Here is a 286,954-nt window from a genome sequence, read left to right on the forward strand (position 1 = left end):
GTAGGAAAATCACTCCTCACGCTCCCACAGTAATAATTCTCACAGGGTTGTGTTATTAGATTCGAGAGTCCATAGGCTATCCTCTATGGTAGAATCCGTGTTATTTCACAGAATCTACATTCTGAAAGCCTAGTGGACAGGAGGATCTAGAGAAGGAAAAATTCAAGAGGACAGGTTGCCAGCCCAAGTGACTTAACCGAATGAGAGATCTAAGAAATTTGGGGGGTAGAATTCATTTCCAGAAGGACTGTACATTTGATGAAGAAAGTTGTTGCTTTGCTGAAAGTGTCCAGCGGCAGTGAGCCATGTGGCACTAAGAGGCAGAGGGTCAGTCTGGAGGTGCAGAGTTGGGATGGAGCATCCCAACTGGGAAAATCAGAAGGCAGGCAGGCTGTGGTATGGCTGGCTCCACCCAGCAGCCCACACTGGCGGGTTTTAAGTTCCTTAAGCCAGCAGACACTCCGTTAGCTTATAGGTGTTAGGAGTTATGATTCTTAGGCCTCTTAGATATTTCCTAACCAATTAAAAATTCATTTTACATCTTCTTAGTTTGAAGTCTGTGCTTGAAGGATGGAGTCAGCAACAACCCCAAGGTCCAGCTTTTGAGGTGAGAATTCTCAGTGCAAAAGCAAAGAGAAAAGATTTCTGCCCTCCCAGAGTGGTGCTGGGACCCAGAAAGAAGCCTGGAAAAGTGCAAAACCCTCATCTGTCACTGACAGAAATGTCCTCATTTGATTGAAGTTAGCCACTGAATTTAGACACAGTCAGTCACCACTGAAATTCCTCTGTGACAAAAATGATAGCATTGTCAGCCCTCCTAATGCACATCATTCTGCAGCCAGAGTGGTCATTCTAAAACACATGTGCACATGGCTGAGTCAGTTAAGCATTATCTTCAGCTCAGGTCATGATTGGGATCGAGCCCCACATCAGGCTGCCTGCTCAGCAGGGAGTCTGCTTATCTCAGTCTCTCTCTCTCTCTCTCTCCCCCCGCCCACCCCTCCCCACCACTCATATTCTCTCTCTCTCTCTCTCTCTCTCTCTCTCTCTCTCTCTCAAATAAGTAAATAAAATATTTGAAAAAAACAAAAACAAAAACATGCAGGTAATGACTATCCGAACCCTAGTTCCAATTCCAAGCAAATTGCAAGGCTTTGCCTAAATTGGCTCCAGTTACCTAGTAGGAAGTAAGAACAAAGCAGACAACCTGCCTTTTGTTTTCTAGCAGTCTCACCTGCTTTAGGGGATTCTCCAGGAGAGAAGCAGGTGCAGAATTGAATGCCTTTGCCAGAAAGACAAGAGGCCGGAGTCTCCCAGACCACAGTCTGGAGCCAGATCTAGGCTGGATCTCAGGACTCTGAGACCATGACCTGAGCTGAAATCAGGAGTCAGATGCTTAATCGCCTGAGCCCCTCATTATTTTCTTTAAATCAAGTAAAATCTGATCCAGAGCCCTATCACATCCAAAATCTGCCAAGAGCAAGGCTCTGTTACCTACCCTGGATCTCAGAATCCTAGAGGCAAGTTTGGGGACCCTAGACAGTGAGGGTTTGGCTGCTGATATCTGTAAGTTGAAACCTCTAGGAAGAGGCAACTTCAGACTTTGGAGTGGGGCAGTTTGAGGCACATTGAGGCCTAGGGCACAGACCATAGCATAGGTCATTCATATGCAAGGGTGCCTGGGTGGCTCAGTTAAGTGTCTGCCTTAGACTCAGGTCATGATCTCTGATCAGGTTGGGATGAAGCCCCATGTCAGGCTTCCTGCTCAGCAGGGAATCTGCTTTTCTCTCTCTCTCTCTCTGTCCCTCTTTCTCTCTCTCTCTCTCTCAAACAAAATCTTTAAAAAAATAAAAAAGGGAAGGGTTTGCAGGGAATGGCAGACTACAAAAGTGTCTTTGAATTTCTACTTGTAAAACGACTTTTGCAAGATTTCTCTGGTGCCTATCATTCAGTTTGATATTAGCTAGAGGGGAGATAAACAGGCAGTCATGAGAACCTTAAAGAGTGTAGGAATGGGCACATATCTGTTGCTTATATCAAAATGATGAAGGCTTTCGTTCAGCCTTCCAGACAAAGAGTAAGCATTTTTCTGCTTCACTGTTTTCCTCATCGTTTTCCCTGCTGACCAATCTTCGGTTCTTAAATCTTTAAGGTTGCTGAAGGGCAAAGGGCTCATCTTCTATAACTTCAAGCTGACGGTGTTATAGAGATGTCCCTACTTATGGACCGAAATTGGTCACTCTGTTTCTATGAAGAATAATCACAGAAGACCACCAGAGTGGACATCAAGGAAGGACTGATCATCTGTTAGCTGGGCAAAGGAGTCAGGAACTGTTTACATGTACTTCGACAATAGGAGAGAATAAAGCAAAAGAGATAACACATTAGGATTAATATGATAAAAGTAAGTGTGATAAAGACCCTTTAAGGTCTACTTCCCAACCAATCATTAAGTGACGGTGTAGGGTCTTTGAGAGCCCCAATCTGTTTACTAATATCTGTAAGTAATGCTCTTATATTTTTGTCATAATCCGGAATGGAGACATAACATTCTGTTTTAATAATGACATTCTTTCCTCCTCGTCCTGCTATTAAGATATATCTAATGCCATTCTGTTTTGTTGAACTGCTTTAAGCATTTGAGTCACTTTGGTGTTTAATAAATAATGTAATCCTGGGGTACCTGGATGGCTCAGTGGTTAAGTGTTGGACTCTTGATTTCAGGTCATGATCTCAGGGTCCTGAGATTGACACCCTCATTGGGCTCTGTGCTGGTCATGGAGCCTGCTTAAGATCCTCTCTCCCTATCCCTCTGCCTGCTCCTCCCCCCATCCCTGCTCTTTCACACTTGCTCTCTCTCTCACACACAAAAAAATGATAATGTATTGCAGTTTTGAAGTCATTTAAGGCCTAAATTGTTAGCATATGGTGTTACCCATCATATAGACTATTTTGTTTATTGGCAAGCAATCAGGTAATTAATAAGAGGCACTTCTATGGAAACAAAAAAATTTAAATCAGTGGTTAGAACAAATTACAAATCCAGTGTCTGAGTCTCAAATACTGCCAGTGAAAAGATTTTTTTAGATGTCAGGCTTAAAGCATCCTCAGATGGAGTGGGACAAGCAGTGGGAATCAGATGAATTTTCCTGATTTGTAATTCAAATGTCTCTCTGATACTTTTTTTTTTTAAGAGAGATTTTATTTATTTATTCATTTGAGAGAAACAGTGAGAGAGAGAGAATGAGCAGAGGGAGGGGCAGAAGGAGAGGGAGAAGCAGACTCCCTGCCAAGCAGGGAACTCAATGCAAGGGCTCTATCCTAGGACTCTGAGATCATAACCTAAGTCCAAGGCAGATGCTTAACCAGCGGAGCCACCCAGGTACCTTTCTAGTGATCCGTTTGAATGGCCTGTAGTTCAACAGGCACAAAGATTGTCTATACATAACTTTAGTGGCAGTGTCTCTGAAGCTGACCTCAAGCTGACCTCAAGCTGACCCATCAGTTTGCAGGGGTTTAGGAAGAAAGGGCAGTTTTAGTTTTTAATGACTTTTAGTCAAGAGAGTGAAAGAAGACTGGAAACCTTAGTTAAAGAGCCATAGCCAGATATTTAAGGAAACCATAAGAACTCAAGACCTAGTTATAATAACTAGTATTAAAATTGATATCTATAAAAATGTGTTATTGACACACATTTTCTCTCTATAATCACCCTGATTTTTATCAAAGGTAGCCAAATCAAGACTAATTTGTTTGTAAAATAAGTCTAATTGTAACAAACATGGCCTTATTACTTACATAAGTTCAGCAAGAATGGTGATTGATCATATAGATCTTTTAAAATCTGGTTTCCTAGAACTTTTTATAAGGAATCTCTAGATTGCCACACCAAATACTTGCCATCAGTCTCTGCCTACAATACCTATGGAGATGGGTGAATTTCTCTCTTCTCAGGGTCTTAATATCCCGAAGCTGACCTTTATTCACAAGATAAGGCTGCTGAGAACTCTGTAAGCAAGGTATCAGGCTGATATTTCCAGGGAGGATTTATTGGCTCCATCAAGTCAATCTGAGTTTCTTAAAGCTGTCTGGTTATATCTGAGTCTATGCATGTCTCTCCCAAATATGACAGGCTAGTCAAAGCCTTGGTAATGTAACCAGTGTTTCCAATGGTGTCCTTTTACAAAAAGAACAGGTTCATTGAACTTATACAAATAATTGTATTGCTATGAAAGAAAGAATACTCACTGAGAGTTTCTGAATTTCAAAGAGTCCAGGTAGGGAGAAAAGTTAAAGGTTACAATTTGTTCACAAAGTCATATTTTATTATAGTTCTGTAAGTTACAGATATCTTAAGAGAAAAAACTTCATTAAATCTAGAAGAGCAAACATTAGAGAATCAGCAGTATTCCAAACAAGAGTCATAACAGAGTGATAATCATCTTCCTTAATTCATTCAATCCCATGTTACTAATTCTCATTCTCTTTTGATGCGGCTTTCCCATTAGTTCTGGAAATTCCTTTTTTATTTTTAAAGATTTTATGTATTTATTAGAGAGAGATCACAAGCAGCAGGGAGGAGTAGATAGAAGCAGACTCCCTGCTATGCAGGGAGCCCAATGCAAGACTCGATCCCAGAGTCCTGGGATCATGACCTGAGCAGAAGGTAGACGCTTAACTGAGCTACCCAGGTGGCCTAGTTCTGGAAATTCATATCCAGTTTAGTTTTATGATCTTAAGGATATCAAAAATCTGTTTGTTAGAAAGTCCTTTTCACAAATCTCCTTGAAGACAAAACTTACCTGGCAAAAGCATCAGAATGATAACTAAAAATGATAAAAGACTAAAAAATGGACATGGTTAAAGATCTGATGAGAAAGCATGACAACACAGTTGAGAAGAAAATCTGGTTATTTTTGTGACACATAGCATTTTAATAATTAGAATGTCCAGTGATGACCTTATACCAGAACATATTTAAAACTTTAGATATTTTGTGTATTTTCTAGAACAATTACATTTACTCAAACAACATAACCTAAGTTTTATCATCATTTCTATGACATGCTTCCCAAACAACTTAACATACCAAATAAACAAGCATAATTAGTTGAAAAGACTTCATTTAGAATTAAAATCCTTGAAAGTTTCAAAGCACGTTGCTAAATAGGATCACAGATGAGTATAAAACTCAATATTTAACTAGCCATGCTGGCAATAAGAGATTCTACAGAAGGTTGTACAGTTATTAACAAAACTTAGTTCCTTCAATATTGAGAAATTTTAACTTTCATAAGTAATCAAAGATCTGATAAAGACAAAATATAGAAGCTTTGGTTTTCTGGGCAGAAAAGAAGAAAAAACTTTGTTTACAATTTCTTATCAAGAACAGAACAATAATCCAAAAGAATTTTTGTCTTTTTAACAGAAAAGCAGAATTTTAATCATATACCAGTATACTTTTAAAATCCATTTATTTCAGTTTTAGTCCCGATGACATATAAAATTCTTTTCCAGAGATTTCCCTTCACAAACGTTCTACAAATTTCTTTCAGATTTTGTTCTAAGCTTTTTCTCTCTAAATAACCAGTCTGATTTTAGGGCACAATTACTTTCTTTTTCCCTCAACAAAATGTGTTCTTATTTCTTATACCTTCTTTATTTCCTGACTTTGCTACATACAGAGTTGCTTTCCTTATCATTTCCATCAGTCTTAATACATTTAGCAGAATTTTAACTTAAGAAACCTTAGTCTACAGTGAAAATCAATTAGTAACTGGTATAGAAATGTTGGGGTTCAGACCTAATGGCCAAGAAAGAATTCTTGAGACATTTTTGGTGCAAAATGTGTTCTATGGGCAGAAAAGGCTGCACTGGGATTGTGAAGAGCAACTGATTATATACTTAGGAGATGAGGGAAATAAAGACAATGGGAAGTTTCCAAAAGGTTTTCGTATGTTAAAGAAGACTTACAAGATCTTGGAGGCCGAGCTATTGTTATAAGCTAAATTTACCTTTCTCTCTAGCAAAGTATTAACATTAAAACAGTTGGGAGTTCCTGGAGGAATACAGACCCTGCCAGACTCAAGTATTGGTCAGTGGGCTGCAGGTTAGAAGGAAATCTAATTTTATCTACATTTTCTTTTGCCTTTATTTTCCACATAATTTCCTGCTGAACAGTTCTGACCCTTAAATCTTTAAGGTTGAGGGTAGAAGATCTTATCTTCTTAATTTCTTCCTGCTGAATAGGAATGTAGAGCTGTCTCTACCTATGGGTGAACATTGGTCTGTTGGGGATATATATGAGTTACCAAAGACAGACACAGAGAATCCAACGTGGACGACATATATCAACCTCCTTGAAGTTATAGCAATGAAGGAGTCTCAGCACCAGACAGGGAGATGTCAGAAAAGACAACAAAATAAGTTTATTATTATGAGAAAGAGAAGCCTGAATAAAAGACTTTGATAATTAACCAAAATGTTTCTCCAGTACAGGAGTTTAACTGATCACAAAAGGAAAGAGATCGTCTAAAGTGCCAATGTGGGTGTCTGTGAAGGGTCTTCTTGTGCCATATTACTTTTTAATACAACAGATGGAGCCAAATGATCATACTAGTGAAAAACAGACTATGCCCATCTTTATTTTATTTTATTTTATTTTATTTTATTTTATTTTATTTCATTTTATTTTTTTGGGTGGGGGTACAGTATACTTTATTGATGGTACATGACAAGGTAGGGCTTCCCAAGCCCCTCCCCTTCCTTGGGGTCTGGGATGTAAATTGGAGGTCAGGAGATTCTCAGTGTGTTGGGGGATTAAGTTGGGGCAGGGACTCCCCAGCAGCTGAGGGCCTCTCTCTTCCTCTTGTTCTTGCTGGGGCTAGTGGTCCAGGAGGCTCTTACAACTTGGAGGCCATGTGGACCATTAGGTCCACCACCTGGTTGCTGTAGCCGAATCATACTGGAACATATACACCATGTAGTTGAGGTCAATGAAGGGGTCATTGATGGCGACAATATCCACTTTGCCAGAGGTAAAAGCAGCTCTGGTGACCAGGTGCCCAATACAGCCAAATCCATTCACTCTGACCTTCACCATTGTGTCTCGGGGATGTGGCTGGCACTACACCAGAAGATGCGGCTGTCTGTCGAATGGGGAAGAGCAGAGAGCCTCCATCTTTATTTTAAATTGGGAAGATTAGCTGGAGTAGTGGTAGTTTTAGTAACTCACCCATGAATCCAGGCAAAACCTAAAGTACAACGACCTAACCCCCTGGAAGAAGCCAGGGCCATAGATGAGTTTCACATAATCAGTGGGCTCTGTCTGGAGCTAGCCATCTGATTTCAGGTAGCCGTATCCAATCAGTAGCAAATCGTCAGTAGCCTGAAGTACAATGGTTTGAGAACATGCTTCTAAACATAGCCATCCTGGGACGCCTGGGTGGCTCAGCAGTTGAGCGTCTCCTTTCGGCTTAGTGTGATCCTGGGATCCAGGATGGAGTACCGCATTGAGTCTCACATCAGACTCCCTGCGAGGAGCCTGCTTCTCTCTCTGCCTGTGTCTCTGCCTCTGTGTGTGTGTGTGTCTCTCATGAATAAATAAATAAAATCGTTTAAAAATAATAATAATAAAAATAAAGATAGCTATCCTAAATGGCACGTGCTATTTGCCCAGGTATTGTATGTATGATTTCTTTGTTCCCAGCATAAAACTGCCTTTGGACTGAGCTGTCCAGTGGTGGAGCCATAAATATGTATCCCAAATTTTATATATGCCAGCATAGCAATAAGTAGGGTTTTGTAACTTGGGCACTTTTGATGGGTATTAATTTGTGGGTTGGTAAAGTCAATTAATATTTTAAGAGTGTGAGGGTATGAAAAGGTCTGGTTATGTCCTGGTAAATTCCATGTCCTCTGATCAGGGGCCAGGAAAAAACATTCTGATTAGTGATAGATTGATCATGAAACATGATATCATTATATATTATTTCTGAGATATATAGAGAGTGCCCATCAGTGCCTTGTAAAGGGGAAATCCACCCGGTAACCCAGAGGTACTTGACATGGGCAGAAATCCACAAGCCGTTTGATTTTGTGGTTCAGCATAATCTGTGCCTATTGTGGAAAGAAATTGTCAGCTAAGATAGGTGAATAGAAAACATATAGAAAATATACAACCTTCATTGTCATCTGAAGAGGAGTTTGAGATCTTCTGCAGGTTCACAGGAGTAAGAAGGTACGTTACTCTGCTCATGGGTCTCCTGTGAAGGAGGTGCAGGTTTTATTCTAGATATATAAGCCCATGAAGTATGCCCCTTTAATTTTATTGCAGTGGGAGTACATAATATGACCTAATATGGACCTTTCTATTGTGGATTTAAGTCTCCTGCTGTGGGAATAAATCCAATCTTTCAAAGTTTCCAGGACTTACATGAGGTAGACTTTTAGTTATAGTTATATATAACTATATAACTATATAGTTACACAGTTTTAGTTTGGTTATAGTTAAACCAGATTTTGGGAGCATGTGATTAGCACACTCATTAAGTAGTTCAGGAATTAAACCAGCCTTGAGTGAATAATTTAATAGATCACTATAGTCTTTATCTATTGATAGATCTACAGTGAGAAAAGGCTTTACATATACAATTGTTGGGGGACTCCATCCTATTTTCCAGTTGTTCACATAATCATATGCCCATAGAGTCTTGTTATTATCCCCACAGAATAACAAGCAAGATTATCTATACATGAGCTATTTCTCTGAAGTTTACCTTAAGTTGCCTAGCATCAGTTTTTAGGGTTTTTAGGAAAAAAGGCAGTTTTAGTTTTAATGACTCTAAGTCAAGAGAATGGAAGAAGATTGGAAACCTTAGTTAGAAAGCCATAGCCAAAGATTTGAGGAAACCAGAAGAATTCAGGATCTAGCCTAGTTTTTATTATAAACTATTTATTATATAGTATTAAAATTTAATATCTACAAAGATGTTATTAAAACAATTTCTCAAAAAAAATAAATAAAACATAATTTCTCTATAATTACCCTCCTTTCCAGAGATAGCCAAATCTAATTTCATGTAAAACAAGTCCAATTTTAACAAACTTGACCTAGTTATTTTTATAAGCTCAGCAAGAATGGTGATTGATCATATAGCTCTTTTAAAATGTGCTTTGCTAGAACTTTTTATAAGGAATCTAGATTGAACTTTTAGTAGCCTCTTTAAGTCAGAAGCCAAGCCAAGTACTTGCCATCACACATGCCTGCAATCCTGTAGATTTGGTTGAATTCCTCTTCTGGAGGTCCCCAAAATAGCCTGAGGTTCGGTTCCTGCACCTGCCAGGAAGTGACATTCTTCACTCACCTGGTAAGGCTGCCAGGAACTCTGTAAGCAAAATATCAGGCCAACATTTTCAAAGGCTTTTATTAGCTTCATGCTTCATAAAGTCAACCTTAGTTCCTTAAAGCTGCATGGTCATATCTGAGTCTAAGCATCTCTTAGTTATGACATTCCAGTCAAAGCCTTGGTTAAAATACCAGGGTTTCCAATGGTGTCCTGTTACAGGTAGAACAGATTCTTATTGCAAATAGTTGTGACTGCCATGAAAGAAAGAATCCTCAGTGAGAATTTCAGAATTTCACAGGGTTCAGGTGGAAAGTTAAATGCTTCAATTTGTTCACGAATGAATATTTTATCACATTTCTGTGAGTCATAGATATCTTAAAATGTCCTTAATCAAGAAGAGCAAACATTAGAGAACCAGCAATGTTTCAAACAAGAGTCACAAAAAACACAGTCCTCTTCCTTAATTTATTTAGTCCCATGGTACTAATTCTTTAGTTTGCATGCAGCTTCTAGATAGTTCTAGAAATTCTTACCAATTTTAGTTTTATGATTTTAAAGGTCAAAAAAACCTTGTATATGTCAGAAGATATGAATCTCACTGAAAACAAAACACGTTTCACAAGAGAATAACTATAATGACAAAAGACTCAAAAATGAACGTGGTTAAAGATCTGATGAGAGGTTACAATATATCTGGCAAGGAAATCTGGTCATTTCTGTGACACAACATTTGAATAATTCTTGAATAATTAGAATGTTAAGTGACAACCTTACTACCAAAACATTAAGACTTCAGGAATTTCATATAAATATATATATATGTGGAAAAAAAAAAATATATATATGAACAGTTATAGCATTTACTCAGGCAACGTAACCTAAAGTTTACCGTTATGTGTTTGACAGTTCTTCCAGAGTAACTTAACATACCAAATAAATGAGCCTATTTGGTCAAAAATTAAATTTACATTTACAATTTAAAGCTGGGAAAATGTATGGGTTTTTTTGGGGTGGGGTTGGAAGAAAATGTGTTTAAAAACCTTAGGAAGCTATAAAGCACATGCCTAAATATGATTTAAGATCATTACAAAGTTTAAAACTTAATTATTTATTTAACCAAGGTGGCAATAAAAGATTCCAAAGGCAAATATATAGAGTTATATAGTTGTTAGCAAAACTTAGCTCCTTTAACATTGACATGTAAGTAATCAAAGACCTGATAAAGACAAAACATAGAAACTTTGGTTTTCTGGGCAAAGGAGAAAAAAACCTTGGTTGATATTTTATCAAGAGCAGACCAATAATTAAAGAAAAAAATTTTTAACAGAGAGAAAAGCAGAATTTCAATCTTATACCAGTCCACTTTTAAAATCCATTCATTACAGCCTTTATCTTGACCACATATAAAATTCCCTTCCAAAGATTTCCCTTCATAAACCTACAACTTTTTCATTCAGAGTTGCTTCCCTTATTTCCATCAGTCTTAATTACATTTAGCAGAATTTTAACTCTTAGAAATCCTAGTCTCTAGTGAAAACTAAGTAGTAACCAATTGTGAACTGTTACACCAGAATTCTTTAGATGGCAACTTATGAATCTATTAAGCACAAATCTATTAAGCACACGTTTTCCAACAGACCCAAATATTCTTAGTTTTTCTGCAGTAAGAAGCTGAAAGTGCAAATCTACGTTCAGTAATCAATGCCTTTAGCACTTTATCCTATTTGGAAAAGACCTAGATATCCAACAAATTCAGTCCCAATTTATCATCCAAGCAAAGCTTTAAAGTCTCAGGTTACCAAAGACTTTGAAAGCTGTCTTAACAATTACCCATGGAAACTCTGAGACATACAAAAGTAACCATCATTTTAAGTCATCTTTTTGCTAACAAAGATAACACAAGCTTATTTGACCTTCAGTAATCCCTAGTAGAATAAAAGTTTCATATTTAATGCTGATAACTCTAAAGACATGTCTACTTTAATTAAACCAACAAGCTTGACTTAGTTTAAATACTGAATTCTGTTTCACTGAGTCCACTGTAAAAGTTAATCAATTTGTCCCCCATGGTCAATTTTTACCTGGGACGCTGCTCTGGGAATCTGAAGTGGGTGGTGTAAGTCCAGTGGGGTACTGCAGAGGGGAGAGGAAGAGGAGTCAATGGTGCAGGAGGCACCCAGAGGGTGTAGGAGCCAGTTACGTAGGCTGCACCCACAGTAGTGTAGAGCCAGGAGGAAGGCAGAAGAGGTGAGATGCCTCCAGGAAGGCTGGAAGTGGATGAAAGCCAAGAGGGCAAAGAGAGAGAGGTCTCCCGGTCTTAGAGATCATCTGCTTGGACAGAAACAGTCCAGGGATGACTGAGTGGTTGAGTGGTTAAGCGTCTGCCTTCCATGGATGCTTCCAGTTTCTCAAGATGCATCCCAAGGGAATGTCAGATGGAATTGAGGATTGAGAGGAAAGGAAGATAGTGACCATCTCCTAGGTAGAGACATCCCTGTTGAACCCCAAGAACAACGCCTTGAAGTCTAGGCCCCAGAGACATGTCCCTGGAACCATCAAACTATCATCCCTGGTGCAAGAGGGCATTCTCAAGCTGCCCAGCTCTTCAGCCTCCTAGGTGCCCTGAAGACCATACCCCTGCCCATTCTTCCTGTCAATCAGCATGAGTGTCCTTGCGAGACAGGAAGTCTCCCCTGCACTGAGCTTGCATTTAATCTGGTGAACCAGCGATTTTTGTTTCCTTTTTTAGGGTCTTTCCCAGGTAGATTGGGAAGAAAGAGTAGAACAGAGGAGAATAGTGACTAAGCAACTCTCCAGCACAAGGAAGGCGAGAGTTGGAGACTCACTGATGAAGGGGATCACTTGACCTGCTGTTACCTCATCCCTTCATGGTCACCAAAAAGATATTGCCAGGTGAACTGGGGAGACCTCGGGCCCTGGGGCTTTGACCATCCAGACCGAAAGGAGTGGCCAAAAGTTCTTAGTCTTGTCATGAAAAGGAATTCATGGACGGACATAAAGCACAGCATATGAGTAACAGAAGCAGGAGAGTCCATTAAAATGAGAAGTACATTCTGGAGATCTGAGAGCAGTCAAGCTCAAGAGAGACCTGCACATCCTGGGGAATGGGTTTCTATCTATTATTGACAGTTGTTAGGTAAAGGGGTGGAATATTTATTATTTGGGGCAGGAATTTTTATTATTTGGCACTTTAATAAAAAAGTCCAAATTGACTCCAACTCCAATATGTTAGGAGACAATCCAAGAGGGAATCCTTTGGGATTGAGGAAGTTGATCCGATAGCTAATTCCAACAAAATGAGGAAAATATATTGACCAAGAATCCATTATCAAAATCCCCCTTGGCTTCTGAATGGCATCCCGTCAGGAATATTGCCAAAGGTTCCCGGGGTTCCGGGTGACAAGATGTGTCCCTCTTCCTGATGGCTCTGATGCCCTTGTACCACTTGAGAAGGGATGTTGACCTCCCTTCACTTTCCCACTGCGTCCTTGGCTTCAGTACTTGCCGGTATATGGACTGAAATGCCACAAAGATCGAGGCTGCTATTTTATATCCTATTAAGCATCCTATATCTAAGCTAGAAGAAGTGCCTTTAATCTAAGAGCATGACTGAGAATGCCAAATAGCCCAGGGGAAGGACAAATGAGAGATATGATAAAAGGGAAGTATGGGGACTCCTGTTTAATCCAGGCAACTTTCTCATGAGGTTTATCCATGGTCCAGTCCCAAGGGAGCAGTCTCCTGTTGGGTGAGTGCCCCAATTGGGCACTAGCTCCAGCCAGTCCCTTTCTAGAAGCATGTGGTCAGATGTATCTTGATTTTATGCTCATCAGGGGATCTTACCAGGTTATTTAGAAGGAAATCTTACACTCTTAGGACTCTTAGGATTCATGGCTGTCCTAATGACCCGTATGACTGTCCAGTGCCTGAGAAGAATACAAGTATTCAAAGAACAGGTAAAACAGGAAGAGCCTGATCTCTGAGCCCTATGCCATTACGGCCAAGGCACTAGCAACCAGCCCAGTGGCAGGAATTTGTCCTTCCCTGCGGTGTAGCCACAGGCTAGAGGTGCTCTGCTGAACACTCAGACAAGGCACATTCTGAAGGGTTGTGCTATTCAGGACATCTCTGAAAAAGAACACGTAGGAAAGACAGAGGAGGGTGGGAGTGTCAAGAAGACTTACTGAGCTGCACTGAAGCTCTTGAATTCTTTTTGCCCGGTCCCTGTACCCCGCCCTGCAAAATTATGCGGGATTGTCAAGTGCATCGGTCAAGAAAGCGTTCTTGAGACGTTCATGGTGCAACTTAGTTTATCTAAGCACAGGCGCAGGACCCACGGGCAGAAAGAGCAGCACTTTTTGCTGTAAGGCTGGTTGTTACAGACCTAGTAATCAAAAAGAAAGCGGGTATGCAGGGAGTGTCAGATTACAAGAGTCCTTGAATTTCTACTTGTAAAACTACGTTTGCAAGATTCCTCTGCTGCTTATCATTCAGTCTGACATTAAGTATAGGTGAGATATATAGGCAGTCACGAGACCCTTAATCACTGTAGCAACCAGCACGTATTTGATGTTTATCAAAACAATCCAGGCTTTAGGTCAGCCTTCCAGGCTAACGGGAAGCATTTCCCTGCTTCAGTCCTTCATCTGTTTCACGATCCTGCTGAACCGCTTTCAGGCCCCTTGTAGATGATGTTTCATCAGCCTGGGACACATCTCCCTTTGTGCATGACCTTCACCGCTTTCACTGGCCTTTGACCCCAGGAAATTCCACAACAGCGTTTTAACCGAGTCATTACCCTAAGCAGAAAGTAACCAGGCACTGTGAATAGCCACTCTCCCAGCCAGTGTCCTGGTTTTGAGTGGACATGTGTAAGTGGTGCACATGCACCTTTGCTGTGTGGTTTAGGGTTTTTCTAGACTACTTATACTCTAGGAGGCTTAACGATTGGGAGACTTCTCTAGCAGCCTAGCAAGAAGACCATGCATGTTGCTGACACAAAGTTTTTGGTATCCTTGAGGGCACTTTTTGTTGCAGAAAAGACTAATCATATATCAATATGCATTTTATAAATTAATGTTCAATTTATTTGATTTACAAAATTAAAAAACCTAGGGACGCCTGGGTGGCTCAGCAGTTGAGTGTCTGACTTTGGCTCAGGGCGTGGTCCCGAAGTCCCGGGATCAAGTCCCACATTGGGCTCCCTGCATGGAGCCTGCTTCTCCCTCTGCCTCTGTCTCTGCCTTTCTGTGTGTGTGTGTGTGTGTGTGTGTCTGTCATGAATAAATAAAATCTTAAAAAAAAAAAAAGTTTAAAAACCTAGTTCTTCCACAAGTTGCAAAAAAGTATTATTTCTAACAGTTTAACAATGTAGGTATATATTTAACGATCAAGTTTTCATACCTCTCCTTCAGTGTTTGCTGAGTACTTAAACAACTGATTTTTTTTTTCTTAAAGATTTTATTTATGTCTTCATGAGAGACACAGAGAGAGGCAGAGACACAGGCAGAGGGAGAAGCAGGTTGCCTGCGGGGAGCCCGATGTAGGACTCGATCCCAGGACTCCGGGATCATGACCAGAGCCAAAGGCAGATGCCCAACCACTGATCCACCCAGGTGCCCCTGCTTAGACAACTGTTAAATTAAACTTATAATAATAAGATGAACCTGTTGAAAGTTCCAATTCTACACAAAACCTAGGAAGATGTCAACTGAAAATTAAGCCTAATTCAATTACTCAATTACACACTTTAGATTGGATTTATGAAGCTGTACTCTAATAAGCGAAATCCTCTCCAACATTCAATGAAATATACCAATTCTTAACACAAAAATACTGATAATATAGTTTTGATTCTCGTATCCTAGATCTACTAAATCATTCCAAGATCGAAAAACAGATTGCTATTACACGAGACAGCTACCTGAGGTTTCCTATGACCTCAGTGAAAGTGGATGGGAGAGAACCTGATAGCTGACAGAGGCCAGATTAGAGGATAAGACTTGAACCAAGATTCAGCCAAAAATGCCCCTAAAAACCATATCCTCAAGGAGGGCCTGCCCCTGGAGGAGCTGGACAAATTCTGTGTTCTTTACAGATAGCTTACTACCAAGGGGACGAGCATGCCAAGTTTTCCTCCCAAATTTGCCAATCAAGTTAGAAATAGGTAAAATGAATATTTTCTTTAATTTAAAATATCCAAATAAGCATTTTGCCAAAAGTTCATAAATAGGAACTCCTGGGTAGCTCAGTGGTTGAACATCTGCCTTCGGCACAGGGCATGATACCGAGGTCCGGGGATCGAGTCCCACATCAGGTTCCCTGCAAAGAGCCTGCTTCTCCCTCTGCCTTTGTCTCTGCCTCTCTCTGTGTGTCTCTCATGAATAAATAAATAAAATCTAAAAAAAAAAAAATCGTAAATAACAGAAGTAAAATCAATGAATTACCAAAGTACTATTTAAAGGTTTATTGTATATGCACCAAAATCTTTGCAAATGTGGGCAATCAAAGCAGAACAGGGAATGGAACTCAGAGGTATATTGGTTTATTTTTAAATGTAAGAAGAAAAAAGACATAAGACATATAGAAAACAAATATCATTATTTGCCCTTTTAAAATTTGGGGATCATTAACTATATTTTTTTTTTTTTAAGATTTTATTTATTCATTTTAGAGAGAGTGTGTGTGCATGTGAGTGATGAGAGGAGGGGGAGAGAGAGGGGAAAAGAATCTGAAGCAGACTCCATGCCCGGCATGGAGCCCAATGCAGGGCTCAATCCTATGACTCCAAGGTCATGACCCAAGCCAAAACTGAGTTAGATGCACAACCAACTGAGCCACTCAGGCACCCCTAACTATGTATTTTCTAGTCCCAATTTTAATTCTCTTGCTCTTTCTTTGAATTATTTTCTTAATAATTGCACTGGGAATTACAATTAACATCTTAATTTATAACAACCTATCTACTTCAGATTAATTCCAATTTTTAATTAATTAATTATTGTTTTTAAGTAGGCTCCATGCCCAACATGGAGCCCAACACTGGACTTGAGCTCATGACCCTGAGATTAAGACCTGAGCTGAGATCGAGTTAGATACCCAGGACACCTGGATGGCTCAGCAGTTGAGCGTCTGCCTTAGGCTCAGGGCATGATCCCAGGGTCCTGGGATCAAGTCGCTATCAGGCTCCTTGCATGGAACCTGCTTCTCCTGTCTCTGCCTCTCTCTGTGTGTCTCTCATGAATAAGTAAATACAATCTTTTTTTTAAAAAAAAAGGTTTAAAAAAAAAAGAGTTGGACACCCAACCAAGTGAGCCACCCAGGTACCCCTGGATTAATGCAAATTTAATTTCATTAGCATGTAAGAACTTTGTTTCCTTGTAGCTCTATTTCCCCTCCCTTTTTCCTACTCTTGTAAAAGACACTTGTTTTCTTTACTCATGACTGAATGCCACTCTTGCTTCTGACACCAGATGTGTGGGGGTTCCCACACATCAAGCAATTTTCCAACTCTCTGGTGGACACTGACTAGGTGTTATATGATTCAACTCACTCTCTACCTAGAGATGGTCTTAGATCCCACACAGGTTGAGGGCTCAGTTGTGCAGCACCGCCCCCAACCCCCCCACCCCCAGTTCAAGTCCAGGCTGTCACTTGTGCCTTTGACTGGCTATAAATCATGGGTTCCCACTACCCTGTTCTCAGATTTCATTAATTATCTATAGCACCTCACAGAACTCAGAACAGTTTACTTCCCAGATTACTGGTTTATTACAAAGGTTAAAGGATAAGAATGAACAGCCAGATGAAGCCATACATCGGGTGAGATCCAAAAGGGTCCCAAGCATAAGGGCTTCTATCCCCATGGACTTTGGGAAGCCTCCCAAGAACATGTGGATGCATGCATTCTTAGTTACCAGCCTAGAAGCTCTCTAAATCCTGTCCTTGGGGGGTTTTATGGAGCCTTTATTACATAGGCATGATTGACTAAACTGTTGACCATTGGTGACTGAACTCAATCTTCAGCCCCATCTCCCCTCCCCAGAGGCTGAGGGGTAGGTGGGACTGGAGATATGGAAGTATGGGCTAGCCTCAGGGCTTTCCAAAAGTCACACTGTTGGGGCACCTGGGTGGCTCAGTCAGTTAAGCATCGAACTCTCAATTTCACCTCTGGTCATGATCTCAGGGTTGTAAGATTGTGCCCCACATCGGGCTCTTCATTGGGCATGGAGCCTGCTTGGGATTCTCTCTCTCCTTCCTTCTCTACTCCTCCCTCCCCTCGCTCTCTCCTTCTCTAAAAAGCGAAACAAAACAAAAAAGTCACATTATTAACACAAATTCAGATGTGGCTGAAAGGGGCTTGTTTTGTTAACAAAAGACACCTTTATGGCTCTTATCACTTAAGAAATCCCAAGGGTTTAAAAAAAAAAAAAAACAATTTCACATCTCTCTTTTGTGATGTTATTGTCATACCAATTACATCTTTATATTTCATATGCCCATCAATACAGATTTATAATTATCCCTTTATGCAGTTGTCTTTCAAATCAGATAAGAGGGGGGGAAAGAGTTACAAACAAGAAATACATTTATGCCTTTTTAAGATACATTTACCTTTTTAGTTACCTTTACCAGTGTTCCTTATTTCTTCATTTGGAAAGTTACTGTCTGGTGTCCTTTCATTTCAGCCTAAAGAACTCCCGTTAGTATTTCTATAAAGGCAGGCTAGGCTGCAAGTGGCAAAACCCAGTTCAAACCAGTTCAAAGGGGAAAAAAACCTTGAGAGGCACACATACCCCAAAAGTTCAGGGTTACCATAGCGTTGGAAGTGGCTGAATACAGGAATGGGTCTCTCTTGCTTGCAGCTCTGTGCTGGGTTGGTTGGCACACCCCTAGGGAGCCGCCTCAACGGCTGGCTCACTCCTCCGGCTGGCAATGCCAAGCATGAAGAGTGCATCACTGTGCAGATAGCTCCAGAGGAGGTCCCAGGTAGCCCTCCCGGATCACATGGACAGAGTAGAGGAGTAGAGGGTCTCCAAAGAAGTGCACAGATTACCCAGAAAGGGGCACTTAGGTAAAGTATTCATAAAAACTAAAGTCTCCACTAGCTCAGCTTTAGGAAATGTTTCAGCTTTATTAAGGTGTTCTCTTGACAAAAAAACACTTCTCTACAAGGCAGATTTTAGACTTGGAAATCCAATTTTAATTAACTGTATTCTTTTAAAGAGGGGTGCCAAAAAAAGAGGGGTGCCTGGATGGCTCAGTCATTTGAGTGTCTGACTCTTGATTTCAACTTGAGTCATAGTCTCAGGGTGGTGAGATTGAGCCCTGCATTGAGCTCTGCACAGAGCAGGGAGTCTGCTTGAGATTCTCTCCCTCTCCCTGCCCCACCCTCCCCCACCCCCCTTGCAAATGCATGTGCATGCTCTCTAAAATAAATCTTAAAAAAAAAAAAAAAGAAAGAAAAAGAAAGAAATATGTGAAGTTTCCAGAGTGCTCCAAGTTTTTCTCAACTATATTTTGGTGCATTCTGCTCTCCTTTCAGGAATTTACTCCCCAACTCTCCTCCCAACCCCCTCCCCACCCCCCGCATTGTCCATCACAATTGTCCCTATTTGTCTCATTTCCTCTGGGAAGACTTCATCATCTCCAAGGCTAGGTTAGGCTTCCCCACTGAAACTCCTTTAAAATTCTCTCTTCATTCCATCCTGGCCTTTTTTTTTTAAAAGATTTTATTTATTTATTAATGAGAGACATACAGAGAGAGCGGCAGAGACACAGGCAGAGACACAGGCAGAGACACAGGCAGAGGGAGAAGCAGGCTCCATGCAGGGAGCCTGACATGGGACTTGATCCTGGGTCTCCAGGATCATACCCCGGGCTGAAGGCGTCACCAAACGGCTGAGCCACCTGGGCTGGCATGGCCTTTATACTCTGTTTTAATTGTTGGCTTCTTGAAGTTACAGGATGTACCTTATTCACCATTATATACCCAGTAAGCAGCATATTCCGTCGCATACTGAATCATCAATGTATAATTGCTGAATAAATAAGGTCATGACTAATTAAAAAAAAAAAAAAACCTGTATTTTTAATTTGAGGCCTGGTAATTTTTTTCCTTGCCTGGCATGTTAAAAATTCTTACTAATGTAATCTAGTAAATTAATCAAGGAATATTCCTTTAGCTAAAGTATGAAAAGAACTTCTGTGAAGGCTAATTTTAATCTCAAGTATGTGATATATTTTCTGAGGATAAAAAATGTATTTTGAGTTCTAATAATGGGCATTATAAACACCTTACCTATTTTGGATTTGCCTCCTGTATAAGTAGGTTTTCTCCCTGGATTATTGCTGAGATTTTCTTCAGAATACTGCTAATATAATTTATTTTATTTTATTATTTTTAAAAAGATTTTATGTATTTATTCATGAGAGAGGCAGAGACACAGGCAGAGGGAGAAGCAGGCTCCCTGCAGGGAGCCCGATGTGGGACTCAATCCAGGGACTCAGGAACCATGCCTTGAGCCATAGGCAGATGCTCAACCGCTGAGCCACCCAGGCATCCCTATTTTAGTTTAGTTTAGTTTAGTTTTAATTTTAGTATACTTAACATACACTATGTTATGCTGGTGTTAGTTTCAGGTGTACAATACAGTGATTCAACAAATTTACACATTACTCAGTGTTCATCATGAGAAATGTACTCTTAATCCCCATCACCTATTTCATCCATCCCCCCACCCACCTCCCCTCTAGTAACCATCAGGTTGTTCTCTATAGCTAAGAGTCTGGTCTTTGGTTGGTCTCTTTCCCCCCCTGTTCATTTGTTTTGTTCCTTAAATTTCACATATGAATGAGATTGTATGGTGTTTGTTTTCTCTGACTTGCTTATTGTGCTCAGCATTATACCCTCTAGATCCATCCATATTGCTGCAAATGGCAAGATTTCATTCCTTTTTATGGTTGAGTAATATTTCTGCATGTGTGTGTGTATCTACCACTTCTACTTTATCCATTCATCTATTGATGGACACTTGGGCTGCTTCCAGAATTTGGCTATTGTAAATAATGCTGCAATAAACCTAGGGTGCATGTATCCCTTTTAATTGGTGTTACTGTATTCTATGGGTAAATATCCAGTAGTGTGATTACTGGATCATAGGGTAGATCCATTGTTTAACTTTTGAAGAACCTCCATACTGTCTCCTACAGTGGCTGCACCAGCTTGCATTTTTACCAACAGTGCATGAAAAAAAAAAAAAAACTGTGCATGAGTTCCTTTTCCTCTGCATCTTTGCCAACACATGTTTCTTGAGGTTTTTGATTTCCATCGTTCTTACAGGTGTGCGGTAATATCTCATCGTAGTTTTGATTTGCATCTCACTGATGATTAGTGATGTTGAGCATCTTTTAACGTGTCTGTTGGCCGTCTGTATGCCTTCTTTAGAGAAATGTCTGTTCATTTTTTCTATTTTTTAATTGCATTATTTGCTTTTTTTAAGATTATTTATTTATTTATTCATGAGAAACACAGAGAGGAGAGAGAGAGAGAGAGGCAGAGACACAGGCAGAGGGAGAAGCAGACTCCATGCAGGGAGCCCGACGTGGGACTCCATCCCGGGACTCCAGGATCACACCCCGGGCTACAGGCGGTGCTAAACCACTGAGCCACCCAGGTGTTCTACATTATTTTTGCTTTTTGAGTGTTAAATTGTATACATTTTTATGTATTTTCCATATGAAACCTTTGTTGGATGTTTCATTTGTGAGTATCAAGTGTGTTTCTCATTTCATTAAGTGAGCCCTGTATCTCTGCTTTGTTATTCCTTATCTCTGTATTAAGTGTCTCACTCATGTCTTCCCCTTTTTCCCTCCAGTCCAGTGAGTATCCTTATTTATTATTATCATTATTTTTTTTTAAAGAGGCGGGCGGAGGGAGTGAGAGTGTGCATGAGAGTTGGGGGTGAGAGCGGAAGGGTAGAAGATGAGGGAGAATCTTAAGCAGACTCCACGTCCAGTAAAGAGCCCAATGCAGGGCTTGATCTCGCGATACTGAGATCATGACCTGAGCTGAAATCAAGAGTCAAATGCTTAACTGACTGAGCCACCCAGGCGCCCCCACTGAGTATCCTTATGATCATCACATTAAATATTCTATCAGAAAAAAAAATACTCTTTCAGGCATGTTACTTATATCTGTTTCACTTAGACCTTTGGCTGTGGCCTTGTCCTGTTCTTTCATTTGGGATAAATTTCTCATCTCATTTTGTCTAAGTATCTGTCCCTGTTTCTGTGTATTAGGATAGTCAACGACATCTCCTGTTCTTGAGGGTAATGGCCTTATGAAGAGGTGGTCCTGTAGCATCCTGCCATATAGTGTCCCCTCCTCCCTAGGGCCTGGCCCTTCTGGGAGCGTCTCCAATGTGTGCTGTGTGTGCCCTGCTGTTCTGTACTGGCCACTCTATCCTTCAGGCCAGTCATCTGCAGAGGCTGTCTTTGCCTGTTGTGAGCAGTGTTTGGTCTGTGGTCTGAACGTGGCATGTTTCAACTAGCTGTGCTCTGGTCTGTTTGTGAAATGAGCCCTGTGCCCACTGCTGCCAGAACTGAGGCTCTGCAAAATATCAGGAGATGTGGTGTGAAGAGGGGTTTGGGCCAGTCTTTTGGAGTCGACTGCACTGGGACTGAGGCAAACATGACTGGGAAGGGTGGTTCCACTGGAGAGTTGGGGGGGTGGGGAGGGCTTGGTGCCAGCAAGTTAAGGTAGCAAATATTGGCACTACACTGGGTCCTGCAGGTGGCCCTGGCTTGTGCTGAGGGGCAGGGGAGGCATTGGGCACCCGCCAGTTTCTTTGTTCCCAGAGGGCTCTCCCTGTGGACACCGTCTCTCTAGGACACTGTCTGAGATGAGCGAATAACCTCCCCACTGCGTGCCTCAGGTGCTCTCAGGTGGCTACTCCCATGCTCTGCATCTGCAGGTGACTTGCCTGCCTTCTCTCCAGGAACAGTACAGTGTCCTCTGGGGTCTCCCAGCCAAGCCCACTGACCTTTCAAACTCCAGTCTTCAAGCCCTGCTGGTTGCAAGAACTCATGCAGTTTGGCCCCTCTCACTTTCTAAGCCAATGGCTATGGGGATTGGTCTTCCCTGTGTGCTCCACTGTGTGTTAATGTGTCTCTCACCCTCCTCTGTGACCATGGCTTCCCCCCTATCACAGTGTCTCTCTCCCAATACGTCTCTGCACTTCCTGCCTTTTTCAGATTGGCCTCTTCTCTACCTTTAGTTGTAGAGTTTCTTCTGCCAGGCTTCCAGTCCATTTCTAGGGTGTTTAGGATGATTTGATCTTTTTTCTAGTTGCATTCTTATGATGAGGTGAGCCTAGGGTCTTCCTATTCTGCCACCATCTTCCCCACTGGGCAGTATATACATTTTAACAATATTCCTTCTTTCAATTCATGAGCATAGATTGTCTTTCTATTTGTTTATATCATCTTCAATTTCCTTCATCAGTGTTTTATAGTTTTCAGAGTACAGGTGTTAAGGAGTTAAGTTTATTTATGGGTATTTTATTATTTTTGGTGCAAGTGTAAATGGGATTGTCTTCTTTTTTTCCTTTTTTTGAAATTTTGATTTATTTATTTATTTGTCAGAGAGAGAGAAAGAACACAAGCAGGGGGAATGGCAGGCAGAGGGAGAAGCAGGCTTCCCGCTGAGCAGGGAGCCCCATGTGGGACTCAATCCCAGGATTCTAGGATCATGACCTGAGCTAAAGACAGATGCCCAACTGACTGAGCCCCCAAGTGCCCTGGGATTGCCTTCTTGCCTTTCTTTTTCTGTTGCTTCATTATTAATGTATAGAAATACAATGGATTTCTCTACATGGATTTTGTATCCTGCACCCTTACTGAATTCATTTATCAGTTCTAGTAGCTTTTTGTGGAATCTTTGTGTTTTCTATATAGTATCGTGTCATCTGCATGTGAGAGTTTTACTTGTTCCTTACTCATTTGGATGACTTTTAAGTCCTTTTTCTTGTCTGATTGCTGAGGCTAGGACTTCCAGTACAATGTTAAATAACAGTGACGAGAGTGGACATCCCTGTTTTGTTCCTGACCTTAGGGGAAAAGCTCTCAGTTTTTCACCATTTTTTTTGAAAGTCGATGTGCATATATATACTGCTTTTATCATGATTATTATGATTGTTAGCTGAATGAGAACAAATAATAGCTTAAAAAGTCTTCAAATGATAGAAAAACACATTTGGTTAAGTTATGACACAATTGTTTGAGTTCATAGACAACAGAAATAGAATTTTTTTGCATCAGTTGCAAATGCAAAGTTAATGATAAAATTGGGGAACTGAAAGGTTGGAAAGGGCCTTAAACATATTCACTATCTTTTAAATTTTAGACAAAGGAGCTGAGAATAGAAAAAAAAAAAACAACATATACACCATAACAGTCTTTTATGACTTCCAATTTTAACTCTTATCTAAAAGCATTAGGGGCATTGAGACCCTTATTGTAGGTTGTATATCATCTCCTCTTTGGCTATGAGGTGTGTAGTTTTGTTAACTAGAGACATCAGTGAGTTCAGTTTCTGAGACCAGTCATTTAATAAATTACTTGGATCCTTGGGTCTCTGGAAGTTGATAATTCTGGCCAACCTGTCTACTTTAGCAAAGATGGTCTTGTTAACTACTAGATTTGAAAGAAACACTTCTGACTCATCAACAGACAGAGAAGCTAAGCCATCCTCTTCATTGTTATCCTGGTGTAATACTTGGCCGTTATTATGTTCCACAACTCTGTTCTTTCAGTCTGTCCACCTCCTTTTGCCTTCTTCTATAGAACCAAAAACATCAGTCGCTGGACTCTCAAGAGACCATTTCCTTAACTCCATTCCACAGTCTTCAACAAGGGTGGACCAAAGCATGAGCTCCATTGTAGTAAAGAGCTGTAAAAGATCCTTGTATTTAGGAATTTCTTCTAACTCCTTGTCACCACTTATTCGGTGAACCAAATCTGACTGTTCGTTGTCAAAAGAAGCCAAGATCACATAGAGGACAACACTTTTCAGAGCTTGTTGCCACTTTTCACTTACTGCCTATATAGAGAGAGGATCATATATTGCTCTGTAGTGCTTACAAATAGACAAATAGGATCCCTCATGTTGATCCAGCTGAATCATTAAGTTATAATATTTCAACTTTTTTTTTTTAATATTTCAACTTTAATTTATCTGTATTTTCTTCCTGGAAAAATTTGGTGTTAATTTTCTTGCTGATGATTTGTGTATGAATGTAATCCTTCACAGCTATGCAGAGCCTCATTTACTCCAAAATACACTCCACTCACTCATTCTTTTCCATTAACCTATAGGTTTCCACCTGTAACTCTTGTAAAATGGAGGCTGCCTCTTTGACGTCACCATTTTACTCTTTTATAGTTGCTAATGTTTTAGTCAGGCGAGCACATTCACTTTCAACATAAATCTTTCCTTCTGTAACCATTCATAGAGTATCAATTAACCGAAGTTTGATTGGAAGGTCTGTGATTTCCTCAACGTAGGTACAAGCACTGTTGAGCCATTTTTGCAACAGCTTGTTTTAACTGACTCCGTCTTTTTGACAAAAGCATAGTATTTTCATTAAGTAAATCCCATTCTTTAGCCTCATTGCACATTTTCACTACTGCAACTAAGATGCGGGATGTAGACACCATATCAGAAGCAGTGTGGGTCTGTTTCTCCAAAGAGAGAAGGGTTTCAATGACTTCTTGAAGTCTTCCTTCCTTGGCCAGCTTTTGCACTCGGGCAGTCTCTGAGTCTGTCTCTGACTACTGTGGCACTGTAGTCCACCTCCATCTTGACGATGTGTCCATCAGCCCGCTCCGAGCTGCCATCTGCCATGGTCCCTGCCTGAACATCCAGTTTTTCACTATTGAATGTGATGTTAGTGTGGGGTTTTCATATATATAAGGCCTTTATTATGTTGAAGTATGTTCCCTCTAAAACTACATTGTTGAGGAATTTTTTATTTTTTAAGAGAATAAATTGAGGTATTGTTTAATAAGCTTTTAAAACTCATATCTGTTGGTATTTGGGGAATAAATCACCTATTGGTAGAGTCAATGTCTAGACTGGTTATAAGGTATAGACAGTTATTGACAGAAAGCTGTGGGAGTTTCTGGGTGTTTTTAGTAATAGGACAATTTTATTCTGAGGGTCTGTCAGCAAGTAAAGTGTGTGTTTAGTGTTAGATGGTCAAAGGGTATAGGCAATTAATCAGACAGCGATGGTACCCATAGATAGTCGTTGTACCTAAAGATTTTGCCAGAGTAGCATTCTGATGGCTTTAACTCCAGTGATTAAACTTTTCATGTCTATTTCACTTTTTATGCCTCTTTCTACATACATTTTATATTTTGAGGGGGTAAACTTGTGTTCAACAGGGCTATCCCATTCCTAGGAGACCTGGGTTTGTGTATATATACTTTATGGGAGGATTTTTTTTCACTTCTGCAGCTGCCCCACAGTGTTACTAACCCAGAAATTCTTACTGTGAATTTCTAGATTTAATAAGCATAATCAGTAATAGAATTTGAATTTGAACTCCAGAGCAGCATGAAGACAAGCTCATGGTCATGAACTCTCAAGGAGACATTTGCCCCATCCAGAGCAACACAGACAGTTGTTCTTTTGTCCTCTGTTCTCCTATTGTCAGAGAGAGAATCTTTGCGAGTCCTCACTTTATAAAACTACACCCTTTCAAGAGTCTGAGCTTGCTGGGAGGTAGGAGAGGGCCTCCAATCTATAACACCTACTTTGTGTGGGCTGATGTCTCGTCTTCTGTCTTCTTGCTCATTAAAACTTGAGTATCTTGTTCGTTTGAGATCAGCTAATACTCTCAGGGCAGGGGTGACAACAGTGCCAGTGTGGCTTTTAGCTTCAGCATCAGATTTTTCTTCCTTTTTTTTTTTTTAAGACTTATTTATTTATTTTGAGAGAGAGCTAGCAGGGGGAGGAGCAGAGGGAGAGGGAAAAAGAGAATCCTCAAGCAGACTCCCCACTGAACGTGGAGCCCAACACAAGGCTTGATCCAGGACCCTGAGATCATGACCTGAGCCAAAATCAAGAGTTGGATGCTTAACTGATTGAGCCACCCAGGTGCCCTGGTTTTCTGTTTTCTTTTTAAAGATTTATTTATTTATTTGAGGGAGAGAGAGAGAGTGGTGGGGAAAGGCAGAGGGAGAAAATCTTCAAGCAGACTCCCTGCTGAGAGCGGAGCCTAATGCGGGGCTCCATCTCATGATCCATAAGATCCTGACCTGAGCCAAAACCAAGAGTCAGGGGATTCCTGGGTGGTGCAGCGGTTTGGTGCCTGCCTTTGGCCCAGGGCGCGATCCTGGAGACCCGGGATCGAGTCCCGCGTCGGGCTCCCGGTGCATGGAGCCTGCTTCTCCCTCTGCTTGTGTCTCTGCCTCTCTCTCTCTCTCTCTCTGTGTGACTATCATAAATTAAATAATAAAAAAAAAAAAAAAACAAGAGTCAGACACTTAACCAACTGAACCACCCAGGTGCCCCTTTTCTTTTTTAACCTAGAAACTTTCTTTAGTTTTTCACAAGTGCAGTTAAACATTTAACAAACAAACAAAAAAACGCCCATTGGTTATATTGTATCAGCATTTCTCATTATCTGGAATTTTTTCCAGGATGCTAAGTTGCTGATAATAGAAGCCTGGCCATTTACTTTTCAATATAGAAATGTATAGTTAGCAAGGATTTAGAAGGATGGTGTCAAGAATCTATATGTGTGGTAGATACATTAACGGGGGCAACTTCCTTCTCACCGTGACTTTCTCACTGTGGCCTCTTCTCTGTTGATCCAGCAAGACACCTGATCTAAGCCAGTACAACCCATCTCTAGCTCAAGAATTTGGAACTTGAAGATAGTGACACAGAAATTAAATCACATTTATGGCACCACTCTGAAGAGAAGCTCTACTATTGGAATTCCCTGGAGTTGACCTACTTCCTACACTTCCCAGTTTGATTCCTTTGATTCTGAGATCTACCCCAAGAACCTTATATTTAAAAGCTTTTCCTTGCTTAAGAATCTGTTTCTGTTGGGGGCACCTGGGTAGCTTATTTGGTTAAGCATCCAACTCTTGATTTTGGCTCAGGTCATGATCTCAGGGTCCTGGGATCAAGGCCTGCATTAGGCTCTGCACAGTGGGAGTGGATCCTGCTTAAGATTCTCTCTCTCTCTCTCTCTCTCTCTCTCTCCCTTTGCCCCTTTCCCCCACTTACTTGTGTGCTCTCCCTCTCTCTCTCAAAAAAAAAAAAATCTTTTTCTGTTGGTTGCATCATAGAACACCAATACTAAATTATGTATGAAATGCACTTAAAACCAGGTCAGGGAAATTAAAACATGATAGATGGTATAGTAATTAAACCAGTGTGGTACTAGCAGATTAACATACCTATCTATGGATATGCCCAGAAATAGTTACAAATGTACAAAATGTAAAGTATAAGATAAAGATGGCATTACATACCAGTGTGAAATTGTTATTAGGTAAATGTGGGAACAACTGGGTAACTTAGCTCAGGTTGCTATCAACAAATGCTACAGACTGGGTGTCATAAACAGTAAACATTTATTTCTTGGGGACGCTCAGTCAGCTAAGCTTCTGTCTTTGGCTCAGGTCATGATGGAGCCCCACATTGGGCTTCACGCTCAGTGGGGAGTCTGCTTCTCTCTCTGACCCTCCTCTCTGCTTGTGCCCTCTCTCTCTGTCTCAGATAAATAAATAAAATCTTTTAAAAAAATTATTTCTCATAGTTCTGGAGACTGGGAAGTCTGAAATCAGGGTGCCAGCATGGTCAAGCACTTGGCAAAGACCTTCTTCCTGGTTATGCGCTCACATGATCTTTCTTTGGTATGTATACACAGAGAAAGATATCTCCTGTCTCTTCCTTTCTTTTATAAGAACACTGATCGCATCATGGGGGCTGTACTTTCAAGACTTTATCTAAGCCAAATTGCCTCCCCAAAGCCTCACCCCCAATACTATCATATTGAGGATTTGTTGGGACTTTAACATATAAACTTTGGGAAGGACACAAACTTTCATTCCATAGTGTCAACCATCTGAGAAAGAATGAAACTGAAATCATACCTCATACCTTATACCTTATACCTTATTCCATACCAATCAAAGATTTATATACAAAAATATTAAACCACAAAAGTACCCCCATAAAGAGAATTATTTTTTAATTTTAGGGTAGGAAAGGCCATCTTAATTACAATTTAAAAATTTTACAGCTTCTCTTTAGAAGATTGTTACATTTTACTACAAAGCCAAAACTTGAATTTGGGAATTAAAAAAAAAAAAATCCTAAACAATGAAAAAGACATGATACGTTGAAAAAACTTTTTCATGTCAATAAGAAAAAGAATTACAACCCAATAATAAAATAGTTGGAGTATATAAATGGACTATTCAGAGAAAAAGAAATGCCAATGACTATGAAAGATTCCTAACTTCTCTCAAAATTTGAGAGATGCAAATTAGAATACATGTCATTGTGGGAATGCAGCTTTCCACATCCTCTTTGCGGGGGAGGAGTGCGTTTGGCATATGTGCATTGATCCAGCTATTTCGTGTTTAGAAGCTTACCTTACAGATGATACTGTCACAAGGGCATCCACTCAACATTGTTTGTAGCACAAAAGATTGGACCTAAGTGCCCAACATTGGTAACTGAGTCAGCGATGATACATTCTTATAGTGGGATAATGGTGAACAGTAGAGACTCTCTTAAGATATATTGTTAACAGAAAAAAGCAAGATGTAGAATTGTGTATAATATTCTACCATTTGTGTAAAACAGAAAAATGTATGTACGTATTTGCTTGTATGCAAGAAAGTGTCTGGAAGAATTCACAAGAACATGAAAATGTTGGCCGCCTCAAGGGAGGGAAAATGAGAGGCTGAAGGACTGGGTAGGAAGCTGACTTTCACTTTTTATGCCCTTTTTACCTTTTTCTTTTCTTTTCTTTTCTTTTTAAGATTTTATATATTTATTCATGAGAGACACACAAAGAGGGGGGGGGCAGGCTCCATGCTGGGAGCTCGATGTGGAACTCGATCCCAGGACTCCAGGATCACGCCCTGGGCTGAAGGCAGATGCTAAGCTGCTGAGCCACCCAGGGATCCCCGCCCCTTTTTACCTTTCAATTGTGAGCCAGGAGAATCTATTACCTTAAAATTTTTTTTTGAATTTTAAAAAGATGTGAACAGATATTTTTCCTAAAAAATTCGATTTTTGCAGAAAAAAAAAATGTCTCTATGAGTGACTAGATACCCAAAGTCTCTGATAAAAATGTTAACCTAAAGGAATGCCTGGGTGGCCCAGTGGTTTGGCGTCTGCCTTCGGCTCAGGTCCTCAGGTCGTGATCCCGGGGTCCTGAGGTGGACCTTCCTTCCTTCCTTCCTTCCCCATAGGAAGCCTGCTTCTCCCTCTGCCTGTGTGTCTGCCTCTCTGTGTCTCTCATGAATAAATAAATAAAATCTTTAAAAAATGTTAACCTAAGGAGTCTTGGTAATAATTGATAGACTCCACCTGTTGATCTAGTCACGTTTGGGATGACATATTTTTGGTTCTCAAATTCTAGTAAATAGTTTCCAAATAGGACCTAAGATTTTAGCAGTAAGATTTTGGGACAGGTAGTCATGTGGTTTGTGCCTTTAATGATCATGAGACTTACTTCTTTGTTCTTACGGAGGAGTTCAGGAGTAGAAATTCAGTCCATAGCATCCATTTAAACAGCTGCATTCCACTTCCTTAAACTGCTCAGAACCGAAGAAAACACCAGCAAATAACTCCAAGCCTTAATTTTAAGCTTCTTTAAGAGGAATGTATTTGTGATCACATAAAACATGCTAACCAGTAGTTTGCATCTAGTTGCTTCATTAATAATCTGTGAGATTACTGCCTCCCCCCAGCTTTTCTGTGTCCCCTGTTCCTCCTGCCCTGATAGTGGGGCCTCCGTCACATTCTTGACTTGGAATTTCCTTGCTGTTGCCAGTTTTATAAAAAGCTCGGTGCATTTGGCAGGACCCAGAACCCCCAGGGTGGGGAGGAGGAAGCATGTGAGTGTAATCATTTTAAGGTAATTGTTAATTTATTAAAGCCAACGTTGTCTATCAGAGTGTTTACAACCCTCCCTTTTGTGAGTTGTTCTGAATAGACATACCAGATTACCTCCCAGGGACCATTATACACACATGCAGGACGCAGAACAAAGAGCTCCTTCCAGCTGGGCCCAGAGTACAGACTTTCAAGAGATTCCCGGGGCTCGTGGCAGGATGCCAGCCACACTCATGCTCCAGGCTCCAGAAATGTTTGTGACCTCTTGAAAGAACACATTCTCTTATTGATGAGGAATCTTGAATGAAATTCAAGAGGTGCAGGTGTTCAGCAGTTCTGGAGACGAGATGCGAACAGCGAACCTCTGCTTCCCCTGTGGTTGCGTAGACTTCTATGTCGGTGGAAGACGGCGTGCTCACTTCCTCAGAGGCACGTCTCCTGCACACAGATCAATCACCCACCATCTGTGGGTTTTTGCCATGTCTCCATCCCTTTCCTGGTTTTGATGCCCAAGTAAAAAGAAAAATAAACATCCCCTTTTTCTTTGAATATTTGATTTTCTTGATAAGGAGCTCATCAGACAGACTGAAAAAGCAACTCAGAAGTCGATCATTCTCAAATTTCGATTTCCTGCTGGAAAACAGGAAAACTGAGCAGCTTAGGCCTGGCAGGCAAGGCTGGGGGAAGGGGTCCTCCTCTGGGTGCTGCGATCTCAGGCTACATGAGGAGTGTGACAGCAGTGAGTGGCATGTGGTCACCACACGCTGGCTGTGTCCTGGGCGCGGAGCCTGCCAGTGATGACCACACTTCAAGGAAGGGTGTCCCGTCACCAGTGCGGGATTGTACCCTTTCCGATCGTTCCCGTTTCAGTCAGCTTGATGTGTCATGTGTGTGGTCTGATTGCACTTACATCGCCCCCCTGGCCATGGCCCTGAGGAGCGCAGTGTCGCACGTTACCCGGATCCTTGCACACGGTCCAGGAGCGCAGGCATGCGACAGTGGGCTGATCTCCATGGGCCGCGCACAGACGGGGTGGCCCAAGCTCTCCTGTCCTGCGTATGGGAACCAGGAGCTGCTCAGAGTGGTGGCCGCCAGTGGGGACCCAGCTACAAGAATCTCGTGAGGATCAGCGCAGCCTGATGGGTCCTGTGCAAGCCGAGATTGTGGCGGCACAGAAAACGCGAGAAGGTGTGAAAAGGAGAGAAACTATGGAGGAGGGTGTGAGGAAGCCGACCGGTCACAGAGCAAAGCTTTGGTAGGTCCAACTCCTGTTGCAGCAAAGCTTTGGTAGGTCCAACTCCTGTTGCAGAGGCCTCTGGACCTATCTTGATTCCAGAATCATCCTCACTCCTAATAGTTCCCAGCTTTTCCTGTGCCTCTGTGCAGGTGTTGCCTTGCAATGAACCACATTTTTTTGGTTTGTTGGTCTGTTTGTTTTTTGAGAAGTCTTGGGGAGTCTCTGTTCTTTGCAGCCTCAAATCCCAAGTAATGCGATGCTCTCCCAGTCTTTTTCTCCACCCAAATGTACAAAACTGGATCATAATGAACTGTTATTTTTAACTTGACAATATGTTGTGGGAAGTCTTCTAAATATCACTGAAATTTTAGAGAATTTCCTTGCGAGGTACCCAAACTTCTGAATAGCTGTCATCACAAAGTCCAATTCGCTGCCATCCTGCTGAGCAAACACCTGCGCAGAAACCCACGGCGAAGTTGAGTGCGATCCTCTCCCGATCTGCCTGCCCTGGAGCCCCTCCAGCCCCGAGCCCCCCGAGAGTCCCAGCAACAGCTCTCACTTCCTCTGTCCCAAATCAATTTCTCAATAGCATAGACATATTGCAACTGTCCAAAGGACATGAAATGAGCCCCAGAAAAGCAGGAAGCCTAACTTACAGTTCTGTTTATTCTGTGACATTTTAAAAAGAGCAAATCTGTCATCAAGATAAAAAAACCTGAAAAACTGAACTCTTTGGTCTAACTCCAGCGAAGACGGCCTGGCTGTGGAACCGTCTCACAGGGCTGTGAAGACACAAGAAATGCAGGCCGTTTACACAACTTCAGTCAACTTCTGCCTATCCCTTTCCTGCTCCGATGACTTTCAACTTTTTTTTTTTTAAGATTTTATTTATTTACTCATGAGACACACACACACACACACACACACACAGAGGCAGAGATACAGGCAGAGGGAGAAGCAGGCTCCATGCAGGGAGCCCGACGCGGGACTCGATCCCGGGTCTCCAGGATCAGGCCCTGGGCTGAAGGTGGTGCTAAACCACTGGGCCACCCGGGCTGCCCATGACTTTCAACTTGTGTCCCTGGAGCATTTTTCTCCGGCAGCTGCAGCCAGCAGGTGCGTCAGCCGCGTGGCAGCCATGGGCCTGCGGATCTGACCACGGGGAGCCCTGGCTGTCTCTCAAGATCTCCACAGCCCTGCGGTGCCCCTCGCGTGAGCTGCGCAGTGGTGGCCTCCCTGCTTGGCCATCGTTCACCTGGGCCAAGCTCCATCCCCATCTCTGTGCTCACGGGAGGTGATGAGCGCTGTCACTCTTGCTCTGTCACTATTTCAGGGGTCTCTGCCAGGAGCACTCATGGGTGAACACTGTGATGTGGGAGTTCCCATGAAATGTCCGTTGTGTTTGACTTCCAGCTGTTGGCGCTAACGACCTATTTCATGGTTTGGTTGCCAGGCTGCCACTGGGAGGGTTAGTGCCACGATACTTGTTACCCCTGGCATGTAATTTCCTGTCCCTTCCCCCTCGGTTCTCCCCAGGGCCATCCAGAAGCCTGGGGACAGGGAAGAAATCAGAAGGCTATAATGCTGGCACTGTTCCATGATAACACATCTTAGGTGGTGGGTGGGAAACACAAAATAAAAGTGTAGCTCTCTTCTCACACTTCCTGCACCTGGGATTACCTATCAGCCGCCATCCTTGTGGCCACAGGGGTCACACAGTAGTCAAAACTCATCCCGCTGATCAAAAAGGAATGAAATCTTGCCATTTGCAAAGATGTGGATGGGACTAGAGGGTATTATGCTAAGTGAAATAGAGAAAGATAAATATCATATGATCTCACTTGTGGAGAATTTAAGAAACAAAATAGGGGATCATAGGGGAAGGGAAAGAAAAATAAACTAAGATGAAAATAGAGAGGGAGACAAAGCATAAGAGACTCAACTCTAGGGAACAAACTAAAGGTTGCTGGAAGGGTTGTGGTTGGGGGATGGGGTAACTGGGGAATGGGCATGAAGGAGGGCACGTGATGCAACGAGCACTGGGTGTTGTATGCAACTGATGAATCACAAAATTCTACGTCAAAACCAATAATACGCCATACGTTAATTAAATTGAATTAAAATTAAAAATTTAAAAAAACAACTCATCAGGCTGAGCATTTAACACCTGTGCATTGTGTTGGATGTTCATTAGGTCTTCAGGTTTTTTTCAATAAAAGCTAGACCCCGGAACGGTGTGCCGCATCCCGCGTTGTAATGTCAGGATGCACGTAGGTTAGCCTTTCTCATGGGCTCGGTGACTTGGACCTTGGGGCCTGGTGTTCCTTCCTGCGCCTACCCTCTTGCCCTCTCATTTGGCCGGTGTGTAGCCTGTGGTTGATCCCTCTGCCCTTGGTTCTGGCGCAGTCAATTCATTCTTCTGGTGGTCCCCAATGACCTTTTAAAATGCAAATATGTCCCTAGTACTCCTTGCTGAATGCCCTCATGGCTTCTTATCTGCTAGCGAGAGGATCATATCCAAGATCTCCATGGCATGCAAAGGCCTTCTTCCCTGGGCTGGCTCCTGCCCTCCTCCCTGGCTTTGGCTCTCACTGCTGCCCAACCACCAGCTCCCTGCTCCAGAAATGTAGACTGCTTATAATCCCCCACACTCCCAGCTTGCCCCTGCCGGAACGGCCTTTTCCAAAATTACTAAAATTAAAACTGGTGCCAGGACAAACACACACTGTGTTATGGGCTTCCAAAGCAGTGGTCACGTTTTTTTTGTTTTTAAGTTTTTTTTTTTTTAAGGTTTATTTATTTATGATAGAGAGAGAGAGAGAGAGAAAGAAAGGGGCAGAGACACAGGAGGACGGAGAAGCAGGCTCCATGCCGGGAGCCTGATGTGGGACTCGATCCTGGGACTCCAGGATCATGCCCTGGGCCAAAGGCAGGCGCTAAAGGCAGTGGTCACGTTTTACGTACATGTACTCCTTCAATAGAGACATCTCCTCCATTTTGTAGCTGAGCCGGCTGTGAGGGTGGAGAGCTGGGCTGGGGCCTCAGGCCATCCTTTCGGTGCTAGCTTTGCCCTTTCTGACTACCTCTTCTTGGCCTGGTCACTTAGGATGTTGGAATCTGACTTTCTTTTACATATACCCAGGGTTATGAAAGAGGAGGGACGCATGAACTGTTGGGTGTCAGGCAACTTTGGAAACTCCCCAGGGCTACACGAAATGCATTCTGAGCTTAAGGTGACCCCCGTGCAGTGAGCAGAAAGTGGCAGAGTCCATGGTGAGCCCCTGGCAATGTTTGGCTGGCTAGGTTCCATTTGAGAGTCTCTTGAATCTTAGGAAGAATTTTCTGTGGCCAGCCCTGGCATGTAGAACACACTACTACTGATTGTTCCATCAAACACCATAAGGATCCCTTCTCCAAGGGCAAATTTTTAAAAATGGAGCATCTGCCTTTAATTGTGGTTGATGGTAATGAGAGGACATCTAATGTGCTCCAACATGGACAGGCTGGGGAAGAATTTAGGATACAGTGGATAGAGCACTGGACGCAGAATGATGTTCTGATTCTCTGCCACCAACTTGATTTCCTTGAACTTAATTCTCTTACCTCCCAGGGCTCAGCTAAATTAGTGCTAGGGGCCTTCTAGTTCTTATGTTCTATGCATGGCCAAGATAGAGTGGTGCAAAGTGGTTGCTTTAAAACGGAGTTTTGGCACAGTTGGTTAAATGCGACTCTGGGTTTTGGCTCAGATCATGATCTCAGGGTCGTGAGATCAAGCCCCTCGTCAGGCTCCACATTCTTGGCAGAGTCTGCTTATGATTCTCTCTCCCTTTCCCCCTGCCCCTATGTCCCCACCTCTCTCTCTCTCTCTCTCTCAGGTAAATAAATAAATCTTATAAAAAATGAATACAAATTGAGTTTTGAGGAACGGCCCTTGTTAGTTCCAGGATCACTCAAACCAGATATTAATTGACCTATAATATGCTCAGCATGTAGTCCAATCTGACTATTCTTACCAGAAATGCCATCAATGAAATACACCGATAGCTCAGTCTGTCTATTCAGATGTCAATTTCTCAGGAGAAATCTTTTTGCGGGACTAAGTGGTACCTCCATTTAGAAGAGCAACCATTCACCCTTGAATGACATAGATTTGATCTGCTCAGCTCCACTTAAATATGCAGATTTTGTTCGATAAATACCATATAGTACTGTAAATGCATTTTCCTTATGATTTTCTTTCTTTCTTTCTTTCTCTTTCTTTCTTTCTTTCTTTCTTTCTTTCTTTCTTTCTTTCTTTCTTTCTTCTCTTTCTTTTTTAAAGATTTACTTCCTTATTTGAGAGAGAGAGAGCTTGCATACATGAGTGGGGGAAGGAGCAGAGAGAGGGAGGGAGAGAGAGAATCCTTGAGCTGACTCCCTGCTCAGCACAGAGCCCACGACCCATGAGATCATGACCTGGGCCAAAACCAAGAGTCATACACTTGACCTACTGAGCCACCCAATGCCCCTCCTTAGGATTTTAACAAATTTCTCTTCTCTAGCCTGCTTTATTGTAAGTATACAGTGTATAATACATAGGCAAAATGTACTTTAATTGACTGTTTATGTTCTCAGTAAGGCTTCCAATCAACAGACTATCAGTAGTTAAGTTTGGGGGAGTCCAAAGTTATACGTGGATCATTGACTGTGTGGGGGGCCAGAGTCCTCAACCCCTGTGTTCAAGGGTCAACTGTAGTTAGAAACTAGTTACAGTCACTGCCTCTGGGAGCAGGACTTGATGGGAAGGGGACCAGAGCACCATGACTTATTTCTTCTCAATTTTGCTTCCTACCTTTTGAATTTTGTGCTGTTTACATGAACTAAACTCTAAAACAATCACTTAACTATTTAATGATGAAATGATATGGTGTCTGGAATTGCTTACAAATACTCCAGTGGTGATTGGGGAGGATGAAGTAGGATCAGCCATGTACTGATAATTATTGAAGCTGGGTGATGGGTATACAGGGTTACTTATACAGTTCTTTCTACTTTTAGATATGTTTGAAATGTCCCATTATGAACATTTTATTTTTTTATTTTATTTTTTTTTTATGATAGTCACAGAGAGAGAGAGAGAGAGAGAGAGAGGCAGAGACACAGGCAGAGGGAGAAGCAGGCTCCATGCACCGGGAGCCCGATGTGGGATTCGATCCCGGGTCTCCAGGATCGCGGCCTGGGCCAAAGGCAGGTGCCAAACCGCTGCGCCACCCAGGGATCCCCCCATTATGAACATTTTAAAATAATAAACATTTCAATTTGTCGAAAAGGGTACTTAAAATTAGTCATATGCTACACAATTTTGCTTTATTTCACCTTTTCCTTGAAATTTTTATTACTATAAATGAAAGCAAAATGAAAGTTCTTATGATGAATTAAATTATTCCAAGAGGAATGAGAAAAACCAGGAATGAGCCTGGAGTCAGAGGTCGCCCCCCTCCCCCATAGGCAGAATGTCTGTGTCTTCCCGCCCAAATTCATGTTAAATTCCTAATCCCCAATGTGATGTGCTAGGAGATGGGACCTCTGGGAGGTGATGAAGTATGATCATCACCCTCCCTCACCACCCCCATGAATGTGGGATTAGTGTCTTCTTTATAAAAGAGACCTCAAAACTGTCTTTCTGTCACATGAGGACACAATGAGAAGTCAGCATCTGTAACCCAGAGGAGGGTAGTGACCAGAATCCGATCATGCTGGCACTCTGCTCTCAGACTTCGGCCTCCAGGACTGTGAGAATAAATGCCTGCTGTTTATAGGCCACACAGTCTTCCGTAGTTACAGCCGTGAGAAGGGACTGAGAAGGTCCCATTAACTCCTACTGAGTGGCAAAGCCAGCTACGATGGCCACTCTGGGTCCTGATCCTCTACACTTCTTCTACTTTTTTTTTTTTAAGATTTTATTTATTCATTTGAGACAGAGAGAGAGAGAGAGAGCACACGTTAGAGGGGGAAAAGACAGAAGGAGAGGGAGAAGTAGGTTCCCTCCTGAGCAGGGAGCCAGAGGTGGGACTTGATCCCAGGACCCTGAGATCATGACCTGAGCCAAAGGCAGACACTTAACTGACTCAGCCACCCAGGCACCCCACTGACGACTTTTTAAAAGCACATGGGGGGGATCCCTGGGTGGCGCAGCAGTTTGGCGCCTGCCTTTGGCCCAGGGCGCGATCCTGGGGACCCGGGATCGAATCCCACGTCGGGCTCTCGGTGCATGGAGCCTGCTTCTCCCTCTGCCTGTGTCTCTGCCTCTCTCTCTGTGCGTGACTATCATAAATAAATAAAAATTTAAAAAAATTAAAAAAATAAAAAAGAAATAAAAGCACATGGGGGCAGAGCAAGGGCTGGGATGCAGATCCTCCGACTGCTGGTAGTTTGCTCCAGAGAACCCAGCTCACAGGCTGGAGATGGACGCACCAGTAGGTGAAACCGATGGCCCGAGGCGCCTCCCTGGCTGAGGAGCTGCGTCTCTGTGCTGTCTGGACTGGCACATCCCACACATCACTCACCTCAGGCATTTCTGGTGGAGCAAGAGGATCTCAGAAAGGCAGATTTTCTCAAAGGGAAATGAATAGGAATCTAGGGCACAATTTGCCCACCTATTAAATACCTGATTGCTTCCCTTTAAAAAGAAGTCCCCCCAATTTCAGCTGTTGAAGCTCTAGCCCCCAATGAGATACTCGGAGGCTCTGGAAGGTGATTAGGTTTAGATGAGATCTTGAGGTGGAGCCCCCATGATGGGATTAGCATCCTTATAATAGAAGGAAGGGATCGGAGGGCCACCCCTCACCCCTCTGCCACAGGACAACTGTCTGCAAGCCAGGAATAGGCCCTTCTCACACAAGGAATCTGCCAGCGTCCTGACCTTCACCTTCCAGCCTTCAGAACTGTGAGAAATGAATGCTTGTTGTTTAAGCCACCCATCCTGTGGTGTTTGTTAGAACAGCCCAATCTGACTCAGGTGATGAGGATTCTGACGGGGCAAATATCTACAAAGTTTACAAACATTCATATAAAAAAATTGGTGATGCTTATTTTAAAACAGTGGATTTGAATCTATTACCAGTTCGCCTTTGGAAAACCATGTCCTTCAGGATTTGACTCACTTAAGAAAGTAAGAAATCTGTATTCTAGTCCTCCTCCTCCTTCTTTCCCTCTCCTCTCCTCTTCTTTCTAGATATTCTGGATTTCCTTTGCTGCTCTCTAAAGCAGTGATGCTAAATGGGAGTGGGGGTGGGGCAGTGTGAGCTTCTCTTCTTGGAATGAGAGCTGTCAGATTCCCTTAGAAGGTAAATATGTTAAACTACAAGATCATGCTGGGACAGTATAAATCACAAATGGATACAAGCCTCAGCCAGTATAGACCACTGGCTGTGGTGCATGTGTTTGTAGCCTAGAAGTCATTCTGGAATCCTACACGCCCTGCATGGTGTCGTAAAGGCCAGGGAACTATGTGTCTTGGTGAACTATGTGCAGCAGAGGTGTGCTGTTGCCATCCAGGTGGGTGCTCGAGACTAAGTCTGCAGCCCCCACAAGGTCTGGAAAGCCAGGGCTTTGAATTAAATCACCTCTGACTGTTAGCCCTTCAGGAATATTTTACTTCCTCAGAAATGCTCTAAATGTCTCCCGGCAGGACCTGTAATCTTCTGTGTGTGAAATGAAAGGCACACACAGAATAGTGACTCTGGATATGATAGGTAGCCCAAGATGTCCAAGACCTAGTACCACAATGGGGAAGGATAGAGACCTTATGCTTGAGAAGCCCTTGGTCAAGCATCCTTCCAGGTTGCATATTCAGTAGCTGGAAAATTACTGAAAACTTGGATATTGGCAAATGGAAAAAAAAGTTGGAAGTAGGAGTACAAAAGAGGTTTTGACAAGCTCCCTTGTGTAACAGCATGACCCATTTCAGAATTCATAAGGTTTCTCCAAACTAGGTTTGCATGATGCACAGATGCTTCAAGGCATCTGTGAAGCAGCAAACACATTGAAATCTTATTCAAAGCAAAACCACATTTGCATGATGAACATTGGAACAGTGCTCTAAACAAAGGCCAGTCCCTGGAACTTGATGAAAACCGGGGAATGCAGAACAATGTGGATGCTTAGATGGGACAAAAGGCAAGATGGTGAACAGCTCCAAGCAAGCAAACCCTCCTTTTTCGGACGATTCCACCGCTAGCTACCTGGGGTACATTTCGCACTCTTAGCCCAGGTAATTTGGCTGTTCCCATTACAACTTCCATGGAGCACACTTAGAGACCAAAGTCCTGGGATGCCTGGGGGGCTCAGTGGTTGAGCATCTGCCTTCAGCTCAGGCCATGATCCCGGGGTTCAGGGATCAAGTCCCACATCGGGCTCCCTGCATGGAGACTGCTTCTCCCTCTGCTTGTGTCTCTGCCTCTCTCTGTGTGTCTCTCATGAATAAATAAATAAAACCTTGAAAAAAAAAAAAAAAAGGAAGCAAGAAAGAAACCAAAGTCCCGGGACGCCTGGGCTGGCAGTCAGTTCAAGTGCCCAACTCTTGGCTTCTGCTCAGGTCTTGCTCTCAGGGTCCTGGGCCCGAGCTCCGAGCTCGGCTCAGCAGGGAGGGTGCTTGAGGCTCTCACTCCCCCCGCACCCCCCCACCGCCTGCCTGTGCTCTCTTCTTCAAAGAATGAAGGAAAAAAGAAGAAAGAAACGGAAAGAAATAAAAGGAGAAAGAAACAAAGTCCCTTATGAAGCTGTGCCATCCAGTATACCCTTTTTTTTTTTTTAAGAGTTTATTTATTTGAGAGAGAGCGAGGGAGAGCACCAGCAGTGGGAGGAGCAGAGTCCCCGCCGAGCAGGGGGCCCAGGGCTCCATCCCAGGCTCAGCATTGGGACCTTCCCTGGCGCCCCTCCGTCTGTTTAAAATGGCTTAAGGTGCTAAGTCTCATTTGTCCTGAGGTTCCATGTAAATAGCATTTAAAGAGGGTCACTTTTGTTTTGGTAATTCTGATACAGTTCATGCCCTTGTTAACAGTGGCCACATTTGCAAATCATGGCTTCAGGCGTTTTGTTTTGTTTTGCTAAATTAATGACGTCCACAAGGAGGTCAGTTGTGTCCTCCGCGTTTGAGTTCACTAAATCATCAGGTGCAAGCTCTATGTTTACTTTCTACGTTCATACTTCTTAGGTAATATTTTTCATTTTCTTATTCAGATGTTGCTGTATTATTAACAGAGAGTAGTTACAACAATATGCTCTGCAGACTGCTTTTACCCAGCCAATGGTTTCAGCAGCAAGAATAATTGTTCCCATTTTTATATTCAAAGTTTCTAATTTTTCAGCTATTATGTAAGATTTCTCTTCCCTAATCCACATCATCCATTAGTCAACATTTCTGTCTTATGGGGGAAGTGTTTGTGTCTGCTTCTTCTTGAAAAATTATGATAAAATTCCACATTCTAAAAAATGAACGAGGACTACAAACATGTCTTCATATGTGGGATTAGTTGGTTTCACATCAGTTATAACCTCCTTGACCTTCTTTGGCCAGATTTCGACTGTGAGCAGATTCTTCTGATTACTGCTAAGCTTTGTAGAATGTCACAGCCAGTAAGACAAAATTGATCTTGGTGCTTTCCATTTATATTTGTGTAGTCAAAGTAGTTCTGAACACAGGCTGCCTCTAAACTTAATTATCTAGGGCACGAACACCAGCCAGTTTGAGAAAGCCCTGTGCCTGTGACAGCTCGCTCACATTGTTTTCCATTATTTTGCACGACGTCTTCACTTTAGAGAGTATTTCTGGTCCATGACAAGAAGGCAAATTAAAAATGTATGCGTAAACCCACAACTCATTTAACCAACCAAGCCTCTATTTTTACTCTTGTAATTACACAAGTAAAAAACGAATCCATGATCATTGCGGAAAAAAAAAGCAACAGTACAGAAATATATGGAGTGAGAAGTGAGAGCTCCTTCATACACTCTCCTCCCGTCTTACCCCTCCCACAGACCTTCCAAACTTTTCTCAGAGGATTTATAAATTCGATAGATAACCTCCCACTCTAGCCCCTAGAAAAACCAGTCCCTCCTCCTCTTCACTCATCAAGATCACAGAACCAAGAATTTTATTCTAGGGGCACCTGGGTGGCTCAGCGGTTAAGCATCTACCTTTGGCTCAGGACGTGACCCCAGGGTCATAGGATCAAGTCCCCCATCGGGCTCCCCACAGGGAGCTTGCTGCTCCCTCTGCCTATGTCTCGGCCTCTCTCTGTGTGTGTCTCATGAGTAAATAAATTTTTTATTTTTTTAATTTATTTTTTAAAGATTTTATTTACTTATTCATGAGAGACACAGAGAGAGAGAGAGAGAGGCCGAGACACAGGCAGAGGGAGAAGCAGGCTCCATGCAGGGAGCCTGATGCAGGACTTGATCCTGAGACTCCAGGATCATGCCCTGAGCCCAAGGCAGACGCTCAACCATTGAGCTACCCAAGTGTCCCTAAATAAATTTTTTAAAAAAGAATTTTATTCTGGAGCACTTGTTCAAGTGGCAAAGAAGGTGCAGTTTCACCAAGTAAAGGAGGAAGTCCCAAACGCTGCCATGCATTCGAGGGGGCAGGTGGGGGCAGGTGGTGAGGCTGGAAGAGGGAAATGTTTGAGCAGGTGATAAGAATCTGAGCAGATGGGATCCCTGGGTGGCGCAGCGGTTTGGCGCCTGCCTTTGGCCCAGGGCGCGATCCTGGAGACCCGGGATCGAATCCCACGTCGGGCTCCCGGTGCATGGAGCCTGCTTCTCCCTCTGCCTGTGTCTCTGCCTCTCTCTCTCTCTGTATGACTATCATAAATAAACAAAAATAAATTTAAAAAAAAATTAAAAAAAAAAAAAAGAATCTGAGCAGAAAAAAAAAAAAAAGAATCTGAGCAGAGTCTGTGTAGACAAAGGTCAGGGTGCCCATGGATCAGGCCTTCCCAAGGAACAGCCCCCCTCATTAGAATCGACCATTTCAGGTCCAGGAAAAGGTACAGGGAAGCGAGAATTCTTCTATGCCTTTATTTCCTTCCTGTAATGGACACCATCCTATGCCACCTTGGGTGCTAGGCTTCAGGAGACCCAAGGTGACACTCTGTCCCCAGGTGCTCCAGCAGATTCCAAGAGGTGGCCTCATGGCCACCCTGGGGGTCACAGCTGAGGACATTCCAAGCAGGGCATGCTCAGAGGACAGTTTGTAGATCTCGGCTCTCCTTGAGGGTGGGAGGAAACTGCCCTCCTAATGGGTTTTGTTAAAAAACTGAGTGGGGGCACCTGGGTGGCCCAGTGGTTGAGCGGCTGCCTTCAGCTCAGGGCCTGACCTGGGGTCCCAGGATCGAGTCCTGCATCGGGCTCCCTGCAGGGAGCCTGCTTCTCCCTCTGCCTGTCTCTCTGCATCTCTTTGTGTCTCTCATGAATAAATAAATTTTAAACAAACAAACAAAAACAGTGAATATTAATACTCTAGTGGCTTTATTCAATGCTTCATGAATCAGGCGGCAGCCCTTCTAGCAGATAGAAAGGAACAGTGAGTGGCTGTACAAAGTGAAAGACTTGTAGGCAGAAGGGCGTGGGAACAGGGAAGTTACACCAGGCAAAAAAATCAAATTGGTTATTGCAATGTCACCTTCCTTTAGGGAATGATGACAGGGGTGTATCAGGCACATTACCTCACTAGTGCTGATCGGGCAATTCCTGACTGACTGGTTTAAGATTCCATTTCTGGGAGAGCCAACACTGTAATTAAGTCACAGTTTGGTGACATGGGGCTTAGCATAAGTGACTCCCTTTGGGGCCTGCTACTTCATTTTTAACTTTTCTTTCTTTCTTTCTTTCTTTCTTTCTTTCTTTCTTTCTTTCTTTCTTTCTTTCTTTCTTCTTTCTTTCTTTTCTTTCTTTCTTTCTCTTTCTTTCTTTCTTTCTTTTTCTTTTTTTGTATTTATATGTCTATGTGTGTGTGTATGACTCCCCCCCTTTTTTTAACCATGCATACACACACACATTTTTATTTTTTTATTTTTATTTTTTTCACACACACATTTTTAAAAACATGAATGGAATCATTGAATTTATTTTTCTGTGTCTTGCTTTTTTCACTTAATATATTACAGTATTTCATGTCAATATAGATAGAGCCACCTCTCCTTTTTAACACATATTGCCTACCTTTTAAAATTAGAAGACGATGGTTTGCTTGTGCTCTTTGCTGATTTAGGATTAGGAGGCAGGCCATGAGAATGACCTGGAGAGGGCTGGAGAGAGGCTGGGGAGGCCAAATGCCTGGATATGTGGTAACCTGTGGGACGGAGACCTGCTATTGAGCAAGTGATGTCAGGGGTGAGGGACGCTAATGTTACTCGGCCTCAGCCTCTACATCTCTGCAGAAGACGGTGGGGAAAGTTAAGGAAAACCCCCAAATTCTATCCTTTTGAAAAATGTCTCCATGTCATTTTAGGTTTCCGTAACACAAGCCTCTCAAAACTTCCAAGATGTTCTAATGATGTTAAATGACCTTCCCTTCCTTTTCCTTTTGTTGAAAGAATCAAAGACAAACTTCAAATGTTTAGAATGTCAACTTCATCCAGTTCAATGCTTTTATATGTTACTGAGAAAGAAATTCCCAGTAGCAAACATGTCAAAATGATCTCTGTGAAAGGAAAATAAAAAGCTGATTTCAAATGTCAGTGGCCAGCCATATCCTTGACACATAATTATAGCCTTTGAAAATCATGTTTCTTAAAATTAATTAATTGTCCCAATATCACACTTCCTTGGGCTTTCATTTCACAGAGCTTTGTTTTCTTCAAGATTTTATTTATTTATTTCAGAGAGAGGGAGAGTACAAGCCAGGGTGGGGGGCGGGTAGGGGGAGAAGCAGACTCCTGGCTGAGCAAGAACCTGACACGGGACTCGATTCAAGGACCCTGAGATCATGACCTGAGCCAAAGGCAGATGCTTAACTGACTGAGCCACCCAGGCGCCCTTGACAGAATTTTCAAAGAGCCTCAAATGTACAGCCAGCTGGTTATCTGTTTTCCATAATGGCACTGGATGTCCTTAGCAGTGAGCCTAGAGAAATTAACCATCATGAACCGCGGGGCAGGCCTCGGGGTGGGAAGCACCGGGGACAAGCAGATGGGACTTTTGTGCTCCCCACTCAGCTTGGAGCTTCTCTAGGATAGTTCTGCTTTTTTTTTTTTCCTTAGAATTCACTTGTTTTAACAACTGCCAAGACATCAGGGGACACCTTAGGAGCCAGAGATGGAGAGTCAAGATTTGAATCTTCTTCAAGTTAGTGCAGAGGGGATTTCACCAAGTGTAATTCCCTTTGCAAAATGTCAATGTCATTTTTCAATAGTAAAACCCTAGTTTCAAATTCTCCTCACCAGCGTGGGGTAACAGAGGACCCACATGAATGGCTCATCCCATAGAATCTGAGAGGGAGGAATTGTTTGGGGAATTGGGAGAAAATTCTAGAATAGCATTTTCCACACCTGGAGAGGGAGCCCCTTGACGAGTCCTGTGCGATTTCAAAGCAGTGACTTTGCAAATCAGATTTATTGCAGCAGGGCAGCATTTCTCAACTGAAGGTTCAAAGGATTCACTTTGTTAGAAGATAGAATGATCACTGTTCTCTTTCAAGTTTTAAAAATAATTACTTAAAAAAGTTTCATCCTTAAAACAGAAAGTTTGAGAGCCATCCAATGCTCATCCAATGAACAAGTCAGAGGAACCAGCTCACATATCACTTACTGGGGGCAGGGCAGTAGAGGGGGGAGAGGTGGGGTTGCCATTCAGCTGGCTCACTGGGTGGGGTGGGGTGACCATTATCCTTAGTTCTGCATTGTTTAGTTCATATAAAACTACAGTGTATCTCTGTATCTCTCATGAATAAATAAATAAAATCTTAAAAAAAAAAAACCTATGGTGTAAAGTGGGGAAGCACAATGAAAAGGAAACCCACTGAATGGGAGAAAATATTTGCAAATCATGTATCTAATAAGGAGTCAAGATCCAGAACATGTAAAGAGCTCCTAAAACTCAATAACAAAACAAACCTGATTAAAAATAATCAATCATCTCGAGTAGACATTTCTCTGAAGAACATATACAAATATTTGCCACAATCAGTAAGGTGTATTTCTCGAATCACAGTTCTTATGCTGCACATCAAACTATCTCTCATTCTTCACAAATCAATATTAAAAGAGAAAATATAATTCAAAAAGCCCAGTTTGGCTTTTCACTTATAGAGGAAAAAAAGTCCTCTATTCACAATGTATGATTTCCGAGCAAATAATAACAAATAGCAGTTTGAAACTTTACAAAAATATCTATAAAAATAAACCAACTGGTGTTTTTCAACCAAGAACTGAATGCATTTAAGACAGCTGCTTTGGTCTATTTTTGATGCTGATACATTTCAATCTAAATTTTATTCTTGGGCAGCCCGGGTGGCTTAGTGATTTAGCGCCTGCCTTCAGCCAGGGCCTGATCCTGGAGACCCAGGATTGAGTCCCATGTCGGGCTCCCTGCATGGAGCCTGCTTCTCCCTCTGCCTGTGTCTCTGTCTCTCTCTCTGTGTGTGTGTGTCTCTCATGAATAAATAAATAAAACCTTTAAAAAAATAAAATTGTCATTTAATCAAAATTTTATATCAACATAATAGATGTAAATTACTTTTTGAAAAAAAATCACAAGATTTGTGATGGAAAGCATCATGTCTCTCTCCACTCCAGGGCTATTCTCACAGACAAATACTTCTTTATTTTCAATACTTCTGGTACTTACCTTCATAATCCTAAATATTGTGTCTATATCACTACTTCTAAATTAGATAGATACTATCCAATAGTTCCCTGCTCCAAAATAGAAAGAATTAACCTACACAATAGACCTTCTCTTTTCAATTTTTGATAGTTACTTTATTTATTTTTTAAAGACTATTTATTTATTTATTATTCATGAGAGACACAGAGAGAGAAGCAGAGACACAGGCAGAGGGAGACTCGATCCCCAGACCCAGGATCACGCCCTGAGCCGAAGGCAGATGCTCGACTGCTGAGCCAACCAGGCATCCCTGATAGTTACTTTATTTTTAGTTCTTTTTTACAAACTTTGTAACTTGAAATAATGCACTTAGATCTCTAGTTCTTGTTTCATTAATTTATTTTTTGTTTGTTTCAATTTCATACAATATTTCTTGTCTCTCCAGGACATAAAATTAGAATTCTTCTCCAGATTTTACCTCTCAAATTAGGTTCTTTCCTAAATCTTCTGTGGATTATCTAAAGGGTACTTTTCAAAGTTGAAAACCATGAGATGGCTTACACATTATTATAACTATATAAGTATTATTAACCGCAGAGATTTTTTAAAATGCTAGAATCCCAGGGGTGCCTGGGTGGCTCAGTTGGTTGAGCATCTGACTCTTCATTTCAGCTTGGGTCATGACCTTGGGGTTGTGAGATCAAGCCCCACATAGGGCTCCATGCTCAGCACGGGCTCAGCTTGGATTTCTCTCTCTCTGCCCCTCTCCCTGCTCACACACTATCTCTCACTCTTTCTCTAAAATAGATGAATAAATCTTTAAAAATAAATAAATAAGTAAAATGCTAGGATCCTATATCCTCTGTACATGGTCAATGTCAACACTCCAGAGTCACCTAAAAGAATGTTCTTAGAACTATAAGCAAACTGATTCCCTTTTCTAATACTCTACCAATTGCTCAAAATTATACTGCCTTCCAGATTGCTTCCTGTTTGAACCATGACTATCCTATACTGCTTCCTGTATTTTTCTGCTGTTTCTAAGTGCTTTTCTTTTATCTTGTCAAAAAAAAAAAAAAAAAAGAGAGAGTGGTTTCTTCTCAATTGATTTTTGGGTCAGTTTTACTCTTTCCTGTGTCCCATGTCTTCCTTTTTCTTGGCTTTACACTCATCTTAAGAACTTTCTGAAAAGAAATATGTGGGAGGTATATTTTAAAAATTCTCGTGGGACGCCTGGGTGGCTCAGCAGTTGAGCATCTGCCTTCGGCCCAGGGTGTGATCCTGGAGTCCTGGGATCAAGTCCCACGTTAGGTTCCCTGCATGGAGCCTGCTTCTCCCTCTGCCTGTGTCTCTGCCTCTCTCTCTCTCTCTCTGTGTCTCTCATGAATAAATAAATAAAGATCTTAAAAAAAATTCTTGTATGTGTGCAAATATCTTAATTTACTTTTTCATTCAATTGATAGATTGACTCTATATAGTAGTTCAAATTGAAAATCATTTAAAATTAATGCCAGGATACCTTGGCTTACCACTTGTTCCAAAATAAGTGTGCCTGTTTGTTTTGGCATTTTCCTTCTTGTTGCTTATTTTTTTTAAATATAACTGGGGTTCCTTAATTGTTCATATTTACTCTCTTGCCAACTATTCGTGAAACTACTCTTCATGAAGGGCTGCCGTGTACTACAAGATGGCAGGAGAGACCTTTTGGTAGTCAAGTCAATTTTCCATTAATAAGTTTCTTTGACACAGAAGATCATCCTAAATTTAATATACTGGAAGCTTTGCAGTTAAGAGGCCACAATTTCTTACCTCTGCATTTTACAACATTCTATAAGTAGTAAAAGTGACAAACTTGTTAATGTAGCTAAGTCCCCAGAAAATTTTAAGACAGCAAAAAGCATTTGATGAGGGTATAAATGTTATTCAATAATAAGATAAATGTAATAACTGAGAAGTCTGCTACTTCAAAATATCTGGCAAATGAATTATTAGTTTTCAGGGTGGAAATTTTAAGGTACAAGGAAGAAAATATGCATTAGGCAACTTTAGTAAAGTGATAAATATTAAACAGTGGTTAGCCAACTTAATTGTTTATATGCTTGATATTTACTATAGATTTTTAATATTAGCTTATTATATCTCTCAAGATTTTCAGATATTTTTACTGCTAAACTTTCAAAAGTACATGTTGACCTTCTGATAATTCTTCAAAGGTTTTCTATAATTTTACTTTTCTATTTTGTTTGGTAATTCTTTAGTTAGAACAAATTAGTTAGGAATGCTACTTTAGGTAGGCAATTAAAAATATATTATAATTAGATGAATGCCAACAACATAATGACTACTTTATTTGTTCTCACTTTAATTTGTTTCATGCTCACTCTTTCTAGAACATGACTATTCTAATTAGGAAAATTGAAACAGTCTAATAATACTAATCAGAATATCCTATTCTAAAGAGTCAAAACAAACACATCACATTGTCAGGTTTTTCTTATCTAATTAATGTTAATCAAATTACATGGCATCTGTAGCATGTCAAATAAATTAAAAACTCAAATTACCTATGTATATGGATTTCGAAATATTAAATAATTAAGAAAAGTATAATGCAGTTATTTAAATGTATTTCTGATTGCTATACTTTAAATAACTTTTCTATTACATAGCACACAAAAACTAAATATCTATCTATCTATCTTCCAAGGAAATTTTAGAATTCCTATGAAAAGGCATGTGACCTGGATTATCCAAAGTAATCTTGGAAAAGAAGAACAAAATTTTTAAATTTACACTATCTGACTTGAAGATTACTATTAAGCTATAGTAATCAGTATGGTACTGGTGTAATGATAGATAAATTAATAGAACTGAATAGAGAGCTTAGAATTGATCCACATTTATACAATTATTTGATTTTTACTAAAAATTATTACTAAAATATTTACTAAAAATTATTTGATTTTTACTAAAGCAGTTCAACGAGGAAAGGAAAAGTTTTTCACAAAATGGTGCTGGGACAATTGGATATTCATATGGAAGAAATTAACCACCTTTACCTCACCCTTACCCAATAAATAATTTAAAATGTATCATAGACCTAGACTTAAGAGTTAAAACTATAAAGCTTCCAGAAGAAAACATTTAAAAAAATCTTCATGACTATGAGGTAGGCAAAGATTTCATGGATAGGACCCAGAAAGTAGTAATTATAAAATTAAAAGTTGATAAATTAGGGCTACCTGGCTGGCTCAGTCAATAGAGCATGCAAGTCTTGATCTCAGGGTGGTGAATTCAAATCCCACATTGGGGGCAGCTCCGGTGGCACAGTGATTTGGCACCGCCTGCAGCCTGGGGGTGATCCTGGAGGCCTGGGATCGAGTCCCCCATCGGGCTCCCTGCATGGAGCCTGCTTCTCCCTCTCCCTCAGCCTGTGTTTCTGCCTTTCTCTCTGTGTCTATGAATAAATAAAATCTTTAAAAAAAAAACACACAAATCCCACATTGGGTGTGGAGCCAAATTAAAAAAAAAGGTTGATAAATTGGACTTCAGCAAAAATTTTGAAATCCTATTTCCTGAAAGGCACAGTTAAGATAAATAAGCAAGAAGAAAATATTGGCAAAATATATATTTAGTAAAGGATGTGTGCCTCCATAATAATAGAGAACTACTACAACTCAATAATAGAAAGACAAAAACCTATTTTTTTAAAAAAGATTTTATTTATTTATTCATGAAAGAGAGAGAGAGAGAGAGGCAGAGACATAGGCAGAGGGAGAAGCAGGCTCCATACAGGGATCCAGGATCAAACCCTGAGCCAAAGGCAGACGCTTAACCGCTGAGCCACCAGGCATCCCTATCAAAAACCTATTTTTTTTGAAAAGGCAAAATTTGAGGAAACACTTTCCAAAGGAAAATGTACTAATGGCCAATAAGCAAATAAAAAAGTGTTTGACATCATTAGTTGTCAAGAAAATGCCTAAGTAAGCTACAATTAAATTACCACTGTAGCTAACTAGACTGGCCCAAATTTAAAACACTGACAATACCAACACAGGGGGAATGGAAATAACAGGAATTCTCATACATTGTTGGTGGGTGTATAAAATGGTGCAGTCACTTTGGGAAAGGTTCTGATAGTTAGACAAACATCTATCTTATGACTCAGCAATTCAGGTCGTAGGATTTTACCCAAGGGGAAATTAAAAACTCCTTCACAAAAGGACTTGTGCAAGAATGTTTTGTTAGGAGATAGTTCTCCATGGGTCTCTGGTGTTATGCATGGTGTGGGAGCAGGATCACTGGCTGCTTTTTCTTCTGAGCTATGTTTGTATAGAGAACAGCCTTGGAAGATAAAGATCAAGTCTCCCTTCAGGGCAATCCTAACAGATTCAGGTTCTCTAAGCTCAGGGTTTGTTCACTGTGACATAACTCCTGGATGCAAGGTCACTTGGCCCTTTATGTCACTCCATGGAGATGGGTTTAGAGGGCAGTAGTCCAGTTACTGATGCTCTGATTACCACCATAATACCCTTTATATCTGGCTTAGGAGTCTCATGTTTTCGGCCAGCATCTGTGAAAGCATGGAGGGCTAGTTTGCAAGTGGGATAAAACCTTAGACCCAACAATCTTGACATTTTCAAAGCAGCTTTTTTCCCTAATTGCCCTGAGGTGGAAACAACCAAATGTCCATCAAAGGAAGAATGGATGAAATGAATTGTGATACACTTACATAATGGAATACCACTCAGTGATAACCAGGAATGAACTACTGAAACACAACATGAATGACTCCCCAAAACACAGTGAGTGGAAGAGACCTTACACAAAACAATACTAATTGAATGATTGCACATACATGCAGTTCTAGAATAGGTACAACTAATCAATGATGTACAAAATGAGGACAGATCTAGTTAAGAGTTGGATTGAGTGTTGCATTTTTCAAAACTCATAGAATGGTGGTACACTTAATATTTGTCTATTTTACTATATGTAGACTTCTCTTAAGAGTAAAGAATTATAAGCAAATATTAAGATTTCTATAAGCAAATAATAAGAATTATAAGCAAATATTAAGTACATGTGAGCTGAAATGTTTAGGGATAAAGTATACTCTTGTCTTCTGTTTATTTTGGAATACCTAAAAAATGGGCTGCTTGTCTGGCTTAGTTGGTGGAACATGTGACTTTTGATCTCAGGATTATAAGTTCAAGTCGTGTGGTGGATACAGAGATTACTTTTTAAAAAGTAATACATTATAATAATATATATTATCTTATTTTTTATTTCTTTTTAAAACTTTATTTACTTATTCATGAGAGACACACACACACACACAGAGAGAGAGAGAGAGAGAGAGAGAGAGAGGCAGAGACACAGGCAGAGGGAGAAGCAGGCTCCATGCAGGGAGCCCAATGTGGGACTCGATCCTGGGACTCTGGGATCACACCCTGAGCCAAAGGCAGATGCTCAACCACTGAGCCACCCAGGCAGTTCTCTAAAATAAGATGGATTGGTGGGTAGATAGATACATGGATGAAGAAAAGATAGATCTATGATCAAACAAATACAGCAAGATATTAATACTTGCAGACTCCAATAGTGGGTATATATCGCTTTATACTTCCACCTGCCAACTTTTCTATATATACAGCATTTATTCATTTAAAAGATTGGGGGAAATACACATAAAAATTCTAATGGGGCTCAAGATATATTTTATCATGAAAAGAATCTCTTAATGAAAATGTATCAGTGCCAGATACATCTGTCTTTTCAGTTCTAGCAGGTAAATCTGGTATAAACTCAGAGATATCTCTCAGACCAGAGAGAAACAGAAAGAAAGGGAGAAAAATGAAAGATGAAGTCCAGGTTTCCAGGTCAGCATCAATACAATTTTGAAAATGTGTCCCTTAGCTACATAAACTTCACTAATAAAGAAGAAATTATCTTTTAAAATTATCACGGACAAGTTTATTAGCAACATGATCCATAGAAGTCATCCCCAAATCCATTAAAATTCTAATAAGCCAATCAAAATTTTATTAAATAATTGACATTTATTATATATTAATTGTTTCCATTTAGATAGTTCAGGTTTATGACACTGTTACATGTTTATATGTTGTATGGATGTCTTTTTAAACTTATGATATGATTTTGATCTTTATAATGCTTTTAATGCTGAAATAAATTATTACTTTATATATTTCCTTTGAAAAATGTGTCATTTATTTTGTATCACAGTTCTCAGCAACATATTTTGGAAAAAAGATGTACTACTTTTTTTGGGTGCTACTTGTATTTTTAAGTAAGGGATTATGTTACATGAGTTTTAAAAAGTATCTTACTATGTATATCCCATGTGAGGAAACTGGATCCGATGACCGCAAATCTGTTCAGCCCGATGGTTTGCTCTTTGCTCTATCTTCTGTGCAGTGAAAATACAAATTACAGCTGCGTATTTTTTTCCCCAAACAGAAAGCAACATTATTTTCCTCCTTCATAAATGCACCATTTTTATAAATAGTTCAAACAATACAGGGACAGTGAACACATTCTCATGCATATTCTGTCCAGATAACTAAGTCTGCTGTTTGCTGGCTATCATGGATATCTTTTATGCCAAAAAAATAAAAATACATAGTATTTTTGAAAGGTACCCTGTATTCTACTGCAGTGAATATATCATCATTGATTCAATCAATTGCTGATTGATGAATCTTTAGGTTTTAATGTTTTCATTACTAAAAATAACAATATTATAAATATTCTAATCCATCCCACACTTGTCCTATTTTACCACTGGAATAAGTTTTGGCTTACAGTTTATATATTTGAATTTTGTTAGATATCCTGAATTTCTCCTTTGGAAGGCTGTACCAGTTTACAGTTCCACCAACGGTATAAGTTTTTAAGGTACTCCTTCAGCTTCCAGAAGCCTGCAGCTCCTGTCTTGCAAAGCAAAATATTTAACAAAGGAACTCTTAAATATTCACTGGAGGGACATTTCTCATCCTTTATTTACCAGAAAGACTTCCAGCCGTTTCAATCAAAGACTCTATAAGGGTTATTTCAATTGATACTCCTTTGTTGTAATTAGATCCACACATAAACTTCCCAGGAGATGGTAACCCACTTTATTTTTAAAAGCCTGTCTAGTTTTAAAAGCTTTCAACAGCCACTCCAAGGAAATCCTTTTGATGGCAAACTTCAAAGCCTTGTTTTGGGTGAGGCTCTTTTCTTTTTGTTTCAACTTCAATAAAAAAAGATGGAATACCTGATTTCTTTACTTGAAAACTAGATTTTTTAGTCATGAAAAGCATGTCTTCACAAGTACAGCTGAATCCCACAGGACTGAGATGCTGTGTTCATTCAACGAGGACAGAACTTTCTTCTCCTTTCTGGAAAGCTCTGTGCTGGGCACCAGAGGAAGGAGTAGGAGGATGGAAGGGCCGGCAACCTGAGGTCTGTTTGACACCCTGACAAAACAAAACTGTTAAGTGCTTTGGAAAGTCTAGGAACTAAAGTGAATGTTTTTGGTTGAGTCACAAATGGCATATTTGTGCGGCTGCAACCAGAGCCAGAACCATTGTTATATCAGTGAACCAGAAATTCTAATGCTCCATTAAACAACCTTGTGCAAATTAAACTTTTCAGGCTTTGTCCAATCAAACCAGATCATAGAATTTAGAGAGGTTTAGAAACTTCCCCTGGGTCATCTGTAAGTAGTTGGTGACAAATCCCAGACTCAACCCCAAATCTATCTGACTTTGGGGCTCATTTCACTGTCTTGGTTCATTTTTTTTTCCAGCTTAAAATAGGAGTTTTATTTTATTTTTAGGTAGTTGACATATGTTACATTAGCTTCAGGTACAGAACATGATTTGCTGCTTGTATTTATTGCAAAATGATCAGTATAGTAAGTCTAGTTACCACCCATCACCAGACATAGTTACAAATTCTTTTCTTGTGATGAGAACTTTTAAGAGCTATCATACTATTTTAAGTGCCAGAACAACCTTACAAACTAGTTAGCATTAGGGTTGCTTTTGCAAATGACCTAATAGAGTTAAGAAAATAATGTTCATAGAATGGAGGTTAGCTGAGTACAGCCCCTGGACCAAATCCAGGCCTTCATTTGTTTTTCTAAATAAAGAATTTCTGGAACATAGCCACATTCATTTATGTATATATTGCTTATGGCTGCTTTTGAGTTACAACATCAAACTTGACTAGTTCTAACAAGACCATACAGACCAAGGAAATCTAACAAACTTAATACCTGGCTCTTTAAGAAAAAATTGCTGACCCTGACATACAGTAGGAATTAGAGTCAACATTCAAACTCGGTTCTGTCAGATTCCAGATAATTTGTGTCCAATTACTTAGTCCAATTATACCTGCTTATTGTGTGTATGAATTTTTGCAAAATTTTGACAGTATTTTTCTTATGCTTGCGAACACGTCAAAGTGCTGTGGTCTGGGTGATAGTACAATTACATGTTATTTTGGTGTCTGTGGGTAAAGATCATCCCACAGTCATCCCAGCTGAGCTCCCTTGACCTTACCGGTCACCACAGTAACTGCAGCCTCCTGGCTGCTAGAAGTTAAGTGCAGCCACCTGGCCTTTATTGCTCAGCGAGGCGGTTGGGGGGGGGGGTGTCTTGCTCATGAGTATTGATAACCTGGCTCTGTACTTTCCTAAGATCATCCATGACCTGCAGAGAATATCGCTGAACCCCTAAGTGATGCTGGTGCCCCACCTAACAAGCACATTTCAAATGGCCTTGGTGAGTGGTATGTCCTGGGATCCTCTGGTAGAACATAATCCTCTGGTGGGTCCTCTGGTCACCCATAGTTACATCCGTTCCAACATGCCTGCTTTCCTCAACCCTTTTCTTCTCCCCTCTACCATCTGCCAGGGAAACTCAGACATTTCTGCTTCACTGAATGTTGGTCATTACTTTTTGCAAGCTTCTTTTTTTTTTTTTTAAGATTTTATTTATTTATTCATGAGAATACACAGAGAGGAGAGAGAGAGAGGCAGAGACACAGGCAGAGGGAGAAGCAGGCTCCATGCAGGGAGCCCGACGTGGGACTCGATCCAGGGTCTCCAGGATCACGCCCTGAGCTGTAAGTGGCGCTAAACCGCTGAGCCACCGGGGCTGCCCTTTTGCAAGCTTCTAATTAATTTCTGCCTGAGCACCAAGTTTGCCCTATTCCTTTTGCCAGCCAATTCAAGCAAATCTTTTGGTGGAATCTCTTACCTCCTTCATCGGGCCTAGCATCTCCCCATCCAGGTTATTGCCCTGGCTCCCAGGATGGGTGGTGGGAGCAGCTCTTGAGGGGTTTATCTATTGCATGCAGGTACTATGTAGTGATTTCAGCATGGCACAAGTACCAGCTTTTACTAGAGAAGGGTGGAACATTTGGAAGTCATAGGGTTAAGAGGTGTCTACAAAATTAATATCCTCAATAGCATATATCCATTTGTCTCTATCCCATATTTCAGAGTCCCAGGCTTTCCTAACCAGGACTTTGACCTTAGCACAGCAGACTTGCCTTTGGCTGAGAATTCAAACATCACTGGTGCTCTTCTGTGTCGGCTCTTCTACTACAGGAGATAAGTGCCTCTTTGTATGCTACCAAAAAGGCCTATGGCTCTTGGCCATTAACTGCTTATTAATGATGCTTAGTCTCTAATTATCCCTCTGCAGGGTATTAATACAATTTATCAGCAACCATCTAATTCAACGGTCATGGAAGACATGGCTCTCCTCATATGTCTCAAGTTCCCCAATCATTATACTTGCAAGAATGTTCTCTCCTTGGAAATCTTTCCAGCTAACCAGGGGTAAAATCTTTAGCAGCTGGGTCACAATCTTGTGCCAGGAGTATCTGTGCCACAGACCACTCAGGATAGCATTTTCAACACCTGTCAAATAGTATATCAATAAATCCCAAATCTCATCTTTTCATCTGTTTTCTCAGACTCCAATTTCTGTACAATTTGCAACAGTCTGAGTCCTCTGAGAGGCAAATGCCAGTATGGGACATGATGTGCTAGAAATTTATTAGGGGAAACAACTATGAGAAAATGAAGAGAACTGGAAGAGCTATCAGTCATGACACAGGCATGACCTCTGTAAAGGAGGGGAGGAGGGAAGGAGGGAAAAGAAGGGAGGAATGAAGAACAAAGAAATGTATAAGACTACACTGTAGTTATAAGAAAGTTTTGGCAAGACTATGGGCGTCTTCAAGTCAAATACACCCAGGAGAGGAATCCTGCATCTTGCAGGAATGGGCTTGTCTTAGTATTCTTACCACTCTTAGTCACTGGCTGGGGAGCAGCCAATGTAGGAAGTGTGACCTTGGGAAGAATGCAATGATACATCTGGAGTACATGATCTGGGACCATCAGTCAATTAGTATCCAAGAAGTACATGCTTCCACTGCCATACCTCACATGCCAAAGGAAAAGGGGGGATCTTTTTTTTTTTTTTACAAGAATTTACTTATTTCCAGCTTTATTGAGATATTGACATATACATAAGTTTAAGGTATATGACATGATGATTTCACACATGTATGAGGGCAAAATGATAACCACAATAAGGTTAGTTAACTCCTCTGGGGGAAACATCTTTGAGGAGAAATCAGCAGGTTGACACACTCAATAAAATAGCCCAGCTAGACCACCCAACAAGGAATGAGGTCCACAAGTCCCAAGCCCTGGGGACTAAACTAAGCTTTTTAGTTTCACACTTTCAGATATACTTAGCCAAGAGTCCCTGAACACTTGAAGAAAGTCTCTCCTATGAAAATCAGAGACCATAATAAACACAAACAATGATCCAAAACCATCAAATCACAACCTGAGAAAAATCAGAGGTTATGCAAGGAGAAGAAAACTTAAACGTATATTTCACTGCTAGGCTCAGGAAGAAAAAATAGGCTATCACATCCAAGAATAGAACAGGATATATAATATATATATATATTTTTTTTAAGAGAAATTAAAAGGATGAAACCAAATGAAACACCTAATAAGTAGGTTGAAGATATAGTTGAAGAAATTTTCCCAGAAATTTAAGTAAAAAGATGAAGAGATAGAAAATAGGAGATAAAAGAAAATAATGGGCACCTGGGCAGCTCAGTGGTTGAGCATTTGCCTTTGGCTCAGGGCATGATTCCGGGGTCCTGGGATCGAGTCCCACATCAGGCTCCCTGCATGGAGCCTGTTTCTCCCTCTGCCTGTGTCTCTGCCTCTCTCTCTCTTTCTATCTGTGTCTCTCATGAATAAATAAATAAAACCTTAAAAAAAAAAAAGAAAATTAGAGGAGCATTATAAGGATTCAACAGCCGATTACAGGAATTACAGAAATCCAGAAGAGAGAAGTGGATGGAGAGAAAAGTCATCAATGAGATAATTCATGAAAAGATCCCACAACCAAAGTGCATGAGTTTCCAGACTGAAAGGGCCCATAAAGTGTCCAACTCACAAAAGAATAAAACTAATCCCAGCTCAGGACATATCGTTTTGAAATTTCATAAAACCATGGGTAAAATAGAGAATTTAAAAGTTTTTTCTTTTTAATTTTTTTTATTGGAGTTCAATTTGCCAACATATAGCATAACACTCAGTGCTCATCCCAAGTGCCCCCCTCAGTGCCCATCACCCAGTCACCCCAACCCCCCGCCCACCTCCCCTTCCACTACCCCTTGTTCATTTCCCAGAGTTAGGTGTCTCTCATGGTTTGTCACCCTCACTGATATTTTCACTCCTTTCCCTTTATTCCCTTTCACTAATTTTTATATTCCCCAAATGAATGAGACCATATAATGTTTGTCCTTCTCCGATTGATTTATTTCACTCAGCATAATACCCTCCAGGTCCCTCTACGTAGAAGCAAATGGTGGGTATTTGTTGTTTCTCATGGCTGAGTAATATTTCATTGTATACATAGACCACATCTTCTTTATCCACTCATCTTTCGATGGACACCAAGGCTCCTTCCACAGTTTGGCTATTGTGGACATTGCTGCTATGAACATCGGGGTGCAGGTGTCCCAGCGTTTCATTGCATCTGTATCTTTGGGGTAAATCCCCAGCAGTGCAATTGCTGGGTCATACAGCAGATATAACTCTTTGAGGAACCTCCACACAGTTTTCCAGAGTGGCTGCACCAGTTCACATTCCCACCAACAGTGCAAGAGGGTTCCCTTTTCTCCACATCCTCTCCCACATTTGTTGTTTCCTGTCTTGTTAATTTTCCCCATTCTCACTGGTGTGAGGTGGTATCTCATTGTGGTTTTGATTTTTATTTCCCTGATGGCAAGTGATGCAGAGCATTTTCTCATGTGCTTGTTGCCCATGCCTATGTCTTCCTCTGTGAGATTTCTGTTCATGTCTTTTGCCCATTTCATGATTGGATTGTTTGTTTCTTTGCTGTTGAGTTTAATAAGTTCTTTATAGATCTTGGATATTAGTCCTTTATCTGATACGTCATTTGCAAATATCTTCTCCCATTCTGTAGGTTGTCTTTGAGTTTTGTTGACTGTTTCTTTTGCTGTGCAGAAGCTTTTTATCTTGATGAAGTCCCAATAATTCATTTTTGCTTTTGTTTCTTTTGCCTTTGTGGATGTATCTTGCAAGAAGTTGCTGTGGCCGAGTTCAAAAAGGGTGTTGTCTGTGTTCTCCTCTAGGATTTTGATGGAATTTTGTCTCACATTTAGATCTTTCATCCATTTTGAGTGTATCTTTGTGTATGGTGTGAGAGAATGGTCTAGTTTCATTCTTCTGAATGTGGATGTCCAATTTTCCCAGCACTGTTTATTGAAGAGACTGTCTTTTTTTCCAGTGGATAGTCTTTCCTGCTTTGTTGAATATTAGTTGACCATAAAGTTGAGGGTCCACCTCTGGATTCTAATTTTTTTTTTTCTTAAAGAAGGAGAAAATATAAGGTTTTTGATTGTTTACAAAGGATCAAAACTCAGAATATCATTGGATTTTCCCACAGCAATACTAGAAGCTAGGAGGATTATAGCAAAGTCTTCAATGTCTTGAGGTAGAAGAATTTGTAATCTGTACTTGGCCAAATCCAGTCAGTTAATTGTCAGCATAGAAAAAAGATACTTTAAACTATGTGAGGTGTGTTTGAGGGCCCATAGCTGGTGTATTAAATTAAGAATATGTAGATTATGACCTGCTGAGTGAAGAGGCACAAGAAACCCACACAGGGTTGACTGGTAACTGCCTCAGCATTTGAGCTCCCAATTTGAGAAGAAAAAACCTGGGGTCCTTTTGATCCAAGGCACAGTTTATTGTTTTTGTTTTTGTTTTTTTTAATTTTTAGAGAGAAAGAGAGAGCACATACTCCTGAGCGGGGGGAGGGGCACAGAGAGACTCTTCAGCAGATTCTCTGCTGACCAGGGAGCCCAACTCCTGTGATCATGACCTAAGCTGAAATGAAACTGAGCCACTCAGATGCCCCTGAAGGTGCAGTTTTAACACATACAATGGAAGTAAAATCACAAGATGTGCTACTTACAGATCCCAGAAGCAGGAGTAGGTGTGGGGTAGGGAGTGCAATGAGCTGGGGGAAAGGCAGTCCTCTGTCCCAGTGGCAAGGAAACAGAAAAATACTTTTATGTGTTTAGATTTATCTAGGCCAAAACCATGATCCATAAACTCATGATACAAATTATTATTTCTAAATAAAAAACCTCAACATTGTCACTAATAACTTTAAAAAGCAAGTGTTATACTTCAAAATTATGACATAAATTTTACCATTTCTCCCCCCCGAGATGATTAAATTAAGCACTGTCTCTGCAGAATATAATAGAAATGGAAATAATTTTACTATATTGGATGGATGCTTGTAAGGTAAATTTTTCATTTGAATCAGCTTTGTAGTTTATTTACTCCTAGACAATCTTTAGGATTAGAGGGAACTGGAGGGAAGATACTAGAATGTAGTTTTTACTCACATATGATTTATGGTTGTTTCAACTAAAAGGTGTCAATTCACACTAACTTACAGATCTTAGAGGTTATAAAATCATTCCTGCAGGAGCCAAGGAGATTCGAGAATTCTTGTCATAGATTGCAAATAAATGGACACAAATTCTTCCCAGTGCTTCCGTGTAGGTGGAGTCTATTTCTCCATCCCTTGAATCTGGAGCATGGCATATGACTTGGCTTGGCCAATGGGACATTAGTAAATGACATGTTTGCATGCTGAGAATACAAGTAACCTTAAGAAGATGAGAGACCATTGCAGAGAGAAGCTTAGCCATCCCAATTGCCCCAGATGAGTCCAACTCCCACCTAATCCACCAACTAACTATAACTGCAAGAGCAGTAGAATAGCTTAAAGCCACTGAGTTGTGGGGTGAATTGTTGTGAAGAGCAAATGTGAACTCTTACAGTTCGGACGCCTATTTTTGTCATGAGCTCTAAATAGTGTATCTTTTATATGATATATAAAACTATAACATTTTATTTAATATTCATTATTTATTAAATATTAAATTATAATCTATTTATTTAACAATATAAAAATAGGACATTTCAACTATGTAACAGTGCCATGACCCAGTGAACTGTTTAGGTGCCAGTCCCAAGGATACAGGCAACAAGCACTGGATTTTTTTACTCTGTTCATCCAAGGGTGGTGTAGTCTTTAGAATATTTAATCCAAGTCTCATATTTTTAAAAAAAGCATTATTGAAGTATAATTCTTGTACCATAAAATTGACCCTTTTAAAGTGTACTATTCATGAAGGATATTCTATTTTCTTGTGATGTTGTTGGTTTTGTTATAAGGGTGATTGTCCTCATAAAATGAATTGAGGAGTGTTCCTTACTCATCTATTTTCTAAAAAGGTATTGATAGATTTGGTATTATTTTTTCCCCTTACAATATTTGATAGATTTCACCAGTGAAGACATTTGATCTGGCCTTTTCCCTGTGGGAAGATTTATATTTACTAATTCAAGTTTTTTACCCTGATATATGTCTATTTGGATCTTTTCCTTTTCTCTTCAGTTAGTTTTAGTAATTTGTTCTCTCCAGGAAAGCCTCCATTTTCAACTATTTTTAAAATTATCAGAATTATGATGCTCATAATATTCTCTTAGAATACTTTTCATTTTTGTAAGGTCTATAGTGTTCTCTCTTCATTTCTCATTTTGGCAATTTAGGTCTCTTTCTTAGTCTAGCCAAAGGTTTATCAATTTGATATCTTCAAAGAGCTGACTTTTGGGTCTTTTTCTCTATTTCCTTATGCTTCAGATTTTTTGATTCCTATTTTTATCCTGTTTCCTGATTTCTACTTAATTTAGGTTTGATTCACTTCTCTTTTGCTACCTTCTTGAGATAGAAGCTTAGATTATTGTCTTTCTTCTAATTTTAAGCACTTAATGCTACTAATTTCCCTCTAAGCACAGTTTTGGCTGCTTCCCTTAAATTTGATATGTTGTATTTTTGTTTCCATTCAGTTCCAGGTATTTTCTAATTTTCCTTGTGATTTCTTCTTTGTCCTATGGATTACCTAAAAATATTAATTTCCAGTTATGTAGGGCGGGGGTTTCTCAAATTTGTTTTTGCTAATTCCATTGTGGAAAGAGAAAATAACTTGTATGTTTTCAGTCCTTTAAAATTTATAGAGATTTGTTCTGTGACTTGCCTTATGATGTATACTGGACAATGTTTCATTTGTCTGAAAAGGATGTATATTCTGCTGTTGGGAGTTTTCTGCATATGTCAAATATTTCAGTATTGGCTGATACTGTAATGAGGGTCTTCTATATCCGCCTTTCTTTTCTCTTGTTTATTGCTGAGAAAGAAATTTGAAGCCTCCAACCACAAGTGAATTGTCAATTTATCATTTCAAGGTCCATATAGCGATTTCACAAAGGGCTCAATAATGTCCAACTCAGGCCAGTGCCTATCCCTCGGCCCCTTTAATGTAGCTACAAGCAAGGAGCACTTGTAACTGGCATCGTAAACATGCCCATCTCAGCGGTCAGCCGACACTCTTCTGTCGCCAGAGGGGCAAAAAAGAGCTTCTCAAACTGTCAGAAAACAGACCACGTCGGTATCTAATTCCAGGAGACTCTTCACCTTCAGGCTTAGGGGGATGAACTTCACTGGGTAGAAAACGCAGGGTATGGGCAGCCCGGGTGGCTCAGCGGTTTAGCGCCGCCTTTGGCCCAGGGCATGACCCTGGAGACCCAGGATCGAGTCCCGCGTCGGGCTCCCTGCGTGGAGCCTGCTTCTCCCTCTGCCTCTCTCTCTCTACCTGCGTCTCTCATGAATAAATAAATATTTAAAAAAAAAAAAAAAAAAAGAAAGAAAACGCAGGATACAAGGGAGACTTGTTCTCAGATCTGTTAGCTTATCTGAGAGGTATAGCGCAGGACAGGTTACATAGGTTAATCGACATTATACAATGAATCTCTCGAGAGTATCGCACGTAGGAATGGAAATGATTGGGAAGAGCATTTAACCCAAATCATTCCCCTAATAATGAGCCAACCTTAATCAAACAAGAACACCTCAAAGGACCCGACTTCCAGCCATGCATTAGCAGAATAATTCTTCAAGCCTTGCTTAGGTTTCCCGGGGGGGAATTCAGTCATTTTCAGCCTTCCCTGCAACTCAAGTTATTTCTCTTCGCAACCCAACCACGCGGCTGGGCAGTCCTAATTCAGGTGTTCCCTGCAAACGTCGAGCCAAAGAGGGCGGCGGAAGACGGTCCCGCAGCCCAGCTCGAACCGAAGGCTGGCCCTTGCCAATTCAGGAATTCTCGGCGGGGTCTGCACACACAGTTTCACGCAGATTTCCCCTCGGAGGCCCACGGCCGGAGTCCCCACCCAGCCCAAGGCCGGGAGGATGCCCCACCCAGGGGCAGGCCGGGCCGGCCCCCGAGGCCGGTCTAACTGGTTAGGACGGCCGGAGCCTGCTGGCACAGAAGGGCTGCACTTCGGGAGCTGAGGAGCAGCCGGCCAGAGCGTGCAGAGAAAAGCGCTTCCCTTTCTCCAGACCACCGGAGGCGCTGCCCGCCAACCCGTCCTCAGCGATCTCCGCTCGTGGTAGGTAGGTGCCGCCTCCCACCCAGTCCCCCAAGACCGGGAACTGCGCACGCGCCCGCTGAGCCCTCCGCGGCGCATTCTCTCGCGCGCTCCCTCAGTCTCCTCAGCGAGCCTCTGGGCCGAAGTAGGCGCGGTGCTTCCTGGGTGTTGTAGTGTGGCTCCTCGACGGAGGGCCCTCTTGTAAACTGGGCGCTGGGCGTCCGAGAACTACGCCTCCCAGCGTGCCGCGCGCGAGGGCACAGGGCGTTCGCCCTTGACGGCTTTAGCCGTCAGCGCAGAGAGGAGGACCCAGGAAGCCGGCAGCGGCGGGAGGAGGGAGTGCGCTTGCGCGGTGGGCCGGCTCGTCGCGTTCTGTCCCAATCATTGTAAACAGGCGGAGGCTGGGGCGGGGTGGGAATGGGGCGCCCGAGGCCGGCTAGGGGCGCAGCGCAGGAGGCGCCTACGGTGGCTGCGGCGGCACGGTGAGCGCGAGGCGGCGGCGGCGGCGGCGGCGGCGGGGCGGGCGGTCGCGCGGCGGCAGGCGCAGGTTGGTGGCGGGCAGCGGCGGCGCGCAGGGGTCGTGGCGGGCCCCGCGCCCCGGGGGAGCCTCTCCTGCGCGCCCCGCCGCGGCGTCTGTCAGGCGGCGCGCGGGGCTGGCGGTGGGGGTGGGGGGCGTGGCTGCCCGAGTGCGGGCTCTTCCCCGGCAGGCTGCTCCCCGGGGGTCGCCCGGCTGCCGGCCGTTCCTCCCACTTGCCGGCCGGGCCTCCCTCGTGGCGTCGGCATTTGGGATTCGGTGCTCTCGGGGTCCGGAGGGGGGAGTCGGGAGCCGGCCGCTCCCCGCGGAATCCCCAGGCCTCGGCAGCGCCGGGACGGGGGACTCCGCCTTTTATATAATCACTCTTTCCTCATCGCCCCCGGAATATTGAGCGGCCCCAGGACCGGCCCGGTGCACCGGGACAAGGCTCCCGGGGTTTCCCTCCGCTGGCACGAAGCACCGGGGCTCCTTTGGGTGCTGCGCTCTCGCGTTCAGGTTTCCCTGCGGATGGACGGACAGATCTGGAGTTGAGAATTCCTTTTACAACTCAATTTCAAGTATGCTTGTGCCAAAACGCTCTTATTGAGGACACTTTTTTTTTTTTTTAATTTATCGTTGTAGGAATGGAACAGGTTTTTCAAAATACTCCACACCTCAGTCTTAACCTGAAGTAATTAAACGCTGTTTTGAGTTTTGGGGTTCATTCCTTCAGGGCCTCCCTCTTGGCCAAGCAGCTTGTTTCCTCTAAGGCCTGGTTGAGTCTTTGAAAGTAGTTAGAATGTTAACTCGAGGTAGTGTGCGTGTGCCTTGTAAGAGAGGCACAGTCGTCTGGACGGGGAGTTCACACATCATCCAGCCTCACCAGAAGAGCTCTCACTGAATACTTTGGAGTGGAGTGGGCATGCTCGCTTGCTGCAGCACTTTCCGTAGCCTTCCATCATTCTTGGCGGTTACTCATCAAGTATTTAAGTGGTGGTAAGGAGCACGCTGACTTTTGGGTTGGTGATCATGGAGGCAGCCCTGCTAACGCAAGCAAATGGGACTGTGAATAAGAAAAGTAACCTCCCTTGACGCCTTTCCGGTTGTCTTGGTGATTTGCTAGTTCCTTTCTGAGTGTCTTTCTGAAAATGAGTAATTGCTGTAAACGGTACTGGCAGTAGGAGAGGTAGGAAGGAAGTTAAAGTGGTTCCCACTTTTCAGAGTGACCCATAGGTTTACGTGGGTGGACTAGTTTAATAGTAACTAACAACCCGAGAAGTAATTCTTTGAACAAAGTGTCTCGAAGCAATGTGACATACTTGGCTCTTTTCAAAATAGTATCTCTCATTTTAGATCTAATTTGGAAAACTAGAAGTAGTATCAGAGAATCAATACCAACTTTAATTTGCACCCTTATATTTGCACAGCTGTTTGCTTGGCAAGGGGAGATGGGGCTTGAAGGTATTCAAAAGTATGTTCTTTTTTGTTGTTGTTGTTGTTTCTTTTAAGATTTTATTCATTTATTCATGAAAAACTCAGAGAGGGAGAGAGAGGCAGAGACACAGGCAGAGGGAGAAGCAGGCTCCATGCAGGGAGCCCGACGTGGGACTCGACCCCCGTCCCCAGGATCACAACCTGGGCGGAAGGCGGCGCTAAACTGCTGAGCCACCCGGGCTGCCCTGTTCTTTTCTTTTTTTTTTTGAAAGAAAATTCCTGATAGAAACTTTAGTATATGTGGAAGGAATAAAGAAGAACGCGGATCATTTAGAGGAATTACTGTGTTAGCAGGTACTATGGCAGGTGAGGAGGACTTACAGATGGATAAGGCTGTGCCCCTGCTTTCTGGGTGATAAGACTTTATCTCTTACTTGAACTGTTAGCAAGTACAATATGTTTTTAAGATTACTTAGAGAAAGTATGGGGGTATAGAGGTGTACAAAGGAGATAGTGATCAGTTTCCTAAGGGAAGAGAGAGATGGAGGAAGGTGGCAGTGGTAAGGAGAAAGTGTGTACAGGAGGGGATGCAAACAGTAAGAAAGGACATTTAGGTAGAAGGAACAGTGTGAGCAGAAGCATGGGAGTCTCCGCTTCCATAGTGAGTTGTAGGATCTGCAGGTATAGCTAGTGGGCAGGGGCCAAATTATGGATGGTCTTATACACGGTTGAAGTAATTTCAACTTTTGTCTTACAAGCAAATAGAAGTCACTGAGACAGGATAGGGAAAACAGAGGCCTAAGCCAGCTCAGCCCATTTTAACTCCCTCCTATGTGTCTAGTGTTACATTAGGTACTTTATGCTTTATGTCCTTAAACTTGAAGGTTTAGGCATGACTGAGGCAGAAAATGAGGAACTTAAGGCAGAAGGAAAGCTGAATGTGATTAGAGAGCGTGGAACACTTCGGAGAGCTGGAAGCCATTCTCTGCAACTATAGCATTGGATTTATGGTGGTGAGTTGCACAAGAGGAGGCTGCACAGATAGATCCTTGAGTATTGCATGACATTCTAAGGATTCTAGAATTTTTTCCCCTAGAATATAGATAATAGAGTTTATGGATTTTAATCAGGAAAGAGTCATAAAATATTCATCTTAGATCATTCTGGTATTGTAGAGTGCAGATTTCAGAAGGGATGGAGGGAAGATACGGCAGGGTGCAGAAAGACTGGTTAGGAGTTTTTGTACTAATTGAGGTGACAAAAAAAAAAAGAGACAAAAAAAAATAATTGAGGTGACGAGTAAGGTCCTCAGTTAAACCAAGGCAGAGTCAGTGGAGATGCGAAACAGTAGATTAATAGCACAAACATTTAGAAGGTAGAATTCGGAGGATTCAGTTACAGTTGGATTTTAACTTGGATCATTGAATAGACAGTGGTAAACTGCAGTTGACCCTTGGACAGTGTGAGGGTTAGGGACACCAGCCCTCCCCTTGCAGACCTCCCCCTTGCAGTCTAAAATCCGCATATTACTTTTGACTCCCCCAAAACTTAATTACTAATAGCCTATTGTTGACTGGAAGCCCTACTGATAACTTAAGGTCAATTAACACATATTTTTATATATTATGTATTGTATACTATATTTTTACAATAAAGCTAAAGAAAATGTTACTGAAATCATAGGGAAGAAAAAATACATTTATAATGCTGTATATATATGTGTGTGTGTGTGTGTGTGTATATATATATATATATACACATATATATATATATATAAACAACCAAACACATTTGAGTAGACCCACACAGCTCAAACCCTTGTTGTTCAAGGGTCAACTGTACTGACACAGGGACTTCAGGAAGGGGAGCCAACTGGGGGGAGGAACAGTATTTCAGCTTTTGGATATGTTGAGGAGTTGTCTATGAAACATCCAGGTGAAGCATCAGCTATAGAGTTGGGTGTGTGGGTTTGGAGTCGAAGAGAGAGGTCTTGCTATGAGGGTCAGCAGGCTATATTATAGGTGGTAGCTGAAATCTTTGATTTCTGTAATACCATGTAGGAAGAGCTTACCAGTGGAGTGTAGTTCTGGAAATAGACAATGGAGAATAACATTTAAAGCCAGATAGAGGAAGAAGACTTGGAAAGGGAAATTCCTAAGTATTTAGAGATGCAAGGAAGTCGTGAGAAAATGTCATATAAGCCAAAATGTAATCATTTCAAAGGGAAGCTATGCTTCACTACTAACTCTCCAGAAAAAAGAAAAAAATTTTAAAATAGGAAGCTGTACTTCAAATGCTTTGAGAACTTGAGTAAAACAAGGATTATTAGGAGTCTGTTGAATTTGATAACTAAGAGCAGTTTTGTAACCTTCTACTTAATGCTACCATTTGGGGAAGGGGCTAGTTTCTTTGAATTGGGAAGTTAATGGGAGATCAGAGAGTGAAGAAAGTAAATGTGGATTATTTCAAGAATAAACAAATCTTAGCTGTGACAGGAAGACTGGAAAGAGGTGTTAGCAGATGGTAAAAAGGTTTAAGAGAGTGATTTTTAACATGACAAAGACTTGAACCTGCTTTTTTCTTATGACAGTTTTATTGAAATGTAATTCATATAAAATTCATCCTTTTAAAGTGTACAATTCAGTAGTTTTTAGTATATTTGCAGAATTATGCAGCCATTTCCACAGTCAACTCTAGAACGTTTTAATTACCTCAAAAAAGAAACCTTTTACTCATTATCAACCACTCACCATTTCCTCTGCTCCCACCCATTAGCAACCACTGATCTGCTGCTGTCTCTGGATTTGCCTGTTCTGGACATTTTATATAAATGGAATCACATATGTGATTATTTGTGACTGGTTTCCTTTTCTCAGTATAATGTTTTCAAGGTTTATCCATATTGTAGCATATATCAGGACTTCATTTCTTTTTATTGCCAACTAGTTTTCTATTCCTGAGTTATACCATGTTTTGTTTATCCGTTGATCAGCTGGTGACTGAGTTGTTTCTCCTTTACAGCTATAGTGAATAATACTGGTACTGATACTCATGTGCATGTTTTTATGTGGATGTATGTTGCTCCTAGGTGTATACCTAGGAATAGAATTTCTAGATCATATGGCTACTCTTATGTTTAACGTTTTGAGGAACTATCAAAGTGTTTCCCAAAGCAGCTGCACCATTTCATTTATGCAGTGTAAGGATTCTGATATCTCTACAACTTTACCAACACTTGTTATTTTCTGGCTTTTAAAATTTTAGCTGTCCTAGCTTGTGTGAATTGGTATCTCATTGTGGGTTTGATTTGATGATGTTGGCCATGTTTTCGTGTGCATATTGGCCATTTGTCTATTTTCTTTGGAAAAATATCTATTCAGTTTCTTTGCCCATTTTACAGTTGGGTTGTTTGTCTTTTTGTTGTTGAGTTGTAAGTGTTCCTTTATATATTCTGGATGCTAGAACCTTTTCAGAATATGATGTGCCGATATTTTCTTCCATTCTTTAGGTTGTCTTTTTACTCTCTTGATAATACCCTCTAATATACAAAATTTTAAAATTTTGATGAAATACAGTTTATCCATTTGCTTCTTTTGTTACTCATGATTTTAGTGTCATATCTAAGAATCCATTGTCAAATCCAAGGTTGTGAACATTTACACTATACTTCTTCTAAAATTTTTTTGGTTTTAGTTTTTATATTTAGTCATTGATTCATTTTGAGTGAATTTTTGTGTATGGTCTGAAGTATGGGTCATTTTCTTGCATATGGAAATCCAGTTGTTTTATCCCCATCTGTTGAAGAGATTATTTGAAGAATAAATAAATCTTAGCTGTGATGACTGGATATTCTTTTTGCACTGAATAGTCTTGACACCTTTATTGATAATCAGTTGACCATAGATGTTTGGGTTTACTTCTGGGCTCTCAAGTTGATTCCATAGGTCTGTATGTTTATACTAATGTCAGTTCCACATTGTTTTGATTACTCTAGTTTTGTTGTGCCTTTTGAAATCAGGAAATGTGAGTCTTCCAGGTCTGTTCTTTTTCATTTTTTGTGTGTGGTTATTTAGGGCCCATTGCAATTCCATATTAAACTGAGGATCAAAAAACAAAACAAAACAAAACCAAAACAACAAAACTGAGGATCATCTTTTCCCCACAAACAAAATTTTTTTAAAAATTTCATTTTTGGAATGTTTGTTGCTGGTGTGTGGATATGTACTTTATTTTCTATCTTCATCTTTTTTTTTTTTTAAGATTTTATTTATTCATGAGACATACACACACACACACACACACACACACACAGAGGCAGAGACACAGGCAGAGGGAGAAACAGGCTCCATGCAAGGACCCCGACGTGGGACCCGATCCCGGGTCTCCAGGATCATACCCTGCAGCACTAAATCACTGCGCCACTGGGGCTGCCCTATCTTTATCTTTTATCCTGTAACTTTGTTAAACTCGTTTACTAGTTCCAATAATTTTCTAGCATATGCTTCTTGTTTTCTGTGTAAGATCATGTGATCGGTGAACGAACAGAGACAATTTTAATTCTTTACCAATGTGAATGCCTTTTATTAATTAATTTTTATTTTTTCTTAATTGCCATGGCTAGAAGTTCCAGTTCAGTATTGAATAGAAATGGCAAGGACAAACCTCTTTGTCTTGTTCCTGGTCTTAGGACAGCTTCCAGTCTTTCACCATTAACTGTAATGTTAACTCTGCATTTTTCACTGATACCCTTTATCAGTTGCCTCTGTCCCTAGTTTTTCAGATGTTCTGTTAAATGTTTGTTAAGATTTCTACATATTTTTTAATTAAATTTTTTTCCTGTTATTGATTTTCATTGTTCTTTCATTGTGGTTGGAGAACATACTTTGTGTGCTTTAACTCTTATAAAATTTATTCAGGTTAGTTGATAGCCTGACATATGATCTGTCTTAAAGAATGTCCCAAGTGCACTTGAGATGAATCTGTATTCTGCTCCTGTTGAGTGGCATGTTTTGGAGATATCTGTTAGGTCTAATTTGTTTGAAGTAATGGTCAAGTTTTCTCTTTCCTTATTGATGTTTTGCCTGGTTGGTTTGTCCACTATCGAAAGGGGGATAGTGAAGTCTTCAACTATTGTTGAACTGTTTTTTCCTTTTGATTTAGTCAGTTTTTTCCCTCTTGCCTTTTAAGGTTCTGTTATTAGGTGCATATACATTTATAATTGTTATCTTGTTGCTCTACCATTTTATCATTATGTAATACTCTTTATCTCTTATATTTTATTTTAAAGCATATTTTGTTTGGTATTAGTATAGTCAATCATATCAGTTCTCTTCTGGTTACTGATTGCATGAAATATCTGTTTCCATGCTTTTATTTCAACTTGTGTCTTAGAACTTTGTGGGCAACATATAGTTGGATCTTTTTTTTGAGATTATATTTATTTATTCACGAGAGGTACAGAAAGAAAGGCAGAGTCCTAGGCAGAGGGAGAAGCAGGTTCCCCACAGGGAACCTGATGTGAGACTTGATCCCAGGACCCCTAGGTTCACCACTTGAGCAGAAGGCAGACACTCAACCACTGAGCCACTCAGGTGCTCTACTTGGGTCTTTTTTTTTTTTTTTAAATCTGTTTTGCCATTATCTGCCTTTTAATTTTGGGAATTTAGCCCATTTAATTTTAAAGTAATTACTGATTAGGAGGAAGTTCTGCCCTATTGCTGTTTATCTTTTATATATTTTAAATCTTTTTTATTTTTCAATTCTTTCATTATTGCTTTCTATGTTTCTTTGCAGTGTACTATTTTAATTCTTTACATTTAATTTACTATATATTTTTGAATTATTTCTTAGTGGTTGCCCTGGGATTCCAAGGAACATTTTAATTTGTAATAGTGTAGTTCAGATTAATACCAGTTTAATTTCAACAGTGTATAAAAGCTATTCCTATAGCTCCATTCTCCCCCCCCCCCCCCATGGTACTTTTGTCACAAGTTGTATCTTTTTTTTTTTTTTTTTTTTAATCTGTGTATTCAAGAGAGACACAGAGAGAGAGAGGAAGAGGCAGAGACACAGGCAGAGGGAGAAGCAGGCTCCATGCAGGGAGCCCGCTGTGGGACTCCCATCTCAGGACCCCGGGATCATGACCTGAGCCAAAGGCAGATGCTCAACTGCTGAGCCACCCAGGCTTCCCACAAGTTGTATCTTTATACATTGTATGCCCATCTCATGTGAAATTGTTGCTTTATGCCGGTGTCATTCAAATCAAAAAGGAGAGGTAAGAGATACAAAAGAAAAATACATTTATTTTTTATATTTTCTAAAGATTTTATTTACTTATTTGAGAGAGAGAGTGAGTACACAGGTGGGGGGAGCAGAGAGCCTTATGTGGGGCTTGATCCCAGGATCCTGAGATCATGACCTGACCTGAAATCAGATGCTTAACTGAGCCACCCAGGAATCCTGAGAAATACATTTATACTGTTTTTTGAAATTGGCATGTCTTTTATATTTACCTATGTAGTTACTTTTACCATTGTTCTTTTTTTTGTTTTTAAAGGTTTTATTTATTTACTCATGAGAGAGACAGAGAGAGAGGCAGAGACACCGGCAGAGGGAGAAGGAGGCTCCATGCAGGGAGCCTGATGGGGGACTCGATCCCGGGACCCCAGGATCACACCCTGGGCTGAAGGCGGTGCTAAACTGCTGAGCCACCTGGGCTGCCCTGTTCTTTATTTCTTCGTGTGGATTCAAGTTACTGTCTGGTTTTCTTTCATTTCAGCATGAAGGACGTCATTTAGCATTTCTTGTAGGATAGATCCATTAGCAATGAATTCTTTCAGATTTTCTTCCTCTGAGAATATATTATTTTTTCTTTTAATTTTGAAAGATAATTTTACAAGGTAAAGATTCTCAGTTGACAGGTTTTTTTTTTTTTTTTTTCCTTTTAGCATTTTGATTATGTCATCCCACTGTCTTCTGCTTTTATGGTTTCTGATGAGAAGTCAGCTGATAATGATAGTGAGGATCCCTTGTATGTGATGAGTCACTTCACTGTAGCTTTTTTCAAGATTCTCTTTTTGTTTTTGAACTATTTGATAAATATAGTGTGCCTCGGTGTGAATTTCACTGAATTTCTCCTGCTTAGAGTTTGGTAAGCTTCTTGGATTTGTAGATTAATGTATTTCATTAAATTTGAGAAGTTTTTAGCCACTGTTTCTTCAAATATTATTTCTGGTCTTTTCTTTCTCTCCTCTCTTTTTGGTACTGCCATTTTGCTTTTGATGTGCCAGATGGTGTCCCACAGATCTTTTAGACTTTGTTATATTTTCTTCATTCATTTTTTCTTTCTGATCCCAAGGCTGATATATCTTTAAGATTACTTGTTCTTTATCCTGCTTTTTCAAATCTGCTGTTAAGCTCATATAGTGAATTTTTCATTTCAGTTATTATACTTTTCAATTCCAGAATTTCTATTTGATTCTTTTAAAAATTTCTGTCTCTTTGTTAATATTCTTTATCTGGTGAGACAGAGTTCTTATGTTTTCCTTTAATTCTTCAGACATAATTTCCTTTTGCTTTTGAACATATTTATTTGAAGTCTTTGTCCAGTAAGTCTAATGTCTGGGATTCCTTAGGAAGAATTTTTAGTGATTTCCTTTTTTTCCTGTGTTATTATGGGCCTGTCTTTTTTCTTTACATGTATGCATTTTTTTGTTGTTGAAATTGGACATTTTGAGCATTATAATATGGCATGTTCTAGGAAATTAGACTCTCCTTTCCCCCTAGAGATGTTGCTACTTGTAGCTGTTGTTAGTTTGTTTAGGAACTTTTCTGAACTAATTTTGTAGCGTATATAATCTTTGTCATGTGTGCCCACTGAAGTTTATGTCTGTGTTCTGTCAGCTAATGATTGAACAGGTGTATCCTTAAACATTTAGTACCAACAATATCCCCTAGTGTCTTCAGAAGGGTCTTGTGGTTTTGTTGGAGTATTTGTTCCTTGAGCACTGGCCACTTTACAACTCTAGTTAGCCTTAATTTCCTGTTTGTCTAGAGGTGAAGGTCATTCAGAAATGAGTGTAGGGACTCCTTGGATAGGATGAACTCAGGGAGAGCCATACTGAGAATCTTAACCAAATAATCGAAAACAAAGACAGAGAGAGAATCTTAAAAGAAGCAAGAGTGAAGTGACTCCTTACATACAAGGAATCCTCATATTTAACAGCTGACTGTTCTGACTTCTTACCGGAAACTATAGAGGCCAGGAAGTGGTGAGATGACGTAGTCAAAGTACTGAAAGAAAAAAACTGTCAACCAAGAGCTGGCAAAATTTCTCAGCATGTGCACAGCCCTGGGCATACACATTGTGTCCTAGATTCAACAGGAATCTGTTGAAGCTGTTCAAGGTTCTTATTTCTCAAAATATCTCATTGCCCAGACTTTCTTCTCAAGGTGTTTGGTCAGTTTGTTTGCCCCAACTGTTAGTCATTGTGTCAGGCAGCAGGTACTGAAATTGTCTGCCTGCTTATGTTTTTGACAAACATCCTTTGTGTTCTGTAGTGGCGTTAGCTCTGGAGGAAGTCTGAGTTAGCAGCATTAGGTGAGTTAAAGCAAGACTTTTCAGCACATCTTCCAGGGAACCACTAGATCGGTCAAAACAATTCCAGTTTGTATGTGAATGAGGTTTGTTTCGCCATCCCAGTACCAGGAATGTGGGCTGTTGTTTTCATGGTCACCGCTGATCTGCAGAGTCCAGGATAGGAGAAGAGTAAGTTAAATGCTATAAAGCTCTATGTTCTTACCCAGATTTAGCTGTTTTCCTGGAATAAGTACTCTCTGGATTGCTATAAGTTTTTGGTTAGTTTCTGGTGTTCTGGAAAAGTTGATTCTGACAGTTTTTAGTTGCGTTTGCCATTTATTATTCCAGCGTTTTGTGAACATTACTCCCCATTTGTTTATTATACTATACTTATTTTTGGGCTATATGTATTAGTATAAATCAAGTGAATTTTATGTTTCATGGAGCATACAGAGGGTCAGTATATTCTCTTTTTCAGTGCTTTATTTTTTAAGGATTTTAGGTACTTAGATGCAATATAAATAAAGGCTTTCTGGCCATTATAAACACTATAATAAGCATCCTTTTACTTAGATTTTTGGTTACTTTGTGTATTTGAGGCTAAGATTTTGATGGTGGAATTGCTAGGTGAGAATATTCATTTTTGATAGATTTTTTTGATTTCCCTTTAAATTTCCCAGGAAATTAAGGCTAACTAGAGTTGTAAAGTGGCTAGTGCTCAAGGAACAAATACTCAAAACACTCCAGTTTATACTTTAACCAGTAGTATATGGGGATATCTCTTTATACCTTTCCATTATCTTTCCATTATTGGGTATCAGATTTATCTTAAGAAAATTTGTGGTTGAAAAGAGCATCTCTTTAATTTCTTATTCCTTCATTTTTGTATTATTTTACTTTTTTTTCTATTGAAGTTCAGTTTGCCAACATATAGTATAATACCCAGTGCTCATCCCATCTTTATTTTCTTTTTTTTTTCCTAAAGATTTTAATTTATTTGAGAGAGAGAGAGAACAAGCTGGGAGGTGGGGCATAGGGAGACGGAGAAGCAGACTCCTTACTGATCAGAGAGCCCCATGTGGGGCTTTGTCTCAGGATCCTGGGATCATAATCTGAGCCAAAGGAAGACACATAATGGTTGAGTCACCCAGGCACCCCTATTCCTTTATTTTCAAAATATCTTTTTAAAAAAGATTTATTTTAGGAGCTGCCCCGCCCCCGGCGTCCCGGGGGCCGGCCTTTGGATGGGGAGACCTCGCTGGTGGGGCGGCTTCAGCTGGCCCGGTGTGGCCGCAAGGCGGCACAGCATTCTGAAATTTTTTGGTCGTTGCAATGATCTTGATCGGGAGATGAGAAAATGCTTGAAGAATGAGTACATGGAAAAGAGGACCAAGAGCAGGGAGCATGGCAATGCGATGAGAAAAAGACTTTTTAATCCCGTAGAGGAATCTGAAAAATAAATTACAGGCATACCTTGAAAAAAAAATAAAATAAAAAAGATTTATTTTAGAGTGGGTGAGAGGGGGAGGGACAGTGAGAGAGGGAGAATCTCAAGCAGACTCCTTGCTGAGTGTGGAGCCTGACACAGGGCTTGGTCTCACAACCCTGAGATCAAGAGTCAGACGCTTAACCCTTAATTTAAGATTTTATTTTTTTGACAGAATGAGCATGAGCAGAAGAAGAGAGTGAGTCAGAGGGAGAGGGAGAAGCAGGCTCCCTGCTGAGCAGAGTGTGCCATGTGGGGCTTGATCTCAGGACCCTGGGAACATGACCTGAGTTGAAGGCAGACACTTAACTGACTGAGCCATCCAGGCACCCTGCCTTCATGTTTAAAATATCGTTTTGAGGGCAGCCCCGGTGGCTCAGCGGTTTAGCGCTGCCTTCAGCTCAGGGCATGATCCTGGAGTCCCGGGATGGAGTCCCTGCATGAAGCCTGCTTCTCCCTCTGCCTGTGTCTCTGCCTCTCTCTCTCTCTCTCTCTGTGTTCTCTCATGAATAAATAAGTAAAATCTTTAAAAAAAATACCTTTTTTGTACATACCTTCTACCATGTTTTTTTTTTAATTCTTTAATTCTTAATTCTTTAATTTTTAAAAAATTCTTATTTATTCATGAGACAGAGAGAGCAGGGGGTGGGGGGTGCAGAGACACAGGCAGAGGGAGAAGCAGGCTCCATGCAGAAGCCTGATGAGGAACTCAATCCGGGGACCTGATCTGGGGACCATGTCCTGAGCCAAAGGCTGACGCTCAACTGCTGAGCCACCGAGGCATCCCTTGTTTTTCTTGTTAAGAAAATTTTATAAAATATTTGCCATGTCTAAGGGGTGCCTGGGTGGCTCAGTCGATTGGGCATCAGACTCTCGATTTTAGCTCATGTTGTATCTCAGGGTCATGAGATCTGAGTCCTGTGTCAGGCTCTGCTCTCAGTGGGGAGTCTACTGGAGATATTTTCTCCGTCCACTTCTCTCCCTCCCCCTGCTTCTGCACATGTGCGAGCACGGTTTCTCTCTCTAAAATAAATCTTAAAAAAATATTTGCCATGGGGATCCCTGGGTAGCGCAGTGGTTTGGCGCCTGCCTTTGGCCCAGGGCGCGATCTTGAAGACCCGGGATCGAATCCCACGTCGGGCTCCCGGTGCATGGAGCCTGCTTCTCCCTCTGCCTGTGTCTCTGCCTCTCTCTCTCTCTCTCTCTCTCTCTCTCTCTGTGTGACTATCATAAATAAATAAAAATTTATTAAAAAAAAAATTGCCATGTCTAGTACCAGTATTTTTTCCAAGTTTCTTTGTGGCTTTTTAAATTAGTATATGATGGGGCACCTGAGTGGTTCAGTTGGTTAAGCATCCAACTCTTGCTTTCAGCTGAGGTCATGATCTTAGGTTGTGAGATCGAGTTGTGTCTGGCTAGTGCTCAGTGTGGAGTCACGCTGGAGATTTTCTCTGTCCCTCTCCCTCCCTCTCGCCCCCTGCTGCCCCCTGCTGGCGAATGTTCTCTTGCTGTCTCTCCAAATCTTTTAAAAATGTTAACAATTTATAATAAAAACTTTAAAGAATTTGTTTATGATGTTTTAAAAATGTACTTAAGGGGACGCCTGGGCTGCTTTAGCGGTTAAGCGTCTGTCTTTGGCTCAGGGCATGATCCCATCATCAAATCCCACATTGATTTAAAAAAAAAAAAAAAATCCCACATTGGGCTCCCTGTGGGGAGCCTGCTTCTCCCTCTGTCTGTGTCTCTGCCTCTCCCTCTGTGTCTTTCATGAATAAATAAATAAAATCTGTAGAAAGAAATAAAAAATGAAAATGTACTTAAGATTTTTTGAAGTGTTTTCAAATTGACAGTCAAAAAGAAGGTAAGAAAAGCTTCCTTTTTTCATATTCTTGTACGGGGTAGAAATATAGTTTAGAAAATCTCAAGTTTTGCCCAGACATGTTTATGCTCTTGCTTTTTTATAGTTAATAGCACAGTTAAATATTGGCTAATATTACTACTTACTGAGTACCTCCTGTCTGAGGAATTTCATTTTATTAAATCTTGGCTATGTCTTGCCAGATGTCAACATTCTTTTGTACAGATAAGGATATTTGGTCCCTGAAAGGTGATGGCATTTAGTCAGAACCCATAATTATGTTCCAGATAGAGCTAAGATTTGAATCCAGATTGTCTCTGAGGCTCTAGAGCCCATATACTTCCTATTTACCAAATTATCTCTCCATAAGGTATTTCCCAGTTTCCTTGCAGAGGGAAGGGGAGCTGGGTGAGACAAATAATACAATTGTGTTTTTCTCAGCCACTAAAAATACTACCAAAGGAATAGTATTTCTTGTATGTTCTTGCAGAGATGTTTTATACACAAAGAAAGATGTTTGTATAAATGTGTATAATTTTTTTAAAAGATTTCATTTATTTATTCATGAGAGACATAGAGAGAGACAGAGACACAGGCAGAGGGAGAAGCAGGCTCCATGCAGGGAGCCCAATACGGGACTTAATCCCGGGACTCCAGGATCACAACCTGAGCCTAAGGCAGACGCTTAATCGCAGAGCCACCCAGGTGTCCCTAAATGTGTATACTTTTTGAAAAAGATTTATTTTAGAGAGTGTGTGCGTTTGCGCAGATGAGTAAGAGGAGAGGTAGAGGGAGAAAGAGAATCTCAAGCAAACTCCCCACTGAACCTGGAGCCTGACGCAGGGCTTGATTCCACAACCCTGATCACAGCCTGAGCCAAACTGAAGAGTTGGTTGCCCAATCAACTGAGACCTGCAGGTGCCCCTAAATATGTATACTTTCTATTTCTACGCAGCTTTTTTTTTTTTTTTAAGATTTTTTATTTATTCATGAGAGACAGAGAGAGAGAGAGGCAGAGACACAGGCAGAGGGAGAAGCAGGCTTCATGCAGGGAGCCCGACGTGGGACTCGATCCTGGATCTCCAGGATCACGCCCTGGACTGAAGGTGGTGCTAAACCGCTGAGCCACCTTGACTGCCCAGCTTTTTTTTTTTTTTTTAAAGAAAAGATGTATTTACTTATTTTAGAGATAGCATGCAGTGGGGAGAGGCAGAAGGCAAGGGAAAGAATCCCAAGCAGATTCCCTGCAAGGGAGGAGCCAGATGCAGGGCTCGATCTCATGACACTGAGATCATGACCTGAGCCAAAATCAAGAGGTAGCTGACCAACCAACTGAACCACCCAAGCATCCCACTATTCTAAACAGTTGTAATACATGAAATGAGGGAATATGTATTTGTTGAGTACTTGTTGTATGCCAGGTTCTACTAGGCCTATTTATATTTGAGGAAAGTTCTTAAAACTGGTTACGTTGAAAAGTTGTGCAAAGATTTAAAAATGAAGCTTTTACATAAAAACGTTAAAAATACTAGTAAAACTCATTTATAATTGTTTTCAGAGTTATTATCATGGTATGATGAAGCATCACAGTTCATTATGAATTGAATGTTAGATTAATTTAAAAACACTGAAAATTGAGAAGCAGATATTGTGACAGGTTGAGAATAAAACTGCATACTGTTGCCTCAAAAATGAGGTATGATTGTCAGTTGTAGAAGCTAGTTTTGTGTGACCAGGGTTTTCCTCTTAACCTTTTTATAGATAAGAATCTTCACCAACCTGCCAGCGGTGGGTGCCTTTAGATAAATGCAGTTGGATACGGAGCTACTAAAGAAAAGAAAGAGAGCCAGGGAAGATGAGGGAAGAAAGACTTTGTAAGGAAGATTCATAAATTATAGCTGTAATTTTATTTTTTATTTTTTTAAAGATTTTATTTATTCATGAGAGACAACAGAGAGAGGTAGAGACACAGACAGAGGGAGAAGCAGGCTCCTTGCAAGGAGCTGGATGTGGGACTCAATCCCAGGACCAGGATCATGCCCTGAGCCAAAAGCAGATGCTCAACTGCTGAGCCTCTCGGGTGTCCCTATACCTGTAAATTTATTTATTTATTTATTTATTCATTCATTCATTTTTGCTGGGTACAGTATACTTTATTGATGGTACATGACAAGGTAGGGCTCCCCAAGCCCCTCCCCTTTCTCGGGGTCTAGGATGTAAATTGGAGGTCAGGAGATTCTCAGTGTGTTGGGGGATTAAGTTGGGGCAGGGACTCCCCAGCAGCTGAGGGCCTCTCTCTTCCTCTTGTTCTTGCTGGAGCTGGTGGTCCAGGAAGCTCTTACTCCTTGGAGGCCATGTGGACCATGAGGTCCACCACCCGGTTGCTGTAGCTGAATTCATTGTCATACCAGGAAATGAGCTTGACAAAAAGGTCATTGAGGGCAATGCCAGGCGTCAAAGGTGGAAGAGTGGGTGTCACTGTTGAAGTCGCAGGAGACAACGTGGTCCTCAGTGTAGCCCACGATACCCTTGAGGGGGCCCTCCGATGCCTGCTTCACCACCTTCTTGATGTTGTCATATTTGGCAGGTTTCGCCAGGCAGCAGGTCAGATCCACAACTGACACGTTGGGGGTGGGGACACGGAAGGCCATGCCAGTGAACTTCCCGTTCAACTCAGGGATGACCTTGCCCACAGCCCCGGCGGCACCAGTGGAAGCAGGGCTGATGTTCTGGGCAGCCCCTCGGCCGTCATGCCACAGCTTCCCAGAGGGGCTGTCCACGGTCTTCTGGGTGGCAGTGATGGCATGGACAGTGGTCATGAGGCCTTCCATGATGCCGAAGTGGTCATGGATGACTTTGGCTAGAGGAGCCAAGCAGTTGGTGGTGCAGGAGGCATTGCTGACAATCTTGGGGGAGTTCTCATACTTCTCGTGGTTCGTGCCCATCACAAACATAGGGGCATCAGCAGAAGGAGCAGAGATGATGACCCTCTTGGCCCCGCCCTTCAAGTGAGCTCCAGCCATCTCCATGGTGGTGAAGACCCCAGTGGACTCCACAACATACTGAGCACCAGCATCACCCCATTTGATGTTGGCGGGATCTCGCTCCTGGAAGATGGAGATGGACTTCCCATTGATGATAAGTTTCCCGTTCTCAGCCTTGACTGTGCCGTGGGTAGAATCATACTGGAACATGTACACCATGTAGTTGAGATCAATGAAGGGGTCATTGATGGCGACAATATCCACTTTGCCAGAATTAAAAGCAGCTCTGGTGACCAGGCGCCCAATACAGCCAAATCCGTTCACTCCGACCTTCACCATTGTGTCTCAGGGACGCGGCTGGCACCGCATCAGAAGATGCAACTGTCTGTCGAACGGGGAAGAGCAGAGAGCCCCTATACCTGTAATTTTAGATGTTGGTGATATTAAGTAGTTTGTTCCAAAGTTGAAATAGTGAATCAAGAACGTTGACTTTCTGCCTAGGAAAATTCTAGGAAACAAAAGTATGGTTATAAAACTGGAGAAAAGGCTCATTGAAGCTCATTTTATTATCCCATTTCTATGGTAACACAATTGAAAAGCAGCAGATGCCATCTAAGTTTTCAACTTAAGTTTAGCATTTTAAGAAAATGAGTATATTATGACATTATATTTAGCTTCCTCAGGTAATTTTTTTAAATTAAAAGACTATTTTTAAAAACAGTTTTAGATGCAAAATTGAGTGCAAGATATGGAAATTCCCATATACCCTCCACCCCCAAGCATGCATAGCCTCCCCCATGATCAGCACCGCCCCCCCCACTAGAGTCGTACATGTTACACCTGATGACCCTGTATTGACACATCATAATCACCCAGTCCATAGTTTACATCAAAGATCATTCTTGGTGGGTTTGGACAAATACATAACGACATGACATGTACCCATCATTATGGTATCACACAGTGTTTTCACATACCCCGTGTGCTCTGCCTGTTGTTCCCTGCCACCTCCCTCAGCCACAGCAACCATCGATCTTTTAGGAGTTTCTGTAGTTTTGCCTTTTCCAGAATGTCATATAATAGGAATCAGTATAGTATGTGGCCTTCTTAGATTGGCTTTCACTTTGTAATAGGCACTTACAATTCTTCTCTATTTAGGATTCTGCTCATTTATTTTTAGCACTGAATAATATTCTGTAGTCTGGGTATAGCATAGTTTATCCTTTCACTTTACTAGAGGGCATCCTAGTTTCTTTTAAGTTTTAGCAATTATGAATAAATATAATTCTCTGAGTTAGCTGCCATAAACATCTTTTTTAGGGAGGTATAACTGACATATAATGTTACATTTATTTCAAGAATATAGTGTAATGATCACAAGAAGTCTAATTAACATCCATCACCATATGCAGTTACAAAAACATTTTTTAAAGAAAAATAATTTTAAAAAATCTAGCTTTGTTTTGTCTAGGTTCATCACTTTTTCTCGTGACATATATGGAGAATTTTCATGTTTGTCATTTGTACGTCTTCTTTGGTGTCTGTTGTCATCTTTTGCCTGTTTTTAAATTGGTTTTCTTGTTGAGTTTCAAGAGTTCTTTTACGTAACTATTTGTACATAACAGTTGTTTATTACATTAATAGTCTTATGAATATTTTCTTCTAGTCTGTGGCTTGTCTTCTCATTCTTGGTCTTAAGTCTCTTAATTTTTATGTTCACTCTCCCACTCTTCCTCCTCCCCCCCCCTTTTTTTCTTTTTTTGCGAATATTAACTAAGGAAACTAAATTTTATACCCTATAGATATTGAGTCTTAATCAGATTAAGGTTTTGTTTGCTTATTTTTGCAAGACTGCTGTGTGTGTCCATCAGAAAACACATTAAGGCTTGGTTTCTTTCTTTTTTGTGTGAGATCTTATGAACCATTGGTAATCATTGCCAGTATTTATTTTTAAATTGCTGATTAAGTGGCAATAGTCCATTTCTTCATTTATTAAGTGAAAGATCAAAGAAACTTGTTGCATCAACATTTTGTATAGGAAATTTAGAATAAATGTTTTCCCCCCCTTTATTTACCAGCTATCCTAAATAATGAGATGGTAGTCTAGCATCCTCCAAAGTGACCAATGAGTTTAATTTTTCACTGCCATTATGAACTCATAGATTTAAATATACTTGATACTTTTTAGTTAATTGCAATTATTTTATTAATTTTTGGCCAGTGGGAGCATCTTCTAGTTAGCTTTGGAGTCCTTTTGACTTGATTCCAAGCATCTTGCATAACTTTTTACTTTCTTTTATGACATGGTATTTCAGCTTCATCTTGTACATATCCTGCTCTTAGACCTGGTGTCAGCCTAATGGAAATACCTAATAGTTCCATATGTTTTATTGGTAGGGTCGCATAACTTCATGTGTACTTACGTCATGACATTCAGTAGACATTTGAAAAAATACACATAAATTGAAAGAGAATAATATTTTTATTTCACTCTTAAATAACTAATGGTTTGCCTGCTGGATACTGTATATATAAATACTTTGTAATCAGATTGGACGTAGCCACTCTTATTTCTTGTCTCATGTTGATTTTCTCTCGGTACTTTAAAAGAAAATTATGGCTATTACTCCCCAAAATCCCACTTCACAAAGATATGGCATTGAAAGGAATGTAGCTCAACCTAATGTTGAAATTGAACTTCTTTTAGCTAGTAGTTTGTACAGCGTCTGACAGATGTTGGGTACTCTCTTTGTCTCAAATTGAAGATACCCCATGGCTGTATATGACTTGGCTTATGATGCTCTGGGTGTCTCAGTGCACTGCTTGGGAACCATAGACTAGATACTTCTGCCCAGTTTCTGTTGTAACTAGTGGTGTGCATTTTAAGTTTTTGTTTTGTTTACTAATCTCTATACCAACCTGCGGCTTGAATTCAAAACCCCCGAGATCAAGAGTTACATGCTCTTCTGACTGACTGAGCCTCCCAGGTGCCCCCAGTGGTGTGCATTTTATTTTATTTTATTTTTTTAAAGATTTTATTTATTTATTCATGAGAGACAGAGAGAAGCAGAGACATAGGCAGAGGGAGAAGCAGGCTCCCTGCAGAGGCTTAATGTGGGACTTGATCCTCAGACCCCAGAATCACGTCCTGAGCCGAAGGCAGACGCTCAACTGCTGAGCGTCCCCAGGTGTCCCATGGTGTACTGTTTAAAAGTTATTGTTAAGGTTTTTTGATTGTTCCATTCTCCAGTTAGTTTCTCATTTAAGATTTACTTGAGAATAGATTATGTGATTATGAAATGTGACAGGAACCCATCTCCCTCCATCCCCCAAGGAATATACCATTCCTTTAAAAATGGTTTGTTTATTAATTACAGAAGGATATATTTTTTAAAGATTTATTTATTTATTTATATTGACACGGAGAGAGAGAGAGAGAGAGGCAGAGACACAGGTAGAGGGAGAAGCAGGCTCCATCCGGGATCATGCCCTGGACTGAAGGTAGCGCTAAACCGCTGAGCCACCCAGGCTGCCCCTTACTGAATGATATTTATTATAATTTTTTAAATGAGAAAACTTTTTTTTTCTTTGTATTAGAGTGACAGCTAGTGATAGCACTTTTGGTTTTGTTTAAAGGCTTTTGTTTAAAGGTTTTGTTTAAAGGTTTTTCTTTAAAGGTTTTGTTTAAATGTCCAGTGTGCATTTTCCCCTGATACTTAATAAATGTATATATTCTTTGATTTGGACAGCTGTATGTAAGACTGAATTGTGTCCTTCCCAGTCTTTCACTTTGTAGGCGGAAGGTGGAATTATTTCCTGTGTGTTTTGGATGCTCATTTTCTAACAAATGACATTTTTTTTTTAAAGATTTATCTATTTGTTTGAGAGAGAGTGTGTGTGCATGTGTGCGTGCTTGCACATGAGTGGGGGGAGGAGCAAAAGGAAAGAGGGGAGAGGGAGCACCCTCCTCCCTGAGTGGGGAGTTGAACATGGGGCTGGGTCTCAGAACTCTGAGGTCATGACCTGAGCTAAAACCAAGAGCTGGACACTTAACTGTGCCACCCAGGTGCCTCAACAACACCTGACCTTCTAATCCTCAGAGTCTGAACTTTCACTTTCACTTTAAAGCTTTGCTCTTTATTTTTTTTTATTTTTTTATTTTTTTTTAAAATTTTTTTTTTTTTAATTTTTATTTATTTATGATAGTCACAGAGAGAGAGAGAGAGGCAGAGACACAGGCAGAGGGAGAAGCAGGCTCCATGCACCGGGAGCCTGACGTGGGATTCGATCCCGGGTCTCCAGGATCGTGCCCTGGGCCAAAGGCAGGCGCTAAACCACTGCGCCACCCAGGGATCCCGCTTTGCTCTTTATTTTATTATTATTTTTGATATTGAAATCCAGTTGATACACAAGGTTACATTAGTTTCGGGTGTATAGTATAGTGATTCCACAAGTCTATATGTTATATGATGCTCACCACAAGTGTGGCTACCATCTGTTACCACACAATGGTATTACAATACCATCTACTATATTCCCTGTGCTGCTGTACCTTTCTTGCCGGTGATTTATTCGCTCCGCAACTGGAAGCCTGCACCTCCTACTCCTCTTTACCCATTTTGCTCAACTGCCCGCCCCCCTCCCCTTTGGCAACCATTAGTTTTGTTCTCTGTATTTATGAATCTGTTTCTTATGCTCTTCAAATTTTGGTCTCATCTGGAGGTTGATTTTACAGATTGAGTTAAATCAATTTCTTGAACTAACATTAGTTTTTTGTTTTCTTGTCATTAGTTATATGGTGGACGTTGGCATTGAAAAGGCATTCATGCATTAATTTTCATTACAATGAACTTCAGAATTTTACATTTTAAAATTTTATTTTGGGGCACCTGGTGGTTCAGCGGTTGAGTGTCTCCCTTTTGCACAGGATATGATCCCGGGGTCCTGGGATCAAGTCCTGTATTGAGCTCCCCATGAGGAGCCTACTTGTCTCTCTGCCTATGTCTCTGCTTCTCTCTCTGTCTCATGAATAAATAAACAAAATCTTTAAAAAAAATAAATAAAATTTTATTTTACACATATGTCTTGTCTTAGGTATATTGCTCTAATCAGTGACACTGAGAATGTTGAGAAGCTGAGTGAGAAACATGAAATCACCATGTCATTTAGTGAATTTCTGTGAGTGACATGGGGGACTCTAAATGTATATTTGTTTAGATAAGCATCTGGGGATAGAAGAGAAACTAAAGATTAAGCCTGGTGGTAATATACAAGAAAAGTACAGAAAAGAAACAATAACTCTTGTAAAGAGTAAAATTTCTATTAAAGTACAGCTATAAACAAATATTAGTAAATTTGAAAGAACTGATTATATAACAATCTGAGTTGGATGGCAGTTGGTCTGTGGGGATGTGCATGATAAATTATTGTCAAGCCTGTAAATGTGAATGCTAGTTTGCATTTACTGGACACAGATCGTAAACTTCAAACATACTATCATGGGTTGTTGATAATATCATTCACTGTTGATATGAACCTCTCTAAACTTTATCTGCTTCATCTGAAGGATTATAGCTATCCTATTATAAGCTTAAACAATTTTATGGTAATATTCCTATTTTAAGGGAAATCTCTTTTTCTTTTACTTATTTCTTTTTAATTTATTAAAGATTTATTTATTTGAGAGAGTGTGTGTATGAGTTGGGGGAAGGGCAGGAGAGAATCTCAGACTCTCCACTGAGTGAGGAGCCTGACGTGGGGCTCAATCTCAGGGCCCTGAGATCATGACCTGAGCTGAAATTAGGAGTTGGACACTTAAGTAACTGAGCCACTCAGGCACTCCTTTTATTTTATTTTATTTTATTTTATTTTATTTTATTTTGTTTTGTTTTGTTTTGTTTTGTTTTGTTTTATTTTATTAATTTTATTTTATTTTATTTCATTTCATTTCATTTTTTATTTTTATTTTTTTTAAGATCTTATTTATTCATGAGAGACACACAGAGAGAGGCAGAGACACAGGCAGAGGGAGAAGCAGGCTCCATGCTGGGAGCCTGATGCAGGACTCGATCCCGGGACTCAGGGATCACGCCCTGGGTTGAAGGCAGTGCTAAACTGCTGAGCCACCTGGGCTGCTCCTTTTATTTGATTTTAAAATAAGATTGGCAGTATTCTTTTTTTGTAAGTTATATATTTTTTTGTTTTATTTATTTTTAAAGATTTTATTTATTTATTCATGAGAGACACAGAGAGAGGAGGCAGAGACACAGGCAGAGGGAGAAGCAGTCTCCATGCAGGGAGCCTGACCCGGGACTCGATCCCGGGTCTCCAGGATCACATCCTGAGCCAAAGGCAGACACTCAACTACTGAGCCACCTAGGCGTCCCTGACTTTTTTTGTTTTAAAATTGTTTCAGAATAATTCATAAGATAGTTTAAGATACCAAATAATACCTGTGCAGAGTTACTATAGCAGACTGAGGCTATTGTCCACAGGAAGACCTGCCTGCAAGGTGGATCCTTGGCTGGCAGCCAAGAACTTGACTGTTAAGTTCCCTATGGTACATAAAACTTTTCCTAAATGAGAATAGTGGCTCACTGTGTCTCAACTGTTGATAAAAGCAGTGCGGTATCTGCTGATGACCTGCTTTCTTTCTGGGAGTCTGGAATTCTGGTTGATGTTAGGCTCCATGGAGACCCTGGCTCAGTCTGAGGAGCTGCCTGGCAGACACTTCACGTGTTACTGTTGCTAGAAGAGTTCAGTTTGTTGCTGTGAACGCCCTGCAGGAGGATTGGAAGCTTGAGCCTGGTGTCCTCTGGATTTTTCTCTGCTTGCCTTTTCCTTTGCTGTTTTTGCTTTGTATCCTTTCACGAAATAGATATCATCCGAGAGTATGATATATGCTGAGTTATGTGGGTGACCTTGGGGACCCTCCCAAAAGCAGTACTGAAAGACTTACAATTTTCCATTGTAAGTTCTATTCCCAGTCTCATTCTTGCACCCCCCCATCCCCACCCCCCAGTCTTACTTTTTTCCTCTCAGCTAATTCTTTTGGTATTTATTTCTTTGTTTCTAAATAATATACTTAAACTGCTATTTTTTCCAGATACTAGTTTTAGGTGTGGCATATTAACTGGGTATTATGGTAGATGACTATTTAGGTTTCATGCCCTTTTCCTGAATTCCCTTTAGCCTTCTGATATAATCATCCCTTTCACAATGTTTGATTGAATCAGTGTTCATTGTTTTCATTATGATGACTGGACAAATATTGTGTAATGCGGAGCTAGGCAGTAGACTACAATTTCATTTTCTCGTCTACTTTTTTCTTTTCCTAGCAGTTAATGGTTATTTCTTATTTTTATTTGCTTTTCTATTCTGTTCTTATGACAGATTTATTCCAAAAGCCCAAAGCAGCTCTTTACCAGATCTTACTGTTCTTTTCCATGTGGTCAGAGGTCTGTAAACCCCATTGTCCCCAGGAGCTCTTCCTCTTATGTCACTGTGGACTGTGTCACTAGTTGGTCACAGGCTTGTTTTCCTGGTGCTTCCATTGCTGCTTTCCAAGGTTATGCTCAAGTTGTTGGCATTCTTGAGAAAATGTATGAGAAGTACCTTCCTTGACAGTGTGTCTGAAAATGTCTTTATTTCTACCATTATGCTTGAATGGTTGTTGGAGCTAGTTTCCTTTTAGAGTTTTGAAACTATTTCTTTACTGTCTTTAAATTTCCAGTGTTCCTGTTGGCAAATTGGCACTGATCCTTTGTAAGTGCTCTTCCTGGTTGGAATCTATTTTAGTATCATCTTTCTATCCCATTGTGCTCTGAAACTTCATAATGTGCTTCAGTGTGGGTCTCTTCTTTTATTGTGTGGGGTGCTTAGTGGTCTCTTGTGATCTGAGCACTCTTGTCCTTTAATTCTGAGAAAACTTCTTTCTATGTCATTTGAAGAACAAAATGTATTATGTGTGCAGATACTGTTTACAAAATTCGGCATTCCCAAATAATAGGTTAATACTGGGTAGAGTTTCAGTATGTAGTGTATTAACTATAGAAACAACAGAAAGCTGCTTCTACTGAATTTTAGCCTGGTATTTATCAATAAAGAACGATTATAAAATACAGAATTTGACTTTTTTTTTAAAGATTTTATTTATTTATTCATGAGAGACAGAGAGAGAGAGAGAGAGGGAGAGAGAGAGAGGAAGAGAGACACAGGCAGAGGGAAAAGCAGGCTCCATACAAGGAGCCCAATGTGGGACTCGATCTCGGGTCTCCAGGATTACGCCCTTGGCCGAAGGCAGACGCTCAACTGCTGAGCCACCCAGGCGTCCCTGAATTTGTTTGACTTGTAAACTAGTTAAGCAGGTTATTGGTTTTCTGGAATAGGTCTTTTCCTCTGTTGACATTATCAAGTTTAATAAACCACTAGAGTAATTCTCAGAAGCTCATTTCGGGAGACTTTAACGCTGTGATCTTTCTTTCTTCCCTATTTAGATTACTTTGTCCTTTTGCATGGGTGAGTGATTATTACTACATGTGCTGATTAATTCTAGTTCCTGAGCAGAAAAACTATTTTAAGAATAATGTGTATCCTAGTTCTTTGGAGAAAAAGTGAATGGTTTTAAGCTACTGTTAGTTAAGTTTGAATGTAGTTTTATGAAACTTTTTTTTTTTTTGCTTTACCTCAATTATAACTGTCATAAAAGTTAATTTAGTACTTTTTTGTCAGATACTGCAGAAGTAACATTTTTTACCTTTAGTATAGTGCAACTCCTGCATCTGTACTGTATTTTATATGCAACATACATACTTAATATTTTAATGTTTGTGGATTAGTATTTTCGATTTGTTTAACCACTGTGCTGCTAAGGTTTTGCCATCTCATGCCCATTTTTCTCTTTACAGTTTTAGTTTAATTAATTAATTAATTTTAAAAAAGATTTTATTTATTTACTCATGAGAGACACACACACACAGAGGCAGAGACACAGGCAGAGAGAGAAGCAGGCTCCATGCAGGGAGCCTGATGTGGGACTTGATCCCGGGTCTCCAGGATCAGGCCCTGGGCTGAAGGCGGCGCTAAACCGCTAAGCCACCCTGGGATCCCCCCAGCTGAGATATTGTCTAGATTGCTTGTTTCATCATTTACTGAGAGAGTTCTGTGATAATGATAATTGGGGATTTGTCTATTTCTCTCTTTAATTCTGTCAGTTTTGCTTCATGTATTTGAAGCTGTTATTAGACGTGTACATGTGTAGAATTACATCATTTATGATTGTGGGGATGTCCTTTATTTCTGCAGTACTTGTCTTGCAGTCTATTTTGTCTGATATTATAGTCACTCCACCTTTCTGATGTTATTTATATGTTTGTATGGTATATCTTTTCCATTCATTTGCTTTTAACCTTTCTGTGTAGTAATTATTTTTAAAGTGCATCTCTTGTAAACAGCAGATCACTGAATCTTGCTTCTTTGTGCACCCTGATTTCTCTGCCTTTTTATTGGAATGTATATTCGATTGCCCGTAATGTAATTATTGGTTTTAATTCTATATTACGATTTGTCTTCTGTGTAATTAATCTTTTCTTTGGAGGTTTCCTTTTTTCCTCTTTTGCTTCTGGCTTCCCATGTGGGCTCTATTGACACTGAAGTGGGGTGGCCTCATTACCACTGGGTGGTGGTGAAAATCCTAACTCTCTGTTAGGCCTCTGAGACTACCTAGCAGGAATGGAGCAGGATGCTTAGTTACTTACAGTTTGGGGGTAGAAGTCCAGATTCTTCACTGGAAGAATCTCCATTGATACCCTTGCAAGAGCAGAGTACTCTTACCAATTGGCTGGTGTGAAAGGCCCAGCTCCCTACTTGGGGCACCCCATGAGGGTGCAAATCTAATCTCCCTCTTACTGGTGTGGTTCAGGGGAGGGCTACAGATTTTTCCTGGTGTTTGCCTGGGGTAGACCATTATTATCTAAAAGGTTTCCTCTTGTAGGGCAGCTCCTTTCCTAGTCCTTTGGCTAGAGAGAGCAGGCATTTGTTGTTTCATCTGTGCCCATCAGTGTTTCTGGGTTTTGGACTGAATTCCAAGTCTGGGATGTAGAGGCAAAAAGAAAACTCAGGGAACTTCCAACTCTGTTCTTAGAATCCTGAGGTCCCTAAGCTACTAACCTTCTTCTCTATCAGTCGGTTGTCCTTTTTTTTTTTTTTTTTTTAAATCTAATATCCAGGATTTTTAGTTGTACTTCACCAAGAGGAGTAGGGTAAGTATTCTTTCTTCAAATGTTTACAAATTTACACCCATTCTTCTTTTCCGTTAGAAGTAGAAATTTTTAATTTTTGTGGTTTTTTTCCTTACCTTTAGCTATTTCTACTCAAATTTACCATGGATCCTTGAGGCTGCGTCTGCCCATTTTTATTTGTTGAAGCTTAGGTTTGCTGTGGCTCCCCAGTGCTCAGAACAGTGTGTCCTAATGGAGACCTGTTGCTTTTAAATCATCCTGCATTCAGGCCTTCACCCTTCATGTATGCTCTTAGATCTGCCCTTCCTTCTACTCATTCCCAACTGTAGTGGAAGCAAGTCAACACATAATCATCTAGAGTAGTTTTTGTAAGATTATCTCTTGAACGCTTTCTGAACAAACTTGTCCTCTTTGTCAGTCTAGGATGGAAACTGAGTAATGCTAGTGTGTGAACAGAGAGAACGTTACAAAATGCTGCAGGAAGACGGGAGGAGCACCCAGATCCATGTGGCATTGGTACATATTCCTACCCTTACTCCTCTAGGTCCCCGTTTTATCACTTCCTGGCTTTGTGATTGGTGATGACTCGGCTCCCACATCAAGGCCGAAGTCCTCAGCTGGGCATTCAGTTGGCATTCGGTTCAGAACCCACCTGTCTTTCCATGCCTCTCCTATCCTTCCCAAGAGCTGTTCCATCAGACCAGGCTTGCTGCCATCCCACAGATAAGCCCTGTGTTTCTGCTTGTGTCTTAATTTAACTGCGCTGTTCCTCCTGGCGTGAATGTGCTCTTCTGGGTGTGATACATGAAGGGCAGTGCAGTGGAAAAAATGATACTTCAGGGTAGATCCCAGTTTTACTGCTTGCTGTGTGACTTAGGGTAAGTTACTGCAGGCCTCTGAGCCTTGGGCTCCCCCTTTGTGAACCTGGCAAAGTACTTCTTTTCTCACAGGATGTACTAAGGTTAATGTATGTGAATGTTACTGAAGCCACAGGAACTCAAAATTTGGGCTCCATTGCTTTGTTTCCTTAATTCAAATGTGAGGCTAAGGGTTAGGTTCATGTCTTCTAGTCTTTGTCTCATCATCAATATACAATATGTTGAGGACATGGGAGAAACTAATTAGTTCATTAAGTAAACTTAATTTGAGTAATTTGAGTGCTTCCTATAATGCCCTGTGTTGTGTTAAATGCTGGAGCTCACAAATTTGCTGGACAGGACAGACGGGTGCCCAGGCAATTAAAACACAGCATAGTGCATGCAGTGCTGGAGGTGTGTTCTGGAGATTTGGAGAGCACAGAAAAGGAGTGGTGAGGGAGGATTCCTGGAAAAAGTGTTGCTGGTAATTGATCCTGTTGTTGTTGTTGTTGTTGTTGTTTTTTTTTTAACAGCTTTATTTAGGTATAATTTACATACCATAAGATCTACCCACTTTAAGTGTATAATGTGGTGATTTTTAGTAAATCAACTAGTTTGTGAGCTGTCACCACTGTCTAAATCTAGGCTACTTCCATCACTTCAAACAGATCCCTCATTCCCATTTTCAGGAGTCATGGTGAAGGATGGGTGTGCTAGAGGTGCTAGAAGGGGGGCTGGCTTTCCAGGAGTGAAGACATCGTGTGCAAAGCCAGGGGAGCTTAAGACAAAATGGCTCAGTGTGGAAGGGATGCTTATAAGCAGGTTTATTTGTGTAGTTTACAGCTGTGCTCCTTCCTGCAGCTGTGTTTTGGCTTCCTCTTTGGAGCTCAGTTTCCTCACCTGTAATATGTAACTTATGCTGTTGGGCTCTAGCTTTGCGTAAACCCTCGAATCCCGTAATTGTTAAAACTTACGATGCCTTTGATTGAAGAGAAAATGGCCTGTACTTCTAAAAAACAGTAGCCAAACAGAAAAATAGAATTAGACTGATCCTTACAGATCTTTTTTTTTTTTTGATCCTTATAGATCTTAAATGGAACTTTTTGATTTTTTTTATGTTTTCCTGATTATATGAGCAATAATACATACTGGGTAGAAAATTTATGAAATGCAGGAAGGTAGGAAGAAAACATAGGTCACTTATGATATTAGGATTCAGAGAATTGTTATTAACATTCTCTTGTACTTAAGTTTTTTTTTTTTTTTTTTTTAGAGAGAGAGAGAGAGAGAGAGAATGTGTGTATATGAGAGCAGGGGAGAGAAGGGGGAGAGGGAGAGAGAATCCCAAGGCAGGCTAGAATGCTCAGTGCAGAGCCTGATGCAGGGCTCAATCTCACAAGCCTGAGAGATCATGACCTAAGCCGAAATTAAAAGTCGGACATTTAACCAACTGAGTGAGCCCACTTAGGTGCCCCTGTTCTTACCATTTTTTGCATGTATGTTCATATACTTAAATATTGATATTGTGCTATAAATAAAGCCTTTTCTCTATATTATTAAATAGTATTAAAAACATGATTTTAAATGCTGTATGATTTTTATGAAATTAAAAAAATATGCCCTGTACATTTTTAAAAACAACAGTAGTAATGAAAGTAATAAAAGGATATGGTAAGGTTCAAACTATGTTGAAGGAATAAAAAAAAAATCTTTCTCTCCCTCCCATTTTACCACTTTCAAGAGTTAACAGTAGTTGTTTCTTATAAGCTTTCAGAAATCGTGTGTATTAATTTATATTCCATTATGTGGGTAAATCATAATTGATCTTTTATGGATAGCCATTTAGATTATTATAGTTTTGCTCTTAGAGTTCTGAAATGAATATTTTCATGTGCACATCCATGAATTCTTGTGAAAGTGTATCTGAAGAATAATTTCCTAAAAGGAATTCCTGGATCAGAGAGTACGTTTTATATTTTGATAGATATTGCCAAATTGCTTTTCAAAAAAGATTGTGCTAATTTATACTTATGTTATCAGTACATAGTCTCATGAGTCCCTCTTTGCTTATATCTTTACCAACATTGGGTATTATGTACTTTTTTGTTCTTTGCCAGTCTGATGTTAGAAAAATGGTAACTTTTTAAGTTTATGCTTTAAAAATTAGAATTGTACTTGAACATTATTTTCATATGGATATTAGTCATTTTTCTATAAGTTGCATCATGTGCTTTGTGTAGGTATCCTGATTTGTTCATATTTTTACTGATTTCTAAGAACTCTTTGCTCTTTAAAGAACTTAGTTATTGCAGATTGCCAATTTATTTTTTTTTAATGTTTGCTTGTTTTTTGACTGTTCATGGTCAGATTTATTGATCTTGTCATTTAGGGCTTGTGGGGTTTTTAAATTGTAAGATAACCTTAAAAGTTAGTGCAAAGAGAAAATGAGTGATTCTAATAGTTTTCCAAATGAGTATTATAAGGATATTAAAGAGGAATAAGAACTGATCCAAGTAACTTTTGACTGTATATAGATTGTGTAACCTCTAAGAAAGAAAGAAGTGAACAGATCTTGAGTTCTTACTATGGTTGGCCTTTGCAGTGTCCATTCTAGTCAGTGTGCTTTGTGTGTATTTTAAGACTGAACAAATAAGGGCTCCCTTGTTTCTTTTGACATAATTGGAGTATAAAATTAAAGTTATTATCAACACAAAAACTACCTAATATAATACAGTATATAACTATAATTAAGGATCTGTCATTGTATGAATCATCAAATATATCACAACTATTGTAAATTTTAATTATGATTATGAACTATTCATCTGTAGCTATATAAGTTGTCTTTATATAATTTATTACTTGTAATTTGTTCATAAAGGAAAATAGTAAGATTTTATGTTGATTAGAGCAATCAAAATGAAACTTCTTGGGACAGCCCCAGTGGCGCAGCGGTTTAGTGCCGCCTGCAGCCACGTCGGGCTCCTTGCATGGAACCTGCTTCTCCCTCTGCCTGTGTCTCTGCCTATCTCTCTGTGTGTGTTTCTCATGAATAAATAAATAAATAAAAAAAACCCCAAAAAACAAAATGAAGCTTCTTACTGTGGGGACTTCTTTGTAAAAGGAGCTCTGTGTGCTACTTTGAGAACTCTGATTTTCATTTAGTTTATTTTTCTAATACTTAAAGATGCTAGTGCTTTCTTTGAAAGCTCTGAAAACTGAAATGTGTGATGAGTATAACTTGAGATGATAAAATGAATATTTTTAAAGAGGGGTCATGAAGAAAAATATTTTTGATTTGTAAACGCAAGAGTACTCACTATGTTTTGTGTGTGGGGAGGTGCTTTTGTATTTTGACTGGTGTTGATGACCTTTTTTTCCTATGTGCAGGTGTAATGGATAGGTAACAGAGAAACCCTCTTCACTGTCTCATCAGGGAGGCAGAATGACTGAGTGCTTCCTGCCCCCCACCAGCAGCCCCAGTGAACACCGCAGGGTGGAGCATGGCAGTGGTCTTACCCGAACCCCCAGCTCTGAGGAGATCAGCCCTACTAAGTTTCCTGGATTGTACCGCACCGGCGAGCCCTCGCCTCCCCATGACAGCCTCCATGAACCTCCTGACATAGTATCTGATGATGAGAAAGACCATGGGAAGAAAAAAGGAAAATTTAAGAAAAAAGAAAAAAGGAGTAAGTGCCATTTTTATATGTGCTTTTGATATATTTCAGATAAACTTTTACTCAAATTACATGCACCTGCTATTTTTGAGACAATGTTCAAAGACTCTTGTTTGACATTGTCTGTTCTTTTCTGGATCTCAATTTTTGTTTAGTAGAGCTGTATTTTAGGGTCTTACTCTTGCAAATAAAAATACCAAATTTCCAGAAATGGTAAAGTTTTATGATGAAAGTTTCTTATATTGATTATTTTAAATAATGCATAAAAAGTAGATACTGGAGTTTCACCCTTATATAGAATATTACTTTCTTGGCTAGGTTGTGTAAGCCAGTTGCAGTACTATACTTTATTGGAACTGTAAAAAAAAAAAAAAAGTAGTTATTTGTTTGTCTTAAGCAAATGCTATAATGCATTCTATTTATAGTTCCTATTCAGTAGGAAAGATGAATTTTTTTAAATTTAATTTATTTTATTTATATTTTTTTTATTTTTTATTTTGGAAAGATGAATTTTTTAAGCATAGCACCTTAGTATGTTAAAAGCAGATCAGGTGAGTTATTTTAAGTATTGCTTTATTTGGAGTTTTATGGTATTTTTAAGTTAATTTGTTTTTTGAAGCATAGCACTAAGAATGCACAAATTGTATATAACTTGAATGAGTTATTACAAAAAGGGTGTATGTCCTTAAATTATAAGCCTGGGAATAGAGCATTATCAGCAGCTTAGAAATTCCTTTCCATTATCCCTTCAAAGGGAATCTTCCACCCTTCCCAAAGGTAAACTGCTTTCAATATAGCTTGAAACTCCCTGATTTTGAATTTATCTAACTGATACCAGATTTCCTTTTGCATCTAGTTTCTTTTGCCCAAAGTTGTATTCATTAGATTCATCCATGTTATTCTATGTGGCAGTAATCTGTTCATTTTTATTGCTGGATTTTGTTTCATTTCATTAATATACTAGAATTTTTTGCTATTCTTGGTCTTTTGGGTTGTTTTCCATTTTTGACTGTTATGAATAGGGCTTCTGTGAGTGTCATTGTAGGTGTTTATACATATTTCTGTTGTGTATATGCCTGGATGTGGAATTGCTGTATTATAGGCCATACTCATCTTAGCATTAGTCTCATAGATCCTGCAAAAACAATTTTCCAGAGTGGTTTACACTCACACCAGCAGTGTCTGAGAACCGCATTTGTTTTAGATCATGGTATAATGCCCTTAAGGTTTCTGCCCTTCTGGTTGGTGTGGAGTTTGTGGTATTTTAAATGGAAGGTAATTTGTGAAATATTTTTAATCTTCGTTATGAAATAGCTTGCAAGGTAGCTGGCTAAAGAAAAGAATAGGAGAATTATATTTTGAGATAACAGAAGCAAGCTAGGATAGCTCTAATATGATATAAAACAAGTGTCGGTGTGTGTACACCAAGGCTCATGATGCATAAGTGGGCCGGTGCATTTGGCCACCATCCAGAGATTCGGAAATTTCCTGGTTCTGTCTTCCACCCAAATGAAGCTTCAGTCCCTGCTGCAGTTTCCAGAAAGAACGCTCTATATTATAGGACTCTTACTTAGCCCTCTCTCTGTAGATCCTTTGTTGTGTATTCATAGTATTTGGTTTGCCAAACTTCCACCTAAAACCAGTTGTGATGGTAACTGGCACTCTGCATTTCCCCTCTTGTGGCCAGGAGATGTCACTGCCACATCTCATTTTACCTGAGAAGAAACCTGTTCCTTTACTGGGAGTACCCAGGAGGGATTGACCATGAAGTGAAAATGAAAAGCAAGGTAGCCAGTGCCAGGTAGCGCTGTTTTTTTGGTCCTGTTTTTAGAGAGTTTAGGCATGGTTTGACATTTAACAGATCTATGACTTCTGTTTCCTGTGTTTCTTTGGCAGCTGAAGGCTATGCTGCCTTTCAGGAAGACAGCTCTGGAGATGAAGCTGAAAGTCCTTCCAAAATGAAGAGGTCCAAGGGAATTCATGTTTTCAAGAAGCCCAGCTTTTCTAAAAAGAAAGAGAAGGATTTTAAAATTAAAGAGAAACCCAAAGAGGAAAAACATAAAGAAGAAAAGCACAAAGAAGAGAAACATAAAGAGAAGAAGTCAAAAGACTTGACAGCAGCTGATGTTGTTAAACAGTGGAAGGAGAAGAAGAAAAAGAAGAAGCCAATCCAGGAGCCAGAGGTGCCTCAGATTGATGTTCCGAACCTCAAACCCATCTTTGGAGTCCCTTTGACTGATGCAGCTGAGAGGACCATGCTGTACGATGGCATTCGGCTGCCAGCGGTTTTCCGTGAGTGTGTAGATTACGTGGAGAAGTATGGCATGAAGTGTGAAGGCATCTACAGAGTTTCAGGTATTGAGGACATGTGCTTCTCTTGGGGGTTTTAAGAAATTCACCTTCATTTTTTAAAGAAAGGAAAATGATTAGCTTGTGAGGAAAATTGTAGCATGGGTCCTGAGCCTTATTCATTTCCTTGATCCTTGCAGTTGAACAAAAATCCCTCACTGCACGCGCGCGTGCGTGTGTGTATGTGTTTGTGTGTGTTTTGATAGTTTGCTTTTTTCTTATGATACTACCTTCCATTAGGAGGCTTTATGCATGAGTCTTTCATAGTTTGCAGCCGCCCGGCTGAGTATAAGCAAAGCATAGGAGTAGTGTCCCTTCGCTCTGGTGTGCTCAGACTGTGCTGTATTCTTCTCACCTCTTTCCTCTCTGAGCAGAGCTCTGTGTTGTGAAGGAGAGGAGATATCTGGGTAAAGGACGCTTCAGAGACACTTTTATTAGCATAATCGTATTTCCTGAGTTAAGCTGAGGGACATGAAATGTTCTTTGTTAAATGTTTAGGCCCAAATGTGAATGCTTTTGTCAGCCATGTGCAGCTATTACATAGATTAATGAAATTGATTTTCCATTTATTTATGTTCCCTTTGTGTGAAAATTTAAATTTCATATTTGGCAAGAATATCTCATGTGGGTGTCTAGAATCAAGCAAAATGTAAAAGGAAAAAGATTTTATTTCTTGCAAAGTAGTAGGACTTTTTTATTGTGTAGTATGGAAGTCTTGCCCTGTGCAACATCTGTGTTCCAAATCATTACTTTCCTTTAATTCAGTTTCTTAATACTGGAGATGTATTTTATAAAACTTGTTGGTAACACATTTTCATGATATGTCAAATCATACATATTTAGAATATAGAGATTATGTTGAGCTTTTCCATTTATTTGGTTCATACACATTTTTAGAGGGCAGATTTGATATTTTTGATTTTTTTTTTAATTTTTTTTTTTTATTTATTTATGATAGTCACACACAGAGAGAGAGAGAGAGAGAGAGGAAGAGACACAGGCAGAGGGAGAAGCAGGCTCCATGCACCGGGAGCCCGACGCGGGACTCGATCCTGGGTCTCCAGGATCGCGCCCTGGACCAAAGGCAGGCGCCAAACCGCTGCGCCACCCAGGGATCCCTATTTTTGATTTTTTGAGAAGGGACAGGCATCTTTGATAATTGAGGAACCTTTTACATAGTTCCATAGATACCATGCCGTCATTTAGACTCTTAACTGTTTTGGTAACCTAATACCATTTTGTAGAAAATAAAATCCACAAATTAGGTATTGAATTTATAACCGTTTAATAACACGAAAATAAACACATTTAAATGAATTTGCAAATTTGGCTTTTAAAACTAATGATGAATTGGTTTTTAAAGATTTAAACAGTACTAACACAGCTGCTTCTCTCACATGAGTTTGATAGGCACGAAGGAACTTTGTTTTAGGTGAAAGTTTCTCTGAAGAGTTTCTGTAGCTTTGTTCAAAGGATTCCTTTGTCTTTGACCTATTTTTGATGTTTGCATTCTTTTGGAGAGTCAGAGTTGCAGAACTCCTCTATTTGTGTGTCAGAGCATTCAAACGGAGCTGTTCCCCTGATCATTGACTCCTGGAGGCTGAGCTCTTGCTTTGATCAATTTTTTATTATTTTTTAAGCTCTGACAGTGTGCTGTATTCAGCACACTGTGGATTAAGTTTATGGCTGTGACTTTTCTGTGACTTTTCTTTCTTTGAATGCCCATAATACTGTTTTCTGCTGGAAATTTTTGGCTTTTACTTATTCATATGTAAGTTCCACTGTTAAATACATATCATTTTGTGTATGCTCTTTTTTTACCTAAGACATTTTATTTGAAGTGTCCAATTAAAAAAAAATGGATAATTTCAGAGTAACAACAAACCAAACACATATTTTAATTGTTTATTTGTGCAGGTTTCTGGGTTGACACTATTGGGGAGAAAAATTAGATACATAAAAGAAAGAGAAAGTCTTTGTTAAGAATTTCAATCGAACTAGGGGTGGTAGAAGGGGAGGAGGGCGGGGGGTGGGAGTGAATGGGTGATGGGCACTGGGTGTTATTCTGTATGTTAGTAAATTGAACACCAATAAAAAAAAAATAAAATAAAATAAAATAAAATAAAAATAAAATATGAAAAAAAAAAAAAAAAAAAGAATTTCAATTGAAGTTCTCACTCACTGTGTTTTACTCATTGTCATAAAAATAAGAAAATGGGAATTATTTAGGCGCATGTGTGGCTCAGTTGGTTAAGTGTCTTTAACTCTTGATTTTGGTTCAGGTGATGATCCTTGGTTGATCCTTTGGTTAAGGATGGAACCCCACATCAGGCTCCATGCTCAGTGCAGAGTCTGCTTCTCTTCCTTTCTGCCACCTCCTCCCCCTCGGCCTGGTTGCTCATTCTTTCTAAAATAATAAAATCTTAAAAAGAAAATGGGAATTATTTTCTAACTTTTCCTGCCTCAAAATAAAGATTATACAAAATAAGCTTTATGTTCTTACTTTCACATTTGGTGTTATTGATTTTATTTTGCCAGTGCTGGGTAAGTGATGATTGACAGAATTATTGTAATGCCATTGTAAGGGTTTCACATAAGATAAGGAACACCAAAGCCCGGATGTAAGCACTATTGATTATAAAATGCTATTGAGATTAGATGACACTTGAATATTTGCATCAACCATTATAGTCTCTCAGTCTTAATAATGTGGCTTGTTTCAAATGTTGGCCTAAAGTTTTAAGTATCAAACACAACAGAAAGCTACCTTGTACTTTAATGAGCAGTCACTAACACTGAATCCTTATCACTTAAATGCAGATTGGACTAGATTTAAAAACTTATAGAATGTTTGGAAAACAGTTTTGTGTGTCACTGTTTCTGTCCTATAAGAAAAGCAAAACAATTTGATTTTAGGAACCTTAAGTTTCTTTCTTTCTTTTTTTTTTTTTTTTTTTTTTTGGTTGTTCCTGCTGTGTTCCAGATTAAGAAAACATATCATAGTTTAAGGTTAAAATAGAAATTAGATGGGGATTATTTAATGGACAAGATTTTTCAGAGTGTGTTTAGATAGCAAACCCCCCTTTTGCATTTATGATACAATGTTTGCAATAAAAAAGTAATTACCCACAACTTTTTGGACACACTTATAAATACTGAGTTGTGTGTTGTGTTATCAGTCTTGTGACTCATTAGAAAAAGGCAGTTGGCTGCTCATGTGGAACAAGATTTACACTTGGATTGTAGTTGAAGTTTTGCCTGAATTTTTAACTACGTAGATTTAAATTATTGTGTTTGAAACCTAAGATATTCCAAGATTGCTCTGACTTCTTTTCTAAATACTGAGTTTTCCCATTATTTTTAGCTTTTGGTTGAGTTCACCCTCACGGTGTAGTCTTTTATATTATTATTATTATTATTATTATTTTTTTTTACAGAGGAATTCTATGCCCTTTGAGCAGATAAATACTTAATAACTAGAGGTTTGTTACTGTCAGATTAACCCTTTAGATCTCCCCCCAGGGGCAGGTGCCATGGTGAGAAAAGCTGTGTGTTTGTTTTCTTGATACTCTTCTTTCTATTCGGTATTTGAATGTTTTTAGGAATTAAATCAAAGGTGGATGAGCTGAAAGCAGCCTATGACAGAGAGGAGTCTCCAAATTTGGAAGAATATGAGCCTAACACTGTAGCCAGTTTGTTGAAGCAATATTTGCGAGACCTTCCGGAGAATCTGCTTACCAAAGAGCTGATGCCCCGCTTTGAGGAGGCTTGTGGGAGGAGCACAGAGAGCGAGAAGGTGCAGGAATTCCAGCGCTTGCTCAAAGAACTGCCAGAATGTAACTATCTTCTGATTTCTTGGCTGATCGTGCACATGGACCATGTTATCTCGAAGGAACTGGAAACAAAAATGAATATACAGAACATTTCTATAGTGCTCAGCCCAACCGTTCAGGTATATGGCCTTCTCTGCACACATGTCCTTTGATGCTGACCGCGGGGAGTGTTGGAGCCATTTTCTGTTGCTGAGTCACATACAAAGCAGTTAACCAGCAAAAGTAGGCAGTAGATAAGCCTGAATATTGGTCTTTTTCTTTCAGAATATGGACAGTGTCGTCATATGGCTGCATGTAGCTGTGTAATTTGACTATTGCATGCAGTCTTTGGTGTGGGTTCCTCTTTTTTTTTTTTTTTTAGATTTTATTTATTTTTAATGAGAGATACAGAGAGAGAGAGAGGCAGAGACACAGGCAGAGAGAAAGAAACAGGCTCCATGCAGGGAGCCTGATGTGGGACTCGATCCCGGGTCTCCAGGATAACGCCCTGGGCTGAAGGCAGGCGCCAAACCGCTGAGCCACCCAGGTATCCCTGGTGTGGGTTTCTAAACCAGTTTCTGATGACAGTGATCTGTCTGTCATGAGGAGAGAAGCAGCCTGTGGTACCCACAATTATAAAGTTCATCTATAGAATTTTAAAGATTTCATTTATTTCTTCAAATAGCATTATTGCTTAATTATATCACATCCACATACCAGACTCAGGCACAAAGGAGCCCAACAACATTAGTTTGGTCAGAAATTTAACCTGGTCATTTCATTCATAAAGATCCTAGAGAAGGAAATTATAGAAATTTAATCTGAGGAGGCATTTCAGGGAATTGGGTAATGTGTTAATATAATATAAATTTACAGTATAAATACTTGGCCTTTGTTTATTACTGCTCACTTGATGCTGGCACAGAGTGTATCTTTTCCTTTAATTAGAATTATTGGGCAGCCCTGGTAGCGCAGCGGTTTAGCGCCGCCTGAGCCTGGGGTGTGATCCTGGAGACCTGGGATCGAGTCCCGCGTCGGGCTCCCTGTGTGGAGCCTGCTTCTTCCTCTGCCTGTGACTTTGCCTCTCTCTCTCTCTGTGTGTCTCAATAAATAAACAAAATCTTTAAAAAACAAAAGTCCTTGACAGAATTATTAATACTTTATTAAGGCTAGACACAAAAGACAAAAAAATGAAGTGACAGTTGTATTTTTTTTATGAGAAAAATTTTTTTAAAGATTTTATTTATTTATTCATGAGAAACAGAGAGAGGCAGAGACACAAGCAGAGAGAGAAGCAGGCTCTATGCAGGGAGCCGGATGTGGGACTCGATCCCGGGACCCCAGGATCATGCCCTGGGCTGAAGGCGGTGCTAAATTGCTAAGCCACCCAGGCAGCCCTGTGCTTTTTTTTTTTTTTTTTTAAGATTTTATTTATTCATGATTGACACAGAGAGAGAGAGGCAGAGAGACAGGCAGAGGGAGAAGCAGGCTCCATGCAGGGAATTGGATGTGGGACTCGATCCTGGGTCTCCAGAATCAGGCCCTGGGCTGAAGGTGGCGCTAAACCACTGAGCCACTCCGGCTGCCTCAGGCTGCCCTGTATTTTTATTTTAAGCTCTCTTTTTGGCCAGTATACTAGATTATTGTCAGCCATTGTTATAATGCACTGTTGTAAGAGTGCATTTTCTTATACTTGCATTGTTCATTGATTGTGTTTTGGAAGTAAAATGTTTCTCAGATTTCAATTTGATCATTCGGATTAGTCAGGATTTCAGAATTTGGTAAATATTACATTGTTACTTAATATTACTATAATAGAGATGATAGTTTCATAGAAAGTGCAAGTATATTATAAGGCTTAGGTAGAAAGTAGTTAATGAAAAAAAAAAAAAAAAAAGAAAGTAGTTAATGTCCTGAGCTCCTAGCATATGAACATCATGTTTAAACACTGGCTGTGCAGATGTGCCCAGAAGGCATTTGTTTCTGGAGTGAGGGTTCTTCTATTCTCAGCCCAGCTTGACAACTCCAAGTGCTCTTCCTTCATATTCCTCAGCGTATCCATATGTGTGTGCGCCAAGGTCTCAAAATAACTCGAGAATAAAGAACATAGGAGTTTTAAAATCAGTTAATATTATATTGCTAAAAGGAACAGATTGATGGTCAGCGACCTCTGCAACCTTTTTCCTGTCCTTTCTCACTCAGTTCCTTATGGCGCTTGAATTCATGACTGAACTCCTCCTACTTTTCCATTTTCTTCTTTGAATTGGCCACTAAGTAGCAAAGCATGTCTGGTCCCTACTGAGGAGAACGGTCATTCCCATGTCTAGGATTAAAGGATATAAAGGATATACTCTGCACCAGACACAAGTTAAATGAAATAAAATGCTAATTTGAATAGTTTTTTTTTTTTTTTTTTTTGCAAATCTTTTTATTTATTTTTTTCTTAGATTAGCAATCGTGTCCTATATGTGTTTTTCACACATGTGGAAGAGCTCTTTGGAAATGTGGTACTAAAGCAAGTGACAAAACCTCTTCGATGGTCTAACATGGCCACTATGCCCACACTGCCAGAGACCCAGGAGAACATCAAGGAGGAGATCAGAAGACAGGTGTGTGCTCTCAGCCCCATGCTTCAGCCCTGAAGAGCCTCCCTTTGCTCTGCTCCTTTTGGGTGATTATGATGATTGACAGTGATGATTAAGAGGAGGAGCTTTTGTTCACTGAGTACTTTGTGTGTGTCTGGAACTATGTTAGACACATTGTTAATGGTATGCCAAAGGCAGAAATTTCTGTCTGGCACTCTTTCATGCCAGTGAAGTCAGAATATTGTAGTAGAAAGAACACAGGTTTTGAAATCAAAAGACCTGGCTTTAAATTCTTCCTTGGTTTCTAATTAGCTGATTGATTTTTAGGCAAATTGTTCAACCTCTGTAAGCCTTGGTGATCCCATTTTAAAATGGGTCATCTCATGGTTTGATGTGAAGATTACTACCATGAATGAGATAATGCTGCCAGGCACGTTGTAAGGAGTCAAAAAATGTTAGCTTATCGGGACAACTTTGCTGTTATCAGCCATATTTTACAGACAAAAATAAATTTAGGGAAATTAAATAACTGACTCTGTGTTATATGGTTACTAAACTATAGGACCAGGATTTGACCCCAAATCCTGTACTTTTCTTCTATGCTATATTGATAGAAGAAATAGTTCATTTGGTGGTGTGTGTGTGTGTTTAGCAAAACTGATTAAGAAATTCAAGACAAAGAAATCTACTTATATTTGATGATGATTATTGGCATACATGTTATCAAATTCCTGCTTAGTTTCTTTTCCTTTTGTCTCCTCTGAACTCCCACTATTAGTTGTCGATGTGTTGTGGGAAAGGATATGAATGAACTGTTACTGAGCCAATGTAAATTAATGACAAGAACTCAGTGCCCAAGGCAAAAAAGGATTTTTCAGTCATATCCTTGAAAAAATAGTTCATGCCATTATTTCATTCCCTTAATGATAATTGAGAAAGAGTTGGTTGTACATCTTTAGAAATTGCATGTGGTTTTATTTTAAGATGGTAAGACATGAGTTACCACTCAGTGTGGCATATTATTTTCTAGGAGTTTCTTTTGAATTGTTTACATCGAGATCTGCAGGCTGGGATAAAGGATTTATCTAAAGAAGAAAGATTATGGGAAGTACAAAGAATTTTGACAGCCCTCAAAAGGAAACTGAGAGAAGCTAAAAGACAAGTGAGTAAATTTGTTATTTTGGTACATCATGTTTATAATGGAATATAAACTATATGTGCTGGAATTTTTCTTACATACTATTTTAAGTTAGTTTTCTTTTAAAAACACAATATATACATGTTTTCTGAAGTGAAGTTCCCTTATGGGAAATCTATTTGCTTAAATGTTCCCAGCTAATCATTATTGGTCCTTCAGTTTGGTATCAGGGAAATGTTTAGTGTAGAAAGCTTTTTTTTTTTTTTTTTTTAATTTAAGAGATGATTTTACTGAAAGATGTTTTGTCATTTCCTGCTTAGTTGTATTTGTGAACAACAGAAGCAGTCGGATAGTGAGACATTTCAGAGATGGCTGGGGAATCTGAGGCCTTTGAGTCAGCTCTTAGGAAACATAAGGAGGTCCTGAAGATAAGGAGGAGTTTTAGTCACCTAATAGGAAGAGCAGCATGTAACTCCTGATAAGTTTGGGGTATATGAGTCAGGCTTTTGCTGTCCTCTAGCTTAGCCTGTGTTGCTTGGCTCTGGGACTGTGAATTGCCTAGCCACACCAAGGCTAAGATCTCAGATCATTGGACCCTCTTACAACCCACATGCAGGTTCAACGCCACGCCCCAAATAGTACTTCCATGGAACGTTAGCATTTATCAGACTGAGAGAGTGTGATCAGTGGTGGGTCGCCATTGTGGTTGTGCTAACAGGCAAAATCAGCCCATGTACTTACGTTACTTTGATGGTAGAGGTTTGCATTGATTGATTGATTGATTGATTTTATTCATGAGAGACACAGAGGGAGAGGGAAAGAGACACAGGCAGAGGGAGAAGCAGACTCCCTGCAGGGAGCCTGATGTGGAACTTGATCCTGGGCCCCCCAGGATCAGGCCCTGGGCTGAAGGTGGCATTAAACCGCTGAGCCACCTGAGCTGCCCAGAGGTTTGCATTTATGTGGAGGTTGGCTTCGTCAGAAAGGAAGCATTCGTGGGATTTTTACACGTGTACTCCAGGACTGGCAGACCAGCAAAAGCCCTTTGTGTATTTTTCCTCCTTTCCTACTGCTTACCAGATTATCTATCTTTTGCTTCCTGTGCCTGTTGTCATTATTGTTCCTTTCATGCGTCAGCCTGGAATCAGTGACTGACTGATCAGCCATCATGGTTATAATTGCTGACCGTGTGGCTTTGCCCATCAGACTTTAAATGAAGGTCTCTGACCTGTGACAGTTGCGTCTCAGTGCTACTCATGCTTCTCTCTTGCATAAAGGAGTTGTGACAGAGCAGCCAGAGCCATTAGAGAAGGGGATAGATCACTTTTACTTTACTAGTTTTCTTTATGCTATCTTTTTATACCTGTTCATTAATTCATAAATTTTCCAAAGGTGCTGTCAAGTTGACTTCAACTTTGAGGAATAAATTACTTTTATTTTTTAATCCCCCACCTTGCCAATCCAGAAATAAATTATTTTTAAAGATAGAAGTAATATAGCTCATTGTATTAACAAAACCAAAGAATAAAAAAAACCACAAGATCATGTCAATAGATGCAGAAAAGCATTTAGCAGAATTCAACACTCATAATAAAAGCTCTCAGCAAAGTCATTCTCAGCCTGATAAAGGGTGTCTATGAAAAAAATCAGCGATTAATATTGTACTTAATGGTGAAAGTCTGAATGCTTTCTCCTAAGATTGGGTGTACAAGGCAAGGATTTCTGCTTTCACCACTCTTCAACATTGTACTGGATGTTCATGTTAGCTAGTACGATAAAGCAAGAAAACAAATTGGAGAGAAGTTTTTCTATGCAGACAACATGACTATCTGCATATAAAATCCTAATGAATCTATAAAAAAAAAAAACCCTAGAAGTCCATTTAGCAAAGTTGTAGCATACAAGATCAGATACACACACAGAAGTCTGTTGTATTTCTTTATATTAGCAATGAGCAGTTAGATATTAGCCTAAAAAGAAAAATGAAGACCTAAATAAATGGAGTGCTATCTCTTAATATTGTTAAGATGTTAGGTGTTTTCAATTTCATCTGTGGCATCAATCCCAATCAAAATCTAAACAAGTGGGCTTTTTTTGTTTTTGTTTTTTTGAAAATAACAAGCTCCTCTAAAATTTATGTGGAAATACAAATGATCTAAATGATTGTGGAAAAAGAACAACATTGGAGGATTCACACTACCTGATTTTAAGACTTTCTATGAAGCTACAGTAACTAAGACGGTAGGTATTGGATAAAGGTAGACATATAGAATAGAAAGTTCAGAAGTGGACCCCACACATACATGGGCAGTTAGTTTTCAACAAAGCTGATAAGACAATTCATTGGGGAAGGATTTTCTTTTCAACAAATGATGCTGGAACAACTGGATATCTGTATGCCAAAAAAGAATAACCAAAACAAAACCTTGACTCTTTCTATGTAGCATACATAAAAATTAATTCAAGATGAACCATACATTAAGACGTTTAAAAAAAAATTCCAGAAGAAAAAGCTAGAAGTTCTTATTGACTTTGGCTTAGGCAGTGATTTCTTAAATAGGACACCATGGACCATAAGAGAAAAATTTGTTAGATTACATTTCATCAGTGTGCTAAAAACATACCCTTCAAAAGACACTGTTAATAAAATGAATATACAAGTCAGAGGCTGTGACAAAATATTTGCAAAAACACATACCTGATAAAAGATTTGAGTATGTAAAAAACTCTTAAGAAGAAGACAATTCAAGGTATTTTTTTTAGACTATTTTTTAAAGATGTTATTTATTTATGAGAGAGGCAGAGACATAGGCAGAGGGAGAAGCAGGCTCCCTGTGTGAAACCTGATGCTGGACTTGATCCTGGGACCCCAGGATCACGCCCTGAGCTGAAGGCAGGTGCTCAACCACTGAGCCACCCAGGTGTCCCGGAGTTTTGTTTTGTTTTTTTTTTTTTCTGAAGCAGATGTAGGTTCACAGCAAAATTGGAAGGTACAGAGATTTCCTGTATAAACTCTGCTCTCCCATCACAGTACAGTACATTTATTGCAATAACAATTCAGTTTTAAAAAGGCAAAAAAGGGGGAATCCCTGGGTGGTGCAGTGGTTTAGCGCCTGCCTTTGGCTCAGGGCGCGATCCTGGACACCCAGGATCGAGTCCCACGTCGGGCTCCTGGTGCATGGAGCCTGCTTCTCCCTCTGCCTGTGTCTCTGCCTCTCTCTCTCTCTGTGTGACTATCATAAATAAATAAAAATTAAAAAAAAAAAGGGCAAAGAAGTTGAATAGGCACTTTAACATGTACAGATGGCAGATAACATGCAAAGATGCTCAATATCATTAGTCATTAAAGAAATACAAATTGATGGGGGATGCCTAGGTGGCTCAGCGGTTTGGTGCCTGCCTTCCACCAGGCACTCCAGGGCATGGTCTTGGAGTCCTGGGATCGAGTCCCGCATCGGGCTCCCTGCATGGAGCCTGCTTCTCTCTCTGCCTGTGTCTCTGCCTCTCTCTCTTTCTGTCTTTCATGAATAAATAAATACACTACACACCAATAAGAATGACTCAAATTAAAATACCAGGTGTGGGGGTACCTGGGTATGAGCTAGCTCAGTTGGTTAAGCATCTGACTCTTGATTTTGGCTCAGGTCATGGTCTTGGCGTCGTGAGATTGAGCCCTGCATTGGGCTCTGTGTGGAGCATCTAGCCTGCCTGGGATTCTCCCTCCCACTGTCCCCCACACTCTCCCTCTCTAAAAAAAAAAGTAAAAATAAAAATACCAGGTGTTGACAAGAACATGGGGCAACTGGAAATCTCATTGTTGCCCTTGATAATGCAAAATGACAACAGTAATTTTGGAAAACAATTTGGCAGTTTCTTATAAAGTTAAACATATGGTTACCATATGACCAAGCAGTCCCACTTTTAGGTATTTAAAAGAAGAAAGCATATATCCACATAAAGCAGATATGTATGAAATGTTTGTAACAGGTCTAGTTATAATAGCTCAGATCCAGGAAGGATCCAGGTGTCCCATCAGCTGGTGAATGGATGAACAAATTGGTGTACGTTTGTATCATGGCATATTACTCAGCAAACTACTAATACAAACAACAAAATAGATGAATAGTAAAAGCATTAGGCTACGTGAAAGAAGATTTTTTTACTGGGCGCCTGGGTGGCTCAGTTGGTTAAGCATCTGCCTTTGGCTCAGGTCATGATCTCAGAGTCCTGAGATTGATCCCCATATCTGGCTCCCTGCTTGGCGGGGAGTCTGGTTTTCCCTCTGCCCCTCCTTTGCTCATGCTCTCTTTCTCCTCTCTCAAATAAATAAGTAAAATCTTTTAAAAAATATTTCTTACTGATTGATTCAATCTATATGAAACTTAAGAAGAGTCAAAACTATAGGAATAGAAAACAGGTCAGTGGTTGCCAGGGATCAGCAAATGGTGAAGGAACCCAACGGTACTTTGGTGAGGGAAACGTGTCATGTTTGTGGTGGTGGTTACTCAACTGTATTCATTTGTCAATTAATTGAATTGTATACTTAAAGTGGACACCCTCCAAAAAAGAAAGTATCACAGAAAGTAATTTTATATGGATGGGTTTAGAAATGATGAGCACAGTAACTAATCAGAATTGAACATTTTTCATGGTGCAGCCACAAACTAAGATCCATATTTTATTTTCCAAGCCCAGTTAACAAATGCTCATCTATCCAGATAGTTCATCTGACTGTTACTGTTACTTTTTCAATTCTAGGAAATGAAAAGGAAACGTCTAAATGGTGATGGTGTGAAATTGTTGAATATGTGTTATATTTGGGCTGACCAGTGCTTTTTCATTTCTTTCTTGACAGGAGTGTGAAACAAAGATTGCACAAGAGATCGCCAGTCTTTCAAAAGAGGATGTTTCCAAAGAAGAAATGAATGAAAATGAAGAAGTTATAAATATTCTCCTTGCTCAGGTAAGCTAAACTTTTTTCTCTATATTATAAGATCCTTTTTTAAAAATAAAAATTGTACAAATTTAAAGTGTACAGCATGGTGATTTGAAATGATTACTACAGTGAAACTAATAAACAGTCTCCTCATCTAGTTACCTTTTTCTTTTGTGATGGGAACACCTGAAATCCATTTTTGTAGTGTATTTCTAGTATTCAGTACAGTATTATCAACCATAGTCATCATGCCTGTAATTCCAGATCTCTAGACTTTTTCATCCTTTGTAATTGCAACTTTGTATTTTTTTACCAACATCTCCCCATTTTCCCTATCCCCCCGCCTCTCTCTGGTAACCACTATTCTGCTCTGTACTTCTTTGAGTTCTGCTTTTTTTTTTTTTTAAGATTCTACCTAGAAGTGAGATCATACACTGTCTTTCTCTGGCTTATTTCACTTTGTGTAATGTCCTCTAGGTTTATCCGTGTTGCCATACATGGCAATATTTCCTTCTTTCTCATGGCTGAATAATACTCCTGTGTATGTGTGTGTTTATACACACCCCACATCTTCTTTATCCATTCATGCATTGACCATTGGGTTGTTTTCATATTTTGACTATTGTGAATAATTCTCCAGTAAACATGGCAGTGCAGGTATCTCTTCAGTATCCTTTTCATTTCCTTTGGGTATATACCCAGAGGTAGAATTGCTGGATCATATGGTAGTTGTTTTTTTTCCCAAGATTTTATTTACTTATTCATGAGAGACACGGAGAAAGAGGCAGAGACATAGGCAGAGGGAGAAGCAGGCTTCTTGCTGGGAGCCTGATGTAGGACTCGTTCCCCGGACCCGGGATCACGCCCTGAGCTGAAGGCACACACTCAACCACTGAGCCTCCCAGGTGTCCCTCATATGGTACTTCTATTTTTTGTTTTTTGAGGAACCTCCATTCTGTTTCCCATAATGGCTGTATACAGTTTACATTCCCATCAGGAGTGTACAAGAAGTCTGTTTTCTCTACATCCTTGCTGGCAGTTGTTCTCTTTTGTGTTGTTGTTTTTTATAATAGCGATCCTAACAGTTGTGAGGTAATATCTCATCATTGTTTTGATTTGCATTTTCCTGATAATTAGTGATGTTGGGCATCTTTTGATAGATCTGCTGGTCATTTGTAGGTCTTCTGTTTAGAAATGCCTATTCAAAAAAAAAAAAAAATAGAGATGCCTATTCAGGGACACCTGGGTGGCTCAGCAGTTGGGCATCTGCCTTCGGCTCAGGGTGTGATCTTGGAGTCCTGGAATCGAGTCCTGCCTTGGGTTCCCTGCATGGAGCCTGCTTCTCCCTCTGCCTCTCTGTGTGTCTCTCATGAATAAATAAATAAAATCTTGAAAGAAAGAAAGAAAGAAAGAAAGAAAGAAAGAAAGAAAGAAAGAAAGAAAGAAAGAAAAGAAAGAAAGAAAGAAAGAAAGAAAGAAAGAAAGAAAGAAAGAAAGAAGAAAGGAGGGAGGGAGGGAGGGAGGGAGGGAGGGAGGGAGGGAAGGAAGGAAGGAAGGAAGGAAGGAAGGAAGGAAGGAAGGAAGGAAGGAAGGAAGAAAAAGAACTGCCTATTCAGGTCCTTTGCTCATTTTTGAATTGGGTTGGTTGTTTTCAACCCATTGAATCCTTTGCATTCCTTTTATAGTTTGGATGTTAACTCTTCATCTGATGTGTGGTTTGCAAATATTTTCTTCCATTCTATGGGTTGTCTCTTCACTCTGTTGACTTCTTCCTTTGCTGTACAGAAGCTTTTTAGTTTGATGCCATCCCATTTGTCTGTGTTTTGCTTTAGTTGCCTGCTTTTGGGGTTATATTTAAAATGAATGAATGAATGAATGAATGAATGAATGAATAAATAAATAATAAATAAAAAAAAATTCATTGCCCAGACCAGTGTCAACAGACCTTTTCCATGAGTTTTCTTTTTCTAATAGTTGTGTGGTTTAGGTCTTCTATTTAAATCTTTAACTCATTATAAGTTTATCTGTATATATAGAGTGAGTGAGATAAGGGTCCAGTTTTATTCTTTTGCATGTGGAAGACAAGTTTCCCTACACCATTTATTGAAGGGATGGTCCTTTCCCTATGTGTTCTTGGCACCTTTGCAAAGATCAGTTGGCCATAAATGTGTGGATTTATTTTTGGGACTGTGCTCCACTCTAATGTGGTCTGTGTCTTTTTCTGCCAGTACCATACTGTTTTATTATAGCTTTTGAAATCAGTATACTTTGATATCAGGTAGTGTGATACCTCTAACTTTGTTCCTTTTGTTCAAGATTGCTTTGACTATTAGCAGTCTTTTTTGGTTCTTTATAAATTCTAAGATTGTTTTTCCTGTTTCTGTGAAAAGCACCATTGGAATTTTGAATCTTTAGCTCTCTTTGGGTAGTATGGACATTTTAACAGTATTATTTCTTCTGATCCATAAACATGGGATATTTTTCCATTTATTTGTGTCTTCAGTATTTTTCATCAGTGTTTTAGTTTGAGTAGTTCTTTTACTTCTTTGGTTAAATTTACTCTAAGTATTTTATTTTTTGATACTATTGTAAATGGAATTTTCTGAATTTTCAAATAGTTTGCTAGTGTATAAAAACAACTGATTTTTCTATGTTGATTTTTAGATGCTGCAATTTTACTGAATTGGTTTATTCTAACAGGTTTCTTGTTTTTTGTTGTTTTTGGTAGAGTCTTTAGGCTTTTCTATATATAAGATCACGTCTGCAAACAGAAACAATTTTACTTCTTTCCAGTTTGGATACCTTTTATTTCTTTTCCTTGTCTAATTACTCTGGCTAGGACTTTTAGTACTGAATAGTGAATAGAAGTGGCATGATTGTCTTGTTCCTGACCTTAGAGGAAATGCTTTTAACCTTTAATTGTTAAGTATGATGTTACCTATGAACCTTTTTAATAAAAGGCTATTTGATGTATGTTCCTTCTAAACCCACTTTGTTAAGACTTTTTATCATGTAAGGAAAAATTAGAATTTTTCCAAATGCTTTTTTGCATCTATTGAGATGATCATAGGATTTTTATATTTCATTCTGTCAATGCGGTATATCACATTTATTGATTTGCATGTGTTGAACTATCCTTGCACTCCAGAGATAAATTACACTACATCATGTTATATGATCTTTTTAATGTGTTGTTGAATTTGGTTTGCTTGTATGTTGTTGAAGATTTTTACATCTGTGTTCATCAGAAATATTATCCTGTAATTTTCTTGCAGTATCTTTCTCTGGCTTTGGGGTGAGGGTAATGCTGGCCTTGTAGAATGAAGTTTGGCAGCATTTTCTTAGAAGTTTTCTTAGAAGAATTTGAAAAGGATTGGCATTATTATAAATGTTTGGTAGAATTCACTTGTGAAGCTAATTGGTCCTGGTTTTTGCTTGGTTAAGTGATTTTTGATGTACTGATTGAATCTTTGTACTGCTCTGTTCAGATTTTCTGTCTTCATGATTCAGTGTTGGTGTAGGTAGTATGTTTCTAAGAACATATCCATTTCCTCTAGGTTATCCAGTTTGTTGGTATATAAATGCTTATAGTAGTATCTTATAATGCTTTGTATTTCTGTGGTATCAATTATTATGTTTCCTTTTTCATTTATAGTTTTTTTTTTTAAGATTTTATTTATTCATGAGAGACACACAGAGAGAGGCAGGCAGAGGCACACAGGCAGAGGGAGAAGCAGGCTCCATGCAGGGAGCTCGACGTGGGACTTGATCCCGGGTCTCCAGGATCACCCTGGGCCAAAGGTGGCGCTAAACCGCTGAGCCACTGGGGCTGCCTAGATTTTATTTATTTATGAGAGGCACAGAGAGAGAGGCAGAGACATAGGCAGAGGGAGAAGCAGTCTCCATGCAGGGAGCCCGATGTGGGACTCGATCCCGGAACTCTGGGATCACGCCCTGGGCCAAAGGCAAACGCTCAATGCTGAGCCACCCATGGATCCCTCTGTTTATTTTTGCTCTGCTCTGTATCATTTCCTCTCTTCTAATTTTAAGTTTAATTTGTTCTTTTTCTAACACCTTGAAGTGTAGAGATAGGTTGTTTCAGATATTTTTTCTTTCCACTTTATTCATCCCTAGAAATTTGATTTCTTCTTTGACCCGTTGGTTGTTCAGAGTGTTGCAAGACTCTTAATGGTCATCATTTATTAAATTTGAGAAGCTCAACTACAGAGGTGTGAATTCTTTAAAGAAACTTATAAGCTGATTTAGCAGCCTTAGAGGAATCATACAGGTCTTACCTGTATGTGGTGTTTGCTTAAGTGTTCAGCTGGAGAAAGAAACTACCTTCTACTGATTACTTTTTACTAGACACTATTCCAGATGCTTTACTTGACCTCATTTTATCCACATACAGGTTTGAGTATAGGTGTTTTCACTAACTTTAGATTAGTTGTACCTGTTCCATATTAATGAGATTGGACTTTAAATAAAGATTTTAAAACATATTCTTTCTGACCACAGAGTTTGGGAAATGTAACCATACAGATTTCATCTTGAAATGTAACCATACAGATTTTATCTGATTGTTGTTACTGATAACACCTGTTTAGATATTTTGATTTTTAATTTTTTATGAGTGCAAGTTGTTGGAATTGTTTTATTATTCACTCATTGATTTGACAAATGGCTCTTGAGTATCTACTGTATTCCAAGCATGGAGCTGAAGATGAATTCCTTTCTTTCTCTCAGCCTTACTATGTTCTGGAATTTCCTAGAGCTTAACCAGAAATGAATGAAGTTTTAGGGGCGCCTGGGTGGCTCAGCAGGTGAGCTGCTGCATGATCGCACAGTCCTGCGATCAAGTCCCACGTGGGGCTCCCTGCAGGGAGCCTGCTTCTCCCTCTGCTTACGTCTCTGCTTCTCTCTCTGTGTGTCTCATGAATAAATAAAATCTTTTTTTTTTTTAAAGAATGAAGTTCTAGGCTCTGACGGCAGAGTCTGCACTCCCAGAAATTCATGGATGTGGGATACCTAAAGCTGGACGAGTTCCAGTCCTTTTCTCACCTTGATTTGTCCAGCAGGGACACATAGCAGACAGGATCAAGTCCCAGATCATATCTATTTCAGTTTTTCAATCTGATATTCCTCGGCATATTAGCTTTACTAGGTGTATTGGGGTAAAGGGAACATCTGTGTTCAGAAACCCCTGGGGAAGGAACACTGCATATTCCCTCTCCAAGGGCTTGCTCGTGCCTGCCAAGTCTAGAACTTGACCAAGTCTTTCAGGTTCAATCACAGGTGCTTATCCTCTGGATACCTGGAGTTGGGAAGAACGTGCTGTAGGGCCTTGCCTCCAACTCCTCGTTTTCATAGCCATACATTTCTGTCTCTGAAAATCTGCTTTGGTTCTTTTCTATAGGTTGGAGGGGCTAGGTAGATCTTGGACAGAGAGGGTTTGTGTCCCCCCCCCCCCCCGCCCCCCCTTTGGTGATCCAGTTTTAGAAATGCATAATCTGTGAAAGCAGAATATGTATTGTTCATTTACTATTTATCCCTGGGGATATGGGTTGAGGAGGAGAAAGGTTTTCTTCTGGGAACATCTTTACTAGATCTGCTTTAAGGTGATATTGACATCAGTTGTGTATCTCCTGGGTCCTTTTCCCAGTGGCACTGTCAGGGGCCATCTTGACCCTGAGACACTCCCTTTACTGAGAGGTGGGAAGACGTTCAGGGGGGACTGGGAGTCAAAAACACACACACTTGACCTTTGGCCCATTGTGATGGCCTCATAGAGAGCCTTTGCAAAATGAGGGATTCCTGGTTGGCATTTTATGTCTTGAGAAAAATCTAGACATTCCTCCCAAGTAACTTAGTCTTATCTTTTCTCAGAGAACCTTTTCTTCACATTAAGGAAACAGGAGACAGGCTTTGCTGTACAAGCTTTCTCATAACTTGTGTTATGTATGTATGGGGCTAAAGGATTCAAGGGAACATAGGGGACCCCAGAAAAGTGACATTTCTTAGACTCATACTCTCAAAGGTGTTCATCCAGTAACTGTTATTTCAGGAGAATGAGATCCTGACTGAACAGGAAGAGCTTCTAGCCATGGAGCAGTTTCTGCGCCGTCAGATTGCCTCAGAAAAAGAAGAGATTGAACGCCTCAGAGCTGAGATTGCTGAAATTCAGAGGTAAAGGAAAGCGGAAGGTTTTGAGTTTGCAAGAATGTTTACTGAAATATAAACATAAAATTGTTTCAGCTCTCAGACTTTCATATGCAAGAACTAGGCATCTGAATCAGTCATTTTTAAGTTTCTTCTTTTCTCTCTTTTTAAAAAATCTATTTATTTGAGAGAGTGTGTGCATGCAGTTGCAGGGGAGACAGAATCCGAAGCAGACTCTCTGCTGAGCACAGAGCCCTTGGGCTCCATCCCGTGACCCCAAGCTCATGACCTGAGCTGAAACCAAGAGTCAGAAGCTCACTTGACTGAGCCACCCAGGTGGCCCTGAGTTTCTTCTTAAGTCTTAAGAATGGTGCTGTATTAAGCAAATTCAAGGAAACCTGGTGAATCTAAAGGAAGGGTGGGGAGGGAGCAGCATTCCTTCCTCTGATCACTGGTCCTTTTCTCTTGGCAGCCGTCAGCAGCATGGCCGCAGTGAGACCGAGGAGTACTCCTCCGACAGTGAGAGTGAGAGTGAGGATGAAGAGGAGCTGCAGATCATCCTGGAGGACTTACAGAGGCAGAATGAAGAGCTAGAAGTAAGCACCAGCTTCCAGAAACTCCTAGAGGCCACCTCTTCCCCTTGGAAGTGGTCTTCCTTTCCTTGGGAAACAGTGAGGCAGCTGAGTAGAGAGGAATTTAGGGGACCTTTCCCCAGAGAACAGATTCCTGTGTAGGAGGCCCCCACTAGCCGTTCTCTGTTCCTGAATCATTGTCATCTTGACCTTCTTAAGTGACAGCTGTTCTCTTGTCACCCCTCCAGATAAAGAACAATCACTTGAATCAGGCGGTTCACGAGGAGCGGGAGGCCATCATCGAACTGCGGGTACAGCTCCGCCTGTTGCAGCTGCAGCGAGCCAGGCCCGAGCCGCAGGGACAGGACGATGACGAGCCGCCCAGAGACGGCGCCCTGGAGGTGAAGGCAGCTAAGGAGCAGCCGAAGGCAGGCAAGGAGCAGGCCAAGCCGTCACCAAGCAGAGACAGAAAGGAGACACCCATCTGAGCGGCCCGAGCGTCACGGAACCTCCAGACCCGACGAGACCTGTGCATCTTACTGTAATCCCGAGAGTCAGAGTGCACAACTCTCCGCTGTACATTCTGTAAAGATGTCTTTCCTTCTCAGACTCTTCCTTCTCTCACACGTATGACTTCTCCGCGTCAGGCTCAGGTTACACAGGAGGACAGAGCAGTGCACGCATTGTGGGCTTGTAGGGGACAGATGAGATTTCCAGATAGTGTCAGCTTATTTGAAGATTAATTTTGTTAACTAAAACTATTTTAACCCTTGAGTGGCTTCTTTTTAAACCAAAAATTGTCTTTCTTTGCTTTTTTATTATAGCAGAATCAGGATCTCTTCCTCTCGTTCGGGGTGGGGGTGGGGGAGAGCCAAACAAGGTAAATACTGTTTCCGCCTTGTGGATTGCCCCATAGCCTCACCGTCCGGGATCTCTGCTTACTAGTCACTCCTGCTTGTGCCTTTTACACCTTTCCGGTGCAGATTATATAATGGGGAGCTGCCTCATATTTCCTGACTGGCCACAATGGCTCTTATGGAGGTTACCTTTACCCACCCTGTCACCCTCTCCTCTGACAGTCCTAAACCACAGTCCATGGGCCTGAGTCACGGGATGGCCCAGCCAGTCACAGACAGAACTGCCAGGGGAGCCTGCCTGCCCGCCCCAGGCAGCGTGGCTCGCGTGGCCGCCTCCTCCTGCCGGCTCCTCGCTGCTGGTGATCAGCGCGTGCTTTTCACTGGGTCGGTCGAAGGTAGCTGCCTGACCTAAGACGTCCATGCAGAGGATCTGTTGCTTAACCCAGAAATCTGTCTGACCTGCCATTAAACACAGAAGGACGTAGATTGCTTGCTTGGGCTAGAATGTAAAAGTCTCTTTGCCTGAATAAGCCATATATGCTCTTAAACACAAGTCTTCAGTTCCCTGTATCATCTCCGCGAACCTGCTGATGGACTCCCGATTGACGAGATTGAGCAATAGAAAAACACTTTCCCTTTAAGTGATAGCTGTGATCCCTGACCCCGTCCTCTTGCTTCTACAGCTTGTCTGGTGACTGAGGCATCTGGGAGGTCAGCTCTCAGGCACCTGGGATCGGTCACCCTGTCTGAGTAAACGGCACCCATGAGGTAGGTGAGCTCTCATGGCTGTGAAGACATACCCCACACACTCAAGGTGATGGAAACAAACCCCCACGAGGGCTCTGTCCTCTCCTAGTTACTATTTATTTTCAGCACCTGTTTGATGCGGTTTTTTTATTCTCTACCTATTGCACTGTTGTGACTTGTTGGCCATTGTTTGATTTTTGTACGAGAAAAAGCTTTGTTATAGAAATCAGCATACTATTTTTTTAAATCTGGAGAGAAGATATTATGGTGACTGCAGATATGGTCAGGTGTCAAATATAAACGTATAAAAGCCTTCTTGCTGTCCTGTCGGTCATATTACATTCATTTCATATTTGCTGGCAATATTGAAGGTTTCTTTTTTGTTTGTGTAAACTCTTAATTTCTATCAAGGTGTCATGGATTTTTAAAATTAGTATTTCATTACAGTTGTCTCAGCATTGGTTAACTAATTTTTGCCAGGACCATTATTGATCAAGCAAATAAATTCAACAGCCATTTGAGGAAAAAAACAGCAGTGTCTTTTTTGTACACATTCTCTCTTTGTAGGAGTTAGCGTCCCACGGCTGGCAAGGAGTTGGTGGGCTACCTTCTTGAAGGTCCAAGCATATACTAACCTTTGGTTTAACTCGCTGCCTGCTGCTCACTCGGACCGGATGCCCCTTGCCCATTGCTAGGGTTCGCTGTGCTTCGAGTGGGTGCCGGCTGCTGACCAGGATCGGGGCTGTGGCTGGCTCTGCGAGCGACGTCCTGCCTACAGCGGAAAGTGCCCTTCGAAACCATGCACGGGGCAGTCAGCCCAACTTGGCAATATAGCAGGTCGGTTATTGCAAAGTCCTTTTCCTTTAGGGGCTGGCAGGGGCGTCTGATCATCTAACTAGCATTGGTTATGACGCCACTGCTGGGAGAGCTGAACCTATCATCACGTTGTGTTTGCCCACATGGGGCTTAGCATAAGTGACTCTGTTTGGGCATCTGATTTCTGACAGTAACCCCCCTTTTGATGAGATGCTCCGCCTTGAGAGCTGGGATTAGGATTTAAGGCTAACACTCTGCCACCATTCTGGCATTCTTGCAGCTCTCGCCCAGTCTGTGTGGCATCCACAGAGCACAGTGTTGGGTTCATATTCTTCAAGTTAGCCTTTCACTGTTCCCTTCCTGAGGTTATATTCCTGGGGAGATCATTTGCATGGTGGCCCGTGGTGCAGATGTGGATTTAAAGCTTTGGAGTGCACCAGGAGCTACGGGGATCATAAGCAGGAGAATTCCCAGTATTTGAAGTGTACTTTGGAGCCATGTCCCCAAGACCCAAATCAGTGAACAAAGACCCTGTTTGAAGGAGTCACTGAAGCCGACGGGCTCATTCACAGATCTTAGCTAGCAGAGTCTCACCTTCCATGCGGGCATCAGTTCAAGTCCAGCAAGTGGCACTGGCCACAGCACACCCATCTCCTTGCTCAGCTGACAACCAAGGGCTTCATATGAACAAGAGTGTCTCTGGTGAGAGAGCTAAGGGTTTGCTCATTACTGTTGCTGTGGTGCAGCCATTGCTTTAGCAGCAGATTCTTCAGTGTCCTCAGGAGTGAAGAAGTTCCTGGTCATAGCCTTATTTGCACTTATGCTTAGCCAGGGGAATCTCCTGGAGGAAGTGAATTTGGAATCATGAATGCTTCCTGGAGAGGCTGGTCTGAGTCTGCGGCTTGGGACTGGACAGCTGACACCCATGGAGTCCAGTACAGTCTCAGGATCTGTGGACTGCACAGGTGGTTTTCTTCTGGGGAGTGTCTCGTATCTGTTTCTTCATCCAGAGCCTGGGGAGTGTCTCGTATCTGTTTCTTCATCCAGAGCCTGGGGAGTGTCTCGTATCTGTTTCTTCATCCAGAGCCTGGGTTTGGGGTTGGTAACTGGTGATGGGGAGATGGACTCCAGGGGTGAGGGAGCCTGACGGGACTGAGAGAACACTGAGCTTGTTCAAAAGAAACCGAAGTGTTGGAAATCAGAAGTTTGGCATGGGCAAGACTATAGGATCACCAGCATCCTGGCAATCCACCAGCAGTTGTTTAGATGTCGATTACCCACTTCAAGTATGTGAACAAGGTAGTTTCTGGGCCAGAGGCGAGGCAAAAGGTGAACAAAACAATCCTAAAGACCTTCATGGTGCAAGAATTGGGAAAAGGTCAGAGAGGGAAGGAGTAGAAAGAAACATTCTTGGCCTCACGTCTTCCGAGGAAGCCTTCTACCTCAGTGTTGGCTGCTTCTCTAGGATCCCACTTTTATTTTCAGGTCTCCAGCCGTTTGCACAGGACTAGGCGTCAGGTGGAGCCGTCTTCAGAGTGAAATATGCACCCAGGGTTTAATACCTTGTAGGTCGGCAGCAGTGTCAGTAGTCAGAGTACTGATTAGTAGGGTCCTTTCCATGAATTTCAATCTACAAAAGCTTCAGAGGAAAGCGACTGTAAATGACAAAACTAAAAATGCCCACAGTTAATGATCTGATGAGTTCATTGGGGGAAGGAAATGTTATTTCTGTGGCTTACAATCATTTAGGGTAATAGTCGGACAATGAGAGTTTTGACAAACATCTAGAAACTTCAATTTCTGGAATACTTATGTTAATAACATATCCATACACATATAACCTAAGCATTTGACAATGCTTCCCATGTATTTTAACATGTTAAATTAATGAGAGACATCCTTAGATTTTCTAGGAGCCCTCTGGGAAATCTCAAAAGTTAGCTGGAGGTCTAAAAGACTATTGAGAATTTTATTTATTTATTTTAAAGATTTTACTTATTTATTTCTGAGAATACACAGAGAGGAGAGAGAGAAGCAGAGACACAGGCAGAGGAAGAAGCAGGCGCCATGCAAGGAGCCTGACGTGGGACTCGATCCTGGGTCTCCAGGATCAGGCCCTGGGCCAAAGGCAGTGCTAAACTGCTTTAGCCACCTGGGCTGCCCAGACTATTGAGAATTTTAAGAAAATATCAAAAAGTTTCAACATTTGATTAAGTAGGATCACAGATAATTATGAAGTAATAATTGTCTAGTGAAAGTGACAAGAGGAGATACTCAGGTAAATACACAAATTCTATAGTTGTGAAACAAAAGTTAGCTCTGAATATTGTGAAGACTGGGTTTTATGGAATCAACAAGTCTGACAAAGACCGTGTAAAGCAGAGTAAGTAATTTGGGAGAAAAAAAAAATCTTTGCTGTCCAAAGGTTAAAAAAAACCCACAAAACAACCTTTGCAATTTCTCATTAGGAGAACAATCATCTAAGAAAACTTTGACCTTTTAACAGAAAACTAAATTCTAATTTTGTAGTTTTGTTATTAAAACTCATTTAAAAATAACTTGAAGAAATCTCTTCCAATCTTAGCTTGCTTCACCACACATAAAATTCCTTTCCCAACATTGCTTTCCACAAACTTTCTACAACTTTTTTCTATCCATTCAGATTTTGTCCTGGGTTTTCTCTTTTAATTCTGGAAAATTCAGCCATTTTACTTTCCTTACCTACTTTCCATACACAGATGTTTCCTTTCACCCTTTTTTTCCCCTTTTCTTTGGAGGTGGGGAGAACGGAGGGGGGGTGGGACAGGGAGAGGGAGGGAGGATCTTAAGCAGGCTCCATGCCCAGGGCTAGCTGTCAGGGGCAGGGCTGGATCCTTGACTGAGCAGAAATCGAGTCTGGGATGCCTGGGGGCTCAGTGATTGAGTGTCTGCTTTCCGCTAGGGTTGTGACCCCAGGGTCTTGGGATTGAGTCCCACATCAGGCTCTCTCCAGGGAGCCTGCTTCTCCTCTGTCTCTGCCTCTGGGTCTCTCATAAATAGATAAATAAAATCTTAAAAAAAAAAAAATCAAGGAGTCTGATGCTTAACTAAGTCACTCAGGTGCCCCCCATCTGAGTGACTTATTGCTGAGTAGCTTTCACATTGATTAGAATTTGTAACCTTTAGGATCCTTCATTCCTAGTGAAAGTGAAGAAGTAAGAAATTGTGGACTGTTAAGCTGGCATTCTGTGGATCGGCAAATTTATAAATACATTTTCATGGTTTCTAAATGCATATTCGTCTCAGTAAATTTTCCATCTAGCACAAAATGTGTTTACTGATAAAGTGGAATGTCTTTACCTCCTCTGTAAAAGGAAGCCAAAGTGGTAAACCTTTGTTCAGTAGTTAATGTTTCAGTATTTTTTAAAAAATATTTATTTAGAGAGGGGCATTCAGAGGGAGGAGGGAGAGAATCTCAAGCCAACTCCCCGCTGAGCATGGAGCCCTCCACCTGGGGCTTGATCCCATGACCCTGAGAGGATCATGACCTGAATTGAAACCAAGAGTCGGTTCCTTAAACTGACTGAGCCACTAGGGTGCCCCAATGTTTCTATATTTTCATCTTATTGGAAAGTGATCTAGATACTCCATGAATATCCATTATTTATCTCAGTGTAACTTTAAGGTTTTAAGTTACCAAAAAACTATTTTTAAGTAGACTTCTCAAAAAGCCTAATTATTGTTGAAAAGTTCATTTATAAAGTTTTGTCTTATTTACATCTATTTGATTCACTTGTTAACAATTTAGACCACTTGTGAAAATTTAACAGTATTAAACCCTAACCACCATCTTTTCTTGCTAACAAATACTGTCACAAACTAATGTAGAGTAAGTTGTATGTTCACATTATATTTAATGTTAAAAACTCAGAAGACATGCCTGTTTTAATTAAGCCAACAAACTAGATTTTATTTACTGAAGATTATCCTAGATCACATGAACTTGAAAAACATTTGGTTAGTTTCTGTGTTTGAGCATATACTTGATTGATAGAATATTTGTCTTAAGCCAAATTGGGCTCTTTACAGATGAATTTTGGCAACATCTGCAGCTACAAAAGACAGCGCATGTTTACAGGGTGCACACATTGACACACCTATGCCCATAGACACAGAGCTCTGGTAGCTTTCAAGAGTTTAGCTGTAAGACAGTTAAAATAGTGCAAAACTCACTAGTTTATTTTTTATTTATTTATCCATAAGACACAGACACACACACAGAGAGAGAGAGAGAGAGAGGCAGAGACACAGGCAGGGGGAGAAGCAGGCTCCATGCAGGGAGCCCGATGTGGGACTCGATCCCAGGACTCCAGGATCAGGCCCCGGGCGGAAGGCGGCACTACCGCTGAGCCACCGGGGCTGCCCAAAACTCACTAGTTTATTTTTTATTTATTTATCCATAAGACACAGACACACACAGAGAGAGAGAGAGAGAGGCAGAGACACAGGCAGGGGGAGAAGCAGGCTCCATGCAGGGAGCCCGATGTGGGACTCGATCCCAGGACTCCAGGATCAGGCCCCGGGCAGAAGGCGGCACTACCGCTGAGCCACCGGGGCTGCCCAAAACTCACTAGTTTATTTTTCGCTTTGGCAGAATGGAATACATTAAGGTTACCTGCTCAGATGGCTTAAACTTTTCACCAATATTTTGTGGAGAAGATTTTAAAGATTTTTTTTCTCCCGATAAGAATTGCGCAGAGTAGAACTCTTCCATCATAGGAGGCATGCAGAGAGAACGCAAGTTCCGCTAAGAGGGACTTGCCCAAAGCCTCCTGAGGTGCACAGGGAGGTTTGGGGGTTTGTAGAGATGACGGGGTGAGCGGTGAGATGACAGGAGTGCCTGAGAACCACATTTCTATTCTTATCAAGACTCAACTTGTTAAGCACGGTTGTTTTTATTTATTTTTAAAGTTTACTTGTTTTTAGTAATCTCTTACACCCATTGTGAGGCTTGAACCCATAACCCTGAGGTCAAGAGTTGCTCGCTCTGAGCCAGCCGGACACCCCAAGTACGGTTGTTTTAAATTCCTCAAAAAACTGGGCTGCAGCCTGAATGGCATCAAGAGGTTGACCCAGCCATCCAACTACATTATCGTCAATTTGCTTTTCTTTCTTTTCAATTAGGGAGACTATCTTCAACTAAGATGGGAAATCAAGAGATTTCCTACATTCTAGACTGAGAGCTGTGTGTCTCTGGAATGTTTTAGTAAATCCTTCCACAAAGACTTCAGAATGTGCTTCTTTCCTTTGGACACGTAGGAACTTCGTTGTATGCCTTCTCCCCAAGGCTACAATGAAACTATCAGGCTCTGAATATCAGCTTCTTGGGCCAACTTTTGGCCGTTTAGCTAGTTAAAAAAAAATTTCTTTCAAACAGCTTGTTGGGTTTCAGCTGAGACAAACAGTAAATATTCCTGTCAGTGTTGAGCCACCCTGTGGTCCCAAGAGGTGTCCCCAAAGGAGGCGCGGAAGATAGTGCCATGTGACTACCCAGAGCCACCCCTAAAGACAATCCCTGAGAGCCCGCAACAGGTGCTTGGACCCTGGCCGCAAAGGGAGAGTGCAAGCCACCACTTCTGTCCCGACCATATTTCGGGGTCCCCAGCCTGACAGTTGACAAGCCAAGTTCTGTGGACACAAAATGAGACAACAAAGCAACAGAACTGTCCATGGGAGAGAAGGACCAACAACCAATGGGTAACTGAAAACAAATTTCAAGTTCTAACTCAAAGATCTAATTCTTAACAAATGCTTTTTTTGCCTGCCAGTCTCAAGGTGGAAAGAAATGGACGAGGTCACATCTTAGCTTCCTCTCTAGTCCAGGCACCAGATATGGAAGACTTCTCTCATGGTTTGCTGCTCCTGCCAGTTTTCCAGGATCCCACCTGCAGATTCCAGGGCAGGTGGGTTGTCCCAGCAGGGCTCTTCCTGGTTCCCAGAAACTGTAGAGGGGAAAAAAATAACTTTCTACTTTAAGTGGGGAGGGCTTTGGCTGAGACCCATTCTTTCTCTAGACATCTCATAAATGGATAAGCTTATCTAGATGAAAAGTTGTCCACTGCTGCCACTAACCCAGGGTTACCCTTGGTAAGGAAAACCTGCTTGCTCAGCCTTAAAATAAAATGTTCCTCGGGCTGTCTGGGTGGCTCAGCGGTTGAGCGTCTGCCTTTGGCCCAGGGCATGATCCTGGGGACCCAGGATCGAGTCCCATGTAGGGCTACCTGCATTCTTCCCTCTGCCTTCTCTCTGTGTCTCTCCTGAATGAATAAATACAAACAAATTAAAAAAAACGTTACTCATCTGAGGCCTCACACTGGACCCAGTGCAGCTAAGTTAGACCTAGTCCTACCCTAGAGCCAGTCTGGTTTCCGCCTTGGCCCCAGTCCAGTTTTCTGGTTGGACCCAGATTTAACTGGTTAAACACTCTGGTTTTTAAGTCTGACCCAGTCTTGGAAAATAATGCTCAAATAAAGTCTGAAAGCTCACAATGCAAAAGCTGCGAGGCTGGTTGGATCTGAGGGCTGCCCACCACCTCCGGTGGCAACTGGAAAGCCAGGGGCTCAGTGGGCCTCTGGGCCTGGGGGCTGCAGAAGGTCTCCTTCAGGTCCGGCATCCAGCACTGGAGCGGTTACAGACGGAGGCATGCTACAGAACTCGAGCCTATTTGAGCAAAGATTGACTTGAATCCGGCAACAGCCCATCTAGCGGACGGAGAGGAGTTCCGAGGCGCGGAACAAAGTCAAGGCTCATGGGCAGAAGGGCGCAGGGCAAGGAAGTCACAATCGGCGAAACAGCAGGTTGGCTATGCAAAGCCGCGACCTCGGGGGCCTGGCTGGGTCTGTCCCCTCCCAGGGTCACGGACGTTCGGTTCCGTGTCTGGGGAGCTGAAGCTGGAACTGGAGTCTGGGCTTGGGGCCGTGGGGATGGGCACAAGCGACTCCATTTGCGCGTGTTGTCTCGTTCCTGACGATGGCGACCGCGGCCCGAAGCGGTGGCCCGGCCCGCAGCTGGCTGTGGCCGAGCCTGTGGCCGCACATCCTGGGGCGCAGAGTGAAGGAAGGGGCGCCGGGCCCGCCGGAGGGGCTCAAGCCGCGGGGGGAGAAGCGGGCGCGGCCCCTGTGGCCAGAAGCTTCTGGGCTCACCCGGGGCCCAAAGGACACGGCGTTTGGCGCCACCAGGCCGGCCCGAGGCCCGACGTCCTCAGGGGCGGCGCAGGGCCGGGCCGAGCAGAGCAGAGCAGAGCTCCACCTCCTCCACCTCTGTGCAGTGCAGCCGTCCTGCCCTCCTCTGCGGCCGACAGGGACGGGGCCGGCGACCCTCGCGGCGGAGCCCTCAGCACCGCACGGAAACGGAGGGGGCCGCGGGCTGCGACGGGGCGAGGCACGGCCGCAAGGGGAGCTCGGGGAGCTCGGGGGGAGCAAGGGGAGCTCGGCCTCCGCGGTCGGGTGCGGGGCCGGGGCTCCGGGGCTCCAGGGCCGCAGCACAGCCGAAAGCCGCGGTTTGCAGCAGACGATTCAGAGATTCAGAGATTCCATGAACCTGATAACTGTGCGGGGGGAGTTATCCGAACGGCAAGGTCCCACGGCTGCCTCTAGGATCCTGGTATTTGAGAATGTCACCTTGAGGGCAGCCCGGGGGGAGGCAGCGGTTTGGCGCCACCTTCAGCCCAGGGCGTGACCCTGGAGACCCGGGATCGAGTCCCCATCGGGCTCCCTGCGTGAAGCCTGCTTCTCCCTCTGCCTGTGTCTCTGCCTGTGTGTCTCTCATGAATAAATAAGTAAAATCTTTTTAAAAAAGAAGTCACCTTGATCCTTGGGAGAAGTGCCAGATCCCACGCCCGACCCCGGACCTGCTGGATCACAGTGTGTACTTTAACATCCGAGTCCAGGTGACCGACATGTACATGAACGTTTGAAGGCAGCATCCTGAATTGCCAGCAATATTTAAAAGCCAGAATGAGAACTAAAACCCCAGAAGAATCTCATAAAGAACGGCCATCCAAACCAAGTCGATGGCAGCCCTATGATGCACGCAGATGCAGCTCGCAGCATGTTCTTACTGGGCAGGAGACCGAGACTTCCTCGTGGACTGCGGGGCCGCGTCCCTGCTGTGACATATCAGAGCTTAAATGGCAGCTGGGCGGCCTCTGGGGAGCTGAGTCTGTCCCGTCCCGTCCGCAGCTGTCCCGCTTGCCCTCCCCTGGGTGACGGCTGAGGCAATGTTCCCGTGCAACTTCCCCTCCTCCAGGATTTCTGCTCCCAATCTTGTGCTTTCTTCGTGCTGGGCTGCCAGCAAGCTCTGGGCCGCGACAGCTCACGGGGACCGGATGGGGACCTGAGCTGAGCACAGCTTCCTCACGGGACATCTACAAACACTACCCAAGTGACGCTTGGAGTCCAATTCCTAACAGCCGTGGGCATTGTGAACCCTAAACACAGTGGGGCATGGTGAAAGATTTATAGGATAAAGTTTCTGACTAAAAACCCAAGTATCAAATCTTGCCACATGTATTTCGGCAAGACTTGACTTAAAATGAGACCTGGTGGAAATAAACCTGAAACAGCCACATAAAACGCTGCATGGAATAAAAGCTGACCACTGAATGAACACCTGCTGTCCCCTTTGCTACTAAAGGGATCAGCCCTGCTCTTGAGTTTAGAGAGGCTGAAGATGGGGAATTCACAAATACAACAGAACTGCCAGGTCTTGCTTACATTTCCAGATTCAACTTCTTTCCCTCTGGTTTGACTCAGAAGATTATTAATTGTAGAGAGGCTGTTTGCTTGGTGTGAGTTGCCAGGAGTTTCTTTTCCTCCCATCACCCATTCCTTCTGTCTCCTGGAATCTTGCATGGAAATATTCCCATTAAAGGAAATCCTCGCGTGTGTCCCGGGGCAGGGATGCAACGCTCTTTCCTCTAGATGGTCAGTTGAAAACCTGCCACCGCCTCCCACAGCTCCCTCCTCCTTGGAGCAGCATCTGTGAAGAAGTGTTGCTTCCTGATGCTCCCCCAAAATATCAGCTTGGCGTTTCAGGCATCTACGGTCCCCCGACTGCAGTGCCAGACTTTCGAGTTGCTTCCTTCAGCACATTCAGCTTCCAGCACGCCAGGAAACAGTCTTGCCCAAGATGAAGTGGGCCCTGGACGGAACAGGTACGAGAAGAATTGGCCACACACCGTGCACCTGACCACCTGCCCCTCAAACTAAGAATCAGGGTGCCATCGCCTGGACAGCTCAGAAGGCATTTGCAGTGTAGTTAGGAACTCAGCATTTGCCAATTCCGCTAGAAGGTTCCAGACAAACCATGGTCTGGCATCACAGAAATACCTCCAAGACTTAAGCACAAGGATCACAGCCCGAAGGCAGCCCGCTGAGCCATTCCACTCCGCCAACAGGAGGTCTGGTGGCCTGGGGCCTGGGTGAAGGGACACTCTGAAAACGCACCAAAGCCTGCAGACAATTTCTCCCGGACAAGGGGGGAGCAGCTGAGATTCCCCCGGGGACGCAGGGCAGAGGCAGAAGTGCGGCCTCCGAGTTTCCCTCGGGGGGACTAAGCTCCAGCTTTGGAAAAATACCGTTTTCCTCCTCACCTTTGTTGACATCACTTAAGACTCACGATCAGAAAGATAGAAAGAGATGGAGTACTTCCAAACTCGTTCTATGAAGCCAGCATCACCTTAATTCCAAAACCAAAGACCCCACCAAAAAGAAGAATTATAGACCAATATCCCTGATGAACATGGATGCAACAATTCTCAACAAGATACTAGCCAATAGGATCCAACAGTACATTAAGAGGATTATTCACCACGACCAAGTGCGATTTATCCCCGGGACACAAGGCTGGTTCAACACTCGTAAAACAATCAATGTGATTCATCATATCAGCAAGAGGAAAAGCAAGAACCATATGATCCTCTCAATAGATGCAGAGAAAGCATTTGACAAAATACAGCATCCATTCCTGATCAAAACTCTTCAGAGTGTAGGGATAGAGGGAACATTCCTCGACATCTTAAAAGCCATCTACGAAAAGCCCACAGCAAATATCATTCTCAATGGGGAAGCACTGGGAGCCTTTCCCCTAAGATCAGGAACAAGACAGGGATGTCCACTCTCACCACTGCTATTCAACATAGTACTGGAAGTCCTAGCCTCAGCCATCAGACAACAAAAAGACATTAAAGGCATTCGAATTGGCAAAGAAGAAGTCAAACTCTCCCTCTTCACAGATGACATGATACTCTACATCGAAAACCCAAAAGCCTCCACCCCAAGATTGCTAAACTCATACAGCAATTTGGTAGCGTGGCAGGATACAAAATCAATGCCCAGAAGTCAGTGGCATTTCTATACACTAACAATGAGACTGAAGAAAGAGAAATTAAGGAGTCAATCCCGTTTACAATTGCACCCAAAAGCATAAGATACCTAGGAATAAACCTAACCAAAGAGGCAAAGGATCTATACCCTAAAAACTACAGAACACTCCTGAAAGAACTTGAGGAAGACACAAAGAGATGGAAAAATATTCCATGCTCATGGATTGGAAGAGAATATCTCCTAAGATTAGCCGCCCCGCATTAACCCTATGAGGACATACTCACCACCTGATTCCTCTTCTGATTATGAAATTAGTTTGAGCTGGTTTGCAGTTTTTACCTCCTGGAGGGTTTCAAAGATCTGCTGGGACGGTCAGTTTTCCTCCTTTGCTGGGTCCTGTGCTGCCTCTGGAAGCCCACTTCTCTCCCTTAGAAGCCCTGGCGCTCCCGCCCCGAGGCAGGAGCAGCCCGGCTCGGCCCACGTGGCGCTGAGTGTGGAGCGGAGCCCCCACCTCCTGCGGCCCGGCCCGCAGTTCTTCAGACGCGACCACGCGGGAGGGCTCCAAGGGCAGCGCCGAGCAGCAGCGAGGTTGCGGAGAGGCCGGGCCAGCGGGGAAGGGGCCTGTGCTGCCTTTGTACGCTTGCCCTAAATTCAAGTCCTTTATCCCAAATATACTATTACTGCTGTCGCTTACGAGAACACGCAGCACCGGGACGCCCAGGGGGGCTCGGGTGGAGCACCGCCTTCGGCCCAGGGCCTGATCCCAGGGTTCCGGGATCAGGTCCCACATCAGGCTCCCTGCATGGAGCCTGCTTCTCCCTCTACCTGTGTCTCTGCCTCTCTCTGTCTCTCTCTGATGAATAAACAAATAAAACCTTAAAAAAAAAAAACAACCACGCAGCTTCGTGTGGGACGGTCACGTCATTTACACAACTGAAATTCTGGGGCTGCGCCCTCCTCCCATCTGTGCCCCCCTTCTGGGCCAGGCCCCACCAACCCCCCCGACCCCCTCCATAGACCGCCGTGCACCCCCGCTTCCTCCATCCCAGGGCAACTGGCTCACACTTCCGCTTGCAGGGTTGTAATGCAAGAGGCAGAGACACAGGTCTCACCTGCGATAGTCGCGATAGTCTGTACACAACACGGCCTACGTGTTCCCCAATCCGCACCCCGAGGCTCGAGGGGACCCTGCCAGCTGAGTCATGGAAAGCAAAGCTCACAGGTGCACCCCAGGGACTCAGGCCAAGGGTCCTTCAAGCTGGGCTCAGAAGAGCGACCGCCACCTCCATGCAGCAGTCTGCAGCGTCCCAGTCCCAGCTTGTGCAAGGCCGCTCGGCCACAGATGGGGCATGGCTTCCCGTTCCCACTGTGCAGAGGCCGTGGGGACTCAGAGCTGCAGGACTATGTGTCCGGGGCCTTGGGCTGAACTCCGGACACCCCACTGTCTGCTGGGAACAGAACCTGGCCCCAAGTGGCACATGCAGATGGCAAACAAATTACTAAACTAGGTAAAAGACAAATATTTTAATCTAGTTTTCCCACTTCATACTAAATCATTAATACAGGTCACAAATTGCATTTATTTGCAGACATCTAGAAAACAATCAGAAGTGTATATATCTCTCTATATAATCTTATTAATAAATTTTATTCGGACAAGAGAACTTGTGCCACAAGTTTAGACAGCATGATTAGACTGCAGCACTCCCAAGAGTGGTCACAGGTATGTACACGTGGGAAGTAAAGCTGCACCTCAGAGCCGATCATGATCAAGTTAAAAACACCTGACATACAGCACGCGCCAATCCACTCCTTCGGGTCATGACCAGCATGAAGAAAATCGGGACATAGATACTCAGCCAACATTCTGTAAATGTGCACAGCAATATGCTGCATTTAAGAGTTAAAATCAGATTCTACTTTAGTGTTAGCATCAAGCCCTTAGGAGAAACCCACCCCCCAATCTCCTTTCGCATTTACACACGTCGGCAACTATTCACACTTAGGGCCGGGCTGGGCGGCTGGCCACGGAACCAACAGGTCCTTGCCTGCGTGGGGACAGTGCGGGCTAATACTGAAGGTCTCGGTCACATCCTGGCTCGCAGCTACCTTCTGGCTGCCACTCCATCTATCTGGCATTAAATAAAACCAGGAGAAAGCAATGCAGGTCTCTGGGAATCTCCTCCCTTCCATACGGAAAATGCTCTGCCAATTCAAGTTTCATTCAGTCAGGAAGACGGAAGGATTTAAGGCTTCGGTGACAATTATAATCCTCTGAGAAATTATTTTCCCTTAAAGTCAAGATAAGATAATAGTGTTTACTGTACTTTCTCTTGACTCTTAAAATCCCTGGTATCAATGTAGGCAACTTGCACCTGCAATTAATCTGCAAGCGAGGAAGGTCTCTCCTCCTCCCCAAGGCTGGCCCAGATCGCATGTGTGGAGCACTTGTCAGCCCTTGGCTCCCTATGAAGCGGAAGGATGAGGTTCCGGCCTTCTAGTAGGTTGAGGAAGCTGTGCTCATGGCATCATCAGAGATTTTGGTACTGGCAGGGTGGATGCTTGCAAAATACTTGACGTCACTGTCACGATCCATCTGAAGAGCCATGATGGTCTGTTCTACGGCTTCCTGATGACAGCTGGCAGAGGTTAGGAAATATTCTGGAGATGCAAAATGCAGATTACAAATAAAATGAGTTTAACATTTCAGTTTTATCAAGTATGAGTATACTAAGTTCTTAGTCATAAACATAATTTCTCCAAGTATAAACACAAGCTATGTCGAATTACAAATAGTAATCCAAGTTGATTGGTGTGATATGAAAAATATCCCCAAGCCTAAGAGAATTGTATGATTTATCTTGTTTTTAGAACAGACTAAATGGCAGCAAAGCTAATAAATATATTAACATTTATACTTGTGATAGGTATTAATTCACTCAGTACAAACACCCCAAGTACCAATCACACAGGTTGAGAACCAGTTTTCTTTAGCTATTTCCTTACTGCTATTAAAACAATTTAAATGAATTCTAAAGGAGGGAAAAGCAGTATTCATTTACCCATACTCTTAGAAGCCTATTAACAAACGTTTCTATGCTTCATTCACGAGTTCATGCATTTAAATGCTATTTGTTAGATATGGGGGGGGGGGCGCTGACAATAAATAAAACACAGCTGAATCTTGAGCAGCTTATTAGTATGTGGCAGCAAAGCAAATACCAGGAAGCATCTGTCTTCTGCCTAAGGAGTGAAGAGGAGGAAACACAAACATGCCTCCTGGCCCTGAGCAACAGTAACACAGGTCACGTGGGACAGACTGACGGCAGTTTTTCATCCTGTCTTAAGAGAATACCTATCTTTCAAATGACTGTCTTGATTATAGAAGAAATGCCCCTGGAGCAGGAAGGCGAACAAGTCCCTGTCATCTAATCTGTGCCCTCTCTCAGGGGGAGCCCCCCCCCTTGACAACTCAAGTCTTCTCCCATCAGATAACACGTAGGAACATATAGTGCTTCCGCTCAGCTACGTCTCCATCCGTGCAGTCCGTGTACCTCCTCCCCGCAGCACACGGTTTTCCTAACAGTCACCTACCCACCTTTCTCCAGGAGAGTTTGTCTTAACGTCTTTGCAAGCAGCACTCGAACGTTCGGAACCCGATCATTTGCCAAGGTTAGCAGATGCGGCATCAGATGCAGAGCGAACTGGTCCATGGGAAGGCAATCGTCCTCGATGACAGTCTAGGAGGACAAACAGTTCCTTTAATCTGCCAAGGTAATCGCCAAACCCTGGAATACTGGCTAACATTCTCTTTTGTTAACAGCCCAAGCACTACAGATTTCAGCTACTTCTTTTTAAACTATCATTCCACGCGCTCGGGAACCCCAAACTAAGAGGACATAATTTTAAGTCCTCACAGACAAATAGGTTTTTAATGGCTCTCCTGAGTCCCGGAGTGTGCAGTCATGCTCATTTACACACACACACACACACACACACACACACACCACAGGCTATGCCATGGACCCCGAGCGCCCCCTAGTGGATGGCTGTGGGATGAGCCAGGCAGACACCAACTGGGGAACAGGTGATCCCCTGGAGAGCCAGATGGCAAAAGTGTTCCTTAAGGATCAGAAAGAGAGTGTTGGGAAGCACAGTGAAAGAAGAAACATAGTTTTAGATAGAAAAATGTGTCACGCACGCATAAGTCTTCACTTACCTGGCAGACAAAAACAAAGGCTTGCCGGCCAGACCACTTGGGACATCTACCAAAGTTTTCTACGAGCTCATTGATGAGGTCAACTCCAAACGTGGGGGGCGTTGCCATGTGCAGCTTCTTCACCATCTCACTAACCTAGGAGGGGGAGCGCAGAGACATGAGGAAGACTTTCTGTTCCAGGATCTTATTAAACAGTGTGCTGTTCTAAAATTGAAAAAATTGTAACACATACCAACTTGTAGGAAATCCAACGAACAGAAGAAACTTTATCTGCACATAGATTCAGAGCAATGGGACGTAAATAGTCATAAACATCTCTGGGACTATATAATTCTAGAAGTAAAATCAGCTGTCTACAAAAATGAATTATAAAAATAAAAATATAATTAAAATTTTAAAATAAATAAATGAAAATAAGTTAATCATCTGAATAATTTGTAATACTGGATACTATTTGTAAGATGAACACATGCAAAGACTAGTGAGCAATGTGGTCTCTCATGCACAGAGTCATCACCAGTCTGTATGTCTCTAGAAATGTTTTTAAACACTATGCAAGTTCAAGTATCTCCTCCCCTCAAAATGTAAGGAAAACAAATGTGGAATTCTAAGTCCACAGGGACTGAGACAGAGCAAAGCACTTCCTAGTATGTTCAGTTGGGACATGGACATATGTAACTGTTCAGAATGCTGAGAAACTTCCTTCTACAAATCAGTTTCCTAAATAAGAAGTTCTAGTAAGTAGTATTAGGTAGCCTGAGGTGTGTGTGTCCAAGCTCTGAGCGGCTCCTAAGGGAATGACACCCCTATTAGAGATAAGAGAAGCAGAGAGGTCCTCTAGTGACTGTTTCTATCACATCTGGGTAGACCTGAAGACTGACCGTATCCGCCTGGCTACTTTGAGTAGATGCAACAATGCCCGGGAAAAAATACCTCCAATACCAGTGAGATTTTGCCTTTCAGATTTCATGTTTAAGACTACTTACATTCGTTATCAGCAGGGAGTAACTAGAGGCATGAATATACATAATGTAGCAATGACCAAGGTACCTGTATGTATGTATGTGTGTGTGTGTGTGTGTGTATATACACACACACACACACACACATAAATACTCAGAAATGAGAGGCACAATGATTGACTCCATTTTCTTTTTTTCTTTCTTTCTCTCTCTCTCTTTTTGAAGATTTTATTTATTCATCACAGAGAGAGAGAGAGAGAGAGAGGCAGAGACACAGGCAGAGGAAGAAGCAGACCCCATGCAGGGAGCCCCATGTGGGACTCGATCCCGGGTCTTCAGGATCACGCCCTGGGCCAAAAGCAGATGCTCAACTGCTGAATCACCCAGGCATCCCTCGACTCCATTTTCTGACTCTGCAAATGTTCTTGCTGGCTTGCCCTGGGTGCATACCTCAGGAGAAAGTCTGGGGTCAGGAAAGCAAACTGGAGAGAGGCCCCTCAGCAGGCAGGAAATGAGTGACACATGTTGAGGGACAGGGGTAAAGTCCCATGCACCGCCCCGGGGTCCTCTCTTTACCAAGCCTGAGCCTTAAGGTGCTGACAGAGGGGCAGCAGAGCCCGTCCACCCACGGGCACAGGCAGACACACTGCAGCCGGGGGCAGAGGAGAACGAACTCTACCCCAGAGCACGGCGCGGCACGGCTTCTTGGGCTAAGGCCCTACCCGGTGACAAGCGAGGTCTCCTCCTGCTGAGGACGGCAGCGGCCTCTGCCCAGCACTGGCCACAGACACAAGGCAGAGGCTGCGTGCCATGGGGAGGGGGAACCTGACGGAGCCAGGCACACGCGGCGCCTCAGCGCCTGGGGCTGAGCCCACGACAGCTTCCCCTGTTTCCAGCACAAGCCTCCCACATCCGCGCAGTGGTCTGCAGCCGCAGCCGAGGGAGGGGGGACACCCGCCGGCTCTGCAGGGGTGCACGAGAGCCACCAGCTGCCGGGGGACAGCTGACCAGCTCCCGCTGCCAGCAAGGGGCCCCGGCAGGCCCGGGGAGAGGAAGCCAGGCGCGCTGGGCGCTCCAGGCAATCCTGGCGACCACAGAGCCAAACCCGGCGTGCTCGCGATCAGACGGCCTCTCCCCTCACACCACCAGCGGAAGACATGTGCCTAGTCCGTCAGAACCCGGCAGGCCAGCACTCAGCGGGGGACCCCCCTGCACGTACAGAGAAAACAAGCAAGACGGCCAGTCCCAATTCTGGACCCAGCAAAGACGTCTTTTAAAAATGTCAGAGGGGATCCGTGAGTGGCTCAGCGGTTTAGTGCCTGCCTTTGGCCCAGGGCACGACCCTGGAGTCCCGGGATCGAGTCCTGCATCAGACTCCCTGCGTGGAGCCTGCTTCTCCCTCTGCCCGTGTATCTCTCTCTCTCTCTGTGCCTCACAGGAATGAATGAATAAATAAATAAGTAAGTAAATAAATAAATAAATAAATAAATAAAATAAAAATGCCAGAGTTCTTTATATATTCCAGATTCCAGACCTCACTTGCAACTTACGACAAACAACCCCATTAATAAAATGGGCAATGGACCTGCATAGACATTTTTCTGGATTATATACAAATGGTCAACAAGCATATGAAAAGGTGTTCAACACCACTAGTTATTAAATGCAAATCAAAAGATCACCACAAAATACTGCTTCACACCCACTATATTGAGGGCTATAGTTTTTTAAAAAAGGAAAATACCAAGTGTTGGAGAGGATGTGGCAAAACTAGAATCCTTGTACACTGTGCTCATGGGAATGTAAAATGGTACAATTGTTGTGGAAAATAGTTTAGTGGTTCCTCAACAAATTAAAAAAAAATTGTCAAATAACCCAGCAAATCCACCACAAAATAACTGTTCAAAGAAAAATTTATACATGGATGTTCGCAGCAGCAACACTCACATCAGCTAATACAGAAACAATTCAAATGTGTTGACGGGTGAATGAATTTTAAAAAGTGGTATGCAATGGAGTATTCAGTCATAAGAAGTAATAAAGTTCTGACACATGCTACAACACAAATGAATCTTGAAAACATTATGCTAAGTGAAGAAGTCACACACAAAAGGCTACATACTATAAAATTCTACTTATGTGAAATGTTCAGAATAGGCAAATCCACAGAAAGTAGAAGTCAAGGGCATAGAGGGATGAGGAATGACTGTGAAAGGGCATGGCGTTCCTTCTGGGAGGATGGAGTGTTCTAGAACTAGACAATGGTAATGGTTGCACAACACTATGAATGTACTAAATTTCACCAATAGCAAACTTGGTTATGTGTATTTTTCACAATAAGAATAAAAAAGGTGAAATAGTTAAAAAAAAAAAAAGCTGAAAAAAATTCACTGCAGGCAAGACCCTTCAAGAAATGTTTTAGAGAACATGAGACAGAAACTTAATCTATACAAAGTAATGAACAAATCCAGAAAAGGTAAACATGAAGTAAATACCCCTCCAAACATGGTTCAATAAATTGTTAGAACTTACTCAGCCAGTTCAGCTCGAAAGCGCCAATTTCTACTATTATCTGTCACCAAAAACTCCTGAAGCTGATAAAGGTATTCTCTTCTTTTGTCAATATGAAGAAGCTGAAGTGACAAAATTCATTTTTTTATTTAAGTGACAAAATGTAGGCATTATAACTTTTACTAGACTGCTTGAAAAAACTTGTAATATAGTTATTAATTCTTCTGAGAACAGATGTAGTAGGTACATTTACTTGTTTTAGAATTGACATTAAGTTCATTTTCCCTGATAATCCCATCTACTGTCAAGAGTCTTATTTTCTTCTGAAATATTTGTTCCTTGAGCCATGTGTGACCTTCTCTGAACCCTACAGTACCCTGGGCACAGATATATGGTAGGACTAACCTGCTATGTTCATAGGACACCCTCGTTACTGTGGACTCTTTGAAGACAGCAATATGTTCTTATTCACAGATGTGAGCCCATTGCATGGCACTGTGATGGCACATGGTAGGTGCTCAATCAATATTTGATGAATGAAAAAAAAATTATCCCAATAATTGCTCCATAGTCATTTTAAAGTAGGTTTATGGTCGGTAAGGGGGGAAACCTTAAAACTTGATATAAACAGAAGCAAACAAACTTAACTGAATATCAAACAGAAAAAAAGTACTGTGACCATGAACACATTCTAAGGACAAAGTGCCGAAAGAAGTCTTGGAACATTACACTTAGTGGAGTTGATGTCAGAAACATTGGTGGAGTTATTTATTTATTTATTTTTTAAGATTTTCCTTACTCATGAGAGACACAGACAGAGGAAGAGACACAGAGGGAGAAGCAGGCTCCCTGCAGGGAGCCCGGTATGGGACTCGATCCCAGGACCCTGGGATCAGTCCTGAGCCAAAGGCAGCTGCTCAACCACTGAGCCACCCAGGTGTCCCTGGTGGAGTAATTCTGAAACTACTTCATGTATGCTGTGGAACTGAGTGAATGACTGAATATGCTCATGTTCAGAACAGAGTTTTTACCTTGAGAAAAGAAAAAACAAAGTGGAAAAAGGAGAAGAAATGGTCTTGGACTGGAAGCTGAGCTCAGTTATATATATATAAATACCCCAAACCAAAAGCCCCTCCTAGCTCCTGTCCCTTGAGAAGGTGTAAAGGACAAGACACCCCGGGAGCAGTGTGCACATCCAGTGCCGGGGTCGTGGCTTCTAACTACCGCTCTCCACTAGAAAAAGCAGGCTCCTTGGAGAAACAGCTGAGGCAAAGAAAGGAGCTGGGGCAGAGAAAGGAGAAAGTGGCTCTGAAAGTAAGGATGTGCTTAAATGTGAGGGGGCCATCAAAGGGGCACAGGAGGCAGCTTTCAGGAGTTCCTGTTAGCCAAACTGATGTTCAGAACCAAGGACAGAAACGGATTACACGGAATAAAAAAATAATTCCAGGGTTCACACACTAAAAAAAAAATTTTTAAGTTTTTTTTTTTTTTTTTAAGATTTTATTTGTTTATTCATGAGAGACACAGAGAGAGAGGCAGAGACACAGGCGGAGGGAGAAGCAGGCTCCCTGTGGGAAGCCCGATGTGGGACTCAATCCTGGGACTCCAGGATCATGCCCTGGGCAGAAGGCAGGTGCTAAACTGCTGAGCCTCCCAGGCGTCCCTAAAAAAACTTTCAAGAAGGAGGATGGAGAGAAGGAAAAGATCAACTTTATATGAGAATGTCACCTAATAAATGGAGAAGGAATTAAAAAATAGAAAACTGGTATTTTACAACCAACACAGCAACAAAGTGTGTACAAATGTACAGATGCAAATGCTCTCAAGAGACAAAGGTGTTGGGAGTTTGAAAGCACTGCCCCACCAAGTCATTACTAATCATGAAAGAGGTGGTTTTACAATGGAGGAAGTGAGCTGACACCACCATAATCAAGTAGCTGGAGTCAGCATCACCAGGGATTGTGCTCCTCCCGATGTGATGCAGATAGGTAATGTGCCTGCCCAGCAAACCTGTGTAAACTGAATCTCACTGTGTAACACCACCAGACAGACCGAGGGGCATCTGCAAAACTGGCTCAGCCTCTTCAAAAATGCCAGTTACCTTAAAGACCAAAGTCAGGAAACCATTCTTGATTTAAGAGAGCTAACGAGACAAGATATTTAAATTCAATATGCAATTCCTGATTGGATTCTGAATTGGGGTTGTGGAGGGAACCTATAACAGACATTACCGGGACAGGCCGAGGAATCTCAGTATGATGTGTATAAAATATAACACCACAATACCAACGTTTTGTGAAAGTGAGATCACATTACTTCTGTCCCCCAAAACTTCAAACTACAAGAGCCAAATTCAAGGTTACATTCTGAGAAACAATAGTATTCTAGGACTAATAATTTGTAAGATCACAACTGTTCACTTCTAAAACCACTTTTAAATGCACACCGACTTCTAAAATACAGACTCCTAGAATATCACATAAAGGTTCCAAACTATGTTCAGGGAATTTTTGTACACATATTTAACTCAATAACTTTGAAAAGTGTTTGTAATGATCTAACAGTGTTTAAAAATGAAATTCAGTGTAATTATTTTAAAATTAAAAATTCAAAGGACACCAGCAAAAGTGATCAGAATGGGACTTTTTAAGTCATATCTCATTATCAACTCATGGCTACACTTTCTTTCTGGGAACTTACAGAAACTCCATCTTGGTGGGAACAGAAAACTAAAAATTTTGGCCTATGGTAGAACTTTAGTGTGTTTTTATGCAGAAGAATTTAAAGGTTACCTTCAGAAAATCATGCAAATGTTTAAGAACACCTATCCGGACTTCGTCAAGGTCTTTTAAAAATCCATTGAAGATCGGAACCAGATCTGCAGCTGTCAGCTGATCTCCCAGAATAACTGCAAGCTCATGGATGGAGAAGGCTAACGTTCTTCGAACCTTCCACTGCAGAAATAAAGAGGACAGTGTTCGTAAGTGAAGTACACGGTAATGAGTGGTTTAGCCCTCAGCTGGCCTATGAAGGCTAACAGATCTGAATGTTACTAATCAATTTCAAACAATTAGATAGGAACAGAATAGCAGGAATAGATGCTTATTTTTATTTTTATTCATTTTATTTTCAGATTTCATTTATTTATTCATGAGAGACAGAGAGAGGCAGAAACAGAGGCAGAGAGAGAAGCAGGCTCCATGCAGGAAGCCCGATGTGGGACTTCATCCCAGAAGTCCGGGATCATGTCCTGAGTCAAAGGCAGACGCTCAACCACTGAGCCACTCAGGCATCTCTATTTTTATTTTTTAAAAGGTTTATTTATTCATGAGACACAGACAGAGAGAGGCAGAGACACAGGCAGATGGAGGGAGAAGCAGGCTCCCTGCAGGGACCCAATGCGGGACTCGATCCCAGAACTCCGGGATCGTGCCCTGGGCCAAAGGCAGACGCTCAACCGCTGAGCCCCCCACGCATCCCAATGGTTAGTTTTAAATCCCTGCTCAGTCTTAAAAACTGGCAGAGAAATTTCTGAAAGAAAGCTCTCTGGTATTCCTCCTAAGCTTTTCCGCATATGATTTCCTCTAATACCAAGTATCTGCTGGAACATGAACAGAAAATGCTACTGGGCTCTGTAGGGACGATCACAAGGCCGTCTACCCACGCATACCCTCTGTCAACGCCTTTGTCGCCCCACTCACCTGCATGTCTGACGCCAGCGTCTCATACGTCTCTCTCAGGCAGTGCCAGTTCTGCCTGCCGAGCGTCAGGGCCACGCCGGGAAGGCTGTATGCACAGTGCTTAGCAATCTCAGTGTCGACCGTCTGTGCACGAGACGGGTCCGTCATAGATAAATACTGATCTAACAGAGCCTGAGGCACAACATCCTAACGAAGAGAGAGACACGGCAGTGATGCGTTTTAGCAGTCTAGACATAAACTGAGTAAACTTTCACCTAGTTGAGCATCTCAACTAGCAGAGAAAAACCCAGTCTCAAAGCTTCAGGTATATCCTAAGAGGCAGGAAAAACATGTTAAAGGACATACATAAATAAAACAGCAACTCCAGAAGAAAAACGTTAAGATCTTCAAACAGAATACAGCGTAGAGGATGATTAGAACTGATCACTAAATGTAAAAGACCAGCAACCTCTTAATGTCGGCAAAGATCATCAGGTCTGACATAATCTTGTGAAAGTGATAAAATAGGCGCACTATCACCAACATGGATTTTATGAAAACAAAACCCACCTTTCGATGGAAATTGAGCAATTATCTATAAAAATTTGAAGTGAATAAACATCTAACCATTCATATAAATGTGAGGAAAAGAAGAATGTATACAAAATCTTGGTTGCTTTAGGGGAAGCCAAGTGGATGGTAAAAAAGAAAATCGAGAAGGAGGTATCATCAATGGCTTAATATCTTTTGAATTGTGAACTATATAAACTTATTTAAAAAAATATTTTAAAACGGAGTTAAATTCATTAAGAGAATGAGAATACATATATATTTTAAAGATTTTATTTACTTGACAGAGAGAGAAAAAGCATGAGCAGGGCAGAGGGAGGAGCAAAAGCAGAGGGAGAAGCAGACTCCCCACCGAGCAGGGAGCCCAATGTCGGACTTGATCCCTGAGCCGAAGGCAGACGCTTAACCAACCGAGTCACCCAGGAGCCAGAGACAATGTTTTTATGAGCTTGAAAATATGTCTATAATAGAAGTGGTGAAAGCAGGTTTACAACACTATGAGTACTACACTATGAGTACTAACTTCATTTTTTTACTAAATCGAATAAAAAAACATATGCCATTTGACCTAGGAAAACCAATCCCAGAAGCAAATAGCACACACAATCACGATGAATGCAGCACTGTGTGTAAAATCACTGAGCTAAATTTGGAGGTGTGTATGGCACCACGGAAGGCAGAGCGCCTTTTTCAAGATGGAGGCCACGCTGCGCTGACACTGTGCTGCTGTGGTGGGTGGGGGTCGGGGGTTGGGGGAGTGAGCATATGGAAAGATACACATACACACAGAAGAAAGGTACAAACTGTCATAGTCCAAATATTTCTTAAGTGTATTTTCCCACTTTTAAAATTTCTGAAATTGGAGTAGTAAAACTTGCCACTGATGGCACTTTATATGGTTTTGGGACTTTTTTGGTATTTTCATCTGAAATTGACTTGTATCTTGTAATTCTTGGCAAATTAGGCATCATGAAATACCTAGGTACGACGGCATGATTCTGTCTTTGACAGACATAAGGGGTGTGTGTGCATGATTCTGTACCTACAAAATGTTTATGAAGAAATACACAGGGGAGTCTGGGTAGCTCAGTCAGTTAAGCATCTGACTCTAGACTTTGGCGCAGGTCATGATCTTAGGGTCCTGAGTTCAAGTCCCGTGTCATGTCTGTGTTAGGTGTGGAGATTCTCTCTCTCCTGCTCTCTCTACCCTAGGCCCTCCTCTCGAAAGAAAGAAGATAGAGAGATACAAGGAGTTGTGATCCATGGTTACTCTGAAGAATGTGATCACAGGTGTGAAAAGAGGAAGATTTCTGCTTGTATTTTACTCTATTTGAATTTTATCACAAGTATGATATAGTAGTCTTATTTTTAAAAAGCTCATTGTAAGGAGAACCAAATTCAGTGGGAAATGGGTTTAGAAGACAATTAACAAGAGACCCACACAGTATAAAGACTTGTTACTTACTTGTACTTTAGATCTCCTCTCCTCATCAGGGCTGAAACTACTGTTGGTGCTCAAGTCTGAATCATTATGAATATAGCGAAGGGCGGAGTCCATATTCTGTTAGGAAAAAACATTTACGTGAAGAACCGTCCCTTCTGTAAGTTTCCTTCACTTAAACCATCTTACAAGGTTACTTACCTTTTAGGACTGCCCAAAGATATAAATACATATAAATTTTTCATGTTTGTAAAAGCTTATGAAAATACCTAAGACCTCATAAGAACTCCCCTGACTTGAGTTAAACTTGCTGAATAGGTTGCTAACTGTATGAAAATGAATTCCAGAATAAGCTCATTAAAAAATGTAAATTGGGAAGTAATTCTGAAGTGGCTCAAATTTCTAAAATTAGCTTACTTATAAATAGTATTTAGGGGGTGCTCTTGGTCAACATTGTAGAGGCCATGGGATATCCTATGTAATTTTTCTTCTACTGTTTCTATTCCTGGCTGTTTCTAATTTCACAAATATACTTTTTTATACTTTTTTAATAGCTCCAAGAAACTCCAAACAAACAAAACACCTTCTAAAATGCAGAGATACCACAGTATTCAAATCTCCAATGACGACAGGTAGCCAGGGTTTCATTCTGAAGCACTGGTATTATGTAAGATTTCTAACTTGACTGTCACCTAACACAAAACAAAACAGAAATCCACTGAAGCTCTAAGAACCCTCTCCATCCCCAGTGTGCTTGCAGGCACTCTTTCCTGAGCTTATCACTCAAGCTGCTCTGATCTGTGACCTTTTGATTCTAGCAACCAGTGGTGCTATTCCTTCCCCTCGTTTATACAAACAAGGGATAAGAAATATCAATACCACAGGATGCTGGCCGGGGGTGAGGGACGTGGTAGGAAATTAGGGAAGGATCACACAGAACAGCTCCAAGTACACAGTGAAGATGATGCTAGTAACAGTACCCACCCTCACACTCCAGAGTCCAGATAATGCCACTGGCCCCTCCGCAACATGGCCTCAAGTCCCGATCTTCTGCTCAGAATACTGTGTTGCTTGCTGCAGTGAAATGGTCCGATCAGAAACAAAGCACCTCTCCAAAAAGAAAAGGGAAGAGTTAATTATTCTTGATAAAGGGCTTTGTTTCCAGTAAGACTATTTCACTGCAGTGAGCTACGTTAACACGTTGAGGCTACTCAAATGGTCATGTAGACGAGATTGGGATTTACATTTCTAAGCACTGAACATGACACACTAATGTCACAAAGACAGGATGTGGTGACAATTACTATTACTTTATGCAAAAGAGAGAGCTGAGAAAATCAGTAACAAACAGAATGTACTAATTTGAAAGTGATTAGCTACAACTATTCCCCAACAAAAGACTTCTGATTGGAACGATTTTTCACTAGATAAACACTTTACTGAGTGCATTACCTCAACAGCATCGCTGATTAAAGGCACGGAGGCGGTGTGATTTATTTTACAGTTTGGTAGCTCATTTACACCCAGCTCATCTTGCATGTCACTTCTCTTCTCTGCGTCGCTGGCCTCCTCACGAGCATCCAGGCTGGAAGCGCGCAGCGCGGCGGACAGCACGTCCACTTGCGCTATGGGCGGAACAGGGAAACGGCATGTGAGCGGCAGAATGGGCAACGTGCTCACAAGTTTCTTCTCCATTTGCATTACAGGTTATCAATGAAATGTACACTTTTTTGACACTGCCATCAAAAAGCTGAAAAAAAACTACTGTGGTAAATCATTAGTCCTTCAAGAGGAAAAGGAGAAAACTAATATGCTTTCGTGAGATTAAAAATGTTTATCTACTACTGTACATTATTCTGCGTTAGTATGAAAGAGAAATGCTATCTAGTTTTGGAGGTACCTCCAGTTTATTAAAAGGAGTCAATTTCAGTGTAAGTTAACTATGTTTTGGTAGTGCATGAATCAAACTGACAAGGCTTACTTACTAAGCTATTTTAGCAGAAGAGCAGTCACACAAACCCTGCCAACATAAAACAATGGTAATTACAAAGATTTTTGTTGCAGTTACATTTCAACATCTCATTTCTTATTCCAGTTTATATTATTTTCCTAATTCCTTTTGAAAATGAAATTAGTGACTTAGATACCCCCAGGTGAGCACATCTTGCTTGCAGCAAACCAAAACAACAAATTACCAAGCAGTTATTCCAAAATCTGGCAAATTTCACTGTCTACATTTTCAGTTATAAGGCACTCTTTCTTCTCCCAAACAAATAAGACATGCAGGAAAAAAAAAAAAAATTTGATTCCTTATTCAAGTAAAATCCACCTGGATGTTCAAAATATAAAAATTCATCAATTTTAACTTTGAAATTAATTGGCAGAAAGATCAGAAAGTGTGTCCCCACTCCACTCAAAGATTATAAAAAAGCAATCACAGGACTTTCATGAAGACAGCCTCTTACGGTGCTGCAGCATTTATGACGCTTAGGCCCAAGCACATCGGGACCCTGGCAACACAGATACAGGATGAGGTTCTACTCTATTAGGTCATCAGCTGCTAAATTAAGTAAGTAAACTGAAGGCATTTAATCATAAAAAGTTACTCATGAAAATATGCTCATTCTTTTGAGAATTCTAGCTGCAATGTGTAATAATCCTTTTAAAATAGTTTAGGCTCCCTTCTGGAATCTTTTAAAAAGTTTCCAAAACAAAAATCAAAATAGTACTAAAGGAGATTGCACAATATATAAAGTTTAAAATGTTTTGTCCCACATAAAATGCACAGGGTGAAAAAGAGCCCTAATTCATTTTATTTGTTTCCAGGATAGTAACTAATCAAGGCCTTTCACAGAAAAGGCCTGGAGTCATTTCTCTCTAAATGGACTACATATGTGTCCACTTTAATGTTTGTACATTCACAAGAGTTTCCATGAGTTACACTGTGAAGTTACATTTCTCAAAAAAGTTGATATATAAATATCATCCAGACAGAGCCTACTGCTGATTTCTGAGGAAACCTTATGCTTCCACTTTCCAGCCAGAGAATGGAGACTCTAATGCCTGGCTAAATGCTGAAATTTCAGCAGGATACACCACAGCAACAAACAGAAGAACACCGAACACCTGGGCCTTCATCAAAATCTGCATTTTACCTAAAAGATACACAGAAATGCCAGGAACCAGGGCTGGTTTAATGGTGGACTTATGAAGAAACAGTCCCTAGTGACTCATGCTCAGAAGTAGGGATAACCTAGAAACTGAATTTTATTCCTTCCCTGAAGAAGCTGGTACAGTTAAGCTAAAAACTTTTTAGTAATCTCCAACTCTTCCATATAATATATACTTGTGGTTAGTCACAATTTCTTAATAATTTATTTATTTCAATCAGGGAACAATACGATTCTTCTGATCTTGGCTACCAAAATGACCCAATTCTTCCACTGAGACAAAAGTGGATAGAAATCTGTATTTTGTGAGCTTGGGCATTTTTTCCTTTAGTAGTCTATGAATCTAGCTTTAGGAAACCAAGGTGGCATCACTTTGGTAATCCTACTTAGCTTGGTGATCCCAAATGCCAGAGATTTTGAAACTGCCCTAGACAAAGACAGAAAAACGTCACATTCCCTAGGTAAGTATTTTAGAAAAGGGGGGATCTCTTACAACTTCCCTCATTGGCATGCCATGTAGGGTATGTTTTTGTTCTAGGACTGAGAAACAGCTTTCTTTTTCCTGACAACAGTATCTTCCTAGTCGATGGAAACACATTTTTTGACCAAAAATCCACAAAGAAAAAAACCCCACCAATGCTTTGACAAGGGTAAGAGTTAAATTAGCAAGACTGAGAAGCAAAGGTCACCTTCTAAGAAGCAGCCCCAGCTTCGTTCCGGCTTGTGACAATACCCCTAAAGGCTAACGAGAAGGGGAAGACACAAGGGACATGGAGGCCTGGGAATGCTCAAACTTCACTTTTCAGCATCTGTCCTAAAAAGCTTTCTCTGGGCATTGCTGCTTTACCATTTTACAGCTCAGCTGACAAGAAAAAATTACACATGTGACAGAACTACTCCAAAAAGGTGGACATTTCTTGACAATTCGTGGCTGCCCACAATGGCAGAATTAGAAATGAGAATGCATCCAAAGTTAAGGTCCAGTCCCTTCAGAACACCTGCTGATACTATGGAAAATCAAGGCACAGTTACTGATATTTAACACAAGTTAAACAGACCCTCAGATTTCAATAAAATAAAACATTCAGGAATTCTGTAGCCTAAACAGAAAATGCTCAACACTGCCCACCTCTTAATTACTGCAGAACATCTGATGCACAGGCAGTCTGTGTGCTGTCACCCTCTGTGCTCTTTGAGGCTGGGACTTTTGTCTGGTTTGTTGCTGCTATATAATTAGTGCTTAGGAAAGGATCCAGCACAACAGTAGGTGCTAAGTAATGCTAAATGAATCAATGAATCAATGCGTATGTTATTGTCATCATTATGGACAGAAAGAACACTGTAATTTCAATTTTTCAATTCAGCAGGCTTAAGAGCTGAATTAGAAAGAGAACCAACTAAATCGCAATATAGCATTTGTATTGAAATCTCTCACCTGCAGCCTGTACATCTGCAGTACTATTTTAAGTGAAACAGCATTAGCTATCTTCTGAAATAGTCATATTCTCAAACCTGTATGTGTGTACAGGTCTTTTTGAAAAAGCACACTATCGCTTTTAGCTTATTTGTTAAAAATTTTTTTTTAACATAGCTTATTCAAATATTTCAATTACCAGTCGTTAAGTGCTAAGATGTGTCAGAGATCTAGCAGGTACTGGAATGCAGTGAGAGCTCCCAGAACAGGCCTAAAAAGCCAAACTAGTGATCTTTTTTCCATAAAAGTGGAATATAAGATTCACTCAATATATGAATTACTAAAGTTTGATCAACTGGATAACCTGATAAACAGTAAAACTGTTAAAGCTAAAATTTTTAAAGCTTAAAGCTGTAAAGCAAATGTTTATCAAACATTGAGTATCCTTGGCTGTAAACATCCTGAGTTTTTAGGAGTAATTCTGTGTGTCTCAATGCTTCTCATCTGAGGGGGGCAGAGAGGAAGGGATGCAGGCAAATTACTCAGGTAAGAGTCTAATGAAACTCAACTCAATTTTTGCAACCTCATCAAGTTGTCACATAATGCAGACTACTAGGTCAGGGGGTACATCAGTGACAGGAGCAACACTGAGGATAAGCAGAGAGAGCAAAGCTGTTAAGGTTTTCACAAAAAATAACCTACCACAAGAGATAAAAAATAGGATATTCTATTGGAAATATTCCATCCTCTGTTCTTGCCTTTTTTTTTTTTTTTTTTTTAAAAGATCTTATTTATTTATTCTCATGAGACACAGAGGGAGAGAGGGAGAGGCAGAGACACAAGCAGAGGGAGAAGCAGACTCCAGGCAGGGAGCCCAACGTGGGACTCAATCCTGGGTCTCCAGGATAAGGCCCTGGGCTGAAGGTGGCGCTAAACCGCTGAGCCACATGGGCTGCCCCTGTTCTTGCCTTTGTTTCAGAATATATGAAACAGGAATGATTAAAAAAGAAAAAGCAAACAAAAGAGAGTGAATTGGTGATACATGGAATAACCAGGATAAATTTCAAATACAGATGCCAAGCAACAGAAACAGACTCAAAAAAGGCTTATATTACTTGATTCTTATTTATGTGGCATCTGAAAGAGGCAAAATCACAGGGACAGAAAATGGGTCAGTGGTTGCTAGTAGCTGGGCAGGAAAGGACAGATGGACTAGAAGGTGCACAGAGGAGTGTTCTAGGGTGGTAGAATGGTTCTGTATTTGGACAGTGGCAGTGGCTGCACACAACTGCATGCATGTCTAAGCTCATACAAGTGTCCATTCAGAATGCTAGAGTCTACTGATAGAAATTATATCCCGATAAACCTACAAGAAAAGGTTAAAAAAAATGAAACCGATCATCTACCAGTTAAATTAAAATAACATTCAACAGTCAAGGATATGAATTTGCCTTCAGTCATTTAGTTTTTCTCTAAGTATAAAATTATAATAGAGCAACTTTTTTTTTTTTTTTTTTAAGATTTTATTTATTTATTCATGAGAGACACAGGCAGAGGGAAAAGCAGGTTCCCTGTAGGGAGCCCAATGTGAGACTCGATACCGGGACTCCAGGATCAGGCCCTGGGCCGAAGGCAGGTGCTAAACCGCTCAGCCACCAAGGTATCCCAAGCATAACAGGTTTTGTATATTTTATACTGAAGCTATCATTTTATCTGCTTTAAAAATTTCCCAACAATGAGCAAACTGATAGTTTAGAAGTTTTAGCTTCTGGAACTAACAAGGTGAAAAAAAAAAAAAAAGGTAAAGGGAAAAGAAAAAGAGGAGAAAGAAAAAGAAAGAGAGAGAAAAAGAGTGGGATAGAGAAAAAGTCCATGAAGTGATGGAAAATCTGAAGACTTGTAGTTATAGGAAATCCAAAACTGGTTTTTGTTTTGAATACTCTTTCAGATTTCACTGGTTACAAGAGTCATGAGGAGGGTTTTAGTCTTCTAAGGAAAAGACAACACCAGTATTAAGGTCCCAGCCCCATGGACTTTAAGCTGTGTCCTAAGCCCCAGCAGATGGAACAACGGGGACTGGTTCAGGGTGGCTCATTTCTCACTGACTGACTTAGAACATATTTCCCCCCTTTGTAAGAGGCTCCTTTTTAACAAAGAACAACCTTTAAGGCTATCATTCACAATGAAAGGACCTGAGTGATACATGTGCAACCCAATGGAAAAAAATTCGAAACTGAAGAAACAGAAATCCAAATGACTCTTATGTTTATAACTCTTAAAACATCATATTCCATGGGAAACAGGTATTTCTGTCTACTGTTATAAGACCACAGTCCTTTCTTAAAGAGCAACACTGTATCTGCTGCTATTTTATAAAAAAAGTTAATGAGACCCAGAGCAAAACAGCTAAGGCAGGGCTCCAGATCTGAAGTTGTACAGCACTGTTGGATGGACTGTGAAGATGTCAGGGCCAGTGACCCATCGATCTGTATGCCAGTTAGCAACAGTGATGAGCTCATCTAAATGAGATTTGCTAAGCATCGGATTAATCGTATTTCTCAAGACCCAATACATGATGATGATGGTGAAATAAGTTTTTAAAAGGCATTTTTTTCCGGGAAAAAAAGTCAGCAAATAACGTTTTATAACAGCTGTAAAGAACTTGAGAGACTCTTTCCATACCTTTAACATCTGGATCATCGATGTGTGGCTCTAGATTTTCTATCATTTCTTCAAGTTCCTTCCTGGTGGCCATAGTGATATTTGAGGAACCTGGTATGGTGACTTCAGGTGTTTCCTCTGGTCTCTCTGGGCTGAGAGTATTCCCACAGCCCTGCTCAAGCTCTACATCTAGGTCTATTTCAGGAAGAGGAGTCCTCCAGAAATGGAAGGAGTTGTACAATTCCTGATCTAAGAGAGCTGAATCTGGTGAGCTGGTGCCACCCTCTGGCCGTAATGCAGATTTGTAGTTAGCAGGCTTTTTATCATTCTCATTACTAGCTGCTTCCTGATGAGATTCTGAGGACAAAGTACAAAGTAAAGAGCTGTCCACTGGGACACTTATTTCACCTGGAGATTTCCCAGATGTTTCAGCACGATCTTCCACCATGTTTTCCAGTTTGACACTGGAATTACTAATACTGGGATCTGAAGAAACATCCTCTGGCCTGATCTGTACATCCTCTGGGACTTCTTGATCTCTGATCCTTTTATTGTTTCATTTGGGGCAGGAAAAAAATGAAAGTATAAAAATAATTACTGAAAAAAACTCAATGAAAGACACTACATACAGTATTTAGACAAGTTCAATATTAAAAATTACAGATTATTCATACAAAATGAGTAGTGTATGTACTGGTAATGCTTCTTTTTCCATCAGTTGTTCTGTGTTCAGAGATGTAAACATCTGTTAAGCATAAGTCTAGATATTAAAGCATTACATGAGTTGGAAAAGCTAACATTGCAGAGCCCCAGAATTCTTAAATACCAGGCTAATTCCAATAATAAAGAAAAACTGTACGGAAGATAAATTCCTACAATGCACTTCAAAAATGATCTGGTTCTTAGGATTATGGTATTGCCACTGCTCCAATGATGTATTGCAAAGCTGAAAATTAAAACCTATTTGCTTTTATTAAAAAAGAAAAGGAAAAAACCTCTATACAGTATTAGGAAAGATCCTTATTTACTATCTCAAAATATTAACATCCAGTTTAGTGTAAATGAAGTTTTTTTTTCCTTTCTTTCATACTTTCCAGCTGTACTCCCAAATGTTTTCCCAAGATAGTTATGACTCAATTGATATGGACAGATGGTACAAAGCTCCTAAATTAAAGTCCACTAATAACCACTATCCATTATCTAAACTAAAGCACTGACAGTTAAGTTTTAATGTTTATCCAGTATATTTTGACTCCATTAAATTTAACAAACACGTATTGAGCACCTACTAGGAGCCAGGGAAGGAAACCAGTATTGAGGATCCACATGTGAATGAGGTGCAGGTCTGGGCAAGGAGATTACAATTAGAAGCAAACAGGAGAAACAACCATGTAAGCAAGTAATCACCAGAAAGAGTGTTAAGTACAGAAGTACATACACTGGGCATAGCAGGCAGGATGGAGCGGAAATGAAGAGGCTCAGAGGAAATGACAGAAGCTGCGTTTAGAAGAAACCAGTAAATGTTTATGAGGCTAGGGGAAGAACATGTATTCAAGGGAGAAAAAGCATACACAAAGGCAGGAATCACACAAGACATATTATAGTACTCCGAAAATAGCCATGAGGTTTTTTTGGTGTTGTTTTGTTGTTGTTGTTTTATGGAGAAGGAAATGTTGGGTGACTAGGGTGAAAAGCTTTGCCAGAACCACTGTATTCCATATCTGACACCTCTGGAATGGATCCTATGGGCTACAGGGAATAATGGAAAAATTAGGAGAATCGCATTTGTAGATGTGTGATTTTTGAGAGAGCATCCTGGAAGCAGTGTAGAAAATGGAGTGGAGGTGAGACAGGAGGCAGGAACTCTGGAATGGCAGTGAGAGCCAGAGAGGACTTGGTGAATGAAGGCAGTATGTCTGGGGCTATGAAGAAGTAAACACATTCAAATGATGACAAGACAATAGGATCTGTTTACTTGTTGCATGCTGGAGATGGGAAAAAACAGAGAAATCTGGAAAGACTGCCAAATTTCTGGCTAGTGTGATGGAACAGATTCTGGTAGCACCAACTAAAAATGGAAAACACAAGAATGCTGTGATGAGAAGGCTAATGAGTTCCAGTCTGGTCAGTTCCAACCTGGTCTCCAGGTTGAGTGAGGTATCTCGGTTGCATTCTGGGTGGGGACGTCCATGGGAAACCAGTTAGACACCAGGATCAGAGCTCTATCAACTCAGAAGGACGGGTGCAGGGCACAGATGCCCACAAGGCAAGAAAGATGAATGGAAACATGACAGGCATATGGAGTAACAGAGTGAAGGCATTTTTCTTGTGATGCCTTAGAGAAAGAGGTCAGAAGAGATGTAGGAACTGCAGGCACGGGAGATGGATGAACTCACTGATAAAGCAGTGTTCTTCAAAGAAGCAAGAAAGAACGTGAGCTCAAGAACACAGGCCCACAGACTCAATGGGCCAAGACACACTTCCTTCTAAGAAACATGAGGGGAAGTAAGAATGGGTGTAGGTAAACTTGAAAGTGAGTGTGGGAAAAAATTAAAGGCGCTCCTGTAACAATATGTGCCTTTAAATATACCCAGTAAAAAGCTATTAAACAGGAGGCTTACCAGGACCATGCAAACGGAAGGTGACATTAACACCTGTGGAACATCCCAGTTAAGTAGCTACCACACATGTTCTCATTCAATTATCAACTTCTCTCTGCTAGGCTTTATCTCATGGTCATGTTCACACTGTTTTCAAAGACATGTATTTTTAAAAATACATGATTACTATTTTTAAGATTTTATTTATTCATGAGAGACACACAGAGAGAGAGGCAGAGACACAGGCAGAGGGAGAAGCAGGCTCCATGCAGAGGGTCTGATAACGGACAGGATGCATGTGAGACAGTTGTGCTACACCTGCAGGAGAGCTGGACCCTGACTTCTTTCATCCTTGTCCCAGAGCAGCCCGACATCACCGTAAACCTGTGAGCCTTTCAAGGCCTTGATGATTCCACATTTACTCCTCATTCATAAGATAAGGGACTGGCTTAGACATCCTTTAAGATTCCTTCCCTCTCTGAAACAGTTTTTTTTAAGATTTTTTTTTTTTTAACTTTATTCACGAGAGATACAGAGAGAGAGAGGCAGAGACACAGGCAGAGGGAGAAGCAGGCTCCATGCAGGGAGCCCGATGTGGGACTTGATCCCAGGACTTAGGGATCACGCCTTGGGCCAAAGGCGGACCGATGCTCAATTGCTGAGCCACACAGGTGTCCCTCCAAAACAGTTCTTAAGCCTAGTGCTGTTATGCCAAATAAATGTCTTCTACACGAATTACATATTTTCCAACCACATAGTCCTTATTAAAAGACATTTTTTTCTTTTGTTTAAAAAAATTTAGTGGGGTGATTGGGGAAATTTGAATAAAGTCTCCAGATTAGATGAAAGTATTGTATCTGTGTTAATAATATTTTGGTAATTGGACCATGGTTATATATTAATGCCTGCATTCTGAGGAAATACACAGTGTAATATTTATGGTAAAAAGAGTATCATATCTAAAACCTCAAAGAATTCAGAAAAACAAAGCAGTAAAGCAAATATGGTAAAATGTTAACATCTAGAGAATCTGAGGGGCATATGGGATTCTTTGTGCTTTTTGCAGTTTTTCTGATATGAAAACTAAATTTAAAAAATTATAGAAACAAGATAATTGTTTGGGGGGAGTGGGAACCAAATGGGTTTAAACTTGTAAGACTTCTGATAGTTTTAAAAACCCTGCATTTGAAATACACAAAAAGAGCCCAATTAAAAGGCCATTCAAGAAGGCACCTAGGTGGCTCAGTGGGTTAAGTGTCCGTCTCTTGATTTTAGCTTAAGTCCTGATCTCAGGGTTGTGAGATGGAGTCCTACATTGGGTGTGGAGCCTGCGTAAGATTCTCTCTCTCCCTTTGCCCACCCCCCCCCACCCCCCGCTCTCAAAAAACAACAATAAAGGCCATTCAGGATGCAAAACTATTCCATGGGCCTGAAATTCCTTAATTCCTTGATTGCTATTCTCACTGTGGCGTTAAGATTAAATTTTAATATTCTTAGCAAAAAAAAAAAAAAAAAAAAAGGAATGGCTAAATCATTCTATTTGTCTAATGTTACATTACTAGTCTGTCCAAACTTAAAACTCCTAGTGTATGGTTTTAAAGAGACAAAAAAAAAAAAATTTCCCTACTATTAAATTCCGGGAAGAAGTACACTACATGAATATAGTTGCTTCAAACTGTCAAAAATATAAATTATCTGAATACTGATTTTTCCCAGAGCTGAGAGCTAGTCAATGCAAGATCGAGCTGCTAAATACCAAAATTCTGATATTAGCTGTCAGATTTCCAAATGCTATTACACAAGCAAACATTGTTTTGAAAGCTGAGGAGACCTCTGATTCTGCAAAATGAGAGAATCCCCAATTTCCTAAGAGGTGTGGGTCAATAAGACCACCAGGGTAAGCCAGGGATTTCTCTAACAGAACCTGAATTTTCCTTTAGTGTCTGCATAGGTTTCCTATTAATACCCTCTGAGTTCTGCACTAGCAACTCAAGGCCTAGAAAAATAAGTACATGTATTTCATGGAGAAAATGACCTGTGGAACATCTGGTTCAAGAAGCACTATATCCTGAGACAAAAGCAAAGAACATACATCTTTCCAGTACTGTGAATTAACTAAAAGAAGTTTTCACATCAGTGAAATACTTCCAAATTTGTACCAAGAGCAATCAATCTTATTTTCAAAAGTTGCCATTGTGCTAAACTGACAAGAACACTGGCGTAAGAGGTATAGCTACTTAAGGCATCTGAGAGGAAATGATCTCCTTACAATTCATTCATGGTTTATTACGTGCCAACTATGTGTCAGGCCCATTGAAGGTGCTCTAATTTGCAAAAATACAGAACTAGACTGCTACAGCAGATGTACTTGCAGTTTGCTGGACAATACACACAAATACACAATTGAAAAGATACAGATCAGAAAGCAGTGCTCTCATTCCGGCACTATTGACAGCCAAGATGCAAAAGCTCTGAATATCCAAAAAATCTCAGGAAAAGAATTTGGGGACGTAGTGAGTCTAGAGACAGCAAACACACAGACAATTTACTTTGTCAAACAGGCATGGATGGAACAGAACAGCTTCACAAACAGAAAGCAAAGAGAACCAAAAGAACACAGTGTATTCGGAGAACGATATATAATAGCTGATCAACTAAGAAGAAAAGAGAATGGTTATTTTACATAATTTAAAATTGCAAATTTGAAGATTTAACTCTGCTTCTGGAAGCTCCCTTTATTAACACCTTCCAAGAAGCACTAATAGCCTGATCTAGGGTGAAGAATACAACTGGTATACAAAGTCAGAGGTTTAAAATCAAGTAAAGCTTCAGAAGAGTATTAAGTGATATTAAATGTTTCCAGAATCAGATGAAACTATATAGCAAATAAATAGTAGTGGAAACAGGCTGTCAAAAACTTGTTTACTTTGTAAGATATTTGTTTGAGAGATCTGAATTCTAAGAAAACTGAAGAGGACCTTGAGAACAGGAACCAAGTTCTTGATTTCTAGCTACAGGAGCTGGTTCATAGTAGGTGCTCAATTAATTTCTGCATAATCAACCAACCAATCTTAAATAACAAAACAAGTTTTAAGATAGAACAAAAGCTAGTACAGTATTTAAGAGGGGGTAAACAAACTAATGGTTCTGAGATTAATAGTACATAGGACTATTTTTTTTTTGAAGTTAGGAAATGAAACTACACAAAAGCTTTCACAGTATTTAACACAACTCCCTCCTTGGCCAGAAATGATCTCTTCTCTCTCCTATACCATTAACAGGAGTCAATAAAGTCTAAAAATATGGTGAAAACCCAACGCTACAAAGAGTACTGACTTGACATTAAGACATACTTCATTACAATGGAAGAGGAATTAAGGTTTGCAGGTAAACGAAAACTACCTTTAAATACCTCTTCCAACGACGTCCTACGCTGGCAGTCAGTACAACTATGGCCACGACGGCCACACCAGCTATTTTTGTCAATAAAGTTTTACTGGAACGCAGCCAGGCCATCTGCTTACGTATGATCTGTAGCTGCTTTCATGATGCAAAGGTAGAGCTGAGCAGTCACGGCAGAGCCTGAAAGTCTTTATTAGCTGGCCTTTTACAGAAAGCCTGCCGACCCCTGACCTATACAATTCTCTGTAAATTCATATTTTCACTTACTAGGCTCTCTCCAGATTTAGGTAGTGAACAAGGTATGCTGACTTTAAAAATGAAAGACAGGTAACATTTCCCCCCATCATCATTTTTGTCAAACTCCTTGCAGCAGCTGTTTTTCAAAAGAACTGACCAAACTTGCTTGCTAGGAAGACAGTTTAGAGTGATTTTCTTCCTTTACAAAAAACAGTACCTCAGGTTTGTTTGGCTATTCAGCAGGACAGTAGGAGAACGGGCAAAAAGGTAAAACAAGGCAGCAGAGAAGAAAGGAAGAACTGCCAAATCAAAACACCAAGAAAGCAAATATCACAGTATCAAGACCTACAGAAGAAAATGTCCATTAGCATCATGACAAGGGAGGGACAAGACACCATGGTAACTCAAGCATTATAGAAGGGCCTGTTTCAAAAACACGTTTCTAAATTATTTCAAGCGTACACCTGTAAAAGTGCATATTTCCCATGCACTAAGATAGGCTTGGTTTCCCCCCCCCCCCCGAGTATAGAGTATAATAAATTTTAAAAACTTAAACTCAAAATTTTTTATGTTAAAAAAAACCTTAAAAAACAGAGTTGCCTTTTTTATCTTAATAAGTAGTTGCCCTGGTACTAGAGTTGATATTCTAGTTAGTAAGTATATTAATTTGGTGCTAATCATTACAATACTTTCCCCCTCAATTGTCAGATTATAATCATTCTGCAGAGTTCAAGGTCCACAATTAAATTAATTGACTGAAAGGGAAAAACAACAGTAAGAAATGGACTAGATACTGAAACATTCCTAAATTAGGTTTTACCCCTTAAAACACTAAACCCTTTACACTGTATAACCATTACTTCATCTAGTCTAAATGTCAATAGATGGTTTACTAGGTAACTGATTTATTAAATAAACTTATTAAAAATTATCATCATATCCATCATTTTGCACTTTTCTCTATGGACAGATCAAGCTCAGTGTACTACATGCATCTTCATCTTCTCACATAACATGAAACATTTAACAAATGTATTTAAAATATAGCTCTTTAAAGATATTTACTGATTTTTAGAATCAAGAGAAATAGCAAAGTCTCTGAAACGACCATTTATTATAAGATAGAAAAAATGAAAAATATGCCCACAAGCAATAAAGCTGGAAAGTAAAGCTTAAAGAAATCATACCTATTTTTGTCTTCTACTGATGTATCTTCTGAGCTTTTGCTTTCTTCTTTAAAATACTGGCCTGAGCTAGATGGATTAGCAAAAGTAGATATGAAAGGTCCCAGGGACTGAAAAGCTGCTTGGCGAACCTGGAAAGAATAAGAGAGTGGTAATAAAATATAAAAATAAGGGATCATTAACAGTCTACTTTCCATATACCAAAGTATGGTTAAGAGAGTAATAAGGTATTTTCTAAAAAACCTTCCCAGATTCAGAATCGTAAATCATTCTTCTGCTAGGATTTAGCTTCTTTATAAATTTTTTTACTTTTGATTTCTTAAAATCTGAATATTTAAACCACAAAAATATGAATATGAGACCCCATAAAGCATCTGTATAGAATTAAAGGAAATCCCATAGTGTTCTCAAGGAAAACAGAATGAAGAAAACCAAGATTGCCAAACAGAAAATGTAGAGCAATAAAGTCGACAAAATGTGATAAATCCATTTCATGTTTTCTGTTAGGAAAGACTATAATTTGCTTACTACAAGGAAACAAGGTAGGTGTGCCAGAACTATAGATGTACTTATCAGAAATAGAATATTGACTTAAAATGTTTCACAAAAATCTGGATGTACATACTACTGTTACCCATGAATGTCTCAAGTAGAAGAGCTGAAAAAGATGTTACAGAACTTTATTTCATACCGCATTCCTATATTATTTTTGTAATCTTGATTACAAAAAAAATTGGGGGAGGGTGGTTTTACAAAAGGAAGCAGAATGACAGACACCATCTGCAAGAGGCAACTATGATGGGAGAAACTGCAAACCAATGTCTCTAAGAACCTGCCCTTTAGGGGCACCTGGGTGGCTCAGTGGGTGAGTGTCTGCCTTCAGCTCAGGCCATGATCCCGGGGTCCTGGGATCGAATCTTGCATCAGGCTCCCCACAGGGAGCCTGCTTCTCCCTCTGCCTATGTCTTTGCCTCCCTCTGCATCTCTCATGAATTAAAAACAAACAAACAAAAAAGATCCTACCCTTCTCCGTGATTTAAAATGAAGATTACATGATGTGTAAATTTTGTGAAGACAAATACAGGTGAAGCATGCCTATTATTAATATTTACCTTCTAAGGAAGCAGATACAAAATGATTCAATTGGTTTTTTAAAAGGCTAGAATTATACACATGATAGCAAAAAGAAGTGTATGTGTGAACTTACAGACTTTCTCCTTTATAGTCAATAAATGCTATTGCCATACAAACATAAAAGGTTAACTTTTAAATTTATATGCATGAGTTTACTCTGGATACTGTTAAAATTCTGAGCTTATCTCAAACAGGCATAGGATTTACATATACCTCAAATAACAGATTTAAGGAGTCCTTTATTTTAATATAAACATAATCCCAAATTAACAGGAAATACTGTATATCACTAAACCAAGACAATGATAAAGTTTCAAAATGAAAACATTGAATAAGCTTCATAATCTAACAATCTTGTATATTTTAAACAACATTAAAATCATGCTAAAGCTTAACAGTCTTTCCCTCTATGTAGAAGAGTCTGTTTGGAAAATGAACACGATAAGGTCCTGAGATCTATTTCAGGCATGACAGCATAAGGAGTGCCACTGACCCATTGTCCAGTGAAACGGTTGAAAATGGAAAGAAAAACTCCCAAACCCCACCAATGAAAACACCTGGAAATAGTCCTAAGGGCAAATAACAAAAGAGGGAATAAACATTCAATTAAAAAACATTCAATTAAAAAACCTGAGCGTCTGTGGTATTTGAATCAGGGAGGCAGAACCTCTACTCCAAAACACTGTAGCCAGAAACACTGGGCTTCCTCTCTTCTAGCTTCCAGCCAGAGAGCTTTCCATGTGTTTCTCATCCTGCCCCCAGCAACCTGTTGCTTAGTGCAATGGGGAAGTGGGGAGTACTCCCTTCTTCTGCATAACAACCACTGGTAGAATGGAGGCTCTACTTTGGATGTGGCTCAGAACACCGGGCCCTAAGAATACTCAGAATACAGTCCTGCCCCAGCTTGTAAGGCCAGGATAGATAGGCCAGAAGAACCTAGGGCTGCTGTCCCTCCCACACCCACCAAAATGTGGTCATTCCATGAGGGGATACAGGCATCTAAGCATGCCCAAAACTGTGCCTCCTGGGATGGGAGGGAGTGAGAGTTCATTGACAAATAAGGAAGTAACAGTAACAAGCGTCAGAGAGGGATACCAGTACCCAAATTTGCTGTATTATCTAAAATGACCAGTTTAAAAACAAAACAGAAACAAAACAAAAACTGTAAGGCATGCAAATGAAAAAAGTATGATCCATACACTGGGGAAAAAATTAGGGAACAGAAATTATGTGTGAGAACACTAAGATGTTGGACTTAGAAAGAAACTTTAAAGTGACCATTATAAATTGTTCGTGGAACAAAAGGAAAGCAGAGTAAAGAAGTAAAAGAAGGTGTGAGGACAGTGTCATATAAACAAAGGTTAATGAAGAGACCAGTTGGGAATTCTGGAGTTGCAAAGTACAATAATTGAAATAAAAAACTCACCACATAAACTTATGTAGATCTGAACTGGCAGAAAAAAAGAATTAGTGAACTCAAAGTATATTAATACAGATCAGGCAAAGAACAGAGAAAAAAAGAAAATGAGGAAAAACGAACAGAATCTCAGAAAATGTGGGACTCCACATTTTGGTGCACCAACATATGTGCAACAGGACTACTAGAAAGAAAGAGAGAAAAGACATAGTATTTGAATAAACAATGGCTACAAATGTCCCAAAATAAAAATAATCTACTCATCATAAAAGCTCAACAAGTAGGACAAACTAAAAAGGATCTACAAACACAACAATGCCAAAAGTCAAAAGCAAGAAGAAAATCTTGAAAGCAACAAAAGGAAAGTGATATATCACTTACAAGGGAACGCCAATAAAATAAACACCTGACTTCCCAGCGAAAACAAGAGAGACCAGAAGGCAATAGGGAAAACATATTCCAAGTGCTTGAAGAAATGAAAAAAAAAAAAAAAAGGTTAACCAAGAATCCTATACCCAATAAAGTTATCTTTCAAAAATGAAAGCAAAATAAAGACATATCCAGATAAAGTGAAACAGAATCTGTTGCTACCAGATTTATGTTAAAATAAATGCAAAAGGAAGCTCTTCAGGTTGAAAGCCAGTTACCCTGGATGGTAACTCAAAGAAAGAAGGATGATCTCAAACTGGTAACTTAACCTTCCACCTCAAGACACTGGAAAAAGAAGAGCAAGCTAAACCAAAAGCGAGCAGTGAAAAAACAGAAATACAGAGAAAATAAATGAAACTAAAGCTTTAAACAGATGAACAAAACAGACAAACCTTTAGCAGACTGGCCAAGAAACAGAGACCAGAGTCAAATTACTAGAACCAAAAAGAAGGGACATTACTACTGACATTACAGAAATACCAAGATTATTAAGAAAATACTGCGGATCATACACACCAGCAAACTAGGTAACTTACGTGAAACGAATTCCTAGACAAACTACCAAAACTGACTCAAGAAGAAAAAATCTGAATAACCCTCTAATAAGAGAAGAAATTAGTAAGAAAAACGAAAAACAAAAAACTATACACAAAGTAAAGCGCAAGCTGAGATGGCCATCACTGCTGAATTCTACTAAACATTTAAAAGAGAACACCCAATTCTTCACAAATTCTCCCAAAACAGAGAAGAGGAGGGAGCACTTCCCAACTTGTTTTATGAGGCCATTATTACCCTGTTAACAAAACAAACAAAAAACCATCACAAGGAAGCTATAGACCATTATCTCTTATAAAACGGATATAAAAAACGGCTCAGCAAACTGAGCCCAGGAACATATCAAGATTTATTAAACTATGGCCAAGTGAGACTTACTGAAGGTTAGTTTAACACCTGAAAACCAATATAGCACATCATATCATTAGAATGAAAATGATTTATATTTGTACAGTTTTGTCTAGTTAAAAAAATTAGTATGTAGTTTGCCTGTTGCCTATTCCTAAAAGGATTAACAATAACATACTTCAATAAATTATTTCTTAAATTATGAAATAAAAATGTTTTGTATAAAATGCATTATTTTGCAAAAACAATAATTAGACAAAGCCCTACCCAACGTGAAGGATCACTGATCAAATTAATAAACAGTGCTGACAATTTTGTCCGTCGGATTTCTTGACAAGTCGCACAGGAAACGGCCATGAAGCATTCGGCACATGCCTTCCGGACTCCCCATACGTTATCAGAACAAAGCTGGAAAAACCTGGGCAGCTACACAAGGACAGTGGTTTGTTAGGCAGACAACGCGGGTTTCAGTGGTTCATTTTATTTCATTTTCTGCTTTTGCAGTGTTTCAAAATATTAGATTTTCCTATAATAAGTTAGGAGACCTGTTTCATATTAAAACTGAGTAATCTGAAATAAATCACACCTAATTCACAGCACTGTTGACTGTGGAAAAGCTGAAACAACAAACACAGCTTAAAGGTTATACAAAAGCTTGTACCTAAACTGTTTTGTGTAATGAATGGTTTCAGAAACTCCAAGTATGTTAACTTGTACAGGAAGCATGTATACCCTATGTACTAACCATTTAAAAACAAACTACAGACTTAATTTGTCACTAGAATACTTGAGGGTTGCGACAAAATGACAGATTTCTTTGAATAAGAATTGAGTTAACAGAAATGGAACAGGTAAAAATACATCAATGGTTCTTATATATCACATATCTGCATTTTTAAAAAAACTATCATCAAAACACAATTCAAGTGCTCAGATTATAGAAATTTAAACTCTCAAACTCAAAGTCATATTATCTTTCTAGTTTACATTCATGGGATTGTGTTAATAAAATCTGGGGGTAAATGTATGCATTTTCAGGTTCATGTGTTACTTTGTAACGTACTGCTTACTCCTTTATTGCTGCAATACTTACCAACATTTCCTCAGTAGCTTGCTGGCCAACTACACTGCAAATATCTCCAAAATTGGCAGCGCAGACCTGAAACAAAAGCATCACTGACATTTCAAAATGGTACATACACAGTGCTTTTCAAATAAATCTTTTAAGTTTCACATATCAATAACCACTAAAATTATGTATTTTGAAACAAAATACCCAAAGAATACCTTTCTAACATGAAACATTCTGCAATCACAGCACATCTCACAAAACCTCGGGAGGATAAGACGCTCTGTAATGTCCTTCCCAACCATGGGAGCCATTTTACACATGATCTAAAATGGGTAAGAACAAAAAACACACTGAAAACATCTTCAAACTAAGACTTTTCCAGTTAAGTTTGCTAACTTATTAAAAGTATATACTTTTAAAATAAAATATATTTTATTTTATAAAATAAACGAAATATAAAAGAGGATATGGTATCATTTTATTGCATACATCACAAAAACGTTCATCTTATTTATCCAAGTTGAAGACAAAAATAGGTATTACTACCGATAAAATCAATAATTATTAAATTTACAATAAAACCCAGAGAAAATCTGAAAAATTTCATTCCTGACTATAGTTTTAATCTTATTAATCATTTTGCCTGATAACTTTAAAAGCAAACCACTCTATATTTTCCCAGTAAGAAAATAAATGGTCACTGTTCAAACAGAAAGATTATCCACAAGAAGAATTTGGATTTAGAACATTTGTACTGCTAAGGAAAGACTCTCTAGAGGCAGTCCTTACCTTGCAAAGTACCATATTAACAGAAAGTCGTGCATAAGAGAACTGTGTCCCTTGGTTCCAAGGAATGCAAGGACACAGTTCCAACACACACAGTTTCGGGTAACACAGCCCCAGGCAAATGAGGATGAACTATGTTTGAAAACTGGACCAATGCTATTAAAATAAATTCCCCACCCCACCCCACAGTTAGTATAGAAAGAAATCTGATAGTCTGTTATTATTACACCTACTTCTAGCCCATACGAACATGATTAGAAGTAAAAGGAATAGAGATTGCAAAGAAAGAAAGCTCTTCATATAGTTCATGTTTACATAGAAAATCCCAAGGAATCTACAAAGAAGCCACGAGAAAATATGTGAGCTTAGGAAGTTTGCAGAACCTAAGTCAGAATACAAAAATCAAATGTTTTTCTATACATTAGCAATGAAATAAAAACACTTAAACAGTATCATTCACAATAATGTTAAGAAATATAGTTCAACAAAATATCTATGTGTTCTGTCTACTGAAAACTACAAAACACTGATGAGATACATAGAAGATCTAAGTAAATGGTGAGATCTACCATACTCATGGATTGCTAAGGTGGGAGACTATCCCCACACTGATCTATAGATTCCACACAATCTCTCAAAATCCCAGCATCCTCAGAACTGGAGATAACATCTGTATCTCCCAAATCCCAAAGCCAGTTTTGTTTTTTTCACTCCATACAGTTTCTAAGCATTTTCAAATCATAAAGATCCAATGTTACATACTGTATCACTGATCTAACATAATTAAACTTATCAGAATGAATTATTTCCAAGATAGAAAACTACTAGGAGGCCAGGGAGTGCATAACATGATCAAATAAACCAACTGTAAAAGAATCATGGGTTTCATACTAGTGATATATATATATATATACACACACACACACACACATATATATATATGCCATTATTTTAGGGTTTTTATTTAAAGTAATCTCTACACAAAACATGGGGCTTGAACCCACAACCCTAAGAGTTGCATGCACCATCAACCGAGCCAGCCAGGCACCCCTATTTTAGGTTTAACTAGTAAACTCTCACTATCCAAAGAGATTTTTTTTTTTTTAAAGATTTTTTATTTATTTACTCATGAGAGACACAGAGAGAGAGGCAGAGACATAGCTAGAGGGAGAAGCAGGCTCCATGCAGGAAGCCCAATGTGGGATTCAATCCCAGGAACAGGATCACGCCCTGGGCCAAAGGCAGATGCTCAGCCACTGAGCCACCCAGGCATCCCTCCAAAGACAGTTGAATAGATTTTTAGATGGATTATACCTTTGTTATGTACATAATGATTAAATATGCATGTTTTTCTTATAATCACAATTTATATCACATATATAGCACTATAAAATTATGTGCCTGACTATCCTTCCTTCAAAGACCATATTGTCAAGGGCAGGAGCTATATTTTTTTTCCTGTGCTTACACAGTGCCTAGAAAAGTGTTCACCAGTAACTAGATTCTCACAAATGTTTCTTCACCCAATACAGGGTTTTTTGTTTTAACTGCACTGATTTCTCCTATCTTCTTTTTCCATAGTAATGAATTTACAGTTCCTTGTTATTCTCTTGATGCCTATCTCGCTTTCTCAGAGTCTGGTGAAAGAGCCATCAGATTCACAGGTGTGAAGCATAATATGGGGCCCAGAGAACACAGACCTTTTTTTTTTGTATGCCTACATCCTTTTCTAGCCCTTTCTAATGATTTGTGGTTACTTTCATAGCTGATATATGTAAAACTCCGTAGCATATAATACAATATTTGAGCATCTCCTATTTGTCAATATAGTGACTAATTTTCACCTAAATAGAAAAAGCGCCTTCTACTTACAGCCACTGCTTCTGTTTTCACATCATCGTTGCTATCTGGGGCAGTTAGCTCTATGAGGATGGGGCATACTTTGGTCTCCACATCAAATCGCTCAATTAACTCCTGTTCCAGGAGAGCCAGCAAAGCTGCCTGACTTGTTTTCCTTACCTAGGGGAAAAAAATCAGCAGTATAAACACAGTACATACACGATATAACAAAAATCTATTACTTGATTTTCACAAAATTGAAGACTTTCATCTCAACTTAAAGGGATTCATAACTGGCAAAACCTCGCAAATAAAAACTTGTTGCTATTTTCTCCAGCTATTGCAAAGACATAATGGTAAACTAGGATACGACAAATGAAATGAAACAGAAAAGCCATCCTTGTGGGACTAGGCAGCTCAGTCGGTTGAGCATCCAACTCTTGATTCCAGCTCAGGTGGCAATCTAAGGGTCTGGAATCAAAAAAAAAAAAAAAAAAAAAAAAAAAAAATAAGGGTCTGGAATCAAACCCTGAGTTGAGCTCCCACTCAGTGAGGAGTCTGCTTCTCTCCCTCTGCCCATGCCCCCCACCCCTACCCCTGCTCATATGCTCTCACACATGCAGAAGAAGAGCCATCCTTGTGAAAGATGACTCACAAATTAGCAAATTTTCTGAGGGACACCCATAAGGGTACCACATAAGAATGCAGCTATTGGACAGTATCTTATAACACCATTAAGGAGACTTCCGAGATTTGCCAGACTCTCATATATCTTGTCTAAGACACATGGCCATTTTGAAAAACAGAATAATGAAGTTGGAGAGGAAAAAACACTCAAATGAGACCACCTAGAGTAGGCCATTCTGCATACACAGTACCATCTAAATTTCCATTAAGAACATGCAAATGGCACTCTTACCTGATTATTCTGATCTGCGAGATATCTAACCACAATAGGCAGTAAGTATTTGGAAAAAGCATATGGGATTGAAGGCCGGTTTTCTTGACAAAACAATGCAATATGAGGCACCTGTTCCATCAGTTCTGCTCTCACGGTTGGTTCTATTGAAATAATAAAAATGTGAGCAAATGCATTCTACCATACTAACAAAATCTTTGCCTGGAGTTAAGACTATATAGGAAAGCTTTGGACTTCCATCTTTGACATAAAAAGGACTTACAAAATGTTCTCTAACTCTAGGATCCTTTTCACAATCATATGCAGGTCAATCCCATGAGTAAAAGACCCTATTCCCATCCCAGACTTCTACTTCCTACTATGTACCAACTATACAATCATTTCCTATTAGGACCAAATTTATCCATCACCTACACTGTGTCATAACTGTTAATTGGGGTTAAATATCCAATATTCACATCAATAAAACATCTATTATCTATGAACTATCTAAAAGCCTCCTAGGTCAAGCCATAAAAAAAAAAAAAATTGGCTCCTAATCTAATCAACAAATGGAGAATTTACAGTTAAATTTCACTAAGACTAAAATGGAAGTGACCATTTAAGTAGCCCAAAAGAGTCTTTAACAAAAAAACCTGAAAAGACTCAATATGTACAGCAAGTTTAAGTGTGACAAATATAGCATCTCCAATCTCTGAGTTTCAAAAGGATGAACTAAGAGTAATGGCAGGAGAATTACCTAGTTATGTGACCAAAAAAGATAATTCCTATATTGCACGTCATATGTGAATTCTAAGTGCATTAAAGTTCCACATTTTTTTTTAAAGATCAAAAGCACATTAAAAGACAACATTAAAAAAGAATATTTTATCTTGAGGTGAGAAGCCCTTCCAAGGCAAACAAAACCCCAAAACCAACTATCAGACCAACTAATTCCACTTTATAAAGCCTCCATTATAGACCATAGGTACCAGTTAAAGGCAAACCAGCCTAGGAGAAAATACATGTATACAGAAAATACATGTATATTGAAGTATTAATGACTAATTATACAAAGAACCCACTGTTCAAATGAACACAAGAAAGAAAATAAGAATATGAATGCGCAATTCACAGAAGAGATGCAAGTGATGCAAAACACATACAGACATGATGGATTATCAATACAATTGATTTCATCAGACCTAATTAGAAGTTAATACCTATGCATGATTATATTATTAAAGTTACTTTAAGGTAAATATGTATGCATGGGTCCAGAGGAACTTTAAATTTCAACAAACAGAAATTAATGAAACTATTAGCAGAAAATGTACTAGCATTTTACAAACCTAAGAATCTTATCAACAAACCAATCAATATTTGAGATTTCTATTACATGGCTCTATCATCTGAAATTAGACAGTAATTGAACAAAACAGTGCTTCTGTTTTGGAAAATAAAAATGTAATTCATTAAAAAAAAAAAAAAAAGACCTAGGCTTCTCCTTTTCCTCACTGACCCTGAATATGCGAACACTGACTTAATAATATGTATTTTTGAAGCAAAAGAAGGATACAAGTTACAGTTCTGGTTAAGGATGAAATTGGTAACTTTTCTTTCTTCAAAGCCCCAGTCAGGCAAATAGACCAATGAACAAAACAGTGTCAAGAAGTGAACCCACTCTGAGTCATTTGGGAGGGATCTCAGAGCTACCATGATGGCTGAGGGGAATGGAGCAAGAAAAGGCAATAGAACCTAATGTCTCTAACGTGGTGGGCTGGGCTGATCACGACTACTGAAAAACAGTTGTAAAGTTCATGCATATAATCCATTCTCCTAAGCAAACAAGGGGCTTAGAATCTTTACGTCTTTCCTCTGCCTTAACCTTACTGACTTTTTTGGTCACATAACTTCCTCTAAAGTTGTTATATATATACACACACACACACACACACACACACATATATATATATATATATATATAGTCATATATATATATTTTTAGGATTTTATATAGCAAGTGCTTATTTAGATTCACCACTAATTTGCTTAAGTTTTTCCCTCCTTCATCAGTACATCTTTCATCCAACTCTTTCCTGGTTCAATTTTTAATATCTATACAGTTACACATCAACAATATGATAAGCTTCCAAAGTATAAAGAAGCTAGACACAAAAGGATATCTTCAGTATGATTCCATAAAAAGTTCAGAGGGGCAAACTAATCCATATACTTAGTGGTCCAAACATGGATTACCTTGGGGAAGAAGAACAGGACAGAAATGAGCAGGTGCCCTGAGATGGTTTCTAGGATGCAGGTTCTATTTTTTGATCTGAGTTCTAATTTCATGGGCCTTTATTTTTGCTTTACTTCATGGAGCTGAAAATTTATAGTCTGTATACTTTTTGCAGTTAGTTTTATGCAATATTAAAGTAGCAAAGTTCCCCAGCAAGAGTTCCTGTTGCCCATCTATATCATGTCTATCACTACAAGTTAGCCTGTACTGGTACATGTAACTGTTCTAAATCACAAAACACGCTCTAGCTGGCACAGTATAAACCTTTACAATCTGGATCTCAACCACCTTATTGAACAGCCTCATTATTTTAAACTGCAGACACACTAAACCACACGTTGATCAAATGGGCCACTACCTTGAACTCCTTAAGACTCCAAACTGGTCTTTTCTTCTGAGTATGCTCCTTCCCTTCTCTGTACCTCATCATTCTATTAAAGTCAACTCAATTCACTAACTTTCTAAAGCCAGAACCAATCCTCTCCATTATAATTTATTGTTTATAAGTTAGTTGTGTTCATTAAACTGTTAATTTGATGACAAGAATTCTTATTCACCTTAGTAACTGCTCTAGCATTTATTCTAGACTCTGGCATAGGACTGTGCACTGTATTATGTTCACTGAATGAACAAAAAATATAAATGTCAATAGAGATATTTATCATGAACTCAAAGACTTGAGAATATATTTAAAAAAATACAAAAAAAAACCAAAAATAAATAAATAAATAAAAATAAAAAAAATACAGTTGACGCTTGAACAACTAGGGGGCTGGGTCACTGAATCCTCCCTGTGCAGTAAAAAATCCACATATAACTTCTGACTCTCCAAGAACCTGACTACTTATAGCCTACTGTTGACTGGAAGCCTTATCAATAACAAGCAGTTGATTAACATGTATTTTTTATACATTTATACTAATGTACTCATAAAAAAAAAATCTGTATGAATGGACCTGCACAGTTCAAACCCATGTTGTTCAAGGGTCAACTATATATACACATATGTATTTATAAAAACAAGCACTATCAGTGACAAACAGGTAAAGGAAAATAAATTCCTCCCTAAAGAATATCTATTCTACTAAGAAAGCAATAGCCACAATGCAAAAAATAAGTAAAAATTATAATTGATGAGATTCTCCTAAAACCATTCTGAAACAAGGATACACATGAGCAAGTACATACACAGAATGTTGTAAATAGACAGATTTGTAAGTTTACAAATTTTTTTCTACCCTATAGGAAAATAAAAAATACTTAAGGCTATGTAAATAGTAAAATATATTCCCATAAAACAAATTGCTCACCCAAAGATGAGCCCATCTAAAAACTTAAAAATGAAACTGCTGACATGCAAAAAGTTTGTTAGACAGTGAAAAATAACACATTTTAATAAAGAGATAATGGGCTTAAGAAAAAAATATATTTATTTTTAATTGTTTCTAAAATGAAAAATAAAGATATGCATATGACTTAAGATTAAAATGGGATGCCTGGGTAGCTCAGTGGTTGAGTGTCTGCCTTCAGCTCAGGGAGTGATCCCAAGGTCCTGGGATTGAGTCCCACATTATGCTCCCTGCAGGGAGCCTGCTTCTCCCTCTGCCTCTCTCTGTCTCTCATGAATAAATAAATAAAATCTTAAAAAAAAAAAGATTTTATGAATCTATGAATTCATGAGAGACAGAGAGAGAGGGAGAAAGAGAAGAGAGAGAGGCAGGCAGAGACACAGGCAGAGGGAGAAACAGGCTCCATGCAGGGAGCCTGACGTGGGACTCGATCCCAGGTCTCCAGGATCACACCCTGAGCTGAAGGCGGCGCTAAACCACTGGGCCACCAGGGCTGCCCTAAATAAAATCTTTTCCTAAAAAAAATCAGGTTAAAATGTTAAGTTTTATGTTATGCATATCTTGCCCCAATAAAAATATTTTTAAAAAACTTAACCATATTCCAAGCCTCAAGTCAAGTTTATCTCTTTCTTGAGCAAACCCTCCTGTCTTAGCTTTGGAGATAAAACGTTTTAGTTTTACCATGACTGAGTCACATTTTTCAGAAGTGAGAGAGCAGAGGAAAAGAAAGCATTTTATATTTGTCTAAAAAAAACTTACAGCCTACTCTACCCCTTTTAAATTTATTCAAAATCATTTCTAAGTTTTTAGTAATCCTGTAATATTAACATATATGCTGCAAAAACAATTTTTAGATTTTTCTGATGAGAAATTTCTAAAATTAAACAGACCAACTACAAAAATATAGCTCTTAGAAAGTTATTTTCTTCTTCCTGATGTGTTTGGTCATTTACTTAGGAAATCTTTTTAAAAAGTCTCATATCACACTAAGTTTTTCATTCATTTTTAAAACCTCAAATTTGGTAAAAGAAACCTTTCTCTGCATAAACATACCTGAATCATCAGCTAATCTGCTAATTCTTTCCAGAACAGCAATGCAATCTCTTTCATCATCGCAGACTTCCCTCAACGTGTCCAGCAAAGTCCGGGCCACCATTTGTCTAACAGAAGAAGAAAAGGATCTGGTGTTTAGTGGCATTAATAAGTGATATTTAGAATTCCAAAGAATTCCAAATTATGTAGATTTAGAATCTATATAATTTTAAGGAATTTTAAAATATATTTTATAATATATACTGTCACTAATTTCCTAAGTGACAAATGCCAGTATGAATTTTATTGTAATAAGAATATTTACCAAATTATTTTTCATCTTTAGCTGATGTGACAAATTTCTAAGGTCACTGAAAATTCTATAAAATTTCCAACAGTTATCTTCAATTATCAAATAGGAAAATACACACATTCTCCATTATATAAAATATTACCTTCATGCATTTTTACTAAATGATATATACATCTATATTCAAAAAATTTAAGACTTTCAGATTTCCCAGAAATCTCTGGTACAGGTATTCTGGGGACCACAGCTGGAGAAACAATGCATTCAGAGGAGTGTCTCTCCATCCCCTTGAACATTACCTGGCACACAGTAGGTATATAACATTATCTGTTGAAAGAATAATATACTCCTCTCAGTAATCACCTTACACAAATAACAAAATTCTACCTATCAGCAAAAGTAATGCTTTTTGTTTTTTTGTTTTTTTTGCCAAGAAGCAAAGAGTGAGCTCCACATGCTTATTAAGATCATGAGTAAACAATTATAAAAAAGGTTTCGGCTGTGATTATTAACAAAACATGTTGACTGAGACTGCACGTTACTACCACTTTTAAACTAGAAAACTGTATTTTCCCTACTGAAATTAATGTAATAATCCTTCCACTTCCACAATGAAACGAATATGCACATACCTGTTAAATACGTTCTCACTTGCAGCATACTTGTCCAATCTCCCCAGTGGCGTCAACATTTCATCTTGTGAGACAAAGTCCAGGGCTGAAGGTATAATAATCACATCAGACTCTGAGCTGTAGTCATCCACACCAACTATCAGAGACATCAGAAATACTCCTTATAATACTTTGAAACTAAAGAGTACCCCTTGCCTGTCTGAAGCAGCATAAGTAAAATTGCCTTTAATGTTTCTGGAGGGGCAAAGCAGATCACAAGAGACTCTTACATCAATTCTGAAGCCATGAATAACTGAAAGAATCTCCTCTCCTTTTTCTATAGGCATTCTAGTTCTCTCTAGAAACACAGGGGTCAGAGGCTACAGAAAATCAGCATGGTGTGATCACTGACAACTTACACGTTCAATGAGAACACTAACAACTTGTAAATAAAATGTCAAACACTGATAAAGTAAATTCTGCAATGCAGTCAGAAAACCTCACACTATAAGCAAAAGAACAAACATAAGAATTACAGCAGGCTTCTCATCAGAGACAATACAAGCCAGGAAATAGAACAATCTTTAAAGTACTAAAAGACTAAAAGAAAAAAAAAAAAAAAAACAATGTCAACTTACAACTCTATACCCAGTAAACATCTTTATAAAGTATTTCTGAAATTCATATCTTTCAAATACAAAGGTAAAATAGACCTTTTCAGACACGCAAAAGCTGTCAGACATCATCACCAGCAAAACTGCACTATAAGAAATATTAAAGTCCTTCAAGCAAAAAGAAAATTATACCAATTGGAAATCTAGATCTATACAAAGGAATGAAGAACACCAGAAATGGTAAATATGTGGGTAAATACAAAAGACTTTTCTTATTTAAAAATCTCTTAGATAACTGATTAAGGTAAAAATATGTACTTCAAAAAAAAAAAAAAGATAAAAAATGTACTGTGGGGACTGTTAACTAGAGTGAACACACTGCTGGTTACCAGAGGGGAGCTGGGTGGGGGGAATGGGTGAAATAGGTAATGGAGATTAAGGAGTACAGTAGTTGTGATGAGCACCAGATGTTGTATGGAAGTGCTGAATCACTATGTTGTACACCTGAAACTAATTACACTGTATGCTAACTAGAATTTAAATAAACACTTTAACAAATGTACTTTGGGTTTATGTAGAATATATAACTATAATAACACAAAGGCAGGAAAAGGGTAAAGTACAAAGTTCTTACACCATATGTGAAGAGAGACATACTATTTGAAGGCAGACTGTATCAAGATGTATAATAATTGTAATCTCTACAGTAGCTATTAAACGTCAAAAAAACAAAACAAAACAACTCCACCAAGGAGACATAGTAAGCCAATAAAGGCCATAAAATGGAATCATAAAAAAAATACTCCAAAAGACGGCAGAGAAAGAGGATAAAAAGAAAAGATAGGACAAACAGAATAAAAATAGTAAGATGAGAGATTTAAATCCAACCTTGTCAGTAACCATGCTGAATGTAAATAGTCTCAATAGCCCAACTAAAAGGCAGAGGTTTTTGCACTGGATTAAAAATAACACCTAACATTAAAATAATTACTTACATAGTGCAGACAAGGTTAATACAGGTTATGCTGATCTACAATTCATAGCAAAGTACCTTATTTATTTTGAATCAGGAAGTTGTAAAAATCACTCAGATGCTCTCATTTGGCCTCTGTTTTCTCCTTTCTAGCACAGGACTATTGAGCTAGCATGACCTCGAAGGCACCTTTATGCAGGCTTTAGAATTCTATGACTATGACCAAACTGTTTCATCAGTCTCATACTTGTAAATCTTAAAGATAAACATTAAAAACATTGATTCTCGTCCTTAGAAAGCCAGGACTCCTGGAGTGCTGACCATCCAACATTGCCATTTACAAGACAAGCTCGGAGCACTTACCTTTAAGTGCAGACCTCTGGGTCACATAATCAAATACTGATTATGGGGGTTTGGAGTGAGGCCCAGGAGCACTCATTTTTAATAAATACCTCTACTAATTCAAATGCAGATTGTTTACAACCGTATTTAAGAAACATACTGGTAGAAGGCAACAAAATGGTATTTTGCATCAACTTCTGTTACCATTCTATCCATCACGGTTGCCAAAGAGAAGGAGGTATTCCACTCTGGCATAGGCGCTGGTGATAGAGCTTCACTTTTATTTCCCAGAACTGCTGCTTCCTGCCAGCATCTGTGGAACCATTCTGGCCTAAACCCTCCTTTCTGAACTCAAGACTTCATCAATTCTTTTTTTTTTTTTTTTAACATTTTCTTTATTTATTTGAGAGAAAGACAGAGAATGCAAGACAGAGTACAAGCTGGGAGGAGAGACAGACTCCTGGCTGAGTAGGGAGCCCAATATAGGGCTCGATCTCAGAACACTTGGATCATGACTTGAGTCAAAGGTACCCAGGTACCCCTTTTCATCAATTGTTGATTGGACTAGTAAGACTATGGATCTCATCTTTATGGAGGCCACAAGGATTTGGTTACCATAGTTACAGACTGCATACTTTAGGTCTTGTACAGTCATCCTGCAAATGCCTGCCACAGGTTACAATAAAGAAAAACACGAAAATAACCAATAAAAAAAGACTTACCACTAATGGAAAATCCTACAGCATGTACCAAGTGATGGTACAGTAAAAAAACACCCTCCAATGTAAAATAGACAACATAGAGGGAGTAAATGTAGCAGTACTGCTAATAAGGTTCCTATAGTTTATACAAAGCAGAACACTAAGTAGATTGTAATAAATTAAAGATATAAATTATAATCCTTACGAGTACTGTCTAAAACATGCAAGAAAGAATAGCTAGAAAGCCAAGAGGGGAATTAAAATAGAATACTAAAAAATATCATTAGCCCAAAAAAAGCCAGGAAAAAAGCAACAGAGAAAAAAAAAAAAGAGAGAGAGAGACAAGTAGGAAAAGGCTGACCTAAATCCAACCAGACCAATAATTACATTATATATAAGTGGATAAACATTTAAAAGCAGAGATCCCCAATAAAAAAGTAATACCCAACTATAGCCTATCGACCAGAGACATAGTTTTAAGCCAAAATTTCAACCAAAGTTTGAAAATAATTTTTTTTTAAAAAAGATTGAACATGAAACTGTAAGCCTAAGAAAGCTGGAGTGGTGCTATTATCACTAGACAAAACAGACAAGAACAGGGACTATTACAGCAGATGAAGGGAGACATTTTATGCCTCCATACCCAAGCTGAGTGCTTTCTTTCTGGAGAACTAACTTAGGTTTTGGATTCTTGGACACTATGGCAGTAATAGTTCTTTAGGGTTTCACAGCCTTAAAAGCCTAGACTCTTCCACTGACAAAGTAAAAAAAAAAAAAAAGTCATGTCATCCCTTCATGTTGTCTGAAATTTCAAATTAACCAAAAAGCATATAAAAACAGTGATCACTCTAGGGGCACCTGGGTGGCTCAGTCAGTTAAGCATCTGCCTTCGGCTGAAGTCATAATCCCAGGGTTCTGGGATCCCCACATCAGCTCCCTGCTCAGTGGGAAGACTGCTTCTCCCCACCCTCTGCCCTTCCCCCTGCTTGCGCTCTCTCCCTTTCTCTCAAATAAATAAAATCTTAAAAACAAACAAACAAACAAAAAACAATGATCACTCTGAAATGTTTTTTCAAATGATCTGACCTCCTCAAATTCCCATACTTCCTCTTCCCCAGTAAATTTACTGTCTTAGCTGAAGGGTAACCAGGATGGAGTGAAAAAAATGAAGAGGACTTGCAAGCTCTATGTAAGAGACAGAATTCCAATAAATATTTAAGTAGCCAATCTTCATTTTTAAAAACCTCATATTTAATTATAAAATAAAAGCTTCCACAAAAAAGCTGTATGATATCTTTAAAAAATTTAAGTTTTTAACTTTTAATTGCTGTATAGTTAACATACCATATTAGTGTTATATTAGTTTCAGGTGTACAATGTAGTGATTCAACAATTCTATACGTTAGTCAGTACTCATCATCATAAGCGTACTCTTTAATCTTTTAATCAAAACTTGTGGGTTTTAGTGAATTCTAATAGACTAGAATCCTAATAGAATTCCTAATAGGAACAGAAACCTAAAGTACAAATTGAAGCCTTATATTTAAGGCTTAGTCCATCATATCTCAAAGGTCCAAAACATATATTAGACTCAACAGATCCTTCTAATTCCAAGTCATAAGCAAATGCACAATACAAAGAGATCAAGAAAAAAAAAAAGAGAAAGTGACAAGAGAAAACGACATTTCTCTCTAACTTATAAAACAGAATACTTCCCTTTGTATAAAGCTAACAGATCATATAAGAAGAGAAAAAATATCCTAACAGTTCAGGATGTATCCTCTACCTACTTTTAGCTCCTTGCACCAGCACCAAGAGGAATCCAAAGTAACAGAAAACAATGACCCAATTTTCAACTGTTTTAAACTTAAGGAAAATGTAAAAGTTTACAAGCTGGACCCATGTGGAGTCTTGGTGATGATTAGTTTAACGCCTACACAGTCACAGCAAAAGTGGTATGAAAAGGGCAGAGGCTCTTCAAAGTAAGACAGATCTGGGTTCAAACCTCATGTTTTGCTACTCATGAACTATTTATGTTAACTTATACAAATACCTAATTAATTTGCTTCCTCATCTATAAAACACCGTAAGACTTCAATAAAGCTATCAAGACTTCTAACACACATTCTAAGATAATGTCTATAAAGTCTCGAATATGGTATCAAGCTAATAAGTGTTGCCTCCCCTCTGCATTTAGGTCTGTTTCTAGATACAGAGAAATCTCAATGTGGTTTCCATGTGTTTTTTACATTTCAACCAGTAAGTAGGACAGCACATCTGTGAGTTCCAAGTTCTCAACAAAGAACACAGATATAAACACTAGACAAAAAGTGCATGCATGTAAGTATATATGTGCAGATATGTATATAGACATAATATACTAAAAAAAAGATACACAGTATAAGAATACAAAATACACTGTTAACTATTACATGCTGTTAGTTACTATATGTCTAAATCTCCCCTGGTGAGTACAAAAAGGCTTCAAAAAGTCAAGCAATTCTTGGAAGATACACTGGAGTTGCCAAGCAGGACAGAGGGCAGAAAGAGGGCATTCCAAGCACAGAGATGAGGAAGTAAAGGCAAACCATGGCATGTCTGGAAAACTGCCCAAGGACTATGTAGTACAGGTAGGGCACGGGGTTCCTACAGAAGCAAAGTAGGAAGAATAGGGGAATATGGCCAACCAAAAATCAACCTAGCCTTCTAATTTTTAAAAGTAACATTATTACATTTTGTAATATCCTCTTACTTGGCTAGAGAAATCACAATGCCACCCTGTAATTAGGATTGGCATACGAATACTAAGCAACGACTTAAATTTAATAGCAGTTACCTCTTTAGGGCAACACACAATTCTGGGCAGCATATACATTTATTCAACTGTGCTACACTAAGGCTTTATTAAAATTCTTGATTATTAATTAAAGCCATCATTTTTTTAAAGTTGTGCAAGAAGCAAAGATCATGATGTCTTTTCCAAGTCAAAAGACCTTTTGCTTTTACACAGCATTCTAAGAGAACCCCACGTGTCACATTACTCCTTTTCCGATTATATGACACTCTTAGTTGCTAGAGCAGAGGAGGAGGGGAGTAGGGAAGCCTTAGTCCCCTTCGAGAGTACAACATCCTAATTCAGTGGAGACAATCCTGGTTGTACCTGCATCACTACCGCAAGTAAGCCTCTTTTCTATTCCTTGTTAACAATGTTCAGACACTACAAATTCATGCTAATTTCATGCTCATTCAGTACGAATTTGGAATCTAGGATTCTTAAATCTTAAATTCTCTCAGATGTTCCAAATCTCTAAGTTCCCAGAACTAGCTTCAAAAAATCAACTCCCTTTCCTGCCTTACCATCATAACTGTATCTGATGAACTCGATATCACCAAGTCAGAGGGAAACAGTGCCAGCAACCAGAAGAACAAAAGCAGAGGAGGCCAGTCTGGGTAGTGCTCCTGACTGCCATTCTACTCTTGACTGCAGATGATTAAGAGCATGAGAAGATAAAGCAGTGCTTCAGCTGTCCTGGTATGCATCTCACAATGCAGAGGTAGTTCCCTCTGCAGCCTTCACCTCCTCCTCAAGATAAGCAATCTGTCCTATTTCTCCTTCACTCTTGTGATTCTCCTCTTAAGGATTTGCCCAAATCAGGCAGCCCTTCTTAGATCTGTTATGTCTTCACCACAGCACTCGAGAAGGCTGACTTCCCTGATCTCAACATCCTTCCCTTAAATTCTCTTTTCTTGGGTTCTTTGGAAGTACACAATCCTGAGTATTTTCTTACTTCTCTGGACTATTATTTTTTTCTGATTGTTTTACGTAGTTTCCTTCTACTTTTGTCCTCACATTAAAAAAAAAAAAAGATTTTATTTATTTATTCTTGAGAGACACAGAGAGGCAGAGACATAGGCAAAGGGAGAAGTAGGTCCCTCCAGGGAGCCTGATGCAGGACTCAAGATCACGGCCTGAGCCAAAGGCAGACATTCAACCACTGAGCACCCAGGTGCCTCTTGTCCTCACATTTTACACACACACACACACACACACACACACACACGCGCGCACACACACACTCTCTCACTCACACACCCCCGCCCCCGCCTTCAAAATGCATGGCTTCAACTATCACTTATAATGCAAATAATCTCCAAAATTCTCCCATCCTGATCCCCAGATCCATACTTGCAGGTATTTCATAGAATCTCTACCTCAATGTCACATTTGTTCTAAAAAGTAAACTGTCCAAACTGATCTTATAAGACCCAGCTCTTCCTCAGGACTTTCTCCGTGTCCTTGAGTTCTCAAACATGAAGTTTTCAGTTACCTTCCTAAGGTACCTTTCTGGCTCCCATTATCTAATCAGTTGCTAAGAACCATAAATTCTACTTTTATAAAGTATTCTGTATTCCCACCTCTCAGTTCCTGACACCCTAATTCAGCGGCTCTGACATCTTTTGTTGACAGAAAACCAGGGCACTTGAATCCTACAAGGTACACAAAGATTTTTCCTGGGAATAAATACGATGGATGACTTTAAGGAATATTCCATACCCCAAATTCCTGGACTATTCTTATCACAAAAATGTGTGGAGGGGCTTGGATCCTAAGGCTTTCTCTTTGAAAATCTCTAGCCTCTCACAGGACAAGTAAAGACCTCTCAGGTCCAAGGCCACCATGTTACATTGCCCTAAAGCTGGAAAAACCTCCACTGTCAGACAAATGTACTTGTTGAGATACTAAAGTGTTAAGATATCAGATCACCTCTCTACTGTAACAAATACTTACACAAGTCAGATATTGATATTTTTCAATTCTTTGCTTTTAAAAAATTTGAAAGGCTGATAGCATATTATAAATGTTTTTTAAAAATTTAGCATATAAGTTGGAAGAAGTTCAAGGAAATTAATGGTGCTGTTGACAAAACCCTTTCCATCAACTTATGTTAACAAAATATCTCAGAGTACAGAAGTCTTAAAATAAAAGGTAAAAATTGATGATAAATATTGTTTCCTGGCAATAAACTATACTCATCCATGAATACGCTTTTTAAAAAGCCCCATCCCTGGGGTGCCTGGATGGCTCCGTCGGTTAAGTGGCTGATTTTGGCTCAGATCATGATTTCAGGGTCCTGGGAGGAGTCCTGCTTCAGGCTCCCCACTAAGCAGGGGAATCTGCTTTTTTCCTCTCCCTCTCCCTCTGTCCTTCTGTCCCTCCCCCCCGCTTGAGTGGGTATCAAAGTGCTATGCTATACAGTTTTAACTTGCAAAACTTTTGTAACAGTTACATTTACAAGGTTTAAAAAAGAACTGTAAATTTAAAAATGCATGAGAGAGTTTTTGAAACTCTTTTAGGAAGCATACAGTAATTGTGTTTGAAGTCCACTGCCCTCAATTTCGTCTCCCCGCATTCTAACGCAGTTTACACATCACAACCACCTTCATCTTCCTAAAGTCCTACTCTGTTCAATACACTCCCTGCCCTTTCTTCCTGCTCTCCCCCATCCCAAAACTCCCAAGCAGCCTGGATTTAGGGACAACTTTCTCATGCTGTAATTCAAGGGACTACATGATCTGGGGCAGCCTCTTTCCTTCTCTTGCATACAGCCCATACAGGGGCCCATTTCCCGTCACAGTTCCCACAACTCTCATGTCATATGTGATTATAGTTGCCCCATTTCTGCCCTTTTACCCTCATCTCAGTTTAAATTTACCTATTTAACATACCATCCAGGAAGCATTTCCTATTCTTTCCCATTAAGATCTCTTCCTCTTAGACCTAGACATGGCCAACAAGCACATGAGAAAATGCTCCGCATCACTTGCCATCAGGGAAATACAAATCAAAACCACAATGAGATATCACCTCACACCAGTGAGAATGGGGAAAATTAACAAGGCAGGAAACCACAAATGTTGGAGAGGATGCAGAGAAAAGGGAACCCTCTTGCACTGTTGGTGGGAATGTGAACTGGTGCAGCCACTCTGGAAAACTGTGTGGAGGTTCCTCAAAGAGTTAAAAATAGACCTGCCCTACGACCCAGCAACTGCATTGCTGGGGATTTACCCCAAAGATACAGATGCAATGAAACGCCAGGACACCTGCACCCCGATGTTCATAGCAGCAATGTCCACAATAGCCAAACTGTGGAAGGAGCCTCGGTGTCCATCGAAAGATGAATGGATAAAGAAGATGTGGTTTATGTATACAATGGAATATTACTCAGCCATTAGAAACGACAAATACCCACCATTTGCTTTGACGTGGATGGAACTGGAGGGTATTATGCTGAGTGAAATAAGTCAATCGGAGGAGGACAAACATTATATGGTCTCATTCATTTGGGGAATATAAAAAATAGTGAAAGGGAATAAAGGGGAAAGGAGAAAAAATGAGTGGGAAATATCAGAAAGGGAGACAGAACATGAGACTCCTAACTGGGAAACGATCTAGGGGTGGTGGAAGGGGAGATGGGCGGGGGCTGGGAGTGACTGGGTGATGGGCACTGAGGGGGGGCTTGATGGGATGAGCGCTGGGTGTTATTCTATATGTTGGTAAATTGAACACCAATAAAAAATAAATTTATTAAAAAAAAAAAAAAAAGATCTCTTCCTGCTTTGAATTCCCCAGGCTAGGTGCCCTAGCTTTTGTTCTGCCTGTAATAGCAGTGTTGGAGTTGTTTTTTCTTCTTTCATTTTCTTCAGCCCTCCCCAAACATAGATAAATTCTCTGAAGGCAATATGGTCTTGTTAATCTTTATATTACCTAAAAAAGAGTCTAATGCTTCTCTGGAATAACACACATTCATTAACATTTGTTAGTGAAAGCCCACAGGGATCCTGGAGGGGAGTAGGATACTTCATCCTCAGCTCAGATAGAGTCAAGCTCATTAGCATTTTAATGAATCTGAGGAGTACCAAACCAAAGAGGAGTGGTTAATTTGTAGGACCTAACTTTCACCAAGCTTGATCACAATACAACATCCTTCTATTAGCTATATAGTCTCTAATAATAGCCTCTAAAACTGAAAAAAGCAGACAATGTATCCTCACTCTTCTCTTTCAATTTTTCCTTTGATACAAGTTAGACCACAATAAAACTTGCCAAATTTTGTTTCCCAATTCTTTACATTCTTTTTAAAAATGAAAACGAGATGCTTTGGAGATTTAATCACTTTTATAAGACTTACCTATCTTAAGGTAAAGTCTTTAAGGTAATGTTTTAACAAATAAACCTACAAATGAATAAGGAGGAAGGGGAAGCTCTTCTGTAAAGCAGACTGGCAGCCAGTAAATGTAAATTGATTCAAGTAAGAACCTTGGACATATTCTAACACTAATGTGTAAGTTTGTTTGGGAATGGGATATTTCCCCAGTGCCAAACTATTCCCCTTTCTAATTACAAAATAACAGAATCTTTAAGTGGAGAAACCTTGCACATATCACCTTAACCAAGTGGTTAAAATTACCACCACCAATAATGGACAACTGACATCAGGTGCCTCCTGAGATGAAGCACTGAGAAAATCACAGTACTGCTTATCTATAGTATTCTTGGGGGGCGGGGGGGGGGGGGAAGCACACAACCTGAATCAAATCATAAGGAAACATAAAACCAAATTGATTCTTCAAAAATATCAATATCATGAAAGACAAAGCCTTTTCATGAGGCATTATAACTACATGCAATGCTGAAGCCTAGACTGGCAAGATGGTCACCATAAAAAACATTATCAAACAACTGATGAAATTTGAAAATGGACTACTTATTACATATTTGAATTGTATCAGCGTTACATTTCCTGAATCTGATTGCTGATTATGAGGGAATGGCCTTGCTCTTAGGAGACCCAGGCTAAAGGGCCTGACTCCTACAGCTTATTCTCAAAAGACAAAATTAAGAACAATGTATATGTTACATTATGTATGTGTATATATAAGTGTATAGAGGAAAATAGAGCAAAGTGGCAAAATGTTAACAGTAACAATGTAGGTGAAGAGATTTTGGAATTAACTATAACACCTGTGTAACTTCTGCATGGGTCTGAAATTTTAAAAATTCATTTAATTCAACTTTTTAATTCAACTTTTTGTATTTGAAAATAAATTATAATTATTATTTGACTGCAAGTAAGGTTTTATGGTCATATTTAGCTTGGCCAGAAAAACCAAGATTCACTTTAGCATGTGCTGAAGGTCCACTATGTGATGGGCACTCTGCTTTAGATAAAGAATAAAAATGTAACAGACCTTGGACTTTACAGTGCAGGAACAACAAATTATGGCCAGCAGGTTAAACTGGCCCCTAGTCTGTTTTTGCAGAGTTTATTGGCAGAGAGCTATGCTCATTCATTTCTGTATTGTCTATGGCTGCTCCTACAATGGCAGACAAGAATAGCTGCAACAGAGACCATATGCCCCCCAAAACCTAAAATATTTAATTAGTCTGGTCTTTTACTGAAACTTTCCAATCCTGGTCTAGTAACACAGCAGAAATGCAATTAAGCCACTGCTTGGGGAAAAAAATAAAGACAAAACAAATTTGAAGGACTGTATAACTTAGTCCTTATGAATATAGCCTCAAGCAACGGGTATGCTGTTTCAATTTGTACTTTGTGACACTATGTTCATCAGATATCTTTAACTATAAACATGAAAAGCTTACTAAATCCTTACTGATACGTATAAAGTCATCCTATAGCATGTTTAATCTCCTCATTGAAGCCAGAGTAATTTCCTAAAGTTCACTCTATGTGAATATTCTAAAAGCGTTTCCCTAAAGTATACTTAAGATTAAAAGAGGCAACAGTGTGTTTATCCACTGTCAAATCAGTTACCAAGACCACGCTTCCTAAACAGTATTTGCCTGAGAAGCATACAGCATACCAAAGCCCTTGTAAGTGTGGATGGCCTATACATTATAGATGTGATGTTCGTTCACTTAAGTAGACAATTTCCTTACAGTCTTATTAACCCAATTACTTTGGTAAGTAATCCTTCCTTCCATAGGTAATCCAGGTATAAAATTAGAGCTAATCCAGGTCCAAATTACCACCAATCTCTAATATTCTAATAAATGAAGTCCTGAATTTATTTGAAGTTACTTCTACCAAAAACTAAGTTGATAGATTTAAATGTAAAAATGGCTTATATATCAAAACCTGACTTTGACTATAAATTAAAAGTAGTATAATAAGTTTAAATATAAATTCAGATTTTGGAATGACCACTTGGATTAGCTAGTGACAGGAGTAGATCTCATCAACGTTCTTACCCACTTTTACTATGACGACTGGCTCTCTCTTGTACATGAGTGTTTTAAAACACAAAAGGTATGTATTTTGCTTTTAACATTTCCATGACAGACAGGAGCAACTTAGGACAAAAATTATTTTATCCATCAAATACTTAAGAGCATGTTACTACCTTTATATCTTCCAGAACCTTTAGGAGGTTAATGACCTAAGTGATAAATTAAGGACGTCAAGTTGGAAGACAGTAAGAATACAGTAGTAAAAGGTAATAAAGTAGAAAGATTGCGCCATAGAGGTTCATTAACCTAACACTTTCAAGTTAGGTGACTGAGCAAATTATTTAACCATCAGATGAACCTCATTGGATACCACTTTTGTAACTTTATGGTTACCACAGACCTCACGGGAATACTATAAGGTTATAGCACAATGCCCAACAGACAATAAATGGTAATTAGAAAAAATAAAATCCAGAAAAAATTTTCCCACCTCCCTTTTGCAGCTAAAGAGCTAGGTTACATGATATCTAGGAAAATAATATCAAAACCTACAAGATCTGAATCATATTCTAGCCTCTGTCACCTTGCCACCCTTATCTAGGAGACCTGGGGCCTAAACTTTCTTCTGCTTAAAGAACAAATATATAATCTGCCCTCTAACTCTTGGTTTCCTTCTTTTCTTTCTTTTCTTTTCTTTTTCCTTCCTTCCTTCCTTCTTAAAGATTTTATTTGTTTATTCATGAGAGACACAGAGACAGAGAGGCAGAGACACAGGCAGAGGGAGAAGCAGGCTCCATGCAGGGAGCCCGACGTGGAACTCAGTCCTGGGTCTCCAGGATCACATCCTGGGCCAAAGGCAGCGTTAAACCGCTGAGCCACCCAGGCTGCCCTAACTCTTGGTTTCTATAATTCTGGGATCACTGGCTCATTAGAGGTACAGCACAACTCAGATTTTTAAAGTTTATGTCATTTTCCAGATAGGGCAAACCAATTTAAAATATAAAATTCAACTTTTGTTGACCAGTATTCTTTCGCTACCATAAAGGCTGGCCAAAAGGGTGAAATGTGCTTTGCTTGATAAAAATAAACAAGATGTTGCTTCTCTTAATCTGGTGATCAATATGAAAGTGAATTTAGTAATTATCAAATGTGCTTTATTGCAGTAGAACCAGCAAGGCAAACGTCTAAAGAATTTGGGATGCCCGGGTGGCTCAGCGGTTGAGCGACTGCCTTCAGCTCAGGGCGTGATTCTGGGGTCCTGGTATCTAGTCCCGCATCAGGCTCCCTGCATGGAGCCTGTTTCTCCCTCTGCCTATGTCTCTGCCTCTCTTTCTGTGTCTCTCATGAATAAATAAATAAAATCTTTTTTAAAAATGTCTGAAGAATTTAATCATTTAGGGGTGTATGAGTGGCTTAGTCGCCTGAGGGTCCAACTCTTGATTTCAACTCAGGTCATGATCTCAGGGTCCTGAGATGTAGCCCCATGTCCAGCTCTGTTATGGAGGTGCAGACTGCTTGGGACTCTTTCTTTCCCTCTCCCTCTGCCCCTCACCCCCACAAGCTCTCTCTCAAATAAATCTTTAAAAAACAAAAAAAGAATTTAATCATTCAAGCTTTCATTATTTACTATACCTTATTTACATAATTTACCACACCCTTTTGCTCATAGATTAGAGCATCACATCACACTTCAATACATGCCCTGTGAAATATAGTTAAAATGACACCTAGGATGTCTTTAAAGTAGCTACCTCCTCTCTTCTCCCCCAAAAAGCCCAGACGTTAGAGGGGGATAAATGAAAGTTGAAGCTAAGTAGTCAGTATATGATGACTCATCTGCTGTGTAGGTTTGAAATTTTCCATTAAAAAAATTAACAATATTGGGGCACTTGGGTGGCTCAGTGGCTGAGCATGTGTTTCCGGCTCAGGTCGTGATCCCAGGGTCCTAGGACTGAGTCCTGCATTGGGCTCCCTGCAGGAAGCCTGCTTCTCCCTCTGCCTGTGTCTCTACCTTCTCTGTCTCTCATGAACAATAAAAATCTTAAAAAAAAAAAAAAATTTTTTTTTAAATCTATGTAATTCATCATATTAAAAAAAAAACTAAAAAAAACCATTGATGCAGAAAAAGAGGGCACTTGGGTGGCTCAGTCAATTAAGCATCTGTCTTTGACTCAGGTCATGATCCCAGGGTCCTGGGATCGAGCTCTGCATCGGGCTCCCTGGTCAGTGGGGAGTCAGCTTCTCCAACTCTACTCCTCCCCCTTGCTCATGCTTTCTCTTAAAGTCTTTAAAAAAAAAGTGATAAAATCCAACATCCCCTCCTAATTGCAAAAAAGCTCTCAGTAAACTCAGGGAAGTTTCTCAACATGATAAAAGGGCATTTGTGAAAAAATAACAAACTGAACCTCAAAATTCAAAACTTCTGCTCCTCAAAATACACTTTTAAGACAACAATAAGACAAGTCACAGACTAGAAAATAATATTTACAAATCACATACCTGAAAAAGGACTTGTGCCTGGAATATATAAACTCTCAAAACTTAAGAAAGCAATCCAATGAAGGAATGGGCAAAGATTTGAACAGACACTTTGTCAAAGATTGTAGATGGCAAATGAGCACAAGAAAACATGAGCATTATTAGTCATTAGGGAAATGCACATTCAAACTACAAAAAACAAAAATCAACCCACCATACATACTTAATAGGATGGCTAAAATGAAGGCCACCCACACCAAACACTGACAAAGGTGTAGAGCACCTGGAACTCTCTCACACTGCTGGTGGGAGAGTAAAATGGTACAACCACTTTGGAAAACAGTTTGGCAATTCCTTAAAAAGGGAGACAGCCATTCCACTCCTAGGTACATACCCAAGAGAAAGAACATATGTGTCCACACAAAGACTTGTACAGGAATGCTCACCACGGCTTTATTTGTAATAGCCAAAACCTGGAATCATTCCAAAAGTCTGTCAACATTTTAAAGACAGAGAACAGCTGAGAAAAGTGCAGTACCTTGCTCAAGATAATAAGTGAATAAACAGCACAGGCCAGAATCAGAATGTAGGCCTAATGTTTACAAAACCAAGTGCTATTTCCTCTGCACAGAACTCTACTGGAATTGGTGCCTGGGTGGCACAGTCGGTTGAGCCTGCCTTCAGCTCAGGGTCCTGAGATCCACTGGCATCAAGCTCCCTGCTCAGAGGGGAGTCTACTTCTGCTTCTCCCTCTCCTTGTTTGTGTGTGCACTCCTCAATAAATTTTTTAAAAGGAAACTATACTGAGATATATTCCAGAATTACAGTATGATAAATGCTCAAACACCAACCTGACATCAAGCAGGCCAGAGAACAAGTCTGCTCCCAAGTCTGTGGGTGGGGGGGTAGGGGGGTGGCGGGGGGGGGGGGGGTGTGGTGGTATAAAGAACTAAGAACACTTGACCTAACAGGAGGATCAAAGGATGGATCTGGAGAAAAGGTGGGCCTTAGGTGACCTGCTGGCTGAAAGTCCAGTGCAAGCCCTTTAACCTCCTTAGCCCAAATCCCATAGGTGTGCCACATCCTCCTCCTCCCAAAACATTATTTGCAGATCCAAGTTAAATGCGGAGTAACACTTTATTTTTATTTTTAAAGATTTTATTTATTTATTCATGAGAGACAGAGGGTGGGGGAGAGGGAGAGGCAGAGACACAGGCAGAGGGAGAAGCAGGCTCCATGCAGGGAGCCTGATGTGGGACTCAATCCAGGGTCTCCAACATCACGCCCTGGGTCAAAGGCAGGCGCTAAACCACTGAGCCACCCAGGGATCCCCGCAGAATAACACTTTAATTCTAGTCTAGGGACGGCCCACCCTATCGTGTAGCTGATGACAAAAAGTTCTTTGCTATCAAGAGAGAAAAATTCCAAATTCCCAAATAGAAGGCAAACAGAAGAGTGAATAGTTTAAAATATAAATTCTCTGTTTTGATGAGAGGAAGAACTGAGGCAAAAGGACCAGAAATCTTAAACTACTTACCAAACAAATGTGGTAGACTAATGAACTTTACCTAGCAAAGGCTATTTGTCTTTCATAGGCGTAAAGAGCAAACAAAAACCTATGCTTTTTTTTTTTTAAAGTCATGCAACTACAAGCCCAGGCAGCTGACATGCATATTTACAAAGGGTTTTCCCTTTTCTTTAAAAAAAGAAAAAAAAAAAAAAAGTCTGATTCTATACACATGGGGTACCACTAAAACCATTTTTAAGCATGCTTTTCTAGGATAATAATTATATTATCTCTAAATAAAGATTACTCCTGTCCAGTCTTGTTGGTAACAATCAAAATATGCTATCAAGTCTCATGACTCACTCTTCCAAATCCCCATTGAATAACACTTCTAAATATCATGACTTTCAAGCGCACCTTCCTATAGTTTTTTAATTGATTCCCTGGCCACTACTACACACAGCCCCAGTTTTTTTTACTCCTTACTTCCCTTAGGTGGCAAGAACTTTAAGAATCTTATCAAAACTAATTTTCAAAAGTAGTCAGAGGGCCCAGAGACTCTTTGAAAGTAGTACAGTCCAGGCAGTTATTATACCAAATTAGTTCTGGATCCACCCTTAATTCACTCATCCAACAGTTCCCTCAAACCTGAAAAACATTATAGTGTGAAAGATTTCCAAAACTTCTTCACATATAAACAATTCTGTGTATGGCATATGCCATGATACAGTTCCAAAAGCTCTTCAACATCATGCTAGTTACAGCTCAAAGAAAAATTAACATAAAGACTAAATAAGTTATATTACACCCAAGCTTCATTCAAATGACCTCTTGGTTAAATTAAACCATATGCAGCATGCTAGGTTAATCCTCGAGGTTATCCTAAGCGTGGGCTCAAGCAAATTGCCTATACAACAGGCTTGGGCTGTTCAACGTTGTAAACTGAGCAATTTAAGACAAGACAGTATTTCAAATACAATATTTAGAATCAGGAGGCTTAGCTTAAAATTCTGGCTGGTAGTTAAGGAGTTTCATTTCGTAAGAAAATAATTTAGTCCCTTGCACATCAGTTGACTTATTAATATCAGAATACTACAGCCTACATCTCACAGGCATGCTGTGAAGAATAATCTGTGTAAAAGTCCTAGCTCACCTATTTTAGAAATGTAGCAATTGACATATAAATCAAAACTGTATCTCTGGAAAACTGACAATAGAAATTTAAAATCTCTCGCCCTGAAAGTCTGTGATTTTGCATTGCCTCCCATGATTCAGGAAACAGAAAGTGTTTTCCCAACTCTGAAGTCACTCTGCTGAAATACTCGAATGAGTGTCACTGGCTTGCTTTCACTTTGAAATTCAAAGTATGCTTCATGACACCGTATGTAGAGTATCACTTTTAACCTAGAACAACCTTAATAGCACCTAATCATTTCCTTTACTTACCTTCATGATGTTCTGCTAGTACATACAATGCACCACTTTTCACATACTAGGATTTTGCTTCTTTTTCTCAAGGGTATCAGCCAAGTCAGTCTTTGACCAACCCTTCTCCCAGTCTACCCACTTTTCTATGGGCTCTGTACAGAGACTTTGGGACGTAAGAGAAACCAAAACAAAAGACCTCGGACTTATCAAGGCTTGGCAATGCCTCCCCCTACCACTGTTCAAGATCCAAACCCCACCCAGATCCCCTTCTAGCCTCCACAGCTGCAGATCACCTGTACATTTTCTCTCTTCTTAGTCTAGGTTCTGCTTTTAGGAAAGACAACCAAGATTCTAGAGTTCGGCAAGAACATAATTTCTTCCCATCACGAGCACCGACTTAGACCTAGTTGGGCTGAAGCAGCAGGACCTGGTATACAGTACCCTGGAGGCGGGCCTCCATCCCAGGGTTTGCCTGAGACAGAAAATCAAGTTCATACGATACTTTATAGTTGTAAGGGCAGCCCAAGCTTCATTCTCTCTAACATCTCTGGTCCTCTCTACCTTCTCCAGCTTCTCCAGGAGGTGACAAGCTTTCTCATTTTCTCTCCATTTCTCTTACCCTTGGCCTAGGCATCAAAGCCAGATTTCCTCCTCATTCTTTCTCCCTTCACAACAGACAGCAAGTGGTCCTTCAACTGGCCACATGTTCAAAGATCCTTTGTTCCCAAATATTCCAGGTAAAGGTAGCACCTGTAAAGACCTTAGCAACTGAAAAAAATATGCAATTATTCTAACGAAGTCTTAAATCAATTCATAAATATGCAAATAAACTATGCCTTCAGATGTGTAATGTTTTATCCTAAATTAAAACACACTAGGAACTAACAGAACCTTTAATAAGTTAATTGCAAGCATTAGCAACGTCTATAATTATATCAATTCTGTACTGTAATGCTCAACATCAGTATTTCCTCTTCTAAGCTTCCCTTCTTCACTCATAACCACCACCACTTAACAGTATATACGAAGTACTCAGCGCTTTACGTATCTTAATTTATGTAAGGCTCTAAACAACTCTAAATAGGCAATACTTAGTATGCTTACTTACAAACGATGAAACGTGAGCATACAGAGGTTTAGGGAGTTGCAGGGGTCTGTCCAAAATGATAATAACAAAACTGGAACACAAGAGTCTGGCTCTAGAGTGTTGTCTGTTTGTTAACTACTGTTATGCTGCCTCTCATATCTTCTTCATCACACTTATATTAAAACTGCTAATAAACCACTAGAGGGCATAGATTGTGGCCGTCCTTTGCAGAGCTATATCCTCAGTACACAGAAGTCTTGCAGCTCATGAATAAATCATTGTTGAGTTCTTCACAGGTGTGCTTTCCCTTCTAGACTAGGCTTCTATAGACTCAATGAGGAAACGGGACACTATAGCTCATCCTTTAAGAGTGCATGTCACAAGAAATGAAAATAAAGGAAGGGGCAAAAGTTCTTGCTGCGTGCATTCCTAAACCCCTGCTGACTGCTGTGTCTTCTATTTATAAAGTCTTGAAGCTAATCACAGAAATGAGAAGCCCCTGTTTGAGATAACGATGGGAGCCACCTTACCAACCTTAACTTTGCAAGCAATCACCAGCTGCCTTGAATGGCCTTTTCAACTCACTAGCAGGCAGACAGGTGGCCTAACATAAAGCATTAGGTGAAGTGTAGAAGCTGTCCCTCACTATGTTAGTACTGCTCCCTGTGTGAGAGAGCTTTGTACTTCACAAAAAACACCAAAAACACCAACCCAGAGTTAGCGAAAGTTAATTCTGCATATGGTTCGTTTGCTTTAAAAATACTCTTTTTAGAGAACCCTTCTGAATGGTAAATTCCCCTTACCTCACTCAAAACCTAGGAATTCGAAAATGAAGCTTAATTCGGCCAAGGGAAACCACATTACACAGCGCTAAGGCTGAACCACACAGAATTTAGAAGAGCAATTTCAGAATGCAACCATCCCTGAATTACTTACCCAGGTATTAGCCACAGTAAATCTCAGCAACGGGCAGGCTTTCCCCCTAAATACGCCACAAATTCTACCGTGGTTATCATTTCCACGCAGAACAATTTCCAAATTATCTTCGGATGCTTAGGCACACACGAAATAAACAAATTCCTTTCTAAATACCAGTTCCTTCCTGACAGTCTTCTGCAGACAACGTCAAAGTTCTTTTTTCCTCCCCTTTCCTTTTTGTTTTTTTTTTTTTTGTCTTGTTTTGTTTTTTCAAACAAAAGATCGCCTGTTTTAAAACTTCCCTTTCTCACGGAAAAGCTGAAATCGTCCTATTTTGGGAGGTCTGGGTGCCCCGCGAACATCTGCAATAGAGCAGTAAGCTCCCCAGCGCTAGGAACTCCAGCTAAGGCCACACCTTCCAGCCTTCCCGGAATCCACGAATCACAGGGGGGGTCCGGCATCCCAACACCGCCCCGAGCTCCGGGGACTCCCGGGTGCGCCGCCCGGGCCGGCTCCCTGCGGCCGGCCGCCCGCTGACACTCGCCGGCGACTCCGCAAGGCGAAGCCCGGGCGCGGCGGCTGGGGTCCGCGGAGGCCCGCCGGGCGCCAGCGCACACGTCGGCCCGCGCCCCCGAGCTCCCCGGGCCCACACGCCGCGAGTGCCGCCGCCCGCGGGCCCAGCGCGGGTCCCTCCTGCGGCTCGCGGCCCCGCCGGCCCAGGGCCACGCCTCGCCGAGCGCCGAGCGCCGAGCCCCGAGCCCCGAGCGCAGGCCGCCGCCGCCGCCGCCGCCGCCCGTCCTCCCGCGCCGCTCCCCGCGGGCCGCCGGCGCACTCACATCCGTCCGCGTCCTCCTGCAGGTCCTCCTGGAGCAGCGAGAGGTCTGCGCCGAGGGGAGAGAAGAAAGGCCGGTCAGCGCCCCGGGACCCGGCGCGCCGCCCCCGCCGCCCGCCCTCCCGGCCCCGCGGCGCCTCCTCCCCGCGCCGGGACCCCGCGCCGGCCGCCAGTCGGGGGGAGGCGCCGCCGCCGCCGCCGCCGCCGCCGCCGCCGCCGCGCCCGGAGGCCAGGGGGCCACGTACCCGCCATCTTGTGGTCGCCCCCTCCTCCTCCGTCTCCCGGGGAGCCGGGGCTACATGGAGCGGCGCGAGCGGGGAGCCGGGGCGCGCGCGCGGGCGGGGCGGCGAGCAGGAGGGCCGGGCCGGCGGGGGCGCGCGCGGGCGGGGCGGCTCCGGGGCGCGGGGGGGCGGGCGCCGCGGGCCGGCCTGGCCCCGCCCCTCGCCGCCCGGCCTGGCCCCGCCCCTCCCCGCCTCGCCCGGCCTGGCCCCGCCCCTCGCCGCCCCGCCCCGCCTCGCCCGGCCGCTCTGCGCCGCTCCCGTGCGGCTCCCGGGCGGCCGCTCCTCCGCCTCCCTCGCTCCCGGCTCGGCGGCGCGCGCTCACACCCTGGGCCCGAGGCGCCCTGACGCCGAGAGCCGCCCGGGACCCTGCGGCGTGTGCCCGGAGCGCGGCCCGGGCGGGGCCTCCCGCGGCGCGGCGCGGCGCGGCCCGCTTTGTTGGGTCACCGGCCTCGCCCACCGGCCCTGCCCGGCCCTGCCCGGCCCTGCCCGGCCCTGCCCTGCCCTTCCCGGCGGGCTCGCCCCCGGGGCTGCACGCACGTCGTCGGCGATCCGAGGCCCGGCGGAGGCCGCGGGGCCCACCCTCCGGGGGCAGGAAGCGCCGCCTCCCCGCGCGCCGGGGCCCTGGCGCAGCGGCGGCGGACAAAGCGCGGGGTCCTGCCGCCAGGCGGCCGACGGACACGCTCTTCCCGGCGCCGCCCGCCCCCGGGCCTGCCCGTCGAGCGCTGACCCAGCGGGAAGAGCTCCAGCGAGGGCGCGCGCGGGCCTGGGTTCGGATCCCCGTCCTGCCGTTTTCTTGGGGGTAGCCCGTGTGCCGGTGGAGGGGGAGCCTGCGCCAGGATTACCGCGGCCGGCGACGAGCGTGAGCAACCCAGCAGGGCACTTGCTACCTGGGACGTGGTGCCCCGGGAACAGCCCTACGATTAGCTCCCCCCACCCTTTTTTAAAAAAATTATTTTTTTAAATTATTGATTAAATTTGTAATTTATAATTAAATTTAATTTTAATTAATTAAATTAAAAAATTTTTAAGTTATTAATTTAAAAATTAAATTATTTATTTATTCATGAGAGACAGAGAAAGAGAGAAAGAGGCAGAGACGCAGGCAGAGGGAGAAGCAGGCTCCTTGCAGGGAGCCCGACGTGGGACTCGATCCCGGCCCTGGGCACTAAACCGCTGAGCCACCCGGGCTGCCCGCTTTTTTTTTTTTTTTTTTTTCACTTTAAATAGTTTCGCTAGCACTTCATGTGCACGACTGAAATCACTATTACAGATTTTATTATCGCCGCTTTTTTTTTTTCTTTTTTAACATGTATTAAGGGATTAGCTCAAGTGCAAAGTGGAGGCTGAACCCAAGTTTTCTGACTCCCATTCCACACGGTCCTATCTCCGAGACTCTAATCTATTCCAGCTCCACCTACGGGCCTCAAAAATGGTAATCTCCCAAAGTGGAGAACAAAACACCCAATCGTTTGAAGGATACCACATTGGCTGGCCTGGTGTCTTGGAGAGAGGAAATTCTGAATTATCAGCTTGTCCCTTTCTGCATTGCGGTCCTCACGGAGGACACTATGCAGTTGACCCTTGAGCGACATGGGTTTGAACTGTGTGTAAATTTAAAAAAATAAATATATTGGAAAAATTGGGGGAGATTTGCAACGATTTAAAAATGCTCAACAGGACAGCCCGGGTGGCTCGGCGGTTTGGCGCCGCCTTCAGCCCAGAACCTGATCCTGGAGACCCGGGATTGAGTCCCACGTCGGGCTTCCTGCATGGAGCCTGCTTCTCCCTCTGCCTGTGTCTATGCTTCTCTCTCTCTCTCTGTATCTCAGATAAATAAATAAATAAACAAGTAAATAATAAATAATAATAAATAAGTATCTTTAAAAAAAAAGCTCAAACAGCGTAGCCTAGAAATTTTGGAGAAACTTAAGTATTATTGTAAGGATGCAGTATATAATACATACCGCATACAAATCAACTAAGTTATTGGTAAGGCTTCCAGTCAACAATAGGCTATAAATAGTTAAGTTTGGGGGAGTCAAAAGTTTTACATAGACTTTTGACTGCAAGGGGTTGGGCACCTTATCCCACTGTATGGGCATTTAATGCTGTTGAAAATCAGACTTAAGGATCGGATCAATCCTCTGAAATTCATAATGCTGTGTAATAAAGTGGGTTCCACATAGGTATTCCAAAAACTTCCCTCTCAGATATTAGAAGGTAGAACAGATTGTATACATTATGTATTACATTTCCAAAAGCAATAAAAATAAGAATAGAATCTATTACTCCAGATGTGTGTCTAATTTTCTCAAAAGTAGAATACAGGCCAAACTCATTATATTTTTTTCTTTCCATTGCAGAATGCCCTTATGTGAATTCAGCTGATGCTAAACCGTCAAAATGACAGAAATCCTTAATGGCAATTGGAAATTCACAAACTATTAACAGAATCCAGTCCCAGTTGACTCAGTCCATGAGAGTTCGGCCCTGCTTGCGGGTATTTGTCTTGACCACCTACCATTTTAGCAAAAAAAGAGGGGGAGAAGATTTGGCTCTTTGCACTAACTGCTGCTCTACAAATAACACAAAATCTACAGGCTTCCAACTCTACTTCAGCCACTGGAGATACAAAGATGACAAAAACTATCTGGACAATCTACCCAGAAGTCAGATTTATAAATCTCAGTGATGGTAGTAAAATAGAGATGATGTACCAGATTGCTAGCCTGGGATACAGAAAGATGAAGGAACTCTGCCTTTGGTAGCTGGGCCTCAGTAAACTTTCTCTCACCCCTCTCTGGGAAGGCAGCAAAAGAGGAGGGTCTATGTAATTTTTGTACATGTTCTTCAAGAACTATGCACTTGTTATCCTACCTGCTTTACGTGTTACTACAGGTCCTTTTAGGCAGTATGATTTTTAGCCATTTTGATGAGGGTTTCCCTACTCATAGTTCAGCATAACTACATGTTTTTTACATTTGATTTCTTTTCTCTACTCCTTCTGTAAAGATACATGGTTTTTAAACCAGCACTTATAAAACTCACTCTGTTCCCTCCTTATGAAAAATGGTATTTAAACAAAGAATAGCCATCATTTTTCTATATGCCCTTACCCCAATTTCATTTATCATGTAGCCTGTGGATTCTAGAAGTTAAGTGGTGAAAGCACCACACAAAGTGTAAAGTCTGAACCTGCTTTGCCACTGAAATCTGTAAAATAGAGGGAATGTCACAGGTCAATTTTTCTCAAAGATTTTACTTATTTATATTTTTAGATTTATGTATTTATTTATTCATGAGACACACAGAAAGAGAGGCAGAGACATAGGGAGAGGGAGAAGCAGGTTCCATGCAGGGAGCCCAGTGTAGAACTCGATCCCAGGTCTCCAGGACCACATCCTGGGCCAAAGGCAGGCTTACCCGCTGAGCCATCCAGGCGTCCCACTTACTTACTTACTTACTTACTTATTATTTATTCATGAGAGACACAGAGAGAGAGGCAGAGACATAGGCAGAGGGAGAAGCAGGCTCCATGCAGGGAGGCCGATGTGGGACTTGATCCCTGGTCTCCAGGATCACATCCTGGGCCAAAGGCAGGCGCCCAACCGCTTAGCCACCCAGGTGTCCCCACTTATTTATTTTTTAAGTAATCTCTACACCTGACACGGGGCTCAAACTCACAATCTCGAGATCAAAAGCCACATCTTCTACCAACTGAGCTAGCCAGCACCCCACAAGTCAATTTTTTAAAATTATTGAGTATGTGGCTATGAAAGCCTGAATTTTTCAGAACAAGTCCTCTTTCAAGTGAAAACTTCCATTAGTTGCCAAGGAGCCTTGGAAATCAATGTGTTTGGCTCTTCAAACACAATAAATATCATGAGGAAAATATTACCAGAAAAAGAAACCTACCTGGCACTGCTTGATGCTATTAATTCCTGTATTGGTAATTGAACTGTTTACTTTTTTCTTCAGAATGTTCATTCCTGAAGGTGAAAAGATATAAAAGGCAGATCTTTTAGTTATTGTTTTGAATAATAAAAGATGAACCAGTCTGAAAATGGAGAAATACTTATATGAGAAAGTGCTTTTTAAACACATTTTTAAATTCATTTTTATTTATCTCTCTGTTTTCTAAGAGCCAGGTTGATGAAATGTCCCTCAAAGATTGCCATTGTCAAGTAAAAACAACATTTTCTCTTTTTTCTTTTTTAATTAATGGCTACAATCTCTTACTGAAAGCCTCCATTACCTATTTTGGTAAATTGTAAAAAGGTAAATATTTGTGTAAAATATTTCTTATCTTTTTGTTCCCTTGCCTCTTCCAGGTCCCTTTAAGTTCTATGTCAAGGCGACATTCCAAAATGTGAAATCTTAGCCTTTCCCAGGTCTTTCATAGTTTGGTTGTTTTTCAACGACATTGGATCTCTTTTTACTCACATCAGCTAAACATCCATTTTGTCAGACCATCTGAGAAAAGAAAGACAGAATGGCAGAGAAAGTAGCTGCAGAACTGAGCCCCATCTGAGTCAGCCCTATTCAGGCCATTCTTTCTCTACTTCTAAGAGTTGAAGGTTGCCCGTGGAATGCAGCAGAACATAAGCTCTGTCCTGTGGTCAGCCACCACTGCAAGTTTTAGCACAGGCTTGTTCTGAACAGAATAGAGCATCCTGTTAGAACCACCATTGTAAACCCAGTATAAAAGAAAATAAACCCTCTTTCTTATCCACTATGTGAAGTGCTCTCCTGTTCTCCACATTAGTAGAGCCAAAAGGATTTTCCACGGAGATACAGTTATTCCAGCCGAGGTACAGCATCCTGTACAATTTGTTTCACAAGGTTTAACTTTATTGTAAATACTAAGATGTGAGAATGGCAAGCAAGAAGTGTATTAAAATAGCAGTATTAATGTGTGCCTTTCTCTTAAAATGCAGAAAATGTTAGCTGCAGTTCAAAGCAATGTTCAAGAGCCTACCCCACAAGAGTATGTGCTGAGGAAATGTTTATTATTCTAAATCTGGATGGATGAGTCAGGATGAACCAGGAAAATACCATAGGTAAACCGCATATTGAAACCCAGATAAACTCAGCGAATAAACCATACCTTGAGTCTTTTTTTTTTTTTTAAGATTTTATTTTTATTCATGAGAGACACAGAGAGGCAGAGACATAGGCAGAGGTGGAAACAGGCTCTCTGCAGGGAGGGGAGCGGGACTGATGTGGGACTCGATCCCAGGACTCCGGGATCACAACCTGAGCCAAAGGCAGATGCTCAACCACTGAGGCACCCAGGTGCCCCTCATACATTGATTCCAAGGTCACTTCACAGGAATGTTGCCTTGTGGTTCTATGGTGGCTCTCTGGTTCAGAAGAAATTGCTTCCATTCTCATTTCACTTCTGGGTAACTCTTTGTAACCAATTGCTTGTGTTCCTGGTCTTTACTTCACTTGATGAAAAAATAAAACATTTTAAAAAGAATTAACACGACGACGCAATACAATTCGTACACAAGATAGCTAATACATTTTAAAACTGTTTAATTTGAAATAATTACAGACTTATAGGAAATTGCAAAAAAAAAAAAAAAAAAAAAAAACGTGCAAGGAGGTCCTGTGTACCCGCCACCTCATTCCCCTCAATGGTAATATAGTGCATTTGGCAACTATATTTTTTAGTTATATGTGTGAGGTATCCTGCTGAATGCTTTTATGTACTTCCTGCTTTAACCCGTAAAACAACTGTGAAGTAGATACTGGTATTACCATTTCTTTAAAAATATTTTATTTATTTATTTGAAGGGGGGAGAGGAGCTTAGTAGGGGCAGAGGTTAGCGGGGGGAGGGAAAGGGCAGAGGGAGAAACTGGCTCCCTGCTCAGCAGGGCGGGGACAAGGGGCTCTATCCCAGGCCCCCCCGGAGCCCCCAGCCCCCTGAGCTGAAGGTGGACACCACTTAAATGATGGACCCCCCAGGCGCCCCTTATATTACCATTTTTAAAATAAGGAAAACCAAAGCTCAAAGAGGTTAAATAATTTGTCAGAAGTCAGATCACAAGTAGGGGAATTGAAATTCAAACATTGGAATCCTCATTCTAATAGCATTCGTATATCATCATGTTCACGACTTTTCCATCAAAACTGTTCCTCAGCCAATTTCTCTGGCATCGGGAGAGCCTCTGTCCTTTTACGTGTAAGCTCTTACGTGTAAGGCCAACTAGGCCTTCACTATTCCCTGCTGATTTAACCACTGAAACATTTAAGATCACCTTTTCAACTCTTTTCTCACAAAGCATCCTGACCAGAGTATTTACCACTTCAAACCACACTAGCAACTTTCTAACCAGTCTTTTTCAGTTCACTCTGGCCAAGAATGCAAAAACTATCTTTCTAATATTTTGCTTGTACTAATTCCGTGAAAATCCCAAACATGTGCCTTAATAGCATCTTTTCAGTAACTAGACTTAGTGTGGCAAACAGTTTGCAGTGTGTACAAGTGTCTCATCACTGTGTTGCACACCTGAAACTGATACAATATTGTATGCCAGTTACTTCAATTAAATATATATATATGTGTATATATACACACACATATATATAAAGACTATAAGTATATATAAATAGTCTTTCCACCAAATGCCCTTTGCTTCATTAGCTGTCATTTACCACCACCTAACACTTGTTTCAAGCCAAGTTATCCTGGGTTAAGACAATCTTGAACTCAGATGCCAATTCTTTGCTCCTTCAAACTATGTTCCTAGTGTTTTTGTTTGTTTGTTTGTTTTTATTGTTGTTGCTACTGGGGGGAGTTGAGGAGGGAGAAATTCTACCTCTTTGTGACATATATTCTTTTTTATTTTTCCAGTTATAAAAATAATGTATAGGGGTGCCTGGGTGGCTCAATTGGTTGTGCATCCAACTCTTGGTTTCGGTTCCAGTTGTGTTCTTGGGGTCACAGGATCAAGCTCTGTGTTAGGCTCTGCGCTGGGCATGGAGCCTGCTTGGGATTCTCTCTCTCCCCCACCCACACACACACTCTCTCTAAAATACACAAATGTTTTTAAAAAATACATGTATAAAAATCCAAAACAGTATAAAGAAAAAATAAGAATTGCCAAAAATCTCCCAATTCACCTATTATACTACAAAACATTAGTTTATGTTTAGCTCCTTTTTTTAAGCTTTCAAGGTCCCACATAAAAAAATTTTAATACTTTTATTGAGATATAAATCATATTCTATAGAAGTGATCCATTTAAAGTGTACAGTTCAATGGTTTTGAAACTATTTCATAGAGTTGTACCACCATCATCACATCTAGTTTGAGAATACTTCATCATCCTCAAAAGAAACGTACTCAATAGTCACTCCCCATTACCACCCCCACAAACCTTGGGCCTAGAAAATCACTAATCTCTGCCTGGATGGATTTGCCTGTTCTGGATGTACTATATAAATGGGTTCATAAAATATGTGGCCTTTTGTGACTGGCTTCTTTCACTCAGCATAATATTTTCAAGTTGCATCTATCAGTATTTCATTCCTTTTTATGGATGAATAATACCTTATTATGTAGGTAAACATTTTATTTATCCACTCATTAGTTGTAGACATTTGGGTGCTTTCTATTTTTTGGCTATTGTGAATAATGCCACTATACACATTTACATGCAAGTTTTTGTATAGATTCATGCTTTCTGTTCACTTGGTTATATACCTAGTATTGAGATTGCTGGATCCCATGGTAACTATATCTTTAGCATTTTGAGGAATTGCCAACTGTTGTCCAAGGCAGCCACACCATTTTATATTCCTATCAGTAATGTATAGGGGTTCCAATTTCTCCACATTCTCCTACATAAAGTGTGCCTCTTCCAAAGTAAAGCTGTCATTATTCATAAATGGTCTGATTGTATCTGCAGAAAATACAAGAATACACAAATAAATTATTAAGAAGTAAGTTTAGTAAAGTCACTAGACACAATGTCAATTCTATATGTCAGTATTCAATAATTGTACATAGATCTAAAAATATAATACCATTTATAATATAATACCATTTATAATATCATTTAAAAAGTCAAATCCTAGAGGCACCTAGGTGGCTCAGTCAGTTAAGTGTCTGCTTTCGGCTTCGGTCATGATCTTGGGGTCCTGGGATCAAGACCCATGTTGGGCTCCCTACTCTGAGGAGTGCCTGCTTCTCCTTCTGCTTGTTCTCTCTCTCTCTCTCTCTCTCTCTTTCTCTCTTATGCATGCTCTTTCTCTTTCAAATAAATAAATAAAATCTTAAAAAAAAAGTCAAATCCTAGAAATAAATCTAATGAAAGATATGCAGGACCATTACATAGAGAACTAGAAAGACATTATTGAGCAAAATTTATTAAATTCTTAAGTAAAATGTAAGGCTACATCAAGGCCATGGATTAGAAAACTCAATTTTGTAAAGATGTCAATTGCATCAGATTCGATTCATTCTCAATAAAAATCTGAGCAATTTGTGTGTGTGTGTGTGTGTGTGTGTGTGTGTGTGTGTGTATTCACAGTCTGATTTGAAATGTCTATGTGGAGGGCAGCCCGGGTGGCTCAGCAGTTTAGCGCTGCCTTCAGCCCAGGGCATGATCCTGGAGTCCTGGGATCGAGTCCCACATCAGGCTCCCTGCATGGAGCCTGCTTCTCCCTCTGCCTGTGTCTCTGCCTCTCTCTGTGTGTGTCTCTCATGAATACATAAATAAATAAAGTCTTAAAAAAAGATTAAAAAAAAAAAGAAATGTCTATGTGGAAATGCAAAAGGCCAAGACAAAAATAGCCAATAATTTTGAAGGACAATGAACAAATGAGATGAATATCCTTTACTGAATGTCCAGATATATATTAAAGCTACAAAAATTAAGAGTGTGTGGTAATGGATTGGACATAACAAATACACCAATAAAGAGTCCAGAAGACAGACTCACACGTGTATGAATTGCCTGATAACAGCAGCAGCAATCTAAAGTAGTAAGAGAAAGACACTGTAGAGTTGTAATGGAAAGCTAGGTCAACTGGAGTGTCATGTGAGGGGAAAAAAAAAAAGAAACTTGATCCCTACCTCACTCCATACATAAAAATCAATTCCAGAGGGGTTGTGATACAAATATGAAATGCAAAACAATAAAGCTTCAAAATATCTTCTTGAAGAATATCTTGACCTTGGGGTAAGGGTTGACTTCTTAAACAGACATAACACTGGCCATGCATAAATTGGCCGTAGATAATAGTCCATAAATTGGACTATCTTAGAAGTTCTGTCATCCTAAGACACTATTAGGAGAGGGAAAACACATGCTATAAAGTGGAAGATAATATAAATACAAAGATATACAAAGAACTACACAAATCAATAAGAAAAGGACAGTCAATAGGAAAATGGGCAATAGACAGGGACATCATAAAGAGCATATCCACATGGCTAAGAAACATATGCAAAGGTGCTTACTATAATTTTTCATCAAGGAAATATAAATTAAAACTATGATGAGATACTATAATACACCTACCAGAATAGCGGAGAGCTTGAAATACCAAATATTGTTGAGGATGTGGAGTCTCTTATTTTATTGTTGATGATATAACAAACTATCACTAATTTAGGGACTTAAAGCAACTCAAATATATTCTCTTACAGTTCTGTGGGTCTGAAGTCTGAAGTCTGACACAAGTCTCACTGGGATATATCAATGCTTTAGCAGGGCCGTTTTCTTTTCCAGAGGATTTACAGGGAAATTCGTTTCCTTGCTTCTTCTAGTTTCTAGAGACCTCCATATTTCTTGGCTTGTGTGTCCTTCCTTCATCTTCATAGCCAGCAGCATTACCTGTCTATGACTATCCCCTCCATGGTCACATCTCCTCTGACTTTCTTTCCCTCTCTTCCACATTTTAGGACTCATGCGATAACATTGGGCCCACCTGTATAATCCAGAGTAATCCCTCTCTGTCAAGATCCTTAGTTTAATCATAACTGTAAAGTCCCTTCTGCTATGTAAAGTAATATATTCACAGGTTCTGGGAAGTAGGACAATGGATACCTTTACAGGGGTACCATTATTCCACCACATAGTGACACAACTTTCATACAATATTCTTGGAGATTTGGTTCAACCACTTTAGAAAATAGTTCGCAATATTTACTAATGCCAAACACACACAGAACCTATGATCCAGCAATTTCACTCCAAAAGATATGTACACATTATGTACACCATTATTTGTAAAAATTCCCAATTTAGAAAATATCTAAGTGTTCATCAGCATTCAGGATGGATAGGCAAAGTTGTGGTATATTCATATCATGAAAATACTATACAGCAACAAAAATGAATGAGCAAGTGTCATCTATTGTAAAATGAGTGACTCACACAGATGTAAAATTGATAGAAGCCAGAGAATGAAGCATACATTCCATATGATTCCATCTGTTTAAGATTTAAAAACAGGCAAAACTAGTCTTTGGTGTTTGAAGTCAGTTTATTTATTTTTTTTACTTTATAAATAAATCATATTTTAATCACCTGGCTTTGTTCAATCCACAAAAATCACACTCACAGCTTTTTCTAGTCTGTCTTTCCTAACCATGTGACCTGATGATTTTTTGGAACCCTTCATGTTTTGAGAAGAACATTCTGCCTTTCATTTTGCAATCCCAGAGCCAACTTCCCTTATATTCTTAATAAATAGCTAATGTCACCTCAAAGAAACAATGATGGGATGGTGTTCAACTACCGTCTCAAAGACCTTCACAATAGTTAAAAGAGGGGAAAAAAGAAAAGGAAGAGGGAAAAAAAGAGTCACCAAGCAAGGTAACTGCTAAAGTTGCCTGTGATGATGGCTCTTCCTGAGTGCTCCAATCACTGAAACCTTCCCTCCTGGTGGCTGCCCTGGTCCAGAACCTGAGACATTCCAGTCTTCCAGCCATTCTTTCTGAAGTGCTTAGAAGGCGGTGCACAGAGCGGCATCTGAAACTTGGTTCTGCTGGTAATCGAAGGAGTTCACAGTCCATGGTAGGCCAGGATTAGTTCTTAGCCAGCACCATCCAGTCAGTCTAGAGCCATGGGGCACCAGTCTAGAACCGGGGCAGTGACCACCACGGTGAAGGTTAATGGCATGCATTACCAAGTATCTACAAACACAGAAATAGGGATTTTTATTTGCTCTCTTTCCTCCCTTCCTTTGGAAACGTTCCCTCTGGCAATCAGTTCCCCTCAGGCTGCCCCTGCCTCGTCCCCCCAGCCCTGGAAGTAGCATAGGTCCTCAGAGCTTCACTGCCTAGCCCTTCACATCCTTTCCTGGCTCACCCACACTGCAGTATGGCTGTTTTGGCAGTGATCTGTTTGGCTCTCAGAGACAAAGAGGGGGAAAACTGCCCTGTTTTGAGGGTATAAAGTGTGATGGCAAAGCTCTGACATCTCAAGAGTTCTAAGGAAGAACAGTTTCTTCTTGGTGCGACTAATGCAAAAGCCTCCGGTTCCGATTACATGCTGCTTCAATGGCCCAGAACAGGGAATTCCTGAAGTTCCCTTCTCTCTCTTAAACAAAAATCCCTACCTGTGCCCCCACAACAGCAATCCAGCAAGGTAGATGGGTTTGTTTTATCTCTATAGCAGAGGAGGACACCTTTGCCTCCTCTATCATCGTCAAAAAATTCATACTTGTTTCTCAACAGCTTCTAGTGTGAGCTGAGACCCTCTATTTCAGATGAAATGTCCAGAGGCATTTTTCAGCTGGAGACTAACCTGAGGTCCACTGACTCTGGCCCCACCTCGACTACAGCACAAATCCTATCAGCAGCTGCTCCCTTTCTGCAATCGAAAGCACCGAAGCTCAGAGCAGCAAGCTCCCTGAAAGCAGAAAATCCAGAAGCCCGAGGAAAGGTAGCACCAGCTCCTGATCTGCAGTAATCGAGTGTAACTGCAGAAGACATTACATAAAAGGCAGACCTGGAATGGTGTGGTGGCCTTCTCTTTCAACTTGGGCAAATCACACAGGCCGCTGAGCCTCATTTCACTCCTATTCCTGGAAAAGATGTATTTGAAAAACTCTCACTCCTTGTTGTCCTTGTACTCCTCACTCTCTTAAAATATACCAAGGGAGAAAAGCCCTACTATCCCCTACTAAAAACTAAAAGTAAGGGGGCCCCAGAACTAAGTCAGGTGGCCAACATGATGATGGGAAGTTCAGCAAAATAGAACTGGGTGGAGCAGGGAAGTATCTCAGGCAGTCAGACCCTAGCATGAATCATTTAGTGTTCATCAGATGAAAGACCTTCAATTTCATCTCTGTCTCCCCCAACTGCCACCCAGAAGGCTTCGGCCACCTTTCCTGCATGCAGCTTTCTTTGCTCATGAGGGAGCATCGCACCCTTGTCTTTCATTTCCTTTAACTTTGTGAAGAGTCTTTCAAAATTCTCCAAATCTCCTCCACCAGTAGTAAGCCTGGCTAATTCTTGAATATCCAGATCTAACATGGGATCCACGATGCTATCAGCCTGAGCGTCTGTTGTGTTAGATGCACCACCCCGATGCTCCAAGAGGGGTTCAGTCCTAGCAGGTGCTGGCAAATGGGGCTGCTCTGAATGATACGTCTCTGCTGACCCAGTGCTATGGTTTGCTCCAGCCAATGAGCTAAGAGGGCTAAAGCCTTGGTTCCTGTCATTCTTCATCGCTACATTGGACCACACGTATGCATTCAAGGCTTGAACGATTCTCTTTATGCCTGTAGATTCTGGGAGGTCATCCTCCTCCTCAGGCAACTCGTCTGGACTGAGTGCTACCAATTCAAAGCCATGTTTGATACACCATTCTTGAGCTTTTTGCCGGTTTACACCATTTCCACACACTCTGTCACAGACCAAGATCATGACTACAGGTAACCATGCTTCTGCCAGCAGAAGCCATGAAGAAACACTATCAAGACCAGATTTTTGTGTGCTGTCAAAGTAAACCACAAATGCTTGGACAGACTCCATGACTTCTGCAGTGATTAGAAATTTGTTTGGCACCACACATAGATTGGTACCTGCTGAATAGTATTTACTATCAATGGTCCAGGGATAAAACCTCATGGCATCATCGGCAGTCACTTCCACAATAAGATCCTCTGCTCTGAGGTTATCCTGGACCAGCTGGTGTCCAGAGAAGGTGGAGGAGCAGCTGGTGACAAGCACACAGGGGGCAGCCATCGCTCTAGAAGTCAGTTTAGAGATAATGGGGAGGGGTCTGGGGGGGATGAGTGGATAAAATTAAAAGGATTTGAGCAGGGCTTCTGGGTGTGGGAAACGTTCCATTTCTTAACCTGAGTGAAGGCTGCAGATAGATGTGTGAACTCCCTAATAATTTTTCATGCTTTATGTTACGATTTGGGTTTTTTTTTTTTTCTGTTTGGATGTTTTATAAAGAAAATGTATCCTTAACTCAATTTGATTATTTAGTAACTATTTTGTCTTTTCAACCTGTTCTTCCATGAGCAAGGTAAACTTTTCTTTTCTCCAGGCTAATTAAAGAAACCATCACACCTCCTTGGTTTTATTCCTCTATCTGTTCTCTTTTACTTCTCATTTCTTCCCTTCCCTGCTGTCTTTAGCCCTGTGTCCCTCAGCTGCCCTGTTGGATGCTCAGCCTCTCCCTGCACCTGCTTGCCCCTTGGGCGTTAAGCGCGGGTCAAAGTCCCCAGGCCTGGGCCTGGAGAGAACAGGGCATCTTACACTCCTCGTGGGATCCCTTCATGTTTGCAGGACTCGCACACCCCCACCCCCGGGGCGTGGGGGTGTCAGCAGGGCTCCAGCTTAGATCCTGCTCTGCAGCTCCATGTCTGTGGATCTTGAGCAATTGCTTCACCTCTTTCTATTTGGTTCCCAAGTTTGTGAAAAGGCAAACTTTTTTATAAGATAGAAGTGCCTTTTTCATGGATCACTGTGAGGCCTGGATGGGTGAGTACCCGTGAGGTGCTTAGAGCGGCTGCCACACGGTGAGAACTCAGTAAGTAAACTCAACAGAGAGTCTATTAAATAGTCACCATTATGAGCATCTGAAATTACTGAGGTAAGGAGTAACGTTAGTAGATCTAGCTGAGTTCCAATAAGCTTTGCCTCTGATTGCTTTCTTTTTTAACTATCATTGCTCTTCAGAAAATGGAAATGACAGCCCCCCAAATTTAATGGCACTTAGGCCTGGGATCCCCACGCTCACAGAGCTCTCATTTCTATCTTTCAGCTGTTTTAGAGATAAATAATGCATAACTCAGGGATGCAATGGCATTCGACTACAGCCTTGGGGCTCAGCCCAACTCTGCTATTTAACTTTGACTTTGCTTTCAGCCTCTGGAAGGCTAAACGGCCCAGTGCTTCCGGAGCAACTTTTCGAGAATCCCTGAGATACTGCTTCTCAGTGATCAAGTATATGCACAGATTCCCAAGCATCTGATCAGTGTGACAGTGATACTAATGGCAATAACCGTGGCCTGGACTTGTTATTATCTGAAGATACCCTCTCAAATATAATTAAGCATTCTAAATATAACTTGGAGGAAAATCTCCTTACGTACTTCCTGTGTTGAAATTCCGCCAATGAAAAGTGCTCCATAAATTTATAATTGCCAGAGTAAATGCTGCAATATTCATGAATATTGTGAAATCTTTAAATGAGAGTGTTTTAGATAGTTAATTTTAGAAAGAACATTATATATTTTTGGAGCCAAAAAATCTCATAAAAATTTAATTACTGAGGCGCCTGGAGGCTCAGTCGGTTAAGTGTCTGCCTTGGGCTCAGGTCATGATACATGATTGAACAACCCCACGTCAGGCTCTCTGCTCAGCGGGAAGCCTGCTTCTCTCACTCTGCCTGCTGCTCCCCCTGTTTGTGCTCTCTCTCTATCAAATAAATAAGCCAAATCTTAAAAAAAAGTTTAATTACTAACATAAGGTAATAGGATAGATAGTGATTATATCATGATTCCAATCTTTTCAGAATTGTTTGTTGTCCTTGCAATTCTATCACTAATCAAAATAATCTGTAACAACTGCATTTGATTTAGGTTACAAATATTCTCTTTAGGCCAAGAGGCTTGTTAAAAAAAGTTCTATTTGAAAATTCTTCATATCTCATGAGAGTGGTATTAAAATTATAATGTCAACTTGGCCATCTCAATTCCGCAAAGAAAAATAATTCCAAAACAGCATACAATAAATCCACGACAAGCTATCTTTAATCCAAATAGGTACAGTGAAGTGTGTCAATAGTAGGAAGAAAAGAAATATTAGAGGGGCACCTGGGTGGCTCAGTCATTTTGAGTGACTGACTTGGTTTCAGCTCATGTCATGATCTCAGGGTCCTGAGATTGAGCCCTGTGATGGGCTCCAAGGTCATCCAGGAGTCTGCTTGACACATCCTCTTTCCCTTTCTGCCTGTCCCCCAGCCCACATGTGTGCTCTCTCTTTCTCTCTCTAAAATAAATAAAATCTTAAGAAAAAAAGAAAATTAGAGAAAAGCTAGGTATCTCAAATACATTTTGTTCCTTCGAATAAACTTAAAAATAGATGCTGTAAGACCACTTAGAAGAAAACCATTCTTTATAGATTTGAGCCAATAGAAACTAAACATTAAAATATAAAGCTTGCTGGGGTACCTGGGGGGCACAGTTGGTTAAGCACCTGACTCTTGGATTTGGCTCGGGTCCTGATCCCAGTGTTGTGAGATCGAGCCTCCCCGGGGCTCTGCGCACTCAGTGGGGAGGTGGGGGTGGAGTCTGCTTATACTTCTCTCTCCCTCTGCCCCTCCCACATGTGCTTTCTCTCTCTCAGATAAATAAATCTTTAAAAAAATATGAAGCTTGCCAGATGTTTACTGTGGTCTGTCAACTATTTTTTGGTAACTGAAGATAAAGGATATTTTTGAGATTTTCCTAGGTGCACAGTTCCTTTGATAAAAGTCAGTCCTGAAAACCCAATTATGTTCTGTCATTCATAAAAGATTAATGCCATTTGTTCAATGTGCTGGTGACAGTTTAGTTACGTGAATGTGTGGCAAAGCACCTGCAAATGTGATCTCACAGATGACAGCATTGATAAATTTTGTTCCTTCACCATAACGTCAAACTTTAAAATATTGGTTACTAAAATATTTAAGGGTCAAATTATAATCCTAATTAAATTTTTGATAACATACCACTTATTTTAATACTTCAGAGGTTTAATCTGTGATGATGACATTTAGCTTCTGCTTCAGCTTAGAGTGAATTTGGAGCTCTCCCAGCTTTGGCTGGATATGGTTTTTAAGATTTGGTTGTTTGGTGTTTTGCCATGAAAACTATTCAGTGCACTGCTCAAATGTAGGTAATGAGTAAGTTCAACTTGCCTATGGTTTCTTTATATTTTTTATATTTTTCCTCAATGTGTCCCAAATCAATATGGGTTGACAAGGGACACTGGCCTGTAATAAGATGAAAGTATTTTTATATATATTAAAGAATTATAAGAAATGAGTTCCCCTGAATTCCAGTAAAAATTATTTATATATTTTGTGGGCAAAGGACTTGGATATTTTCCCCAAAAAGATACAAATGGCCAATAAGTACACAAAAGGGTGCCCATTATCACAATTATTAGGAAAATACAAGTCAAAACTACATGATGTATCACTCCATACCCATTAGAATGGCTATTATTTAAAAAAAGAAAAAGAAAAAATAACAAGCATTGGCAAGGATGTGGAGAAACTAGAACCTTCATGCATTTCTGGCAAGAACATACAATGGTGCAGCTGCTATGGAAAACAGTATGGTGGTTCCTTGAGAAATTCAACATCGAATTAGCATATGATCCAGCAATTCTGGGTATGAAGAAATGAAAGCTGGGACTCAAACAGATATTTGTACAACTATATTCATGGTAGCATTATTCACATTAGCCAAAAAGTAAAAGCAACCCAAGTGTCTGCTGATGGATAAATGAACAAAATGTGGTAAACACACACACGTACGCATGCACACATATCCTCCATACACAATGAAATATTATTCAGCCTTAAAAAGGACATTCTGACACATGCTACAACATGATGAAACTTGAGGACATTATTTTAAGTGAAATAAACCAGTCACAAAGGACAGCTGCTGTATGATTCTACTTATGTGAGGCAGAAAATAGAATGCAGGTTGCCAGGGCTTGAGGGGGAGCAGGGAATGGGGAGTAAGCATTTCATGGGTAGAGAGTTTTAGTTTGATGGTTGCACAACAATGTGAATCTACTTAATCCCAATGAATTGTATACTTAAAATGGTATATTTTAGGTTACATATATTGTATCACAATAAAAAATCATTTTATATTTTAGATATTTCTGTGTTATACATGCTTATTTGACTACAACGGGCAGGGTGAGGATGAGGTTTTCCTGAGAAGTAAATGGGGAAAAGAACATTGATCAAGATGCTTTGACTTTGCAGATAAAGCATTCTCCTAGTGCACCAGGAGGATATAATAGAAAAAGGCATTTCTTTGAAAGATCTGATGTCCCCACTAGTCAGTGGACCAGGGTCCACAATTGGGAGCCAAGCTGGGACAAATACACTACTTTACATGGTCCAGGATTAGGAATCTTGGGGTGGGAGGTGGGGGATACACACCAGAGCTTTGAAGGAAGTCCCAAGGTGAAAAACTGGGCACGTGTCAAGTCCAAGTGGACCTTGATTGTATCAAGGGGAGAGGGAGGTAAGTCCAGAACTGGATGAGATATGAAAAAGTGAGAGCTAATACGCCTGACCATGTCTGTGGTGTATGTCACGGTACTGCTTGACTTTTTTCATAATTCTAGAAATGAGGAAGATATTGAGATCAATTTTTGGAATGCAACTGGGGTGCTGTGAGTAAAAGGGACCTCATCAACTATTCACATGGTTAGACATGTCAGACAGGTCGTTTCTTATTACCCATAGTCCTGTATTCAAATGCAGGCCATCTTAGTGATGGTTAGAGACGTTGATAGTTGATCCAACTGAAAAAGCGTGTGGGGCACCTAACAGCTGCTAGTGTGTAATGGTTATATGCCATCAGCAGAGTTAAGGAGCAGTCCTGGCCTCAAGGCTGTATGGATGCCATCACATGGAAGGAGCCAGTCTCCCAAGCTCTGCTTGAAGCTTCTCTGCTACTCGGCTTCCCTGGTTTTCATTCCTTCAGCTTATAGCTGGAGTCTTCTTCCCCTACTTACCTCTCTGGATGGATGACCCTCCAGATGGCTAGTCTCCATGGCTTTGCAAGTCAGCTCCTAAGGATGCTGTATCTCAGGTCTGTGCAGCCTCTGGACTCAGACTCTGAAACATCCTACGCCAATCCAGACCAGCACGGTTAGGACACCACTTATCCTTCTAGGGCAAGACTTAGCGTCATTTTTCTTGTCAAATAGCACCAGTGCTCACTGGAGATGCTGATGGACAAATAAAGCTTCCCTTTCATCTCAATTTATTCTCAGGAGATCCTGCTTCTGATGGAGGCAGATGTCCAAGAACTCAGCCTACTACATAAGTCTTATTCATTCACTCAGAAAAATATTTACTCAGTGCCTTCCATATGCTTCAGTGTTCTGTAAGAACAGGACAGGGTTCTGTAAGAAAAGCATGTTCAAGGAGCCCACAGTCCAGGGACAATAAAGAGTAAAACAGTCGGAATGAAATGTGTTGAGTGCTTTGATGGGAGATGGCAGAGGGTGCTCTGGGAACAGTCAGGATGACTCTGAAGAGGCTGGACACAGTACTGGGTCAGAGGTCCTAAGTGAAGCATGCTCTATGGGCAGCACCTGCAGCAGTGTTCCAACAGAGTGCTCCTTTGTGAATGCTGGTCACCCACAGGAATCAGTTTGCTCTGGTCTCCCCTCCATGGCTTGTCTGAGCCATTTGTAGGCGGTGACATTTATGACCTTCATGCACCAAAGATGAAGTGACCTGGTCCATTCCTATCTATTTATTGGCACCCAGAATCTTGCCTGTAGCTCCTCACCTTCTGTGAGCATGTCCTAGGTCAGCTCAAACATAGTCTCTGGAGACCAGTGAGCCTAGTATTGGACACTGTGGCCTGTAGCCTTCTCATGGGACTCTCCTGAAAATCCAAGCAATTATACCTCAAACAGCCATCGATGAGGCAAGGACTGTGATTGCCCCCATTTTACAGAGGAGGAAAGTTAATCTGAGAGACCGAGTATGGCCTGCCTCTGGTCTTGTCGCTGTGCTATCCACGTCCTAGAGCACAGCTGGTATTGGTCACCCTCCCAGGAGAGCATTGCCTAGTTGCATAAGCCAGTACCACATCTTGCTGCCTCTCCCAACGAACAAAACACTGAAAATACCAACTTCTCAGGTTCCCCCTGAGAAGATTACAAGCTTGGAGAGCAACAGAAAGCTGTAGTTATACCAAAGTGATGCAGTTTCTCAGTCACATTTCTGAACAGAGAGAAAGGTCAGTGAGGACTCCAAGCCCAGAATCTGATGAGCAAGTAGGATGAGAACAAGAAAGGCCACTAAGGCCACTGAGAAAGACACCAAGAGCCACTTTTTGATTTCAATCAGACCTACGAATAAATATTTGATTTTCATATTCATTTGTTTTCATTCCTGCCACCTTCCCAATAATGGTGTCACTGGTGTCACCATGCTGCCCAGGTCACAGGGGGTTACAGGGGCTGGTGTTTGCTGCTCTTTGCTTCCTCATTAGCTACTACTGGGCACAGCCTACAAAGGACATTTTATAAATACACTGGCCTGAGTGCAGAACTGCCAAGGGCCCTATCAAGTAGGCCTTTTTTCTTTCATTTTGTAGCTTATAACACCTTTATAAATTATTTCAGCTGTTAATCAAAACAGTCTTGCGAGATCAAAGAACAGGTGTTAGTTCCAAATTACAGGTGATGAGACTGAACTTTGATGAGTAGAGACCTAGGTGAGGCCGTGTGGATAGTTTGTGGCCCAGTGAGGGCAAAACCCAGGCCTTCTGACTCAGGAGGCTTAAAGTAGGTACTTATTTATTATTTAAAGTGGGTACTTTATTTTAAGTAGGTTTAAACATTATAAAGTAGGTACATAGGCAACATGGAAGAAAAAAGGGACCACATAATTTTGAATTTTAGACAATTGTCTTTTCTGATTTTCAATCTGTATTTAGTATACACGGACCCATTTATGCATACACTATTTTTGTGTGATTTCTACACTTTTATTTTACAATAACATTTCCATGGAAGCTAACTTTTTAAATTTCTTTAATTTAAATTCAATTAGCCAACGTACGGTATGTCATTAATTTCAGAGGCAGAGTTCAGTGATTCATCAGTTGCATCATCACATCATGTGCCCTCCTTAATGCCCATCACCCAGTTACCCCACCACCTCACCCACCTCCCCTCCAGTGACCCTCAGTTTGTTTCCTATAGTTAATAGTCTCGTATGGTTTGGCTCTCTCTCTGATTTCATCTTGTTTTATTTTTTCCTCTCTTCCCCTATGATCGTGTTTTGTTTCTTAAATTCCACATATAAGTGAGATCATATAATTGTCTTTCTCTGATTGACTTATTTTGCTCAGCCTAATACCCTCCAGTTCCATCCACGTCGATGTATATACCACATCTTTTTAAACCATTCATCTGTCCATGGACATCTTGGCTCTTCCCATGGAAGCTAATTTAAAGACACCTAATGAGGTGCCGAGGGCCTCAGTTCTTTGCCTGTTCACAGATGTGCCCCCTACGGAACCTAGGTTAGCAAGAAGCACGGATTCTGTGTGAGCACATTCTACAGCCACTGACCCATAGTCCCAGCCTATAGTGAAGAGTCCATAGGGGGTACCTGGGTGGCTCAGTGGTTGAGTGTCTGCCTTTGGCTCAGGTCGTGGTCCCAGGGGTCCTGGTATCCAGTCCCACATCGGGCTCCCCACATGGAGTCTGCTTCTCTCTCTGCCTATGTCTCTGCCTCTCTGTGTCTCTCATGAATAAATAAAATCTTAAACAAAACAAAACAAAACAAAAAAGGGTGCATACCTGGACTTTGTCTGTAGATCTGACCACACAACCAACAGGTACAAGCTGCTGCTTGTGGCCTTGTGTTTCTGTGTCCAGCCCTGCCTGCTGGCCACTGTGCCACAAGCTATGCTATTACGCTGCTTCAGTCCACAGGATTTGCACAAGGATGTGAATAATTTTTATAGCATATGTATTTAAATTGTATTTGTTGACTAAAGAGATCATGTTTCTTTAAGGATGTAATGGATTCCAGCAAGTATCAGATTGAGAAAATTATGTAATCGACATGCTTTAGTTGACCATGAATTCAGTCGACCCTCTTGGGTTAGGAAGTTTAGCTGTCTGCTGAGTGTTGTGCCCAAGATTGCGAATCCGAGAAACCACCGAGGAGCCGACACCGATGCAAACACACGAGGATTTATTAGCAAGCTCGAGCTTGGGTCCAAGTGTGCCCGACACAGCAGAGCAGGGACTTGGACCTCGAAGTGGGTTACAGCTGGGTTTTTTATAGGCTGGTCTAGGGGATTTTCAGAAGGGATGGAAGAATTTCTCTAAGTTCTGTTTACATTCTGATGTGGGGCTTTCAAGGGCATTGAGCTCTGTTCTTATTCTAAGATGAGACTTTCTACTATGGGTGTGGGCTCTGTTGTCTTTCTGATATGGGATTACCTGCCTATTGGTAAAGCTTCAAGTATGAGACACACATTGAGGACATTCTGCAGTTTTTCCCATAAAGTTCAGCTCTTATTCACAGGGGCCTAAGATGGCTGTACTTGTGCTAATGCTAAACTTGAGGTGGGATGGCCTTGATTTTTCTCGGCCTCCACACTGAGCGCATTGCATAAGCCTTGTAACAGTGGTTCTCAAACTGTAGTTTGTTTAGGAATACCTCTGGAGGTTTTCCAAAGCACAGATTGCTGGCCTCCATCCTGATTTAGTAGGTCTGGGATGGGCCTGAGAATTCATATTTCTGCTTCATGTCCTGATGCTGCTGATCTACAGGCCATGCTTTGAGGGCCACTGACATACACAAAGCTTGTGGTGAAAGCTTGTACTAATCTCACAAATGTGCATTAAATAACGATTGCTTCTTTCAAATGTTCAAATTTCCTCTTCTTAAACAGAACATCTATTACACAGCCATGAAAAAGTTTAAAAAATCAAAGGGATGCACCTTGAGATTTTCAAAATTTCATGGGTGAGAATGTACGATTATTTCCATAGAAGACACCTTTGTATTGAAAGAAAAGGGGGCAATAAAGCCAAGGCCTGTGTTTTCAATCCCTAAAGACCCAGTTGAGAAGACCCCAGGGCAGGACAGGCTGAAGACAGGCTATAGGGGTGGATCGGGGTCACATGACCAGCTTCTTTTCTTTCCCTACCTGGCAGCTGTGTTTACAGCAAAACACTAAGAATGCAAAGTAGATTAAAAAGATAGCAATGAAAAAACATGAATTACAATTCTGAAAAAGCATCTATATCCTTGGAAGTGCATGGTGACATCGAGGATATAGTTTTGTCAAACTCTCCATTTTTATGACATGCACGAGCAACGATATTGGTAAAGCTTCAAGTACAAGACACACAGTGCCTGACTTAAATCAATCCTCTATGGGCTATGTTCTTAAGTCAAGAGAGGAGAAAAAAATCCCTGGAAGGCCCCCAACATTGCTTGTCTTGCTTTTAATTAAAGGCCTTCCCTTGGAGTCCTATAAATCATGGAATGGGGCTGGGCTATTTGCTGTTTAAATAAAAAAGCTGCCTACCGATCTGCCCAGATTAATAAACACAGGACATTTGAAATGTAAGGTTGAAAGAATAGCTGGGACCTCACTTTATTTCTGCCACCTTTTAGCTGTGTGACCTTACCTTTACTCACTTAGTTTGAATATCATTATTGAAAGCTCCTCATCTGCCAGGTACATAGCTCATAAAAAGGACTTTGTTTCTTCTGTAAAATAGCAATCATGCTAACCCATCTTCCTGTTGTTGGGGACACGTGCCTGGAACTCCTGGGGACTCTGGATCTGTGGGACCTCTTTGTCTCCTGATGACAAGCCATCCCACGAGAACCACTTCTGGGGGGCTTAGCTTATTCTATGCCTGGCTGTCTGGTGAGTGCGGCCTTCCTCAGAGTGACTTTCCAAATTTCAGCTGTTTTGAGAGCCAGATGAAACACAAAGTAATGGAAGTGGCTGGAAACAGCTTGCTCAGCTACAAGACCCCATGCACATGATGCCACTTCAAAGAGCCTCATGCACTAGGACACGCCATGCCACAGGTGGTGCCAGGGATGACACACACATTGGCTTATTCTGTCTTCATTCTTGCTTTGTGCAATGGATCAGCTTGACATTCTTACAAAATTGAAGTCCTTTTTGCAGTCTCCATTAAGGCCCTAACAAGGTGCCTTACACATGGTAGCATGAGCTCAACTATTTACTGAATTCAGCCAAGCTCCCTCAAATCTGATGTTTTTGAGCAATCATTGTCAAAAGGAATTTGCAACTGTTTTTAAGAAGAACCTAAACATTTTCTCTCCTGTGACATATTCTATCTGCTTAGGTGCCCACCCCCACCCCATATTTGAAATAAAAACAAAAAGTCTCTTGAATTAAGCATGGAATGGATATCTTCCAACTCATACTGACCCCATCTTTAGAAGTAAAATGACAACTTACCTCCACAGGAAAAAAAATATTTGTAGAGGAACAAAGAAGGAACATATGAAAGGCTAATCCTTAAGTTGCAGAAATTATATCTTTTCAGTAAGTTCTTTTGTAAACATGGTCAACTCAGCTGATTGGAAAATAGTTATAATAAGCCAGGTGACAAGTTGAATCCCTCTATAGGGTCCACACCACACACTTGCCACAGATGCTTCTTTACCCCAAGCAGCTGTTGGCCACTGAAGGGACCAGGCCAAAACTAGAGCTTGCTACTGTGTAGACCACCATGAATGTTTGGAGAAAGGACTCCAGTTTCCTTTTCTGGCAAATTAATAGCACTCTCAATTCTCTTTTATTAAATAAACTGACTAGGACAGGAGTAGTCTTCAACTTAGTCAATAGGTTGTCCAGCCTTGGCGATAATGCACCAAGAGGTGGTAAGCACCCTTGATGTGAATCTATAGAGGCACGAAGCCTACTCTAGCACCCCCAAAGTCCTCATTGGCAAGGTATGTCCTGGTTTCTTAACTTCCCAAAATGAAAAAGTCACTGACAAAGCTGGATGGATAATTATCATGGGTAAAATTTCTGTACAGAGTAATCCGGGTGATATAGTAGAACGAGAACGTATTTAACCTGAACATAATCAAGTTTTAACCATCTAACTTCCAAGTTACTGGAAATACAAGAGACAGAAGAGCAAGTGAAACGGCATCTGGAGAAAACGGAGAATTCTAGAAAGTGGGAGATGAAACAGGACGCTTCAACAAGTTAGTGTCGAGATTAAAAGCAGCAGTGAAGTACTGATGAAAAGAAAATTTTAATTTTTTTAAAGAATTATTTTTATTTATTTGATAGAGAGAGTGAGTGAGACCAGGGGGAGCAGTAGGGGGTGGGGTGGGAAGCAGACCCCCCAATGAGCAGGGAGCCCAATGTGTGGGGCTTGATTCCAGGACCCTGAGATCATGACCTGAGCCAAAGCCCAGGTGCCCAAAATTTTAAATTTTTTTAAACAACCAAATGGAGGATGTAATCTCAATTGGAATTGGTTTGAATAAATCACCTGTCAAAGACAATTTTAGTGCAATTGGGGAAATTTGAATATTGGCTGGCTATTTGCTGATGAGAGAGGAATCACTGCTAATTTGGTTTGTTGCTAATACTACTATAGTTATGCAGGAAAATGTCCTTATTGTTCAGAGGAACATTCTAAGTATTTAAAGATGAAATGACATGTTTCTAATAGAAAACCTTTCAGCAAAAATGAAGCAAAGGTGTTGAATATTTATTGCTAAACTCGTTAATGGGTAGATCATACTACATTCTTCTTGGTATTTTTTTATTTTGGAAGTTTTCAATTATGATAGAAGGTTAAAATGTATTAGATTTCAAATTTATGGGTTTTTTTAAAGATTTTATTTATTTATTCATGAGAGACACAGAGAGAGACAGAGACACAGGCAGAGACATAGGCAGAGGGAGAAGCAGGCTCCATGCAGGGAGCCTGATGTGGGACTCGAACCTGGGACTCCAAGATCACACCCTAGGCCAAAGGCAGGTGCTAAACCACTGAGCCACCCAGGGATCCCCTCAAATTTATGTTTAAACATTTTCCTGGCTTTCTTATTTACTAACTGTATGAACCTGTACAAGTCATTTAAATTCTCTGAGCCTCTGATTCCTTCTTTGTAAATTGGTGATAATAAACCTGTATGAAAATTTAATGTATATGTGAACATGCTTCCTAAATGGGCAAGGCCCACAAGTTTTGCTCCTTCTTGTTTATATGTATGGCTTGAAATCTGGCTTGCACAGTAGTTCAACATCTCTGAATGTGATATAAGTGCTCCTATTAAACAGAACCAATAGGATATATGGAGAGAGAGACAGCGATCAACAGAGACAGAAAGAGAAAGATTTAAGAAATTGGTGACTGTGGAGGCTGGCAAGTCCAAAATCTGTAAGACTGATATTCTGGAGACCCTGGATAGAGTTAATGCTGCAGTTTGAGTTTGAAGGGAGTTTGCTGATAAAACTCCCTCCTCTCTAGGGGACCTTGGTCCTTGTTCTAGTGAGGCCTTCACCTGATTGAACAAGGCCCACCCACATTTTGGAGAGTAAGCTACCTTACTCAGTCTACTGATTTAAATATTAAATCTCACCTTTAAAAAACAAGCAAATCACCTTCATAGCAACATCTGTAATGTTTGAGCAGATATCTGGGTACTGTGGCCTAGCCAAGTTAACACATCTAATTAACCATCACAATGTTTTTTTTTTTTTTAATTTTATTTATTTATTCATGTGAGAGAGAGAGAGATAGAGAGAGAGAGAGAGAGGCAGAGACACAAGCAGAGGGAGAAGCAGGCTCCATGCACCGGGAGCCCGACGTGGGATTCGATCCCGGGTCTCCAGGATCACGCCCTGGGCTGAAGGCGGCGCTAAACCGCTGAGCCACCCGGGCTGCCCCACAATGTTTAATAAATAAGTGACTAATGAGATACCTACTGTTTCTCTGTAGAATTCTGTGCTACTACAGAAAAGCAACCTGTTGTTGGTGCCATTTTGAGTCATTCAAAGTCATAGCTTTCCAACCAGCAGGAAATATTTAGTTTTTTTTTTTAATGCATCTAAATTTAAGTGGTGACTTTCCTATAACTTTCCTTCCTATTTATAACGTCCTACGCTCAACCAAAATATAGTAAATCCTCATTTTTCATAATAAGAATGTAAGACCCTTGAGAATAAGGGTCTTTCTGTCACCTTACTGCTGTAGTCTTGGTAATTAGGCCAGTCAGTGCCTGCCAGAGGGTGGGCACTCAGGAAATATTAATGAATGAAGCCTTGATGGTGGAACTGAGCACATACCAAAAGTGCAGTTAGTAAAGTGTGATCAGGATATCATGTCTATAGTCTATGATGAAATTTAGCATCATTCCACACACATAGAAGAAATTCCACTTCAGTTTCATTTGAAACATTTTACTCCTGGCCTGGATGTTTAGACATAAGTTTTATTGAAGTAGCATTTTTAAAAAAAGATTTTATTTATTTATTCATGAAACACACACACACAGAGGGAAAGAGACACAGGCAGAGAGAGAAGCAGGCTCCCTGGGGGGAGCCTGATGTGGGACTTGATCCCAGGATCCCAGGATCATGATCTGAACCAAAGGCAGATGCTCAACCGAGCCACCCAGGCGTTCCTGAAGTAGCAATTTGTAATTAAATATGAAGATCATGTCCAAATATAGATGGAATAACATGCTGAACAGTGAAATGTTTTTTGTTTGTTTTTTACACAGGGCTTGAACTCTTGACCCTGAGATCAAGACCTGAGCTGAAACTTGGAGTCAGACAACTTAACTGACTGAGCCACCGAGGCACCTCAATGATTTAACTTTTTCTAGTGAGAATTATCAGTGGAGTCAGTCAACTGAAGGCTCACTGGTGGGCTACTGTATGGGATGCAGGACTGCCTTTTCCCGAATATCTTCCTGTTATCTCAAGGCATAAAATGCCTAAAATACTACAATTTGTGAATCTTGAGAGGATTTGAGCTTTCCAGCATTCTCAATCAACACAAATATCTCACAAAGATACGTTAAAGCTGTCATTTAGTGCTTCAGCAGAGATCAACTAAATCTACCAATCAACTCATCAGTTGGTAGATGTCCCGTGTTTCTTTTCCCTTAGTGATACAGCTTTTTCCAATTTTGACAATTCAGAAATATCCATCATCAGTTCTGCTCTTATAACTGTAGAAGAATCAAATCCCATGAAAACCATAGAGTTTATATTTAGTGTTTTCCTCCCCTCCCATACATTGAATTAGATTTACATTAGAAATAATCTCATTGTGTCCGCATTTAAGAAAGAGAAGAGCAATGTTGCTAGCTCCCCATGCTGTGGGAAGAGTAAGGGCTGTGGAATGCTGTTGGATGACTTTCTGCTGGCCTGGTCTCTGTTGTTGCTAGGGTACTCACCCATATGTTTATACACTTATATAAAAATGACCTAAGAGACCAAGTATGAGCACAAGTACTTCAGGGATTTGGTGATCATTTTCACAAACCTACTAGAGTCTGCTTTCATCCCATTCTTCCAAAGTCAAAACCATATGTTTAACAGAAAAGATGACTGCAAAATGTTGACATAATTCGCAGTTGTAATGTTGGATTCTGATAAGAGAATACTTGCTCAAATGATACTCTTATATGGGAAAATTCATTTTAAAAATAGGACCCAAGCTTGTCAGAATAGTTTAAAGCTCCCCAATTGTATGTTAAAGTTTATTTTGAATGTATCTATTTTGTTATACCTGTTATTGAAATTATAACTTCAAGATGATACACAAGAACTTGGATTTTTTAAAAAAGATTTTATTTATTTATTCATGAGAGACACACAGAGAGGCAGAGACACAGGCAGAGGGAGAAGCAGGCTCTATGCAGGGAGCCCAATGTGGGACTTGGTCTCGGGTCTCCAGGATCACGACCTGGGCCAAAGGCAGAGCAGAGCTCAGAGCTCAGCCACTGAGCCACCCAGGTGTCCCAAGAACTTGGATTTTTACTAGAAAAACTGTTCAGTTCTCCTTTTTGGATACAATTTTACAATATTAGTTTGAGGATCACTCGAGATACAAATGGATTATCAATGATAAAGTCGTATTCTCTGAAAAAAGAATTTCTATGCCTTAATTCTACTTCTTTTGGGAACAGAGACTTTGAAAATGAATGAACTGAAATGAATGCCTTATCTTTGATTCAACCAGAAGTGGTGTAATAAAGTGGTCCCTAGGGCTCCTAACTACTGGTCTCCCAGGGCTCTGGTGGAAATGAAATGAAAATGTATCAAAGTCCCCAACAAAATGCCTGGTCTGTTTTAGACACTCTGCAAGTATTAGTTTTCCTTGCCCATCCTGAGGGATTTTAAATTTATATATGAAAGATTTGAAAAGTAGGGATGCCCGGGTGGCTCAGCAGTTGAGCGTCTGCCTTGGGCTCAGGGTTTGAATCCCGCATTGGGCTCCCTGCAGGGAGCCTGCTTCTCCCTCTGACTGTGTCTCTGCCTCTCTTTCTTATGAATAAATAAATAAATCTTGAAAAAGAAAAAAGAAAGATTTGAAAAGTAAAATGATTTTAGATAGACAGGAATTTTTATGAATCAGGCAAAATTCTGCTATTGTAGGTCAAGCAGTTTTCTTGTGTTTCTATTTGAAATCCAATCCAATCTGTTAAAATGTTTTCTCTGACAAGACTGAAAAGCTTTCCCTCCCTCTTCTAAGGAGGCCAACCTCTTTTAAGAATGTATAAGCCCCATGTAGTGTTAAGACTATGGACGGATTGCTGCCCTTTTGCTAAGATAAAGACCACATTAGACGCTGAATGTTCAAGGGCATATCTAGAAAGCCAGTGTGCCTGCATGCAGTATGACCAACATTATTTGCCAGGCGGAAATACAACTGTTTCCTCCTCTTAACTGGTACTCAGTTGTTTTGAGAAATGATGCATTGGAGAAGTCTAATAAATCAGTCACAAATTTGTGTAGCCATCATAAGTCAATCAGATTTTCTTTCAAAGTGGAAAACAATTTTAGAGTAAAAGAACAGATTGCCTTGTTATTCATTCATACTTACACAAAGCCACAGGTATTTGTGGAAATGTCTTGTGGTTCTCTTCCCACTCTGTGGCTCTGGTTCTGATGGATGCATAAGCTCTTAAAAACTCTCTCTGGGTTTGCTAACACTTCATTTCACTAAACAAAGGTTTGAAGCCTTATAGGTGAACATGGTTTTGCCACCTGTTACAGAGACACAGAGCTCCCAGCATCCTCTCCTTCACAAATGACCATTGTTTCTCCCTGGCCAGCCCAGCCTCTGCTTTCAGAATTCAGACACAACGATGTCAGAACTGTACTTGCCGCTAGTTACCTAGGTAATTTCAAGATGCCCATCTTTTAGAATATTGAAAAATGGAAGTTCCTAATAGGAGATTCTCTCAAGTAACAGATTAAAAAATGAGGCAAGATAGCACTGTCTCAGTTTCTGCAAAATAAAACCTAGGCACTATCACAGATGATAGGCTGGCGCCAATGTGCTATCATTTGGGACACCAAAAACAAGTAACTTGTATCATCCACTAAAAAAAAAAAAAAAAAAAAATAGTGACTCTTGTCCCCTTGAAATGTGTGATAATGTTTGGCATTCACAACTATCTTTGCTGCTTTGCCCTCATATTAAATATTTTCTTTGCCCTATTGGACTTGGTTACACATCTTTGTCTCTTTAAAACCCGGTTGAAAAGTTATTCATTTAAATATATACAAACTCTTGTATCAGTATTTAGTGGAAAATGTTTTGAGGTTTTATTGTTTTCTTTTTTGTTTTCGTTTTTGTTTTTGTTCTTTTGGGTTTTTATTTTGGGTTAGAATTTTTTCTTTTTTTTGTACTGTTCCTTTAACACAGAGTTCTTAGTAACAGGGGCAGTTCCTGAATTCAAATAAACCATTTTGTATGGGTTAACTAATTACAGGCTAAGATAAGGCCTTTTTTAATGTTTTTAATTTTTAGAATTCACTACATAAATTGTAGGTATTGTGGGTCTCAGAAACACTAGAGACTTTTAAGTGTCTTAGCACTACCCTCAACGTGCCTGCTCTGAGTCAGCGAGTGCACCTTTTTGCGTGTAACTGCACTCTGGCGTGTGGCATCTTCTTCCACGCCACGCCACACGGTGTCTAAAGCATCCCCCAGTGGCGGATAAAAAACAAAAAACAACAACAACAAAAAAACCTTGAGCCAGAACTCCCGTAAGGAGCGTGGATTTCCTTAATTCCACTGTAGAATGCAGAAGGAAGGGAGCACCAGAGGCTGGCGGTTCTCTGGGCTTCTAGGTTTGCACGGCTGTCTGGAAGAGCACAAGGAGGTCACGTCACAAAAGGGCTGGACTACTGTAAAAGTTGCACACATGTAGTTAGACCAATAGATTTATATAGTTGAGTTTTTTGTCATGTAATTTATTAACTATTACAAAGACACAACTAAAAATATCAAGTATTTCTCTGGCTTTTGACAGGAAAAAAAACAAATCACAGTCGACTTAACTCTTTGCTATCTAAAGAGTTGGCATTTCCTGTTCTGGGTGCTACTGCCAAACGTTCTGGTACTTGGAGTTGGGATGTACAACTTCCACCACCGACCTATCAATGCAGCGAAGTGCGTGTCGTGATTGGCCTTGTGGTTGGTTACGCACCGGAGCCACTGGGCTTCAGTTCGGTCGTTTCCATAGGCATCTGTACAATATCAGCAGTTCCGCTTCATCGAAGTGCAGCAGGGGTATTCCTCTGTCCCTTCCGTTTATAGTTCTCTGGGAGACTTCTATTTTTCAGTTTTTGTTTCTGTGTTTTCTTTTGCATTTTATATCTTGTATTTATCCCTAAACATATTTTGTACCTTTTTTTTTTTTTAAAGAAAAGAAATGTGTTTGTGTATATATAGATACTTGCATGATATACTATAGTCAACGTTCGTTCGGTTTCTCAAAAGGTCTTGCTGCTGTCAGGTGTTATGCACTACATCCATCATAACTGTATTAAACACATTTCATATGTAAATAAATGTGGGACATTGACAAAAATAAAAAACAAAAACAAAAAAAAAAACAAAGCCTGGTTGATAATGGCTTTTTGCTCAATTGTATCAGTTTTTTTCTGTTTTCTGCTCCAATTGCGTTAATAACCAAAGACTGCAAAAGTTCCCCAAGCTTGGGCACCAAGGACAATTAAGTCATTGGCTACTTCTTGTGCCTTGTTTACTTACTCTCTTCCAGTGAGGAAAACATAAACGCTTGGCACTAAGCGTGCTCCAGGAAGTTCCAGTCTGTCAGGAGCAGGGCTGAAGACCATTAGGCTGTGCCATGTGTTGCTGCGAAGTGTCAAAGTCTAGGGCAAATCATAGGAATAAGCAACATTACTGCTGCCCCAACCCTTATCAGAAAGTCAAACAAGGTGACTCAGAATTGACAAAGACCAGTATGCGGGCTGGAGAAGCCAGAGGGGCCTCTTCTTCCTTAAGAAGAGGCCATGGCAGTTGGTTTCAATCCCCTCCTGGCTCTTAATAGAGGGCAACTTCTACAAATGCAAAGGAAGAAGTGCTTCTGGGGCTGGGCTCCCACTTCCTGATGCCCCAGAATGAAAGCTTTCTAGGCTAAAGACTCAATACAAACTATACAAAGCTGGATGCTGTAGGATGTACAATCCTGATTTGGAATATGGGTACAGAGGCCTAGGAGTCTCCTTTGCCAAGTGTCTATCGTAACTCAGATTCCACGCAGGCTGCAAGTAGCGCTCACAATGAGACTGTGGGGAAGTGCCATCTCCAATGGTAGGGAGGTGATGGGAAAATTGAACCTTGGAGAAAGTAGCTTGCCAAAGGTTGCAGAGTTAGCACAAACTGGAAGTCAGATTCTTTTTTTTTTTTAAGATTTTATTCATGAGAGACACACACAGAGGCAGAGGGAGAATCAGGCCCCATGCAAGGAGCCCGATGTGGGACTCGATCCCGGGTCTCCAGGATCACACCCTGGGCCAAAGGCAGGCGCGCTAAACCTCTGAGCCATCCAGGGATTCCCCCCCTGGAAGTCAGATTCTTAAATGTGTCTGATGATGAACCTTCAATGGGTTTAATCACAAGGAGCATGACTAGGGGAGTGGAGAAAGCAGAAGAACTCACATAGACAGGATTTAGATGAAGCTTCAATTCCCTCAACCATCATCGTTCCTTCTCGCCTATTTCCTCTTGTCCCTATCTCACGTTTTACAAGGCTCAAAAAAAGGTCTTGAGCTACCCACTCAGGTTTTCTGGGCCTGACTTTCCTCATCTATCTAGAACTGGGGTGAGAAGAGGATGGTGCTGACCCAGGTGGAAGCCTGTCATAATCAAAGCCTGGCTTCGATGTGGATGCGCTGCGTGTATACACGTTCTCTGTAGCTCGGATTCGGTGTTTCTCATTCTGATTTGACTTCATAGCCACTGTCCCGTGGTGCACCCATTGTCATCCCCGGAATACCGTATAATACAACGTGAACTGTGCAGTTGTTGATTTAGCTCTTATCTTGTTCTTAAAAATGTATGGAATTTCTCTTCCCTAACAAGTGCCATTTCATCTCAGACCACTTTAAAACAAAACCAATGCGCTGGTGATGGCTTCTAGACGAAGTGACTCAGCCCTGTGGCCACGAGCCCTGTGGGGCCCTTATCTTGGCATTAGAACTATCCCTGCACCGCACCTGTCCCTGTTCAAACTGAAGTAGGAGAGGCCTCCAGTCAGGTAAGAACTCCCTGTGCTGCTGAGGATTGTTAACAAGGCATGAAAAGGAAATGAATTCTGCTAACTCCCCGGTGCCTGTGGGCATGAAAACATTGGGTACGCATTTTCAATAAGAAAGCGACAGTTCTCTGTGTGAGAAGTTTCCAATCTAAGACAATGTCATAGAGAAAATAGTGCTCTTTTGTTTCTTTTAGTTTTGATGTTGGATTGTATTTGATTTTTTCACTTTGTTTCATCTCGAAAGTTAAAGGAGCTACTCTTTTATTGGCTGCATTTCAAGGAATTCCAGGGTAACTTTGCTCCAGACCTGGTAGTAAAGATATTTAAATAGAACAGGTCTAGTGTCCGTTGTGCTGATTGATTTACATCTCTGGAAGCTAATTTTTCCTGTGAATGAGTGCTTGATACATCAAGGCCTATTTCTGTCCCATTTGCGTGATTCTACATGTTCTAAAACCTCTGCCTGAAAGCTGATCATTCAGCCCAGCAATGTTTACCGACCTCCTATTCTGTACAAGCCCCAGGGCTCACTACTGTGGAGTAGACCAAAAATGAAGGTCATGATTCTTTCTTTTTTTTTTTTTAATTTTTCAAAAAGATTTTATTTATTTATTCATGAGAGACACCGAGAAGAGAGAGAGAGACAGACAGACAGACAGAGGGAGAAGCAGGCTCCATGCAGGGAGCCCAACATGGGACTCCATCCCAGACTCCAGGATCAGGCCCTGGGCCAAAGGCGGTGCTGAACCGCTGAGCCACCCGGACTGCCCCATGATTCCTTCTTAAAGAAGCTTGACTTTTTCTTGAGGACAAAGTGGACGAAACAGGAGCTGTCTAGAGAGTATTGTGCTAAGTGAAATAAGTCAGTCAGATAAAGACAAATACCATATGATTTCATGCATCTGTGGAATTTAAGAAACAAAACAAACGAGCAAAGGAGGAAGGAGAGACACAAACCAAGAAACAAACTATTTTTAAAGAAATATTTTATTTAAATTCAATTTGCCAACATATAGTATAGCACCCAGTGCTCAAGGAATGAACTCTTAACCATAGAGAACACACTGATGGTTACCAGATGGGAGATGGATGGGAGGATGGGTGAAATAGGTGAAGGGGATCAATGGGTGCACTTGTGATGAGCACCGGGTGGTTATGGAAATGCTGAATCACTCTATTGTTCACCTGAAAGTACTTTGACTCTGTATGTTAATTATACTAGAATTTAAATGAAAGCTTAAAAATAAAATGTAATATGTGCGATCATAAAAAAAAAACAAGCAGACAAGAGCCGTCATAGGCGATATGTGGTATATATTCAACTGCTAGAGAGAAAAGGTAAACATGGGATTTTAAAACTCAAAAGAGAGATGGACTCCTAACACAGGTCATTCACTCCATCACAAATTCATTCATTTATTCAACCAATGAATATTTATGGACTCGTGTTTAGACGCTAAGGGGATTTCAAGATAAGTAAGAAACGGGCCACCCTCCTTGGACTTGCAGTAGAGCAGACAAGTTAAGTCAGGCACACAGATAACTATCATTCAAGGAAGAAGGTGATAAGTGTTGTAAGATGTTGGAATTTCAGAACGCAAAGGAATGACTCAGCTTGGAGCCAATCCAGGAAGGCTGGTAAAGTGGATATTCAAGACTGAGGTTCGAAGAATGGGCAGGATCCGTACAGGTGCAGCTGACTAACATACTTTCATCAATGGTGCACAATTTCTTTTTAAGTTGACGGGTTGGTATTTGGAATGTACTTTGCATAGAAACAATGTTCTATCTGCTCTTTGTGTTTCTGGTCTGTCCACAAGAGTTCATTTAGCCCACAATGTACTTGAGAAATGTTATAAATACATTCTTTCAACTACACATAGATATTGTGTCAGGGCTTCCATGGGAAAGTTCAGGTTGTTCAAATGTTTGGAGCTAGACACACAGCTTCCTGCTGCTCCTACATAGGATGCTGGACCTGGGCCCCCTCCTCGACTCCCCCCTCCAGATCCTAAGCCAACATCCCAAAGGGCAGCCAAGGCTTCTGGGATTGGGGAGATTGGTGGTGGTGGGGTCCAGTCTATGGGGATCCAGTCTATGAGGCCTGCAGCTTACAGAGCTTTGGGGCCTCTTTAAAAAAAAAAATTAAAAATTGCTGACTTTCGCCAATTTTACAAGAACAGAAGACTGTGTGAACATATTGGTAGGGTGCCTCCCAGGCCTGAGAGAATCTCAACAAGTGAGAGACCTTAAAGTTTCAGCTTCATTAACTGTCTGGGAAGTGGAACTCTAGGATTTGAAATGCTTGGAGACGAGTGATCTGTTTATTCTCTATTCTTCACTAAAATACACTGACGTGTTTTTGCATTAGGGGGTAAAGGACCTAGAGCTCCAGCAGCCAACTCCTTCGCTGCCCTTGGGGAAGAGGGAATGGGTGATGGTGAAGATGCAGGAAGACTGGGCAGGGCAGGGCTGGGGCCTGGTGTGGTCCATCACTGCACAGGAATAGGAGCCAGACAGACCTGGGCTGGTATTCCAGAGTGTTCCAGAGTTGATCCTCAACTAGCTCCCTCACCTTTCTGATCTTGAGATTTCTTATTTGTAAAATGGGGGAAAGTGCCATTATAATTTGTAATGGTGTCAACTCCAGAGGATGGGCAGTTTCAATGACACGACACATCTAAAATACCTAGGCCAATCCCTAGGCTTGCCACGAGTGTTTGATAATGTGGAGGGATGAGTCATGGGGAAATTGTGATACTACATGTTTCAAACAGCTTTGCAAAACCCATTCTCCTGCCTGTAGTGCTAGTTCACTTGTCCCTATACCGAAAGACAGAAAAGACTATGGGAAATATTGCCAGCATTGGCTAGAACGTCAAGCATTCTGGAGGGATGGATGCACAGGTGTGTAAGTTCTTTGCAACTTGCAAATTCCGAAGCACCTGGGGTATGGTACTGAAAGGAGTGTGGCTGTCCGAGATGGCGCACAGAGTTCCCAGCTGCTAGCCAATTACAGTATTTCCAAAGGATAAAGATAAATCGGACTGGTGGGAGGGTGGGGACCAGTAAAGCAGGTCGAGCAAGGGAGCTAAAGCAATTTAGCATGAGTATTTCTATTAAACACTTGTCGGGTAGAGACCTTACTTTTAAGAGACTAATGCTGAAATGTTTCCAGGTGAAGTGATATGATGTCTGGGACTTGCTTCCCTGGGAGACAAGCAGTTGAGGGTGCAGATAAAATTGGCCATTTTGGGTATATATCTGAAATTTCTTTCTTTCTTTCTTTCTTTCTTTCTTTCTTTCTTTCTTTCTTTCTTTCTTCTTTCTTTCTTTCTTCTTTCTTTCTTTCTTTCTTTCTTTCTTTCTTTCTTTCTTTCTTTTCTTTCTTTCAGATTTTATTTATTTATTTGACAGAGGGAACGAGCACAAGTAGGTGAACTAGGAGAGGGAGAGGAAGAAGCAGGCTCCCACTGAGCAGGGAGCTTGATGTGGGATCCCAGGACTCTGGGATCATGACCTGAACCAAAGCAGACGCTTAACCAACGCCCTTGAAAGTTTTCATAGTAAAAACCTTAAAGAATGACCAGACAAATGACATCACCTAATCTAAAATTGGGCACATGTCAAAAAAATGTCTCCTTTGCTGTGGCTCCACACTGTCAGCAGGCACCTCCTTGACACATCTTACCTGGTCCCACCTCTGGGTCCTTGTCTGCCCCCCCTCTCCATGGGTCTAGATTTATCAGGGAGTGTGTATGAGGCATCTTGGCTGATGTAGATGGTACCTTACTTTAAAAGATTCCCCTGGGATGGCCTGTGTCTGCTGTCATTATTTTCTTCCTAGCTTCTAATCCTGCCTTGAGCTTCGAGACCCCTCTGTGGTCCCTGACACCTGCCTGGCCCGCTGCCCTGCTGAGATTTCTGGTACCCACATGTTTCTTTTTTTTTTTTTTTTTTTAAGATTTTATTTATTTATTCATGAGAGAGAGAGAGAGAGAGAGAGGCAAAGACACAGGCAGAGGGAGAAGCAGGCTCCATGCAGGGAGCCCGACGTGGGACTCGATCCCGAGTCTCTAGGATCACGCCCTGGGCTGAAGGCAGCGCTAAACAGCTGAGCCATCCGGGCTGCCCTACCCACGTTTCTAACATTCTGACTTTTCTTTTGAATTTGAACCCTGGTGTTTGAGCACCTTCCAGGTTCAGTCCAATTTCATATCCCGTGCTTATTTCCCATCCTCCCTTTCTCTCACTTTGGATACCTTACTGCATCTCCATGACCAGTTGGTACTCGCAGTTCACCCAATGACAATGGAAGATGAAACAATTATATTTTTTTCAACTCAAAGTATAATGTGCATTTCATTTCCTTGTAGTTTTATTCTGGAATTTTTAATTGGCTGCTCCTTTGCTTTAAATTGATCAGTTTTCGTCCATCTTAATGAGATCATTATACTACATTTCTGAAGCATGAAAACACATACCGCCTGTCAGTTTCCTGTTGCTGCTGGTACAAATTTCTACATAATTAGTGATTTAAAATGACATTTGTTCTCTTACAGTTCTGAAGGTCAGAAGTCTGAAAAGGGTCTTACTGAGTTAAAATTAAGGTGTTTGTCTGGAGGCTCTAAGGGAAATCCTGTTTGCTTGAGTTTTCCAGCTTCTGGGAGCTGCCTGCATTCGTTGGCTCTCGTCTCCCTCCTCTGTCTTCAAAGTCAGCAGTGTGGCATCCTCAAGTGTCCTCCCTGACTCTGACCCCTCCTGCCTCCCTCTTCTACTTGTGGGTATACTGGGCCCACCTGGATGATCCAGAAGAATCTCTTTAAAGCCAGCCAACTAGCCATCTTAATTCTACCTGTAGCCTTAATTATCTCTTGCCATGTAATCTAACATATCCACAGGGTTCAGGGAGTAGTGTGTGAACATCGTTTGGGGGCAGGGGGACATTATTCTGCCGACTGCATACCATATTAGAGATTGAATGTCACTTTAAGGAGATCCAGGGCAAAAGTTATCCCAAGAATGGAGTGTTTGGTTTAATAAAAACCACACAGATGACCAAGATACCGTTCAGTTAAGTTTGTCTAAATAGACTGCTGATTGAATGAACCACTCATGCTCCCAACACCATCAGTTTTCCCGCCCACCAGTTGGCTTTCCCATAGGCTCCAGAGCTCCGGAAAGGGCGCTTGGTGATTTTGAGTGAACTCCTGATCCTCCGACACTGTCTTTTGGATAACAGGATGAATGGCATACACGGATCATTTACTGCTGTTGGTCCAGGACAAGCCCGGGCTTGTTCTCCGCTCAGGCCCAGGGCGCCAGCCGTGCTGCATGAGGGCGCATGTCCAGGGACGTGGCCTCAGTGTCCAACATGCTGGGCCCCAGCACGGATGCAATTAAATGTGGGAGACCCACAGGCAGAGAAGAGAATCCTGACCTAGAAGGGAACCTGAGATTGTCTGCTTTTTTCAGCTTAGTTTACAGGTGGAGAAAATGAGGCCCAGGATGCTAGGTGACTTTATTATTCATTTATTTATTTATTTTTAAAAACTGTTTTTTTTTTTTTTAAGGTTTTATTTATTTACTCACAAGAGACACACAGAGAGAGGCAGAGACACAGGCAGAGGGAGAAGCAGGCTCCCTGTGGGGGGCCCGATATGGGACTGGATCACTCCCTGAGCCAAGCCAGACACTCAACCACTGAGCCACCCGGGCGCCCTGCTAGGTGACTTTAAAAAACACATGTGGTGGGATCCCTGGGTGGCTCAGCAGTTGAGCGCCTGCCTTCAGCCCAGGGCGGGATCCTGGACTGAAGCCTCTACTTGTGGCTATACTGGGCTCTGCCTGTGTCTCTGCCTCTCTCTCTCTCTCTCATGAAAAAATAAAATCTTAAAACAAAACAAAACAACTACAATAAAACATGTCTGGTGGTGTCAGAGACCACAACCAGAAGCAGACTTTTGAGGGGCCAAGTAGAACCCACCCTGTTTTTTTTTTTTTCCTAAATCACCACACGTGACATCTATCATTTCTTTAGAAAATAATTGTTTTTCACTAGCAGCTCAATGTCACACCCGTCCGTGTTAGGAGACTAGAGCCCTGCGATAACAGACGAATGAAAGACCTTTGTTCCAAAAGTAGAAGTGAGATAAGATGTGCTGGAATAAAGTGAAGAAAAGTAGCAGTTAAGATACAGGGCAGGCCTGTATTCAGAAGAAGCAGTGAAGTGGAGCTAGATCCCCGGCCAAGGCCTTATCCCAGCACCCTAGGCTCTGTGCCCCAGGCGACCGCACCCCCAGACTACGTGTTTCTCCCCGTGCCCTTGCTTGTGCCAACTCGAGTCCTTCATCCACTGATGTTCATTCATTCATTCTCAGTCCACAAATATGCAACAGGCTCCTGCTCTGAGAGCCAGAGCAGTAGGGACCTGAGAAAACCAAGAGGTGAGCGCTCCTGTGGGTGTTGACAGGTGGTCTCCTGTCCGGCTGAGCTGTTGGCCAGATGAAGCTTTCACACAACTGAGCTAAGGAACCTTCGGAAGTACCCCAGCTAGCAATGTGTGAGTGTGCAGAAGGCCCGGGCAGCGACTGAGCGGCTGCCTTCGGCTCAGGCCATGACCCTGCGGTCCCAGGATGGGGTCCCACATCGGGCTCCCTGCAGGGAGCCTGCTGCTCCCTCTGCCTGTGTCCCTGCCTCTCTCTGTGTGTCTCTCATGAATGAATAAATAAAATCTTTAAAAAAAATTTTTTTTTAATTTTTATTTATTTATGATAGTCACAAAGAGAGAGAGAGAGAGAGAGAGAGAGAAAGGCAGAGACATAAGCAGGCTCCATGCACCGGGAGCCCGATGTGGGATCCGATCCTGGGTCTCCAGGATCGTGCCCTGGGCCAAAGGCAGGCGCCAAACCGCTGCGCCACCCAGGGATCCCCAAATAAATAAAATCTTAAAAAAAATATAAGGCCCTCCTGAAAGTGAACCAGAAAAAGGGCACTCAGGTGGGTACCCTGAGACAGGCCAGATGCAGGTCCCTTTCCTAAAGAGTAGAGTGTGTGTGCTGTGTGGCCCAGAGCTAGTTCATCCTCCCCTGGAGAACTGGTCATAATTCAGTCCACTCATTTCAGCCCTTCTGGGGAGCCACTGCTCAGGCAAGCAGTTAAGGAATAGATGTTCATCGCTCTTGGGGGCCTGGAGGTTGGAATGTGCAGAGTGCTTCCTTATTTGGCAATTCCGTTTGTAAATGAACCCAGACCCTTCAGAAGGGGAAAGCCTGGTACACTTTGCGACATATTTGGAGGGACTTGTGTTAAAATGGTGTATTTAATTGTGCGATGTCCTCCCCGTCAGGGACTGACAGTCTGATGCAACAGCAGTTTGTCAGTGGCTTCTCCCACAATCAGACATCTGTGTAAGCTGTGTTAGATGGAAAGAAATATGTTTCCTGAATAAAGGATATTGAGATGAGTTATACAATTTTTAATGCACCAAAATGATGTCTAGTTGAACAATAAATCCTTTTATGTGTTAAATAATACAAAATGATGAGAAATAGATGTCAGATTAAAAAAAAATATGTAGGCTATTTAATTCAGTTTTACACTATTTGACCTTGATATTCTGATTCATTGCTATGTAAAATGAGCTTTCACAAGAGAGACTGATTCATTGCTGTTACTCTTCTTTTTATTTTTTTCCAGTACTTTCTATTCTTTTTTACAGTACTCTTCAAATAGGGTTAGAGTTATTTTTAAAACCAAGCTCTTTATGTGTGTCGGATGAACAGCAAAATAACCTAGAATTTCAAATAAAGCAAATTGGAGGGTCCTTCTAAACCTCACCATGGAGACCAGACAGTGAACTGTTACCATGGAGACATTTTTAAGTCCACTATGCCTGGAGTGATGATTACCACACATTCCGATATTATTAGCACAGAGCAGATATTATATGAAAGCATTTTAAGTTCCTCACTGGAAGCATGGCATTAATATCAAACAGACTTCAATGCACTAGAGGTGTCCTCATCTCTGGTACACGAAGGGGAAACTCACAGCTCCCAGACTTCATCCCAATTCCTGATTTAGTCTGGAGTGGAGGCTGAGCAATTCATATTTTACCTGAGTCGCTCAGGAGCCACTGAGAGCCAGGTTAGTACGAGAATCTCACAAACAAGGGTTTCCAGGTAGGTAGTCATCAGGAATGCTGTCTCAGCTTGGTTTTGGCTAAGAAGAGTTTTTCCTGCTCTTTTAGAGTTTTTTTTTTTAATATTGGGAAAATGAGTCACAATTAATTAAAATTTGTAAAAACTTAGTTCTTTCTTAAGCATTTACACTCCATTCCCCACCTTTTTACTCTATTTATTAATTTGATACCTTTCGGCCATTGCTTTTAGAGGGATTTTTTACAACTTAAATTCCCTTAGATATTTCAAACTGTGTAATATACTCGATTTTTTTAAAACACCTTGAACTTGAAAGCTTTCTCAAGTTTTTTTTTTTTTTTTTTTTGGCCAGGAGGGGCAGTCAGAGAGAAAGAAACCACCCTGAGATCTATCTCACCACCCTGAGATCACAACCTGAGCCAAAACCAAGAGTCGGTAGCTTAACCGACTGCACCATCCAGGTGCTCCTCAAGTTCTTAAGTAGCTAATAAAACTTCATAAATTGAACTTCTGTTCTCTTCTGTTCTCAGTATTTTGACAGTATATATGCATGGTCAGATTTCAACAAAATACAAATCAAGTAGTTATACATTTTATTTTATTTTTAATTATTTATTTTTAAAGATTTTGTCTATTTATTCATGAGAGACACACACACACACACAGAGGCAGAGACATAGGCAGTGGGAGAAGCAGGCTCCATGCAGGGAGCCCAACAGGGCACTCGATCTCTGGTCTCCAGGATCACGCCTTGGGCTGAAGGCGGCGCTAAACTGCTGAGCCTCCCCACCCCCCCCCCCCCAGGCTGCCCTATATATTTTAAATTTGAATTACTGTGCTAACTTCTCTGACTCTGATAATCCAATCATTAAAAACTTCGCAATTATATCAAATTCAAATTTACAAATTCCACAACAAAAATGCATTTATTGAACTCTGTAGATTTTATTTCCTTTTTTTTTTTTTTTAAGATTTTGCTTATTTATTCATGAGAGACACAGAGAGAGAGGCAGAGACACAGGCAGAGGGAGAAGCAGGCTCCCTGCGGGGAACCTGATGCAGGACTCAATCCCAGGACCCTGGGATCACACCCTGAGCTGAAGGCAGAGAGGCTCAACTGCTGAGCCCCCCAGGCATCCCTTCCTTTTAAAAAAATTTTTTTAAAAAGATTTGTTTATTTATTTCTGAGAGAGACAGAGTATACAAGTGGGGAGAGAGTCAGAGCTCCAGAGAGAGAAGCAGACTCCTCGCTGAGCAGGGAGCCCTATATGAGGCTCAATCCCAGGACCTGAGCAGAAGGCAGACACTTAACCAACTGAGCCACGCAGGCACCCCAGTTTGATTTCTTAACCATTTCTAGACATTTAACTCCACTTGGGGAGAAAATTTCCTCCTTGTTTATTAATCCAAGATTTGAAAGTGACACTAATGGTGGTATATGCTGAAGATGAGTTTTAGTAGCCATTTATTAGAGTTTAGAGTTGTTTTCCCAGAGATCCTAGGTGGCAGCCCTCATGTGGCCAGAGATAATTATCACTGATACGGTGACAATGTGGAGATGTAGAGCCCAGGGTCTGTGAACACAGTCTCCTAGTGGAGCTGTGTGTCCCAGCCACCTGACCTAGGCACCATAGGGTAGTAAGTATGTGGGGTTATAGTTTTTAAAAATTATATATTAAAGAATTGTTTGTTTGAAAGAATTTAAGACATATGGAAGTGATATTGTAATTTTATGCTGGAGCTCTTTAATATGCTCTTCCATTTGAAGGCCTAGAATTGAAACGGGGGAGAGGGGGCAGGACTCTAGGGCTCTAACTTGATAAATGTATCTTCTAGGAGAGGATAATTACAATGGATTTCCATTATGGATTCCCTCTAGGGACAGTAGGTCCCAAACAACCAGGATCTGAGAAGTAATTCACTTGGAATCGGTGAAAGGGTCATAAGTTCATGAATTCACTGAATAGTGGTCTGTATTAGTGTAGGTAAAAGCTAAACTGCTATGACAAAGAGCCCCCAGATAGGATGGCTCATCAAAAATAGAGCTTTATTTGACCTTTACATAATAGCCCTGTGGAAAATGGGCCAGGTGCTCCAAGAATTGTATATTTTTGATACAGAATATAAGAATTTTCTTTCTTTCTTCTTTCTTTCTTTCTTTCTTTCTTTCTTTCTTTCTTTCTTTCTTTCTTTCTTCTGCTTTTTCACTGAGTTATATATACAATAAAGTGAATAAAACAAACACAAATATCATGTGTATCAGTTGGTAAAAATACTCATTCTGATGGTATAGAACTTTTTCATTACCCCAGATACTTCCTGTGTCCTTATGTGGTGTATCTCTTGCAAAGGTAATGATTATTTGGACTTCTGTCATCATTAATTAGTATTATCTGTTCTTGACATTCCTATAAATGAAATTATATAGTGTGTATACTTTTTTTAAAGAGTTTTTAGAGCAGTTTTAGGCTTCCAACAAAATTAAGAAGGAGGTACGAATTTCTCATAGTCACCCTATTCTTGCACATGCACAGTCTCCTCCATTAACAACTCTCCAAAATGGTACTTTTTTTTTTTTTTTTTTACCAAGAATGAACCTATATTGACACATCATGATCACTCAGTCCATAGTTTACTTTTGGGTTCACTCTTGGTGGTGCATTTGGACAAATGCTTAATGATGTATATCTATTGTTATAATATCATGCAGAATGTTTTCACTGACCTAAAAATCCTCTGTGCTGTGCCTATTCATCTTTTCCTGTGACTCTGGAATATTTTTTTTTTGTTGGGATCTAATTGGCATATAAAATTATATTGATTTCAAGTGTGCAACATAATGATTTGATATTTGTGTTTATTGTGGAATGATAACTACAAAGTTTAGTAAATATGTATACACTTTTGTGTTGGTTTCTTTCACTCAACATAATGTCTTAAGATTCATCCAAGTTTTTATGTTTATTATTAATCCATTTCCTTTATTTTGCATAGCATTTCATTTTATGAATAGGAACAATTGATTTGTCTATTCTGTTGATGGACATGAGTTACTTCCTGTTTTTGACATAAATAAAGCTACTACAAATATTCTTATATATGTATCTTTTTTTAAGGTTTAGTTATTTATTTTAGAGAAAGAGAGCATGTAGTGGGGAGGGACAAGGGGAGAGGAAGAGAGAAAGTCAAGCAGACTCTGCACTGGGTGTGGAGCTTGACTCAAGGCTCAATTACATGATCAGGGGATTTCCACCTGAGTGGAAACCAAGAGTTAGACTAAGATCAACTGACTCAGTTACCCAGGCTCCCCGATATGTATCTTTAGTATATATGTGCACTCACTTCCCTTGGATTTAATTGTATGGGTGGGGTTGCTGGTCATGGGTAAACATATGTGTAGCTTTCGTGGATACTGCCAAACTATTTTTCAAAATGGTTGAATGAGATTATACTCCTGCAAGCGACGTATGAGAGATCCAGTTGCCCCACATTCTCACAAATATAAAGGATTATCTGTCTTAAACTTTAGTCACTCTTGTAGGTGTTTTGTGGCGTGTTTTATTTTATGCACTTATTTTTCTGAGAAGGCATATCTAGGTGTCACCAGACTCTAATGTGTCCATGGCACACAAGGTCCTAAGAGCCCTGTATTAGATCACAGTTATAGTCCTACTATGACCTGGTCAAAAGCCTGGTCAAAACTGGGTACTTTGGTTTTCCCACTGTAAGGACAAAAAGCAGAAGTTCAGAAGGAGCAATTTCCTGTCCAGCAATGAGGAAGTTGCTCAGCGTTTACTCACTTATTGACTTAGTCACGGGGCCACACCTAGCCTCCCGGGTATCTGGGAAATGTAGTCTCTAGCTGGGCAGCCATGAGCTCAGTCTAAACTCTATTACTATGGAACACAGGGTGATGGACTACTAGTGGTCTCCACTACAAGATGCTATTATTGACTGTCCCGGTGATACTTTTTGGTGGGGCAGACTTTCATGGCAGCAGAAATGGACCTCCACCCAGGGTGAGGAACTGCTGAATCACCTAAGCTGCCCCATCCCAACTTTCATCAACAGATGTCTGGGGCAGTGTCTCTCAGGTGAAATCATGCTGAGCTTGCCCCTCAGACAAATGCCTAGATTGATCAAGTCCAAGAGGTTCTCCAAAAATGTATATATAAGACCCGATATTTGTGATGTGTCAGTAAGTGACTGAATGACTCAGGGATTAGTAGGGTGGTTTTATTCAGGTCTTGGGGAAGAATGTTGAAGATGTTGGTACGAGGTGGCCCGAGTCATGCCTTTGTCAAAATACCTTGCGTGGCACTAGACTCTTCAACAGAATTGACAAAAATGTGTTGCAACCAATCTTTCACGGAAGTCACTGTGTCTCAACCAACCCTCTTGGCTCATCCATGAGTGTGGCTTTTGCCCACTCCTCAGACTGGGTACACTGTGTGCCCCCAGACCTCAGAGTCAGCTGCTCCAATTGCTTCACTCCATGCACTCGAAACAGCAGAGACAGAGAGGAGCAAATGATGAAGCGAGAACACGTCTAGCAGTGGAAATACATAGATAACACCAAAACTATGCAGTTGCTTTACTTAGGAGTGAGGGAAGTGTCCACTGGTCTGGTTCCTACCAATGCCAAATTGATGGAAGAGGCTTTGTCATGTAACCAAAGGCCAGAGCCGAACCAATATTCTTTGTTTATAGTAAACTCACACATGCCAGCAGCAGCTGGGTTGGAGATTTAAGTCCACATGAAAACCCCAAAAGGGCAATGATAAAAAGATTAAATGTTTCAGTGTGAACTATATTAAAAAACATAGACTTGGAAACAACCAAAGAAAAGCAAAAAACCGAACTCTACCTGGGAAGTGGAGAATCACCCAGAACCCCTTCCTCCTCACTCTGTTTAATCGTGGGCTCCTGTGTTTGCACCTTCCCTCCATTTAGCAGATACAAGCAGAGAAGAAAATAGCTTTGATTTACAATTCGAGGAGGGGGCTGGGAAAATCTCTAAGATGCCACAGAGGGTTTGGGATCTGCTCACATCTTGGGGCAAGGGAGGAGGAAGCTTGTGCTGCCAAGATAGGGGAGAGGCCGGAATTTGGGGAGAAGAAAAGAAATAAAAAAGACAAATGGCATTGGGAAGAAAGTGTGTTTACCCACTGGATTTCTGTTATAAGAGGTTTGGGCAGTGAGACTGGGCTCTCTATTATGACACAAAGGGATGCATCAGTGAGAATAGAAAGCCTGAAGTGCTAGCTTTCTCACTCTTTCCCTAAAGTCTCCAAACTCTGTTATTTATTTATTTTTAATATATTTATTTATTCAGGAGAGACACAGAGAGAGAGAGAGGCAGAGACACAGGCAGAGGGAGAAGCAGGCTCCCTGCGGGGAACCTGATGCAGGACTCAATCCCAGGACCCTGGGATCAGGACCTGAGCCGAAGGCAGACACTACTGCTCAGCTATCCAGGTGCCCCGCCATGTGGGTTTTAATGCTGGAAACCATGAGTCGCTTGAGTCCTATGTGATATGTACAATGCACTGGATGCCCACCTCCCTAGTTCCCCCAGCCCAGGAGCACCAAGGACACATTCTGGATTGTTTTCATGGTGTGCACAGCTCATTAAGGGGGAGCTTTATGGAAACCCTAGTTCTGAATATCATGGCCCCTCATTTCGTTCCAGGGGTTGTTTCAACTGCACCTAAGCTTTGAACGTGTGAATTCCATTCAGATTTGTTCAGAAATTCTAGTTTGGGAAACGTTATAAATAGGTTTCTCATGAACACTTATGAGGAAAAAACACACAAGTGAAAACACACCCATTGGCTGAGGCTCTGCCAACAGATCTGAATAAAAACTTCTTGGTTGGCACCAAATACACTAAGATCTTTTGAAATAAGCCTCATGCCTGGTTGGCAAAACATGAATGAGCCGACTGTGTATTAAAAGGGCATATTATCCTCACTTGGCAACACACACAAAAAGTGTGCTTACTGGACAATAAAATTCTGACCTTAATTTCATACTCCTTTTCCCCTCATTTACAATATTTGGTTTAATTAAAAAGTGAAATTGTGAATGTTTTCTTGGCAATTTGGCAATAAACATCTGTACTGAATATAAAGTTCCATTTGGTGTCTGGGGGCAAAGTTATCAGTTCGTTAATGTATGGGTAAGTTTCTTGGAAAGTAAAAGAGGGCCAGTGTTGGGATCCAACCTTTTTCTTAAACATGGTAATGTGCTTTTTCTTGCTGAAGGGGAGCAGAGAGGGGGGTTTGGCCAGAGCACTTCATCAACAAGAACTTTTGAGAAGTCCATGCACAGAGAGGAAGTTGTTGACAGCATCGACAATTATTTCCAAGCAGTATTTCTTCTGAACTTTTCTTACAGCTGCAGAATATGGTAAGAACACAGCCTCCATCTAAGATATATGAAGAGAATGAAGAGAGAGAGAGGCATAGTCAACAAATGGCACTTTCTCGTTCACTTCAAATCCTTCACTATAAGTACATTCATTAGAAGCAGAAGCTAAGAATAAGATGGCAATCATAGGAAGACTGGGAGAAAATATAATGGAATAGTAATTAGACCTCGGGTGTGTGGATGTGAGGAAGTCTTCTAAGTTTAGAAGAAATCACATAGCAAAAAAGAAGTGAATGCATATTTTGAAATTCAGTATCTGCAATTAACAAAAAAGGTGAAAAGATAAAAGATGAAATATCACAGGTCAATGAGAAACAAGTGATTAATTGTTGCCTTCGATCAGGTTCCCTGGCAACCGGCTAAGATGAAACTTCAGTATACAAGAAGTTTTTGTGACTCTAAGTTTCTGTCAGTGGATGAACAGATCAAGAAAATGTGATAGATTTATATAGCAGAATGTTTAAGATTCAGCCTTAAAAATGAAGGAAGTCCTGTCATTTGTGACAACATGGATGAACCTGAAGGGCATTATGCAAACCAAAATAAGCCAGACAGAAACAAATACTGCACAGTATAACTTGTATGTGGAATCTTTTTTTTTTTTTAAAGATATTATTTATTTGAGAGAGAGACACAGTGGAAGCAGGGGTAGGGGCAGAGGGAGAGGGAGAAGCAGGCTCTTCACTGAGCAGAGTGCCCCTGACATGGGGCTGGATCTCCACAAGGGGCTCTATCTCTGGACTCCAAGATCCTGACCTGAGTGGAAGGCAGACACTTAACTGACTGAGCCACACAGGCATCCCTTGTATGTAGTATTTTTTTAAAAAGTCAAACTTGGGTAGCTGGGTGGCTCAGTGGTCAAGTGCCTTGCCTTCAGCTCAGGTCAAGATCCCAGGGTCCTGGATCCAGCCTCATATCAGGATCTCTGCTCAGCTGGGAGTTTGCTTCTCCCTCTGGCCCTCCCCCTGCTTGTGCCTCTCTCTCTCTCTCTCTCTCTCAAATAAATAAATAAAAGATTTTTAGAAAAAAAATCAAACTCATAGAAACGAATTGCAGAATGGTGGTTGCCAGGGGCTGGGAGTGGGAGAAGTAGGGAAAGGTTAGTAAAAGTTTACAAAATTTCAGATATAAGAGGAATGAGATCTGAAAATATACTATATGACTTGGTGATTGTAGCTGAAAACACTGTACCATATCATTGTAATTTGCTAACAGTAGAATTGAAATGTTCTCACACACACACACAAAAGGTAATGATGTGAGGTGATGGACATGTTAATTAACTCAACAGAGAATCTTTTCAAAATTTTGTACATATATGTATATATAATTGTTACGTTCACATAAAAAAAAGATTTTTATTTATTCATGAGAGACACACACAGAGAGAGGCAGAGAGACATAGGCAGAGGGAGAAGCAGGCTCCTCAAGGGGAGTGGGATGTGGGACTCGATCCCAGGACCGCAGGATCACTCAACTACTGAGCCACCCAGCCGTCCCACGTTCAGATTTTAAATATCTTATTATTTTTTACATTTTAAATATCTTATAATTTTATTTGTCAATTATAGTAATTTCAGTGAAGCTGAAAGAACAAAAAGTTTATTGAGGAGGATTCTGTAAACAGCCCCCTCGAGGGAGGGAGGCAGCAGGGCTGGGCAGAGGAAGAAGCTGAGTAGTGATGTAGAAGCAGCTCAGGCTTCAGATGGCCCTGCAGAATGGTCTCAAATTGAGTCAAGGGGGCTAGTTTCCCCTGGACTCAACTATGGTGCTCCCAGAGAGGGGGCCTAACCTTAGGCAAGGTGTTCCCTTCCCTGAAGACAATTACTAGAGAAGGAAGCAGATTCTAAATGTCCACAGCACGTCTGCTTGGCAATGCGGCAATGAGAGTCCTTGTCTTCAAGGGGGTTCTAAGTGGCAACTGTGAAAGTCTATAAAAGGAAATCTCATTATTCAAAATTCCATTTAGAAATGGGGAAGCCAGAGGGGGAGCTCTCTTGCCCTAACACTCCTTGTCAATTGCAGACCCAATTAGGAAGAGATGTACCCTACAAGTCAATGCTGCTTTACTACCTCAGCTGGAGGAAGAAGGGTTTTCTCCTTCCTCCCACAACAGCCCAACCAATGAGACACTGTCACAGCTCAGCCAACAAAGAGCCACTACACTTTGAATTCCCAGTTTAGTCCATGGACTCTGCTTCTAACAACCCCTCCCCATGCCTCTCTTTCCTCTATAAAAGAGCATTCCTCCCCTTTGTTCCTTGGACTTGTCTATGGTTTCACTGTGGCTTCCAAGTTCTGAGCTGCAAATCTCTGCTATTCCTGCCTAAATTCATCTTTGCAAGCAAAATAACTGGCAGTTTTATTTTTAAGGTTAATGCACCCATTGCATTCACCAATAAAGAACTAAACACTAAAAAAACTCAGAGTGTTAATACGAAAAGCAATGGTTCCAATATAGAAATTGGCAAAGGACATGACTACACAATGCAAAGTTCATGAATGGGAAAATGTCTAACATCACTAGTTATCAAACAAATACAGGTCAGTTGTGCCTGGATGGCTCAGTTGGTTAAGTGTCTGCTTTTGGCACAGGTCATGATCCTGCAGTCCTGGGATCCAGCCCCAAGTTGGGCTCCCTGCTCAGTGGGCAGTTGGCTTCTCCCTCTGCCCCTCCCCCCTGCTTCTGTGCTCTCTCTCTCCCTCTCTCTCTAATAAATAAATAAAATCTTAAAAAATTTTTTTTCACTCCCAGACCTGGTAGGTACTTGTGCAGGGAGGACTCAAATTGCTGAGGCTGGACTTGTGGGGCTCTTGGTCATCTCTCTCTTCCACCATGCTCTCTCCAACATGGTAGACTTGGGATAGCAGTACTTGTTGGATATGGCTCAGGACTCCCAAAGCCAGGGTCACCCAGGATCACCTTCATTGCATCATATTCCCTGAGGCAATTACAAGGGTCTACCCAGTTTTAAGGAGAGGAAACACAGCTTCTACATCTTAATGGAAGAAGGCAAAGGTTCTAGAAGACTATGTGGGATGGGAAATATTATCACAGTCATTTTTCGCAAAATGCAATCTGCCACACAAAACTACAATAATTAAATAGGATTTTATTTATTTATTTATTTATTTATTTATTTATTTATTTATTTATTTTTAAAAGACTTTATTTATTCATGAGAGACACAAAGAGAGAGAGAGAGAGCCAGAGGGAGAAGCAGACTCCATGCAGGAAGCCTGATATAGGACTTGATCCCGGGTCTCCAGGGTCATTCCCTGGGCTGAAGTCGGCGCTAAACCGCTGAGCTACCCAGGCTGCCCATTAAATAGGATTTTAGCAAAGTAAAATAAAATACACTCACCAATGGCACAAAATAGAAAGTCAAACAACTGGATTATTATATTTAAAATTTAATATGTGATTAAGTTATCTCAACTCAGTAGTTATGAAAAATTGTTCAATTACTTGTGTCTGGATGACTGATGAATCAAAGAATTTAATGTAAAAAAAAGATAAAACTGAAAAAATATCAAAACATTGAGAGGGCTAGGGTGCTTCAGAAGCTTAAAGTTGTAAGAGAAATCCCAAAGGAAAAGATTTTTAAATGACTAATTATGATGAACTTCTAAGTTAAAAAATTCCCATTTTTCAAATAGAAAAGGAAATAAGTGACAAATTTTGAAATATACTCTAAGTAAATACAAAAGAAAAGGTTAATATCTTCCAACATATAGGGGCACCTGGGTGGCTCAGTTGGTTAAGAATCTGCCTTTTGGGATCCCTGGGTGGCGCAGCGGTTTGGCGCCTGCCTTTGGCCCAGGGCGCGATCCTGGAGACCCGGGATCGAATCCCACATCAGGCTCCCGGTGCATGGAGCCTGCTTCTCCCTCTGCCTGTGTCTCTGCCTCTCTCTCTCTCTGTGACTATCATAAATAAATAAAAATTAAAAATATTTAAAAAAAAAAAAAAAAAAAAGAATCTGCCTTTTGCTCAGGTCATTATTCCCAGGGTCCTGGGATTGAGACTCTGCTCAGCAGGGAGTCTGCTTCTCCTTTCCCTCTGTGTGCTCTCTCAATCTCTCTCTCTCTCATAAATAAATAAATAAATAAATAAATAAATAAATAAATAAATAAGTTTTTAAAAAGTACCTTCTAATGTGTAAAGAGTTCAAATAAATGGACTAGTGGTAAAGGGCAAAATATAATTCATAATAGTAAACAAAAATAAAGTAATTTTGTAAATTGTGATAGAATGTAGAATACATAAACTATATAATTTCTATATAAACTATATAAAACTGTGCAATACGAAACTTACCATTTTAACCATTTCTAAGTATACATTTCAACGACATCAAGTACATCCACATTGTTGTGCAGCCATCTCCAGAACTCTCTTCATTCTGTAAAACTGAAACTCTGCACCTGTTAAGCAATAACGCCCCATTCTTGCCTCCCCTGACCATGGCAATCATGAGTCTACATTTTGTCTGTAGGAATTTGACTACTCTAAGTCCCTCATATAAGTGGAAACATACGGTACTTCTTTTTTGGAGACTGGCTTATTTCACTTAACATATCCTCAGGGCTCATCCATGTTACAGCATGTGTCTGGATGTCCCTTCTTTTTAAAAAATTTTTTTAAGTTGATTACTTATTCTTCTTATTTATTTATTTAAATTCAATTTGTCAACATATAGTATAACATCCAGTGCTCATCCCATCAAGTGCCCGTCAGTCACCCAGTTACCCCATTCCCCTGCCCACCTCCCCTTCTGCAAACCCTTTGTTCTTCCCCAGAGTTAGGAGTCTCTCATGTTTTATCACCCTCTAGAATTTTTCCCACTCATTTTCCCTCCTTTATCCTATAATCCCTTTCACTATTTCTTATATTCCACAAATGAGTGAAACTATATGATGATTTTCTTTCTCTGATTGACTTATTTCACTCAGCATAATACCCTCCAGTTCCATCTGTGTCGAAGCAAATGGTGGGTATTTGTCCTTTCTGATGGCTAATATTCCATTGTACATATAGACCACATCTTCTTTATCCATTCATCTGTTGAAGGTCAGGATGTTCCTTCTTTATAAGGATGACTAACATTCTATTGTATGTATAGACCACGTTTCTTTCTTTCATTCATTCATTCATCCATCAACGGAAAAATCCTTTTTTTTTTTTTAAGATTTATTTATTTATTCATAAGAGACACACAAAGAGAGGCAGAGACATAGGTAGAGGGAGAAGCAGGTTCCCTGTGGTGAGCCTGATGCGGGACTTGATACCAGGACCCTGGGATCATGACCTGAGGCAAAGGCAGACGCTCAACCACTGAGCCACCCAGGCATCCCGAAATCCTTTTGTTAAATTGTAAAACTAATACATGTTTATGTTTAGAAATTCAAACAATTGAGAAAAGCATAAAAGAAAAACAAGTCTTTTACTCTTTTCTATCCTTCGCATTCATCACAGTACCTCCCATTTAGCACTCAATCATGCGTCCTTCCAGAAAGTTTGTGTGTTCTTAGAAGCACACTTGCATACTTACCTTGTCTTTCTTTCTTTGGTCTCTGGACTGTTCCTCAGATGATGAGAATCTTGATGGTGATAAAACTGGGTGATATAATCTCTAGTTATAGTACAATATTAAGAATATTAGGTTTTGACACTGTTTAAAATATATTTAAACCAAATATAAGTGGGGTATTTGTCCTGATGTAGGCTTCTGAATGCCTACCCCCTCTTGAGAAGAGTTAGTCCTAGACCCAACCAGCATAAAAGTGAGGGCCCTACAGTGGCCATCTCTTTGGGCAAGCTTGAGGCAATGAGGAAATGACTCACCTGGGGCTGCTTCTGTTGCGCCTGCTTACAGCCAATGACAGACATGTGGCAAGGACTCGGACACCGTCAACTATTGGAATGAACCTGCCTGAGGGTGATATATTGTTACTCTAAACTCCATTCTTGGGCTATCTTTTCCTTTGTCCCACTCTGGGTCTCATGAAAACTGAAACATCAAAGACAGGTTGTACTAAACATATGCTCTGAAGTCTGTGGTGAGTGAGGTTCCTCCTTTCAAAGAAAACAACCCTGGAATGAGGTTAGCTGTGGAGTTAGGCAGTAAGTCCTTAGCTGTTACGTGTCCAAATAGTCAAAGTGGAGTTTGCAGCCAGGACGCCATGATGGTTCCTTTGAATTACAAGATGAAATGGCCTCAGGGCTCTTTTGGGCTCTCTATGCCCAAGGGCATTATAGTTTTGACTGAAGAGCTAGATCCTCAGTAAGGTTTGAGCCTCTGCACCCAGACAAGTAACCCAGGGGGTAAGGGTGGGCCACAGCCACTGGACAGATTACACCATGGAAGGGGAAAGGCATAACTACCAGCTGGGTTAGTTTGCTAGGGTTACTGTCACAAAGTACCAGAAGCTGGGTGGCTCAGAGCAGTGAACACTTGTTGTCTTGCAGTTCTGGAGGCCAGAAATCTGAAATCAAGGTATCAGCAAAGCCATGCTCTCTTTGAAGGTGAGAGGGGAGGATCTGTTCCAGATCTATCTCCTTGACTTGTAGATTGCCATCTTTTTTCTGTGTCTCTTCACATAATCTGCCCTCTGTACATGCCCATTTCTGCCTCTAAATCTCCCCTTTGTATAAGGACCCTGGCCATATTGGATGACGGCCCTCCTTAATGACATTTTAGCTTAATCACCTTTGTAAAGACCCCAGTTCCAAATCCAGTCACATTCTGACACCTTATATCTTTTTGAAGGGACACAATTCAACCCATTACCATCCTAACTTCATAACCAGCTGCAGAAAAATAGATAAAGGGCTTCCATCTGTATTTTTTTAAAGATTTATTTATTTATTTATTTATTTATTTATTTATTTATTTATTCATGATAGACATAGAGAGAGAGAGAGGCAGAGAGAGAAGCAGGCTCCATGCCTGGAGCCCGACGCGGGACTCAATCACGGGACTCCAGGATTGTGCCCTGGGCCAAAGGCAGGCGCCAAACCACTGAGCCACCCAGGGATCCCTCCATCTGTATTTTATTGCTTACTGCCAGGGTGAACTGATAACCACCTTTTTCTTTCTTTATTTTTTAATATTTTATTTATTTATTCATGAGGGATGCAGAGAGAGGCAGAGACACAGGCAGAGGGAGAAGCAGAACCCTGGGATCATGCCCTGAGCCAAAGGCAGATGTTCAACCACTGAACCACCCAGGTGTCCTACCACCCTTTTCCTTTTTAAAAATAAGTTATTATAATTTGTCTTTTCTTTTCTCTCTTTTTCTTGATATTGAATGTGATATTGTCCTCTGAATGTGCCCATGTCCCTAAGGTACAGAACATTGAAATGAGACCTCAGTCGGACTAAAGAAGGAAGTATGGGACTAGCCTGCGATATTGACCGTGGGGAATGCGGCTCCATGAAATGACTTTCACAGGCAGCTGCTGAACTTAACTTGTCATGTCCTCTTGGGGAAAGAGGGGTTCATGGCAAATTAGTTCCGTTGTGTTAGACAGGGGCATCTCTAAATGGTTGGGGAAGAAGTGTATACATAAAATAGAGAAGGTCTTTTTCTAGTAGCTCTATCTGAACGAAGTGATTTTGTAGAAACTGGATTCCACAGTTTCTGTCTCTTGTGTAATTTTATACTTGCGACAGAGGGACCCAATGTGCAGTGAAGGATTAACCTGACCCACGAGGAAGTCTGGCCTTTGCCCTCAGCTACTGGGAGGTGATCTCCTGGCCCTGGAATGTCCTGCCTGATGGGAGTATCTTTGTTTGCCTAGGATCTTTGTCCACCGACAGCCATACAACCATACAACGTTTTATGACGAGGACTTTGGGCTACATGGTATCAGTTCTGCTTCTGCAAGAGACTAGAGATGAAAAGTATCGGCCAGAACTTTAGGGGCTGGAGATCAGAGTCCAGCCACATGGGCAGTATGTGATCAAACCCCAGTAAAAATCTTGGACACCAAAGGTTCTGGTCAGCTTTCTGGGTTGGCAGTCCTCCATGAATATTGTCACATCATGGCTGGGAGAAGTTAACAGGATCCACAGCAAACCTGGAGAAGATGCCCAGACAGAAGTTCCATGTCTGGACCCTCCTGGACTCTGCCCCATGTGTCCCTGCCTTTGGCTGATTTTAATCTGTTTTTTTTTTTTCCCTCCGTAATAAACATAACCATCACTGTTATAAAAACTGAAGGTGGTTTTGGGAACCTCTTCAACTTGCAATTGATGTCAGAGGGAAGGACATTCTCTTGCAGGAACTCTTCTAACTGGGCAACGGACTAAATTCCTGCATACAGGTTCTGGAAGTCCGTGTTGCTGAGTCACACAAGTGGTGACTCTCTAAGGAGAAAGCCCACAATGTCTGCCGTTTAGGTGCTCAAAGCTGGCCCGACTCCCTCTCCTTCTGGGTTAGATCTTCCTATGATTCTGCAATAACTAGTACCTTTCCAATAAATTGCATGTTTTTTTTTTCTTAAGCTTTTCCAAATTGTGTTCTGTTACATGCAACCAAATGAATTCTTATCTGTTGTAGAATAACAGTTATGCAAGTATATGAAGGGGGATTTGACCACTTCCCCAAGGAATTCCTTTAAAAGATAGACAAAAGCCAACTCAGATGAAGAGGGGACAGGAGAGAATAGGATGGGAGATGGCTCTAAGTTTGGTATGGTGCTCATTTGCTGTTTCAAAAATTGGGACATAAGGGGAAAAGGTGAAGCATTTACCCTGACTCCCTGATGGGTTGTTTCACAGTAGACATTAGTTAATGGAATAAGTTTTTCTTTATAGAGGGATCAAAGTTAATGATGGCAGGGAGAAAGATACCATTGGAAAGTGACTGTGTGCCTCTTCTAATGAAATAACAGATCCAGGCAATGAAGAATGGCCTCTAAAGCCAGCAGGTAAACAGTTGATGGGGAGTGTCCTATTGGATGGTCAGGGTGACCACACCTGAGTCACTCAACCTCTGTGTGACTGAGGCAGGTGACCAGGCCTAAGTGAACGTACTCATGAGATGCGATAGGAAATATATTGCCCCACCTTTGAAGTATTTTTGCCTCCAACCTAATTGAATCTGAATGGCAACACATTTTTGGATCTAATCATCAGTTTACTAGTAATATGGGATATATTAAATATTAAGTGAGCAACAAGGATTCCATCAACCAAAATCAGACTGTGAGAAATTCTACGGGAAAATCGTCCCAATGTCTTTTTTTTTTTTTATTTTTTTTTTTTATCCCAATGTCTTTAACAAATGGTGGGAATAAAATGGGGAGGAGAGGTAAATTGTTGATATCTAAAGCAGCCTTGAGACTTAGCAAATACGTTGTCTGGACCTGCTTTGGACAAACTGATTGTGAAAAGACATTTGTGAGACAGTTGGGAAAATTTTTTTTTTAAGATTTTATTTATATATTTTGAGAGAGAGCACAAGAGTGAGCAGGTAGGGAGTACAGAGGAGGAGATGGGGAGGGAGAAGGAGAGGGAAGACTCTCATGCAGACTCTGCTGAGCACAAAGCCCCATCTGGGGCTTGATCACCACCTGAGCTGAAGCCAAGAGTAGGATTTTTAACTGACTAAGCCACCCAGCCAAACCAACAGTTGGGAAAATTTAAACACTGACTGTATTTGATAATATTAAAGCAACATTTAAAAAAAAGAGAAGATAATAGATATGTGGTGGTTATGTTTTTAAAAAGAGAAGAATTTTTATCTCTTAGAGTACATCCCAAAGTATTTCAGGTGGAAAGTTATGTTTTCTATATGACATTAAAATGTATTGAAAGTGACAGCAGTTAAAATTATGTGGTGCTAGCATTTGAATAGAGACATCAGTGGCCTAGAACATCATGAAGTCCAGACTTCATGCTGTAAAATAGTTGAGTCAGAGGAGATGGGTGTGAAGGGTACAGCTAAAGCAGAAATCATCAAATATTTATAATCGTTAAAGCTGGATGACAGGAGGTCATTCTATTCTGCATATAAGGTCAACTTTTATGTATGTTTGAATATTTTGACAATAAGAATGAATTTGGGGAAACTGAGTAACTTTCTTCACATCCTATCCTGGGATAAATAAATCTTATCTGTAAAAACTGAAACCAAAAAGCACTGGAAGAACCCATCGGAGGATTGTTTGGGTGACCTCAAAAATGTGGCAGGATTTTCTAAGGATAATAGATTTGTGTTAGTCTTCTGACGTGACTGCATTTTATTGGTTAATATTATATTAATGCTCTGCTTCTTTTCTGTGCTGCTTTGTCAGGTTTTCACAACATGCTTAGGACACCTTCATGAAGTGAACTGTGATATTTCCCATCTTTGCTGAAACTGTGGATTAAAGTACTTATTTTGGAGACAGTTATCCAGCCACTCGTTTATTGGTATCTGATGAGTTGTTGAGTGTGCACATGTGTGTTTTTCTTTTTCTCTTTCATTGCCACGATGAACTAATGATTTTTTTATGTATTCAATGTGTTTCAATCTTCCCTTTAAGTTGATTCCTGTGTTTTTGACATTAACCTCAAAGTCTGATAGTTTCCTTGCTTTCTGATATGAGATGTTTGAAGCTCATCCTGTACTTTTCCTGCCCTAGGCCTGTAAACAGCCATTTCTCAAGAAGTCCTGGTTCCTTTTAGTGAGAAATGGTCTTTGGAGACAACAGAATGGATACCAGGTATACTCAAAGCTACTGTTGTGCTTGCTTCAAGGCCTTTCTGATTGAGAGCTAGGAAAGGCATACTAATTTTTTTTTCAAAAAAGAGAAACAAATCATGAGTTCATACTTACCTTTCTTTTTTTAAAATTTTTATTTATTTATGATAGTCACACAGAGAGAGAGAGAGGCAGAGACATAGGCAGAAGGAGAAGCAGGCTCCATGCAGGCTCCATGCACCAGGAGCCTGACGTGGGATTCGATCCCGGGTCTCCAGGATCGCGCCCTGGGCCAAAGGCAGGCGCTAAACCGCTGCGCCACCCAGGGATCCCCCATACTTACCTTTCAATTCAAATTAAATATCTCATGGACTTCACTTCTGGATTGTTAAGTCTATATCTTTTTCCTCTTATATCAAATATCTTGGTCCCTAATTGACATAATTACGTTACATATACCTATAATGTACATAGGTATGCAAATATTTACTATATAGATTTTGTGTGTGTGTGTGTGTGTGTATAGTGGTGGCTTAATAATATGTCAACTTGGCTAAACAGAACTACATTTTCTAGAATTCCTTTCCCCGTAGATCTCAGCCTAGGGTTGGACACAGGAGAAATTTGCAAGAAATTTTGAAGTGGTATGCTTACTCTCTGACAGTCAGTGTAGACAAGGCCCTTTTGGAGCTCAAGCACATTTATGTGAGTCTGCTGGCTCACCTCTTCTGGTCAGTGTCCTCCAGGCCTGGAGGATCTATCTGGGTGCCAGATGTGAGGGGAAGAGGGTTGAAGTGAAGTCTCTAATCCCCCCATTTCTCATGCATCTTTCTTGCCTGACCACACAGCCCAGTGACATCAGGCTTAAAACCAGGTGGAGGGTAAAGAGCTGAATTGAGGCTGGTTAACCACCTCCCACAATTGTGTATGGTCCAATTCCTATATGTGAATTCTTAATTCTACAGCATTTCTAGAGGTTCTGCCTCTCTGATTGATTCCTGACTCATACATATATACACACAGTATATGTATACAGGTGTGTGTGTGTGTGTGTGTGTATATATATGCATTTGTGTAGAAGCATGTATGTATATATATCCTACTGTGTGTATGAAATAATTTTTATATGAAATAATTTTAAAACAATGCTAACATTATTGCTGTTGATATCAATTTTGAGATTTTTTTTTTTTTTTTGTGATTCTTTCCGTCTCCAAAATTATGTATTGAAGGGGCACCTGGGTGGCTCAATTGGCTAAACAACTGCCATTGGCTCAGGTCACGATCTTGAGGTCGTAGGATCCAGCCCTGTGTCAGACTTTCGGCTCAGAGGGGAGTGTGTTTTTCCTTCTCTCTCTGCCTCTACTCCTCCTCCTTGCTTGTGTCCTTGGGTATGCTCTCTCTCTCAAATAAATAAATAAAATCTTTTAAAAAATTATGTATTGAATAGCCCATTTTTCCTCCATGATTTAAAATGGAATTAGTTTCCTATAGTAAATTTTCATATTTCTTTGAGTCTAATCTAGACTTCATAATGATCCAATTCACTGATCTCTCTATTCAAGTGTCAGTACCACACAATATTAATCGCCAAATCTTATTAATATATTTTAATATCTGATAGGACCACCCTCTTCTCAATTATTTTTTTTTAATTTTTCAGATTTTTGGGCCATTATTATTTGTCTTTCCTATGAAATTTAGAATCAGTTTACTTTTAAATAATCCTGTTAATATTTTTATTAGTTATATAGGTTTTGACCATTTATTTTTTAAGAGAATTATGCCATACATACAAAAAAAAAGTTTGTTTTTTTTTTTTCACAGAAATCTCACATAGTAACTGTGGTTATATTCCCAGTCTCTGTCTTAATGAAATGATGTTCAATCACTTGTTTTCTTGTGTACATGTCAACAAATTCTTTGTTTCTTTCAGAGCTTTTGTATTTGTCTATCAAATGTATAGTTTTGGGATCCCTGGGTGGCGCAACGGTTTGGCGCCTGCCTTTGGCCCAGAGCGCGATCCTGGAGACCCGGGATCGAGTCCCACATCGGGCTCCTGGTGCATGGAGCCTGCTTCTCCCTCTGCCTGTGTCTCTGCCTCTCTCTCTCTCTCTCTCTCTCTCTCTCTGCCTCTCATGAATAAATAAAATCTTTTAAAAAAATGTATAGTTTTATGTTTTCCAATTTATTCATTTTTGCTTTTGACTGTATCATTTCCTTCCTTTGTTCTCAGAGAAAAAGAAATTAGAAGAAAAAGTGATTGTGTATGAGAAAGATCAGTGCAGTTTAAAGGAAAAGTATTTTTCTTCATTTATTCACTGAATAAAATTTAATGTTCTGAATTAGATGCTAGGCAAGAGAGAAATTAAAATACCCTTTTTATAGTAAAGTAGAAATATTCCAGCATGTAAATACTGTTAGATTCACAAGAATGCTTTTCTGGAAATTCTAAACCTGAATTGGCAGGCTCTGCATTTTCTCCGGCTCTGTTCATCATCACCTGGATGGGTTCCCTAGTTATGACCTCTCTATCCTTAAGGGAATAACAGAGCTCTTAGAGCAGGAGTTAATAATTTACAGGTATTGTTCTGAGATGCCTTAGTCATGGCTCTCTCACACTGGTGTCTCGGGGCCTGCTCCACCTCTAAACTGCACCCTTGTGTGCAGAGGGGCCTTAGAATCCACAAGTCACGTGGTTCTCTGGCTACCAGTGAAAGGTAGTTAGATATCAACAAATACAAACCTCTCATCTGAATGGCACTCCCCTACCTCTGTGTAAGTATCATGCTATTTTAGTATATACTTCTTCAAGCAATTTAATCATTTCTCTTATGTGTAGTAAATGGATATCAACCAGAAATAAAATTTCATGCTGGAGCTGTTCATAAGGCAGTAAAAGATGTTCCTTTCATCTCTGAGTTTCTGTAACACAGATGTTTCCTTTTCATTGCTTAATACTAGAATAGTGGACCTAGAAGGGCCTGTTAGCTTCAAGTCACTGCCATCTAATGTTAGAGGTTTAGAAACTGGACAGAGGCAGGTTTAACCCCTCTGCAAGGGAAGAGCCACTGAACTGCCCAAGGACTTGGGGAATTTGGGGAAGAGGGTGGTTCCAGTCCTGGAACTCCCAGTCTCCACTCTTCCATCTGATCTCCTTTTCTCCTCTGTAAAAGCAGGTCAGTCATAGCAGTGGGCAATATTATTATTGTAAGTACTAGAGGGGAGAACATATAGAAAGTGCTGAATGCGGTAACTAGTGTATCACACTTAGTAAGTGTGGGCTTACGATTTACAACTTTCATAGACACCTGAATGCCTGGGATCTTCAACACATCAACAGTCATGGTCTCCCTGGGGTCCTATAAGAATTAGATGGTAAAGAAGATAGAGCAGTCTTGAATTGCAGAAGTTTAGGTACTTTTAGCTTATCTCACGAAATATGAGCTGGGTGCAGCATTTCTACCTGAGAAATGTCAGCAATTAGCACCAGATAAAATAAGAACAGTATGTCATAGTAAACCCCCACTTTTTACTTATGTATCATATCTACTTGCACATCATTTACAATGGCACATATTTTATTCAGTTTATATAACATTGAGACAAAAGTCAATTTTCCATACAAGAAATATCATTTTGTGGGTTTTCTGTGGGGAGATGCTGTGAAGATTCTAGGGGACTTAACGCCCTCTCTGTGTAAATGTTTGCTTCCACCACTGGACATCATCTTGGTGATTTCTCTGGAAACAGTTCAAAGCAGAAAACTTATTTTTAACCAAAGCTTTAAATAAATTGAGCCCTGGTCCATTAATTTTATTTCCTCTGCACCTCCTCATGCTCCAACATGAAGTCAGCAAGAGAATTTCAATATGTAGGTTTTTACCTTGGGGTACTGATGACCTTTCAGAGACACAGGCAGAGGGAGAAGCAGTCGCCTTGTGGGGAGCCTGATGCAGAACTTGATTCCAGGACCCCAGGATCACGCCTTGAGCCAAAGGCAGACTTTCAACCACTGAACCACCGAAGTGCCCCTACTGATGACCTTTCAGTACTCATTGGATGGATAGTATTTAAAAGCCCTGATCAAAGATCAGTGGAGTTTCGGGACCCCAAAATTAATAGACAAGACCAAGGTCTATTGAAAATATGTGGGGGAAAATAAATTCTAGCTGAAAAAGGGAATTTTAGATGCCAGAAAGGGATGCAATCCTATCCAAAATGATAGGAAGTGGGAGACTGACCCAGCGGGAGTTGAAATAGCTTTTGACTACCAACTTCTCCTCAAATTGATTAACCAGTGTGTTCACCTGATGCTGTTGGAATGTCTTCTTTTCCACAAGATGAAACTCCAAAATAACTTGCAACTCATTTATGGCCTGACTGGATGGTGTCTGTATCACTGTTTACATCAGCTGGATGATCAGTCTTGGTTGCTTGTACCTGTGGCAGGGGGTGGGGGCAGTGGCCGGCAGATTTGACAAATATACCACTGAATGGGAGAACTTCCCCTGTGTCTTCTTGAAATTCTACTCTTGGCATACTTCTGTACCCTGAGTGCTACTTCACTTCTGACACTTCTAGTCACCATCCGTATGGGGGCTTTTCTCACTAGCTAGGTGTCCTACAATTTAACTAAATTCTGACACTATCTTTCTGGAGACAGCATCAGATTTCACAGGGGAAGAGCCCAGTCCTATAAGACTGCTCCTACTTAGGATGACAGTTGTAAGTCCAGGTTGTCACCTTGTGCCTCTGACCTACCAGCTGTATATCAGAGGTTCCTGTGACCACCTTCTTGGGTTCATTCATTTGCTGAAATCACTCACAAAACTCCCAGAAACACTTTACTTACTATTGCTGATTTATTAGAAAGAATATTTAATACAAATGAACATCCAGATGGAAGAAATGTGGAGGGCAATGTATGGAGGAAGAGACACAGAGCTCCCATGCCTCCTTCAGGCATGATGCCTCAGCCCAGAAACTCTGAGGAACTCTGGTCTTTGAGGTTTTATGGAGGTTTCATTACATAAGCATGCTTGATTAATTCTTTGGCCATTGATGATTACGTCAACCTCCATCCCCTGAAAGTTCCACCCCTCTAATTGCATGGTTGGTTCCCTTGGCAACGAGCCCCATCCCATGGTTTGTTATCTAAGGGCTTTCCAAAATCTGCCTCACTAACATAAACTCAGGTGTGGTTGAAAGGGTCAACTGGAAGGGTTTAACAGGAGACTCTTTTTTTTTTTTTAATTTTTATTTATTTATGATAGTCACACACAGAGAGAGAGAGAGAGGCAGAGACACAGGCAGAGGGAGAAGCAGGCTCCATGCACCAGGAGCCCGACGTGGGACTCGATCCCGGGTCTCCAGGATCACGCCCTGGGCCAAAGGCAGGCGCCAAACCGCTGCGCCACCCAGGGATCCCAACAGGAGACTCTTTAATGGCTCTAATTACTTAGGAAATTTGAAGGGTTTTAAAAGCTCTGTGCCAGGTACAAAGACAAAGACCAAATATGTATTTCTTATGAATCACAATATCAAAACCACAGTTTGTTTATCCATTCATATGTTGATGGACTTTGGACTATTTCCAATTTGAGGGAATTATAAATAAAGTGCTATTTGGGCACCTGAGTGGCTCAGTTGGTTGAACGTTTGATTCTTGGTTTCAGCTCAGGTCACTATCTCAGGTCGTGAGATTGGGTCCCAAGTGGGGTCCCATGCTCAGCAGAAATTATCTGCTCCCATCTCCTGCATGCTTTCTCTCTCTAAAATAAATAAATAAATAAATAAATAAATAAATAAATAAATAAATAAATAAATAAATGTTAAACGAAAACGCAAAGTGCTATAAACATGTTTTCATGTGATGTTTTAGAATAAAATGTCTGTTTCATATTGTAGGTAAATGTTTAACCCTTTAAGAAACTGCAAAACTTTTCTCCAAAAGGCTTGTAACATTTTGCATTCCCCCCAGTGGTGTGAGGGTTCCAATCGCTCCACATCTTCACCACCCCCTTAGAATGACCAATCTTAATTTTGCTCTATCTAATAGGTGAGTAAATGTATCTTACTGGGGGTTTAATTTTCATTTCCCTAATGTATAATGATGCTATGTATCTTTCTTGCTTTTTTGCTATTTAAATTTTATTCAGTTTCTGTTTATTCAGATCTTTTGCCCATTCTAAAATTGTTTCTTTTCTTATTATTGAGTTTTCAGAGTTCTTTATGTGTGCTACATACAAGTCATTTATCGGATACATGATTTGCAAATATTTTCTCCCATTCTGTGGCTTAACTTTTCATTTGCTTAACAGTGTATGTCTTTTGAAGAACAGAAGTTTTTAATTTTGAAAAAAAATAACATCTATTTTTCTTTAGTAGGTCATGCTTTTGGTGTGGTACCACAAAATCTTCAATTAACCCAAGGTCACAAAAGTTCTCTTCTGTTTGTTCCTAGATGTTCAATAATTTTAGGTTTTACATTTAGGTCTATGGCCTATTTTGAGTAAATTTTTGCATGTGGTACAGGTATGAAAAAAGTTCTTTCTTTTTTCTCATATAAATATTCAACTGTTTCAATGCCATTTGTTGAAAAAAATTTTGTTCTGTGAATTGTCTTGGTATCTTTGTCAAAAATCAGGTGTTCATATATGTGTGGATCTATTTCTGGACTCCCTATTTTGTTCTGCTGAACTATTTGGCTATATGCCAATACTATGCTGTTTTGATTGCTGTCTGTAGCTATAAAAGAAATCTTCAACTCAAGTAGTGATAGGCTTCCAACTTTCTTTTTCAAAATTGTTTTATCTACATAGGTTCTTTGTATTTCCATGTCAATTTTTAAATCATCTTGTCAATTTCTACAAAAACATGTGAGCTTTTGATTGGGATTATGCTAAACCTATAAATCAACTCGTGGAGAATTGAAATCTTAACAATATTGAGTCAATCAGTGAACAAAATATATCTCTTCATTTATTTAGGTCTTATTTAATTTCCCTCAGCAATGTTTTATAGTTTTGTATATAGATCTTACACATCTTTTGTCAGATTTATTCTTAAAAATTTCGTAGTTTTTGATGTACTTCTAAGTGATATATTTTTAAGGATTTTATTTATTTATTTATTTATTTATTTATTTATTTATTTGAGAGAGAGAGAGAGAGAGAAAGCAAGCATGAGTGGAGAGGAGGGCAGAGGGAGAGGGAGAAACAGACTCTCCACTGACCATGAAGCCCAATACAGGGCTTGATCTCAGGACTTGGAGATCATGACGTAAGCTGAAGTCAGACTCTTAACCGACTGAGCCACCCAGGCATTCCTATAAATGATATTCTAAAATTTCAACTTCTGATTGTTGCTATTAGAAAGAAATGGAATTGATTTTCTAATGTTGATCTTGTATATTGAAATCCTGATAAACATTTATTAGTTATAGTAGATTTCTTCTAATTTTCTACACAGGTGATCAAGTCATCTATAAAGAAAGAGCTTTACTTCTTTCCTATCTATCTGTGCTTATTTTTATTTCATATTTTTCTTTTATTATGCTGGCTTGAATCTCAATATATTTGTGGGAAAAAGTTGTAAAAGCATTAATCCTAGTTTTGTCCCTAATCTTAAGTAGAAAGACTTCAGTCTTCATCATACTATTAAGTATTATGTTAGCTGTAGGTTTTTGTAAATGCTTTTTATTAGGTTGAAGATATTTCCTTCTATTTCTCAATCACTTATGTTTATGTAGTTTATGAAGTTATGAAGTTATGTAGTTTATGAAGAATTTCTTTTTTAAAAATCAGGAATGGATATGATGTATTATTATTTGAAGGTGGACTGTGATGAACTAAATGTGTCAAGTTGGTTGACTATGTTTTTCAGGTTCTTTCATATCCCTACTGATTTCTGTTTACTCGTTCTACCAATTACTGAGGATTGTTGGAATCTCTGACTATAATTATAGATTCATCTGTTTCTCCTTGCAATTCTGTCAATTTGCATTTCATGTATTTTTCAGCTCAGTTGTTTTGTGCCTAAACATTTAAGATTATTTTTTCCTCCTTTATCAGTATGAAATGGCCTTCTTTATCCTTGGTAATACTCTTTGCTCTAAAATCTACTTTGATATTGATATAGCCATTCCATCTTTCTTTTGACAAGCATAGCATATCTTTTTCCAGTATTTTACTTTTAACTCTCTGTGTTTTTATGTTTAAATTCTGTTTGTTATAAGCAACATGCAATTGTATCTTGTTTTTGTAATCTAACTTGAAAATCTCTGCCTTTGAGGGATGCCTGGGTGGCTCAGTGGTTGAACGTCTGCCTTCAGTTCAGGGCGTGATCCCAGGGTCCAGGATTGAGTCCCATATCGGGCTCCTTGCCAGGAACCTACTTCTCCCTCTTCCTGTGTCTCTGCCTCTCTCTGTGTGTCTCTCGTGAATAAATAAATAAAATCTTAAACAATAAAAAAAGAAAATCTCTGCCTTTGAATTAGAGTGTTTAGACTATTCACATTTAATATGATCATTTGAAATGATTTGGGTAGATGTATTATCTATTTGTTTTCTATTTGATTCATTTTTCTTTGTTCCTTTTCCCTCTTCTCTTCTTTCTCTTGAATTAACTGAGTATTTTTATGATTCCATTTTATACCCTTTGTTGACTTATTACCTGTAACTCCTGTATTATTTAAGTAACTGTTTTAGAGTTTATTGAATACATCTTTAACTTATCACAATCTACCTTCAAGTGATATTATATCCTCGAATGTATAGTATTACAATATTTTACTCCTATTTCTCCCCTCTCAAATTTTGTGCTGTTGTTGTCATACACTTTGGTTTTATATATGCTATACTCTCTATAGTATATTGTTCCCATTTTTGTGCAGCCAAGGATTTTAAAAATATATTTAAATAGGAAGACAACATTAGATATTTACTCATATAATAAACCATATCTGATGTTCATCATTCTGTTATGTAGATCCAAATTTCTACTGGGCATCACTTTAGTTTTTTTCTTAATCTTAAAAAAAATTTTATTATGAAAAATTTCAGAATGTAAAAAAGTAGAGAGAACAGTATAATGAATCCCAATGTATCCACTACACAGCTTCAGCAATTACTAACATTTTGATACCATTTATGTTTTCTAGTATGTATATGTTACACATTTAAAAAGGTAAACAAAATTATGAAAATAAGATACACATGATTAAGCCATACTACAGAACTATAGAGACAAAATTTTTGGGTTGGGGCCCAGGAATCTGATTTTAACAAGCTACTTGCCTAGCTGGTATCATTCATTGCCTGAATCCAGGGTCTTGAAGCTTTTCTTGATCTAGTTTTTTGTTTTGTTTTGTTTTGTTTTTGTTTTTTTTTGTTTTTTTTGGGAGGTGGAGGGGTTGTTTCAGGCAGGAATATAAATCAAGTACCTCTTACTCCATTTTGGCCAGAAACAGAAATCTAGAACTTTCTCTTTAATTTCTATATTTCTTTCTAAATCTAGTAAATGAAACTATATTAGATCTATATTTCTTTTTTTTTTTTAAAGATTTATTTATTTATTTATGATAGACATAGAGAGAGAGAGGCGCAGAGACACAGGAGGAAGGAGAAGCAGGCTCCATGCCAGAAGCCTGATGTGGGACTCGATCCCGAGACTCCAGGATCGGGCCCTAGGCCAAAGGCAGGCGCTAAATCGCTGAGCCACCCAGGGATCCCTAGATCTACATTTCAATAAGAAAATAAGAAATAGTGAGATTCTTTTATGTGTAAGTAGGAAAAGCACCTGGTCCCACACATTATTTAAAGACATTAAAAATAAAGTGCAAATAGCTGCCCCAGATAATTTCTAACTTCTTCCAATAGGTTGGACTCATAGAAAGATATGTACAGTGAAAGGAAGAAAACGGATATAGTGATTAGCTTGAACAGTCAAGAAGAACATGCATAACTGACCCAAATTTCCTTTTTACTTGTGGTGTTCTCTCTCTCTTCTCTTTCTGCCCCCCTCCCATCTTTCCATCCCCATCACCCTGTCTCCCTCCCTCTAAAATTGCAATATCTGGAACTGGCTTTATAGCAAAAAGGGGAAATAGTTAAAGTGTTTGTTAATAGCTGAAAATTTGGTTTTACATAAAGAGTACCTCTTTAAGTAAAGCAATAATATGAAAGAATAACATATTCAGTATTTCAAAATGTTCCTGTTTCAAAACCCAAACAAAAGTCTCTGAACATTCAACTTTCATAGTTCTGTTTTCACCAGACACTGGAAAACATTGAAACCACACCAATCCCTCAGAAATGTGCTCCTAACCACAACTCCATGTAGGCAGACAAACAGAATTTAGGTCAGTTCCTGGAAAAGAAAGGCTTGGGTGTCACATTTAACTATTTCATGTCTTTGTTCATTTGTTCTCAGTCTCTCTTCTTCTGAGTGAAGAAGGCCACATGTCACAATGTCAGTTCTCTTCCCATCTCTGCTCTGATTGTATGTTTGGTTTTCAGTGATCTGCCTGATTTCCTGTAGGCTTTCCTCTGGCTCCTTATCCCTTCCCAATTATGTCCAGAAAAATTTGGTGTCTCTAGGTTCTTTCCATAATGACCCAATTCAAGCTGAGACAGAAGCTGTTAAGTAGAGAAACTCTTCCCTTTGTGTTATATTTTGGGATTCGTCTCCCATTGCTCCTGATTCTTGGTGCTCTCTGCTGTCAGTGCCTCATTCTAGAGGCCGATGCCTTATTCCAGCACAGCCAGCCTGCAGTGCAGGGGAAGTTGAAGTCTAGCCTCTCAGTTTCTGTGTGGATATGACTTTAGTAGGTGGAGTTTTGGTATGTTGGTCAGGACCTGCCACGTGGATGGGACTGGCAGAGACATCCAGCAGCCTGAAGACTAAAAGAAGAAGACATCAGATGTGCCGACAGAAGCAAAAAGGAAGGGATGACTTGGCTCTTACAACTTCAGTCCCTTCCTGTGTTTCACATGTGTTTTCCATAGGCTATCCTTGAAGCTGTTCAATCAATATTTCCTTCTAATTACCAGTGTTTTCAGGCTTAAGTGAGTTCCAAAGCTGGTTCCTATTACATGACACAAAACTCCTCCTAGATCTGTTTCACTTCAGTGGGGTATTAAAAAAATTATGGTAATTCCTCAGGGATGTGAATGATGTAGTAATTTTTATATATTGAAAATTAGATGATAGAGAAGTGTTGTCCCATAGGTATATAATGTGAACCACATATGTAATTTTGAATTTTCTAGTATCTACATTTGAAAAAGTAAAAAGAAAAAAGTTAAATTAATTTTAATAATATATTTTATTTAATCTACTATATCCTAGATATTACCATTTAATATGCAATCAATAAAAAATTAATGAGATATTTTGAATTCCTTTTTCATACAAAGTCCTTGAAATTTTGTGAATTCATGCTTACAGCACACCTCATTTGAATCAGCCATATTTTACATGTTCAACAGCCGCACGTGGTTAGTGGCTATTGGACAGTTCTGTTTGTTAGCTTTACCTGATGGGAATGACTCTATGGGTGCTCAATTGGTTAAGTGTGTCACTCTTGATTTCAGCTCAGGTCATGATCTCAGGGTCATGAGATGGAACTCCACACTGGGCTCGGTGCTTAGTGTGGATTCTGCTTGTCCCTCTCCCTCTGCTCCTCCCCTAGCTTGTACTCAAATAAATAAATACATAAAGAAATACAATATTTTTAAAATGCCATAGTGAACTGATAGACATTATTTCAGGGGAAGTAGGGCCCTAGGGTAACCTTCCTATAATACCATAGTACAAAGGAAAGCAACTATACTCCTTCATAAGGTAGGCTCTCCAATCAGAGGGTACTCCCAAAGCTAAGAAGATAACTGAGGATAGCAAGGGAGGTATTCACTATTGGCTCAAGAATTATCAATTGCGTTTCTATTATTTAGAACTATGCTAAGACCTGAAGTTATAAAAACAGAAACTTTTCCAGGTTCTTGGACATTATTGTCTCTTTGAGGGAAAGAAACACTTGTCAAAATCATGCAGATATATGTGTTATGGAGGAAAGGAAGTCAGTGATGAGAGCAGATCCTGGTACTTGATCTAGGGTGGAGTTGTGAAAAGATTCTTTGGGACAAAAATGTTTGAGCTGAGATCTGAAAGGTGTATAGGTGTTTACAGAGGGAACCATCCCAGGAAAAGAGAGCATGTGCAAAGGCAAAAGGAGCATGATACACTCTGTGGGGTGGAAGAGGACTTCTGGGACTGAAGTGTGGGATGAATGAGGGTGGTGCAGTATGAGACAGAGATGTGAGCAAGGGCTGGATCATAGATGTTGTGTTAGACCAGGTTACAAATGTTGGTCTTTATCACAAGAACAATGGAAAATCATTCCTGGGTTTTATGCAAGGGATATGATATAATCAGGTTCCAGTTTTGAAAAGTCATTCTAATCACAGTGTGGTAAGTGTCCTGAAGGAGGGCAAGAGGTGTCTGTGAGGAGACCACTTAGGATGTTAGTGCAAGAATCCTAACAGGAGACCATGGTGGACCACATCCCAGGGGTGGCAATAGAGGTGCAGAGAAGAGGATGACTTTGAAATACATCAGGAAGGTAAGAGAGACAGATCTTTGTACAGGGGATTAGGTGAAGCTTCCATACATTGGATTAGGACAAGTATAAAGGAGACCAGACTTGGAGAGAGGATCATGTAGAGTTTAAGTCTCCAAGAGACATGCAAAGTGAAAACGTCAGGGTGCTGGTTAGACATCAGAGTCTGGAGCTCAGAGAAAAGGCCAACACTGGAGATGATTTTTTTCTTTTTTTAATTTAAATTTTGGTTAACATACAATGCAATACAATATTGGTTTCTGGAGTGGAAACCAGTTACTCATTACATATAATATCCAGTACTCATCATAACCTTAATACCCATCACCCATCCAGCCCATTCCCCACCCACCTCCTTCCATCAACCCTCAGTTTGCTTTCTATCAGTAAGAGTCTCTTATGGTTTGTTTCTCTCTCCTGTTTTTCTTTCCCCCCTTCCCGTATGTTCATTTGTTTTCTTTCCTAAATTCCACATATGAGTGAGATCGTATGGTATTTGCCTTTGAGTGACTTATTTCACTTAGGATAATATACTCTAGCTCCATCTGCTTCATTGCAAATGGCAAGATTTTATTTTTTTGATGGCTGAATAGCAATCTACACATTTAATGCAATCCCCATCAAAATATCACCAGCATTTTTCACAGAGCTGGACAAACAATCCTAACATTTGTATGGAACCACAAAAGACCCCAAATAGCCAAAGCAATCCTGCAGAAGGAAAGCAAAATGGGAGGTATCATGATTCTGGATATTACAAAGCTGTCATCCTCAAGACAAAATGGTACTGGCACAAAAACAGACACATAAATCAATAGAACAGAAGAGACAACCCAGAAATGGACCCACAACTATATGGTCAATTAGTCCTCGACAAATCAGGAAAGAATATCCATGGGAAAAAACCCAGTCTTTTAAAAAAATAGTGTTGGGAAAATGGGACAACTACACGCAGAAGAATGAAACTGGACCAGTTTCTTACACCATATACAAAAATAAATTCAAAATGGATAAAAGACCTAAATGTGAGATGGGAAACCATCAAAATCCTACAGGAGAACACAGGCAGAAACCTCTTTGACTTCAGCTATAGCATTTTCTTACTTGACACATCTATGAAGGCAAGGGAAGCAAAAGCAAAAGCAAAAATGAACTATTGGGACTTCATTGAGATAAAAAGAGAAGGAAACAGCAAAACTTAAAGGTAGCCTATGGAATAGAAGATATTTGCAAATGACATATCTGATAAAGGGTTAGTATCCAAAATGTATAAAGAACTTATCAAATTTAATACCCCAAAAACAAATAACCCAGTTAAAAACTGAGTAGAAGACATGAGTAGACACCTATCCAAAGAAGATATCCAGATGGCTAACGGACACATGAAAAGATGCTCAATATCACTCATCATCAGGGTAATACAAACCAAAACCATGTTGAAACCACCTCATACCTGTCAGAATGGCTAAACTTAACAACACAAGAAACAGGTGTTGGCAAAGACGAAGAGAAAGAGGAACCCTCTTGCCTTGTTGCTGGGAATACAAACTGCTGCAGCCACTCTGGAGAACAGTATGGAAGTTCCTTAAAAAGTTAAAAATAGAACTACCCTAAGACCTAGCAATTGCACTACTAGATATTTACTAAAAGGATACAAAAATACAGATTTAAAAGGGTACATGCACCCCGATGTTTATAGCAACATTATTAGTAATAGCTAAACTATAGAGAGAGCCCAGATGTCCATTGGCTGATGAATGGGTAAAGAAAATGTGGTATAAATATAAAATGGAATATTACTCAGCCATGAAGATGATTCTGAAATTATCTGTGCACATTCCATTTTCCGGCCTCCCTGGCTCTCACTTCCTCAGAGATGTCATGCTTAATGTGACATGACTTTGCATATGTTATTCAATCTGCCCCAAATCCTTTTCCCCTTCCCCTTTGCATAACGACTCCCTGCTTTTCCTTTGGATTTCAGATCAACTGTCACTTCCTCACAGTTACTTTTCCTGAATCCCATGCCTATAATAAATTCCCACAGCACCATATAACTGTTTTACCTCTGTGGCACTTAGAGCAATTTCCCATTGGGGTCTTACATTTATTTACATTTTTATTTGATTAACAACTGTTTCTGTCACTAGAATGTAAGAACAGGACCAAGGCTTGTCTTGTCTTTTCTTCTTTCCTTTGCCTTTCTCTTCATTTCTTTTAGGTAGATTTTATTTCATAGAGCAGTTTTAGGTTCACAGAAAAATTGAGCAGAAAGTGCCGAGAGTTCCCATACATACCCTGCCCCCTCACCACACACAGCCTTCACACTGCCACCATCCTGCACCTGAACAGTATCTTTGTTATAATCACTGAATCAACAGACACATTATCATCCAAAGTGCATACTTTGTATTAGGATTCACTCTTGGCATGGTACATCTTTTGGGCTTTGACAAATGTATAATGACCTATATCCACCATTACAGTATCATACAGAATTGTTTCGCTGCCCTACAAATCCTGTGTGCTCCACCTCACCAATTCATCTTCCTTCTCCCCAACCCCTGGCCATTACTGATATTTTTCACGTCTTCATAATTTTGTCTTTAGCAGAATGTTAAACAGTTGGAATCCTACAGTGTGGAGCCTTTTCAGTTGGCTTCCTTCACTTAGCAACATGCATTTAAGATTCCTCTATGTCTTTTTATGGCTTGAGAGATCACTTCTTCTTAGTTCTGAGTAATATTCCCTTGTCTGGATGAACAATGGAGATGTTCAAAGGAGAGGTCATTCACCTATTCACCTCCATCTTGGTTGCTTCCAAATTTTGGCAATTATGAATAAAGCTGCTATAAATGCCTAGATTTTGTGTGGGTGTGTTTTCAAGTCCTTTGGGTAAATATTAAGGAGCACAACTTCTGGATCATATGGTAAGAGTATGCTTAGTTATTAAGGAACCAAACTGTTTTCAAAAGTGGCTGTCCCATTTTGAATTTTCGCCAGTAATAAATGAGACTTCCTCTTGCTCCACATCCTTGCCAGCATTTGGTATTCACAGTGTTTTGAATGTTGGCTGGTATTTTTAGTGGTATTTGATTTTTTAAAATTTACAATTCCCTGGTAATATATGATGTTGAAAATCTTTTCATCTGCTTATTTTCCATCTTCCTTGGTGAAGGTGTCTTTCAGATCTTTTACCCATTTATAAAAAAGATGGTCCATTTTCTTACTGTTGAATGTTAAAGGTTCTTTTTAGTTCTGTTTTATTCACCATTGTATAACCAGTGCCAAGGATTATATTTAGTAGGAGTTGAGTAAATGTACATTAAATGAATGAAGAAATGAAAGCAAAATGGCAAGTAATTCAAACTGTCAATAAAGATTAGTTATTGAAATAGACAGTATAAGAATGAAATGAGAAAAGGATATTTAGGACCAAGATTTTGAGGATTTCCCTCATTTAATGTTTGGCTAGAACAGACTAATCAAATGGCCATAGAACATAAGGAGAGAGGCTCAACCTCATTAGTCATTGGAGAAATGCAGATTAAAACCACTACAGGGGACCTAGATAGCTCAGTGGTTGAGCACCTGCCTTTGGCTCAGGTCCTGATCCTGGGGTCCTGGGATTGAGTCCTACATCAGGCCACGGGAGCCTGCTTCTCTCTCTGCCTATGTCTCTGCCTCTCTCTTATGAATAAATAAACAAATTATTAAAAAAATGAAACCACTATGAAATACTACTATATACCCACCAGAATGGTAAAAATTTTTTAAAAGGATAGAAATATCAAGTATTGGTAAGGGTCTGGAGCAACTGGAATGCTAATACTCTGTTAGGGCAACTGTAAATTCAAACAACCAATTTGGACAACTGTAGCAATCAGAATGCTCATACTCTGCAGGGAAACATGTAAATTCATGCAACCAACTTGGGAAACTGGTGACATCAACCAAAATGGAATGTATTTATATTTAATGATCTAGCAGTTCCACTATTTGGTATATATCCAACAGGCTGATACATAGGACTTTATGATTCTATTTACACAAAATTCAAAACGAAGCAAAAACAAAATCTATTGCATTAAAAGGCAGTATAGTTATTACCTTTGGAGAGAGGTAGTTACTTGGAGGAAGACCAACATGAGGATGATTCTAGGTTCTGGTATTTCCTGATCTGGGTGTTGGTTATATGAGTGTGTTCAAAGTGTGGTGATTCATCAAAGTGTTCACTTTATGGATTCTGAACTTTTCTGTATGCATGCTTATACCCCAATAAGTTAAAAATGTATTTGAAAAGAAAAAGATAAATATGTTTTGAGTCTTCCTAAAGGAAGTAGTAAAGCTCTTTTACCACCTCTTCCGTGCCCCAAGGAGTGTGAGTCTCTGGGCCATCATAAGAGCAAAGGAAACTGTTAATAAAAAATTGTCAATCATCTAAAATGATGTTTTAACTTGGAGCCTAATACTGTTGTGAAGAAAAAAACTTAATTGATGGTAATAGAATGATAAAAATATTTTTTAAATGATCTAGGATTTTAATGGTCATGAGCAAAAACACTTGGTGTTCCAAGCTTGGTTCTGCTGTTGGTTCTTATCAATGTAAACTTTACTAGCCAAGGCAATAACATATAAATGAAGTAATTTATTTGCCTGGACACTCACTCTGGTTTTTGAAAATTCATTGTTATTGATGGATGTTTAAGTCAGCTCTCAGCTGAGCTTGAGGTAATTGCTCAGAAATGCTATGATGGTTTCTACCATTGAAATGGGGTTGATCATGAAAAGTTGTCCATAGAGCTGGTTAGTTTCTCATAAGCCCTAACTTACTCCCTGGATAAAGGCCACTCAGTGATTGTTAACACCTTGAATTGTGGACTTGTAGAAATACAATCAAATCCTACACCAGGAAGAAGGAATTTGGTAGCATTAAGAGAACACCAGGATTCTGTTCAGAAGACATTGTACCTTACTCCTGTTACTTACTGAGTGACTATGGATAATTACTAATTACACTTTCTGAAGCTGCACGTCTTCATCTATCCATGGGGATGATTCACTGTCTTGCTCAGAGGGATAATGACTTCACATATTTGAAAGCATTCAGCATGTGATGGGTGCTCAACAACATTCTCCTTGTTTCTTTCATGATAACTGAGAAGTGAGAAAAAAAACATGTTATAATCTGTATTTTTTCAGTAAATAAACTTTGCGTTAATAGAGTTGTTGAATATACAATGTATTCTGTGATATGATCTAGGGCAAAGTGTTTCAGCCTCAGAGGACCTCAGTTCAAATCCGACCTGCCATTTGCTAAGTATATAATCTTAAATAAATTAGTTACCGTATCTGAAATTCAGTTTTCTCATCACAAAACAGCAAATTATTACTAGTTTCCACACGGGCTATTGTGAGTGTTAATGGTAATGTATGTACTAGTCAGGGGTCTTGGTTTGTAAGTGAAACTCAACTGCATCTTGTCTAAACCACAAGAGAGGATTTATTGGCTCTTGTTACCAAGTTCAGGCAGAGCAGAGGTGATCTGGTCTAGGGGATAACTGCAACCTTGAACTTAGACACCTTAAGTCTCTTTGTCTCTTGGATCAATGTTGACATTTCTAATTCTACTAAAACAGACACCAAGAAAGGGACCCAAACTAGGCTCTCCAGGCTTAAAATCTTAATTATAAATGCTGTCTCCTTTGAGAGTTTTCATGGCCACCTGACCACGTTTCCAAAAGGTAAAGTTTGTAATCTTATACAATCTCTCTTTTTTTCTACTGTGGGTGTTGGCATGGTCATCACAGCTATTTCCCACCTCTCTGAAATGGGAGAAATTGAAGCAAACTTGAACTTTCTTGGACTGACTTGGATGCAGCAATTCTTTGTTATCTAAGGATGAGTTCTTTCTCAAAAGATGCATTGCTGAGAGGCTAAGATAGGGGTACATTTGAGGGGTCTTGGTATTGGAGATTGGCCATCAATCCCAAAACATTCAGTCATGCTGTCGCCCTTATGCAGATAAATCCAAGTCAATCTGTTCATTTTTCTTTATACATATGAGTAAAATATTTACATGTGCATATATTTATCTATTATTTATGAATGGATAGTGAATAGTTTTTCATTAAGCATCCCTGAAACTCTCATTAACCTTTATTAACTCTTATTATTCCTTCCTTATAGCATATCATGATATTTAAAACACAAGCTTTGGGTCTAGGGAAATGTGACTTTCAATCCTGTTTTTATCACTGATGAGCTAATATTTCAGGCTAACCTCTCATTTAGGCTTGGTTTCCCTAGAAAATTATCTCATATACTGTCTGATTTGTTCTAACAGTCCTATGAGGTATTAATAACCATAATCTACGTAGAAACATCTAATACACATATATGCTTGCCAATCATTTTTGTTTTTTATCTGTATGTTCATTCTGGCCATGATCCTACTCTTTCAGAGAATCAGATGTACTAGACTCCCATAAAAAATCAACAATATGTAAAAGAACAAAGCAGAGGCTGCCATCACAAAATATCATACATTAGGTGACTTAAACAACAGAAATTAATTTTTTTACAGTTCTGGAAACTAGAAATGATACTAGGGTTTGGCCAATTCAGTTTCTGGTAAGGGCTCTCTTTCTGGTTTGCAGATGACCCCCTGCTTACTGCATCCTCCTGTATCCTTCTTTCATTTGGTACAAGCCCACAGAGAGACAGAGTGAGTGAGTAAGCCCTCTGGTGTCTCTTCTTATAAGGACAATAGTCCTATCAGATCAGGGCCTTATCCTTATGACTTTAACTATAATTACCCTTTCTATGGACCGTATGTCTAAATTCAGTCTCAGTGGGATTAAGGCTTCAACATATGGATTTGGGGCGGGGGCACAATTCGTCCATAACACAAAACAAAATTAACCTAAAATTGAACACAAATAGAAACAAACAAACCTAACTGTACATCAAATTACATAGCCACCCAGAAGAAACAACTAATGCAATTAACTTTTGAACTATGTGCTCTGATTGTATGATTTTAGTGGATTTGAGAACAATAAAGAACTACAGAGAAAACTTGAATTTGCTTAGCAGTTTTGTTGTAGGAAGTGGTATTGGTTTTAGAGATATTGGAACTATTTTCTCCACATTGTAGGTTACATATGTTTTGTGTTCTTGGGAAACAGGGAAAGGAAGGGGAATTACAAATAAGTCATGGTGAGGGGGTGAGAAAGAAGACCTGTAGTTGTCTTAGTATGAACCCATATTTATTTGTTTATTCATTTAATCCAATCCATTGGAAGGGACTATATGCCTTTTTCAATATCACTTAAACACTTGGCACCAAAATCTTGGCGTTTAAAAAAAAATCAGAGATTTTTTCCTTAGAGAAATATCTGACTGCAGGTGTGGGGCAGGAAAAGTGAAAGGTGAGTATCGAAACTCTTACTATGTCAGGTTACTTAACTAAATACAGAGGGAAAAGTTACCTTTACAATGGAGAAATGCTGTGGACATTATCATAACTAAGATCACCAGTAATAGAATACATTTGCAAATGAGCCCCCTGCTCTGATGTAATGGGAAGAATGCAACATCACCTTTGCGGTATAGTTGTCAAAATGCTTAACCTGCATCTAGTTAAGGGAAAACAATTCACACAAGTCCAGAATGTAGAAGACATTCTACAAGACAACTAGATTTTCAAAAATGTCAAAAATCATGAAAGGTAGAACAAGGCAAGGAACTGTGGGTTGTATATTTTATATTAATTAATGCGATGACAAGTTATTATAAAAATTATTAATATAATATTATTAATTAATTGCTTATCAAAGTTAAGTATCTTGAGAATGAGAAGTTTTATATGAGAATGTTTTTATTTTGGGGAGATACATGCTGAAGTACTTAAGCATGAAATGTGATGATTACTCTAACTTTCAAATAGTTCAGCTAAAAAAAAGTGTGTATATATAGTATATATATATACACAAAACTACTATACTATACTATATATATATGTTATATATATAGTAAAAGAGAGAGCAAATAAATGTGGCAAATGTTATCAGTTGGTGAATCTAGGTTAAGGGTATCTGAATGATTTGTTCAATTCTTTTTTTTTTTTAAAGATTTTATTTATTTATTCATGAGAGACACAGAGAGAGAGGGTCAGAGACACAGGCAGAGGGAGAAGCAGGCTCCATGCAGGGAGCTCAACGTGGGACTTGATCCCGGGTCTCCAGGATCACAACCTGGGCTGAAGGCGGCGCTAAACTGCTGAGCTACCCAGGCTGCCCTGATTTGTTCAATTCTTTTAACATTTGGTAAGTTTGAAAATTTTCAAAATAGAAACTTTGAGGCAAAACTTCAATGTCTCTTTCAGTGTAACACTGTAAATTTCCCCATTTGACAGCAGCTGCATGGCTAGAAAATTCAGGCAAATCAAGAGTGGTTCTAGAGGGAGACATGTTGTTTTCCTTTGCTTGTCCACATTAGGTGTTAAGACAGATTGTAAAGTTTGTTGGAAATAAAGTTCAATCCTAGAGTCTAGAACCCATAGTTGGAAGGGGGATTAAGGTTATACAGTTCATATACAAATAAGTCATGGCAGAAGGTGAGAAAGGAGAGTAGTTCCAGGCTCTTGGATTTCATGGAGCAATATAAACAAACACAGAAACAAATCAATTAACACACACACACACATAGAAGAACACAAAAAATGGGGGAACTGATGTAAAGTTGCTACCTCCATATTTTGTCTAGTGAAGACTGATAAAAAATTAAAAATTCATCCATTATTCCATCTGTTATCATACTTGGGTCACTAAAAAGATCATTTTAATGAAATAATAACCTCAAAGAAAAAAGGCAGTCAGGGTGAAATTTTTTTTAAATTTATTTATGATAGTCACACACACAGAGAGAGAAAGAGAGAGAGAGAGAGGCAGAGACACAGGCAGAGGGAGAAGCAGGCTCCATGCACCGGGAGCCCGACGTGGGATTTGATCCCGGGTTTCCAGGATCGCACCCTGGGCCAAAGGCAGGCGCTAAACCGCTGCGCCACCCAGGGATCCCCTGAAAAATTTTTTTTAAAAACCAGCTGCATTGTGGTCATATGAACACACACACTGTTCTTGTTCACAGTGGACAAGTGAAGATGCAGCGGGCTGGTGTGAGTCACTGGATAGGCACCGGGGACCATCATGGAGCCCTACCACCTCCCCGGTGGGGAGTCACATCTTGGCTCTGCTTGGAGCCTCCAGCAGAGTCAGGAGGATTTTTAAATCCTTGCTCCGGAATGCATTCCACCTTGGACAACTCTTCAAAGAGTAAGTTTCTCCTGTAGATGAGCTGAAATGGGTCGCTCTGGGACTTCTACTCTTTGATTGCTACTTTGCCATCTGTAGGACGTCAGAATTTAGCCAGCTCAATTTTCCCCCTCAGATGAGGTAAGGTTTGAATCCAAGAAGAAATAACTGAGTACCAATCTTCCCTCCTCCTTTTGAATATGCTTGTGATATTTGAAGGTGGTTGTCTTGTCTTAAATCATCTCTAGCTGTAATACACCATTCTTTTGAATATTCTTCTTAAGCTATTGCCTGGTTACTTGATTTGTTTGCTTTTCTTGAGCTTCCACTGGTTGCTAGGTTTGATGCCTGTGGTCCTGCGAGCCTCCCTTCTAGTAATGGGTGCCTGGTTTGCCCTCCCAGGACACCAGAATCTTTATTGGGATTGTCATTTGGGGTTGGGTTTGTCTGGAAGGATCTGTCTTAACTGAATTCTTTGGGTTATAAGAAATGGAACCTCATTTCCTGCTCACTTGAGTAAAGAAGGGGGCCGGGTATATTAGGTTTCATGGATAGTTCAGAGATCCAAGTCAGGAACATGGATTACTCATGAGAAGCTTGCCCCAGGAACTGGAGGGCTGACTGGAACGTTGTCAGTCATTTCCTAGACTCTTTTCCTCTTGAAACATGGTCAGAACCCATTTGTCTCTCCTCACATTGGCTCCATGCCTCCTTCTACCTCATGTGTGTCATTCACATTATAGCACCTGAGATAATATCACCTTTGTTCCAGTTGCATGTAGAGACTGAAGAGAATCTTAGGGCCTCAATTCCAAATTCCTGTGAGAGAACTGCATTGGTCTGTTTTCAATCAAGTATCCACCTGTGCCCACTTGCGGTCAAATCAGTGGCCAAGGAGTCAGGTGGGTAGTAAAACAACAGTGGCCTGCCCTCCCACCCCCCAACACCCCATTTTTTTTTTCTTTGTAGAAGGAGCATTTCTCAGAGGAAAGTGTCTTTCTAAATCGGATAGAATTTCTAAAAAAAAAAATCTAGTATAGGATCCTTTAATTTATTGGACTTTGGAAATAAGGCAATAGGAATAAATGAGAAAAACCGAGCCTGTTTCTGAACAAGCTGTGTGGAGTTTATCACCACTTAACTCAAACATAAATACTGTCAGTAATCTATCCTCTCTTGCCAATTATGGCTGGGAGAATGATGTCTGTCCTGTCTCATCCTGCTCATCTTGAACTTTTCTCCTCTTGCTTAATATCTGCTGGGGCTTAATATGCTGATGTCTGCTGATAGGACCACAGAGTAGGACTTTTTAAAAAATAAATCTCATGGCTTTCAAAGACACTCCAACTGGAATTTCTCAAAGTTCAGATTCTGAGTACTCATCAGCTGGTTTTATAGCTTTAATTAGTGTGCATGCATGTATATATGTGTGTGTGCGCACGCGTGCATGTGAATAAACCTACAAAGCTGGAATGTAGGAGGTTTGCTATCCTTTAAAATGCCTTCCATCATGCATGTTGAAGACCCTTATCACCCAAGCAGTGGGTTTCCTATCTGTGTTTCTCCTATCTCTTTCATAGTTGAGCTCTGTGATCTCTGAGCTCTGGCTCTGCTATTTGGGAAGGGAGAGCAGCTTTGAAGCTGAATAAAGCCCAACTCTGGCTCTTGAATTATGTAGAAGCCAGGTACTCCCAGGCGGTTCCAGAATGGTGCTCCCAAATACCTCCCTGGCTGAGCTTCTCCCATGCCACTATCTTTATAGAGCCACAGGTTCCCAGACAGATCAGTAAAATGAGAATACCTGATATCTGATAATAGACTTGTAAGCATAAACAACACAAACGCAGATAAGACCCCTGAACTCCCAACATCCCCTCTACTCCCACTATCATTCCTAAAAGAGAGGACATTTTGGAGTGCCTGGGTGGCTCAGTTGGGTAACAATCCGACTTTTTATCTCTCGCCTTGGGTCTTGATCTTGGAGTTGTGAATTCAAACCCTGCCTTGGGTGCCATGCTGAGCATGGAGCCTACTTAAAAAAGAAAGAAAGTACACTTTAATAACCAAAAAAATAGGAAAGTCATAACCTCAGGATAACACATTTAAATACATTTAGTGTAAAAGAAACCTTATTACTTTATCTTTTTTTTCCTCTTCTCATTTTGCTGCAGATTGATGGCAGTCTCCACTTGGGAGCCACACTTCCAGCTCTAGTGTGTAACGGAAGATACAAGCAATAGCTGGTCCATCCCTGGGAGTTTATGCCTGGAATCTCAGCCGGAGACAACCTGTAAAATCATCTTCTCCAACCTCCTTCTCAGTGTTTAGGTAAACTAGATGACACAGCGAGGTCTGGTAATGGAGATATGACTATGACCTAGTGTGAAAAGTGAGAAATCCCCTCAAGGAGGTAGGAGAATATCCAATGGCATGTAAGAGAAGAGAGAAAGCTGAGGTTTCAGGGACACAGCATATGAACCAGACTTTGAGGTGGTGTGACTTAGACCAATGGCTCTCAAATTTCATATACATCAGAAATAACCCATAGAACTAGGTATCTTAGTATGACAGTTTCTCAGGTGGTGATGCTGCTGCCATTGCTCCGGGGACCATGCTTAGAGAATCATGGATTTAGAGCTGCAGGGACTGGGGCTTAGGAGAGGTCAGAGGCCAGCAAGTAGTGTAAGCTGGTGCAGGTAAAATGGGCAGACAGGATTTTACAGAATAGTGAATGCCACATGAGGGAGCTCAGACTTTATTTGGATAGGCAAGCAGGGAACCATATAAGAGTTTTGAGCCGAAGAGTAGGATTTAAAACAGTATCACAGAAAAAGGAATAAAGTACTGACACAGGCTACCGTAAGGATGAACTTTGAAGACTTTGCTAAGTGAAGGAAGCCAGTCATGAAGGATCATATATTGTATGATTTCATTTATTTGAAATATCCAGAGTTGGCAAATCCATAGAGATAGAAAGCAGATCAGTGGGTGCTAGGGGGCTGTGGACAGTGACTGCTTAATGGGCGGAAGGTTTCTTTTTGAGGAGATGAAAATGTTCTAGAACTGGATAGTGGTGATAGTTGCACAACCTTGTGAATGCACTAAATGTCACTAATGGAACTTTTATGTTCTGTGTATTTCACTATAATAAAAAAAAACCAGCATCATATTTCTTACAAAATTGTATTATGTCAAATGAAACTATTTTGGATATAATGTTAGTAAACAAAAAATACAAAATTATGGATATGGAATGGTTATAATAATTTCAGGATTTAACTTTACGCACAGAAAGAAGATCAGAAATAACTTACTATTAGTATGGGTTTATGTGTGCATTTGGGTTGGTGAAAATAATGTGATTTCTCCCTTGTCATAGTGTTCCTTAATTTTCAATAAATAACCAGGTATTACTTTCATAATTACAAAACTATTTTAGAAGAGGAGGACAGGGAGAGTACTAGCTCTGGATAACTTCCCTAAGAATACCTGAGTGCTATGTGCAAAGGTGGGCTTGAGCCTGGCTTCGGGACAGATGTGTCTCCCAGATGCGGGGACTGAGGAATCAGACTGACATGAGCAACCTAGGAAGGCACCAGCATGAGGAAGTAAGCCATCCTCAGCAGAAGTGGTAACTTCCCACCACCCACCATCTAGAGGTCTCCTCCTTGACATCCAGCCTTTCCTTCAGCTTTCCTTTGGTTTTCTTCCTTCATTCAGCTGGCAGCATGTCTCAGGGATTTCATTTGTTCATCCATTCATTTTTCCCAACAAATATTTGGGAAATCTGCATCTGCTGGGCATCTGCTATGTGCCTCCAATATTTTATCCATGTATCTAAGTTGCAGTCTTGTTATTTTGGCTAGCTGAGTCTGGTTTAACACAGCAGAATTTTAAATCGCTTCTCTCTTTCATTTCCTAAAGAGAACTCTTTTCTATTCCTGGTCTAAGCTGCAGCCCTCTCTCTCAATTCCCCTGGATAGTGAGGAAGTAATAATGCCTTTTCTGTTTCACTTCTCTGGATCATGCCCTTGAGTTCAGGCTAGATAATTGCAGTCCAGATGAGATTCTGGACATCTGATGGCATGGTCAGTAACATCTTCCCCAAGTGGTGCCTTTTCCTCCTAGAGTCCAACACTCCCATGCAATAGCTCTGCTACTTGATTCTGAGCTAGCATCATTAGCTCTGACCCATCTCTGCTTCTCTACCAGCTTCTCTCTACCTTTGCCACTTCTTGGTCACTAGCTTAAACCTTACAGGCCATGCTTTTTCTACATTACACTCGGATCTGTTATCTCCACTTTTTATTTTTAAGTCATGAAACTCTGGCTACATAGTGGGTACTTGGTTAATATTTGGGGAAACGGGGTCAGGACCAGTATGTATGCATCGGGGTAGCAGATTCAGGACAAAGAAAGAATCAATTAAATATTAGGGTTCACTAAAGAAATGAAGTCGATAGGTTGTGAATACTGTGTGTGTATATAAAGAGATTTTAAGAGATTGATTCATGTGATTCTGGGGGCTGGTGAGTCCAAAATCTGTAGGGTAGGCCAGCTGGCTAGAGACTTAAGGTACAGTCACAATTCAAGTCTGAAGGCCATCTGTCAGCAGAATTCCCTTTTCCTCTGGGGATGTCAGTCTTTTTCTATAAAGGCCTTCAACTGATCGGATGAGTCCTATCCATTTTATAGAGGGTAATCTGCTTTATTCAAAGTCCATTAATTTAAATGTTAATTTCATCTAAAAATACCTTCACAGAAACTTCTAGAATAATGTTTGACCAAATATCTGGGTATTATGGGCTAGCCAAGTTAACACATAAGTTAATCATCACAAATATTATTGGGTTTATTGTTTTCTTTTTAGGTAAGAACTCTAGGGCATCAAGAATAATACTGTGAGCGGAAACTTCTGTGCTTCATAGACATGATTTCATGTGTTCAACAAATATTATTTTTACACTCTGTGGAGATTCCTTGGCCCTGCAGAGATTTCCAAAATGTTCCAGATACTGTCCTGGACCCCTGGGAGCTTCCAGTTAACAGGGAGGAATGGGATCTGTACAAATAGCAGTGTGTGTGTGTGTGTGTGTGTGTGTGTGTGTGTGAGCCAGCAGCAATCTCTCATCTTTGCAGCAAACTCCTGATCCTCTATGTCTAGCTTGGATATTTTACTTTCTCCTCAGCTCATTATTTTTACCTGCATATCCTTGCCAACACCTCAAACTAGAAATCAAGTAAGGAGCTCACTGAATAGTAACAATGTCTGGGCTTGAATCCTGGCTGTGGCCCACAAAGGCAGACCCTTACAGAGACCTCTTTGCCTCAGTTTCAAGAACATTTGGACCTTCTTCTAGGCAGGAGGACATGACATAATTGATAAGATACTTGGCAGAGTGGTACCTGGTACCCAGCTAGCAATGAACACTCCATTAGTGTTCACTCTTGTTGTTAAGAGTCATCTTCTTGGGGCACCTGGGTGGCTCAGTTGTTTAAGCGTCTGTCTTTGGCTCAGGTCATCATCTCAAGTCCTGGGATTGAGCCCCACATTGGGCTGGCTTCCTGCTCAGTGAGGAGTCTGCTGCTCCCTCTCCCTCTGATCCTTCTCATTCTTGTTCTCTCTCTCTCTCTCTCCTCTCAAAAAATAATAATGAAATAGGACAATTGTAACAATATACTGTAATAAAATTGTGAATGTGGCGTCTCTCTTAAAGTCTTATTGTACTTCTCTTTCATGATGTAAGATGATAAAATGCCTACATGATGAGAGGCAGTGAGGTAAATGACCTAGGCATTGTGCCATAGCTTTAGGCTACTATTGACCCTCTGATATGTAGAAGGAGGATCATCTGGTTCTGGACCACAGTTGACCAGGGCAACTGGAACCTCAGCAAAACTATGGATAAGGGTGGAACTACTGTAGAGGGATTTCCCATATTACCTCCTGGCCCCACACATGCATAGCTTCCTCTATTATAAAAATCTCTCACCAGAGGGTATGATTTTTAAAATTGATAACCTATGTTGGGACATCATAATCACTCAGAAACCATAGTTTACGTTAGGGTTCACTCTTAGTGTTGTATATTCTATGAGTTTGGACAATTGTAGAGTGACATGTATCCCTCATTACAGGATCATACAAAGTATTTTTCCTGCCCTGAAAATCCCTGTGCTCTCTTCTTTCATCTCTTCCCTTGACCCTTAACCCCTAGCAATCACCCCTCCATAGTTTTGCCTTTTCCAGAATGTCGTATAGTTGGAATTATAGTGTAGTGTTTTCAGACTGGCTTCTTTTACCTAGTAATGTGCATATAATGTTCCTCCATGTCTTTTATGGCTTGATAGCTCATTTCTATTTAGGACTGAATTATATTCCATTGTCCTGATGTACCACAGTTTATCTATTCACATACTGAAGGACACCTTGGTTGCTTCCAACTTTTGGCAATTACAAATAAAGCTGCTATCTGTGTGCAGGGTTTTGTGTGGATATTAGGTTTTCGGCTCATTTGAGTAAATACTAAGGAGTATGATTTTGTACGGTGAGATTGTTTATTTTATAAGAAATTGCCAATCTGTCTTCCAAAGTTGTCATACCATTTTGAATTCCCACTAGCAATAAATGAGAGTTCTCCATATCTTCACCTGCATTTGATGTCGGTGTTCTGGATTTATGTAATTCTAATAGGTATAGTAGTACCATACAACCCAGTAATTTGTTGTTCTAGCACCATCTGTTGAAAAGACTCTGCTTCATTGCTGCCTGGGCTCCTTTATCAAAGATCAGTTGACTGTATTTATGGGGGTTTATTTCTGGGTTCTTTATTCTGTTCCACTGATCTATTTGTCTACTGTTTCATCAATACCATACTGTTTTGATTACTGTAGCTTTATAGTAAGCCTTAAAGTCAAGTAGTGTCAGTCCTCCAAATTTGTTCTTCATTAGCATCACGTTGGCTATTCTGGGTCTTTTGCCTCTCCATATACACTTTAGAGTATACACTTGTCAACATCCACAAATATCCATGGTGTTGAATCTATAGATCAATTTGGGAAGAACTGACAATATTGAGTGTTCCTATCTGTGAACATGGAATATCTCTCCATTTATTTAGTTCTTTGATTTCATTAACTAGAGTTTTATAGTTTTCTTCATGTAGATCTTATACTTATTTTGTTGATTTATATCTAAGTATTTCATTTTGGGGGTGATAATGTAAATGGTATTGTTTTTAATTTTAAATTCCACTTGTTCATTGCTAGCATATAAGAAAGCAATTGACTTTTGTATATCAAGCTTATATCCTGCAACTTTGGTATAATTGCTTATTAGTTTCAGGTTTGCTTTTTTAAAATCAATTTTTCCAGATTTTCTACTTAAATAATAATGTCATCTGACAACTAAGATGCAAAGATAGTTTTATGTCTTCCTTTCCAATCTGTGTAAATTTTAGTTTTCTTTTCTTGTTTTATTGCATTAGCAAGAACTTCTAGTTTGAAGTTGAAAAAGAGTGGTGAGAGGGAATATTTTTGCCTAATACCTAATCTTAGTGTCTGCTCATTTTTTTCTAATGGGATCTTAGTTTCTTTCTTTAACATATTAATGCTTTCCATGTTAAGATTATTAACTAAGTCATATTTATGCCAAATATTCTTTTAGATTGAAGTTTAAAAAACTATGTTTATAATATTTCCTGCATAAAAAGGAGTTAACTTTTATGTGTTCAAATCTATCAGTCTTTCTCCTTTTGATTTCTGAAAGTAAATCTTCATTTTCTTTTCTCCATTTAGGAAAACGGGAGCCAGAGCCCTCCCACCTTAGCATCTTCACAGCATACCACCAGGTGATTTTGGCACACTGCTTCTCAACAACTGCTGCTAGCAGAACTAAGAGAGGTGCCCTAGCCTGAAACTCAGGTGGCCGGATTTGGGCTAAGGGAATAATGTTTGGAGGAAAGTCAAATTCCCAGAATATTTACCCAAGAAAGGATTTTTTTGCCTTAAAAATCCCTTCCACCAGAGCTATGATGGGTTGATTCTCTCTCTCTCTCTTTTTTTTTTAAGATTTTATTTATTTATTCATGAGAGACACAGAGAGAGAGAGGCAGAGACATAGGCAGAGGGAGAAGCAGGCTCCTTGTGGGGAGCCTGATGTGGAACTCCATCCCAGGACCCCAGGATCATGCCCTGAGCCAAAGGCAGACTCTCTGAGCCACCCAGGCGTCCCTGATAGGTTGGTTCTGAAGGAAAGTTTTAGTTCGGTAGAAGAATACAACATTTGAGATGTATGTATGGGAAAGTATGGAGTGGACATCAAAAATGAGAGACAGAGTAAATTATAAACTACCAAAAGGGGGAAAGGGGCCTTGCCAGGGGGCTAGAAAACTTAGTAATCTTTCCCTAGTTCCTGTTTTTAAAAACCTAGTATTTCATTCAGTGAAACCGCTGTTATTTCGCTGAAGTTATAATTTGCATATTTAAGTCTTCCATATGAACCAAGTGTAAAATGGTGAAAGCTTATAGGTTATTAAGATGTTTATGGGTCAATGTAAAGTGTTGGTGTTGCTTTCTAATCTAGAGTCCTTTCTATATTCAGAGCTGAAAAACTGAGGAAGGAAGTGAGGCTGGTTGGAAGTTAACACTTCCTTTTTAAGGATCATAGCAACCCAGAAACAGTTTTATAGGCTTGGGGGAAGGGAATAGGGTGGACAACCAGCACAATTTGCCTGGGACTGAGGGTTTCCCAGGATGCAGGACTTTCACTATGAAAATTTGGAGAATCCCATGCAAACTGGGAGAGTTAGTCAGTCATCCAGGTTTGCTAGTCACACACACACACACACACACACACACACACCTAATGTAATCCTCCCCCAAAATAATGCAACAACCTTTTTACAACCACCTTCAACAGAGTATGAAACTGAAGGTTTAAGAGATTCAGGAACTTCCCTAAATTCACACAAGCAGGGGATGAAGGAACCTCAGTTTAAACCTTGCTCTGCTGTCAGGTGCTCTTTCTATCCTACCACTTCTGAAATTGTATGTGGTGCTGACATACTCACTCTCTCATCGACTCACTTAAACACTGAGTGCCAAATATGTGCTGTGCTCAGGGGTGATTACAGGTGATTTATGACAAGCTCTGTCACACTGGCAAATCAAGCAAGTCAATGAATAACAATGAGAGTGGTAGTTCAACAACAATAACCACAATAATCAAAACACAATTTGCAAGAGTTCCAATGTAATTGAACCCGTAAGGCAGCAGTTAACTGTTGAACTGAGTACTAAGATCTTCTGAGAGACACTTGGAATTAGGGATTGTTAGCATTAGGCTCTTCCTAGTCTAGGGCAGTGTCAGGAATTCAGACAGAACAAAGATCTCTGTCTGTGTCTGTGTCTGTCATTCTGTCTCTCTCTCTCTCTCTCTCTCTCTCACACACACACACACACACACACACACACACACATGCACACACACACACCCTTCCTGATTGACTAGGTTCAGACTCTATCCATCTTGATCATCATCCCCCTTACATGGGGACTGGGTTTCATTGCATTCAAGGTCTGCTGACTCTGAAATTATACTTCTTTTCTTAATTAGAAGGGTCAGAAAAATAAGACGGAAGTACTAAACACCAGACATTTAACAGCATAAGATAGCTGCCCATTTATTTGTTTGCCTGTTTCCATTGTGGGCTCTATGCCAGTGGATGTTCTCTGTCTCACTTGGTCCCACACCCAATGGCTAGCACATAGTCAGCATCTACCATTTGCTGAATGGGTATGTCAACAATTAAAAATAGAAATTCCTGAAGACATGAGAACTGTTTCCAACATCTAGAATCAATTTTCTAGTTTGATAACAAATAATGTTCAACTACCAAAAAAAAAAAAAAAGTCAAACATAAATCTCTTTTAAGACAAAAGTATATCCTAAACTCCATAGCATTGCTCTAAGCAATTCCAGGTAAACTCACATGAACAGCGGGAAAGGACAACCTACTCATTGCCTAAGAAAGGAAACTGGCCTGGGTTGACTTTGGGCCGCATCCTTGCAATTTCCTTTCTCAGTTTTACAAATAAGCAGCAAGAGAGAAGAGGACTGACTGTGTCACATACTGTTTATGGTTTTTGGGAGGTGGTCTCCCCGTTGAATCCACTCATTTATATTTTGTGGGAGGTGTTAATATATATCTTGTATTTTCTTTTAACTCAATCCTTTCAGCTTAACCAGGGAATGACTTTAGAGGCTGATGGGCAGGAGTGTCTGTGAAGAGGTCAGTTGGGTGAGGAGGGGCTCAGTGTGGAGACCCAGGGAGGTATGTCTGGAAAATCTAAAAATTACTGCTTAACACCAATCATCTGTGAGAGCCCAACAGAGGCCTCCCTGGCTTTAATTTAGGGTGATCGGCGGCTTGTTCTTGAACACTCTGGGCACTCCCATTCAGGTGGTAATGGAGAAAACCAAGAAAATGGGTCTCGACCCTCCTTGATCCATTTCTCTGAAGAGCTGACGGCTCACTAACTTCTGAACTTTTGAGCTTCTAAGAGATGCCACCATCCTTTCCATGTGAAGATGAAGACAACCAGAGTGGCTAAGGGGGACAGTCACTCACAGAGGAATGTGTATCCACTTGCCAGGTCCTTCACCATCCTGCCCCATTCCAGGGGCATGGGGACCATTCCTTCTCCTCCTCATGAATGAGGCTCCTTCTGTTCTCAGGTGTTCCCAGCAACTCAGCATCCCTTTCAGGCTACTTTCTCCTTGTCTGAGTCTGTGGGTGGATTGTGGGGTCCTTTCACTTCTGCTTTCCTAAAATTCCTCAGATCGCTGGCTTAACTGGTATGTCCAGGAGTTTAGCTTCTTGAAATGTGTTTAAAAGGTCTGAATTACAAATAAGAGACGGCAGCACATGCTAGTTAGAACATACCCGAAACTTAAGGAAGAGAGAAGGAAGGAAGGTGGGAAGGAAGGAAGGAAGGAAGGGCTCAGAAAATGAGATATACGAAAAGGCTATTTAACTGATATTGCAGACCCTAAAGTTCCATAAAAGAGAGATACAACTATTAAAAACAAGGTTCGTAAACATTTTAATTTTTCCTTAACTGGCCCTTGACTCACTGCCAGATGACTCACTGCCAGCCCGCTGAGATCAGCCTGCAGTCTGGGGAGCTGTAATACATTTGTGTGCCTTATCCTATTTAACACGCAGACCCAATTTTGTGTCATGTTATTCTCACAGAAACTTATCTCCTACAAACTTCTCTGTAAGTCTACATAGTACCCACATTTCATTTACTACCTAGGCGACACACACCACTGTGTACATTAAATGTACCCTAGTGAAGCATTGTCATTTGCTTATTCGCTCCCCCGGTGTGAAGGGATGTCAGTGGTCTCATTCCTTCAAAGTTGCCCTGAATGTAGCTCTGTTCCCTTTTTCTCAGCAGAGATGATTTTTTTTGTCCCTCTCACGTATTTATTTGTTTCCTTGTGTGCATGTTTGTGCACAGAGAGGCAGGCTTTATATTGGTTCACAATTTGTGGTTATTTCTAGGTGATTGTCCAAAGACAGATTTGCTGGATCAAAAAACATGACCAATGTTGTGAATGTTATTGGCTTTTGCTAAATTTTTAAAGAAAGAATGGGATGATTTTCCTGGGCACTTTCTAGTCATTTGGTAGACTTAATGCTAAATACTCGTTGAAGAATTTCTCTTTTCTTTTGAAAAGCCATCATATGTGGAACCTTCTGAGATGCAGTCCAAGGACAAGTATCCAGGCTCAAGCATCCATTATGTGCATAGCCCGTGGATTCCAGGGCTGTATCACGCATGAACCAGAGACCCACAAAATAGCAGTCTTGTTTGAATAGCATAAGAGGCCAAAGATCCTGCTGAAGAAAGTAGCTGAAGTAAAAAAAAACAAACAAAAAATCATTCCTAGTCAGTTTTCTTTTTAAAACATTATTCGTTATTTTTAAACCCTAGTAAAACAGAAATGATTCTTGATATAATCTATGGTTACCTTTCATAAAGGTGGGTGGGTGATTCCTTCTGTGGATTTGTTTAGACTCTGACTTGTTGTAAAAAGTATTTAATTGTTAATTCCTTTATTTATGTTGAGTAAATGCTAAGAGAAGCATGAGCAAGTACGTAGAAGCTCCAGGGAGACTTTGCTTAGCGGTGAAATTTAAGCAGGTCTCTGAGGGAGGATGAGTTTCACCAGGTGGGCAGAAGAGAGTCTAGATTAGGTAGGGTATTGCAAGATCTCCTGAAGAGCTTGGATTTCATTTTGTTTGGTGCCATTGAAGACTTTCAAGCAGCAGAAAGGCAGGAGTCTGAATTAGTACAATGACCTTTTACTTTACAAAGGTCTCATTGAGAAAACTTGCATTTCCTATTTTATTTTATTTCATAAATTTTTAGTTATGTATCATTGAAAGTTGATCCCTGCTTGAGTTATATTAGAACCTCTTCATATGCAGAAAATTCCAGGGGAGTCAGGACAGGCCCTCAGCACAGTAATCAAAGAGTATAATAATAGCATTCATAGAGAACATTGTATCTTTAAAAGTTGAGAGCTACTCAGGATCTTGTCACTCCCAGAATATGTCATGGTGGTCATTATCTGTCCTTCCTGGGCAAGGCCTTATGCATCACCTTGGGATGATCATGGGGACTGGGTTTTTCATGAGGGCAGTTTTAAGTCTCAAAGGGTGACCTGGCTGAGGAGGGGGTGTATACCCATGAAGGGGATCTGGCTGACAGACCAGGACTACTACTTTGTAAAGCAGAGCATTCTCACTGACCAGAATTTCACGTAAATGAGGTGATTTTTTTTTTTTTAAGGGAGGCAGGGGGAGGGGCAAAGGGAGAGGGAGAAAAAGAGAATCAAGTAGACTCCATGCCCAGCACAGAGCTTCAAGCAGGGCTGGATCTCTCAAACTTGAGATCATGACCTGACCTGAAATCGAGAGTTGGATGCTTAATCAATTGAGCCACTCAGGTGCCCCAAAGGAGGTGATTTTTAATGGAGCTGGGGGTGGGAAGAAGGATAAACAGACTGGGGTGATTCTGGAGGCTTGGGGGTGGAGGCTTGGATAAGGGATTGTTTTGGAAGAGCCTAGAAACCATACAAGCATCCCAAACACCTAGGCTAGTGGAGAAGAGCACAGAAGGAGAAGAATCACAAAAAAAGAGTGAAGGATTGGAAGATAAATTTTGTCAGATCATTTTTGTCTGGGGATGATGGCCCTACCATCAGTGACCTACTGTGGTTTACAAATTCCCACTCATTCCATAGGGTAGAAAGAATGGAAAGGCTTCCATTTTGGTCTGATTGGCTTTTGGGAAGTGAGAAGAAAGGCCAAGAAGGCAAGTGACTGTGCACGGAGGCTCAGGCCATACCGCCAGGGCCAGCAGAGCCGTTAGGGAAGGCCACTGCGGCCCTTGGGCACAGAGTAACTTTCCCAGACTACTTCTCTGCAACTGTGTTGCCATTGCTCTCTGCTCAGCAGATCTGAGGACAGGGAGGTACTATGACCAGGGCTGGATAATTTTGGGCAGCCTTCTTTTCTCACTGCTCACATAAAAGACTGTCCTTGCTTTGGATACTAAGCAAAAGACAGATGCTGATACAATAATCTCCATGTTGAATAAGACCTGTGTCTTGTCCCTGGCTGGTTTTTGAACAATGTAGTCCAGATTTGTGTGAGTAATCCTCCACAAGCCTGCACCTGGCCAGCAGGAGACCCTGCTGCTCTGGGGAATTTAACAGTCAATGGTCCGTCTGGGGGCCTGTGTTGATTCTAGAGGTCTAGGATTTTTCTCTCTGGAGGTCTTGATTTGGAAGCTCCTACTGTATGGGGCTACGTGGGTGCTAATGGGTGCTAGGTTGCTTCAACATGGTTTCCATAGGAATAAAGCCAGATAATGAAAGTGAGTGGTCTGCTGGGGGGGATGGACATGTCATTGATCAGAATTGGCAATCAGGAGAGAGGCCTGAGAGTTTGGGATAGGGCATGAAGTTTAAGAAAAAGCATGTTATTTCCAATCTGAAACTCCAGTGGATTATTCATTCAGGTAGGTATGTCCAAAAAGCTGACAAGTCTATAGTAGCAACAAGTGAAGTCATCTCAGTGGATGAGGTTCACTGGGCTGTGGATGGAGAAGAGAGGGCAGGTCCCATAAAACTTCCTTGACTGTCTCAGGCCAGAGCCTCTTTTTATTTGCCAGTTAAGGAAGGATGATCTGCATCAGGAGCTACATATTTCTAGCTATACTTCCGAGGGTTGGGTGTCTGCCCAGGCAAGTTATAGCATTTTCTATACTGAGCAAGGCAGCTTCCTCTCTACAATGCGTGTTTCCTTTTTCAGATGGGGACACATCTGTTTTGGAGGGAGTCACAGATCATTGCTTCTAGAACCATTTTCAACTACATATAGAAAAATAAGCTCAGGGCTGAAGGTTTTTTTTTTTTTTTTTAGGGCTGAAGGTTAAGAACTACATGGGAGTAAGTTGAAACCCGCG

The 286,954-nt window shown here is 40.6% G+C and overlaps 3 protein-coding genes, 1 long non-coding RNA gene and 2 pseudogenes across 14 annotated transcripts; 1 reads left to right on the forward strand and 5 right to left on the reverse strand.

Annotated features, from left to right (window-relative positions):
• Positions 1–23,779: 23,779 nt before the first annotated feature.
• Positions 23,780–25,272, reverse strand: LOC112648322 (26S proteasome non-ATPase regulatory subunit 12-like; annotated as a pseudogene).
• A 38,238-nt stretch (positions 25,273–63,510) lies between these two features.
• RALBP1 (ralA binding protein 1) lies at positions 63,511–118,961 on the forward strand. Of its 5 annotated transcripts, none has more exons than XM_035718744.2 (10): positions 63,511–63,675; positions 94,990–95,288; positions 97,173–97,631; positions 101,228–101,577; positions 103,885–104,046; positions 105,053–105,184; positions 110,016–110,123; positions 116,161–116,282; positions 116,728–116,851; positions 117,076–118,961. In XM_035718744.2, the coding sequence occupies exons 2-10, from the start codon at positions 95,045–95,047 to the stop codon at positions 117,313–117,315; spliced, it is 1,941 nt and encodes a 646-aa protein (XP_035574637.1). In that variant the 5' UTR covers positions 63,511–63,675; positions 94,990–95,044; the 3' UTR covers positions 117,316–118,961. The 5 variants fall into 5 exon arrangements, with proteins under 5 accessions (XP_035574637.1, XP_035574638.1, XP_025285299.1 ...); XM_035718745.2 differs by having other exon boundaries at positions 63,545–63,671; XM_025429514.3 differs by lacking the exon at positions 63,511–63,675 and adding an exon at positions 63,915–64,132.
• On the reverse strand, positions 79,633–80,941 carry LOC112648062 (glyceraldehyde-3-phosphate dehydrogenase-like; annotated as a pseudogene).
• A 12,159-nt stretch (positions 118,962–131,120) lies between the features above and the next one.
• Positions 131,121–192,252, reverse strand: PPP4R1 (protein phosphatase 4 regulatory subunit 1). 6 transcript variants are annotated; one of them, XM_049112931.1, is made up of 20 exons: positions 192,120–192,252; positions 191,879–191,923; positions 171,763–171,847; positions 170,842–170,948; positions 166,162–166,304; positions 165,276–165,422; positions 162,833–162,940; positions 162,639–162,704; positions 161,813–161,971; positions 157,666–157,793; positions 150,261–150,784; positions 144,447–144,619; positions 143,019–143,114; positions 141,005–141,190; positions 140,096–140,257; positions 137,325–137,425; positions 134,063–134,183; positions 133,831–133,965; positions 133,210–133,351; positions 131,121–132,272 (listed from the first exon to the last, which is right to left on the reverse strand). In XM_049112931.1, exons 1-20 carry the CDS (start codon positions 192,124–192,126, stop codon positions 132,109–132,111), a joined length of 2,799 nt encoding a protein of 932 aa, XP_048968888.1. In that variant the 5' UTR covers positions 192,127–192,252; the 3' UTR covers positions 131,121–132,108. The 6 variants fall into 6 exon arrangements, with proteins under 6 accessions (XP_048968888.1, XP_025285301.1, XP_048968892.1 ...); XM_025429516.3 differs by having other exon boundaries at positions 171,763–171,898; XM_049112935.1 differs by lacking the exons at positions 191,879–191,923; positions 192,120–192,252 and adding an exon at positions 191,061–191,496.
• A 12,178-nt stretch (positions 192,253–204,430) lies between these two features.
• Positions 204,431–205,369, reverse strand: LOC112648200 (alpha- and gamma-adaptin-binding protein p34-like). The gene has a single exon (XM_035719273.2). The coding sequence runs from the start codon at positions 205,367–205,369 to the stop codon at positions 204,431–204,433; it is 939 nt and encodes a 312-aa protein (XP_035575166.2).
• A 34,010-nt stretch (positions 205,370–239,379) lies between these two features.
• Positions 239,380–245,594, reverse strand: LOC118355234 (uncharacterized). 2 transcript variants are annotated; one of them, XR_004817298.2, is made up of 3 exons: positions 245,332–245,594; positions 244,098–244,190; positions 239,380–239,774 (listed from the first exon to the last, which is right to left on the reverse strand). It is a non-coding gene; the product is annotated as an uncharacterized LOC118355234 (long non-coding RNA). The 2 variants fall into 2 exon arrangements; XR_004817299.2 differs by having other exon boundaries at positions 244,098–244,204.
• Positions 245,595–286,954: the final 41,360 nt, after the last annotated feature.

This window comes from Canis lupus, chromosome 7, assembly GCF_003254725.2.
Source record: "Canis lupus dingo isolate Sandy chromosome 7, ASM325472v2, whole genome shotgun sequence".
Taxonomy (NCBI): Eukaryota; Metazoa; Chordata; class Mammalia; order Carnivora; family Canidae; genus Canis; species Canis lupus.

Excerpts from the sequence above, each read along its gene's own strand:
- RALBP1 (XM_035718744.2), top strand. The coding sequence starts at position 95,045 with ATGACTGAGTGCTTCCTGCCCCCCACCAGCAGCCCCAGTGAACACCGC. Across the intron at positions 101,578-103,884 it reads TGCTCAGCCCAACCGTTCAG|ATTAGCAATCGTGTCCTATA; the intron begins GTATATGGCCTT and ends TTTTTTTCTTAG. Across the intron at positions 116,283-116,727 it reads GAGATTGCTGAAATTCAGAG|CCGTCAGCAGCATGGCCGCA; the intron begins GTAAAGGAAAGC and ends TTCTCTTGGCAG.
- PPP4R1 (XM_025429516.3), bottom strand. Across the intron at positions 162,941-165,275 it reads TGAAAACAGAAGCAGTGGCT|ATCATGTGTAAAATGGCTCC; the intron begins GTAAGTAGAAGG and ends TACCCATTTTAG. Across the intron at positions 141,191-143,018 it reads AGAGGAGATCTAAAGTACAA|GATGTTGTGCCTCAGGCTCT; the intron begins GTAAGTAACAAG and ends TCTCTTCGTTAG.
- LOC112648200 (XM_035719273.2), bottom strand. The coding sequence starts at position 205,369 with ATGGCTGCCCCCTGTGTGCTTGTCACCAGCTGCTCCTCCACCTTCTCT.